The sequence below is a fragment of the Liolophura sinensis genome, chromosome 6 (genome assembly GCF_032854445.1).
Source record: "Liolophura sinensis isolate JHLJ2023 chromosome 6, CUHK_Ljap_v2, whole genome shotgun sequence".
NCBI classification, from domain to species: Eukaryota; Metazoa; Mollusca; class Polyplacophora; order Chitonida; family Chitonidae; genus Liolophura; species Liolophura sinensis.
In genome coordinates, this window is record NC_088300.1 from 62,809,477 (window position 1) to 63,097,834 (window position 288,358).

Consider the following 288,358-nt stretch of genomic DNA (forward strand, 5'->3'; position numbering starts at 1 on the left):
CCTACAATCCCTATTACCAAGACGATGGACAGAGTATAATACATATAACTTACGGTATAATGAAAATTTACGTATATTTAGATGCCGCCTCAGTATATACAAATCTTCCTTTTCCCCCGAAAACAACTTAGGACTGGAATAACTTACCTAAACATATTCGCCATTATTCAATTAAAGAACTTAAAAATTTCTATCTCCACCAATTACTACTACGTCTAGTGATTTTATATCGTTATGTAATGACTTTAGCAACTTTTCATCTGTTCAGCAATGCAGAATGAGAATGAGACAGCGCTCTTAGGGCAGACCTTTTTAGGTATAATGTTATTGAAGATACTACTTGCCATTACTGTAATAATACATGTGAAGATACCTTTCATTATTTTTTTATTTGCCACCCATAGGAAGCACATGCTACATACCCTCAAACAAATTATTTCACCCGGTGGAAATTATTCTGTTTTTATTCCACAATGTTCACGATATATACGTAAAATACTTTTGTTTGGCTCTAAAGATCTAAATCACGAAGATAATAGACTTTTTTGTCAATGTGTACATAAATTTATCAATGATACAGAAGGGTTTTATGACCATGGTAATGGTAATAACGATGTTAACATTGTAAATAATAAATAGTTTATTTCAACTTATATTCTGTTATCTGAAATATGTATTCCCATATTTATATGTATATACTTTGTTAGCTATTATGTTATTAATTGATGCTTTGAGGGAATTTCTGGAGTAGCCATTAGAAATCCTCGTTAAATATATAAAGAATTAAATTAAATTTAAAAAAAGCTCACTGTTGATCTCAATTTCAGATAAGAGGCGTCTTCAGTATAAAGCGGTATTCACGTATATCGCAACAATGCTCCTGATATTTGTTATTTGGATCTTTATCCTGGTCTCCAAGCTTGGGAAACATTTTTACCCAAAGTGGTATTTTTAACTTTCCCCTTTATTACCAGTTTAGCGTTTAATATTTCGAGTCATTGTGTATATAAATCCCAAACGTTGTGAACTAAATAACCACACTGTGCATGTTTGTCACACATGCCTGGACATGGCCTTCCAGGCACAAATGTTGCTGGCCATCTCCATTAGGTGTACGGCCTTCCTGATATCCTTGCCTGCATGGTTTTCTATTAAAAATGTTTTTTAAGTTGTTGGATCCGGGAATTTTATCTGGTTTCTTTATTTCATTATTTACAAGATGTAATCACATGAGAAAAAAATAAATACTACATCTAGAGCAATCGGATCTTGGAAATTTGTGAACATCGCTGTTCAGCTGAATAGTTCTGATCTGGATCAAACCTGGGTAGCCTACTTGATGCTGCCTCGCTTTGTGCTCAGCGCTGATAGCTATGTTAGAGCAAGAAAAAAGACTAGTTGACCTCGTGTACGTATAATGTGATTGTGTGGCGTGTCATGTCGGGTCTCTTCCGCATGATACTTCAGCAACTGCACCACTACGCCACAAGATGACAAAGTACATAATGTGCACAAAAAGACCGGTTTCTCGCCGTCAAATGACTGAAAAATTGTGAAGTACGACATAAAAAGCCCAAGCATACATTAGGTTATTCTTAAGTATTTTGTAAATTGTGGTGTGGTAATTTGACGAGTAGCCTACATGTTGTGTTGAAAATCCGTATTGGACGAAACGCCGAATAATGTATAAAACACTCCACAATGACCCCGTTCGAGGACTTAAGCCTAATACCTCGTGCAAAATAACGATCGAACATACATGTACAGATTCAGTCGTCCTGGAGGAGGCTATTCTCGGCGGACAATGCACACTGTGTGCAGTGCTTGTCTATTCTTAAGCCGCGCTTTGATTGTCGCTGTAGTATTTAGCGGAATTTGGAAATCAGCCAATAAAGAAATAAAGTGCAAACGATAAACACAACAACGCACCCCACCCCCCCCCCCCACCCCCCAGTGCGTTTAGCAGATAAAGTTATCTCCCTTTGCTATCGTGTAATACGAAAAAAAAATACGACTCTCCAGGATCCAATATTTCCCCAGTACAGGAGGTCACATGGTACGATCCTACTGATTTCACTGGACCACATTTATAGCTATATAATAAATATACATACATACTTTAAAAATATTAAACAATAATATTACAGATCTTTAAAAAATCGATTTTATTATTACTAATAATAGTTTCTTAAATAAATAAACAATCAAAAACTATTTTTGTACGACAGACTGAATCAGCCGACAATGACCCGCCGATGACGCTGTGTACAGTTCACTAACATGATGCCAAGTCTGATGAACGGAACGGAGATTTTGCGGTATAGCCTCGCCTTGACCGTTGATGGTTGCACGATGTCAACTCTACACTCATCATCAGCGGAGAATACGACCACGGGTGCCTCTTCGTCGGACACCAGCAGACTCTCCATGCTGTCCCATTGTGGCAGCAGCACGTTGTTATATCCGAGGATTTGTCTAACCTGAGTTGTCATCGGCGGCTTTCTTACGGAGGCTCCGATTAGCTGAGAATTTACGTCGTTGGCGTTGAGTCCTACAATGGGTCGAGAAGGCTCGGAGTGAACGTCGACTTCCACTTTCACGATTCTGTGATCCGTGGCCTCGTCGTCCGAGTCTGGGCTTGACTGCGACTCTGACTCCATCTGACTCCCTGAGAGACTCTCCTCCATGGTGAAGTCCCTATCTCGTGGACTCCACATCTGCTTCCGTTAATGTGTACAACTGAAGAAAACATCGCCATTATGAAATAATTGATGCTAATTACAGCTATAGGCTAACTGTAAAGTTGGAAATGCATCTAAATTGCCATTATTTTACTACTTCGTGAAGGACAACCTACGAAAGTTTATTGTCGGACTGATTGTATACACTTAAAAATTAATCTTTAATTAATTTTAACAGAAAGTCTGTTGTCTGAGTGATGCACGCTAGAATGTATTGTGTTATAATAGCATAATATTCTGTCATATTTAACATAATATCCCCTTAATCCAATAGAGTCTTTATGTTGAATTAATGTAATAGCTATGTCATATTTAACAGAGGTTAAGTTTTACTCTTACCTTTGAGGAAAAGCCATGTCCAACTCCCAGAAAGCAGAAACACGTTTGATTCCGTGGTCTCCATGTTGATTGACGTTGTTAACGGGTGACGTTGCATAGGTTCTGGCGCTTCAGCGTCACAACGTCGTCGACGTTCCTTTTGACATTAAAGAGACATCCGTATTATAAACCCGCATATGGAACCTCTGTATAATTAATTATTGCTTTATGCATTTATTTGTTTTACTTGACCGCTGTTGATTGCACCACTCACCAAATATAGACCTGTGTATGTATAGATTTATTTATTTGGTGTTTTTCGTGTTGATTGGTGTTTTACGTCGTACTGAAAAATATTTCACTAATACGACGGCGGCCAACATTATGGTGGGAGGAAACCAGGCAGAGCCCGGGGGAATTCCACGGCCGTACAGAGGTCTTGCAGCAAACTTTTAATGATGAGGAAGCCAGGTGACGCTGGCGTGCTAACCATTAAACGACTCCCCATGTACAGTCCATTCAACGCCACCCCCACCCCCACAAGCTCCCTTTACAGCCAATAAAATGTTTTCCTGTATACCTATTGAGCGGTTCTGTTGTACAACCCATTATATAGGGTTCCTCTGTATACCGCTATGCCCATTAGACGGCTTCCCTGTACAGTCCATTAAATGGTCCATTATACAATTTCCCTGTATAGCCTATTAGACGCCCCCACCCCTCCCGTGCACAGCTCATTTAAGGGGTTAGCGGTTAAAAAGTTCCCCTGACCAGCTACATACCCTTTAAAGCCAATCAGGTTTGACAAAATCGACCTTGATTTAGTATTGCCTGCATTATTAACGCCTTGATACTGTTGTGAAAGGGACAAATACTAGGGCGTAGAACGCACTGGACAGTATTGCCACAAGGTTGTATCGGTCTAACGATACCGGTTTACATGCATAAGATAAAATTGTGATTTTCAGCTTTTAACAGCTTATGATGGTCGTGCAATAGCAGCAAGAGTTTCCGGTCTTATTGTAAGTGTATTGATTGAAACCACAACGAGGGCACTCAGAAGGTACATTTATGCACCCAGGCCTTCTGATTCCCCTATACACTTCTTGTTTCTATCCGCCAAACATACATTCTAAAGAAATTAACGCTGACGGCTCTATGGTTTCATGAAAGTCATGAAATCAATTTGTGTCATATAGAAAAAAATTCAAAAATCAAGTTAACCAACAAACACGGAATCGCTAAAAGTGGAAAACATAGTCCACCTTTGGAGATTGAAACGTTATGTTGTAGGCCCATAAGATGCGTTAAACTAGACGTGCACAGTGTTTCAAGGGAGAAAACCCATGTAGTCTCAAACTAGTTTCGTGTATAATTGTTATCTCCCCTTACCCACTGCACTTAACAGAAGCATTCGTGCCGGAGGCTACTTGTAGGCCTATTAGTGACAGAAAAAAAATGTTTATTTATTCATTTATTTGATTAGTGTTGTTAATGCTATGTCAACGATATTTATTTCACTAATGTGACAGTGACCAAGTTTATGGGTGGAATTGGTCATGTAGTTTTCGCCAGGAACCTGACAAACCTGACGACAAAGCCGCATCCGCACCAGCGAGAGGCTTGACCAGCGAAGGCGCTCAGCATGTCATATAACCTCCCCAGAAGCCCCGCCCCAGAATGCTCTGTATATTAAATGTCGTTGGTACATAATTGCAAAAAGTGATGAATTACTGTATAATCGCACGGATTTATCTTTTTGTGCAAATAAGAGCAATAATTTATTCGCTAGGTGAATATAAACGTATTATAAAACAATTAAGTACATCAAATGTGATAATCTAGCCTGTAAGACCTCCAATAAATCAGCCTAGGGATACGTATAAATAAATGTATCTACAAAGTACAAATCTACATAGGGTGCAGGTCAATCGAAGTGCATGGAACTGATGTACAGTATACAGTAAGCATGAAGTATCGGTGCCAGCTCAGCATGCGACGTCAACAGTCATGTATGCCCTGTAGTGACATGCTATATATACAACTTCCAACATGTCTACAGACGTCGTCCAACCCAAAGACATCAGGAAAGCAAACAGATCCCAGCTCTATCTCTCTCTCTCTCTCTCTCTCTCTCTCTCTCTCTTTGCGACTACACTCAATTAAGTAGCTTTGGTATTAAGATGTCTAGGTCATTGTGAAAGCAATTAAAATGGGTTTTATGTCTACTAAACTGCGTGTATCCAGATGTAATATGTCGTCCTACGGCTGTACTGTCTTGTCCTGTCCAGCCTGAGAAAAGGGTAGCTTATATACCACACGCGGTCTGGACCCGTAGGCACGCACTCTTTCGTTGACGGGGTTCTTGAAGTTGCACCGATATATTAATCGTAGTGTATTGTCTCAAATGTAGCTTCCACCGTTAGTGAGGAACTAATGGAAATGCATTTTCTATAAGTATATCATGTGACCCGTCGAAAATGTCGCGACAGTCCATGCAAAACGTCGCGATAAGCAAAATCACGAATTCAACGTCCAAAATGTTGCCATAAGCAAAATCAGAGTTGCATCCTCCTCAAAATGTCGCAATAAGCAAAATCACGGCTGCAACGGTTCAAACCGTACCGAACTGCAAAATATGATCACGGCTAGCTACAGTCGTCGAACGTCTTTATTGCTGTTCGCCATCGATGTCGAAAAAGGTATATACGGGACCGTTTCGCGACAATGATCAAACTATACAAATGGGCTATAGTATTTGTAAAAACACAAAACTTACACCAAAATCCGACCGAAGCTACATGTTGCTGGTATTATTACCCGCATGCTTGGAGTTTCACGTCATAGTTAACAATTTTTGACGCCATTTGACGACGAGGAGTTATTATGTGTGTGTACATACACTGTGTCTTCACGAGTCCATGCCGCTAAAGTGGTGCAGCCATCGAAGTATCATGCCGAAAACACGAGATCTTGATACACCACCCAGTCGCAATATACTGACACCAAGCCAACCCTTCCTATTCACATGTCCCAACTTCCAATCTCTCTGTGCTGAGCGCCAAGCGAGGTAAGGAACAAGTACCATTTCTAAAGTCTTTGGCATGAACCGACCCAGCGTGGCTGTGTATACAGCATGCGTTAGGCACGTCTTCCATCTGATACTCCATCAGTAATGAGTGAGTGAGTGCTTGGGGGTTTAACGTTCAACGTCATTAGAGTGCATGCAATGTGCCTCCTTGCAGCAGGACAGATTTCCACCGCTCTTGTATCTAGTGCTGCTTCACTAAAATGACTTACAGAAGGCAAGTAAGTCGCTTAGCCCCGAACCATTATACTACTCAACCAGTCGTTGCACTATACCCATAATGCTGAACATTCTTGCTGTTAAGATCATGTGACTATAACTTGCTGAGTAATTTGTTCAATTATATTAGGCCCCCTATATGTTCACAGCAAATTTGGATTCATTTGAATTCAGAAGAAAGCTACGAGTCTGGAGACGTCCGTATATTGTGCCTGGTTGATTACTAAAAATTCAGCCATCATGCAGGTAAGCGTTCCGTGATCCTGCAGAAAAGAGAACCTTCCATTGTTACAAAAATAGCGTTTTAAAGCTGCATACTTGGCGGAGACCACCTGGCGTAGTGAATCCATTAGGGATACGAGATTAAAGACAGTGAGAGTGAAAGAGAGACTGTAATGCACCATCAAGCAACACGATGAGTAATTTTCTGAAATTGTCCGTAATTAGTCAACTTAAAACGAAAACGGCATCATTTTCTCACCTGTGCGACATTAAGCCAGGTACAAATATGTTGTTCATGGGATTTTAGGGGGCCCGAGAACAAAGAAGAAGAAAAATCAACTGACATGTGTAGACAAAGGTAACATGCAATGGCGTGAACATGTCATTTAGACAAGAATTTCGTTTACTGTTTATATACATGAGACATCAACATCATTTTCCAAATTCTATTGTTATTTGAAACTTTGATTCTACAAAATCGTGCTTCTCCAAATTTCCTGTTAATTTTAGTTTAGGGGATTGTCATTGTTATTTCTTTTCATTCTGACCTTTTGATCACTGTTCATATATGTGGAGAACGAAAATCGTGTACACTGGGATGATGCGATCAACATGTAGCACTATAAGTAGGTAATTATAGTGGTAATTAACTCAGTAATAAGTAAATGCTAAATACACTCACTGGTGTTTTCGGATGAGTTTACCTCTAAACACTATCGTAAAGTGAAAAGTCTGTTAATGGTAGCGGCAAGAAGATGGACTGAGTTTGTAAACGGAAGCATCATATCTTGTTTTTATATTTAATTGGAGTTTTACGCCGTACTGAAGAATATTCCAATTTTACGACGGCGGCCAGCATTATGGTGGGAGGAAACCGAACAAAGCCTGCTTAGGGAAACCCTCGACCGTCCACAATTTTCTGGTAGACCCGACGTTGATAACTCAAATTATCAAGGGCCCTGTTACATTCAGGCTAATACACAGGCATGGCTCAAAGACAATATCTCAGAAGTGGAACTACAGTACTTATCATGATAGACTGTCTTCATATGTTGGACACTGTAACAAGATTATTCCGGTCAGCATCTTGATTTTCTACGCTTATAATTATACGACCACGACGTTTTATATTATACGGGCTACAACCGGTTGTCACAGCAGACCACGTACAAAAACATGCATCTATACACTGAAATACTCTGAAAACGCATAACTGGCCTAACTGAAAATGCACAGGCCTAACTGAAATTGCATAGGCCTAGCTGAAAATGGTACATGTATATACAGAAAGTGTATACAATGGCATTTCAGTGAGCCCAACGCCAATTCTGGGGTGATCTGGGTGACTAATAATTAAACCCGGCTGTAGTCTCAATAAGCCATATAGGATTGATCCCCACTACTCTACCATTTTTCAGTTATTCATTCAAAATGGCCACCACTCCAAGTGGTTTAAAAGCGTTATCTTTTATAGCTCTTTATCCGGACTCCACCATTCGGCGAGTGGAACTTAGCTTGTCAATATTACGCCTATGGCAAATGTTTTGATCTAGAACCGCATTCAATGTCTGAGAATACTTTCCAATAATTAATACATATTGGTATTTAGCGTCAGCGTAGAATTAGAACTGTCACTGGGCCAAATTGAAATTTTCATCCAGTGACCCATTGAGGTTTAACACGCCCATAAGAAAGGTAAGAAAATTAGGCCTGCCAGAGAATAGGCTGTTGAGATTTAGCGTGGAATGGGTATACGAGGGGCTTTGAGCCCAGAGGCGAGGTGAAGAGGAGATGGGGGGGGGGGGGGGGGTGCAGGGGAGGAAAATTCCCTCGATTATGTAAAGTGCAACTGTATCTATCCATTTGTGCGGGCTCCTCGCGCGTTGCAGACATACCGATGTTAAGACCTCTGTTTGCATATTTATTTTGTCAATAAAAAAATGAACAGGAAGGAATGAGTTTGGTTTGGCGTGCACCCTGTTTGGACGGGATTCGGACTTATTCTTCTCAGGTGTTTATTTTAATGATATGTAAAGTCGAAGTGGCGTTCTGTTTCCCGCGAGATACGTGAGTTTTGAAGTCGTCACTGTATCCTCTCTAGTCCCAACTTGTCCAGTCTCGTCAGTTCTCAGTAGAATTGGGGAAATTAGACGAGAACTGCCTATTTCGTGCTTAATAAAACTACAGAGGCTCTGAAACAGGCTAGTGCCTAACGTGTATATATGTTTTCAAACTTTCTCTAACCAAGTATATTTTGAGATGCTGCATACATATGGATTATATATTTTGCGAAATCGTAAAACAGACATTTTTTTCAAATATCACTCGTTGATCAGTGTTTACTTATTTTACAATGCCATTAATAAAGAATTTACTTCAGTTTTAAATGAACACAATATAGACCTTATTAGACATATTGTTTGGGCATAGATGAAACACTTGCACATTCATATATACATATTTTCTTATGATGTTTGCAGCTAATGTTTTCCTGAACGGTTTGACACACTGGTCACTAAAGGACATTCGACTGATTGTATTTCAGAATGGTAATGGAAAAAGGACATGTTCCTTGTATTTTACACTCTGTTCTGTTTCTTTCATTGGCTGATAAGTGTATTATGTAGGATCTTGGATTTTAATGCAGTACCAAATGACATGTCATGGAAATTTACAAACATAGTTGGTATCTAACAATAAGTGAGTTTTTAAATAAAATGAATGCAACAACTAAATCTATTAAGGTCATATATAAAACAAACAGGTTGTAAAACGGATGACTCTGTACACCCTAAGGCATAGGCCAGGGGTCTGTGCTTTTCGTGGTTTGTTTAGTGAGTAGACGCAGGTCGTTGTCTGGAGGCCGCCGAATGCCGGGGATGTTTGACGTGTCAACCCGTTTACTATTCTGATCAGCGTTTCTGTAAATCTTCAGACAGGGGACTCCTCGGAGTATGCGGTGACCCGGTCAACCTAACTCTGCTAAGACATACCTGTATATTTGCACCTGAGGCCTCTCTAATTAAGACTCAATTATCTCCAATAGTCCCCCGCGAATCCTTCTAACAGTGCAACCATCTATGTAATCGGGGGAAAGTTTTGGCAAGTCTTTGATTTCGTCTTTGTGATCCGTCATTTATATTCCGCTCAGTAGGGATAGGACACTTAAAATGTACATCGCTCTCGCTTTCTTAGAGACAGTTGTTCGGGATGCCAGTGTTTGTAGCGTCAATAGGCTAAGACTAGGGAAAATATTTGGCCGTTTAAGAACCCAATTATAAACCGATTGGACAAAAACTAGAGAAGGAGCAGCCCCGGTCTTTATTACGATTTCCTTAAACAGTGTGTTCACAGGCGTTCCAGACTTTACATGACACTGAGTAGGTTGTCAAACTTTGCGACTCTAAACTGTGAACAAAGTTAGCGTAAGCTCGATTCGAACACGTGTAATCTTAAGATTGAATGGGTTATATACTTCTTATGGGTTTCATACATCAAACAGGTTTTACACATGAATATGCATTTTTTTACCCAATTCAACCAGTATAAGCCCACCTGATTTCCTCTGTAATTGGTTATTTCACCCAGAGGTGAAACGCTGCAATCTACATACTTGGATTTAATTTATTTATTTGTTGCTCTAACGTCATACTCATGAATTTTCCATACTCTATATTTCTTCACCCTGGCTATAGCAATCATTTCAGCCGTAATTGCAAAAGTCAATGTACTAAGCTGCAAATATAGCTTTCACACATATGTTATTCCATTTGGCAATTTTGATGGCGCAGATCACATCCACATTTGCCCATGTAAATTTATCTCCCTTGGAGCATATGTAATTCCTTTCTTTTGAAAATGGAGACGTATTTGTTTTGCCATGCATTCTACATGATCGCAGAAATATATTTGAATACCAAATCCTCTTCCGCCGTACGTAGGAAAGTCTGGCAGCTAACTGCTGATGGTCGTGGGTTTAAATAAATAAATTTATTCCAAATCTGTCAGAAATAGATGACTATTAACTTTCGTCACCATTGTCATTTCGGTATAAACCTATCTAAAAAAAAAGCATTATTCTCATAGTTTGATTTGCACTCATTGGAGGGAATATCGTTTATGTATGGTTTGGGTAAACATGCATCTTTCTATTCATTCCATGTCTAGCTTGGAAAAAAATAATGCATTGCAGTAAATGCACATACATCATACAAATGTTGGTCAGTTTGATATTTCTATAGGCCTGATAAAGAAAACCCAACGGTTTGGATTACATAGATGATTATTTTGAAATTCGCCCAGTGGATATCATATCCGCTGAAGATCACTACACTAAAGATTTGTTTTGATGGGCTGAAGCTCTCCCACGATGACTGATTTTAGGGAGGACATAACAAAGCGGCGTGATTTCCGCCAAGTATAATAGAATTAAAGGTTATTGTCATACCTAAAGACTAGACCAAGTATGGATTTGCAAATCAAGTATCTAGTGCGACTATATAAAGATGCCTCCGGGGGGGGGGGGGGGGGGGGGGAATTAAGCGTACAGTGTGCGGTACCTTTAGATACCACAGTTTTATTACAGGGCGGAGGACGTAACCGTCACGGGGACTACTTAGTCACGTGCCCTATGTTTTCACGCGCTTGTCTCAGAAACGCTGTATTGTGTCAATATTTGTCCGCCATTTTGATGGAACATCGTAAAATCCTGTTTCTCCTTTCATCTCACCATTTTAACGGTCTATTACTCACTGGTTCCCACACCCGTGTCCTTTCAGACAGGGTGTATCTGCATGGTGGACACAACGTATCGTGGACAATGGCTACTTCTCATCAATCCTCCAGAGCAGACCCAACCGAGCGTACATAAATTGATAGCTTCCTTTCAATTTGAAACGCTACGTTTAACGTTCAATCAAAATGCGTACCATCTGGTCTTCTAGAAGGACCGTCGCCTGATGTCCAGACGGCGGAGAGTGCATGTGGCTACATTTAAAGCGCCGTAGGGTAGTTCTATTATATGTCTAAGAATGGCTGCAATGAGCTATTCCTGATACAAGAAGTAAACGCGAACCAAAATAAAGGATGTAACATTATATTTGATGCAACATTTACAGTCCAAAAAAGACTTAGTTTGTCAACAGTAAAGGCAATTGAAACAGACCCAATTGATTCCATAAACACACCTTATACATAATGTCATTTGTAAATGTTGGTGTTCATCACTCCTCCAGCCCCATCATTTCTCCACCACCTCCCCAACCCGGCTCTGCTCGGTTTCCTCCCACCATAACGTCATATAAGTGAAATATTCTTGAGTACGGCGTAAAACACCAATCAAATAAATGAGTAAATCAAAGATTAATTCAGCGCAAAAACATGTTTCTGGATAAATAATTATCCAGGAGAAGGACGTGGTGGACCAAAACCAAGTTTATTTAGTTATTTAAACAGTTTTGTAAAGTATATATCTTAGAGAATAAACTTGTTTTATTTTTGAGTGCCACTATAATTTACATGGCCATATTCATTCCTCTTTACTTTAGATAGGTTTATATACACACAGCAGTCGACTTAAGAGTCGAATACTTGTGCGAATAGAGACACAGTGAATAATGCTATCTAATCTTCTCAGCTAATTCCTGGTAAGACGGCATATTTATATATACGCTTAATCTCTCCAGCGGAAATGTCATTCCTAAGTAAAAGTAATAACGGCTGTAGAATCCTTTGGGATACAAACCGGATGTTGTGTACGGTCTCGTACATTTGCACGGATGACAAATCTACCTGGAACTTAATTGCTATACCTGGAGTGATCCCGTGATAAATACCCGTACTTATATACAGACATGCCCGTACCTGAAGAAAATACACCGTGTCCTTTTGACATCCGGGTTAATCAAAGATTCGTTGCTATGGCAACACAAGCCGCGATACTACGGATATATGACCATGGCTGTGGTAATTATCTGCAGAAGAAGCTCGTAAAACACGGCAATCCTGGTTCCATGTGGTAGCTTCATTTTCATCTGACTGGACATAATTGAGTGATATGGACAAACAACCTTTACTTTAGTAGGGCCTACATATATTATATATGGGAGCTTTTGGGATTCCCTGCACACGGCTATTAAATCATTGTGTATACACATGTAAGCGAACTAGGCGTGTAAGCAAAAGGTGATTTGTGTTCAATTTATCGGTGCGTAATACAATACTAGATAGTCTTAACCAAAAAGTAAAATACATTACACATATGGCTGATGGACGAGATACATGCATGCATATATAACTGGTAGATAATCACACTCGAATGGACAGATGTGCTGAAGTGTGCTGAATGTATCATATACCCAGTAGAGACAAGCACGGACAATCCTTCGAGAACGGGTGGACACATATGAATAGATCCATCAGTCAACAAATCTGATGTACAAAACACTCAATGAATGAAACACTATTACCGAATGTCTGTGAAACACACCACGTTATGTATAGGGGGTTAATTGGGATTAATGATTCAATAATCGTTAAAACCAGTGGCCGCTCCTACAACGCCTATCTCAAAATTTAGTTTCTGTGTTAAAAGATACAATTTTCGACACGTTTGTCATAACAGTTATGAGGTGGTTAAAATCTTATCTCGAAGGCCCCAGAGTAAGTGACATCTAAAATCGTATTTCAAAAATTTGACCTTGGGTCAATCATGGCTTTATGGAATCGGCGCCAGAGGATGACTGGGATACTTGTACGGGTACTCGTATTTGACATGGAAATTAATTATGGACAATTAATAAGTCGTGACTACAACCACCAAAAAATATCTTTCCTGAATCACCAAAACTTTATGACTACTTCTCTCTTGCATATTACGAGCCTAACTTACTATCGAGATATTATTTCTTACATACTCTTTTAGGAACTGGTAGTTTATAGGTTGTTTTGGAAATAAGTCATAATATTATTGATTTTGGAGGCTCTTTCAGGGTGTGCAGCGAGTAGAGAATCCTTGCCGGCAAAATTTGAAACCAACAGCTCATGGAAGTTCATGAATTTAAGATGAACAGCTAACTCAAGTTAGGCATCAAATATATAGATGCATTATTTGACTTGCATATATACAATTACAGCATATTGAAGGAAATCAAATAAGGAGGACGAGGTACCAGCAGAAACCAGCAGTGTTAGGTAAAAGTCTTTTCCCGCGTAAATGAAACGAACGGTCTGTACAGATTAATCCAAGACAATGAATAAACCAAGCCGTAGACGTGGAACGGCTGTGATAAGTGGGCAACAGAGCCGTTAATCAAACTATACTACATTAACAAATGCATGCAGAAGAGAAAAAAAGTCCAGAAAGTGTGATGGAAGAATGGTATATGGACTATCATATATATAGTAAAATGCAGGATCTGGCAATGAAGAAAACCATATACATGTGGACGCGGTGGCTGCATGGAATAACATGCATATGCAAACGACACCAACAAGTGACTAGCCATATATCAGCAAAAAAGACGCAAGAATAAAGAATATGCAGCAAATCGTGAGACAAAAGAAAATAATCAATTACAGCCATAGGTGAACCAAAGTAAAAACATCTACAGTGTTTGATGAAACTAAAAGTGAAAAACCACAGCAGCGTGTGAAAAACACACCCAGAAAGAACAACCACAGCAACATGCGAAAAACAAAACCAAAGACGATGAAACCAAAGAATGGACAACTTCATTAAAGCAAACAAGGGTCAAGCAGGTTGAGTGTCCCTACAGCAATACGGTTTATCAAAGGACAAAATAAAAGGCAGCAGCTGATATACCTCTAGACCGATAAACCACAGTAGCAGACGCAACCAAAGAAAGAGCAAGCCCAGCAGCAGATGAACCGATGAATGAACAACCAGAAAAACAGACAAAACCAAAGAATGAAAAATCCACAGCAGTGGTTAAAACTGGAGAAAGAACAACCACAACAGCAGATGGAACCAAAGAACGGGAAACCAGAGTAGCAGATGAAAGCAAAGAATTGAAGTTGAAGCTTGAGAACGAACAACAATAGCAGCAGGAAATGAAACATGCAAGGTCAAGCAAAAAGAGCAGTAGGCGAAACGAAAGTTCATACACATGGAGCAACAGATTAAACTAAAGAATCATCAACCACAGCAACATGTGAACAAAAGGAAAGAACAACCATAGAAACACATATAAAATGATAAAAAAAGTTTTCAAGATCAACAGAAATATGCTATTTTCGTTCATTCTTTGGTTTTGGGACGTAGTGTATGGTTCAGTGGTGATTACATGCATCTCTTATCGTTATGCTGATGGTAAGCGTATATAGAAATACAATTCTCATAGGCAAAAATTTCACAAGTAACATTAATATAATACTATTGTATGTATATATAAATGGCGATGTCCATGGAGAACTTCAAACACAAGGCAATGTTTTATTTGACACTTGTTTTGTTCATATGTTCGCGTGGTGACTGGTTATATGGACTCATACAGTTGTGGGTGGATTACATCATTTGCTATTTGCCATGCCATTGTTTACTTTTCACATTAACGTCGGTTTTTCTCACCTCCGTGGTAACCACAGTCAGGTAAAGTCCAGGTAAGACAGGCTGTCGTCCGAAGAATCACCGCGACTGACCAGCACATTGCCCGGCTTACCACCGCCTTACCCCAGACTGTCAGCATCACCAACACTCCCAGCAGAAAGACCACGAAACCGCAGTCCTAGCTTAACGGGGCTATTTACCCAGTGTTACGATGGTATCTGGACAAATGACCGCATTAACTGGCCATTCCGGTTGCAGGGATCGGCGTTACACCTATACACACATACCTGTCTTGTTAGCTCGATGTTTATATAGGTATTTAAGACAGGACTAGCTTAGGTATGTAATCCATGGCGTGTCCTCGCTTGTCATCAGCGAGAAAAGTAAACTAGACGGGTTAAGCGCATTCCACAAAGCGAATGTAAACTCGGTACTATATATACCCAGTCTGAAGATTTACCATTTGTGAAGCTTGCATATACATGTCCTTTTAATTGCTGATAAACTTCACTCTGGTGCCATTTCAACACAGTTGATAAGAACAAATCCGTTAGTGCCTATGACTGTTGGCCACTCTTCTGTTTTAATATGTTACTGAAACACGTTAATTCTAATTCTTAATCCTGTCTTTGTTTTCAAAGCCTTTTTCTAAATTTCAAGTAATAGTAATAACAAGTTTCTCTGAATGTTAATGTATATTTTAGGGCAATACATACATGAATAATTAAGACAAATCCTTTAATTTCAAATGCAAAAAAAAACACTAAAACGAAGCATGTGTCAGATGAAAGACCATTCAAAACTGTGCAGGAAAACAGTTGCATTTACCTTTTAACGATATGTTTAACCTAGTGAAATGCATTGGAATATATTGTTCTGTGCTAACCTTTTCAGACCGTAATGGGACCAGTGACGTCATTAAACCATCCAAAATGCATATACATGTAGATCTATGAATGCAGTCGCTGATTTGACCTTGAAACGTATTATTTCAGACAGAAAGTATGAATGTGACGTAATTAATACCTTCTGGGTCACAACAGACAGCCATTGAATCTTATCGTAAGCACAGTTTTACTCCATAGAAAAACTGACAAAAAAAATTCTGCTATTTCCTGGACAGTTTATATTGGTCTATCATTTGATCTATGCTTCATTTTAGAGTGATCTTTTCCTTTAGTATTAAGGTGTTCAGGGAACTTACACATATTTATGTTATATGTGACTCCTTTCGTTGTTCTCCTTTATAGGCCTTGGCTGTATTCAGAGGCAATCCGAGTTTCCTGATATAGTGATTCATCCACATGCAAGCCCCTGCATATAGACAGGTAATACAAGTTAGCCATCTTGATATTTCGTATGTTTCTATACTTGTGGGCAACTTTCCATGACATATATAATATTTTGCTTGTACCTATGAAAACAATTCGTGCACATATAGGTAACCATTTCCCTGACAGTACAAAGTCATATATAATTATATAATATTAAAATACCAACAAAACTTGCCAGTATCTAGATGCTCCCGAAAGCATTCCCATACATACATACATACATACATACATACATACATACATACATACATACATACATACATACATACATACACGCATACATACATATATACATGTATATAACACACATGTAACCGCAAGGAAATTTATATCTGTTTATTATTTATATAATATTAAGATGAAATATGCTAGAACTGTCCTTTCATAAAAATAACCTTGTAAAGCCTCTTGTAGTATACACATATACATGCACATATATACAACTTTGTATTTCAAACAAATCCAGAGCACTATTTCTCCCGTGCTCTGTCGGGTTTCTACCCGCCATATATAAGTATAATATCCCTGCGCACGGCGCAAAACTCCAATCAAATTTATAAATAAATATGAATACTATTAATTCAACTGAGTCTTGTAGGCTTAATGTAATATATGTGTTTTACTTGTGACGCCTTAGTTCTGTTGGGCATAAACTTTTATAACATCTCGAGGATAAAAAAATAACCCAGGTGTCCAAAAGAATAATATGGATTCCTTTTGTTGTTAAACCCTTATTTATTGCCTACTTGTTTTTTTACGAGTCAATAAAACGACTCTTCAAAAACCAAACTCGCTTATTTCTTAACGCAGCCTGCGCTCGTAAAAAATAAACAAACGCTTTGTATTGTTATTTCATCTGTGTATAAATAGCAAAATATATGAGCCGGGCCTTTGGACCTCGTCTGGAAAAAAGGCCATATGTGGCATGTGGCATTCCAAACTGTAGGCTCTGTATATGTTATAACGAGTCCAGCTGGATTTCCCTCAAAGCCAGCTCCACAAATGGTGGCTGCGGATGTTTGGTGGAGAGAAGCTGTTTGAGGAAAGTGAGAAGAAAAAAATGGAATCATGGGTGGGGTGGAAGGATGTCAGTGTTATAGGTGGGTGGGACGGAGAAGTGACGGACTGATGGGCGTTATAGGGAAACATCCCAGTTGAAATATGTGACGTTATGTAGTTCATGTACACACATACGAATGTATAATATATATACACGTCGCACAAATTTAAGGCGAGTTCATTACACAGGTATATATCCATCAGTTTATAAGCGAGTGTGTTTTGTAGCTTACAAGACAGAGACTTTGAACTCTGTATGTAACATTTATCATAATGGTGATGGTTTGTTGTGCCCCATATATGTCCACGTATTCACCTGTTAATTCTTGTGAACAATATATATGTTTAGCAGTTTTCCACCAATCAAGTTCATATTTACACAATGGCATCTGAGTAATCCATTATTAAGGGCGCTGTCGGCCATCTTGGTTTTCGTTATCCGTACACTTTTTCTTGAAGACGTTATATAATACATATAAAGAATGGCAACTTGTACATATGTGTGCCATATTTTTTTTTGAGTTCATTTTTAACGTTTTATTCAATTAAGCGTCTATTATAAGCCGTTATGTCGGCAAAGACCCACAGCACGTGATCTTCTAACTGAAATTTTATTTTATTTATTTTATTTAATACGTGTTCTACGCCGTACTCAAGAATATTTCACTTATACGACGGCGGTCAGCATTATGATGGGTGGAAACCGGGCCAAGCCCGGGGGAAACCCACGACCATCCGCAGGTTGTCGACAGACCTTCCCACGTACAGCCAGAGAGTAAGCCAGCATGAGCTGGGCTTGAACTCACTGCCACCGCAGTGGTGAGAGACTCCAGGGTCATTACACTACGCTAGCGCGCTAAACAACTGAGCCATGGAGGCCCCCCTCGAACTGAAATACAACATGATACTCCATCCCAGCTTCGACTCGTGCAAGTTGTGGAGAAACGACAGACGCATGCAGTATGAGGAGGAAACAAATGCACTGTGTCTGAGGGTCCAGAGGAAAGGATTTTTTGTCATGCAATGTGTCATGCATTTTTTTCTTAGAAACCAACCCAACGATTTAAGGAAATTAAAGCTATATATATACTGTTCAGAGGAAGCCAAGACGCCAGTTACGTGTTTACACGAATGTACTGACTGTACAAGCTTTTTCTCTCTACGGCTCGCCGACATGTTCAAAAATGATCGAACGATATAGTCGAATTAAGCTAAGCTGTTTCTTTAAAGTGAACGAAAACAAGAAATGAAATGATCGTTAGCGGAATGAGTACTATAAACACAATGTGAAGAATCCAAACATTTGGCAACATTTAATTCAGTTAAAAAACAAATACAATGGTTGTTTCAGATATGCATGGTTGTCAGAGTGTTTTTCCAACGACGTTTGCTTAATTTTCTGGTTTAGTCCACATCACTTTTCCAAGATGCAAACCAACGGTAGTATACTACTGTCGTTAAACTTTCGTCCTATATAGGTCTACACTTGATTACATTTGTTATGAAAGTGTTGTGTATAGCTTTCCCATGCAGGCATGGTTGGTCGTTTATCCCGCACAGCATGCTTTCTGGTTTCTTCTACCCCTAAAACTGACCGACGTCGCATATTAATGACAATGTCGATGTACAAATATCGTCATATTCAAATAAGTATACCTGTAAATAGATAAACGAAATCCCAGTGTGTGAAGTCATATCTGTAACCGGGGAAGTCACTGATATAATTTCAACAAGTGACTCTAAGTCTTCATGCAATTTAAATTAAGAATTCGCTAAAATTTCAATTTTGGTTGCCACGTTGCTCTGATCATAATTGGATGAAATATGTCAGTAAACTTCGCTACTCTAAAGTCTTAAAGTGCTTCTTCAGTCCTATAAGACACCAGGATGAAATATTAAGCTGATATAAAGGATACGTATAGAATATAGCCACGGTTAAAAAAAATTACGGCGAATAACTCTATTTAATCCCTAGAAGTGAAGAGCCATCAAATGATCTTCGACACTTTCAGTAAACTTTTCCGTATCTGACGTCAAAATATTACTTATGGGACGATGAATCAGGCAGATATGACGTCGAGTAAGGCAGTTATGCTGGAATGACGTCATGCGCGTTTGAGATTACGACGTCATTTGTGGCTATACGCCAGTGATGGTGACGTCAACTGTGTTTTACGTCACACCAGGCAAAACTGGAAACGACAGAAAACTTTGTTTCCATGTTATCCTCACAAACTAACAACAGCGGCTGTAATACAATGCATTTTTTTTACAATGTTAGAAAATAAGTCCGTCTATCTCGATCCTTACCATTCAACTTTGCTTTTAAGACGTGCAAGTCGTGGCACTAAAGTAGCTCTTCAAGTATATGCAAATTTGACGTATTCTAGAAAAATAAATTAATTGAAGGCTGCTTTTACAAAATTTCTCTTAATCTATTTCCCCATCACTTTTTTAAAAATGAAAATGAATTTATCTACGCTTTAACGCCACAAATCTGATATATATTTGAAAGCAGCCTAATACAACAAAAGGCAGACTAATATATTAAAATGATAAACTGATGTTCACATGAATCCCCGGATCCACAAAGACCATGCATGGTATCATGGCATTTATAACCATGCACTCTCCCCTTTGTGATAGCTTTGGGGAACCAGACCCAGGCAGTTTCAGCCTTTTACGTGAGTTTATCACTTTTGGATCTGCAAAAGTGTTTTATTTTCGAAGGCCTTGTCAGTTGTGTACAGCCCTTTTTTTGGAGTGAGTGAGTAAGTCTGAGGGGTTTAACGTCCTGCTCCCTTATTTTGGAATGTGTATGTATATATTATTACACACGACCTATATCAGGCAATTTTGTCCAAATTCACAATTGCTTCTCAAAAACCTTATTTATTAAACATATAAGCCGGTATATATATTAGCACCTTTTCTTATTTCTGTAAATTGTAAGTGGAAACCTGCGGATGGTCGTGGGTTTCCCCCTTGCTGTACCCGGTTTCCACCCACCATAATGCTGGCCGCCGTCGTATAAGTTAAATATTCTTGAGTACTGCGTAAAACAACAATCAAATAAATAAATAAATAAATAAATAAATATTTCTTTAAATTTGAAATATATATGTCTAGCTGAAAGTCTTCTTGTGAGTTTAATTGTATCCGAGAGAAAGCCAGTGTTTGAGTGCAATCCTTGCGTGCTGTAGGATCGGATTTCCTATGTGTAAGGATTTCTTATCCAAATCGTGTCCACCGTAATTTATGGCACACATATCGTGCCTCGGTGTATTAAAGTATATGGGTGTCTTCAGCATTTGGTAAAACGGTTTATCTGTTGATTCCAGGTTGACGCCTGCGTCTGTTAGTCATATTAATGTGACACGACTCATGGGCTGGTCTGTTCTGATATCAAGGTGATTTATTGACTGACTGACTGATATGAACGGGTATATACTGACCCACATGCATGTATATGGGTGTGACTATAAGAACAAAAAGGTACGGTGCCTACAAGCACACATATATGTATACGGGCGAAGCTGCGTGATGGGATCGAAAGCACTTTCACTGAATCATTATGTATATGCATGGGGTTGAATCATTATGCATCCATGCATGAATAAACCCTTGCTTTCAGACGTTTATCGTCTTTATTTACTTGAAATGTTATTAACACCATAGTTAAGTATTTGTCACTCATAAAGAAACGTGAGTTTCCCCCGGGCTCTGCCTGGTTTCCTCCCACCATAATGCCAGCCACCGTCTTATAGACTGATGAAATATTCCTGAGTACGGCGTAAACACTAATCAAATAAATAAATAAATAAATATAAACATATAATGGCGGTCAGTTTTATGGGTGGAAGAAACCGCGGGGCCCCCCGGAAAACCACTGATATCCAAGTTATACTGACGAACTTTGCCACATCATTCATTTCATCCACGAACATAAGATCGCGCAAAGGTCACATGAGCATTCGTCAACCACTTTGTTATTGTCAACAAGACCTACGAACAGGCAGTGAAAAGAGCATGGAATTCACTTCCTAGGGCCGGGATTGAACGCCCTATACGTGTCCAGTCCTCGCGTGTGTGCCATGCTACTGATGTCAGGCTGGGTATTACTTCACTTATGCCATTGTACAGACAGACTGATTGATTGATTTATTGTTGCTTACACTCAGGATTTATTCACGTAAATACAATGGCGGTCAAGTTTTATGGATGGAATAAATCGGAGTGCCCGGGAAAACCAAGTTACTGGCGAATTTTCCCGCCACGCCAACTTAGCTAGTTTAATCTGACAGAAACGAACGCAAGATGACACAGTCTTCAAGTCCAGCTCCTGCTGGCTTCCTCGGGTGATCGTGAGTTTCCTCCTGCCATGATGCTGGCCGCCGTCGTATAAGTGAAATATTCTTGAGTACGACACCAATCAAATAAAATATCAATTATTGTCGCGAAGGCTTCCAGGAACAGTGAATGGGGGCCAAGGAATCTATAAATTCACCATCAAAGGACGGGTTTGCACTCACACCATGTGTCTCGCAAATAGCGATTCAAACTACTTCACCACTTAGCCACGGTCCGATCCAAGGTTGAAAGAAGATATAAAATTCTTTCATTTGATTGACTGATTGATTGTTGTTTAACGTCCTCCTCAGTCATGCAGGTTTATGGGCGACAGGAAAACGGAGTGCCCGGAGTAAATCACCGACTTTCATCAGTTACCTGACAAAATCCCTGGCTTAAACCTTAACCATAACAGCGAACACTGGACACGCATTGGCCAAGGATTTGGTATGGTCGTAGCGAGGTACACTCATTTATTCCACGAGGATTTACAAAGTCCACAGTTCCAGACTGTATCGAGCACTGGATAGTGTCGTATATTTGCATACAGGTATAGGCCAATGGGAATCGATTGTGCCAAATTCATACTGACAACTCATGTCCTTCGTGTAAGAAGTGTTTTAGGTTTGTCACATGCTAGGCTAAAGCCTATTGCTTTCGACGATCGAGAAAACATGTGAAAGTTAACAGGAATTATATAACCGTGCATGCATGTATGTACTGCGGGGCTTTGTACAGTGCACACTCTCACAATATCTATACAATGGGCCTCACACGGTCTACATTTTACATTCTAGTACCCGAGTGATCGCCAGTATATGTATTATACAGGTAGAAAGTGGAAAAGGTGGAGTAAACTTCGTGCAGCTATAAGATTATAATTGTTGTCCTGTTGTAATAGACAGCGATTACTCAGTGTATATACAGTGTGTATGTAAAAGGCTATCTTTGATTCATGATAAGTATATGTATAGGCCTATGTGTATGTGTTAAGTTATATAAGGCATTCTGCGCACGAATGTAAACAGATCAAAAAGCTTTCCATCTTACTCAGTCCGCAATACATTCAAGTATAACAGTAAACAGTATAAATTCTCAACCATTAAATATTACTTTCCTCTCACCACAATCCTGGCCGCCGTCGTATTAGTGGAATATTCTTGACTACGGCGTAAAACACCTATCAAAGAAAAACACAAGTATATTACACATTATTAACTTCAACTGAAAACAATTATTCAAGGAAATGCCACAGGCCTACTTGTGCGAATACATATACGCCTAGACATATACCTGTATCTCCCTCTTCACAAGTGTTCAAATATAAGTTCATGAACTACTATATAACTCCTTGTGCACTGGAAATGTGAAAAAAACATGTAGGCCAACACCGTGCATACACCAGGGAAGAGAACAGAAATGGTCTTAGATTCAGGCATATCAGCATTCCCCGGTGTCTACTTCCCTGTAGTCTAGGAATAGATAGACAAGTTTGTAACAGGTAGAACTGCCGTATCCACGTATACCTAGACCGGACGACTATATCACATAAGGCCGTCAAATTCCAAGCTGAAGATGACGTCAGTCACGAGAATATATAGGCTTACGTGTACCTACGTCTATGTTCCTCAGATGAATATATATATATATATATATATATATATATATATATATATATATATATATATATATGATAAGAACTGACATGTATATGGGAATCAAGACTTTACGTAGGGGGCTGCTGGGTGGGGAAACATTATTAATTTTCTGAACGAGGGATTCTTCAGGAATGTCACAGGCATATTGATAGGAGAACTCACATGATGACCTCCTTGAAATGAACACCTTTTCATCCTTAGACGAGTGTTTAATTATTTACAATCCTTGTTTTCTATAAAAGCAGGATATGCAGCAATTTTTTTCAGTGCGAGACTCACAAATTTTTACCATCGCAATATACATGTTGTTCATAAACGTCCTAACCTGCAGCAAAACAACATGCAGGCTTCTTTAATTGCGGTGTGAAAAAGAATTGATAACAAAAAAAAGCCATGCAATATCACACCGAAAGTAATTGCCAGATTTTGAAAATAATATAAGCTTTGATGGTGATGAAATCCCTGTTGTCGCCAGCTCGCCGGAGGTATGCAAGCTTGTGTGTTTAATTGATCGTCACTTTTGCCACATTCCGATGTCCACTGTCATTTGCACCTCAGCACGGGTTTAGTCCCTTTGACGAGTCGGGTCTCGCTGAGTACGCGGGAGTCACATGATCGCTGAATGAACGGTCTCGCTACAACATTCAACGGTAAACCCTATGTCGCTAATACACGCGGATAACAAACCAGGCCGTGCCTTGTGCTTTCTTCTAACCACTGCCTGGCTTGCACATGTACAGTGATTCTCTGTCAAACGCCAATCGTGTGACATGTCAACCGTCAGAAATGAGATGTGATCGTCTACAACTTTAAGTAAAAACTTCCTAGCGCTGTTTATCACTGATTTTACCAGTGTGTCTTATAAAATCGTTCGGGGAAATTTACCGCTGCTTTTCACGATGCCTTGGGGAAATCCGTGCCGGCTAGCGCTAGTCTTTCTAGGCGCAGTCTTGTGTCTATTTTCCCCTGGTGCTTTTTCGCAGGAAGGCGGAATATACCAACCGCGTTTGTCTTACATATACTGGAATAAGACAAATCCCAGGTAAGTACTTTTTTTTTATTTCAGTGCACACTCGGGTGATTTTTGTCCATTAATTTAAAAGAACTTTGTTGTCTTTTTGAACAGCCAGCATTTAATTAGAAGCAGTCTGTGCTATAAAGTTCTGATGTGTCGATATCTTTTTTTTTTTTTTTTTTTTTTTTTTTCCCCATCGAGGAAGCAAAGATGTTCATTGAGTATGGCAAGACTTGCTAATTCCATTTTCAGGTGGAATGGATTTTAGAGAGTTTTACTTGAAGTCAAAAAAGCTAACAATCTTCCCCTTTACATCACGTATGTGTCTTTGCAGAGATATGTCGAAGAAGAAGTGACATAAGTGGGTTTGGATTTATATGTAGCCCTATGTTCGTGGATACATGTAGCCTATATCTTGAGTATCACTGTCTTCATTTCAATGACTTGCACACATCACTGCTCTTGCATTGCTCCAAACTCTTGGTATAAACACGTGTACATATTTTTTGTTTTATCCACAATACATGTTTTTATCGGGCCCCAAGTTGGATTATGAAGGCTTGCATGTATGTATAGAATTAAGGTCTACAGAATTAATATGCATATGAGAAGGATAGAGAAATGCATAATATAAGTCTAATACATGTAATTGTTTTTCTTCGCTTCTCATCTCATATAGATGTACATAACTGAAAATAACATGACAGCGGTATTCTTAAAATGTTAAGATATTACAAGAAACAGGCATCAAGGGATCTGTACATGTGTATATTGCATTAATGTTTCTTCCCATTCCAACATTATTAATACACTGAGTGGCTCATTTGTAACCGGATTATTTCGGGATAAAGCATTCAAATGTTATGTCTTAAAATAACCTCTGTCACCCGTTTTCTGAACATGGCTTATGTGCATCACTGATTTAAGACAGATTGGCTGACCTGCAAGTGTATTAATTTCTTAAACATCTGTGTGCTAAATGAACCGAGTGTGTTGATGAAGTACTATACATTATGTGTTTACCTGTTCGCATAGGGTACACCAAAGATATCTTTGTTTATGGACTAAAAGTATGTCTTTGCCCATCATTTTTTCTGTGTGTACTTATTACCTTTTTCAGGTCGTAAGATAGACATCTTTTCTATATGTTTTAAGCCATGATTTCAAGCGGTAGCATTCTTGTGACTCAAAAAATGTCAAGATTATAAATTTGTGTTATACAAAGCAGGACGAAATTCAACACCTTGTTGTATGCCAAAGGCCAAGTGAAGCTATGTCATCTATTGTCAGCTAGCCCTACCACATGTATACAGCTCAGCTGGTGCAGTAATCACGTTTGCAGTTCTCAACATTTTTAGCTCTAAATTAAGAAGGTGCAAGTTGTAATGTCACTTAAGGTGGCAGTTTGTTTATCTCTAAACGGTGAGTAACATGTATTCACATGCAATCATGTTGTTGTTTATAATTACCTGTCCCTCTGTGATTGAAAGCAAAATTGGATCAGTCTTAAATGTAATTTGAACTGGTAATCCTAATCCGTCTTAAGCCAGTTAGCTTACCATAATCCATCAGACCCAGTATTTCATGTAAGATATGTTAGACATAAGGTGTGTTGGTTTAAGTGTTTAAGCAGGTAGAATTTACGTACTGGGAATTATATAAGCCACAGGTGCAAAATGTACCACCTGTAATTAAGTTTCGGGTAAAACTGTGTGGAAATGTTTTGCTTGACCTGAAGCTGTGCAAAACTCCAGCATGCTGAATTATAGCTTGTTGTAAACAGTTAACCATTAAAACAGTTAAAGGTTAATTAACCTGTCTTATCATACTATAATTGTTAGACTGTGAACTCTACTCTGTACATGTACATGTGGTATCTTAATACAATAATCAGGCGTGCTTTATTAAGAAGTTGTAAAAATAACTGTCAGCTCTATGGATTAATGGAGTGTTGTGTAATCTATTGGCAGAGTGACTGACACTTTCATGTAGCCATGAACTTGATTAATGACTCAATCTCATCGCCATATTGTGCTGAAATAGTACTTATCAGTAATTCACATCTCAATATGGGTATATGCATGTACTTTTGTTACGTGTCAAATAAATTATCCCTTCATTTTTGTGAATCAAGAAGAAGATCATGTGCAGTTGCTGAAATATTGATACTTATATTGGTTACAGAATGGTACTGTCACACACTGAATCAAGCAAGCAGTCTGATTGGCAGAAGTAGTGAATCAGTAAATCAAGTAGAACATTTTTCTTTTCTCAAATTTTCTCCACACATAAATTCTGTAGCTAATATCCACTAAGCTGGAAGCCATGAAAGATAATAGCTGCATGCTTTAGTTGTCAAGTTTTGAAAACATCACTTTAATCTGTTTTATGCAATATCGAGAAAAAGGAATGAAAACAGATTTTTGCTGAAGGTACATATGTAATTATTACTTAAGTTCTGGCACCATTGAGGTGTCCATCAAACTGAGAGATATTCGTCTGTCCTGTTCTCTATATACTGTACATCAACAGGGCTGAAGTGAAATAAGATAAAGTTTGTCTGTGGTCGGGATTGTTTTCTGAAAAGCCCGTCCTAATCTTCATCTGAATCTAATGTCTGCACTTGGCAAGTCTGTCTGATAAATCCAATTTAAATTAATCACAAATTTAAAGGACAGAAAAAAGGGTGAGGGAAAACACATTCCCTTTCAGTTTTAATCCTTGTTTGGGTGTGATAAAAGTGTGCTGGCACATATGTATAAAAACTAGTTGTGTTGAAGAAAAAAAGAAGGAAAAAAAAAAGCCCAACAAAAACAGAAAGGTTAACTTGAGGGGAAGACTCAGGGAAGGAAAACAGTTATAATCCCGTTGATTCAGTAATTAAATACCCTTTTATAACACACAAGGTCAGCCAGGATTCATTTAGCCAAATCTTTTGGTCAAAGAAACTGACCCTAATCTGTTTAATGTAAACCCAGGCGGTTAACAGTAGTGTACTTTAAGAGATTATAGGCTTGTTCTGGTCATGTATGGAGACTGGCAATGTACATGTACTTGTAGTTTATACACACTGTAAGCTTTAGTACACCCTTTAAGCCCCACCCACTCTATTATCCCCCCCCCCCCCCAACCCCACCAAACCTGTCCTGTGGTGCTGGTATAGATGATAGAAACTGTCATTGGAAATCAAGTCACACAATAGCTACAGACTCTGTGCATGCTTTTGTCACTATTCATTGCAGATAAGAGTTCAAAAGCGGCTTGTAGCATATAGGTTTTCAGCAACATTATTGACTAAACTGACATTTGTTATAAGCTATCTTCTCAGCTGTATGATTTAAGTGTATATGTGTACACATCTTTTTGTCACTCGGTATTCTGTGTTAAATCCTTAGGCTAGGGTTCGAACCCATGTTTAGCTTCAATCATTATTTGTCAGCAGTCTGACCATAAGTTTTATATTGCTTATAAGGCTGGACTTAATTTCGTAAAATATTTTTGTCACTGCTCTCTAAAGGGAATGGTTCAAGCCCACCTCAGGATATTCCAATTAGTTTAGATTTTGACCATATATACACATGCACACATTGTAGTTACATGTTTTTTCAGATTTTCACACAGGCTGAATTAAGACAGGATATGATATGTCTTAGTCTCGGCGTTTTATTTACTTTTGGTCTTCACATTTGGTTTGTGTATACATTTGGTTTATGCACTGAAAGTTGGTTGCCACTGGTGCACACATAGATTACATACATGTGTATATATTAGATATGTGTACAGGTGTATTGGTGACTAACACTGGTTATGGTGCCAGTCACTCCCAGCTGCTCCCTTCTCAAATCCTTACTCACCAAGCTAACCACGATCTCAAGCTGGCTTCTCTAAGCTGAGCTCTTCCTAACCATTTGTTCAGAGTTCACACAAGATGGGAGAACATGTAGAAGCTATAAGTCTCTCTGCTTTCTAATTGGTTTGGCACAGCTGATGTCTTTTTAGCTGTCATATAAATATCTTTGACAAGAGTACATTTGATATATAAACCTGAGTTAGGCCGATTCAGGGTCTCATGTTGAACTAACTGTTCTTCATTGAACACAGTCCTCTATGGAGCACGGGTAATCAACATAGGTTAAAAAAAGTCTGAATTTTTAATACTAAAATGCTGGGATAGACATATCTGCTGTAGAATAAACTCAACCAAAGTACATGTATATTTGGGAAACAGATTTTTTACGCAGAAAACTCAATTAAACTAACATTCATGTACTTCTTTTTGTGACCATGTTAAATAACTCTGATGATGATTTGCTAAAACTGTAAGATTACATCAAAGAAAGATTGCATTTGATATCAGTTTATGTCTAAAATCGCAGGACATTTTTTGACTCTAGGATGGATCACATGGACGCGTATACTCTGTAGTTCTTCTCAGAAAAATGATTTAATTGATAGAAATAATGCATCTGCCATTTGAAATAAGCTGATTGGAGATACTAGGTACTCCCCCCCCCCCCCAGAAAACCATGGTTGTACAGGTAATTCCAAAAAATTCTTATTTTTATTTCACAGTGTTTATAACTTGCCTGAAAGAGACAGAATTATGCAGATTTCAGCATATGTGCAAATATTCTTGCGACTTTAACGCAGTGACATGTTTTTGTGTAATAACTCGTTTGTCAATATTAATTTTTATCGCTCTTATAAGATTAGATGTTTTGTTTCACAGCTGAGGCACGAATATTTTTATTTGTTTCACACCTGATCCTTAATTAACCCCAAGCAGACGACCAATATTATACGTAACTGGCACCTCAACCCAGGTCTGTTTATTCAAATTATTTGCATGTTTGAGTGAAAAACAGGTAAAGGTGTAGATGGATTGTTTAGGCTAGATTACAGGTCTTAAATAAATTAGAACTTGACTCTGAACACTTTTCATGTGGACTCTTTTCCAAAAATCCACACAGCCCTGCTCAGAGTTTTATTGCCACTGGCATCATAATTTATCCACAATGTATAACCGGTTTTCCCGCCACTCTCATAAACATGTATTGTTTGGGTTCACAAGAGACCCTATTGACACAATTGCTAAGAAATAGTTGATTAAATGTTCGTCAATTTTTGCTTTGTAAAATTTTGGAATTCATGTACACTCTTTCTGCACTTTGAGGCGCACTAATGCTTGGGAAAGTAAATCCCTAACAGCTGTCTTTCTTTTATTTTATTTTATTTTATTTTTAATTTTTTTTTTTAAATTTGACATGACTGGAGCAAAATTTCTACCACATCTACATGTACGTAATAGTGTTATGTAAAATTAACAAGAAACATTGTAGATACATGTCATTCTTTGATTCAGTTTTACATCATATAAAGTTGTCACATTCTGCTGAAGTTCATATTTAGGTTTATCTTTAGTCATAATTTTTTATTATTTTTGTTTATTGCTTAGGCTTGAATGGGTGAAAAGTTGAACGATATAACCTCTCGTAATGAGTTGAGGCAAAGTGCATGTAGTGAGGTATGAACAAAGCAGGGAAGCTGTTCATAGCAGCTTTTGTCGGTGTCAGAAACATATGGATAAAAAAAATACTGTGGTTAATTTAATAGCAGTCATATACTGTGTCGCTTAGTTGACACACCCTTATAGTCCATTCCTTTGAGCTTTTCTTTATCATAATTGAAACATTCCAAACCATTTTTTTTGTTTGCTTTTAATTTGAGTTCAACAAAATATCAATTATATAGTCATTGTCTTGGTAAATCTAGTTGGAAAATTGACATTTCTTTTCTGTTCTGCTGAGAAAAAATTAAAAAAAATAAACATCTGCTTAATTGTTCGTTAATTTTTGGAACAGATAGATATGCTAAGAACGTTTGACATGCAGAATAAACTTTGTTGAACAAAGTTTATTAATGTTTGTCCCTGGTGAGCTAGAAACTAGGAAAGGGTGCTGTGAACTGATAAAACTATGCTTCAGTATATCAAATTAATTGAATTTAATTATAATTTAAATGATCAGATGTTTGAATTTAGGATTTCAGTATTCATTCCTGTCATAGCTTTGCCTTGCTTTTTCGTATAATATGTATATAATATATATATTAATACATATATGTACATATCTATGTAACTCAACACTACATGTAGCATAATGTACTGTGTGTTAGATGAAAGATAACACATTTACTTTGATGTAAATGACACAATATTATGACCTAGGTGAAACGACATAATGTGTTACTGGGACTGTTTTAGGTGGGAAACTAACAGGATAATAATCGTCCTGGGGTTTTATCTGGCAGTCATTACTGAGCTCATAAACCCCGTGTTAAGGCTGACCTTTATTGTTAACTTAGGAAGGCAATACAGTGCTAGTTTTATAGCCCTTAGGTGATGTCTGGGATGCTGCGAAGTGTGTAGCTATCTGTTCTCAAAATATTGTGAATTTTCACGCGCTATGTTTTCGTAACATGTGTGAGATAATGGAAATGTAATAAAATTTCAGAAAACTGAGATGTCATGTGAAATCTTTCTTTATTTTTACAATTGTAAATAGTACTTGATATTGATTAAAAATTACAATGTAGGATCTTCTGATTATATTATCCATAATATGTTATATAAAATTATCAAGTTTTTAAAACTTTCTTTACAGTTTATTTGTTGATGTTATAACTATTGAAACTCACTAACATTAAAACAGTAGCTGGTACTTTAGATACGTACTGCTAAGGTTTAAATTGGAAGGGTTTGTGTTCTTAAATGGTATGAAAGAGGACAGAGGAGTTAGCTGAAGTTGTTGATACAGTTTTTGGTGAGGTTCAAACACAAACTTTTTTGTATTATCTCCAAATCAGGATATGTTTATACCAAGATAAGGTTGATATGACCAAAAGCTTTAACTGTATCCAAGTATAGGTCTTAATGATTAAAGAAAAAAAAGGAAGAAGCCTTTCTTTGAAGTTGCTTTTATGCAACACAGCATTCATTCATTTCTCCACTGGTTTCACCTGGACATGTTGAGATCTACTGTCTACCATGCACGACATGTTTTGTTTTTATGAATGTGGCCAGTGAAGGGGTACTAATTAAGATGGTTGCAGTTTGAGAGCAGACAGATGCAGGCTGGGAGCAAGGATTTGTTTGACATGTTTGCCTAAGGCATAAGGATCACGCACCAAAGAGGCATCCAAGGGGGGGGGGGGGGGGGCGCTCTCAAAATTACATATTTGTTGACAGAGGACATGAATTAAATTTATGAAAGCTTTTGTGAAGGTTGTGAGAAACTTGTTAAGTTTGTACATGTATATTTATGTATACATGTATGTTGTGTGCATTTATCATGGTGAAGACCTGTGGTGAACTTGGAATATTTCAAAAACCTTCAAATGTGCTTGTTTATCAATTACTTCACATCAAACGTCATACAATAAATAACCCATTGTTATCTGTTATAAAACTGAGCTCTTGATGAAATAATTTCATGCCTTGAATTGTTTTGATTGAGTGAGGAATGATTTTTTTTGTACATGTAGTTATGCTGATGTAAACTAAAGTTTCATTTTAATTGCTAAGTGTACTTAATTGTTGTAGCTTTTTTGGGATATAACTGGTCATATTGACCAGTCACCTCTCTGTGTACTATTCATTGCATACTTCTCAAAGACATACATTTCAACCTTGTCTTAAGCTTATATTGCAGTATATATACAGTATGGGTTTCAACTGGAGCACACATGGCAATTTATGCTTTTTATATATGTAACACTCAATTTGTCATAAACATTTTTTTTGTATCCCTGATTCAATCTGACATCAAATATGTCATTCTATCAGTATGCTTTACACAGCACACTTTTTGTTGTGAATTTTAACCAGGTTACCATAAAAAAGCTGAATGCCTTGATTGAGTTCTTTGAAATTCGAGCATGTAAGGTAGAGATGATACGAATTCAATCAATAAGAGGTTATAGATATTCCTATAAAACGTATCAAATTTCCTCCCTTTTTTAGTGAATCGGAATAATACAATCTCAGTGTTGGATGAATAACAGAGAAATTTCATCTTCGCAGACATGGTTTCGCTCTTTAGCCAAATCTTGCGTCCTTTGTGTACTTTAATCTAGTTACATGAACAAGGGCAACAAAGAAGTGTCATCTTTGCGAGTGCTTCGGAGAGCTGGCGCTCGATCTTGGCACTGGGGAGGCGTTTCATGTGGCCTGGCGCCCACTACATTGTGTCCTTTCCTTAGCAAACATTACATCACTTGATACGCGGCAAACATTAGGGAGACCCCTGTCAGCGCACTGACTAGCCACAGGGCCCATGTCATGTCATGATTTGTCATGATATACGTTTGCCACTTTGTTTGTTCTCCATAAATTATGAAATGATATTTTAACAGAGACTATTTTAGATTCTGAAATTTTTGCGTGGTTCAAAGTTACTGTTTAAAACAGACATATGTTAAGGATGTTTTTTATTTAACATTTAATGTTTTTGGACAAAACAAGAGTTTAATTTTCATTACTAAATTGAAATTTTTTTTATGCCTTCATTTGACCAATATCTATTTTTTTTTTCCGTTTTTTTTTTTCGTCGACAGGACACAAACATTTTGTCATTCGAGAGGTCACAGGAAAGTATGCCCTCAGATTTGTCCTGGAAGGTACATGGGATAAGCAGCTTAAACATGTTCACTTGTATTTCCCTCCTTTCTCGTGCAGGACAAAGACTTCCGTTTTGACTTTGGCTTTACAAAATTTTCCAGATAGGCTGGCTAAGATCTCCATATTTTGGCAGTTTAATCTTATAATCCTCTCTGTTAAGGCAGCACTGGTGTCGCACGCAGTGGCCCACCTGTGTGCACTTCAAACTTGTTGCAGGTAAATGAGTATGTTTGTCAGTACAGCCATGGCTGCTAACTGGTTCAGGCTCTACATGTATGCAGTGTGATCAGGTGAAAATACGGAAGATGTTTTAATTCAAGTTATATTGATGTGGTACAAAATTTTCTTTGCTTATACATGGAACTTATGACACGATATGATAAGGAACATTAGCTACATGTAGCATAACGGGAACTTATGATAATTAAAAATGGATATTATTTGGTATGTTTTATTACCGATGTATCTAACAAATTTGCATGTTATGTTAGAACTTTCATGAAGAGTCACATTTCATTATTTAAAAAACACACAACTGAGCACACATAATACATGTATATTTTGAAGTTATTGAAACGACAAGTTTCATGTTATTCAAATGAGGGTAAAGATATTTTACTGACTGATTATTAAATAATACACTTCTGAATGGTTTGGGTTTAATTATTACCATATATAATTACCTGTGCAGACCTTCTTTGGCAAAGTCCAACAAAAAAATGAGAACAAAATATCTGATTATAGAATACAGGTTTTGTTCTACATGTAATTGCTATTGTGTTGTCGGGAATACTTGCATGTATTCATAAATGAGGAGAGTAATCTTTGGATTGTAGCATGTGCAGTTGGATATATATGGTATTTTTTCCTTTTTTTCCCTCCCTTTCTACATTTCCTATCTGGTATATGCAGTGTACATGTGTCAAGTCCCGATAGATCCTGTCTGATATGATATACATATACCTGGCCTACCTGAGATCATTTTATGGTATTTATCAGTAACAGCTGGCTGCGACATGTTGCTGTACTGGAAACAAATCCAATGAAGTCCAGGTTAATAATGGATTGCTTGTTTTTTCCGTTCGCTTTTTTCCACAGCTTGATCAATTGACAAGCTCTGGTGCATCTACAGGGGAGACAATACATGAGTAAAGTTTGTGAAAAAAAAAAAATAAAATAAATAAAAATCCACAAAAAAAAAAGCGAAAACAGTTTGAAGGATGTATTTCCTGGGAGTTTCGAGTCTCATCATGTACAAGAGCATAATTTTTTTTTATCAGTCAACATTTACTGGCAATCTGCAGTGTAAAAAGATTCAACAGGTTGGCACTTGTGACAAAACTAACGCTTGGTGAGGTAATGACACAGCAACCTTTTTTCCAAGAAGAGTTTGTCAACAAATGTGTCAGTTCCGTTTGAAAACTCTGATTTCAAGGGAGTCAAACCTAAACACATGGTTTTTTAAAGTCTTTGTGCTTTTACCAGATTTCCGTATGGGGTATAGTGTCAAACAAATTAACTGTCCTAGTGAAAGTCACGCAGCTGAAGATGGGCCCTGGAGAATAGCCCATTTTATACGTGCTTGCGACTGAAAATATATACAGAATCAGAAGAAAACGAAATTTTACCGATGTTTTAAGCTTAATTACAAACACTGAAATGGTCAGTTCTCAAGGTTTAAATCAAGCGGTCTTTCAAAAGAACTTTATTTGGCAGATGGCTGTACAATAAAGCTGTTTATTTCTCAAAGATCTACGATTTTTTCCTCAGTCAGATTCCAGTTTGCTGTTCAAGTGAAGATTTTACCACCTCACCTTTATTTTAAAATGTCACCCGTGTTCTTGCTACTTATTTCTCGTACCTGTCACATGATTTGACCTTACTGGGTTTAATTTTGACATGGAGCGTAGTTTTTGGCTTGCTCCCTGTCGAAATTCTGCAAACAACTGGAGTTTAGTTTTCGTCTAATTCCCTGACATTTTGTACACACGTTGAACTGTTTGCTCTAAACACCTTCATGAGTTAAGGGGTCTCCTTGTTTCGGGAGTGAAATAATCCCCGACGCGTTCGTCCCACCGCTCCGGCGCATAGGCTAAATTCCATTATTGAGCCTACAAAAACATTCTGATTGATTTGGAGAATTCTTTGCAAGCCTTTTCCTGTTTACCTCCCTTATTTCATATTTAAGTGTCATCTTTTCATAGAACGGCTTCCTTGGTTGCAACAGAAAATAAAACAACTGGCCGATGACATTTCCGTTTTTTTTGCGTGTTTTTTATTTGTAGACTTTTGCAAGTATTATTGAAAAATTTGCAGAAGTGAAAGGAAAATAAAGCCTCTGAGTATTACACTATATGCATGGTCACCAGATACACAGATAATCATGTACACTTATATTGAAGTTGAGCTGTTTTAACGTACATTAAACACACACAGTTGCATAAAAAGTTAAAAAAAGAAAGAAAAAAAAGGAGAAAATGCTAAACCGGAAGCATGCATGTCTGATGTCTTTATAATGGAAAGTTCAGGGTTTCGGAGAATCTGAGTGGTTAAGTCACCACAGCCCTTGGATTGGTTAGCTTGCATGCTGATCTATAGCATATCTGGTCAATACTCAAGATTATACCATGGCCCCTTTAAGTGTATAATTTAGGAAGGTATCGATGTAGGGCTATATCCCTGTTGTCACGGATACAGCTTCCCCTGTGCCTCTGTCAGCGACCAAGGTGCGAGGGTATTCACATGCAGCCTTAGCACAGCCAACAATTGACGTACTTTGCACACAGGGATCTATAATTCCCGGGGGTGACTTGAAAAAGCGCTTAATTTCGTAAACTCGTGTGCATGACTGAAGAAATAGATTTCCTCGACACAGTGACCAGACGTCAAACGCTCCCGCGATCATCGCTGCAACCTTTCACTTCTACCCTCAATCCCCGGCCTCACAGAGTTTGTTTAACTGGTTGCAGACCTCCTCAGTGAGCTATTTAGAGTTGTTGGGCTTATGATTTTTTTAGGACTGGATGCAAATATTTGCGGATGTTTCTAAAAACTTGTCCCATATTTTTATATAGGAAGATGAAAGGGTTTTGAACTGTGTCTAATTGGTTGGAAGCATTTCGCTTTTTCAGTTGTACAATTTGAAACGGAAAAATCGGCTTAATAGAAAGACATTGGATAATAGAGAGAAAGCAGAAAGGATTACCTGCGCTTTTATTAAAGTCAGGCAGGTTAAAGAGACTTAACATAAACTGTTTAGAATTCAAAACCAATACACTATGGGTGGCAGGGCTGGTGGAAAGTTGGTACACGTGGATCCAAGGATGTCTACAATCTAAATGAATGGAGAAAGCCTGAGTGTATGTCTTCATTTCTGCGTGGGCTGTAAAAAAAAAACCAGAAGATATTTCTTTAGTTCGAAATTCAAGAAGCTATATATACCTTATTTACTACATGTTGTTTAATGTTTGCTTGATCTGAAAGAAAATTAAAGTGGTAACTGCTAGTATTCTGATGTGCATTTTTTGGGACTGGTTTTGAAAGAATTTTGGAGAAAATGTAGAAATTGGAAGAAATAAACTTTCAAAAAGCTGATGAACAAACTTCTTATTCCTTGTTATTCTATATAAAATTATATGAGGACCGCCCATGGAGAGATTCTTGACTGCTTTTTTATGAAGAGTAGCTCGTTAAGCCTCTAGCACTTCTTGACTCGTGAACACCATCGCCCTTCACAAGGCGGCTTAGATACGTACCTGTACTTCTGGCCGCCTAGATTTGGTGAACAGTCAACACATTAAAAAACTGCCTGTTATCAAAAAGCCGTGTTTTTGTGGGCGGATATATTTAGCAGAAAGGGCGCTGAATTTGATGCTCTCATCTGGAAAGGTGTTGCCTATTGAAGCCCTGACAAAGATGAGCTTGTCACGCTGGTTGTTGGTTGCCATGGATGAGCGATTTTGGTGAAAAGCATATACTCCAGAAGCGCGCCAGTTGGACCGTCGTCTCCATTGAATCATTGTGTCTATGAAATAAACTCATGGCATATAGTTTGGAGCATGCTTCGTGCCTTGTTTGTGCAGACTTCATCATATTCAAGTTACTTATTCTTGGTATAGAAAACAAATTGCTTTGTAAAGTCTGTATGATTTGAGAAGTCCCTTTGACTAAATGTCAGACCCCATGATTTACCTCAGCTACTGAACTCATCTGGACTTGGTTTTTGCCAATAAAGAACAGAACACACGCTGTGCCGATCACACTATAGACAGGAGTTCATTGGGTGTGTTTGTCAGATAAAACGCCTTTGTAACTTTTTATGTGGTTATGGGGCTAAGCATCAGGAGATATCTCCAAAACAGTTTTTTTTATAAAAAAACACAGTTTTTATAAAATATAACTTAACTGTCACCAAGCCCCATTCTCCCTCATACCCCTCCCACCAAAGAAAAAAAATTGCCAGAATTGTATATTTTAGATGAGTATGAAATTTCAAGATATGATTCATAGAGGTCCATATAGATACGGTATACTGTGCAGCTTTAATAAACCTTTATTTATTTATTTATTTATTTATTTATTTGATTGTTTTTGTACGCCATATTTTAACAGACCTTTAAGAATGAGTACTCATATAGCTCATGGACGTTGTCAATTCTTTGATAACGTTTAATTTAAACATCGAAGGTTCATTTGAAAAAGTTAACATGAAAGACAGGAAAAAAGATCATATTTGTATTTTTGTGCTGTTTAATCTGAGCATTTCGCAGATTGCATCCAGCTAATGCGATATTTATGAGACAAAATGAAGCCAGAAGAAATCAAACACAATATGACAATATTGTCATATTTCTGATGAGTTTAATCAAAGTTGAAAGTGGACGTTTTTTGAAGGTCTTCCATCCTTCAGCTAACAAATTTATAAGGATTCCCCCTTGCTGGAACTCAAATTAATGGAGAGAGTGAAAGCAGAGAGGAAATCTGATATCTTAAGTTTAATCTTTGAGATTACTTGTATACCATGGATTCCTCTCCTAGTTCTAAATGCCAAGCATTTCTGTAAACTTCTGTTGAGCTCTGTATATACATGTATATGCACCATGCAATAGACTTCTAGAGATACGTTCTTCCCCAACATTTCTTGGTGGGCTTGCACACGAAATATCATTAAAGTTATCGTATTTGGTTTGAGATATTGCATGTCATCAAGTAAAGATGATAACAAGTCGAAGATTTAATACTTAAAACAACCTTAATATTTTACTTTCTTTTGTGATAGTGATTAAAGTATATATGTACACGAAGCATTTCCGTCTTCCAGTTTTCTGAGTTGTGTCGCCACCAAAATTTCAAATGATCAATCACAAAGTCGAATTCACAGTCAATCTTGACTTTAGCTCAAACCTTTGAAGTTTATTATGCATTGTTTGGAGTTCAAACTTTAATCACATAATGAATATTATGCCACGACAAATAAGTTACATTCTGAACTTAAGCAGTGTGCTGTATTTTGAAATTATGATCTTAATTTTACTCACCTGCCAAGGGTTTATGTACTTGTCAACCCAGGGCCACTGTATATATGCTTTGATCAGGTGAGGTGTCCAGAGTGCTTGTTGTCTTTAGCATCATGTTGCAGTGAAGCAGCATGTGAAGAGGCCTACATTGAGACTAGCCTCGTTTAAGATAAAGACACCATTGTGATTTTATGGAAATACAAGGTTAAATCCCCCATCATGTTATTTTTTATTTTTTCAATAAATTTCCTCTTAAATCATAATGGTAGAATATGATGTCTAAATGACGTCATTTAGGAATGAAGTGACAAAAAATTTGATTTGTGAAGTTTTGCCCATGCAAGGCTTCAGATTTCTTGGAGATGATTGTTTCAAGGCAAAATATGTGTTTTACAAGCTGAAGTCATCAGGCAGGCTTAAGTTACATGTACATCATCAGGTGTTTCATGTGCACAGCTAGACTTTGAACGAGTGCATAAACTGCCTTCCCACATCCTAGGGATTCATGACCCAGAATAAGGATTCATGATTGGTCACAGGCTGTTAAACGCACTCATAAAACTTCCTGGGCTCGCTGAGTGAGACAACATAATATTAATTAAGGCAGGTAAGCCTGTGATAGCCAGGTGAGGTATGGCCACGCTACACCTGTCAAAGCTTCAGCTGTCGTTAAGACAAATGCCGGCATCTTACATTTGAACTGTAGCGTGATGATGCATTTCCACAGATATTCTTCAGCTGGTTTTAATTGCTGCGCAAGCTGCTGGAAGACATTATATTAAAATCTTTGCTTTTTAGCTAAGATCCATTCGATTGGAATATATTTGATGTGTGTTAGATTGCAGGGTCATATTTAAAACCCAGCTTTTGTCGATGCAAGAAAGTCGCTTTTGTCTGCTGTCTGCAGTTTTTTTATGGATAAGCATCTATTTTAATCTATGCAATTTATTTTCGTGTTTTTGGTCAGCTTAGCACGGCACCATGTTAGCATTCAGCACTTGGGCTTGCAGACATGAATGCAATCAAGATGCAGGCTTTTGTCAAGAAACCTGTCTTATCTAGCTTTAAGCAAACAGGTAAACTGTTTACAGACGTATATAGCACAGGTATACGAAGTGTTAAAAGTCTTTGATCTGCCCTTTTTGTGCACGAAGAAGTCCTGTCTACATGGGCTCCCATCTCTGATAGGAAATGTTTAAAAACTCTAAGCATAGGACTCTCACTTACCTAACAAATTGCCCAAACACAATACAAGTCCTGCATGATCTTTTGATGTGGTCAAGCCGTAATTTTGCGACGTAAGTTTCGGAACAGCATTATACATGTGATGATCTCTGGCTCTCCGGTATTAAACCATTTTCTGAGATTGTACCTTAAATATCACATGAATCTCTCACTTTAGCAACTACCTGTAGTATAACTATAAGATATCTGTTCGTTAGATGAGCCCTTATATGGTTGTTGACTTTCAATGGTTGATTTCTGTGAGAATTGTTTTGGACCAGTGAAGAATGTTGTTTTTATATCTATACATTTTTCCAAAAAAAAAATTATATTAAAGAAAAAATATAAAATAGATGTTTAATTTTGCCCCTATTTCTAATTTTGGTTCAATGTTTTCATTGTAATCATGTAACATACCCCAGCGTACTTGAATGAAATAAACATCCATGTATTAATCCTCACCGAAAATACAAGGAACATGTAATCTGGAAGGCCCTGTAATATTGTGTTGATAAGTACAGTCATCGTCAAACAGGAGAAGATTGAGGCACATTTTATATGCATGCAGTTCCAGTAATGGTCTGATCTGTGTCTCTCTCAGAATGTATTGTGTAAATGTTTAGCAGTGACAGTCCATTTTCTGCAGAGGTCACAGCTAAATATGCACTGTAAAATACTTTTTAATTTCATGTCAAATTGCTCAAACTAGAAAGCTTGAAGCTGGGATTATGACTATTTTTGTATATACTTTATTAATCTTTTTTTCATTTATATTATATAAATGTATCTAAATTCTGCTTAATTAGTATATCAAGTATTTCCACAATATGGCCGACATATGGTATATCCTGTTTCCAGACTATGTAACCCATAAATATCTCCAAACCAAAGTGATGTATATATGTTTAGAAATACAGATCTGTATTAGTCTCCAACATGCTGTAGGGCATAACAGAAAGCTTCGATTTTCAGGTCTAGCTAGGTAAGTCCTCTAATAAACACCTAGATCTCATGATACATTCATCAGCACCGACCTGCCAATTTGCATCAAGGTGACAACACCTCATCAGGAACTAACCTGCGTTAATTGCCCACCAACAGCACCACCCTAGGCATTGGGTTATCACTGGTTGGGTAACTTATGTGTCCAGATTGAACACTCTGGCCTCAGACTTACACTGATCCCACTCTCTGACATTAGACTGTTTACCACACATATACTTAGACTGATCTCACTGTCTGACCTCAGACTGTTTACCACACATGTATTTAGACTGATCTCACTGTCTGACCTCAGACTGTTTACCACACATGTATTTAGACTGATCTCACTGTCTGACCTCAGACTGTTTACCACACATGTATTTAGACTGATCTCACTATCTGACCTCAGACTGTTTACCACACATGTATTTAGACTGATCTCACTGTCTGACCTCAGCCTGTTTACCACACATCTGTTTAAACTGATGTCACTGTCTGACCTCAGACTGTTTACCACACATGTGTTTAGACTGATCTTACTGTATGATAGTACATACTGTATTTCATCTAAAGTTTACCGTGTTTCAAGCATCACATTTTGCTTCATTATGACTGATTCATCCGTCTTATACACTTAACATTATTTGGTGAAGTTTATTTGGAAATTAATTTCCAACCACTAAATGATATGCACGTATGATCTGTTTCATCAGTGCAAGTATTATTTTTAACTATCCGGTCAGCTAGGTGTGTAGTTTATTTCATTTCCTCTCTTTTATTTATGCCTTGTTCATAGTTTTATTGTGAAATGTTTAATTGGTAGATGGAGCCAGTTAGCTTTCTGAAAAAAAAATTGCATGAACATGCATGTTAGGCTACATCAGAGGTGAAGGACACAAGGTCACCTTCAAAGACAAATATTGTTGTTTGCATTTAAATGCAATGAAAAGAGGTTATTGTAAACTTACACACTAAAATCTCCCTTTGAGCTGGTTAATAGTCCTTATAACTAAACTAAGATAGGTCAAGATTTTTGAACATTTGTTCACAGTTTTATTCTGTTACATAGATTTTACTTTTAAGACATTGTGTTGATTCACATCGGTATGCAATAAATCTCTCTGTTTCATGGAAAAGAGGTGAAAGTAATAACTTAGTGTTTAGCTTTCAAGATACGTATAAATGCTCAAGCTTATTGTGAATCTTGTTGAACTGTTTATTTGTGAGCTTTCATTGCAAACAAAATCGTGCTGAAAAAGCAGAAGATTGATACTGTTTATTTTTGGATGATATTGCCCTTAAAAGTGTTTCATGCTCGGGCTGACATGAGGCCGTGTAAAGTCGCTCGGTCTGGATATAAATGTGTGATCGAAGCGAGATGTTAAAGGATATGGAATCTGATTTTTACGATGATCGTTGGAGTGGAAATTGTTATATGGCTGTGCCATAATGATGGTGGTTCCATTCACCCACATCAATCAACTGATGCAGGCTATAGCGCTGCATGGATTTGCAACTTGTCAAAAACATGTATATACACTCACTGAGGATTTCAGGGATGTGGTGGATTGTTGTTATATAAGGTTTTACCCAGTTTGTCAGGTGTTAAAAAGAAGAAGCATAAAAGCTTTGCCTTGAGTTGTTTTGTGTTTCCATTTTATACTTGTTCACATTTTTCTGCTGCAAGTTTTTTTTTTCTCCCCCAAAAATGCACCACAAATATTGAAGTATGAAATGACAACCCCACACTTGCCCCTCCTTGATTCTAGAAATCACCAGATCGATTACAGCTTGTAGGTTTCTCTAGTTCAAGACGTAAATTTCATGGCCGTGGGAAGGGTCCTAATTCGATTACATAGGGAGTAATTTATTTCTTTGCCAATTTTATATCTGATTTTATCTAATTTTTGTAAATTAGTTGTGATAGGTCAAGCGAACGCTCCACGCCTAATTCAATAATGGATCATTGGACACAGAGAAGGTAAAGTGTACGGGTATATATACATGTAGCAGATACTGTTATTTGAAGAACTTAATAGTTTTATGAAGATAAATCTAAGTTAAGTAAAAAAAAAATGTTCAGATCATAACAGAATGGTGCTTTTATCGCATGGCAAAATTTTGAATGAGAAAGAAAGAAAAAGTAGAAAAAAAAAACAAGAAATTAATGGTAACTTTCAAAATCTTAATGAAGAGTCATGTTTTTAATTAAAAAAGAGAACAATTAACCTAGTTTCTAGGGAGTTTTCTTCTTCCTCGTCTTTCATTGTTTCTTTAGCTTGTACAAGGAAACATGAAGTGCATGCAACATTGGTCCCTGGCTAAAGGCTCAAGAGAGCCTTTAAATGTTTTTTATTTGCATTTTCCTCACGTTAAGAATTACTTTTTTTTCTTGCTTAACACGTGCTTTGGGCTAGAGCAGTCTTTAGTTAGCAGAGTGCGTTATAACGTGTGAACCATGCCTAAGATAAGTATGTAGCCTGGAGGATCTGGACACCGAATCGCGTCAGACTAATTGGTTTTCATGCTCGACTGCCATGATGGCCCAAGGATTCTGGGGAAAAAAGGAGGGCTTGTCATAAGCAACCGTAAATCGGAGGACAGTTGAAAATGGGCAGTCTTGTGGACCTGAGTGAGAGTAACAAGACTGGTGGTAGAAATAATGAGTGGCAGGCCTCAGGTGGCTGATTTGGGGCGCAGAAATTCCTCTGATCATTTGTACTCTGCCACCCTTAATTCGCAGAAATTAAATCCCTGCAAAACCATTGGCTAGAATTCCTCTCTTCCAATTTTTCTACTGTGTTCTATAATCAGCTTAAAATTACATTTAATTCGATTTCCAATCTCAAATTAGCTGTAATATTTGGGACATGTCTTCTTGGGTGAAGTAGGCCTTTTATTTGACAGACAAATGACATGTCTGGCTTATGCATTGATAGTCGTCTGTCAAGGTTCATGCTGTGAGGAATCTCCAAAATTTCAATGTCTGCAACTAATAAAAGTATCTGTATGCTATAATTCTCCAACCTTTTCGCAGGTTTGCAAAGTGTTTTTTCTTGCATATTCTGAAGGCATAAGTCTGTGTTGACTGATAAAATTATGCTTTCTGTGAGTCCTGACACTGGCCAACTCAGCCAAAGTAGTATTGTGTCTAATTAAAAATGTGCATAAATTGTATTGAAAGTTGCTCTGTCAGATTGCAATTTGTATGCAAGTTCTGAAATTCAAATGAGCAATATATATTCGTTCATTGTCTTAATTTTATCTTTGACTCTTTATATTTTCCCTCTTTTGTGGTATTTACATGTATAATCAAAGACAGCCGATCCATTTAGTATATGGTGCTATTTCTTTTGTTAATTATTTGAGCTAGTAACTTGAGAGGTAAATGTAGTGAAGCACCTGCATCACATGAATTCTCTCTGTGAATTATGTTTATAGATAATCAGCCATGTCTAAAATGTTGAACAACCCTGATTGATCTACAGACCGAAGATGATAATCTTTAGGAATGCATCTTTCTTAAAAACAACTTTGTTTTTGTACATAAAATCAATGAAAAGAACTGGTTTTGTTACCAAGGTTCCCGTGGTAACCATGTGTTACCATGGGAACAGGTCTGTTTCTCATAGAGAAGGGGGAAATCATATGAGGAAGTAGTTCCTGAAAAACAAATCTGAGAAGGTCCTTTAAATAACACTAAGTATTTTTTTCTAGCATCTTCTGCTTATATAAGAGAAGTCATTGTATTGCTTTTTTTTTTTAGATTTCGAAATGGTGATTTAAGTCTTCTCAAGGCGTTAGTGCCTGGATATGGATTTTTGTTCAGTAAGCTGAATAGAGTCATTATTTTGAGCTTTTTTTCCCTGGGAAGTTGCTTTTGGGCACAAATCTGAAGATATGGCTAGAGATTAATTAGCGAGTAGAGTCTTGGGGAAGCTGAGCTATTGGGGGTCTTCCGTGTTTCCGATTTGGTGCAGGATTCTCTGTAAGCTCTGTTAGCATCGCCCACAGGCCAGTGTCACATACAGAGAATATCATAACCACCTACAAAAGCACTCCCCATGGACGCGACTAATTCCCTCTTGGATCATGGCAGTCGGCGTGACAGACAGATTGTAGCTGCTAGGGTACCGGAAATGTTTTTCCGTTTTTCAGCTCTGTATCCCTGGTAATTCCTGTCTTCGAGAACATCTTGCAATAGCTTGCTTGCATTATCTCATTTGTTTTCAAATCACAAGTCTGATCCATATTTTTTTCCCTGAGTTTTTTTTTAATTTCCACGAAATCAAGAATGTATTTCTGTTGTTCTTCATTTTTGTTTGTTTTGGAATCAAATTTTTTATGATTTGGATAGAAGAGTGTTTTGCCATGAATGTATATGTAGGTTTCATTAATGTTAGTTTGATAGAACATGCTGTAAGAATATTGCTTCTTACCGGTATTACTTTTTATATTACATTATTGATTATCAAGCTGAGTTTCCAATAATCTTTAAGCTGGTGACTGGTGTAAAGTGATCTTCTCTGGTGATGAGTATTCAAAGATCTTTCTGTTGTTGGTGGATGTTCAGTGATCTTTTTCTAGTGATGGGACTATATAATATGATCTTTAAGTTGATCATGGGTACTAGTATTCATTGATCTTTCTTTTGGTAATGAGTATTCAAGGATCTTTCTCTGGTGACAGGCCACAGTAATTTTTCAGCTGGTGATGCGTATTCAGTGATCCTTCTTTTGATGATTTGTATTGAGTGATCTTTCTATTGGGGGTTGGGTGTTCAGTGATTTTTTTCAAGTGACTGGGCTATGTAATGTGAGCTTTCAGTGATGGGCATTCATTGATCTCTATATCGGTGATGGGGCTGATGACAGAGTTCAGTGATCTCTGTGCTGGTGATGAGTATTTAGTGATCTTCCTATTGGTGATATTTGTTCAGTGGTCTTTCCACGTGCTGATGGGTGTTCACTGATCTTTTTCTGGTGACAGAGCTCAATGATATTCTGCTGGTGATAGGTGTTCAGTGATGTTTCTTCTGGTGTTGGGTGTTCAATGATGTTTCTACTGGTGATGGGTATTCATTGATGTTTGTGCTGGTGGTGGGTGTTCAGTGATGTTTCTGCCAGTGATGGGTGTTCAGTGATGTTTGTGCTGGTGGTGGGTGTTTGTGCTGGTGATGGGTGTTCAGTGGTGTTTGTGCTGGTGATGGGTGTTCAGTGATGTTTGTGTTTGTGATAGGTGTTCAGTGGTGTTTTTGCTGGTGATGGGTGTTCAAGCCTCGAGTCTACATTCAATTGTGACACGCACACAGCAAGTATTTCTGAAATTATGTTCAAGAGACCACCCAAAGAAAATGATGTTCTCCTGAAACCAGCATATATGTATGTTATCTGGTATGTTATGATACAAGAAGCTTGTGAGGTGATTTTGGCATATCACATATCAGGACATTCGTCTCCTCTTTTGGCCGTGATACGTAACAAGCTCAACTGTTCACAGGGTTAAATTTCAAAACACAACAGCAATTAAGCACTTTTCTGCAGGAACAAGTTCAGTGACATTTTCAACCTCTCTAATCTGCAGCCATCTGGTAAAATGTATGGCTGAAGATAAAAACTCCACGCACTAAAACTTACTGACTTTCTTACCCTTGGCTGATTATGTTGGTTTCAATGGATTTGTGCTGGACATGATGGCTGGTATATGAAGATAGACGCAATCATATGGGTCTCTTTTTGTATGTGTAAGTTTATATACGTGTGTATGTCCCAGCTGGTGGTTTCCTCTGTTTAAGCTGTAACAAAAGACCTAGGTAAGGTGGAGATAAGCTAGGTTACTGTCTAAACGAGTGTCGCCATTTATTGTTCACCAATGAAATTGGAGAGATATCTATTTCAGGAAGCACTGATCCAGGCCTTTTGTACACCTCATTGTCAAGAAAGATGGCATAGAGGTTGAATGTTTACCCACGGCTCTTCCACTTATTTAAGGCTACATATGTTTGCGAAAATCGGCCAAGTGAAAATGAAGCACTTTATTAGGTGTATAACACCCTGTCTGTCTGATCCCATATAGGTATAGGTACCCTACCAGAACCACTTGATCTGTCTAAGCAAACAAGGTTGGGGGTGCAGCAGAAATACGTATACATACACGAGGATATGCATTGTACACAATGCATACTTCAGTTCTTCACTATTTAACTGTGGCATAAATTTCTTTAGTATACTGTAAGAACATTTTCTCTGGTACATGTATAAAATTGTACTCTTTGTGAAGCTATGAAGACTGATGTAGATTTTGCTACATTATAGTTATGGTTAATTGTTCTACATAGAAACTGGGCTTTTGTTTCCTATCCTTTATATTTTGCTTTTACCTAGAATGGTCAAAAATGATTATTGTATATTTATAAAAAGGAAATTTCCACTCTTGCATGATTTGATATTCCGGGTACATGTTACAGTTAATTTTGATAACAAAAAAGCCCTTTAATCCCAAAAACTAGTTTAATCCACAGTTTTTGATTTTTTTTTTTTTTTTTTTTTTTTTTTTTTTTTTTTTTTTTATTTTTTTGATTGGTGTTTCACGCCGTACTCAAGAATATTTCACTTATACGACGGCGGCCAGCATTATGGTGGCGGAAACCCACGACCATCCGCAGGTTGCTGGCAGACCTTCTCATGTACGGCCGGAGAGGAAGCCAGCATGAGCTGGACTTGAACTCACAGCGACCGCATTGGTGAGAGACTCCTGGGTCATTACGCTGCGCTAGCGCTTTAAACCGACTGAGCCACGGAGGCCCCCACAGTTTTTGATTCAATTTACTATTATTGCCGTGACGAATTAATGGTCTCTTTTTTTTTGATAGTATATGTTTGGATGGTTTTACAAAGCTCCAGAGCTGTGAGTACATGTAGATGGTACATGTAGCAATTGTAGGTGTTGATATAATGAGACATGAGGGTTTACTGGATAGCCAGGGGATCAGGGTAATCTGTGACGCATTAAGCTGGTTAGGAGGACACAAGGCCTATGGAGAGAAGAGGCGGCTGATCACTTTTCATTGGCTAGTCAGCTGTTATTACTTCAGACCAGACCTAGGCCAAATCGATAGAAATAATCGCGGTATGTCTGTATATCGCAGAATAGCACACTGTTTCTCTTGTCACTTTGGTGTGAGATCTTATTTGTATGAGGACAGCTTTCCCAGTATTATTGTCAGGAGAAATGAAAAACTATGGATGGGTGTCAAAACTTATGGAACAATTTTGTGAAGTTGTGAGCGAAGGCTGACATATGCTGTGTGGAATAAACATATACATGTGTCAAAGTACTAGGTGATATTATTAATTTGTCAGAGCTTGGCTAAGTTTGTTTATAGCATGTAGGTAATATGTTTACCAAAGTGTGTTGCATTTCATGCACCTGAAGTTTGGTCTTAAAATGATACTTTCAATGCCAAACAATTTTTCTGATAAGAAATTGATCAAACATCATGAAAGCCCTAAAATGTGAATGAATTGATTAGAATCTATAAAATTGAAAAATGCTAAACTTGAAGTGAAATACAGTATTGATCCATCTTTTATTAGTGCACATCTCTTTTCAGACACAACGGCCTATGAAATTTGTTAACAATATAAGTATGTTTAAAATGCTACGTTCAGGCTCTGAAAAAAAGGTGTGGAGTTGAACTTGGCAGGCCGTTTTATTACCTGTGTGTATGTGATCTCTATCAAAACTGTGACCTTTGTTCTAGCGGGGCAGTTAACCTTCTTTACCTGTAACTTGGGTTCTACAATCCAGCCACCACCTCACCTGTCCAGCCAGGTGACACAGGCATGTCAGTCTGCGAGCCAAGAATTAATGGCCAGCTAAACACACCTATAGAATTACAGCCATTTAAATATTTATACCTGTCTATTGCACGAGCGAGGAAATGCCTGGCTGGATTTCTATGTGATGTCAGTAAAAATCAGAGATAAGTCTTAACTCTCACACGGTTAGCCCTGAAGCCTGAGTCAGTGGCAACTTGCAGGATTCTCCAAAGCATGGATCGAGCTGCACTGTCCTGCAGTCTAATTCGACACATAATTTACTTGCCTTGTCACCCGAGAACTCTGAAGTAACAGTGTCTTATCTATATATACATCTCCACGATGCAACACCTTTTTTCCTCCCCTCAACCCGTGTTCTATGTTTCAAACTAGACCTTGATTTGCTAACACCTGCATACAGGTACATGTGTGATGTTGTCATTGCTTTCATTTGATTTCTCGTTTTAAAGAAATTCGCCAAGTTGAAAGCAGTTGAACTACTTTGCATGCATTATAATCTCAGTCCACTAAACACACAGGGTACAGTTATTAAGTAACATTTCAGGTGATATGACAGTGGTGTTTTTCATAGCCTTAATCTTGTGTGGACAATCTCTCCACTCCAACGATCATAGTTATCTTATTACTAAAGGACGTTTTGTGAACCTGCATTTGTCAGACAGTTTTTGATCTACCTGTACATGTAATATTAATTCCTGTAACTAAAGACTACGTACCTAAAAAAAGGCGTGACAGATAAAGACAACCCCATGGCTCTATCCTTCTCAAAAGGTCAAGTCCTCTTGTTCATGGTTTTAGTTTCCCAAACATAACAGTTCAAGTGCACAAACATTTTAAGTGAGGGATATCTTATTTTATCCAGATTTATGCGAAAGTTTGGTTTGATAATTATTTCTTGTGTCTGTCTCTTAAATAGATGAACCTTGTATTTGCCATAGAAATCTTTTATCTAAAATTTTATTGCTAAATTGGGTTGTTCTTTTTTCTCATTTAGATATGGAGTTAACGCATTGTACTTTGCTTAAACAACATTGTTGTGATGTTCAGCATTATAACGCAGTGCTGTAAGATTTGCTGTATAATTGCAAAATGTTTGCAGTTTTTATTGAATGCTTTATTGCAACAATGCTTTTCATTTACAAAGCATTCTACAAACATCAGAGCAGGGAACAAATGAAGCTTTAATTTCTAGACTCAAAGTATGTTATTGTTAACAACTTGTTTTTTGTGTGGAAGTGAATTGGACAATAAAATGTGCTGTGGGACAGTTAAGCATGTCTTCATTTTAATTAACAAAAGTTTTGGTTGTTTTGAGCTTTTTGACTAAATCAGTTTGTTGATATTGATACATATATGTGGATGAAATTATCTGTGCAAATGTATAGATGTGATACTTGTGTATATGTTAATATCCTGTGCTTATAACCTTTGGACACACTGTAAAAATTCATGTGTATTTTGTGCCAGTTTCATTTTACCTGTGCACATATAGGTAACACCTGGTTGTTGAGATACCTTTTTGTATGGCCTATGTGCTCAACCTACAATGTAAATGCCAATAATATAGTCATTCAACCTAAAATCAAGCTTCCTTTGATCTACAGTTTTTGTAGGATGGGAGCAAACATTGTGAATTGTTTGATATTTAAAAGGCTGCATCTGGACAGCTGGTGTTGAAAATGTCATGTGTGTAGTAAAACACTGGCCACAATCTGTCCCCATGTGACCTCTGCAGAACTGTGTGTGACCCTGTCTGACCCTGAAAGCCAGAACAGTAGGGCCCTCAGGCTGCCTCCTTGCAGTATGCCTTCAGCCTAGTGAACAGATAGCATCTTAACCCATGTACACTCTTCAGATTGAGGATAACACTAATCCTGTTCATTGTATACTTATCATTTGTCTGTCAACAGCCTCTTAGATGTACTGCATGATAAAACCCAGAGCCTCTTGAGAACAGTATCTCAACTCATTATTTTTATCTTGTATGGTAACACATGTTGACAAGTAAAACTATATCTTCTAGCCCACAATCTGCAACAATACTGTAGTCTATCTAGATATACTCAGTCTGACATGTAGTATTTATGTGTACATGTATAACATGCTGTAAACATTTGTAGATCTGCAGAAAAAAACAATTTGCTATTGCTTGTAGAATTGTTTACAAGTGCGATGTAAATGTAAGAAAGTCATTGCATGTTGATATGAATATATATGAGAGCATATGTGTATACATCCATTGTATTAATCTTATATATTAAAGATCTGCGCCCACCATAATGCTGGCTGCCATCGTACAAGTGAAATATTCTTGAGTACGGTCTAAAACACCAGTCAGATAAATAAATAGAGATCTGCCTGCTTGGTTTAGATGTTATACAGAGTATTTTTGTAGACATACAAGTAGCAGTAATACATATTTCGTCTGATTTGGTATACACATGAAACAGTCCTTATGTTTTTAAAGATCTTTGGATTGGATGACTTCATCAAAAATGCAATTCTGTGAGTTCCTAGGTAAAACATAAATTAAACCCATTCTCTAATATAAGTCAGTACTTGAGCTGATGCATGCTCAGTGCTAAAAGGCAGCAAATATTGCTCATGGTATGTATTGTTGTAATGTGTTGAAAGTGCTTGTATCAGTCAATCAGTAACTTGTAACTGGAATGCCACTCTGCAAGGCTTCCATAATGTCAAATGAAACTGTAGATATGGCCAGAAAACGCATTTATCTTGTCGTGGTCTGTGCATGTTTTCAAACAATATATTTATGAAAGTGTAATATATCTTATCTAATGGTGTTGCATAATTCCTGTTTTTTTGGTCCCTCCAATCAGTTTTATCAGCTGTGATTTATGTGGTCCTCTTGGTATTTGGATTGAATAGCCATCGTGTTGTTTTCCCCCTCCGCAATTATCCTCAGTTCAACACGTACAAATTCCATGGGCTTGACATTTTGAATCACCGCATACATGTTACAGGCAACTCAGATGGGTTGACTCTTGTAACACCATTTATGTAGGCTGTTCCGCTGCTGAGAATGATTAAGTTACAATAATTAAGAATGGGTAAGTGACGTCCACTGCAATCAAACACAAGCCCGATATGGTGGTATCATGTTACTGGCAAGCTCTGCAAGTTTGTGCTTACTTGTTGTGCGTCTAGACAATGTGATATTTAATTAATTTTGATATATGAGGGTACAACTCCAAGCTGTTGGAGTTAGTTGTTATACTTACTCCAGTTTGCCTCACTCCTGCTCTAATGTGATGATTAGTTTTGGGATGTTGCCCACCCTTTGCTCATGGTTATACATGTAGCACCTTCAGCTGAGGTTAGCGACGGCTTTGCGCCCTCAGAGTTCATCTCGGTAAGGTCAGACTAATTACTAGGTAGATAGCCCATCACTTCCAGTTCACAGCACTGAGTCCACCAAGTCTCCCTTAGAAATGCCCCATTAATAACATTTTGTGCCCCTTGTTCGACTGATCTGATGTATTGTGGGTAAGCTCGTCTTGATCCCAAATTAGTTTCGCAGGTTAAGCCATAATTATTTCTGCAGGACAAAAGTCATCAGAGAAATGTCGGCCAGATCTCTTTTTCTCTTTTATTATTTACTTTTAATTTTACCAGGAACAACTTCTGTCCCAATTTTTGGGACACTTGGTCGGCTCTTCTTAGCCAGTATACATGTAATAGTAGCGGGAATATTTCCTTTTTTGTTCACATGGTTAGTTCATCAAATCAATAAACGTATATTCATATCTTTACTTTTCAAAAAAAAACTGGGAGAGAAATGTAATCCTTTGCTTTCAGGACTACTAATATTAGAAGAATTAGGGTAATAATAAATTGGCTTTATTACAATATGCATGTACAGGTACAATCAAACTCGTGATCTGCAGTTTGGTGCGTACATATGAATGTGCTGTAAGGTTTATTTTCATTACATTATGTTGCTGTCTTGTGGTGTTTATAGAAGATGCAAGAACCCAGGGCTGATACAGAATTCTATTATTAGGCCTTTCCTTGCATCTGGGAATTAAACAAGGACTTAATACTATCTGGCTGGGGATATCTTTAGGGTGTATTACAAGTTGTTGTCGTTGTAAGATATGCCAGAAGCAGGTTGATTTAATACTCTTCCCATTTCCCTTACACCTTGTAATCATGAACTAAGACTGGCTCAATCCCAGCATTCAATGCTTTTCCCGCTCAGGTCATTATTACTGGGAAGCTTTGCGGAAGAAATTGGTATGTCAGCGATCATTTCAGCTCGGATGCTTCACAAAAAAAAGATCCGCCTTAAATTTGTCTTTGATTCATCTCTTGAGCATGAAGAAGAGCTTGATCCTCAAAAACCCAAGAAGGCAGAAAAGAAGGGGAGTGTATAATATGATACAGGGCTGTCCAGCAAAACGCTAAAATCATTATGCTCTCCAATGACCTGAAAAAAAACTCCACTGGAGATTTTTGTCACCTTTCTAAAGTTTCAAACTCATTATGCTCAGTTTTGTGTAACAGCCTTTGTACGGCCTATGTAATTTGGCCAGGCAGCGATCAGGAACAAACAATGTAGGTAGATTCTGTGGATAACACTGGGTTAAGGTGATAAGACCATGGTAGACAAAACATTAAAGATTGCCATAGAATCTGAAAGCAGATGGAATTCTTTGTCGGCATTGTCGGAGGTTCGGTGGGAAAGGAATGTGTGAGTGTGTATATATATATATATATATATACTCACATGATAAGATGTTAAGAATGTGTTAAGTGCAGACTGAGAGTGGTATGCTTTGTTAATTGTGCATGTTCACCATATTTGTGTTGTATTAAGGTCATCTAACTCTTTCAACAATGTTTTATTAATTTATGGAATTCATTTAATATATAATGCTATGTTACTGTGTTAAGCTGTAAAGCTTTTTTTCCAAGCTAGTATAATTTTATTGTATACTTTCATGATCTTTAAATTTGATGCATGTAGTAAAATTTATTGCATCTTATACGAATGCCAAAAAAAAAATTTTTTTTTTATTCCAATCCACACATTATTGGTGTATTAGTTCACTTAAACAATGAGTATGTACATGTATATCATGTTTGAGAAGCGATATAGATTACTGTGCATATGTCTCGCTACATATTGTTTTAAACATATTTAAAATATTTAATAAAAATAATAATAATTTTATATACATGTAGTTGATGTGCTGTTACCTTTAGAATTAAAAAGAAAAAGTATATTTACAATAGTGTTCAATTCTTTGATTGGTCATACTATGTTGTCCATAATGTTATGGCACTTATATTTGTCTTTTTAGCTTGGGATTTTATTTAGATTGAGGGATCCATTTTTAAAAAAATTCTTCCATGTGTGTGAAAGTTCTCTAGCCATGTATCATGTGTCTGTATAGGACAGCTGGGCTAGACCCTGCCTGTAAGATTTACCCCGCCATTTCTGCATGGTATAGGACCCTGTTTGTCAGCTGTGTCCCCTGTAGGTGAGCTGTAAAGGCTTACAGAAGCTGTCCCCTAGATTTAGCCACACTAATTCTTTGATGGACTGGATCTAATCCTTGTCATGGTCTACTTACTGACTTTATAGCTGGAAAAACCCCTATGCCAAGGAATACAGGGACAGGGGAATTAATTAGGGCTTTGCAGCATCAAACAGGTTTCATGACCAGTCGAAAGCCCCCACAATTTTATCTAGCCCAGCTCTCTTAGTTAAATGGGAACATCAAAGAGGGTTTGATATGGGTAGTGTGAAGCTGTGATGTGTCTGCAGGTCTTGAGCTGTCTGTCCGTCTGGGTGTATATGTTGTGGACAGACAGACAGTGGACTTGCCAGCCATATCTGGGTGACAGAAGGACACCCCAGGGTGTGGGCTAGTTCTCTAATGGAATTGGCCATTTAACAGGACGCCCTGCTGTCTGACTTGACTCACCCTCTCTGGTCATCTTGTTAGATATTTCTCCCCGAGGATTCTGCTATGCTGTCATGATCTCATTATTCAGTATTTGGTTGACCTGTGTATAATAATTGCACTCAGAAGGACTGTTTTGAACAGATTTATGATGTAAGGCCAACAAAGGATCATATAGGTGACGTGTACTCTTGGCCATGTCGGATTTTTCAAAAAAAAGTATTCTATGGGTCCAATGGCAAAAAAACCCCAAAAACATAAATTTGAAAAGATTTTTAGTTTACGGCCAACAGAAGGAGCCAATAGGTTGATAAGGGTCATATAGACTGTCATAATAATTTAGACTGTGGTATAGATTGTGACTTGCACTCTCAGCCATGTTGGATCTGAAACGAGAATTTCACGGTCCAGAGCACAAACATGCTGTGAATGGCACACTTCAGGAAGCTATAGACAATGTTTTATTGGAGATCCAACATGTCTGTAAATAGTTAAATTAGTCTAGGTGCATTATTGTAAAAATATGGCTATAGTTATTGTGGCGCTGTTCAATTAAAAACTTTGCCCCTCACATTTATAGATAGTTCATGTAGGCTCTACCTCGATAACATACATTTGCAAATGTGTATTCCTTTTATTTGCAAATGTGTACTTCTATTTGCAAATGTATCCGACCATTTCCTCTGCCAATCTTACCTCGATCATTACATACATGAAACTATCCTCGCATGATTGCAAAGGAGCTCAACTAGTCTCTCTGTCCTTCCACATGCTGCTCTACACCCAAGGAATATAACTTTTCTTTGTGATAGCCAAGTCACTGAGCAGGAGCATAACCACAAAGAATTGCTGCTCTCAAGTCTCTCCAGTTATATTATTGATTTAAAAAGAAAATCACTATCATTTCATCATATTTCTACTTTTAGAAGAATTATCCAAAGGAACCCATAAATTTAGTGTGTGGTGCATGTAATTAAACGAGCTTGGAAGATTGATATAATTACAGAGATCCCACAGATCAAACAATATCAACATGATGAAACGATTTCCTTTCCTCGTATTTCTTTACTATGCATTATATGTACATATATACTGTTATGATAGGAGTTTTTTACCGATGGCCTAATTGAACTTGCTCCTCAAAGCATTGCACGTATAGTTCTGAACCCTTGGACTAGGATTTACAGGAAAGAAACAATTACAAGTAAATGTTCCTTCTTTTTTGATGCTAAAGGTCTCGCAGACTTACCGCGAAAGTCATACTTCCTGTTTTAATGGAATCGCCAGGTGTTTTAAGCCGCAGAGATAAAGCAGCTTCCTGCCAGGAAAAAAAATTCACGAGGCGTTTTTGGAGGAAAGTCAGGTGTTTTGTCTCTATGTCATTTACTTAGAGCTCCTAGACAAAATCCTAGTGATGCTTTTGACATTTGAAGACAAACATGTCATTCTATCCTAATGGGATTCGTCAACTACTTACTCTTCAAAGCATTTGTCATGTCCACACTCCCTTCTTCAGAACTCCCTCTTTGGAGAGAGTTTAAACTTCAACATAATGTATTTTTATTGAAAATTTCTGCTAATATTAGAAGAGAACAACTGACAAAAGGAAATGTAAAGTTTTGTATTTCAGTCAGAGTTTATTTTAATATTGAACATAGCATCTGGTAAGAATAAATGGACTTTCAACAGGAGGTTGAGATCATGCATCTGGTTGAAGCATAATTTTATGATCATGTCATTCACAGATTGCTTTTGATTGCATTAAACTTCATGCTTTGCAACTTTTAACTCAATTCACATACCTGATGCATATCAGATGCTTAAATGATCAACATCTATCCGGTTTTCTCCCACCATAATGCTTTCCGCCATCAAATAAGTTAAAATATTCTTGAGTATGAGGTAAATCACCAATCACATAAATAAGTAAATTAAAATTTAACCATAACATGTCCCTCAAGCTTGGCCTGTACATTGAAAGAAAACCTCATCAAAAAAGTATGCCCTGGTCACCCTTAAGAAACCAGTGTTTGCCATGTTGGTAATAAATGAATCAGTCTCTCATAGTATTTTTTCTGGTATTTGTACTTATTCTGTTTAGTCCACTGCAAGTAACAACATTAGCAAAGGTCACAGTGCATGGAGGGGTTTTGTTTTAATTTCAGCAGAAATTGAGCTAAAGACAAAGTAAAAGTGTAGTGAATCTGTGTAAAATTTAATAAGTTTTTGGGATTAACATTCATTTTATGATTCCATTTTATAATTTTGTAATTTTGGTTTACTAAATATGATATGATGGTAACTGTGAACTTTAGCTCTGTAAAGATGAGAAACAAACCTTTACTTTGGACTGGCCTGGCCCTGGAGGTCATTAGCTGTAGTCTTAAGACAGATTCCATCCCATGACCTTCTAATAAATTAGCTTGGCCTGTCCGTCTCTCTCGCTTAACTTCAGTCCAATCCCAGGCGGGTTCACATGCAGACACACTAATACCTGTACTAGAACTTGTCAGTGGAATTCCATTGTTCTCTGGGCAGATTTGATGAACCCTACAGCTATTCCGCATTTTCTGTTCAAATTAGGTGGCACATACCATAATGAGTTTACCTGTGTACATGTACATGTGTACATTTTGGTGTACATTTTGCACATGTAGGTACACATTCTGTGTACTTGTTCTTTGCTTAATTGTGTGTGTTTTTTTTTATTTCGTACTGCATGAATTTGAAAGAAAAACAAAAATAAAAGGTCAGAAAAATAAGAGAGAACAACACAGTAGAATAATTTCCTTGTGTATTGACATGTTAAACTTTGAATCATTTCATGCATGGGAAAAGGCCATTATTTATCTATTGTTTAATGTTCATCATCCATATCAAGGAGCAAATTAAACATTCAGGAATTAAAACAACTACATGTACATGTAATATTCCTACCCGTGTAATTACAACAACATCCATTTAAGTTCATACTTGTAGGTGTCTGGCTCAATGTAGCGGATATTAAAAGCATGTTAAATATTTTCCCATAAGGAATGCTGTTTTGTTTTGTACTGTTTGTTTTTTGCTGCCAATGTGTCAGCCATTATTTGTATTGGTTAACAGTATCACTTAGGTAATTGCAACTACATATTTCATTTCTGTGTTGTTGTTTTTTTTCCCCTTTGGACTGTCCACTATGTATAATGACATAAATGATGAACTGGACATTGTACAGAGTGCTACATTAACTCTTGACTGTACTGAACATTGTGTCATCCATGTTACCACTCATTTTCGTATGTCAATATTTGTGTTTGTTTACTCATCATTTTGTGTTGTTATGACTCAGAAATGTCCGTAGTGACCCTGGATAGAATTCTGACCGTGACAGATCCCCAATAAAAACAATCACACAACTATGTACTCTGGCTGTGTGAAAACAAAATCAACCAGCATACATTGTATACATGTAGGTGTTACATCTACCTGTTTCTCATTACAGCTAATTAAATGTTATCATAGATTTGCTTTTATGTATGATTGATTATATTTATTTTTTTCATTATGCCTAATTTCATTACTTGTAATCTGTAAACATAATTTTTTTAGATTCTTGTGTGCAGCGTAAAACACCAATCAAATAAATACATAAATAACTTTTTTAAAGAATTTTATATTAACTTAATTTTTCAAGTTGCAGTAAACTATAAAAACTTTCTTGACAAAGTTTATTAACAAAGCACTTTTTGAAAACAAAGCCCATTCAGGCATTCATATAAAAAAGCTCTATGTTATATTACCTAGATCCACAGTATTTAGAGATGTATAATTTTGATTAATTAGAATTGATCAATTCATACAGGTTGATAGTACAGTGTGTATTAAAAATATGAATTCATTAAATAAGTGCATAAGGATCCTGTGGTATGACTGGTATGCACCTGTCAGTGTCTATACAGTAGTTGTATTCTTGCCAGCCCAGTAGTCTAAACTAAGTGAGAAACCTGTGAGGGTTATAAGTAGAGGGTGCTTAATGTGTGCAAATAAACAGTTGCTGTACAGTTAACATGAAAGGCAGTTTGAACTGTGTTTTTGTTTATGTCAGGCTCAAATGTCCATGACTATTTCGATGAGTTATCTGACAAATGATGTAATGAATTGATATGTTGTGAAAGCAGTTTAAAATCCCACCCATTTCGGAGTAAAAATAAACCATTTTGTCCCATGTTGAAATCATTGGGTTATCAGGGTTTTGTCTGACCTCCTCAATCTAATGCCAGTTTGACCTTTATTGATGTGAGGTAGATCCAGCAATGTCAAACAAATAAACCACAAAAGTTGTTATCCCTGTGATAGATATACCTGCAAGTAAGTAAGGTGTGTATAGTGTTGAAACATAGTGTGTAAAATATACCATTATATATTTGAAAAGTCTTTTTGTAAGCACTTTATAATTGTGTACTGTGTACACATATATAATCTAGCAGGTATCATATTTGTGAAGTAATACAGTGTATGTGGTATGACATGAAGGTACGTTTCGTACATGTATGAGTAGAACGTTTCGTACATGTATGAATAGAACGTTTCGTACATGTATGAATAGAACATTTCATACATGTACGAATAGAACATTTCCTAAATGTATGAATAGAAGGTCTCGTACATGTAAGAATGGAATGTTTCATACATGTATGAATAGAATGTTTCGTACATGTATGAATAGAATGTTTCATACATGTATGAGTAGAATGTTTCGTACATGTATGAATAGAATGTTTCATACATGTGTGAATAGAACATTTTGTACATGTATGAATAGAACGTTTCGTACATGTATGAATAGAAAGTTTCGTACATGAATGAATAGAACATTTCGTACATGTATGAACAGAAACACATACATGTCCGTGTTTTACAGTACAAAAGTTTGTGCAGTACCTGGTGAAGGCTGTTGGCTTACTCCAGGCTATTATAGGTTTCCCCCATGCATAAAATGTTATTTTCATTGTTCAAGAGAAAACATTCTTGAGTCTGCTGATTAGAACACCAAATAATGAAACAATTAAATCAAAACTACAGAATTGACATATTCAGCATGATTTTCACATTGAAAATATTATTAAGTTAAAAACTGTTGTTTTCTTTCATCGTTTTCATTATTTAAACTCGGTGCATGTACACCATATTATCAGTAAAAAAAAACAAGAAACGAAACGATGTAATATAAAAATTATGGAATTATTACTGTTGAGGATAAGAGTAATTGAAAAAGGAGGAAGGAATTCTTCTAAATGGAGTGTAGTTTTACTTTCTTGTTAGATTATTGAGGAGTGTTCAGTTCGTCTTCTCCCACATAAAACGGAATTAAAAAAAAAAGAAATTTGTCTCCGTGCATAAACCGTATCTTTGTTGGCATTTCCCAGCTATTTATTCGATAATGGACCATCTCAGTGGAGGGATTGATTTAAACAATGATTACATAAAATCTCAGGTTCTGTATGTCATCAGGTCTTGTAGTTGCAACCTTTTAACTACTTTATTGATTTACGGTTGAATTTCAGTCATAAATTTTTTTTTTGGACATGTCAGTTACAGGTATAATGATTGGAGTGCAGTTTGCATTGCAACAGTCTGTTTGTGAACAAGAAACTCCTAAGCATGAATTTAGTATGGAACTTTATCAGTGCATCTACATTTTTGGAACATTTTCAACTTTTAACCAAAGATTTACAAGTCGAATGTGTTTATTATTGGATATCTAGATGTTGGTGGGGTATGTATACTATCTGTAAGTCAAAATTTATAGTAGAATATAGGATTTCCAGGTGGTATTTGTAAGTCAATCTCATCGCCATTCAGTAGATGTACCACTTCAATCTCTGACAATGTCAAAAATTTATTATAGAATTTGTTATGAAAGCTCACTGGTGTACATATTTGTATGAATGTGGAGTGTGTTAAGATATCACCGGTCTCTTGTCTGGAAGGAATGGAGAGGTTCCCAGAGCCCCCTGGTGTCAGCTATCAGTATTAGATCAGACCGTCTGTTGGTGAGTTGGCAGTTTGAACTATCTGGCCCGTAAATCTGGTTACACGAGAAACAGCCAAGGCCTAAAGTTTGGGGATTCAGTCTGTTTCACACCAAATTTTCGGTTTAACCCCCTGCTAAAGATTTTACCACAGCTGTCAAATGCAGACAACTGTTTCCTTAGATTAGAATATTTTTTGTGTGAAAACCTTTAACTTTTTCGTGTGATAGAGGCATCATGAAAAATTGAAAAGGAAAGCCGTGCAGGCATGATGCTAATTACTGATCGGCTATATCATTCAATCAGACGCAGGTCAACTGCGGAATTTTAATAGAGCGAAAAGTTCTCGATGAACTCTATAGATATATATTTCATGAGAGGTGTAGTATGACATGACTAGTTAGTGGTGGGCTTGTTATCACAGCTTGATAAAAATAAAAGGAATCATTAAAATTGCCATGAAATAACTTAAGTCAAAGAGGACAAAAATTTGGGATCAAATATATTTAGTAAAATGGAACACAGTTTTGGTTGTGACATGAATTTCTGAGACAGATGCTACATATATGGTGTTATTTTGCATCGTCATCTTGAATACAGTTAAGAAACTTGGGACACCAGTAGACATGCTGGAATATGGTTTCCTGGTGGCAGATTTTCATGAAGAGCTTTTTTTAGTGGTACAGTTTTGCATAATCAGCTTATATATGGCCCAGAAATTTGAAACACCATTGAACAGAAATGTTTCAATAAGGATAATTAATCCAATCTTTAATTGGTAATGTGTATACTTGTGTTTTACAATTTCTAAAACTCTGCTCTTTTCAACTCCTTTTTTCCTGGTTGCAGTTTTTCATGCAGGTTTTTTAGTGTTGGAAATCCATGTGAAACTAGCTGTTATGAAATTTGATAGGTGTCCATCTATTAAAACCTCTGCCACCGAAATGTGAGAGTGTGTTAAATAAATGTTTATAGTCATGCTACCAGTGTTCTGGTCTGCCTCCCTAGCTGTTTATTGGATGGCTGGTCTGTGATAACAGATTTATTAGCTGGGGAACAACTTCCTGTCAGACAGCAGCTAATTGTTAAACAATAAGGGAGCTTGGGTGAAGCAAGATCATAGCCAAGCAGAGCTTGTAGGTTAGCAGACTTCACCATTTATGCTGTCTGCTCACTCTGTTTTTCTCTCATCACTTCATCTACCCAGCGCATGATTTAATGCTGGAAAATTTCTGTAACCATCTTTGCTTCATCTCTACATGTGTGTGTCTCCAGCAGAATCCACCAATCAGGGGCCTTGTTAGTGGAAAGGTCAGACGATATGACCTAGGGGGTAATTAATTCCTTCCAACTATCACCCAATGAAATCTCTGCTTTTTTGCAGACCATGTGCCAACACTTGGGGTCAAAGACTTTGAGTTCTCTTGCTGCACAGAAAAAGTGACTTTCTTAGGGTTCAGAGTTGATAAGCATCTGTTTAACAGGCAGCGGTGATTTACTGTGACACAACGTAAGCAACAGCTTCACTTTGCTGTATATTAGACAGTTTGTTTGGGACTTTGGCAAATCGTTGCACAGGAGAGCACGCTCAACTTGAATTAGAGAATTTCCATTCAGGTTATAGACAGATTTCAAACATGCAAGTGTTCCAGACCCTACTTTTAACAGAGAGCTGACCCACTGGGAATGTGTTTAGATTAAGTTTAAGAGGGTGTGTGCTGGGTGTTAGTACAAATGGAGTGGTGTCTAAGCACCTCTTGCACCCTGCAAGACCCGGCCCCTTCAAACTTGTTTATTAGTGAGGTAAACATGAATTAATCCTGATCCACATCTTAATTCCAGATTGTTCTCAATTGTCGAACTGTTTCGACCTTGGAATGCCCTTTGACTTTGAAACCCATTCTTTCAGCCATTTTATCTTTTCCCAGGCCATTTCTGAATTTAAAGTGTAGATGAACTCCGAGATGTGTATTAAGTGCTGCAATTGTGTCTGCTTTTCATGCTTATATACTGCTACTTGACATATACATGAAAGCAAATTAAGTTTGGCTAAGGCTCTAATTTGTGTCTCTGTTGTATGGTTTACCAAGTTCTTGGTGTTCTGGCATTCTAGCGACAGAGGAAGCAGAATCAATGTGTAATGGTATCCTAAACATTTCTTCAGCTACTGAATTTCTTCTAAAGTAAAGATATGATCATTTTGTAGTATTCAAAGTGAAAAATATTCTAGTCAACAAAGAGTTCAAGTTTAGATTAATAAATTGCTGATTACTAAAAACTTTATGATTTTAAATGTAGAATGTTACTCCTGGTCTTATTTATCTGATTGGTGTTTTACGCCATACTCAAGAATGTTTCACTTATACGACAGCAGACTCCAGGTCTTAAGTGATAATGGTATAAACCTGTTCGAAGCATTGACCATGTGGAGCCTGCAATGATTATAAGTTGGAAAACCTATATAAGCACTTGTTATTGAAAGGCATACCATTCATATTTTTTTTCCCTGCACATGGCAGATTCAGCTTAGTGACTGAAATTTACCTCCTTGCAGAAGTGGAACACTTGGACTTTAGGAATCTATAAAAAAGTCTTGTCAACTTCCAAACTTCAGCTCTGCTCTTGGCATCTATATGCCAGCAACAGCCGTACTTCTGTAAGTTATTCTGTAAGATGTTCTCTCTTAATATAGTCACAGCCATATAGGATCTCTATTGGCTTGTCAAGAGTGCTGCATTTCCAACCGGCACAGAGCATGCCGACCAATCTTGCCATAGTACAGGCTGTCATTTGACTTAACAGAGTTTACTCACACAGTGCGCCATATTCCACAGTTCACTGAGATATGTGAAAACCAGAAGCCCCCCAAAAATGTGAAGAAATTAACATTGTTGTAGTGTTTCTCACCAAGAGTGAGAAGTGTCTAGTTCTCTGCCAGACAGGTTCTCTGAGCAGAGAAGTCAGTTGTTACATATTTCATGTGACATTCGCTTTTTTTTTGGCTCTAGGATGGAGAAAGAGATGTCTGTTTAGCTCTAGAACTGGAAGCAGACCTCCTTTAAGAATTTACACAGTTGAGTAGCAATGAATTTTTTTTTTCAAAGTGTAGTTACAAGAACAGGGGTTCTTCAGTTTGGGTACTTTTAAAGATTCATTAAAAGAAAACAAAAACATTGGTGCGCTCAATCAATTCATAATATGGTTTATTGACTATTTATGGACAGATTTAAAAAGAAAAGGAGAAAGAGATAGTTGATTCAGTTTTATTGAAGGAAATAGAATGTAAATTTATCTGTCTGTACACATGTACATGTAACAGAGATAGTTGAAAAAGAATTATGCAGTAGATACATGTGTATGTCAGCTAACAGAATATGTGAGAAATACATCATTGCCATGTTTGCTTACAAAAAATATCTGATTAACGGACAAATTTTTACAGTATTCACAATTTTTTATTAGTATTTACAGTCATAAAAACATATTCAATACATAAATGGTAACGTACTTGCGAAATTGATGCGTTGAATGTCATATTTAGTAAGAGCACTTTCAAAAATGAAATCTTTGAAATATTGTTGTACATGAATATCTATATAAATGTATGAGTATTACTATATATGTGTGTACATATCAGTCCCTAATATTTCATAAATACCTGAAGAACAAACATGTTTTAGAGTATGTACAAACATTTGTCTAAATATTTGCTGTAAAGTGTTTTTTTGTTGACAGGGACTTTATTTTTCTATGCAGGTGGATAGACACAGCTGAAGATTAATTAAGTGGGCCTTCGGGTTGGTTCTAGGCTATCTGTCTTGTTATGTCATTGTTACAGTTTTGTGGCATTGTCTTCTTCTTGCCACCTTTTCTAGTTGCAAGAATGAAAAAGTGTTAGGGTTGCTGTCACTGTTGTGTGGGTTGTAATAGATTGAGACCCATCTATCACAGTCATAGAGCTGGGGTAAGGTTTTGGACAGCTCCATGGGTTCAGTGACGATTTAACTAAAGCATTCTTGTTAGACATTGTCTAAGAACCCCTGCAGTCTGTCACTTGGATAAAGAGATTTGTTAGGCATCCCATAGGCAGTTTTTGACATGTATAAATAAAAAAGAAATTATTATATTATGGAAAGATACATATTTCAATGCAACATTTTGATGTATTACAATATGGCTAACAAATACATCAATTATTTTTGTGAAATGGTGAAAAAAAGCTGCAAAGCATCTGCCTATAATGTAAACATATATTTTATGCCAAGGTACATGGCATAGTGCAGCCAGACTTGTGTACCTTTTTTGTTTATAGATCCATCTAGCTTACTGCCTTTTTTTTTTGATTTTGGATAAAAAGAACTTTATTGAATTACTTATGTATATGATATAAACCTGTAGCATGTCAAAGAGCTGACAGATTCGTTTGTTGTCCCTGCAGAAATTCATTTCCTGAAATTAGCTACTAAACCAGTATTTCATCACAAAGCAAAGGAAATTACATGATGTGGATTTGTCTGTTTATAAGTATAATCCCATGATATTTCTGCTTAGAAATTTAAGCCGGCATCTAGGCTATCAGTTTCCTCATTAATATGTATCTGTTGATTTCACATAGGTACAACAGTGCTATGTCAAAAGTATTCATATTCATGGTCGTCATGGTTGCGATTTGCTGTGTATCGACTGTGGCATAAGTGCGTGTAATTTTGTCCCTCCTTGTAATATTGAGAGATGTGAGGTACTGTGGTGTTTCAACTTTGACAGGGGCATGATGCAGGGTGGCTTATTAGGCCCTGACCTTATTAAATTTAATAGACAGATGTTGCAGGGAGCTCAATTTAGACATGCCCTGAAGCTGTAGTTTGCTCTTATCCTAATGATATTACAAGATAGATCTAAAGATAGTTGTTGCAGGATAACTTCTGTATCTGATTATTTGATGAGAAAACCGTAAAGCAGTGATGGTATTGACTGCTTTAGTACTGGCTAAAGTCTCCTGCAGATGCTACATATAACCTTGTCAAAAGCCCTGGGAACATCATGATACATCCAGGTTAGAACAGGTGGAAAGTCTGCACAAAGGAAAATCTAACAATACAACGTTTATTTTAATAATTACAAAAAATTGAGTCATTTGGTGGAGATTAATAATCTCATGCAGTGCAAGAAAAAAAAACGATTCTCTTCATTGTTCTTGTTGTTAATGATGCAATTCTCGTGAAGGGGAGAAAAATGTTTACATCAGTTTTCTTCAAATAGCTATATATATCCAAGGATCAAAAAGGAGGTACTTGTAAATAAAAAGAGAAGACAATCTTGGCCTGAAGACATAACAGGTGCTAAAGGCTGTGATACTCACCAGGCACCTATTTACACCTTTATACTTATGATTAAAGACAGTATACAAGTACACGGCATGTACATATATGTTTTTACACAGGTGTTTCTTAGTTATGATCATAAAAATTTATGAACTCCTGTGAAAGCCTTTTGTTTTGCATTTTGACTAAGTGCCTCCATAGCTCATGGGTTGACTGATTTATGGAAAACTTGTTAATATTTCATATTAAGTGTGTATGAAATCTGAAAAATATTGCACTTTATGTCAGTATACTGTGGACTGTGCTTTGGGGTTTAACAGTTTGATTTATGATCAGGTCTGAGCAAAAACCAATCGCAAGGCAATAACCAGGTAATAAATCATAAGATTGCTATACCTGTGTACAGTAGGTATGGGTGCTTGATTTCACCTTTTTACGGTAAGGGCCTTTAAACTGACAAAGTTCAAACAAATCCAATCAAGATAAGCCAGGATTTGTTCAGCATTTTTCTCAGACTATTTACCTTGGTCTTGAGGAATAGAATAAATGGAATTTTCTGACTCTAAAAGTGACAGGTATATTTCCTATACGCACTCAACATAAACACGCCTTATCCGTCTGACTAGCAGTGGAATGTTTGAAAAAGTGAATTTGAAGTATCTTGATAGGATGGGAGTGTGATTAACTGGGTATACTGAGTCACCTTCTGTAGGTATATTACCTGGATGTCAGTTTCACCTGTCAGGTAATAACAGCCCAGTGAGACCAGGTAATGACTACCTACCTGAACAGCGAGGCGGGTAGCCAAACCTCTTGACCTTTCCGACTGTCTTACATGAGAATTGTAGCTGCTCAAGTACCAAAGGAGTTTTCTCAGGTGTAAATTGGTAGACTAGTACCATCTGGTAATCATACACCTTGTATCAGTTGTCACAAGCTTCAGAGTGGTTTAGTAATTTTTATATTGCAAAATCTACGTTAAACAATGTTGATTATATATATATATTCAATATTTGCAATATCAGTTAAACTGTATGATTTTTTTTTCTTAAAGCAATAATTATATCATATAGAGTCAGTCTGTAGGGTATATAATGTACAGAATATATTTTAGCTACTTTCCTTTGCTAATCCAAATACAGTCAGTTACATGGAGTTCTGTGAACTAATAATCATGTCAAGTATTTAATTAAGGAATTAGTTTGTCGGAGGTTCTGCTTCAAATGGCGGCATTGTAGGTTTCTAGAATGGTGGTGGGTGGATATGATAGGGATGTATATGAATTTGGATTACATACCTGGATCTAATTATTTCCTCAAGTGTCCGTCCAATTTATTTCACCTGTAAACCCACTTGTCAGTTGTCTTTAATTAGCATGAAATATACAAGGGAAGACGGGCAAAACAACATCAAAAAAAAAAATAATAATAATGAAAATAAGATAAATAAAAAAATACAAACAACTTAAATGGCTTAATACTTTTTCATTTTAATGATTCAGGCAATCATCAAGATTTTAAAGTGTTTTTCTGTGGGTGTTCAAGTTTAAGATTAACTGACAAGTTGAGGGATTAACGTCACTAGACATGGGTGTGTGTTTCTGGATTGGGCCCTCAAGTTTACGTGACCTATCGGCGGTAATCCTCTGCAGTAATCCAATCAGACAGGAGCGTGTGGGGTAAGAGACATAAGTGGGTTGAGTGCCACAGTGAAGTAATACGCCCTTTAATTCTTGTCAAAATATTTATTCAGTCATATCAACACTTCACTGAAATTTTATCCTCTAAGCTTTTATTTTTCACTTGGTCCAATGTTTGCAATGCACTGTTTGAAAATTCAGAGATAACTGCATGAAAAGAAAGTGGTAGTTATCTTTAAATTTAAATGTAAACATTAGGATGAATGATCACTATGGTTGGACACATTCTCTCTAAATCATTGATGACAGAGACTAAAAAAGCCCACTTCAAAGCTATTAGTGTGAGAAAACAATGTCTGTTTATGTCAAACTTTGTAAGAGTGTCAATCTCTTCACAAGATATTTAGACAAATTATCTGACTACAAGCACATGCATGTCAAATTCTTCCAGGTACTTCCAGGCAACAATGTGCGAATTGCAAAATTTAATATTACAACAATAAAACTGTAGCTCTAAATTATTGTAGTATATATATACTGCTTCCCTGACCTTTTGTTTTTGTCTTCATACATCAGTGCAGGAATGTTATCATTGTTTCTTTTCTGCTATTTATAATTTTATTCATCATGTATGAGTGGCATAACTTGTTTATTATTGCTGTGGGTATATATGTGGAATACATTTAGAATTAATTAATTCAAACTGATGTTGGTAATAACGCATGCGTGGGAACAACCTCTCTGTCAACAGATAAGGATTCTGAAAACTTTGAATTCTTGTATTGTTCACAGTATAGTGTGAAAAAAGCAAAACAATCAGAAAATATGTTTGAATTGCTTAAGCTTAAAGAAAAAAAGAAATTATTGCGTTTGAAGCAAAGAAGCTTTATACCTAAGGAAAAAAAAAAATTTTGTTGTGGTTAAAATTAGTCATCATGATGTACAGGCAGTTAAATTCAGTATTGTTTTCATTCCTGACAAATTCAGTAAGATTCTTTTACCTGTGGATTGTACATGATATATGTGCATCTGTATATTCATTTTATATGCTCACATTGAACTATTTTGCCTAAAAACTTATCTGGCCTAGAAGCTTTAAATGCATGTGATCAGGGATAAATACTGATCCCTATTAAGGACAGTATTGGACACACCACTTGCATTTAGGTCATTTTGACTCTGTCAGATATTTTTCCAGAAATGTTTGATGTTAATGTTACTAGTTTAGTTCAAAGACATCAATAAATCTCCCTGGACAGGTGTAAAACGTATCACTAAGACTATCTCACTTGCATGTGCAGTAAATGGCAAAAGTGCATGGACACATGGACAAACTGTTAGTTGGCAGGGATGAAAAAAAACCCCCAGAAGTCTGAAGATTTTGTCTCAAGATTAAAGGATAACACATGTTAAGCTCTTGACAGTTGACCCATATTTCATCAGGTCAAGTGTAGAGGCTCTCAGGGGAATAGATGCCTAGGGTAAACTTCACAGGTAAAAACTTCTTAATTGGACAGGTAAGGTCCAGATGTCTGTATTGCCATAGAGTCACTGCTCTGGTCCTTTAGAGGCTATGCATTACACTCAGACATGACTGGACTGTTAATTCAGTTGTTAGTGGTCGATAAAAGTAGCGAATGACTCCTTTATGTCGGCACACAGTGGGGTGTTGGTTACAGTGGCCGAATACTGTCTTTTTGGGTGCCCTAATTTGACTGTGTAGTGTCCCAAACCCAAAATTCATGTTCGTGTCTTCTTTTCTTATAGACATATTGTTTTGCTTACTTGCGGCTTGTTTTTGCTTTTTCAATTCATGTAACACCAAAGTAGCACTACATTGCAAAATGTCCACCAAATTTTTACAGCTTATTTAGCCAGCCTTCCTGTCACCCCTGTGTTTACAACTGTTGTCCTAGAAACTCGCCCAAATGCTACACACTTATTTCTCCTCATGATTTTATGTTTGTCAGTGAAATCTCTAGCACTTATCTGTGAAGGGGACAAAATGTGATACACCCGATATATACAGGTGGTAATCTTGCTAGAGCGTTCAAAATTTGACCTTGATGAGCCATATATTGACCCCTAAGCAATGATGTTCTTTCATATAAAAGCAAATTTTTGAATAAAGTGGTAGATGATAAGGTTGGAAATCTGGCATTGAAAAAGGCTCCATTATTCCATAGAAATCTATATGTGTACATTTGACACATCCTTCTTGTGTATAATGCATCCGTTTTAAAATCCTTGTCCTAAACATGCAAAAATAGTGCTGTATCGCATTGCAACAAACGCTATCAATATATAAGTTAAAATGTGGCAAGGAAGAAAGTTCAAAAAATATCAGTCTGTAAATGCAAAAGTTTTGTTATTTCATTAGAACAGTTCCTGGTGTACATGATAATTAGATGAAAAAATGAACAAAAACATTTAAAGCTTTTTTTGAAAACATCTCAAATTAATTCAAATTAAATCAGAATCATTTGACAGTTTTTTTTTTGTGACAAGCTATTTTCAAAATACATGTATGTTTTTGTATCTTATTTTTTACATTTGCTGTAGATTGAAAAAGAATTCGAAATTGCTTTACTGGGATTTATTCATGAAAAACTTAGTGGATTTCTGTGAATCTGATTAAAATGTGAATATTTGGACAGCTTTAATTCAGCGTTTCACACAGCAGATGGTCTGAGATTTTTGATTGTGTAAGTTATGAGGATGTTTTATGGTGAGGAAATGAACCTAGTTATAAATAAACGAAAGCCATTAGAATACCATGAACTACGCATACATGTTTCTCACCAAAAGATCGTTTTGTGCCTTTCAATTTCCGCTCCTGCCAATCGGTGAGATAATTTGCAGTTTCAATGGCCCATGGTAAAGAGCATTCACTTAGGGGACACGACCAATTTTTATTTCATCACTATCAATTCATGGTCTGTGCATCTGCCAGGTTGTTCCACTCACCTGCAAGGCATTACAACAACAACCTGTTGTATTGCTCATTTGGACTCTAATATGTCTCCTTGAGTCGCAGCTTGAACATAACGCTTTGGCATCAGATTACAGGGATTGTGTCAGTTTAATCTGTCTGGTTTAGCAGATAGCTCCTATCCTATTCTAATGGTCAAGTGTTGTTAAGAAGTGCTGGTCAGTGTGACTATAAGAGGCCATCAGTTCTGCTTAGCTGCTTTCAGTGTCCAGCATGGCAGGAGTCCGTCCTTTGTCCAGAGGGGCGGTCAACAGCCCTGAAAAGTCAACATTTATTCTGCCCCACGCCACACTGGCACCTATCAATTTGTAAGGTGTGAGAGAACAACGCTTAATTATGGGTTACCTGTAAAATGTAGTCCATTTCAGACCTCTAAGCCAGCCTTTGCAAAATGTTTCCCCAACATATCAGGAATTTTATTGTTAAGTCCCAAAGGCACCCCTTTGTGTCACAGTGCCACAGAACCATGATGGGAAAATATCCTCATGCATCTATATGTTCATACCATCCAGTCTTTTTTAATGCATTCCGAGGCATTAATTTATTCAACATGACACAAATGTGTCAAAGAAGAAATGTGATGAACATGATGGTTATCTAATTCTCACTGTTGTTTATTAAATTAGCTGTGTTAACTAAAAAAAAAGAAAAAAAAAGAACTCTGTACAGATATTATTAATTTCTCAGTTCATGCAAATTTATTTTAAGCTGAACAATGTTTCCCACTATTTTTTTGTTTGTTAATGGAATTGCTTGAATATGAAGTACAGATCAGTCAAGATTTTTATAGTGGTCTTCATTAATATTATACTTGGATTAAAACAATAGATTTTATAAAGTAAAGTTGAAAAGTTTTTACCTTCTGGCCATTTAACGACGTTGCAAAATACTTTAACACATTCACGTAATAAAGTAACAATTCAAGCCATAGTTCAGCCCTTAAAGGTTTGAAAAGTTCCTCCATGAGGTTTTATTTTTAAACTCAAACCCCAGGAATAGTGTAAAGTTAACAGAGAACAATTTCTAGATTTACTTGGTAAATGCATGAATTTCTTGACAAAAGCTGTATAAAATTGAAGACCAGCTGGAAGATTCATAAGCTTACATATAGGTCTGTTGCTTTGCCTGGCACATATGTTTATCTCCTCAAGACTGGAGATTGAACTGTTTAAGGTCTGTTAAGAGATTCCTTAGATGAATGGCAGGCTCAGAAGCTGGTATATGTTTTGACAGACCATGTTTTGAGGATACCCATTGTATTGGCTCAGTGGACATAGGTTTTCAGTACTCCATGGAATTTCATTTCAAACTATGATCAGATTACTGGGTAAAAAAAAACTTCTTTGAAGTTGGATTTTGTAAATATAATCACAGCCAGGCCCATACCAGTTAAATTAATCCAATGAAATGCTCTTTATAATAGTATATGAGTGCCAGTGATGTCATGGTTTCTGTTTCTAATTTGTTTCTGGAATTTTGTTGTCGTTTTTCTCATAAAATAGTTGGTAAAAATAATTACCAGTGTAAGGAATAACAACATAACTTTCAGGTATTCACATTAGCTGTAAGATACCAGTAGTATGCATCTTTACATCAGTAAATACCCCAATGGTAAACAGATTATGGTATTTTGTTCTCAAGCTGTGAATAAGCTGTGTACATTTGCTTTCTGTGGAATGCCAAAAAAGTGAGTTACAGCTTTGTCTAGAAGTGCAGCCATGATGCATGGGCTAGAGAAGAAGCTATGGTACTGTGTGTTTAGTATGGTAGGTAAACCATGAAGTTTAGGTTTTTCTTCAGAGTTAGTATATTTAATTAAGAATCTGTTTGTTCCACGTGTGTGGTGTTAATTACGGAAGTTTTGTTGTGACGTGAATTCTTTCTGCCTGGCTGGGAGAGACGAGACACATAGAGGAATCGGAAAGTGTTATTAGGCTGTGTATCAGAGAGAGAGAGAGAAGCTAGCTGTCTATATGTGAAGTATGTGGTAGAGGGAGCTCCTGTTAGCGGGTGTGTAATTTGTCTGCATAGTTCCAGATGTAGCCCTTCTTGACGGGTGGAGATAAAAACAGGATCAGAGCCCCCTGGTGTCAGAAGTGGCTCAATTTGTGAAATTTAACGGGGGAAGTTTTTCACCTAATTAGCAGTCTGAGGGCTGGAGAAGTTGGGCAATGGGTCTTCGACTAGAAACTCTTGTCATCTTCACCGGGACTACTTTTCTGCAGTGTCAGCTTCGGCAGGAAAATCTGTTGATTAACGACCCGAAATAAGTATCTACAGACACCGTGATGATTTATTCTCAAGCCAATTATGTCATGTCTCTTTATCTTCTGTTTTTCTGGCTTTAAAGAAAAAAAAGGCCGAGGAATTTATCCTTGGCTTTGGTAATATGACCTGGACTTGCCTTAATTATAAGAGAAAGTGTAAGGTGTATTAATAGGGTATTAACTGATTCAAACTAATTAAGGAAAACTATGATTAAGGGTGAAGGGTAAATCATTGGTGTGTAATAACTGTGGAAGTGTGCATGTAATTACATAAAACAGGGTGTACTTGGATGTGTTATTCATGTTAATGTCCTCTTCTAATGTGTGAAATTGTAATTATGTGTGTGAAGGTGTAATTAGATATAGTGTTCAAGAAATGTAAAAATTAATGCATATAGATCTAGTGAAAGTTGAACAGTGTAAGAATAAATTTAAGCTAGGAAGTCTTAACTAATTACAGGTGTGAAAGCTGCTGTATGCGAAGTGTAGGGGTACACCTATATGCCAGATGCCACTAAGGTGTAACAACATGAATAGGTCTGTACGCTAATCAATAAATATATTAATACATGAACGATAAGCAGGTGTATCATACAAGGAAATAGATGACAAATGCTGAAACTCATAGTGAGTATTGCAGCACATCTTAATTATGAGTTATATTATAATTAGTACTCTTATAACTGGGCAGACTATAAACAGCCAAGCTGACTTAATGACTTCTGTCAGAAATCCACTATAGTAAGGCTTATTTGAACATTTAGCTGGCACATTCAGATTGAGACAATTCGGACTCCACATTTTCAATGATGGCCTGTGTGTGGAATAATTGCCAATACAGTGTAAAACACCAATCAAATTAACCAAGTCCAAGTTTTCATTTTATCAGCACAGGGAGCTTTATACATGTGGTAACTGTTAAACAGGTTTATGAAAAAAGATATATGGAGTGTGATTTAGAAGGTATAAAACTTATTTTTGTAATATGCAGTTAAGTGTCACAATTAAAACCAAAAACCTGAAAGTTTTATTTGACACAGGAAATGTGAAGTAGATTAATTAGCAATATTCACCAAAAACTGAGATGTCCTGATAAGAAATTCATCTAGTCACAAAACTATAAACCTGTGAAAAAAAGGCACACTGACGCAAGAAGAACTTGCACGGAATCCAATCACTTACATATTGATGCGCTCTAGGTTTTTTTCAGGGCCTGTACATGTATATAAAACTGTTAGCGTTTGACTGCATGTGCACTGCCTAGGGCAAAAATGGGTTGGTTATTAAAAAAGGTGTCATGTCATGTAGGCATATCAATCCCCTGTGTCATACCCTTAGTGTGAAAACATGGGTTTTGCATTATGTAATCTTGTAATGAAATGTATTGGTATGACGCGTATAATGAATGATTTCGTTAAGCCTTGGCTTGTATGCACATCTATCATGTATTTAATCTTAATGCCCTATGGCTGTCCTATGCGAAGCCCAACAGGGCTTTTAGAGCATTAATCCTGGGCCTAAAAACATTTACAGAAGCATTAAAAGCCCTTGATTAGGGCCATTGATTTTCTGTAGTAGGGGTCAGTGTGTATTTTTCCGTCTGACCGTACTTCCCTTAACCCCGGCCAGTCGTGTCTCTCCTGACACGGTTATGACTCGCCATCAGCTGGACATTGCCTTTGATGTCTTCATTATCAGCATGAGTATTCAATATGCACAGTTTAACTACAGAGAGATCTCATTAATTCTATTGATTGGGGTCATGCACATTAATCGATTAATTCGCAGATATATTTCAATACATGTAGATACATGTCTTTGTTCTCAGTTGCCTTAACATGAGGCATACTAAAGCCCCCTCGGACCTCCCACATCTTGACCCTCCTTACACATTCCTTATAGCTTATATATTCCTTGGACCTTATAATGGTGATCAATTGTCTATCATTTCTTGGAGGACAGTTTAAGCTAGGACTTTTTCTAGGTTTGCCGAAAGTAGAATTGATGAGTAGAATAAAGCTGTGGAACTTGTGGTTACTGGAATCATCTTTGTCCATAATGCTCAGCCAGTGTAGTGGCATGGAAGACACTTGTGCTCTTAAAAGAAACGATTTTTGGGGCTTTTTATTGATTGATGCAGAGTTTCTTTTGGCTAGATACATCATGGTATCAACAAACTGTTTTGTCTAGCTGGCTGTGTAGTCATTTCACAACAATGGATAAAAATATATAAAGTGGAGGAAAAACATGTATTAATAGCACTTGTTGTCATGGTTATGGCAATTGAGTACCTTGGAATAGCATCTGTCAAAAAAGATGTATGACCGTTCTGCATTGCACTGTTTAATATTTTACAAAAATTTTGCCTTTTTTTCACAGTAGCGTGACATATAGTGTGGTAATATAGAAAGACAAAGCTATTAACTTGGCTTATTTGTACCCCACACTTTTTTTTATTGTATTTTACTCTCTTGTACATGTCTGTCATATTTGTCTTCGCTTTCATATCATTGTGCAAGTAAAGTTTCACGTGTCCATGTATAATTCACATGAGTGATTTTGGTTGTTATGAACTTCATGTGGATGTTTGTCAGTTCGTTTTGAAGGCACAGGGTAAAATATTCCTTCAGGGCTTGTTTTTTTTTTTTTAAAAACTTTGATGTGGGGTTTTTTGTGTAAGAAACAAGAACTTAATGTGTAAATTTCAGAAGAAAACAGACCGTAAATTTTACGTGCACTTAAGAAAACAGGAAAATGATGCGAAAAAGGAAAAAAGAATGAAATTGGTGTGGAAAGAAAAACGGGATGTATAAGAATTTATCTATTGGTTGTTTTTTGTTTTGTTTTTTTGGTTGTTTTTTTTTTGTTTTTTTGTTGGTTTGCCTCCTGCATGAGAACGTCTTTGGTAAGGTTTGATGGGGTAGAGTAATCCTGGCCAGAGTCATAAACCTGTAGTCTGGATGAAATGGCAGATCCGAACTGTCGCGTGGAGGTCGTAAACTCTGTCATTAAGCGAGCTCTGATTAGTGAAAGTAATCCTCAGTGCAGAAGGAGGAAGGGAAAGGGAGGGGAGAGAGGAGAGCAACTGGTAGAATAAAAGATTGCAGGAGAACAGCTCAGCCATCAAACAAAACCCAGAGATTTTCTAGTTGAACAGAACTGGAGACATCATCCCCTGTTGCCATGGTAACCAAATATAAAGAGCCCTTACAAGGTATAAACAGTGTTGAACCTGCGATGTCTCGGCAGGTACGGCTCCGGTGTCACAAACTGCACGCCATAGAATGTTACAGAGCTGGGTTCCAACCCTCACTTCCCACCCCCCAGCAGGTCTTAAAGCTGGGATGGAAGTGGCACAACTAAAAGGGTCTAGTAATGATCTAAGCCCAGAGAAATTATCTCCCTTAAAGACCTCTGAGGGACTTGCCAGGAACTTAATGTTGAGAAAAGATTGGCGGAGCAGTCCGCAGCCTATTCCCTGGCTAAGTCCAAGTTGGGCCACGCAAAGGTTAACCGGCCGAAGGGATTAAAATAGAGAGGGTTTAAAGCTTGTTGATAGCACCTTATGACGCACACAACTGCACCTCTGTCACTGCATTAGTGGTAACCTTGCATGGAGACAAGGAGGTAACAGAGCCAGCTAATGATGTACATATACAGTGACACAGATACCAGGCTAGAACTCACATGTGAACCATTGGTAATAGGTAACAATGCTTACACAGTTTCCATGGTGACATGTAGGTATTTTTTTTTATACCCTTATTGTCACTGCTCAAACGTAAGCGAAAGGCCAAAAATGCTCATCCTTAAGAAGAGTTAGAAATTGTAAAAATTTGCATATTTAGCCTAGTATTAGATGTAGTTTCACAATTTCTCAATTTTAGTACAAAGTATGGGACTCAAAGTGTTGGCCAAATTAAGAAGGTACATTCGACCTTGTTTTATATTGAATGTTAAATTTAAATAAAGGAATTTTTGGAAAGGATATGCTGTCTGTTGTACCCTCATTTGTTCAGCCTGATTCTGTTTAGGGAAGTGGTTCAGGGGAAATAACTCTGTGCACCTTAGCACAGCACTGTACGGCAATTCACCACTGAGTCCTTTGTCACTCACAGAAGATTTGCTCAGAGGAAGAGTTATGTGATCTGAATAGGCAAATATATTCCTAAAATGCATGTTTTTTCCCTAGTTTTGGTAAAAAGTGAAAGCTGAGATGCTGTGTGAAATGGACAAAGACCATAAACAAAGATATATACAGAAAGAATTGGTCCCATGGGAGCTGTAAACCTAAGGAATGGATTCCTGTGTGTAGTAATTATTTAAAGCTCATAGGTTAGTCATGAAGTCATCGCTTCTGTTTTTTTTTCTTCTGTTTTTTTTTTGCTTTGTGCGCAGAAAAGCAAATTCATGTACTTGCACCAAGAATATCTTGGTGAGCTATGAAGCACGATACAAAAAAAAAGTACAATTCATTAAAAATGCACAGGTACATGGTGATGCATGTAGTTACTTGTCAATTGGTTATTTATTAATAATAATAAAAATCTTTATGGCATATCATGAGCATTTTATAAATTGATAAATGTTAGATATGTTAAACAATTTTCACAGATTGGTCTTCACACTTGAAAAACAGCATTTTTTAAAAATCTATTTCTTTGATTTACCTTCTTTTTGTGTGAATTAAATCAGGAGAATTGGGTAAGATATAAGATGGTATTTTTTTTGTGTTTCAATTTGATCGTTCCATGTAAGACCATTTGCGTACATGTACATGAATAAAAAAATTAACAAGATAGATATAGTAAGAGTCACTTAATTTTGTAAAGACTTTCTTTTGTTTCCTTTTTTGACATCTACATGTAGACATGGCAGGTTAACTCATTGTTGAAGACCGTAAATGGGTTGACCAAATGTAACATTTGTAACTTAGCAATTCTATAGATCATGCTAACATAAATCCCCGGTTGAAATCACAGGTTGTGGGTTCAGTGGTTTGATACCTATGATTACAGGTTGCATGAAAGGAGAATCTTGACTTTATGATTACCCCTCCCCCCCCCCCCCCCCCCCACCGACATGTATTTGATCACTAGTCTTGTGTCCATAGCTGGAGGGGGTCATGCAAACGGACAGTGGTCAAGACTTGACAAGTAAAAGGACATCCATGTTAGTCTGTGACCATTCAGGTCCACTTACTGTGAAGAAAGAGCCTAGATAGCCAGAGGCTGTGCAGTCAAACAATGGTCTTGTGTGGATGCTTTAGCTCGGTCATTTAAACCAATTTGAAAGTTCATGGCCTAATCGTCTTGTGCTGGACAGGTGATTTAACCTGTCCATCCCCTCCTCAGACCGTAAGAATGGGATTCAGGGTGAGCAGGGCTGGGGCTGGGGTTATGGGTGGTGCATAAAAGCCCAGGGGCTCTAAGAGTGATGTCTGGCCATTGTTAACACAGCTATTGTCATCTTATTGTTACCTGTCTATCCTTTGTCTGCCACATGTCTCATCTGGGTATGTTGGGAATATTGTGTTTACCTGCGCGGCAGATTTCCGCTCACCACTGCACAAGGAGTAGGTGGCAGGTGTAGCCTTCTCGTTTCCCAAACCACCCCTAATTACTGACCACACGCTAGATTCCACTAGCTTTCCACCTAGTTAACCTCAATGGTGCTCTGTCCCTGGATAACTGGCTGTAATTTACGTCACCTAATGGGAGGCGAACAAAACACTGAAACTAGAAACATGTGTTGAAACATGATGGATTGATGTAAATTTCATTTGTGCCTGGCTACCTGTGGAGATGGTCTCCCAGAGGCTCATCTGCTCAGGGTTTTACTCCGTCATTACTAATGAGAATCACGGGTAGGAAATAGGTAAACTACATGTAGGCCGACTTCAAAAGCTGAAGGGAGCGGCCATCACCGTGTTATAATCATAGAATGTTCACAGACGTCTGGACAAGATAAAGGAAATTGTTGTATTTTTATCACAAACCCCTTTGATCCGTAAATTATCCTTAATTACGCATGTAATAACACCTAGTGCAAATCTTCAGCGTTGGTGTTGTATGTTTCAGTATCATTGTCTCTTTAGGCCACCCCAATGTAAAATTTTGTTTTATGAGCAGAATTAATCTCTTTTCAATGCCAGAGGAGAGTACAAAAATAAAGTGAAAAATCATCTAATTTGTGGGAATATGCGCAGTACTTGCAATCTTTCCTGTTGAAGACATACATTTACATGATTGGAAACCTTAAAAAAATAGGTAAATCCCCAAAAACATTAAGATTGGTAATGGATAAAAAGGTGAATTTTCAGTTTTATTTTTATTCCATCTTGGTATTTTTCGTCTCAGCTTGCCCATAAAACACAAAATAAGGTTGGTGTCGCCTTAAGGAAATGTTGCAAAACTTCACTGTCAGTGATCTTTTAATACACAAGGCAACATATTGTTTCCAAGCATTCATTTGGGCATTAATACATTGCTGTCAAACTCCCAAAGAAAAAAAAGATTTGTGAAATTTGAAAGTTCACCTTTTAACAAGATGAAAAATATCAGCGAATGAAGACATAATCTTATCGACACAACAGTACAGCTTTACATCGTAAAACATTATCTCATTAAGTTCAGGTTAGGAATTGGACTTGTGCTGATAGGCAAAAACATGATCAGCACTTAAACAATTTAAGGAACCAAATGCTGTGTAAAAGGAACAAAAACAATTTAATGGGATTCCAGAAAGCTGGAATGATAAGACAGGCACTAAGTTATTGAGTTATAAACATACTTTTATTGACAAAAGATAAAAAGAGTTTTTTCTTTTTTACCTCCTGCCATGGGAGAGTTGCAGGTAGCATCCTGTCAACTGACAGCTGCCAATCTCTGATTAGAAACTATATGGTCTGGCCACAAACTCCTAGCAGGGGTGCATTAAACATACTATATATGCCGGCCATGTCATCTGCACTGGAGACTTCCTTGGTTGGCTGTTTTATTTCGGCCCAGCATGCAATGGTGTGTCAGGTTGAGTTAAAGTTGTGATATTAAACGGCGTGATGTCTTGAGTATGGTTAGATTTTTTCTTGCAGTTTTAGACAAGTTATATGCCTGTTAGCTGCCTGAGCAGATTCTAGTGCTAAATGGTGTTTTTTCTTTTTTCTTAAACAAGCCGAACAAAGAGTCAATTTCACGAAACAGCACAAGATCATTTCATGCTACAAGTAACTGGACGTTCAACGCACAGCCTATAGAGAATAGGCTGCATGAAGATTCCAGAAAACAAACCAAAAAACTCAAATTGGCGTGTAACTTAAACAAATTGCATGTAACTTTGTTGAAAACAGCTAAAAACAACAAATGGAATAAATGGGTCTGTAGGGGCTCAAGTTGAATTTCTGTGAGGCAAAAGAATAAAGTTAATTGTCTACAAACGTAAAAATGCCATTTAACAAATCTATGGGTTTGCAATTCATCCAGATGATATAATAACATTTAATGGACATATATTTGTTTATATGTAGTGGGAAATAATATAACCCATTATAGGAAAAAAAATAATTCAGTTTTGCACAGCATAAGATATTATAGTAAAGAACATAAAGGTCATTTTTTTTTCCTGTAGTGTAGTAAAGTGGTGCACCAGTTCTCTAAACATTCAACTAAATTGTTTCTGGATTTCAGTATGACAACGTTTTTTTTGTGAAAAGATCAGACATGATATACTAGATGTTCTAACCAGTTCATTTTGGCTGATTTTGAGCAGCATGAATGCGACCACAATAGGCCGCCCAGCAGAACATACAATTATGTGTCACTTACCTAAGATAATTGAAGCGTATAGAGTGGTCCCCCCTTCGTCTGGACTTCAGGAGTGAGGAATGCCCTAGAATCCATTATTATTTTATTAAAGGAGATGTCTCTGTTAAGATCTCCATTGAAAAAATTTAAGTCATGAAATAATGCTTTTATCATACCTGTCAGAGTTACGGAGCCCAGCTAAGATCTAGCCAATCCAATACGTGCATGCCATTTGTACCAATACAAGTACCTGCAACAAAGCCAATAGGTGCCACAGTCAATAAATACCGATAAGCCTTCCAATTCTTTCTAACAAAAATCTGACCCACCTCCCACCCCCCCACTCTCACCCTCCACCCCACCTAATCAGTATCACAGTTTTATGATTTTATTTCACTAATCCTTGGACATGCTCACCTCACTGACATAGTCAACAACTAGGCCTACAAATTACCCCTCTAAGTTTCTTTGACAGAGATCTTTTTTTACCCTAATGTACCACATTTAAAAGTTTAACTTCAATCTGCGCAAATTGGAGGCCAGGTAATTGGGCTGTAGGCATGAAATTTATAGCTCATGACTAGGGCTTTAGGAGCTGTTAGATGCCTGTGGGTTGAGATATAAACTGGGGAGGCAGTTCAGACCTTTCTGTGAAATCGGGGACTGTCAGGCGCTGTTTGACTTCTGGCCACATAAAAGCTTTTCTCATCCCTAATCAGACGATTTACTTTGAAGGCTGGCTGAAGAATCCACTTGTAAGTCTTGCTCGTTTCTTCCTGTCATGCTTCGCCCTCCAGTCTATTGAGGCCAAAAAAATGTGCGTGTTAACTATCCTACATGAACAGTGTGAATAGAGGGCTGGCCTGAGTCAATACACCTCCCCCTGGATAGGAGTACGGTCGCGCAGGAGTTACCTCACCCTTCATGACCATCAACAATGGTCACGTTTGCCCCTTACCCTCACCGTGCAAAATTAACAAAGTCACAGAAGTCAGCCGTCCCAAAAAATAGAGACCTCCACAATTACTGCGGCTAAAAACTTGTTAAACTTAATTTTTCGAGCTCGCGACAGTGGAAATGGGGTTGTTGTGTTTCATTGGGAGCCATGTCAGGTGGTCTGTACTCAGGGGTCAGATATGTTGTCCGATGTGCCAACGAGAAGTCCCTACCCCCATCACACTACCTCACCCACCCCTCTGATGTCAGAGGGACCAGAGCCGAGCAATATTTAACCACTATTGGCAAACATTTGCCCTCCTTTGACAGCTGGTTTTAGACTGGAGTTGAGAGGCATAAAGCATCTTTGACTCTGGCTCAGTCTGATGCCACACACGAAGTTAAGAGGGTAATGCAGCCTGTAAATATATGTCAGTGAGGTTGAGGTGCATCAGCTTTTTTTCTATGGTACAACCCACTATGAAATGAAGGCATCTTGGTGCAGGTATAATAAAAAGAAAAAGTTCCAAAACTTAAGTGACTGCCTAAGGCTATTGTTAAAAGGTAAACATAATGCACTCATTCTCTGATAATTTACTTTTCTCAATTTTATGACTTCAAATTATTGTCTTGCTTGTTTTTATGTTATAAGTTTTTACCAGAACAAGACTACAGATGTGTTATCTGGACAAGAATAAGTTGCTAAAGGGGAAAAAGGCACAACATTGTTGCTATAAAGATGCAGGATGACATATAAAGACACGTTGCTCGTATACTACCCTAATTTGTCTAATATTTGGGACACCTGGTTGGCTCTTATATATACAATAGACTTGTAATTCCAGCAGGAATATTGATTTTTTTAATCACATGGTTATAGTTAATGTAATGAACAGCATATTCATATCTTTTCTTTTCCAAAAAAAAAACAAACAAAAAAAAAGAAACTGGGAGAGAAATGTAATTCTTTGCTGTCAGCACTATTAATACCTGTCTCAAAAATAGTTTTTCTTTTCTTCCATGGTAGTTTAATCAGTGTTTCTATACATGGATGTATTTATATCCAATATTAAGATGACATTGTTGCTTTTAGATGCTGACATGAGGAAAGAATCCTTCATGAGTGTCAAAGAGTTCATTTTCATAAACTAAGTTTTTATGGGAGAAAGAGGGTGTTAAGGTGCATATACACATGCAGTTTTCTCTGATACTGCCAGTGTTTTTGATGTGTGGGTTTTGGGTACTGATGGGAAATGAACTCTGAGCTGATCTCTACCTCCTTGTATGTTCAGGTCACCAGAGCATTTGTTAAGCTGCCTCTTGTGACAATAATGTGCTCAGGTGCATGGTGACTGGCTAAGTAGATCCCTGAAATATGAAACTTTAGGAGGAGTTAAGGACGGGTTGTAGCAGAGAGTTGACATATTCAGTATGTGTACCTTGCATTGTTAGCTGTCTGTCAGTAGACTGTGAAGTATACAGGATCAGGTAACAGGTTACCGGAGTTTACCTGTGATCTCTGACCTATCTACTTTTGTTGAGTTTTAAGCTAAAGGTAGAAGGTAGACCTACCTGGTTTACACCAGAGAGACCAGATATTGATTGACCTTCCAGTGACAAAATATTATTCAAAAGTGACAACATTATATATGAGCATGCCATGAACAAAAAGATGGAGAAAACCATAGGTTAAACATTAGATAAATGAAGAAAAAGTAATACAACAATTTGTGATTTGATGAATTTTGTCATTGAGAAAGCATTTAAATGTATTTGGAGACTATACTTTTCAGTCTTTAGTTTGGTGTACCATACTTTTCAACTGGACAGCTTTGTTCATGAAGTTCTATGTAGTTATCTTTCGGAAAAATCTCTGCATTTCTTGAAGCAGTTGCTCCCCTTTGTTTGACAATCTTGTGTCAACTCAGGATGCAGTCCCATTGACCTTTGAGCGAACAGAAAATAGAAAAGATCATGTATAGCAAACTTTCAAATTCTGGAATCACAAATATTATATTATGAAACAGGTTTTTTCCTGTTAACCCTGGTGTTCTTTCATCTATGACAAACAAATACTGTTGCAAAAATGTTCAAGTCAAGGATATATATACATTCAAATTGAGAAATTAACTTCAGTTTTTGATAAATGGATTATATCGTATCTGTGGCACATTCACACCTAGGACTTGGTACATGTCTGGCAAGGTTTCCATCAAAGATTTATCAGACTCTCTTTTTTCTTCTAATGTAAACATTGCACTTGTTCACCTTGGGTTAATTGCACATATTTGCAATGGATCGTGGCACACTTCATGACTTGGAAGTTTTTCTTCCCTACCGATATGCGCATAACAGTGTTTCTCAGATTCCATTACTCCAGTATATGGAATACAAGATATATGTATATGAGGGAACAAAAGAATCTTATTTCTTATCTTTGAAGATGTTCAGCCAATCCTATCATTCATATTCTAGAATTTTGACAAAAATTGCAATATGGTACAATGTAGAAACAATAGCATGTCAAGCCTAACTATTTTGACTAAATTCTGAAAAGTTTATGAAACAATGTAATTGGTTGATTATATCTGGCTTTTCCCTCCCAAAGAAAGCCCGAGAAAAACGACATCTATTTTCCATAAAGATGCCTGTTTGCACTCCTGGTTTCATTGAATCGCACATCCCTGAGTTTCTTGTTTTGCCCAGTGTGAAGCACAGCAGCTCTGCCGGACCTTCATGCAGATGTCAATGTTGCATCTCAAACAGGTGTTTGCCAGCGGATTTGGCTAGAACGCTTGTCTGTTTGAGTTTTCGAGAGTGTTTTGTCCAAGGCATGGAAGGAAAACAGCCCAGTCATTAGTATGTGAAGATAGGTAAACAAGGCCCTCTGTTACCTCAGCCATTGCGGGCTTTCCACACTAGAATAGGCTTGAAACCACTTTTGTGTTAGAGCTTCAAACTGTCTCCCCCTCTCCCCTCCCCTATATGAAGACGGCTTTAGAAAGAGACGCAGCTGAAAGATCTTGCCGTTTCACTTTTTTTTCTCAGAGAGCTGACTGCAAAAGAAGACTGTTTGGTTTGGTCATAAGCTCTTTCTTTGAGCGGAATTCAATTTCTGTATGCTGCCTGGTAAATTCACCCCCCACATCCACTTTCACTTCTCTTTAGCTTCATTTCTTTTCCCATACGTTTAATCTTCTCTATCATTCACTTTTCCATTCAATTCACAGGTGTGAAGTGTTGTTCAAATTTTCTTCTCAAGATGTATTGTAAACATCACTGTCCTTTCTGTATTTTAGTTATTTATGTATGATATTGCAAATATGGTAGTCTAAAAATTTACAGCTGTGGAAAATTAGGTAACGCCAGATTATGTTTCAGAAAAAAAAAATTATTATAGCTTTTACGAATTTTCTTGGCTTTGATGAAAGTAAGGATTTCTGATGAGGAGTAAGTGTTTTACTGGTCAACCAGTGCTTAGTAAGGTCATTTTTGATGGAGTATTTTGGACCAAAGTGACATTCATAACAATGTCTTTTTGGTCATTTCAGTCCAGTACTCAATATTGATACAGTCAAGCGAGATGGTGAAAATATTGAATTTTGCTGACCATACTTCCGCGAGCATTTTCCTCCCGTAGAATAACACCTAATTCAATGTCTCCTGATGAGCCTTATGCTCAGTTAGCCAGATAAATAATTAAGCCCAGTGTCCATGCTGGCTGGTTGAATGTCCCCTTCCGGTGACTGGACATTGTATTAGAGCATATCTCAGTCACCATCACAGTTCGCAATTAGCTAGATTTGTTAAATTTGGGTAAAGATCTGTCCAATTTGTTGGTAGGAAATTAAAGCATTCAGAAGGTAGTAACTATGTGTTAATTGTTCGTTATTAAATATCCTGTATTGCCGTGGGGCCCTGTTGCCATGGGACATGCTGTAATAGAATCAATAACCTGATACATATCCCTGAAGAGGGCTGGGGTACTTTGAGTGGCCTCGTAGTACTTGCCAATGACAACTATAATGTACTACTCCATCGTCTGTCTGTTAGAACAGAAGTTGTTTTCGGCACCTTGGAGGAAAGTGGAGACTCTTCAAAGAGTGGAAACCTCTGGGTACATGTCTGGAGTGGTCTCATTTTCCAGTCAACAGCTTTAGCAAGAGTGGCTTGCCATTAGCAGAATTCCTGAAAATACGTGAACACGTAGGTGTACATTGTAACATCTAATTGGTTCGCATTTTATGCAGCAGGGCATAGCTCAGTTTCAAAAATTTTCAGTTTTAAGAGTGTGCAGAAGAAATTTATTTATTTATTTATTTGATTGGCGTTTTACGTACACTCAAGAATATTTCAAATATATGATGGCAGTCAGCATTATGTTGGGAGGAAACCAGACAGAGCACAGGGGAAACCCACGACCATCCACAGGTTGTGGACAGACCTTCCCACGTAGAAGAAATTTAGAGGCAGATATAAAATAAATGTTGAACCAGTTCATAGACGGATTGAGTAGCTTGCAGTCAGTTTACCAATTTGATTCATTGAACAGCTATGTGGCTGATATAACATATCAGGAAGACTACGATATTAAACCTCAAGCACTCACTCATTCACTCATATCAGTAAGAAGTAAGTGATCAAGAAAACATGCTCATGCAAAAGAAGGTAAAAAGAAAGGAAGAATGAGTGAAAAAATAGCATTATAAGCAGCAAGTTTTCTTCTTGATGCCACTCACCTTGTTGTTTATGTGAAGTTATTGTGGAAATGTCAGTAACGTATTTTCTTGGTGTGGCAGGATCTATTAGCCAGTGCAGGTAGCCAGAAGTGATGTGATTAGCCTGTGATTAAGTGTGAAACCAGGCGCTAGCGAGACTATAACACAAGAACCGTAACAGTATTAGCACGGGTTTGGTGGTGGGCTCAGTTGTTGGCGGGTGCGATCGGAAGAACCCTGGGACATTGCCGGACACATTGGTATTCACAGATTTTCTCCGTACACCCTAATCCAATATGGGCTGCAACCGGGCGATATATAGGCTTATAATGTAATAGAAAATTTTTACAATTCAATAGAGGCGCTGTGATGGATGTTGTGCTGCGGTGCGGATCGACAGTGAAACATATTTCGGTTAATACTCTGGTCATAAGTTGGATCAGACTGCGGATCAATAGTAAGGCGAGGGAGACGCAGGGGCGACTGTGTTTCTTAACAACGCTTACACGGAGTTGTACTCATGGCTCAGCTGATCACTTATGCCCCTTGATCTTAGGGAATCAGCTTGGAGTCCGAGTTTTACTGCGACTGGCCAAGACCCCATTTATTACCCTTCATAAGACTGCCTGTATTTCTGTATCCTCCCATACAGTATTATACTCGGCAGTAAATCTGGGGAAAATCATCTGCGCTTGACGGATCAGGCTAAAGAAATATCCAGTGTAAGATTTACAAGGTATTTCCACAAAAATGAATACATCTTTTTGGTAATTAATAATCACATCTTTTTCTCCTACCTACAGAAATATGCTCAATAGGCATTGTAGATTGATGTTTCTGCACTCCAGCTCATATAGATGTTAAGAATGGAAGCAAACTGTGCAAAATTAACAACAAATGATGATGTTTGTATTAGCAACAATGTACCGCTGGAAAACTTAGTCCTTTGTTGTATTTGATTAACCCACTGCCTAACCCACTGTGTCAAATCTTGATAAAAGCTTTAACATTTATAATCATTTGGAAATATTACGCTATAAGTTTGAAAAGCAGATACCAAAGAAAGCAGAACACAAACAAAGGCATCCATTAAGTCTATTAGTTCTGTAGAAAACGGAGAAATTCTTTAGCAAGGGAAATGAATGATGGATCAGCCTGTGGCAGAACCCTGGAGCCTCAGAAAACTACTTGTATGAAAGAAAAAAACATAACGGCATCCTATCATTTTTTTTTCTCAGTTGTATTATGTGTTTTTTTTTTTGTTTTTTTTTTTTGTAAAAATAATGTTGAGTCGATGATTTGAACCCTGCATGGACACAAGTCATCAAGGGGGAGAATTCCACAGCAGGTGATCTTAGCAGCCAGCTAATCCTCTGATTTGATCTGATTTGATCTATAAATTATACACGAATTTCGTCCCCTATTACTCACAGGTTTAATCAGCATAATTAGTGGCTATTGCCGAGTCAGATCCGGACAAAAATTGTCTGGATTGAACAGCATCAGCAAGCTTCTCGGCGTAATTTTTGATGCAAATTTGCTCAAGGTTACGTGGAATGGGCAGCCTTTTAAGTTCAATTCATCACTCAGAAGGAGGTCTAGATGCTTGAGTCGTGAAATAAGGCTTCAACGTTTGTAAGACGGGAAGGGATTTTAACTCTGTTAGTTTTTGCCATTGTGGGCTGACCATGGGTGGGAGGCAAAGTTTGCAATCTGTCATAATGTGGACAGAAGACCTCATTATAATTTGTTTACTTTTGTGGACAATCTTTAATTCCTATTCAGCAAATGAGCGACCAATTGTGGCCAATGACTGGGGACACACAGATGACTAATCGCCAAAATGGCGACCATCAACAGCTGCCAGATTGCTGTGACAATTTGGCCACAAAAACTCTGGCTGAGTGGCGAAGTGCTTTATCTGCTGCCCGAGATGGACGAGCGACTATCACCGCTGTCATCATTTCGATGCATTTCAATCAGTTTGATAAATGGCTTTTTGGAAAAAAAGAGAGTTAATAATGGAGAACAATTTTCGCTGAGAAGTCACATGACTTAACATTATTTAACGGCAGAGGGCAATTGGCAGTTTGAAGGAGGACAACTGTTCGGACTTGCACTTTGCACCTAGTTTTTCCAGCATTTGTAAATTGATATCGTTTATGGAGAATTATCGAAGCTTGAGTCAGTTTGTTGGGTTAACATTCAGTTCAGGGAATTAGTTACAAATATTGGGAGTGTTTAACATGTTAGAAGAAAACATCAAAGCACCTTCATTCTATAAAATACAACATATTTTACGTCTCCTAGCTTTAAATTTGCTGCCATAGTTTTTCTCTCACATTGGCAAATAAGACTTAATTCCCCAATACCAGCAATAAATACAAATCAAAACTAGATGTGAAAAAAAATGTTCGAAGTACTTTGTAATAATATTATGTGATCGTAGTGTAGCAGGAAAAAATATATATGAAATGTTAAAAAACTGCCTCAGGCGCATCCAGACCTTTTGTAATAAACATTATGGGGTGCAGCAGCATGTCACCATGGCAACCATAAATTGGCTTTGCATCAAAAACTACAAAAATTGAGTATGCATTCGGATTTTTTTTTAGCAGAGGAAAGTGGCATATTGTCTAGGCCCATGCATAGCAGTGCGAGACAGATTATGAAATTCTCCACAATATCGACGGATTATTGTGGTAGATCGTAAATGCAGGGCTGCATGTTTGGCTGAAGGTCTGTTATGGCGGCTATTTTACCTCGCAAACCCCGCCCCCTTGACCCTTTGTGTCTTGTGAAGCAGACGGAATGGAACACCAGTTACACCAGTGGTGAGCATCAGCATGTACAAGCACTTGTTATCTGCCAATGAAAAACGTGCGCATTCCTGACTGGCAAAAACCGAAAAATTGCAACAAAAGCTTCTCGCAACATGAACTGACATACTTAAAATAGACATCGGGATCAGTTTGAGATTTGGTCTTTTGTACGCTTTTTAAAAGGTCTTGCTCCTCTACATGTGAACTGGTGAACACAAGCTTTTCTGTGTACATTACCTACAGAGATGCACACATGGGTTAGCAGGTGAAATCTACAATCAAAGGGTTTCCATTTTATCTAGTCTTGTACTGTACAGCTTGGATCTGAAGGAAGCCAAAAATGATACACCCATAAATTGTTTTGTTTCTAGAACTATGCAGTTACTCCTTACCCACTTGTAATTATTTGCACACAGATGGAACAAGAATAATATTTCTTATTATTTGATGTGTAACCTGTGGATGGTTGTGGGTTTCACCTGAACTCTGCCCGGTTTCCTCCCTCCATAATGCTGGCTGCCGCCGTATAAGTAAAATCTTCTTAAGTACAGTGTAAAACACCAATGAAATAAATGAATAAATAAATATTTTATGTGTAATATATACTATGTAAATTAAGGCTCTTGTATCTTGACTTTAGTGGACTGTATTTTCATGAAAATTGAGTTTTAGATTAATGCAAACCACAGACTGGTTATCTTAATCTAAAATACTTGCAGTCTAAATATGGTAACGAGAAACATGATATTTGCCACAAATTGTTAAATACAATGTTAAATATAAGGAAAATTACAGTGAGAAAATGGAATGAAGTTAAGTAAGGTGTAGAAGCTACAACAAGTAATATCTACACTCATGTGACTGAGCTACATGTTCATAACAGCACTTCAAGGTTTTGTTTTCATCCATAGCTAATGTTTTTAAATTAATACACATCAAAATATTCATGAATTTGCTTGTATTGATATCTGTTTACATGTACTTTTTCAGATGTTTATGTATTTTTATATATCCTGAAGTAAATTCTGAATACCCCATTACCCTCTTGTTGACATATGTCAGCTGGGTATTATATGTACTTAAAGTTGCTAACAGAACCCCGATCATTTTCAGTGTAGCAAGCATGACTGTTGAAATTGAGACTTCCTTGTTTTGGAAACTCTTTAACCGAAGCAGACATTAATTAGAGTGCCGGTGTTTAGGAATGACAAGTTGTAAGAAGAGTGTAGTGACCAGCTTGTTTCTTCAATTACTGTTAAGAGAAACTATTGGGCCAATGTGGGTGTGAAAAAATGCTTTACACTGGGGTCATGTTACTGATTTGCAGAACTTGTCTGCTGATGTATGACTCTTCTGAAGGTTATCAGCTTTCTAAGGGTTTACCATGTCCATGGTTATTTGGCTCTAATGGTCCGTTTGGCTGAGGAAATAAGAAAAAAAAACAGTGGCAGATGTGTTTTTTTTTTTTGATGTTGGTGTTATTTTAAAAAGAAAAATTGGATGCTGTGGCAGATTTTCCTAATGAATATGCCTGAGTGGTTGATTTGCCTTAACCTCTGTCAAAAGTGCTTAGGCATTTGTGTCAGTTTGTATTTTCTACTAGTCGCCATGTCCGAGCACCAAGGGGATTTTCTCTCCCTCTCCGTCTCACATTTTCAGATTTTCTCATTACCAATCATTCGTGGCAGATTTTTTTTTTATCCTTGGAAGTTTTGTTTGGTATGAGTAAGACCTGCTTGTGTAATTAGCAAATGAAGCAAAAGGGGCTTTTCTCTGCGGAAAGGAGATAAAGCTGTTGCGGTGACGCTCGCTTTTCGGTGAATTTCTGCAAAATGCCTGGGTTTGATCGAAAAGGAATCCTTTGCTCTCTTTGGAGTCAAGGAAATGTTGTGAAGTTTTGGGGAGGTTTTTGGCAGTTCAGTCTTAACTAAGACTTGGATAGCTCCAAGAATAATACCGACTGACAGTGACAGAGATAGCTTTTGTCATTACATAATTTATCAGTGTTAGGCGGGAGATAGTGGCTGGGGTAAAGCCCTCTAAGGGAAGATTTGCTGGGTGAGATGTATTGACATGAGCTTCATAAATACAACTGGAGCAGCCTGAAGGCCTGGCTGACTGTGGGGATGAAGATGCCTGCAGGGGAGACTGTAATTCTCCGTCCTTCTCACCTCTATCATTATTTGTTTTGTGCATTACTCTTTCTTCATTATAACGGTATACAGTATGTGGTAACAGCATGTTACGCCTTCATCTTTACGATGTAACATGATGTAATAGCCGTATTTGTCATTACCATGTAACGCAATGTAATAGCCGTATTTGTCATTACCATGTAAAATGGTGTAATAGCTGTATTTGTCATTACCATGTAACATGATGTAATAGCCATATTTGTCATTGCCATGTAACACAATGTAATACCCGTATTTGTCATTACCATGTAACATGATGTAACAGCAGTTTGCTGTAAGCATTATTACTTTGTATCACAGCATTACATCATTACGACATGTATGTACATTAGTACTTCATCATTGCTATACATGCATGATATGTTGGAACAGCAGTATGCTGTAAGCATTATTACTTCTGCAGTACTACTTCATGACATTGTTATGCTGCCATTGTTATGCTGCCATTGTTACTCCTATATCATTAATATATAACATGGTGTAATAGCTTTATACTGTCTGCATTACTACCTCATGATTTCTGTATAACATGGTGTTTCTCCTTTATGATTACTGTATAACATGACGATATAGCAGAAGTACATGTATATGTATGCTAGTCTCCATTACTCCTTCATCATTACTACTGTACAAATGATGCATTATAACAGCTGGAAACCTATTGTGTTTGTTTAGAAATAACCAAGAAATTCTAGACTCGCTAAACTCACAGAAATTCAACCTCTTAAAAAGAACAATTGTGGTTACTCTCAGTTTGATAGTTAGAAAGACTTCAGATAAAGGCATGGACATAGAACATTAACCCTTCTCTGGGGAAAAAATGGTTACTAAAATGTATACTGTAATTCTTCAACCTTTTTGCATGTTTGCAAGGTGTTTATTCAGGCATATTTTGAAGGCATAAGTCTGTGCCGACTGACGGTTGTAATTTTTGTGAAGCTCTGTCTCCAAAATTAATGTGGATAAATTCCACTGAATGTGGCTTTTTTAAAATAAGTTGGGGAATTAGGGTAGGGGGAATTTGGCTGACCAAGTTTAATAAAAAACCATGCTGATGGGAATTATATTAGATACTATTATTATTACACATCTGAGGCATGTACCTTTTTTCATGCAGTTTGTGGAAATTTAAATACAATTTATTCTTATAATGCTTTATGATTATCTGTTCATTCTCTGTTCCAAATGTACTGTTGCTCCATTTGTTTGCTAACAAGTTTCTCATCAAAATGGATGAGTTTTTCTGTAACTTTTAGCCCATTTTATTCACTGTTTAGTGTGTTCAAAATCAGGTCAAAATGAAAACGAAGGAGTCCCAAAGGACAGGAATTTGAACACTTCAGGATATATCCTTGGCAAAGGTGCCATTTCTCACTTTGAACTCGTCTCCCCACTAGGTTTTACCTCTCCCCTGCCTGGTGACTTATTACCTTCCACAATGGCAGTTTCTATCAGTATGATAATAGTGACATTTTTTCCCCAAGATTTGTCAGCCTATAAAACAAATGCATGGTGTAAGTGTTAATGAGTAGGGTGTGCCATGTCCACTAAACAAGCTGTGCGAAGCTGGATTCTCTGTCCTACAATAGGAAGGTTGCATCAGGCCAAAACCACTGACAGTTTTTCCCTGTTTCCATTACGCCGTTTAAAGTGTCAAGTTACCAGGGACGATGTGTCTATACTGGTCCCGCATTGCTAATGAAATAAGCGTGCAGCCCCTGTGCTCAGGCGGCAAGGGGAGAATAATTATACCACTGTCCGACAGAAGATGCGTCATTTTTAAAATAGGGCCGCGCTACTTTGAGGTCGAACTCGTTGCCTTTCCTGAGTTGCCCCTCTCCCGGGAGAGATTAGCCATGTACTGCCTCAGGGCATCGTTCACCTCAGTGGGTATGGCACCCGCTCTTCACGCCATATGCGATTCCACTAATTTAGATGCCCCAGTACGCTCTGCCAGCAGCCAGCGTCAACATGACTGTTTTTGAGGTGATATTTAGCCATTTAACACCCCTGCTCTCTCAGGGGTTGTAATGGTGGTGTATGGCTGGGTGTGTCGTCATCATGGTGTAACACCTCTATACGCACGCTCTACCAAGCAATCTCTAACCCTCAGGATAGATAACAATCTCATCTGGCTGGCGCATCCTGAAAACACTGGCATACAATATCGTGCAGACGGCAATCAAATGAAATCGCGCAGTGTGCTATAAAGACATAATGTAACTGTGATGAATTTTAATTTTACGATGACTGGTGTGAGACCTCTGCAGACTTGGTTAGCATGACCTCATCATTTCTCATCTGATACTGCTGATAAATCAAGCTATGCTGTACGTTTAACACTGCATGGTGTCCCAAAGCCCTGAGCACAAATCTGCTTCTGTTAGAAACCCAAAGGCTGAGGTAGCTATACTATATGGTTACAGGTAGCTTCCAGGAAGTTACAGGCTTAACATGAAAATTGCATCTCACAGTGTGCGCTGAAAGACCACACATATTACAGTACAATTTATCAGTTGTACAATTTACAACCTGCCTTTCCTTTGAACTTGACTCTTTGAAGTCAAAACAAAGAGGCTTAATTACTAGTCAAGATAGCCCCAGTAACATCAAAGTCACTTGGTCTGTCAGCAGCCTGCAGATGGTCATGGGTTACACACACACACACACACACACCCGTCCCCGCCAGCTCTTGCCAGTTTTCTCACAGCATAATGCTGACCGCTGTTCTGGAACCTTTGCATATGGATCTATTTATATGTTCATCGTGTTTCTGGGATCTATTATCTATTTTCAACTGAATTAGAATATAATGGTAGTCTAATGTTGTATGTCCAATTTGGAAGTCATTTATGGCATGTAGCAAATTTTGTCGGTTATTTTGTTGGTTGAGTCCAATTTACATGATGCTTTGGAACCTTCCATGGCGGACACTTATGACTCAAATAAGAAAGATCACATCAAATATTTTTGATAGTCAAATTTACATTGCAAGAAGCAATGTATTAAATGTGATCCAGATTTACACCCAAGGTAATGTATACATGTAACTCTGATTTGCGTGATAGTAACACAGATTTACATTTAGCATTTCAAAAATACACCATGATAGTCAAGGGTAGCATTATCTCTTATAAATATGAAGAAATATTTAATATTTATTTATTGATTTGATTGGTCTTTTATGCCATACTCAAGAATATTTCACTTATATGATGGTGGCCAGCATAATGGTGGGAGGAAACAGGGCAGAGCCAGGTGGAAACCCACAACCATCCGCAGGTTGCTGACAGACCTTCCTATGTACGAAGTATTTAAGAATTTCAAGAATTATTGGCATTAAAATTTCACGAGTAGAGGAAAGTGTAGTTCATGGGGTAAGCCACCAAGATTTATTTAACTGACAAACTTCTCCTTATGTGATGGAAGATAAGTGGTCTTCAACAAAAATTTAACTGTGCAATACGAGCATCGTCAACCACTTATTGTCATGATGCAAGGCGTCATGAACAGTGAGAACAAAGGAACCCACAAATGCCCTTGTCATGACTTGGTTTTGAACCTACACCTTGAGTGACCTAGTGATTTAAATACAAATGATTTAACTGAAATATTTTACAGCTGGTTTTGTCCAACTAACTCATTTTTACAGACTGAGTACCATATTGTAATGCATGAGATCAGAGCTACTGACAAACATTGGACAGGAGAAAATGAAAGGTCACATACACTGTATAAAGGTTTAGTGACATGCAGTGCTCTTTGGATCAAACCTTACATCAGCTTCATGTATATTTTGCATTTGTGTTGTTTTCCAGAATTGTACACAATCAATTTTCTCCCTCAAAAAATCCTTGTCAATCCTCACGACTAGTGCTTCTAAACCCCAGAACATACCCAAGAGCTTGGATTTGTTTTTATGGGTTATGTGTCCTTTTATTCTAATTCAAATAAATTTCAATGTCAATCTTGATGGCAAAACAAACAAGAATAAGAGAGCAATCTGAAATTCAACATTTAACAGGCTTTAGAGGGTATATATGTTTGTTTAATAATGTAGATATAGGTAAAGATCTGTGACGATGTCAGTGTTTGGGGAACCCGAGATATTCCGATAATGTCTGGGTATTGATGGCCAAAATGGTGGGGACAAGACTTTGACGCCGCGGAGAGAAGCTTGTCAAAGAGGCTATAACTCTTTTGTGCCAAGAGAGTGGAGTTACATAGTTCGGATATTTAGAATAGTGAGCCAACTACAGGTGGCCCTCAAGCTTTATGGCTGCAGATGCGTCTCCAGGAAGTGTGTGACCTGAGAAAGTCTGCATATTGTTTGCTCAAGATTGCTGGTTTGCCACAAGGTTTTTCCATACTGGATGGTCTACATGCACCTTATCTCGCACTCTTGATTCACTGACAGTAGAATAGCTGCAGTATTAACAAAGCATCCTGAATAAAAGCCATCGTATTCTCCATTAGTCTATGAATTGAAAACAATAAAACAGAATTCATGGTAAATGGGTGTAGTTTGACAAGACTATCCATAGCTTTTATATTGTAAAGAAATAAAAAAAAATATCAGCAAACAGCTGATATTGAAGGTTGAAAAAATAAAAATAATTTTTGGGAAAATTTCTTTTATCTGTTCACCAGAGAAGAAAGTATGAAAATATGTTAATATGAGATTCATATTTCATATCTTTGAACATTTATAGGAAAATATCCCTTCCTTATCTCTTGGCTGTTACATGTTAATCCAATGACATGTGAGTTTTCATTATAGCAGAGTATGTCATACTTGATAGTCTTTATTAAGACAGACAAAACTCCAAGAAACGAATAAATTAATTTGTAAGGACTTGTTCAAATGAGGGTTGGTTGGTCGGAAGTTTAACGTTACTTGTCAATAGAATTTAAAGTAAGTTTGTGTATTGTAAACTGATTGAATTGACGGTGCACTTTTGCCAGCGGGACATCTTGCTTGAACCAATGCCGAATATCAAGTTAGTTAACGTAGCTATTAATAAATTAACTCGGGCTTGGTGGAGGAAAAGGACAAAATATTGTGAAGTTGATACGAAACACAACACATTTATCTAATTTGCCAGATTAGCATTCAAGATAGGCAAGGAATATGGAGGCTTTAGGAAATCTGTGAACTTTGCCTTGAATAAGGTTCAATGGAATAAGAACGCATTAGTGGCGAAGATGACCTGCGTAGACCTTCGGTCGTGTTTGATAGGCTGTGGTTCACGCTAAAAGTCATAATGTTTCTCTCAAGTGCAAATCCTGCAAATCTCGAATGCTAATGTCGCTTATTGCCTCTTACACGCTTTCCTTGATCTCCATTAAATCTTCAAAGTTTTTATTGTCAGTTTGGGTTCAGTGGACAATCTTTTTCGTCGTCAGCTGTAAAAAAGAGATAAAATCTTGTGTTCTGCGCTATCTGGTGTTACCAACGTGTTGAGTTAGGAAAGGCATTTGTCATGTCTCCTCTTATTGCTGAACTGATTGACCATGATTGGCGGCCAAAAACAAGCTCTACAGTTGGCTTATATTTTTACAAAGGGAAGCATGCAAAACACACATTCCTACAACATCACCGTACGAAAGGTTTGTTAATCATTCTGGTGAAGTTAAAATAAAGACATCATTTTTTTTTATAAAGGACATGGTGCCGGCAGCTGGAATAGACCCGATTCAGAAGGACGTGTTACGTCACATCAGCACACCGAAACATGTGACTATTGCGATAGACCTACATCCTTCGGATTTCATAAGTCTGATAAAATTATTTTATCAAAAATAATTTCCAGTAATCGTATCAGAATGGTACGCCATGGCGAAGTACCTGCAAAAGTGGTAGTGATCATGCATGTAAATACGAACAGAGGATATCTCGACTAATACCCACTCAGAGTCTCTTGCAATATCACGGAATCTCACCTACTAGAAAGACCGATCTGAAATTCTATATGGTGGATTATTACAGACAGAATCACCCGGGGCCATGTCTTCTCAGCTAAAAGACATTATGAGCCTGAAGTTTTCTATCGTCCAGTTTTGTGCGCCATTTACTTTGCACTGTCAATTTTGTGAAGAATTTTTTAGGCACAGGCAATTCCCAAACCGATGAAGGCAGACGACACATTTTACACTTACAGATCTATACCCTGCCGTCGAGGTTTTATTATCGGCAAAACCCTCAGCATTGGAATCTCGAGAGGAACCCTGACACTTGCCCAAAGTGCCCAGAACTTAATTTCAACGGGTAAAACAAAAAACGGGGGTTTTAAAGAAATGACTACATCTGGTCAATGACAGGAGCCAGGGAGCCAGAGATTGGTATTGTTTATTAGATTTGTGGGAGAGGGGAGATAATTGTTTATATACAGTTTCCCTCGAGACTATTGTCTGTCTGGAATAAGCCATCGGGAGATGACAGGAAATTCGGGATAGAGAAGCGATCCACGTCCAAATGGGGTTATAAGGCCCGTATGAATTATCATCTGGTATAAGAGCGCATCGGAAAATTAGATAGTTTGCGGGCTTTGTTGCTGTGTGTGGTTGTATCGCTGCATCTTCTCGTCTGACAGGGGCATTGTTAATTGACCGTTATCCAAGGAATTTGGCAAGGGGTAGAGTTCTGCAAGATCTCTTAACCCTTTGCCGGCCACGGAAAAAAGACATTTCCCAGATTACCACCACAGTCGGTAATGCCTTCCGTCCCCGTCTCCAGAAAATCTACTCGTCGATGATCCAGGCATCAGAAGCTGGGTCAGATTCCATCATTGCCGCTCAATTTACTGGGTAGATTACATCGGAAAAATTTGTCTTTCTTCAGAAATTGAACCCAAGGAAAAAAAAACCTTGCCTGACTCAAGTCCGCTACAATTCATTTCGTGATCGAGGTGGTTAAGGGTTGATGATATCAAATTGGCAAGATCATACATCCTGATAGTCGGCGTCTCTGTGTACAAATGAAATAAAATATGTAAATTTTACAACTCTTGGGGATTATCAGGGCTATATGAAGGTGCCTAAGAAGCAATTCAGCACTTCGAGATAACGTGTCCACGACTGCAATAAGATAGTGAACTATACCTGTATATGCATGGGCCTTCTTGGAATTCTGAATTCCTCCATTCATAAATCCGACTACCGCCATATGCGCGGAAAATTCTTGAGCACGGCGTTAAACACCAATTATATAAAGAAGTATATATATAAAAGGAAATATATGTACATAGGTGCAGATCCTAGACAGAATTTTGGAAAATATGTGCAGAGAAAGGGCGGGAAGGGCGGAATCGACTGCACGCTTCAATTCCGAATCGGCTGAACTGGCTGGGAAAATTACACCTTAAGATCACTTCAATTTCATTGCGGCCAGAATGACGGGGAATAAATTGCTAGGGTTGGTCTCTAATAGGGAGGAGTTGCCCTCAAGATCTCTTGACTGTTGGAAAGCAATCATGGAGCAAGCCACCGTCACCATGGTAACGTCTTTTTAAGCTCCTAACCTACTCTTACTTAGCGTCAATGATCATTTCTCTTTGAGATTTCACAGTGCGGAAAAATTACCGTCCTCGCTTGTAAAAATGCACGGAAAAAAACTTAACCCTACCCAGATGTGCCTATTAATAGTGCTTCACGTCGCCGAACTTGTTACATTGAATAGCGTCTAAATCCCATTTATCGGCAACACATCTACAAATTGGCTGTCGCAACAACTTCAGATGGAATTAGCTGCTGAGCGGCCAATGTAGTAAATAAATAATAAGGATTTGAAAGAGTGTGTATCTGGAAATATTAAAATGGCTTTATGGATGTAGGACAGGGCGCCATGGGATTACGACTTTCTGTGATGTTTGGCCAAACATATCCCCAGCAAAAACACGACGCAATCCAAACTTGAGAGAAGCAATTTAAAATTGTGCGATTGGAAGCTCGAAAAAATGCGTGTTTCGGAGCAAATTTAGCCTTAACCGATTATGTTTGGAAGTGAAGAACTTGAGCCTGTTTTTTTTTTTTTCACTTAAGTTTCAAACAGCTGTATGTTTTGTTCATGATATTCTTTTTGCAGGTTTCAGCAGAACAAGAATTGGTTCCTACTTATGAACGTGTCCTCAACATGATCTTGTGTACGATACGTCAAGCATGAATGAATGCATGGGGTTAAAGCGTCGTACTTAACAATTTTTCAGTCATATGACGACAAGGTATGCCAAGAAATGACCAACATATATACCCATGAATGAAGTGAAGGTTCCGGAGTCGACCATTAGTATTTCTATAGTAAAATTAAGGCCACTGAACCATCAAAACAATCATGCACAACGTTTGAATATTGAACAACATAATACTCTTTGTTTATTTATTTGGCATGGTTGTTTGCATGCTTGGTGCTGAAAAATCACATATTTTCTCCATTTATTCGTTTCATTTTACCACTTATATACTTATAAGCTGCGTGTAGAAAACAGCATCTTTTAAAGATGGCATGAACATGATTTGGGATTTGTTGTACAAAAAGTATTGTACGTGCTTGTGCATTGACTTCTTGGACTATCGTGATCTGATGCGCAATATACAGGTCGACCAAACGTATTAATGCACTCGGTCGAGAACAAATACAGAATCTATAGCTGTGCCGAAAAGAATTGATCTGAAAAAATTCTCCCTTTCTTTATGACAACTTGCTCTTTTGTAGAAACCAACTGAACCATTTCAGATTATAGCTTCACGGGGCTGTGTAGATGTTGGTGTATACACTGCGAAAATACAAGGTGGATTGACAACTGGAGTACAAGCTTTGTGTTTACCAGCATTTTTGCATTCTGGTTATTAGAACATTCTGAGTCTTATTTTTCAATTTAGATTGTGGGAAATGAAATCTATTCTCGTCTATCATATAAGTATATCATTGTCATGCCATTATGTATACGCTTATGGTTGCTTGAACCTCATCATGCCCTTGTCGTATAAGTGAAATATTCTTGAAATATATTGAGTATTCTTGAGTACACCAATCAAACAAGTAAATTTAACCTCAACATCGCATCTGGCGGATGATGCAAAACGATATCAGCATACGTAACACGGAACAGTGTATTTACATGCGTGTAGGAAGATCATACATATGATATAATATATGATAAAATATATGTAATTAGTATATTGAGGTACACTATATATACACTATATATATATATATATATATATATATATATATATATATATATATATATATATATATACTATTCAGAAAGATATGCCTTTGTTTGACAAAAACGACCTTAAAATGGAAGATCTTGCCTATGTGGCTCATTGTGACATTCTGTAAAAGTTTTAGTTAAATCTTCCATATTCAAAAAAACGCGCTGCATGCATAAAACGCCATTTGGATTCTCCATTTAACTTACATTACACGAATTTGCCGTGTAGAGTTCTAAAATTAGTTTGGACTGCATGTGGCAAATTAGAAAAGATTACGGGCCATTAAGGACAAAGCGTCGTTCGTAATCGAGGACTAATAAAATTGTCTGTCCAACTTAATGAGAGGTTTAATGATGTATCACCTGTCGTATAGGGATTTGTGAAGTCTTTAAAGTTCAAGAGCAATAAAAACGCCCTCAACGCAATACCACAACGGAAAGACCAGTTGCAGTAATTAATGATTTGTTTTCTTTTTTTCTATTTTAATGAAATTTTGGTATATTTTTAGGTACTTCGAAACCACATTGCGTTTTATCAGTGCATTAAAATCCAGAAAACACCGCTGACCGTGAAATGAAAAATCCGTAAATAGATGCACTTCTGTGATGAACAGTAAAATTCCCTTCAATTGCATCTTATGTTTACACCAGTATTGTCCTATCTAGGAATGTGTGGATCATCGCTCAGCGAAAAACTGTGATCTACAAAGGCTCTCTCTGCAAGGCTTGAATTGCATAATATTTGGACGCCGAACTATCGCGTTATTTTAAAATGGACTAAGCCTCTTGTAAGCCTGTGAAAATGTTGAAACAAAAATGTTACCTTTCTTGATAACTGTAGACCGAATGTACCATATTTGTCCTGAACATTTGCGCCAAAATTTCATTTTAGAAGGGGATAAAGGCCATAAAGCAGTACCGTTGCTGCTCAAACTTACACCATATACTTTTCCTTAAAAACCTTAAAACATCAATAAAAGTCAGGCAAGGTAAGTAACTTATTCATGAACAGCATTTGATGTCAAGTGCAGCAATTATTATAATTTACTTGTGTGTGCTTTTATAACCGCGATGTGTTTAAAAATTTATACAGATTCTGTGGTACCATAAAAGTTTTTATATATGCATATCCACACTTCAGATTACAGGTGTCAAATATTTGTATATTTTATTGAAATTTCCGTTGTGGTAAGATATTTCCGTTTAATGAACAGGGACTATGTAATGAGTAAGACTGCTTAGATTCGTGGGTTCGAATCCGGTTATGGCACACGGCGTGACACAAAAATCAATAATAATAAGAATAAAAAGTAATTAAAAATATATATTAAAACAAAACAATAAGAGCGAACAAATGAATTGCTACAGGATCATTACAGTAGAAGTTCTCCAGTGGAACGAGGACACCATTTAGTTTTTTTATATTTTTTATTACAACAGCTGTTACCATGAACAGTTGGAATTCGATGATATAACCGGTGCAGTACGGACACAATATTACATAATGCATGTATCTTTGAAAAGCACAGTTTGCTTTCCATTTATTTCGACGGGAAAAGGTGAACACGTGGATGTTAAACTTATCCATACAGTAGATGTTTTCAAAAAGAAAACAAAAACAAAAAAAACATACGGTTCAGGGCTTATTTTTTTAAACCAAAATTGGTGCAAATAAGTTCTCGTGGCAAACTTCATGCAGTGTTGTCATATTTTTATCCTTGATTTTCATTGCCGATTCAAAGTAAATGCAGATCTCAAATTTTTCCTACAACGAGAGGGTTTGGACGATGTTGATATTGATACTAGCTCACATTCGACGATACGTCATGCAAGATGCAAACGAACTTATTTGTTTCATTCTTGTGCAAAATATGCAAAGAAAAAATATTCCCCAGAGCTGTTAAGAAAACGGTCGAAAAATGCAAAGCTGCCAAGTCGTGGTGGTTTTGGGGAGTGAAAAACGATGGCAAACAATGATAAATTTACCTGAACACGAGTATTTTTTGTGGAAGTTAGCTTTGTTTAGCTATCTTTTTTTCTGAAGTAAAATCATCCTCTAAGACTCTTTTATAAGGTTGCGGAAAATGCTAAGTCCTCAGAGAATAGTGAAGGTTACAGCTAAACTGGGGTTACGTCATTATTTATGACATTAAAGGCGATAGGAAAGAAAAAGAAGAAAATGAGTTTTTCTTGCCTTCCTAAACATCATGCAACCTTTGGCATTATGCAACCATTACACTAAGTGCGTTCTCCTTTGAGACAAAACTAAGTGGGCTATTCTACTGTCATTTCTCCAAGAACATCGTAGAAGACAAGAATCTTTTTGTTATGATAGAATGATATTTGTATCTGTCTTTAAAATAAGCTGATATGGCTGGCTGAAAGCTTTCGCTTGGATTTCTTCTTGTTAAATTGGTAGAATAATGTGATGTGTGTTTGTGGGAGGGGAGGGGAGCGTTTCATCATGTACTGTATTATTTCTCTGTCTATGTTTGAAATAGGCTTAAAGCGAAATGGTCCTTCAGGAATTTATGTCGTTTATCTTGTCATCATCGAACATTCTCTTGAAAGAAAAAAAAGGAAAACCAGCCTCGTCTTTTTTTCTGTGTTTTTTTCTGAATGTTTCCGAATGACAACCATCCGAAAAGATTAGACCAAGCGGAATTTAGTCAGCGTCGGTGGGGTGAAGGGGAGTGTACAGACAGTCATTGAGGGTAAGGCTTTGCAACAGTAGACAGATGCTTCTGCCAACCCCATCGGTTTCAGCTGTCATTGTTTCTTGTAGCCAGTAATGTAATTATGCTGTCAAATGTCTGGCCTTGTCTCTTTGCGTTGCATGTCGCTTCCTGTTGGCGAGGCGCTATGTGGAAGAAAATTGCCCGGGGCCACTCAGAGATTGTGGCCTCGTTTTTGTCACGATGGTCCGCTTGGTTGGGGCTCTTTTTGCATGAAGGTTTACCCTCTATTGGGGGTTCACGCAAAGCCAACACGGACAGCGGTAAGCTGGCCACACTTTGCCTTCCTGCGCAAATAGAACTACTTCTGTTCTCGTTGACATGCATCTGCAATAATGGCGTTAAATAATTTCTTGAATATGTCACTGTCCACGCTGGTCATACCGCCAATGTCAATTTGTTTAAGAAAATCAAACCAATTTCCAAGGCACGCGAACGGGACAGAGAGAGCTTTTGTTTCTGACACAAGAACATCGACGTTAGCCATCATGGATCCCGCCCTTGAGCTTCCAGGGATGGGCCAATGATTGAATGCATGTGGATGTAAATTTCATGTTACACGTCTTGCTGCGTGCACGCAGGACGTCTTATCAAAATGCTTGCAAGATAAAACGCCTTGTAGAGTCGGTGCATGATTCATTGCATCGGGGTCAGCAAGGCTGACTGCAAAGGAAGTACTCATATGTAACTTTGTGGCATTTGCATGTTAGCGGCGACTTCTTCCCCACCCCCCCCCACACACACACACCAAAAAAGAAAAGCAGTAGTGAAACCCAAATCCCAAATCACAAATTGTTTCATGATATGATGGCTATTTACAGGTCTAAAGAGAAAGTAAGCCATTGGCACCCATCGAAATACAAGTAGACAGGTAGGCTAGTGAAGAGGTTAAGCTGTGTGGAACATACTTTAACGAAATCCTTTTTTTTTCTTCTATAATATAATGTTCCTATTTGTCAACGCTTTGTTCAAAATTGAAACTGTACGGAGAAGTTGCGCTTTGTGAAAAATTACGAAATGCCTATTTCAAAGGGTATTGAATAAACATTTTGGATAAGTAGGGATATGTTGGAGGAAAGCTTGAACGAATGAATGAATTAAAGATTATTCTTTAACGTCACAACGGTGAAAAACTTGATATGTGCCAATAAAATGCTTGACACACGATATGGACATAACTCCATAATAATTCATGGCGAATAATTCATGTTAACATGAACGAGCATCCCATGACCATCCTTGTACACATGCAAACTCGATGGACAAGCGTCATCTTTGGACTCCCATGCTGCGGTTTCCCAGATGTTCCTGATGAACTTTAATGGTGCAATGTCCCTTGCCCTGCTTTTATGGTCCCTTTTATCTGATCCTGCATGATGCCTAGCATTTAGAACAATATGTAAAGGTCTGCTAAATGGCCTTTTAGTTCGTCCAATCAATGACATGCTTCCTTTGATGCATGACCAGTGTCATTGTCGAGTAACCCCCTGGTCACCAAAAGCTCAATACAGCGGAGGTCTTTGAGGACGCCGTGTGCATTAAGTGGCTTCTTTGTTCCTTTATTGTGTTAAACTGCGAGGGGAAAAAAATCAGTAAATTTTCACTCCGTGGAAGGTAGAAAATGGATATCGGGCGTTTTAATTCGTTTTTCTTGGCGCAGCTCCATTTAGAAACTGGGCAAGAGCGCATTACGTTGACAGTTGGTCGCCATTGCTAACCTGCGCCGCTATCACTCAGGAAATATGGTGTAAATCTGAATGAAGATCAAACGGTTGCTCAAGACAGTCATCAAGAAGGGGGTTGTTATTTCGTGAAAAACATCCGTTTTAACACAAAAACAAATTCAATCTGTCAAAGTATTACCCCAAAGAAATGAAATTTTCCTCGGACTGACATTTTCCTTTGGCACAGACCTTTGAGACGGGTTCCATCCTGCAGGCTATCTGCCTCTTCCTATAGTCAACTAGCGACAGAAATTGATTCTGGCGAAATCTTCAGGCCCTGATAGAAAATTACGGATTTCTCTTGTCTCTAGGATTAGTCATCCATAGCACGTCACAAATCTCCGCCCGTCTTTTATTCTAAATTTTTGTTTTCCTTATTTTCGCTTTAAAAATTCGATCTTTTGCTCCAACTGCTTCGCTGTCGGTGATTTCCCTTTTGGCCCTTTGTCGTGCCTCTTAATGGGTTGTTATTACCGCCTAGGGCTGCGAGAAAAAACCGACAGGCGCCCCGAAAAGTTGCTTTTGCCTGCTCGATTGAAGTCAGTGTTGCAAAAGCAGCTTCTGAGCTGATCTAGGAAAATCTGTATAGCTAGACACAGTGTTGCGCCACGCTCTGGTTGTGCACTGTTTTATCTCAATCTGGTGGCCCTTTGAAGGTTCTAGATCCCAAAGAGATACCCGTCGACTGTGTTCGATAAACCAACATTAGGTCTATTGACATCCAGCGTGAAATTCATATTTTTCGTGAAAGAGAGAACTGCAGTTTTCGGAAAAAAATAAACAAAACACAACACTTAACAAAAATCGATGAAATTTGATTTGAATACATGTGAAAGGATACCCATAGCCCAGTAATTCACCATCACAGAAATCAGCAAAGAGAAACGTACAAGAACTTCTCTCTTTGCACTGTATGTTTAGAGACAGATGTCAAAATGAATAGTTTGGATGATTGATTCCCTGTGTTGTTGCGTGATTTTGTCAGAAACATTTAGTTAATTGCTTTGTAATTTGGTCGAACACGTTATTCCCATTGTGTTAAAGCGCGTGAAAGCAAACAAGCCCTGCACATTTTGTGTACTATTTAATTTGTCTATAGCTTAATGTAACCTGAGCTGCGGACACTGTTTACGGGATCCTGTAATGATAACGTCAACCCCGCTGCTTGAAGATACCACAACCCAACCGTCAGCAACGCTGGTTACCAAAGCCATTGGCGGGCGAGACTGCATGGTCAGTGAGCGAGTCATGTCGTCTGCTTCGGTAGCTTGCCTCTATTCTGTCCAATATTTTGTCGAAGATTGGTTGAATTGGCTTTTTTTTTTTGAGTTATCAGTTATGGCGGCCAATACCGAAGAGTTGCTTGCATGAAACACATTTAATTCTATGGCTTTGTGATAAACCAACAGTTGTGTGCAACACAACCATTTCCTTTGGTCAATTAACGAATTAATAGTAAGCTTTCCAGAAGATTGCTGATAACTGATGACCTTTGCTTGCAGACGAAACCGTTTTGTCATTAACATAGGATTGTCGAAAGAAGTAAATAATAGCTTCTGATCTGTCATTGCATGCATTTGTGTGAACTGACTTTATTATGAGTTTATGTTTTAATTAAAGAATAAAGATATTTAAGTCCTATGTATTTAAATCATGGCTGTCGTCTTATTTTCCCATGCTGTAATATAATTTTACAGAACTAAATATAGACACTTTTTAGAAAAGACTTTCTCGTTAAAATTGTTTAGCAGCTGGTGATATTTATGTCATCATTTTCTTCGTGCTTTTGAACGCTAAACTATTTGTGGTTTTGAACAGCGAAGCAAACCGTCATATAGCCTCTGTCGCACAAGTGAGTTGTGTAAGGGTAGTACAATATTTGACCGAAATATACGGCCTCCTTTGATTCATTCAGAACAGCTGTGATGATCAATTTCGTCTTGTTGTCACGTGTATATATTATCTTCAAAAATTTAGGAAATAAGCAATGTAAGATTGACCTTGAAAATAATCCTACTGTTAGATATTTATTAAATTTCTCTCAGATAATATTACTAATTAAGATGTTACAACGCGCCTGTTACGTGAGTGACCTGTAAATGTTTCGTCAACACCCTGTGTGCATCTTTTGTGTACTAGTAGGCATATACATTTGAATGATAGTGTATACTTTTTTTCGTCAGTTTTTACGGCTCACAGCTAATGCAAAAACGTTTGCAGTTAGTTTTAAGTTTTATTACAGTTAGTGAATTCCACTGTGTAGCCTTTATATATGTCCGTCTGTGTGACAACAAACGTGGGAATGTGACTGGACGTATATCACCCAGTGCAGACGAGAGTTGTGTGCGTTGAAACAAATAATAACGGAGGGTCATTTGCCCTCGAAATGATGTAAAGTATTCGGTAACTCACGTGACAAGTCGCTTTGTTCTCAAGAAATATACATTAGAAGGAAGGAATCTGCAGTTGTAAAACGATTTTCATACGGTGCCGGGGAACAGTGGTAGCCATCGTGCTTTGACTTATTTTCGTCCGTGGCGATCGGATAACGAAGACCATCTTCCCTTTGTTTGCCCTCTTCTGATCTCTCTCGGCGAGGGAACCCTTAAATGTATCCAGTACCCAAAGATGAGATAATTAAAGCTTTAGTTACAGCTTAATTTAAGGTTGTGACCGATCGGTTCACCTTTAATGACGTCGCTTTTATCTTCCACGTACGAGTTTTCTAATGTCGTGGACACCGGATTTAGATGACCCGCAGTCTTTCTGAGGTGAAACATTATGATCAGTGAGTCTCAGTGAGACGAAATCCACCACATTGGCAGATGACGCTTAACCAAAAACGAAGATGAAGACGCAGCCTTAAAAGTTGATGGATTAAAATTGGGTTGGCTTGTTTTAAGAGTTTTATTACTGAAAATGTTGTTGCGGTCTGGCTTAAAAGCCGTCTTCAAGGCATATTATGTCTCGTTACCTTTTAAGCACTTTAGGTAGATGCTGTATGCGTAGGGCTGATAATATAGGGACACTTATAAGCCATAGGCAGAACTTTTACATTTGGACATTACTGTTGACTGCAATGTTATCAATGAATCAAAGCCTATGAAATCCAGTCTGAAAACGTTTTCTGCCTGGCCACATGGGCTTGTGTGTATGCATGTTTGGGGTTTAACGTCGCACTTAAGAACGTATAAGATTATAGACCTGCATGAAACTGTGGAGTTTTATTGAAAATCCATTATCGAATCAAAACATACTGGCTACATCAAATGTGGTTATTACTTGAGTATACCAAAGTCCATGGAAACGTACATGTGTCCCTTTATATTTGATTTGCATTGTAAATGTTACGATTTTATTTTGGTTTGAATTAGGTGTGTGCAACATTACACATTTTCATTCAACGAATAGGATATCCTCTATACTATGCACAGTTTGACACGCACCACGGAAACAAATGAGTCCCTGAAAAAATTGCATCTATGTATTGACGCTTATATGTGGTTTCGCCCAGCTGAATTCGTGACATTTGACTAAAATATTCATGGTTGATTGTGACGGCGTATTCCAATGTATACCACAATTCACGTATGCCATGCCAGGACAAAGTCATTCTCGTGGTGTTTTCGTTACAAACCCATTCCCTTGTAGTCTTGGTTACAAACCATTTCCCCTGTAGCCTTAGTTACCAACCCTTTCCTTTGTCGTCTTGGTGACAAACTCTCTCCGACATATGCATGCATGTAGTCTTGGTTACAAGCTATTTCCCCGTGTAGTCTTGAATACAAAACGCGTGTAGCCTTGGTTATAAAACCTTTCCTGGTTTTTTGCCACCGTTACTGAGTTCAGCTGGGGTGGTACTAGCACAATTCTGGGGCAAATACCAAACCGTAAGGAATTGGCCCTGATACCATTTTACAGCGATACAAAGTATAGTCAACGCCAGACAGTAGTCTTTGATTACTCAAGTGGACCTGTGGTATACATAGCAGTGCACAGACGGCTCGGGCATCAGAAGCTTTGGACAGGTCGTGTCTTACTGGGCTGCACGAGTACGGAATATATACACTAAGTAACACTAACAGCTGGTCAAGTTGTGAACAAAATGACCACTGTTTACCTTTTGCTGGAGAAGACCAAAATCTGCAGCTGTCACCGTGCGGAGAAATTGAACGGCACAGCTGACTTTTTCGGTATAGGCACTCGATTTTCCAGCACCCTTGACTAAGTAGCAAATGGAGTGAATAAGCATGTAGTATATAGAATGTATTCAGGGAATACCGCACACATTGTGTATATGACCGGTGGTCAGATGTGTACGCCCACAGTAAACAGTAATTTGAGGGATTTGAGTAAAATCCATCATACACGCTTCTACTCTCATTCAACGCATAGCCTATGCATAAAGGGTCCATGTGTATATACTCGTATACAAATATAAATGTATTTTTCTGTGAACTTATTGAAAATCATATATATAGGACTTCATACACACACGGGGCAGATTTTCATCTAACACGTCTATCCTATTCAAAAGGCATAATTCATGAAAATGGTATCCGATTTAAAAAAGAAAACAACTCCTTGTCATTTGCTAGTCATTTGTAAGTAAATGTTGCGAACATGTTGAGAGTACACTAAATTTTTACTGAATTTGCTTAGGATCAGATAACCTTTAAAAGATAGCCTCTACATCGTAGGTGTAGTATTTTGAAAGCTAGTATGTTCTTTCTTTAACTGCCATGATTGTGTTTGTTAGCCATTTGTAAGTAAATGTTGCGTAAATTTGAGAATAAAATAAAATTTTACTGAATTTGTTCACTGTCAAATAACCTTTAAAAGATAGGTTATATATCCTAACCAAAGGTGGAGTAATTTGTATTGTATTTATTTGATTCGTTTTTTACGCCGTACTCAAGAATATTTCACTTATACGACGGAAATGGTGGGAGGAAATCGGGCAGAGCCCCGCAGGAAACCCAAGACCATCCGTAGGTTGCGGAAAGACCTTCCCACATACGGCCGGAGAGGAAGCCAGCATGAGCTGGACTTGAACTCACAGCGACCTCATTGGTGAGAGGCTCCTAGGACATATGTCGATATGTCGCCAATGGGAACAGAATGGATAACATTTCTGATCTGACAGTCAAGAAAATTCTCTTTGCACTACACTTTCAACATATACAAGCAACCAGTTTAACATCACAAACTATATGATATAGAAGAATACACATGCAAATTACGCAGTTTGACCATTTCGAAACGGCATCAGCGAAGTTGTGTTAACCTTTACCATCTTGGTTTGCTTTGTTATGTAATTTGATTTAGTCTCTGTCCTAGGCGACAGGTAGATATGAGAGTCACTTTATGGCTTGTGACACTTGTGACTGACAGCTGCAGGGGGGTGTTGTGACGTCGTCTTGACAACAAGGCCGACCTGATACACCTAGCTGCCAGGTGTAGATTTAGGTGACGACATGCGGAGAACAGAGATCTATGCCAGGGTCAACAAGTATAATGTGTATCGTGTTGTCGTGATGATGAATGGATGCTTACAACAAAATCGTGAAAATAGAGAGAGAGAGAGGGGGAAAAAAGCCTAATCATTCATATTAGTTGTTGTCAGGAAAGAAAATTCACCTGACGTGTGTATGAAAAGTTAACGGAATGCAATTTTAAGCTTATATTCTGTGTCCAAGCATGCAGTTTTACCAAACTTCCGTTGCATACATAGATTCCTACGTCAATAACGTCACATTATACAGAGCCGTGACACTGACATAGTGTACACTTACGCAGGAAATAGTTCAATGAAAGTGGCACCTGGTTCTTAAATTGAAACTCCGTTGGCGTTCTCTTTATCACGAAGGAAAGATATAATGCATATTTTGGAATCTGGGAATGCAGTTTTGTGATGTCCAATTATGATACCCTACATTAGACATTCCAACGTGCATGAACTCCACGTGTACCCTGAAAGTAGACCTTGGCTTCATAAGCATACAGTGTACACGTGATATATTGCTCTGAAATGAAACCAAAATCTAGTTGTTTCTCTATACATGACTAATACTGGACTAATAACCCAACCGTCTGACCCATGGGTATATTTCTGCGATATATGACCTCGGTGTGAGTTTCTCCAGACAAAGGTTAAAGGTCAGCGATGACCCGGATGGGAGCCGGTGGGCGAAGGGTTGTTTGTGGGCTGCCGAAGATCATGGCGTCGACTGTAACTCAATCAACGGCGCTGAGACTGGCCGGTCAGTCGCTGAGAGAAAGCCATCATTACCACCAGATATTATCTCGTTTGAACTCCTGTCTCTCGATTTCCAGTACGCTTTGTCCATTACTTCCACTGTTCTGTTATTTACACAAACAAAGTTGGGCAAACATTCTTCCTTTGATGGAGACGCCTGGTGTCAAGTATCAAGATACATAGAAGGGAATTTATGCAATTACATAGGAAAGGCCTTGCACGCTATATTCCTTGATGAGTTATACTAGATGTAAACAGTTTTTTTCACGTCTCGTGTTGATTTTCTGAGGAATACAAATGAATCCAGGATGGATGCCACCAAATGTGGACTTTTGCAAACACGATCGCATAGAGCCAGTTCTACATGGGTGTTTTTTCCCCGCAAATGGAACTCGTGAAAGTGTTCGATATTTTGTACATATACTTACTATTGTACACTGACGTATAAACAAGGTTAGCGTTTAGTTGATGTGCGACTTTGATGCTACATGGAAGACGTGTGATGGACAGCCCTTTGCTCATCCTGATGCTGTATTTGAAATCAAAAAAGGTTGCGATATATACTTCAAATCCTATCTAAGGGGTGGGGGGGGGGGATTTTTATGACAGTCGTGATGTATGAAATGGTGCCAAATACGTCCCCAGTATAAAGCTGCAGTTGCCGCGAACAATAAGATATTACATTGCAGCTTGTCCTTGTGTAGAGTGTGTATATTAAACGCCGCCGTGCACGAGTTTTAATTTTAATGGCATATATTAAAAAATGTGACTATAGTGGCTATTACCACATTGGTTCAGTTTAGATCATTTTGTGAAGAAATTACACACACTAACCAAACAATATATACTCTTCATTCTAAATATGTTTTTATTGACATATTGTTCAGCCACCATGTGTATCTAGGGACATCATCCGTGAAAATGGTTTCCATGCGTCTTTGTCACGAAATTGAACTCTAATGACAATTTTACCAGCAAGGTAAGAAATATGTGTGATAGCATAAAATGTTAATTACATCCATGCACGCGAAAGACAAATTTACCAGAATACTGACACAGCACTTAGCTGACCATGCATTTGAGACGTAAGGCCACGATCGCATGTTATAACTTTTCCTATATGTGCGGCTTGACAATGAAAATAAAATATTTTAGATGTAAAAAGTTAATTTCAATGTCTCTGATATATGCACGTATGAGTGAAGACCCGTTTAACAACACACCCATGGTATATATGAAGGTCAGCCATTTATTAAACTTCATAAGGAATTTAACAATACTTTTTATGAAATTTTGAAACCTGATAATATAAAGAATGTGAGTTTTTTTCCCTTGGGGTTAATTAACTTAAATATTTCAAAACTGTACTTAATGTAGATAAGAACAATAAGATGTCAGAAATACCGACGTATTTGTAAGTCATTATACATATCTCTCTCTTCCTCAATTAAATGTGTCTAGATGGGCGATGCGCCATGTAACTATAGCATTTTAGAAGTATACATTTATCTGCAATCAGAAAAACATATATTACGTATGACCGACTTACGTTAAATTAACGGGTACATAAGACATAATGATATATATCTTGTTTCATGTAGACAAGAGATATATAAATACGCTAACAATTTGTTCATTTGTTCAGAGCATGCCGTATACTATATAGGCGTTCGTTACAAACTGCAAGTATATATATGCAACATGTGTGTGATTGCTGAAAATTGTATACATGTTGGGAATAAGGAGTGATGATGAATATATGGTCTACCCATACTCTCTGCGCATGATACATTGACAAGATGCACGGGTCGTACATTGCTAGGCTGCGTTCTCGTATCTATAAAGGTTTTATATATCTTATTCCGTGACTGGAGATGCAGATAGCAGTTCATAACCACAATTGACGGCAGGCATGGGGGGCGAATACGCAATCATGTTGATGAATGGATGGAATGGCGGAGTTTTTGTTACACAAGATTGCATGCCAGCTTCCATCCAGGCGAAATTGTACCTTGACATTACAACCCCCCACGTATAAAGCTTAATTCCGATTGGTATGGGCAAAACATACCAATTTACAACAGCACAACATTAGTCAGTAATGGCTTGCTAAGCCGTGTCACATTACTTGATCGTTTGTTAGTATAAGACCTTATGCTTTCCTTTGACGTCGACATCCCGTTTCGCCGTTGTTGTGGGTTGTTTGCGTGGGTCAAGCATTGTTCTCCGATAGCCCTTGCCCAGTTGACTCTATAATAGAAAAGTCGCTTGTGTCCGCAGGCGGGTAGTGCATGGGCAGAGTGGTTTCAATCCTGGCCTTGTATGTGTATATGGGTTTCGATTGAGCTGACAGATAAACAAGCTGTCAACATTCCGTATACCCCTACTCACCTGGCTTAACAAGAATTCGATTAAGACTTCCACACCTGCATTATTAAAGCTGACTGTACTTTTGTTGAGGTTTTTTGGACACATATATTATAGTTAACCACAGAGATACCACTCCTGTGAATTTAAACGTCATCTCTCCAGAACAAGAGAAACCGAATTCCCAGCAAAAATAATATTGATTTTGCGTGGAATTTTTGTGTTGTACTATCGGAAATATTTTTACTTTGTGTCAATTGACCATCTACATTGGAATTTTGTTTTCGTACTTTGCAATTCCAGTGATGTAGAAGGTGTGTTTTCCAACAGAAGTAAATGTTTTCAACTCTCCAGTATGCTCATATGGCGCACATGTGGTGTGATGTAAGGGTATCTTTGATATTATATCAAGTTTCACGTACGTTTTGTCAAGCTATTTAGTGAAAAATAAAAAAGATGAAAAAATAAATAAACTCAAATCTTGAATTTATTGCAACGATAAATTTTAGTTGTGATGTTTCATGTTTACACAGGCATGAAGTTAAGAGAATAAAATTGAAAGTGTATAATTATATTATATTCCCTGAAATCAGTTAATAAATATACATTAATAGGTATACATATGTACGTAGTATCCACGCCGTATTCATTTGCAGTCACTTTAACACATAAGTATAGCCTAAGGAAACTGTTGGGAAGTTGTAAATAATAGGTAGAAGGCCTAAAATCGCCTCTGTAAATCCATGTTACACTGGCTATACATACAATGTACGATCTCGACTAGACAACATGGTGCATACAGGCATTTAACAAGTCGGACATGAATGCAGATGGTACGAGATTGGCATAATCCACTCCAAGCCTTACGAAAAGCCTTGATTAATATGCACAAAGGTCCCTTGTGTTCACTGATCACTGCCCTGGCTGGAGACAACTAGATTGCGCGAACAAGTAAGAACGTATAGTTTACCCATAATCAAGCTTTTGAAGGGGCTCTCTTGGGGGTTTCACTCCACCTGTGTGTGGGCTGGACAACAAGGCATCTTCTGCCCAGCGGGAGTTGTTACCTCATAAGTCAGGCTCCTTTTGGTTCACTTGAGTGCTTGTCAACCTTTTAATTGCCTTGGTGATCTATATTGCACTTACAGGCCAGTTTGGCCTCGGTTGACCCCGTTCACCAATCTACTAGGGGTGGGGCGTTTTTATTCTTACGTCATACAGGGTTTGACAAATTTGTGTTTGTCTTAATATTTGTCTAGGCGTAACTGATACACGTATAGATTAGCGCGAGCAGTCTTCGGCTAATTGAAATCGTAGAGCAGGTGTTTTTACGTGCTGAGATAACTGCAAAGCGTATCATTCCGTGGCTTTCTTGAAAAGCAAACGGTGTGGGCTAGCGTGCCATATGCAAAATCTGACCGGCGGAATCAGATTGTTTACGGTGACCGGACATGTCAAAAAGAAGAGGGCAGACCGTTTTGAAATGCATTTAACGTTGACCAAAGAAAAAAAGTGGCACTAATAATATTACAGTCTTGTTAATTCCATCGATGCCATGGGCGCTGGCTGGATGTTGTAGGAACATCACACTGTGTAACAAGACAGATTGTATATTAATAGATCAATTCGTGAGTAAAAGAATAAGGCAGATATATAAGGATTGTTATTTGTACATATTGTTAAGAAAATTGAGCACAAAGATGGGCTTTTGTTCTGTTTATTTGCAGGTTTGACACGACTTTGATGAAGTTCTGATGAGTGTATTTTCCTAACAAGCTTGACATGTTTTAACAAAAAAAATAAATAAATAAATAAAAAGGAAGAAGTGTCACAGCAACGACGCGATTTAAATAAATTTCAATTGTTTAATATTTTTAATTGGCCTAGTTAAAAAGAGTCTATAATTGAGATAGAGAAAACAAATGCACACACACAATGCATACTTGCTTTGATAAGTTAGTTAGTTTGTTTTATTCCCTTAAACTATAATTCCGAATATATATATATATATATATATATATATATATATATATATATATATATATATATATATATATGTATGCTTTTGCGAAATGAGCCGAAGTTTTTTTATTGGGAATTCTGCTTCAGGTTTTTATTGGGAATTCTGCCTCAGGTTTTTACTCCAGAATGACACCATGGGACGTGGCCATATAAGTTGTGTATATAACTAAAGGACGGTTTTGTGCGTGTTGTTGTTGGAAGGAGACGAGATTCGGTCACGCCATACCACCATTAGTAAACTACTGCCTTCGAAACTATGTACAATCTAGGCTGTGTTTAGCCGGCGTTTAGCGTTCGTTCAGATGAAGTATCTACAAGGGAGCTATAACAGACCGCTTTACATTATTACATGATTCGACTTGCCAACGCATTAATCTTGTGTCTTAAATCCTCCTCGACCCAAGCTAAAGGTCGAGACATAAATCCATTGCACAAATCCTACTTTAAGATAAAGACGTTACAGTTGTTCGATTAGCCTGTTGTGGTCCAATCTATAATGCAACTATTATTTTTTGTAAGGCAATTCGTTGTATACTCCCGCTGCATAGTTAAGTAATTGTGTATCTTGTGGGATTATTAATAAAACAATGGAGTTGTGGTCCAGATCGGGTTTTCATATAATCCACCTTAGTCTAAATCGTGTAAGACTTACTCGACGGAAAATACATTCGCAGTAATTGAATAATCTTCTGAAATGGGTTCTAGCCATAGGTCATCTTCAAAGAATAATTCTGCAACGATTATGTAATATATGTTTATAAACGATAAACATGACTTGTACACAGCTGTAAAGAATTAATCGGAAGAAAATATGTCCTGTTTATGTATTCTAAACGCACAAGAGCAATTGTACATCTGCAGAATTTTAATCTTGCTGTTTATATCAGTATAGTGCGTATTATGTGTTAACATACAACGTGTTTTTTGTTGTTCCGTCTTGAAACAGCTGATAACACGATCGGGAATACAAAACATTTTTGTGCGTGTCGCGAAGTAAAAAAAAAAACTATCGGGTTACTCAATCAACATATATTACAGATTCTTTCTGTTATGGTGCGTTTATATCTGTGCAAATTGTGACAGGCTTATAACCTGTCAGTTAAAGCATATGCTGCTTTCTTTTTGAACTCACCCTGATCTGCATAATCTTATCGGTACCTTTGAAGTATATAGTATGAACAGCTCTTGTAAATGAAGGATACATGCATGGAGGATTTCACCTGTAGATATCTTGCTTATTTTTTGTTATATATTTTGATTTCAATAATAATATGGATGGGTATATATGTATACATATATTCAGTCCTTTGATGACTAAATTGACTTCGATTGGAAAACGGCTGCGTTGAGGAAAAAATCATGTATGAACGCACTTAAAAGCGTAGACTGTAAAAATTCATACGTTCAGTGTAGCGCTGGCAGTATAGGTGACACTTACCTAATGTCATTCGTGTGGCACGCTAGTCATTTCATAAAATGACGTATTCTTTGCACTGATCGGTCCCCAGTGTGTTTTAAACAGGTGTAAATTTGTCCAATGCGCCGATGTGGCCTATAGCTGCGGAGGTAGAAATCATTATCACTCCGAATCGGTTCCCGCATGACATAGACGCTCTATAGCCATCTCAGGTGAATATAGGTTGCATTTTCACCAGAATATCAGAGTCGTTTCTTTTTTGTTTTGTTTCTATGGCTTGTGTATATACAAACACCTGTATATATATATATTTAAGGATGGATTTTCGTGATATTTAATTTATGAATGCAATGCAAACGATATGTATGGGTTGTCCATGGACTGAATGTAATTAGATTAGATGGTTTGACCTAAGACAGCCGGGGGGCCGTGTCGCAGATACAAGGACAGGTGCTTTGACTGGTACTCATCTGCATGTACAACACAGTCGGGCTGATACTGACAGGCCCGAACGGTAATTCACATTTCAAAAGCCAACGATTGAAGACAAGGGTTTCGTCCAAAGGCATTTCTGGCTGTCCTCTTGCCCTGCCTTTTGTGATAGCCCGTCAGACGTGGGTAGGGGCCCTGGGGAGTTTCTGAGCATTGATCCGATCTCCTGTTCCCCAACGTAACCCCACGGAGAAGCCAGTCGCGCATGGCGAGCGCTGATTGGTCGCCGGCTCTCTGTTGTCGGTTTCAGTTCTATTCATGGCCTATGAATTGATCGTGTGTAGTAGAGGGACGCCTTAACAGTGTAGCTGAGAGGCAGCCTGGGTGAACAGGGAGCGAGTGAAACTACGGCGGCCGAGGGAAGAACGTAGGGTAGACCTCCCTGACGGACTCAGGGCAATAACCAGACAACCTTACCCACGGGGCCTCTATATACTTGTGTACGGACATATAACGGGACTTGATACCATACAACTACTATCTAGCACTTCATTGGAGTTATAACCGGTTGTTTATCAAACGTAGTTGGAAAAGTTTTCTTCAGCGTTCACTTAGTTGGAGCCTTAGGGACAGCGGCGTGTGAGCTCAGCCTTAGTGAGCCTCGCGTGAACTCTCCTTGCGGTGTAACGGGCATTCGGATATGAGAGTGGTCTACCGGTGTAGAACGCCGAAAAGTGTGATTCCTTAACGTAACATCGTGGTATAGTACTTCAGTGTCTTTGTCATTCGTTGCATGGAATATCAAGATCTACTCACGTGGATTTTTCAGTGATAAAAGAATTAATATGTGTTTGTGTTCGACTCTCCATAGATTCTTAGTAAGAATGCCTTGGTTGTTGCACTATCTGTTCCTACTACTACCTTTAGCCATGTCAATGGTTGCTGTAGTTGACAGTGGAGGAAAGCGATTACCAGCTGTACACTGGAATTCTTCAAATCCTATGTAAGTACCATTACTGTTTTTTTTTTCATTCAGTGGATCCATTTAAGTTTCAGTAGTTACATATCATCACGTTTGTGAAATGGATATTTCATCACTTCCGTTTATAACTTAGTTCATATGAGAAAAAAAAAACAAGAATTAATTGAACAAAAAAAAAACGTTTTAATTGCACTGTCATCAGACAGGTATGTTAGATCAGTCAATGTTATGTAGTAAAGTACTCAAGGGGATCGAGATTGAGGGATAATATATACGTCATTAAGACATACCTAGACTTATGGATGTGCTGGACTTGCGAGAGGGAAAAATATATATATTGGATATATACGTACCTATACATCGATAGCAGTAAATGACATTTATTCGCATGTATTATGACACATTTGAGTTGTGTATGCACTTATCTGACAGCGTTGTTTATAACCCTGACAAACTATATATAGGTGAGTTAGACAGATAGTCATCAAGGTTGCCGTTGTCTGTTTATATCTATTGTCACACGCCGAAATGTCATTATCTTTGGCATCGGCTAGCGCTAATTAATGCGGCAGACATTTATTACTTGTGGTATACTAACACCTAATCGCAGACAACGTATAGATTGGTGGGACGAACGGTCATTTCGCAATTTGCACACAGGTCATAATTTAAGTTTTACCAAATAGCTTCAGTTTCTCGTGTTAGACAGTTTCCAACGCCTATTGTTTATGAAAGAATGATAGCAGACACTGGTACGCACATTGAACCACGTAGTGCGAGTAGATGATAACTTTCATACAGGCCAAAGTGTGAACAAAGAATTAATGCATTGTCACAGTGGACATGCACGACATGCACTGGAGTATAACTTGCACGAAAGATAGTATAGGAAAAGTAGATAGCACCATTCTGTGGTCAGTTAGCAAAGTCTGGCTGATTTTTATCTGCCTAGGAAATGACGTTTTTGTTCTGGGTTACAGTGCGAGTTGTGGTACAATTGGGGAAAATGGTCGTCTGTCATTTGGCTGTCCAAAACTTTTCACTCGGACATCGCTTATCTTTTTCCCGGCTCTGGGAAAACACGCTGCACCCAGTCATTAGGGACTGCACCGGACAGCGACGAATCAAACTACGTTCAATACATTCCTTATCAGCAACATCTAGGCCCGCGTGAAAACTGAAAAGATAAACATAATAGTCCTAAAAGATCTCTGTGGCCATTTCGCCAGTTTAAAGTTTTCTCCACTTCGACAATTCGTAATTGTTTGCTAGAACGCACTGTGCGTTGTATTGCAAAAAACACGTGATCACGTGTTCAAATTAAAATGACAGGGTGTACAAGCCAAGGCGGACATTGTCAGAGATTTTTGCAGTGATAATACAATAGTTTGTGTTATTTATTAATTTAATGAGCACGACGGTGAATTCCTGTGCTTTGCTCACGCGGTGTTTTGCGCGGACTCGTCGCTTGTGTTTTCGGCCGGCCTGCGATCGAGTGCAGAATGTTACCAGCGGCCAGCTTTTCCTGTCGGCCCGCCAACAAACATCCATTCCAGTTTACCCTTTTTCTCCTCTTTTCCGCTTCCCCATTCGACAGCAGAAATGTATAAAATTATTGCTATATTTGAGTATGTTCTTGCAGAATTGCGCAATAGCCAGGACAAGTGCTGAGAAGATACATCGCTATCAATTCTGTCTCATCCCACATAGCCGTCATTTTGTCCGCGATATGTCCCAGGAACTTGTCTCGTGGAGCAACATTGTTTCGAAGTGTATGAAAACAGAGCATTTTCTCCCTCAAATTGCGTACCACGTTTTAAAGATAAGCATGACTTGTGGGACAATATTTTAAATGGGCTTCTCTGTGCAGTGCAAAAAGGCTATGTGTACCGAAGGACAGTATTACATGCTTGTAACGTATTTAAGATCGGCAAATCGCATTGAAACGCCAATTTTGTTCAAATTCAAACAGCAACAATGGACTTCTAAATGTTGGATAGTTTAATCGCTGTGTACTGGATTACTACTGTTGGCTAAGGACTTTTGTAGATCTTATCACGCTGTGAGCTATCTTGAAGTCACCATGAGGCCCCAGCTTGGGGTTTTCCTGTTTGCATTGTTAGTTTTGACAAAAACCATTCACGATTTCCTGTAAAAAGTAAAGTAGAGCACAAAGGAATAATTTTGTAGTACAATATACATACAAACAGTGAGATTTTTCAAGGATATAACTAATATTAAATAATAATTCAGACTATAAATTAGCACATTTTATTAATAACTGCAGTAAAATTCCCCATTGAATTTTAAAAAAAAGGGATGTGCTTAGAAAAAAGGTTATATTAAAAAAATTTTAAGTTGAGTGCTTTGCGGGTTAAATTTACCAACTTCTTTAACCCAGACGTATGTGGATTGTGCAGAATATAGGCATCAGAAGCTAGCAGAAAGAGCATGTCCTATAGCCTAAATGGTTTTCTTCTCCTATCCTGGGGTGTTTTCCTCATGTTTGCCTGTTCGCTTCAAGACCCACAACATTCCAAGCTGAATTACTGCGCTTCTGCAAACCTTTCAAAGTTTTCATGTCTGTCTCTACATTTCAAATGTGACTATATGTGGAAGTAATCGGGTTGTTTTGTTTTGTGTTTTGTGACTTACAAGGCTCACCTGCACAATTCCGTTGACATATTTCTGCTATTTACCTCTTTGTTTAGAAATGACCTTTCTCTGCCTTAAAGGAAAAAAAACCAGTAAAGACAGAAAAAAGGAATTTAGTGTCTCCACATTTTGTGCTGTTTAGCATTGTTTAGACTGAATTGATTTGTGCAAGCGACAGAGTGGCACTTTGCATTTATTTTGGAGCGTAAAATTTTGGACATATTTTTGTTTCTGGTGAAATCTGTTTACTTTAGGAATAACTGGGCATGTTAAGTAAAATTCAGATAAACACCTGGGTGGCGGCCCTGGGGTTCTGGGGCTCTAAAACCTGTGTGCTTAGCTATCACAAGTGACCCTTGAGAGCAAGAGAAATCGCTAGGATGTTTCTCAAAAATGAAATCTTATGTTTCTCTTGTAAAAATCAAGCCTGCCAAGATGTCCCATTGTGAAGACTTGGGCATCTAGCAAGAGGCTGTCGCTGTGTGAGCTTTTCTAAGGTCCTCAGGTTTTGGCCTTCAACGCCAAAACTGTTTTTTCCTTGAGGTCTAATGCGGGGTCTTTGGCAGGTGTCTCATACCAGCTTACAAATGATATATACAAAGTTCTGTGTATCCATATCTCTGCAGGAAGTGCCTCAACCTGCTGCTTTTCAATAATCGCCAGGTACCCTCAATGTCTTCCCATGGTTTGTCTTACAGAAATTAAGACACGTGATGCGTTTTTGCATTGTACACAACAAAGAAGTTGTTTTTTAGCAGATCTGTCTCGCAGAAATTATATAATTATGATGTATGCAACCTGTGGATTTTAAAAGATGATAGATTTCTGACTGATAGTTTTTTTTTGATTAGTGAATTGTTTAATTATTTAAAGCATGTTTTTTGGCTTAATTATTAGTGAAAAACTTACAAATTTATGTGCAGTATGTGTTTAATGAGGCAGAACTTTATAACCAATCAGATTCTACAAATCAGTTTTGTGCAAGCTGTCTTGTAATAAGTTACAAATAGGTGTTTGTTTTCGTTTTCATGAACACATTGCCTTTATTTATTGCCTTTTATGTGAATTTCTATCTTTCTTGCATAGCTTTTTGCATATTTGCAGTTGTGGATGGCATGTCTTTATCTGTCAGCTATAAATACATTCAGGCATGAGTATGTCTTTTGTAGTGGAATATTTTTTGTGTATATGGACTAGCTAGATGTTCTGGATAGGCACTGATCAGTAATTGAAATGATTAAAAGTGTTTCTGTTTGCTCCTTTGAAGTTGTAATCACAGCTCGTTACCAGTTTCTGCACTAAATATACTAATATGAGATGGATTTGTGCAACCCTTGAGTGATAGAAAGGTGTTGGTATTCTCCAGATAGAGAGGTATGAAATAGTACAGGTAAATAAACCAGGTTTGTCCTGGATTCACCTGACAAATAGGCTCATGGGTTTTAAAAACAAAAACACTGGCAAGGGAAGAGCCATTAATCTTTTTTACTTTACACTTGATGAGTTGGGGAAAGTTTTCCAGACCAGGTCATGCAAGTGGCATGTGAACTCTATGGTGTAGCGAACGGTTGAAAATCCTGTGCAAGAATCCCTAAGTTGCTTCCAGTTGACAATGGGTTTATCCTGGCAAAACTTTGTCCCTGTTTTAAAGGAGGTGATAATGACTGTCTTGCCTATTTCTCCCTCCTGACAGTAGAGAGTGGAGAAGGGAGTCGGTGTCGCGCAAAGTTTGCTTAGTGAGATGTCCTGCGAAATCGAGAGCAAATTCCAGGATTTGCGTAGCTCCGACCCCAATAGAGGAGATCGGGCAGGCAGGCAGGCAGGCATGTGATCAGGCGGGTGCTGGACAGTTCGCACTGCGTTAGCTGACCTGTAGCTCATCTGTCAACGGGATGTTGGGACGATTGGTCAACCTGCTAGGACAAACTTAGAGCACAAGCGAAGGGAAAGCTATATCCTCCTTAGGAGCTCACTGTTACACTTGCCAGCAAACCCGTGTGAAATATTTTCTGAAACTTAGCAGGCTTATGAAACAAAGTTAAAATAGCTACGGTAACCTGTGATTAGCTTGGGGATCGAACTTCATTTGTCCACTTTAACTTGCGGACTTGAGAAAAGTTAATGTTGTTGTAGAGGTTTGTGTGTAGGAGGGATTTCATCATTGATCTTTGAATACCCACATGCTCAACATTTTTCATATCTTCTTGCAAATTTTAAATATTCCCACGTTTCCTGTCCATTCTTAATTAATGTAAATTCATTGTTTACACGTGTTATCCCTTTTGAGTTCATGCATATTTGAACATGCATTGTTGCAGTTTTTGCCAAATTCTGAAAAGGACTGAAGAAAACGGCTTCATTAGAAGTATTGTTATGTTCCCTGAAAATCTGATGCCCCTTCACATTTCTTAGCTACCTTTTGTTTACAAGCACTGGAACTCACGTGACACACAGTGTGAATATAACTACCTTCCATACAAAATAACTTCCATGTAAATATTTGGGGAAATTAAGTTCTCATTTATGTAACTTGCGTGCATTTGTGAAAATATTTATCCTTATCTGGTTGAAAGAAGTCATATTTTTTGAGTACCTCAAAAACCCACAAGCACATTTATTGAAAGAAGGGAATCTGGTTTATTTGCGTTCATGTAGGTACATCTCTTTATTTTATGATAGTCAACACTTCTGATGGATATACAGATCCTTTAGACATATAATGCAATAGTGAAGTAACTGGGTACCATCTGGGAATACCACAGATTTATCCATCATTTGTCCATCTGAAAACCAGATTACGGTCAATCGTGGACAATTTCAAACTTGCACATGGGCTAAGTTATTAAGTTACATAAACAGAGTGGGGTAAAGTCTTTGAAGTATTTGTAGTGGGATGAAAATTCAGCTATTTTCATGATTTAAAGTCGTCTCACAGCTGTAATTTTGTCCGGACAACAAAAGCGCTGCTATGGACATGGTTTGAATGAGGAGATTACTAGAGAGCTGTCCCAACAATGGGAGCTAATCAGCAAAAACATCAGTGCAACTGAACCATCAATCCATACTAGCAGTCAGAGCTCTATTCAACCATGTAATAATGCATCACACAGCACTCGGTTTAAAGGGGACATAATAGACTACAAGCTTAACACTCGAGGAATAACGTCGCATATGCGCCCCGTACAGTACACGTCCCTGTGATCTTTTTATACTGGGTGAGCCCCATATCACATTGCTCAATGCGACCAGTGCTCGTGTCAGACAAGCACTTGTAGATCGGTAAATAAAGTATGAGCTCTGGAATAAGTAACTGTTCCTCTTGTGCTAGCATTCACCCTGAATTGCGTCTGACCTGTCCATATGTTCTTTATTTATGGAATATGGACTGTCAGAATAATGGCAATGACTAGTGAAGGCTTTATAGATTTTCGCTTTTCTCTGCAGAAACACTTTTTTTTTTCAGTCTGTCCCGCAAGCTGCATATTGTAGGTAACAGTGTGGGGTGAAGTATGAGCATATAATTTTTACTGACAATTTGGGTTAAACCCCAAATACCATGAGTTGGACATGTGTTCACTAGGGTGCCATGTTTACCCCTGTGCATGAGGGGTCTCTCATGAGACTGGCTGGAAATGCACCATATGGTGTTCACACTGATATCTTTATTAATGCACATAGGTAAAATTCTTTGCTTGCTAAGCTCACTGAGTCTCAGTTAGGAATGCCCGTGTAGAAGCTGCAGTCAATCCGTTATTTGCTGAATACAACCAGACAACACATCCAGGTAGGGATGTGATTAAATCAGGGGGTAAATTATATAAGACGCTGAGTGATGCACATGACTTTTCAGGTGAAAAAGACACTTCTATTAACAGGAAGTACATTGTTTAAAATGCAATGTAAAATTTTCTAAGTTACATTTAAATTTGTAGAAGGAAGATTTCGGGGGGGGGGGGGGGGGGGGGGGGGGTGGGGGAGAATGTCACCTTGTAGACCTCCATGTCAAGAGGTGTGATATGCTTTAAATAAAAAGAAATTGTAGACCACAAATATGAGTTTCTGTGACATAACCTGGATATATAGACACAAATTTCTCTCCCTTCAACCTCCCTTGTTCCCTCATTAAAAAAACAAATGAAACTGAAAAAAGTAATCAAGATCTTCAAACTTTGTTAAATAAAACGCTAATAAAATTGAATTGTGGAGACATAATGGGTAACCATTCACTGTGGTTATGATTAGATATGTCTGTCTCTGTTAATGATTGTCTTGTTAATGAACAAAGCCAATTGCCTTTGAGGCAGCTGTGTGCTATTTTTATTGTGATATGTATTAGAGGGATAAACATCGCATCATTTTTTTTTTTTGAACATACACAGCTCAGTGTAGACAGAATCTCAAAGAAAGGCCTGAACTGAAGTTCTAGTCTTTTTTGATGATTTAACCCCATGTTCTTCTCATTAACTAATCAAATGCCTTTCCCGTTGGAGAAAGCCCAGAAGTATTTTCATTAAAGAAACTCATTAAGTTGTCCTAAATGAAAACACCTTTGTTTGAGCTTAAGTGGAAGTGGAGGTGGCAGGACAGCTAGTGGAGCTGTCCTCTAGCCTGGGGAGATATGTGTCTGTGAACTTCACTCTTAGGCAAAGATATATAGCTTAGTGTGATTAAGAAACCAGACAAGTGGCTTTAGTGAGATATCAGATCTGATGTTCGGAGCTTCTGGTCAGTCTAGTGCTGAGGTGTCAGTACTGTTTTATCAGGATTTTTCTTTTTTTTTTTTTCGCCAAAGCATTCATGGCCGTCAAGTTCAAAGGGAGATCTACCTGTATGCTAATGATACAGGTAAAGTTTATTAGGAAGTGTTTGTGCTCCAAAGCTCACAGCACATAAACCCTTTTGATAAGAAGTAACAATTAGACACCTAATAAATCAAAATCAAATATCATTATTCTTTGTTGTGGTTGTGTGAAAATGTTTTATTAAGGTGTGTACATATATTTTTAGGCACTTCACTAATAGCTTTGTAGTGTATATATGTACATTTAAGTATTGCCGAACAATCCAGTATATGCATGGCATGTTATTGTAAGCAATATACATCAGTGTCTTAAATATGACAAAATACGTGTAATTAAAGAAAAAGTCAATCTGATTGTTGGTTCTTACCATCACAAAGAATTATGTATGTAAATACTTATTGGATATCTAGTTTTGTTCTCGGGATGTTTTTGTCGTTTTAAACAGGTTGTACAGCATTCCTTTCTGTTTTAATGCACCCAGTGGACTGTACAATTTTGAAATTGACATCTTTTTTCTTGTAATTGAACATATTGTCAGCATGTATAGATAAAGTTGTGCAAAACCTAGATGTTGTGGATCAGCATCTATATGGAAGTGTTAGTTTTCATATACGTGAACATAAATGAACTGCCCAGTAGCATGGAAGGCTTTCAACCTCACAAGGTTAACGTGATCATAATTAAGGATCATTGAGAACAAAGCAGGGGAAAAAACATGTGATTATGAAGAGTCATGAAATGTTGATGTGAACTGAGACATAGACGTTGTCGTCGTGCAGGGAAAATTATAAAGGTGAGCAAGTGCCGTGGGAATCAGAGGTTGTTAACAGTGTGATGCAATCTTCCGTGTTTCTCACACTTCGTTTTACTTTAATAAGCATGATTGGATGGTGTGGGTTTTTTTTTTTTTGGTTTTTTTTTTGACTTGGTTAGGTAACTTTTCATTTTTACCTATAGGCCTTTACATTTCATAATATGGAAGGATAGACTTTTAAAGTAAAGTTAACAGTGGCTGGACTGTAATAAAATTGTTCATGTCGTGCTTTGGGAGAAATTTATCTTGTTAAGAGGTGTGGACTTTTTCCGCGCCGAGCTTATTTGCCTCGAGGTTTGTCATGAAGTTTTAATCATGCCGAGTCAGTAAATGTCTCGCCCCTTGAATTTGTTCATCAACACTTTTAAAACAGCGATTCCTGCTATGTATTCGGGCTCGTTTAGTAGAAGAGCCGCTGTGGTGTTGTTATCCGTCTGTGATGTCAGCTGGCACGTAGAGGTATGTCGCCTCAGATGACCAGTGGCACGGTGACAGAGGGCTGGATGCTGAAGAGACTTACCCCTTTCGTTTTAAACCTTTTGAATGTTACCACTTTGACCTGAAGGAGAGAGCACCTCCTTGTGGGGGCAAGAGCTCTGTAAGTCTGGGTGGTTATTTTGGTTGCGATCTGAGTTTTCATGGAGATGGGGGACTGCTTGTCTGACATGCTTCGAGCGTGAAGACATGCTGTTGGGAATGAGTATGGTGGAAGCCAGGCCGGTTAAGCAGCCATTTCCCCAGCCTTTTTGTGGGTCCTCGTGCTCAGTCCCGAGGCTGTGTGTGTATAATCTTCAGTCCAGCTCATATTTGCTCCTTATATTTTTCTCCGTCAGGAATCCAGACGTTTTGAGACACAGTGTTATTGTTTTCAGGTCAAACACTCGCACCTATCCAAGACAATAGAAAGACGTTCACTCATATATTTAAACTGAGTATCATGAACATAACTGAATTTTCCAAAAAGCCCAAGCAAGAGAAGTTAAAATAATATACTAGAAACATTTTTTTTTCAAGTTTATACAAATAGTTTGCATCCAAAAACATCCCATAAGATGCAATTAGAAATGGCATTTTCATGTTTGGGGGACCTTAACCATCCCTGAAGTAGTAATTCATTGGAATAACTGTATGCCTTAATGACCCAGTTTGTCCCAGAAATACCATATCAAAGCTGTTCCCATGAATTTTTTTTTTCTTTTTCGGTAATCAAGTATAATAGATGCATCTGCATGGTGCCAGTGTACACTAACCAGTTGGGAATGCCCATTAGGCTCCTGTCTTTATGGTGGTCCATTTGGCCAACACTTACCTGTTAAATTTCAGCAGTTCTGAATTACTGTCTCTATAGATTTTATTTGGAGCACTGAAAGCTTTAATACCTGCGACAAGCATTTCCAATTTGTCTTAGCAGGAGAGTTACGTTAAGTTTCTGTTCAACTAATGTAAGGCAAACAGATGGTCAGGGAGCCGTATTCCATTGGATTGTGCCACCCAATGAGGCGATCAATCGGCTGAGCCTGAAGGAAGAATTCCCCGAACATTTACGTGAGTGGAAAGGTCTGAGACAAAGGGACATTGTGGCGCTAAGTTGTGCGGAGAAAGGACGTGTAGAGGGCTGGGCTAGTTTGGATCGAATCATGCTTTATACGATATTCATGGTTGGTTGGTATTCAAGGCAATCGGTGAATGTAGGAGCAAAAGATGAGCCATGCGGTGTTGTCAATGGATTTTGTCGCTGAAAGACTGGCTTCAGTTTGCAGTAGTTGTCGAGTAGTGAATGGCTACATACTGTGTAATATCAGGTTGAGGGATTTCATTACAACCAGTGAAGTTACAACCCATACATACACTGGCCATCCCAAGCTAACAAGACTGGCCTCCATAATCTATTGTAAACACGGAAATATAGTGAAAAATGATGTGATAAATGCAGACGGTCAGAGAATCTTTTTTTTTTATGGATGTACGAAATTGAGAAGAATGGTTATTCACCAGACCTCTCTCTATCAAGGAAATCAATACAGGCACTATATTTTTTTTCTTTAGGGTATCAGCGGAAATGTGATAGTCTTTGATCTTACTCCACGTTAAAAGCAAGTCACTTCTAGTGCTGCAGTAATGCAAATTGTGGAAATTGTTGTATTCCGTTCGAGTGGTGGGTGAAAGTGGAAAGTTATAGGTGTTAAATAGAAGTGGGTTGGTGTGAAATTGGAGACTGTCAGCGCCTATCAAACATTGGGATGACATGAGAATTAAAAGGTCATTGACGGGGCTAAGAAAGATGCCGGGTATACCTTGGTGATGGTGCTAATCCAAATTGCGTGAACTGATGCTGAAAATAACAGTAGCGGCAGTTCAGCAAAGCACGACAGTGGCAAATATTTGAGGGTTAAATAACTGAAGATTATCCATTCAAAGAGATGGGGCAGTGGTAAAAGAGAAAAGAGATTGAACCCGCATTAAAGCATGTGCCATTAGAACAGGACTAGGCCTTCTGATGTGACAGTTGCATTACACGAAGGATTAATGAAGACTGCTCACTCCTGTGGCAAGGATTTCTGCACTTCTAAAACAGGAAGGAAAAAAAAAAAAAAAAACCCTGCCTGCTTGTCTGAAGTATTTTATCCTGGAGATTATATGGCCAATTAAAATCTTAATTACTGTGCTTTATATCAGACAGTTAAAGGGAATGCTGAAAGTTATCTATACCTGAACAGTATTGTTTATTTGCATGGACTTCAGACATACTACTACGCAGTTTTTGGACAGGTTGTATGTTTTACAAGACATTTAACAAAAAATGTTTGACCTGTGTTCGTACACGATGTGAACGGAAATGAAAAGAGTGCAGAGTACAAATAAGTTCATTTTTTTTTTTCCAGTGGATGAGCTTTTTCCTCTTTTTATATAGTTTTCATCAGAAGCATTTAAAGGATATTGAGTGTTAAAATCGGATGTTGCATGGGTATAGGTTCTTGGTCCTGGTGATGTGAAGTATTTCAAGTGTACACATCCCTTTCTTAATGAGAATTCTAAGTGTCTGAGTGTTAAGCCAGTAAATGGCTGGGTTGAACTTGTTCTGGTCAGTCGGAAGAATCTATTAGCAGTGGCATGAAAACATGTTTCTTCTCTAAGGATATAGCATGGGGTAAAATACAGAGGTGACCTTTTAAATACTGCACTCGTGCCGATGGTTTAATTGTATGATTTATGCTTGAGTCACATGCGGCTGCATGTTTGATGTGGTGAAGACATCAAAGTGTTTGGGGTGGTTGATGGCCTACCCACCTGTAGGTCTCCTCCTTAATGAGTAAAATAGAGCTGGCCAGGTGGAGAGTGCTGTTGTCACTCCATGTCAGATTTGGGGGAATGATAACGCTCACTTTAGACTCTCCACTCGGCTTACCTTGACAACTCAGACAACTCTTTTGTTCTTTTGGCCTCGGGACTAAATGATTAAGCGACTCACTATGCATTTAACTCTTGTCTTCTGAGCACCAAATGAATACGATGTTAGCATAAGTGATTTTAAAAAAAGCAGATTAATGCCTGCAAATGTGAATAGGAGTCTATTTTTGGAAGAATTCTGTTTAGTGGCTTGACCACATCTTCCACTTAATGAAATGAAAAAGTTTATTGAAAGCTATAGGTACTGTGAATCTTAAAAGGTGTAAACATAAAAACATCTTGTTTATATTGTGGAAAGCAGTTTAGGTGACTATCCATATTGGTGAACTATATGTTTTGGACGTTTTTTTTTTCCTGTTTTTTTGTAATGGCATTCCGCTTAGTTTAGACCCTACATTGTCCACTTGTACCCCCACTGTCTACTTAAGTGTTCCTCTGTGCCTCTCTTTTGCTTCATTTCACTGGTAAATGAAATTGGTATTCATGCTTTCCTGGCTTTCCTGGCCCAAGCCCGTCAGGAACTGCTGGAATTTCCTTGGCTTTTCCCCCCCCAGCTCAGCCAACCCCACCCCCTTGTCTTCAGGCACTGGTCAGCTAGGACCGAAGTGTGTGGATTGATTCTCACACAGCAAGCAGCCCCTAGTCTACCCAGTCAAGCGAAATGATTAGATTTGGTTTGTAACAGTGTTTAAATGGGATTACAGTGTGCAGTGACTGTGTTGGCCACAAATCTGGCTGTAGTCCTTTGGTGTCTGGCTTCAGCACTCTCTGACAAAGACCAGCTAACTAAGGGGCACAGTGGTCAATACTGAAGGGTCAGAACCCTCCAGAGCACGGTCAAAACCCTTCCTAAAGAGGGGTGCCATCAGAAGCTCAACCTCCAGACCTTGACAAAATTGAAAATTGCACTGCGAAAGCATTCAAAAAGCCATTTTAGAGTTAAAACTAGTGGTGTTATGTAAAGTAAGCATGCTTTTTATTGGAAAGTTTAGATGTCTATTGGTCTCTGTCTTTTTTTCTCTGGGCTTGTGTTAGTAGAAGCAGATGGTATGTAACTTCTGTATACAAATGATACTCACTCAGGCTGGTTTGATTCTAAAGCAGGTGCAGCATCGAAGCTATCACGCTGGGTGTCAAAACAAACTCTAAAAAATAGCTCCACAGTTGTGGGTTTTTTTTTTTTTTTTTTGCTTTGGCATAGGCCTACTAAATACCGAACTACTCTAAAGTTAGCGCACTATCTAACCAGGGGAAAAGGAAGTTGTGTGATGTTAGACAGTTGAGTATCTGAGCCTGTATGTTTGGTCTCCACTTTGTGAGTCCCAGGTGATTTGCCACCATGCTATTTTCAGATTAATGGATCCGTATGATCTGGAGAAGAATATGCAGTTTTGATACAGAAATAATTACAGCAGGTCTTTCGGGGATTTGAGATCCTGACCGAATGCGTTTGTGGAACTGGCAAATGCATGATTACCTTACCATCCTATCTCAGCAGCACGAAAAGGCGCCACGGTTTAAGAGTCCCGTTTGGGCCCAGATATGCGTGTATATATACCCTTTTGTCAGACCTTTTGCTAGGGTCCCATGGGTAATGGTCTATTTGGATTTCTCTCCATGATTCTGCCAAAACGTCTGCTATACTTTTTCCGACACCTGAGTATCTTACTTTTGATCTGTACTCCCTTATATACATACTGCACACATCTGCATTGCACCATGTGGCCTTTACGTCCATTTTAATCTTTAGTTTAATTAAGTCACAAAATCTAGGTAAAAAGAAACTTAGATTTGCCGAAGTTTGATGCATATGCTTAAGTAACTAGCAGGTCATGTCAATGTCTTTGAGACACCCTATTTTGAAGAAATTAACCTAAAGACATTTAACCTGAAGTCTGGCTAAGTGTCTGGTGTGAGGTAAGATAGTTTGGAAGTTTTGAAGGTTTGAAGTTTATGTTCCATGTTTCGATATGCCAACAAGTGTAGTACAGTAGGTTTTACTCCCCATTGTCAGGAATCTATAGTTGTTTCAGTAAATATACATGCATACCTATATGCCTAGAGTGAATATTATGAACACTCAAACCACAGACGATACGGCTGACTGACTGAGGTCAGTCACATGTCTGAAGCTCATGTAATAAGTGCCGTCCAGGGACACAGTCATTTCACTGTCACGAAGACATGTCAACATTTGACCAGATAATGCCAGCATTGTTAACCCAACGATGAAAAAGAATCAGAATTTATTAATGGTATGGGAAGCCCTTTGTTGTATGGGTGTAATTAGTTTTATCCGACCTGTTTATGAGAAGGATTTTCATTTGTATAGTGTGGGAATTGTGTGCTGCCATTTGTTCAACAAAAGAATCATGACTCGTGATGTAAGATCAGGATATGTCTGCTTATAATGCACCCACTTCTTTTAATTCTGATTTCTAGATTTATCTAGGAAGTAAAAAAGAAATGAAGTTATTGCAATGCGGTTAGGTTGAGATCTGTGTTTTATGAAAAAAGTGTTCATGATTTATTTCATGTATCAGAGGATTAATTTAGAATGACTAATCAGTTGAAATATGTAGAATCTTTGTGTCAGAGTCAGATGTGTCAGATGAATTGTGTGTATGTATACTGTGAAAAAAAAGAGAGCATTACATAATATCCAGTATATAATAGGTTGAGACAAAGTAAGGCCAAGTTTGATGAAAATGACAAATGGGGGATTCCACCAACCATAAATACCATAAGTACATTTGTACAACGAAGTGAATTTAATTGGATGCAATATCTTGCAGCGTTAGAGTAAGGATTTAAAAGCATCATATATTCATGAACTCTACGATTCACTTATATATTTATGCATATATATCTTATGCATGTAAATTAGTTGATTTTAATAAGACTGTTTGAACTCCTTGTCAAATATATTCACATTTCACATGTTGTAAGATGCATACCTTACATGAAAAACGTTTTTGTCGGACGTTCAAGAAAAATGTTGATCTGATTGGTAGTAATTGAATATTCATCAGTTGTATCATGGTGTGATTGCTGGTTGCCCCAGGGATTGGGGTTTGGGACATGTACATGTATGTGGAGCTACCTCAGTTAGGGAGAGTGGAACACACAGACTGGTTAAGAGGCCCTCAGCCACCTGTGGTGTGTTTTATGCTATCTCAAATGACTGTCAGGTAATGCAGAGAGTCTCTTAGGTATGCCATTGCCCCAGGGCAAATGTTGAGGTTTTACTCGCTCATACTTCTTAACTGCTCCTACCCAGACACACAGACAGCCAGAGTAACTTGACAAAACATCTTAATGAATCTATGTCCAATCCTCTTAAGCAGTGAAACTACTTTCACTTGAGTGACTAATCAGAGCATTTTCATAGATGTATGAAACAAATCTTTTTATTATGAAAAGTGATGTGTGGTAAAAGCTCAGTGACCGTGATTGTACATATCTGCCGGAGAAGATGTCATTTTGCTCTGATGTGTCAAGAGCAGACTATGCAAATTCAGGAACATCAGTGGGAAACCTAAAGCAGCTTTGTTTTAAAGCTTTTAAGCGAATTATCTTAAGATGTGGATTATCTGAAAATATATCTAATTTGCATTTGCATACTACAAAAAAAATGATAACGCATAATGTTTTGTACTGGGTCAAGGCAGAAAAATGATAAGCCAGGCGTATCCTTGTACAGTGACAAGTAATAAAACTGTTGAAAAAAAAGAGATACAGAAATACCGGTGTGTTTCTTTGAAAGAGACAACCCTCCCTTGTCTTTGGGCCAAACCAGTGAAATCCTCTCCGGATTAAATATTGATTAAGAAATATTATACGAGATCAGGTTTATATATCCTTGACCTTGAGCTTGTTATCAAGGGAACAAGTATTCGGTGAACATGACAAAATGGCTGTGTGGTGAACATGTCCCTGTGAGGAAGACTCTGCCAAAATCAACATTAGGATCCAGGGAATTATGGGCAATGGCCAAACCATGGGTAGCGTTACACTTAGGTGTCAACTGTTAAAATGTAGACTGCAGAAAACACAAGTAAACATCTTTACTTTAGGGGTTATGCCTTTGCATCTTTGTGAGAGAAAAACGAAACAATGGTGTTCTTTTCACACGTTAGCATCCACTGTGAATGTTTTGGTCAGGGTCCGTGAAGGTACATTTCTATAGTTGAATTTAACTTTAGTGCTTGTGAAGTCCATTTTTGCTAGTGTCCCAAGAATCTCTGTAATTAAAGGGCTTTTTAGTTCCTGACACTGTGAGCAGACTGAAGAGTTTAGAGTAATTGGTACTTCAGCTCTAACCATATTTGCCCAGCCCTGAAAATCATGGCTTAGTTCATTCTGCTGTAATGAGCTCGCGAAAGATAGAGGCAACAGGGGTGTTCGACGGAGGCGTGAGGTTCCGAGGATGTTGGCCAGCTATTCATCGGTCATGTCCACTACCTTGAGCGAGTAGTTGGCTTTCCTGGTAGCCAGCTGAAACCATTGTGAAGTCCCGCAGCCCTGAGCTCCCTATCATCGGCACTCACATAAAGACAGTTTCTGAAGCACTTTAGTGAAAACAGGCAGGATCAGGTGGCTCCAGCCTTTGACCAAGGCTTTGGTTAGAGAGCACTATCAGGCTCTGGTTAGGGGATGATTATTTTTGACTGGCCGTCTGATCCATGTCAGGGACATGTCATGCTATTCACAGCTTCACATGATGCATGGTCTCTATACTGATACTGTCCATTGGCTGTCAAAGGAGCAGGTGGGAAATCTGTTCCTCAAAAGCCTGTTCAGTGTGACCAGTTTTATATGCAGAAGGATGTTACAAGGGGAACATTATTTGTCTAATGTCCAGCACTCCTTTTGTCGTGTTCCCCTGCCAGAGACTCAGAATAACAACAACAACAGTGGGTAAAGGGCAAAGTTTAACTGGGCACACAGGTGACAGAATATGCAGGGCTGGGGGGATTAATGTTTTAGAGTCCAGTACCTCTTCACAGGACGTGCCAGTCCATGTTTATGCCGTCTTAAGCTGTAAAACTGTTTCCGTGGCAAAGTTGTAGACACTGACTTAACATATCCATGTGAATTAGAAGGGAAGGAGCTAATGCCAGCAAACCGTTGGATCTCTTTAGTTTTGGCCAGCTTTTGGTATATCCCTGAGGTTGAGAAAATTCTGGGCTTAACAACTGTTTGTAAAGGCTGTGTCCAGAACTAATTAAGTTTTGACTGGACATGATCTCGGTCGGCTTACTAACGGTGACCATATGACTTTAATTCACAGTGGGAGGTATGTGACGGGAAAGGAAAAATGTTTTTAATCAGTATTAGGTATTTTCGGAATGCTGTTATGTTCATTAAAATTTTTAACAGGCTATAAACTAAAAATTCCTGTTCTTACTGATCATAGTTGACTTCACTCAAAATTCTTAACAAAATACCTACTTTCATTTAAGTAAACAAGCAAAAAATTGAGCACGTTCAAGTTTTAACAGTGTATTCACCAAGTTTTGTTTGGAGAGATTTCTGATTGGAGGATATTGGGTGGTATTTTGACTGTGTGATAATAAAAGACGGACAAGGACATCAGAACAATGGGTGTCAATATAACTATGCAGTAGAATGTACATGTATCTAGTTGTGTGTACATCTTAGGGCCCCCGGGGAGGTATAGCCTGATGTTACCCTAGAGACATGATTGGCCCATCTGCCCAGAATTGCCTTCCATGACCCACACATGTTTGGGAGCTTCTACGTTCACATTTTTCCCAATGTGCTCTCAAGGACTGAATAATGCATAGATACGTGCTTCGTGTTATCTTCCGTCACATCAAATATTTTCCCTGCAGCATGCAACCTTAATTTAGGGGGTTGGTTCGAGAGTTATGTGTCAAGTTTAGGGTGGAGGGAAAATGTTCAGCTGTCGTCTGCAAGCTCACAATGAAAGGAGACAACAATGTCAAATGTTTGCTTTGTTTAAGTTGACACTTTTCCCATTCTGCCCAACATATTCATGCTGCAAATGATCGGATAGCAAGAGCTGGCTGGTGAAGAAGAGATTATTTCACAAATAGAATATTTTCTCTGTTAAGCCTAACAGAGTATTAATGAGCAGAACTGACAGCAACTTTTTTAATTTGTTACGAGTGAAGAAGTAGAGCCTTTTCGAAACAAAGCCTGTGTTTCATTTTAGGGATTTGAGAATTAAAGTTCTTTCTTGTCTTGTATTTGAGGATTTGTTAAAAGGTTCATATATCATTTTTGACATCAAAGCAATGTGCCACCTGTACGGCGTGTGAAAGAATTTAAGCGTTGAATCCACAAGCTCATTACCTGTAAAATGCCATCTATTTTACCTACTGATGGATTGGAATGTCAGTGGGGGGATCAAGCCGTTACCTGGCCTGCTAGAGATCACTGGCAGATGTGAAAAAAGATAGGCGAAGAAAGAAAATTGCTGCTACTTGAAATTAGCCCCAGGTTAAAATAGGCTCTCTATCTTAACACCTCATCTGGGTATGAAGTGAGCTTGGCCCATTACATAATAACAACAGTTGTACCTTGTTCATGTCAAGTGGGGACTTCCTTTGCTCTCCTTCTCAAGTGGCCCTCTCTTCTTAAGGCCACTATTTATCCATGGGTTCAACTGGATCTAGGATTTCCCCCACACATTGTCTCTTATCTTCCCAATTTCCCTTCTGAAGAGCCCTGATACCAGGAATGTTGAATTAAGACCCTACAGTCAGGCCGCGGAGTGCAGTGTTACATCTGTTGACAAGAGTTTTAGTCTCAATCTTCTATGTAAAGTTAAAAGTTTTGGCCAAAATTAAATATTTTAAGTTCAAGGCTCTACACATTTTTAGGGATAAGCATACCCCTGTGTTTTGTTTTGGAATCATGTCTGTCAATATATGCCTGAAGAATTCTGTGTTGGCCAGGCATTCTAACTACTCTCACAGTATCAGGGCTATATCCAGGTGGGAGGTGAAGAAAATTGAAAGGGTGGTGGGGCCCAAAGGGTTTAGGGAAGTGAAATACCTGTGTTGCTATTCCTACAGGGTTTTAAAGGATTCCTGTCATTTGTTTCGGGAGCTTGTTAAGCTATTCAGTGGTTAAGTTAATGGTGTGGACGGAACTGCCTATGGGTTGCCAGGAAAAGTGACCAGGCTGACCATATGGTTCACACACCCTCAGGGCTGATAAAGTTCTCTTTGGCCAGCTGCATGTACCATGGTCATTTCTGGCTGGCTGGGTTCTCAGCCATTTGCCTGGGTCACTTGAGGCCAGTTGACCAACACCAGAGATCACAGCTCTGGTTAACTCTGGTCAGCTCATAAATGGGCAGTGTGTCAAAATAAAACCTTTTGCTACTGTCAACTGGTGCTAAAACCAACAGCCAGTGGGCTACCAATGTAATTGAGATGGCTAAAACAAACTTGTGTGACCATGCAGCCTACTGATACTCTAGAACAACCTACAGCATGTTCAACAAGCAGGGGAACTGTTTGATGAGGGATAAAACTTTGCTTAATCTAAATGGTTACTCTGTGTTAACTAATAGGGATACAATAATACTGGGTAATTTCCAACTGTGTCGTAATCCGCGTGACTGAGAAGTTAAATAGCCTCAAACCTAAGTATTGTGAAATTTACCAGAGTCAACCCGCTTGTGGCATGACGATTGTTGACAGGATAACTTGGCCTGAAGGCAAAACTATCAAATCGTGGGAATGTCTCGTATCCATTCTTTGTAGAACAGTTTTTACTAATTGAATGAAGAATAGAGTCATTGAATAGCTATGGAAACTGAGGAGTTGACGCAGTGCATGGGTTTTTCTTACCGGATGGAATATAGTGTTCTCATTTATTATACCCTTACAATCACAATGATTTCATGATGCTATAAAAAGCCCCTCACTTCATGTAACTTTTAATTATTGTGTTTTCCCTTTTGAGCATTTGAGTGCATTCTCAACCAAAAGAAAATGAAATCTAGGCAGACTTTCTGGTGCCGTGTTGAAAAAATAAAAAATGTTGTCAAATTTTTAGTAACTGTACGGTAGCAATGAGTATAGCTGGTGTAGCTCTAATTTGTAAGTATACAAAGCAGCACAAACTGTAGGTGTTTGGTTACTCAGCTCAGCCAACATCCAGATGGTTAACTGACAAGGTGTCTCAGAAACAGGTTCAAAACTGACAGACTTCCAAGGATGAGTGAAAAATGAACCTTGAAGCATGTTAACGACCTGCACGAAGTGTTGAGGGAGCATAAAGCTTGCCAGAGCTCTATGGTCATTTCCAGAACTGAACCCAATCCCATACAGCTCCGATTACAGATTTCAGTGAGAACGTTTATTGTCCTTCTGAAGTAATGTTTGAGGAAATTTATGTTTTAAACTCCACAGAAACTATACCCAGCAAGGTCAGTGTTAAGGAAAGTTCTTTGATGCTGGAGTGGTTTATTTGTGGAAGTTGCTTCATGCTGCACAATAACATGAATGGATAGGTCTGCATGCCTTGCTAACATCCTGTCAGAACAAAAGAACAGACGCAATTACGACAGGTTTTTATGCACCACTCTCTTCTCGCCTTTGTGAGGTATCAAGTAATGTTAATCCTTGTAATCACTATCTGGGCAACAAATTTGCTGTTAGTGCAAGGCTCAAAATCTTAACAGTACATGAAAAGAAATGATGATAAATCAAAGTGAAAGGAAAAATAGAGAAAAACTTAAATTAAATTTGTTTTCCGTTTACATTTGGGTTCGCAAACGATGGCAAATCCCATCGCTAAAGATTGATGACACTTTTATCTGCCAGAGAATAATGACGGTTTTGTTGCCACATAGTACCGAACCCTCTCAATCACAGAAGACATGTTTCATAGCTGCCATCTTCTAGCAGCACACGGGAAGGGATGGCAGTTTCCTTCCTGTTTGCAGGACTTAATTAGAGGCCCAGCCTCTGAGAGAAAAACTCTTGTCTGGAAATGCTCAGGGAAAGTTAGGTTCCACCAAAGTGTTAATTGTGCTGGATAACCTTGTCACTTTTCTCTGGTTCCCTAACAAATCCTGACTCCACTCTCTGTCTATATATAACTGGACTGCCTTGTTAGTTTGGCCACAACAAAACCAGAGCAACTTCCCTCACCATGCTTGTGATTTGTGGTTTAATCTGCACTGACAGTATCTCTGAATTTGTGGGCTTCGAGCTCGTAAATATCTCGCCTTGCCCATCAGTCACCTCATTATGCCAGACACAAGATGGTGTCAAAACCAACCCAAATTGACAATCAAGGAGCCAGAAATATAATTGAGTCCAAAAATATCAGTGTTTTTCTTAATGAACTGTGTGTCCTCTATTTTGTCTGCACAAACATTTTATTTGGCAAATGTCCTCCACTGAGGAGCATCTTTCACAGTTAGCATCACTTCGTCTTTCACTGGTTTGGCCATTTTGTCTTTTTCATGTGCAGTTTGTGAAGTATACTTATCATGTATGAAAGTGGTAGAGTTCGCCCTGCTCTTTCTGCTGATGGCCTGTTCTAGTTCCATAACCTAAACACACCCTCTGTTTGCTACTGGAGTTTCACAGATTGATTTATGTTTTAACAAATAACTCCCATTGGTAAGCAAAGTTATATCACTGTAATTTAGTTACAAAGTATCTCATTGTTTGGCAGATGACTTCAGAGATCGATGTAATCAAACGACTCTCAGTGGAAAAAAAAATCAAATAATATACATTCTGAATTATGCATGAAGTTGTGTTATATGATGAATGGCAGATTGGTTGTTGTGAGAACATCCCAGTCTATGTAGCCTTCATTCATCAGCCAAACTAAACCGAACAGAGAAAGGCGAATAATAGAGATTGATGAGCCTTCAGGGAGCCATTATTGTTTCTGATTTTACATACAACCCTTTAGCAGCACGGCCAAGAAGCTTGGAACAGATAACTATAAGTTGATCTTGCTCTTTGAACCAGAATAAGTAAGTCTGGCTACAATTCCACTGTATAATTATTTTTCTTCATCAAACTTTCATCAGGGCTGCAATGGATGTATTGATGGACTGATGGCATGTGAACAACGGTTTAATCTTGAGCTTGTATTTTGGATGGCAGTAAGGGGCAAATTAAACCCACAGTGCAGATCATGCTATGCAGCAGGATTTCTTTAGATGAAATACAGGACTTAAAAAAGAGGTCATTTAAGTAACAAAAATATGGAAGAGGGATTTTAAGGTTGAAAGCAATTACTTGGAAAACAGGGGCAAATAGATGAAGAAACTTTCAGTGCTTTTGGTCTTGGGACCCCTTGAAGATTGTTGTTAAGCCCTTGGAGGATAGTGAAGCATTCTGGATCAACAAGAACAGTGGTAGATCATGAACGGTCAGAAAGAAAACGTGTTCATATTGAGTGGTAGGAGATGTGTGCTCTTGTGCAAAGGAATGGCTGTTTTTTCCCTTTTTTCGCTCGGCTTAATCTTCTATTTCATAAAGTAGTTTGATCAGTGGGTTGTTTTCTCTTACAGTCACATTTTATGAGATTAGGGCGAGGGATAGATATGAGAGTGATAGTGACACGGCTGATCTACACAGCTCTCTCCGCTACATCTCTATCAGAATTCATTGATTTTCAGATCTGTGGCTAAATGAAGTCTTGATTGCTGTAGATTTGATGCTGTAGCCCTCGCCAGATTTCCTTCTGGGAGCATCGTTTGAGGAGGTGGCCGAAGCGACTGCGGCAAACAATGTATACATTGATCTGGGGAGTTTGAGGAGAAACTGGGGAATTTATGATGGGAGATTGCGGAAGGGGGTATATTGAGGTGAAAACCTTAGCTTGGAGGACCTCTGGAGTAGCTATTATTGTCTCAGAAAAGTGCCGGGCCAAAGAGAAAATTGAAGAACAGTGCCTGTGTGTGCATGGTGTCTGAATTTCAGGTCTGCTAGGGATAAGAGGGATAGAATAGCTGTAACATCTTGGGAAACGACTATGCTTGATTTAATAATAGTGAGACAGCCGTAAGGTCAGTCTTGTGCCATTAGCTGTGATGGAAACTTTTGACTTTGGCACCTTGCATGGCTCGTTTGGCCGTTAGACTTTGTCCGAGTCCAGGTTTTACCGTCACCAAGTGTAAATAATGTACTTACATTTCAGCTGAGTTTTTAAATTGAGTTTTAAAGGTTACCGTAAGTTGTCTTTGTTCCTGAGACTGAGTCAGTATGTCTAAGCAAATTGGTAGTCGAGTCGACGCCAGCGTGCTGCAGATGTCTAATTCTTATTAATGAGCATTTGATTAGTCGAAAGCAAGTGTAACCATCCAGTGCTAATTGACCATCTGCAGAGTAGAGGGGTGACATAGCTGTGTATGCTCTGGGTGGAGATCTGCCATCTTAACCTCCAACATGTTTAGGGCTGCATTGAACAGATAACACATAATGAACATTAAATCTGAGCTGTTCGTTAAGAGATAATTTAATTTAAATCTTAAATCGGGCGCTATGATGCATAAAATTCAGTGAAAAAATTTTGTGCGACCATCCATGTTGACCATGTGGGTAGTCTCTGGTCTGTATGTACAAGTATTAACTAGTAGATGGGTATAGAGATGTGGGTTAGCTGAGACTGGAGCCTGACTAATGTCGTACCTAACTGGCTTTATTATTTATAGACCTCATAAGTGGAGTCATAAAAAGGCTGTGAAATGTGGCAATTTGCACTTGTTCTGGAGGATGTCTTAGGAGAACCTTACCCACCAGATGCCCTAACACATTAAAGAAGAATTTGTGGTATAGAGGCATATAGGAGTCAGTGCCTCATAACCGTATGCCTGACACAGATATCCCTGAGATTGTATGGACTTAACTTCAAGTCAGGGAAGCTGATCTCTTTGCATGTGCATAGTTTAGTCTGCTGTCTAAAAATGTCTTCGTAGTTATCATTTAATAAACGCAGCCAGCGTTGTTATTGTTTGCCAAACTTTTTTAACTTGACATTTTCTTTTTATATCCACTTTTGTGTTACAAGCTGTTGAATCTGTTACACAGCAGTTTCACGGTGTACAAAGTTTAAACATGTTGCCCACCTTTGTCGCCATGGCAACTGGAGATTGTGCAAATGTTGCAGACTTCTCGTGTGTGTATCGGTCAACACATACACTTGTCAGACAAGACTGTTTGTTTAGGACAACATAAAAACAAACATTGCTTCTCTATAAAAGTCGAATGGACATTTTTTAGTTCAGGGAAAGAAGGAAAAGCAAAAAAAAACACGAAAAAAAAATTCCTTGCACCATCATTTTACTTCGTTTGTCCTGTCTTTGGTTTAGAAAAGGGCTTGTTATCTGGAGCAGTTGACCAATCACCTGTCAGATTGTTTATTGGCTGATCACCTTTCGTTTGCACAACCTGGGTAAATTTGCGGAAGATCGGAGGATATCGGCTATCGATATATCACTCCCGGAAGTCCTAGCTTATAAACTTCAGTTTTTGGTAGGCTTTAGACAAAGATGAACATCAAATACTGGGGCCTTCCTGTGCAGGAGTTGATGTACTATCCTCTTTCGGAAGTTCGCATGGCTGTGTCAGTCTCTGCCTGACCGCGGGCGATCGACACACCGCCTCTCTTTGTTCAAGAGTCAGACAATTCAAATGCCTCAGATTTTCTTCTGATGAAGTTTCAGCCCTCAGAATGTCTATCGTGTTCTAAACTCTGAAGTTTTGCTCCTTCGTAGATTCCCACTAATACCAGGGCACAGCTCTGTGCAGCAACCTTGCATTATGGGTGTTGTTCCTTCGCTGATAAAGCAACCAATCACATTTCTGACATTATCAGGTTCCACTAACACCAAAGGTTTATTCGGAGTCCCTAGCTCTTTTCAAGAAAAGCCACATATTATGCTGGTGTGGAGATTGAAAACTCCCCAGCTTCCCTCATCTACAGCTGAACATTTGTTTTTTGAGGATTGTTTGCCAAGATTTTGAGGGCTGTGATGGTGGGGTAAGCTTTACGTGGCTAATCAAGCATCTTTAGCCCAGGTGGAAAAATGTGATTATATTCTTATAACGTAATACGCCTGCGCACGCATCTAGTTAGACACTTAACACGCTGTTTGTTCTTTGTAACTCCTAACTTGCCACACCTAGTATTAAGAAAATGTGGAGCACAGGAACCCCAGCTGACAAAGTTGAAGACACATGCTGGCCGCCTGTCAACCTCTAATCTCTATGCTTCAGAATATCCTTTAACCAACAGATAGCTTCCCCCCCGTGGATTGCATTTCTAAGTTTCTAGACTTTGGTCGCAGGGTTGTCGATATGTGTACATTATTGCACTTTGGTGTCTAATTGTTGTTGACAGGTTAGCTCCCTTGATTTGCCGAGAGTAACAAGGAGTTACAGTGTAAGGGTTATGCAATGCACACCCTTAATTACCCCTGCGTCTTCTCTTAGGGATTTATCGAAACTGTTTATGCCTTTTGGAGGAAATTTATCTCAACATTATCAAGTTTCTTAGTCAGATCTGCCTCTTCGAGTTTATAGAAGTTGAGACTTGGGGAGATGGCTGTAATTTGATTTGGTGCCTGTAGAACACTCTTAACACAAGCCCTGAAGGGTAGCCGGGGGATTTAGGTGGTGGACAGGAATCCAGTTCTTGTTTCAAGATTCCAACACACATTTTTCTTTGATCACCCTTCCACAGGTGTCTCTGTTTACATCTTGGCAGTTAACACTTCAGTTTGGATTTCCCTCTTCAACTTGCCACTGGAAGGAAATGCAAATTTAATTACTCCTAAATAGTTTCTGAAACTTGCCGCAACTAATTCAGCTTAACAAAACCCATTGTTCTCGCCCACCTTCTAATGGTTGAACACTTCAGAATCTGCTGACTGTGAAAAATGTACAGGAGTATTTAACTTGTAATTGTTGGCAAGCAGGCCAAGGGGCATTTGTTGGTAGCCCTTTTGTGTCAGTGTTAAAGTTGCCCACTGGGCACTTGGCCCTGGGGCAGCTGGTTTATGGCTGCCTGTAATTATGTATAGGGAGCTTGGACAATGATGAGCTATCCAGTTAAGAGCTGTCGGCCTTGACCAACCCAGTCTTATGACAAACTAGACACAATACCCTCAAGAAGGCATGGTAATTCACCAAAGAAATCACTACCAGATTCTGCAAGCCGCATTGTGAGCTGATAGAAAGCTTGTGTCTGAAGAAGCAGGGAATAAGTACCTCTGATCAAGGGACTGGATCTTTTCCTTTAATTACCTGTAAATTAAGAGCTGAATTATCTGTGCAATGTCTGCTAATTGTGTGAATTACTAGCAGGTGTTTTACATGAGAAATACCACTGGTATCTCTGATCATCCAGAGGTAACATGTTGTAGTCCAAGTGCAAGATGAGTTATAAGATCAAAGGCTTTCAGTTTACTCTCTTAAACTGTAGCACAAAGGCATGTGCTGGTATGCATGTACATGTACAAATATAGAGCTGTGGTTGCTAAAACCTACAGCTGGGTCTATGGTTGATCTTGGTACCTTTGAAATCTAACATGATGTGTCATTAGAGAATGGAGAGCTAGAATGAAGGTAGATGAAGATTTTAATGGTATCTCAAAAAAGGGAAAAAAAAATTCATAATCGTACAGATCATAATAGTACTAGCTCACTAATGAGATGGAGATACAAAAATAAAAATCAGCACTGCGAGAAAATTCCCAATACTTTTCCATAGCAGAAGTGTGTGAATCTGTCATGTGATGAATGTGTAAGAGCAGGACTGCATTTTGTCTTCATGTTTGCAGATAAAGTTAGTGATACCCAAGTGATGTGCCTGTCTGAGTTTATGCGAACTCTTGGCATTAATTTTTTCAATATTGCACCAACCACTAAAGGTCATTCCTCGGAACTGCCATAAAAGGTCATTGTTGATAGTGTATTCCCTAGACACTTCTTCACACTGCCCTAGTGACATACTCTTGTTCACTGGTTTACTAGCTCTGTCAGTCTCTAGCACCAGGTGGCCCACTATGTGCTGCCAACTAAGTCTGGTAAATTTTCAGGGTGACATTTTGTAGATGGGCAAATAAGCGCCTGTTTTCACACTGATGTAACTGCCTGCCAATGAGTCTACCATCACACCTGGCTATAAGGTCAGTGGTCGTGCAGTGAGGGACTCCTACCATCTTTGTAACATTGGTTTTGAAATTGCCCACAAGAATGTAAATGTCAGCTCGTTACGTGATCAGTGTTACTAAAGATTTCCAGTAGGGAAATGTTTGGGGTAATTAGACAAGGTAACAGACAAACGATGTCAAAAATTTTGTTGTGAAAGTCATTATCTAGAACTGGCTATCAAATAGACCATAGATTTCCAGCTGCTCTTTGTTTGGTTTCCGCCTAGAATTGTGTCCATAGCTGAAATGTGCGGCAGCCCGTCTTCCCCCTAAAGATAAAGAGGAGTTATAGATGATGCATCTGTTATTTCTTTGTCGCTGAAGTTTTTCTTCCATAGTTGACAAACAAGGCAGTCATTGATATGCAGCATGTCTTTGTTTGCCTCTCACAAATTTCCTTGTTCAATATTGCTGTTGTGCAGACTTCAACAGAGCAAATTTATGGAGGAGAGATAAACCTCGATTTGCCTATATCCCCTTCCTTATGTGGTTTATGATCTATGTGATGTCTGATATAGATCAGTCTGAAGTTTCTTCCTCAAAGTGAGCATCCATCTGATAGGCTTCCAAGGAAGCAGCCAACTGGAGCCTTTTAGCATGGCCGCCAGAATAATGTTGAACTCATGTATTGTGTTAACTTTCACTTTTCCTGAGACAATTCAGTTTGACCAGCCATCTGGTTTGTATTAGGCACTGCAAAAAGGAATTCAACATTTACCTTCCATTCCTTCCTCTAGAATCTCAGATGTTCTTGGACTTTGGCTTGTTGATGTGTTCCAGACATAGCTTTGGTTGGGAATTCCTTCCTCATTCGGCTTTCTATCCCAGATCGTGGTGGGTTTCAAGATCCTGTGATTTTGTTTCCCATTTACTAAAAGCTTGATCAGGAAACTTGCGGTCAGCTCTGACATTTCCAGGTCCACTGTGGCTGCAGAGTTAGCCCTATTATTGGAATAAGTTTCACCTCCCTGGTGGTCCAGTACCTGTTACCCCAACACCTTCCCGCATTCACCCTACATATTCCCACACAAAGCTACATGTATTCCAGCCCAGTAGTCTGGTTTTGAGGTTTCACATTTTGTTAAGAATTTTTATTCTATTTACATACATGTACATGATGACAGTAATGTTATTTCACCATAGTTCATAGAAAACTAACCAAAAAAAAAATTCTTGAGCAGTTTCACAAAATGCAGTATTTCACCTTTCGTTTGACTTGTAAACGTGCACTTGCTTAAAATGATACTTATGACTTCAACACAAGTTTTTCAGCTCCTAAATCAGTTGAAACTTCTATGTGACCACAAAATGTGGATAAATCAATCAGAATTAATCAAAATTATCTAATCTTAAGATGAAGCACAGTGCATGCAGTTATATTTCCTATTGCTAAGATCTCTGATTTTCTATGGCCACATGTAAGATGTTACCATATTGCAGGTGTAAAGTACAGTCTCTTGGGGTGCCAGTGTAACAGTAGATTTAGGGTTCGGTAACACCAAAGAAAGGTCTTTCCCCTCTTGTGGTGTTTTCCATGCATAGATCATCTCCAGATTTGTTGTTTCAAAGAATTAACAGTATCAAATTCTCTGTTATACTCACTCTTTTTTGTCACAGTTTCAGGTAGGTTTTTTTCCTGTCTTTCTTCAAGGCAGCAGTTTTTTCAGATAATGGTATGGATATTACTTATTATCTACAGAAGGATGTGAAATGCGTTACAAAAAAATGTAGCAAACTCTATCCCATGTAGTCATGATTATAGTCTGTCAAGGAACGGTTTTAATTGAAAATGTGTTAAGGTCAGTTTTAAGTTTCTAATACACTGTCACCATCTCAGCAGGTTTAACTTGGATCTGCTGTTGATAAAACTTAATTCTGAGCATATGTTGCTAGATCAGCAGGTGCTTAGGGGTCTCCCTGGGTGTGTGGGTCCTCCCTCAGCCCATTTGCCCCTCCCTGAGGGCTCCACTGGCCAGCTAATTAGTCCTGCCTAGTCTAACAGCATCAGGCTCCATGCCACTCCCCTAGTAAAAAGCTGAGGTTTGTATTTACAAAGAAATTATCCCAAACCCCTTGGTAACCAAATGATGTTTTACACTTGCTTTAAGTGTCTCAAGATGCTAGTATGAGGCACAGAGTCAGCTCAAGTTTGCTTTAATATCCATTTTCAAAATAAGAAAGGCCACTGGGGGCACCCTGTCAACTGCCAGTGACAACTTCATCCTCTGGCTAATGGCAGATGTCTTGCAGAATTCAAGCTCAGAGGACTAACACAATATTTGCCAAGTCAGGCTGTGTTTGCCTTTATTTTGCGTAATGTATAGCATTGATGTGTGGGATTGTGTGGGATTTGCAGCCCGATCTCTGACTGATTAAGGTAATTAAGTTCAGCGAAACAGCAAAACACCTGCAATTAACATTACAAGTGTGTTACCTTTTCAGCTATAGAGCTATTACCTAGCAGGATCTGTTTCTGTAATTTCTGTGACTACTGACATATCAGTGTTTCGAGGTCAGTAAATCATTCAGGTCTAATTGCACCTGCTAAAAAAAAGAAAGAACGTCTGATCACTATTAATATCTCTTACTAGATTTATGTCCTGATGTATTGGCAAACCAAGGAAAAACATATTGAACCTACTAAAAACATGCTGTCGCTGTTTTGGGATAAATTACTTTTGTCTGCAGTGAGCTTTTATCAGTGTGATTAGAGTGTAGAGTCAACAGCCATGTTAGATCACAAGCCTCAGTTATGGTGGAAATCAGACTGTTTAGACAAGTTCCCAGGGATGTGCCAGCTATCACATGACCCGTCCGTTAGAAACCCCTTTGACATGAATACCAGCCTTATCTCTACTGTGTAGTAACGGTGCACAGCCCTTGCCCAAGTTTTAAGAAACAGGGCGTCTGATGACGTGCAGCTCCACAAGGGGTATTTTCTAACTTCCCACATTTCCCGTTCCTGAAGAGAAAAGTTTGGTGCTACAGCTGCTGTATATGATAACGCGGCGTCACAAGTTTTGCGAGTTCGCGATGATGAGTGCAGGAACCTCTGACTGAGCGTATACACTTTCCTGACCAAATAAATGAAGCAGTATATATATCTAAGGATAAATGTGTTGTCCTGTATTTGTACTGTCTGAGGCTGCAGAGCTCTATTCGGCTAATCCTGCCACCACCAAATGTCTTACAATAACAGCTTGAGCTAACATTGGATTTAAGGCAGTGCAAAAAAACATGCTGAAAAGCAAAGAATTATCACCCCACAGTCAGTCAAATCTGGAGGGGAAAGACTTAAGGCATATGTTGGGGCATAAACAGTTTGGCAATTTGATAGTTTAGCATGTCTCAGCTGAGTGTGTTGTGATCATGATACTAGTTTGAGCAAAAGAAAGATGCAGGTGATGTATGGTGAAAATTCAGGCCAGAAAATTAGCCAATAGAGAGTGATGGGTTTTTGTTACATCATACGCTGTCCTAATCAAAGACATGAGAAAGAAAAGAACCACAACATTCCAGAACTATTTTCAGATTCCATGAGGGTGTAAAAAAAATCTTTGCAGAAAAAATTCTGGGGAGAATATTTTAAGGTTGATGGGATTTTTACAGCCATCTTAGAGTAGATATTTGCCTCGGCTACAGTTCAAGCAGTGTGGATACCATCTGAAAGCGACCGTTATAATCAACTTCGTCTCTGAAAATGTGCAAGATGAAAAAGTCGAGGAGCCAAAACTAATCTTGGTGATGAAACTAGAGTGTGATGATGGCTGGAAATAAACTCAGATTTGATAGCCAAAGCGAATCAGCCAAAATGAGCTGAATCTTTTGTGTGTCATGATAGAGACACAAACATAATCTTGTGTAACACTGCCTGCCTCCTTAAAGAATATGAATCAGGGATAATGTCTATTTGTTCTAGGCCATTCAATACTTTTGATTTACAGAACTAGAAACAGAAAGGTCACATGGGTGAGGGTGGAACTAGAAACAGGTCTTTTGTGAGGGTGTTGTTTTATGAGGCTATAGTCTGACGAACTAATCTTAACTCTGGAGGATCAATCATTTTTAATATTGATTTTTCGGACATTAGTAAATAATGCATGAAGGTGTCCATTGCCACATGTTCCATCTTCCCATTGAATTTTTCCTACCCTCACACTGGTTTCATTACTTGTATGTTTTTTTTTGTATTTTTTTGCTAATAAAAGGATATCATAGATTGGTGGTGTTCTTAGGTTGTCCTGTTACCAAAAGGTTATAAGAAACTGAGGGGAAAGAATGGAGTTAATGTTTAATTTTTTCAGGGGCAAGTAATTACTCACACCTGAACTGAATTCTGGCACAAACGTCAGTGACGAAGCTCAGCGCTTTACCTTGCAAATATTGAAATCAAATACATTGATGGCAGATTTAATGAAATTAAACTTGTACAGGACTTGTATGTTAACGTGTGGTGCCAGTTGGGCGCTAATATTGGCTGGTGACTGTAGAGTTTTTGTTAGCCGCTGAGTCGCCGGGTGATTTAACACTGGACCGAAGTGCACCCTCAACCCCCACCCCATTCCCCCCAGAAAACCTGTCCTGTTGGAACAAGCAGCATGGCTGTGTTCTTTACAGGAGTTTGTATGGTTAGTAACATTACACCAGGCCATGCCTTGTGAGCCACATTCGTAATCAATCTCCTTGACAACGGTTTCGATATTTGCAGGTATATCATTTTAAGCCAGCAGCCCTGTATCTTATCAAGGTGTGAATTGATTGATGTAATTGAGTGGGGGGATGTGCTTCGGGGCCAAGTTCATGCCAGTGACTGTTATCCATGCTAACTGAGACAGCAAAGTAAGGCTGTTGCACTATTATATCTAATAAGGCAATTATGATATGGACGTGGGTACACAATTGCAGTCAGCCTTATGCCCCACCCATTATATCTTACCTAGTCATTTGTCTTGTGGGACTCCAGGGCTTTTTTCACACATGGCTGATCGGATAATGACTGAGGAGTTAGCTGGGGCCCTGTGTACCCTGAAGGCAGCATGTATGGCCATTACAGTTATTTGAACAGCCCTGCAGATTCTGGAGGTTTCCTAATTATCATCATATAATAGAAATAAGCATTTGCCCGACAAAAAATCGCTCCTAGTGGTCTATGTTTGAAGTAAACACCCTTCAGTTTAATCAGTGGATATGAGCTGTAAAGTTAGTTGTTAGACTCTCAGGCAATCTGAAGACACATTAGAACAGTCTGGGGTCAGTCAGCCATCTTGATTGAGATGACATGTGGTAATGGTTCACCTCATTTTACCCCAGTCTAACTAATTGAGTTAGCAGACTGTCTTGTTCATACTCTTTAACACTGGAGAATACACTGGTTTCAGCTTGGGAAGAGTTTGATAGGCAGTCACACAAGCCCGAAGTATTGGATGGCAGTTGGGGGAGGGGGGTGCAGGGGGAGAAACCAATAGTCAAGACATTTACACTGGGACACATATTTAAATTAGCAAACAAAACCCTTGGCTTAGGAATGGTTTGAGTCATAGGCCATCATAGTGTGACAGTTTTTCAGTGGAATCCATATAAAGAGAAAGGTCAACTGGGTACAAGTTGAGAATGATTATCCCGATAATGCGTTGTTCGTTTACTCAGGGTACCAGAGCAATGTGCAGCCCATCTGATACTTTTTGTGTTCAGCTATGGAACATCATTTAATTTTTGTGCAGTAATTGTTGCAAGTCTGGCTAAGACCTGAATCAGAGTATTGGACAGATGATTAATAACATGCAGAGCAATAACCACGATATTAGGGCGAACTGACCAGAGAATCTGTTGGTGGTTCTCTGCATCTCTGTGAAATCTTCTCTTCATCTTCCCACGACACGATGCTACCCATGCTGATTTCTGCCCTAGCTTTCTGCCTCCTGAAGCTATTTCGTCATGGGCAACAAGCAATGTGCCTTACACTGCAGTTTTAATAATGAAACACCTATCTATCAGTGCAATGCTTTTATCTGGAAATAGGTTGGGGAAATAAATATGCAGGGGTTTTCTGAAAATGCTGGTAACATTTATTAGATAAGACAAGTTTGTTTGTACATGTACGTGGTTGAGGTTAGAGTGACCATTAGACATTGGATTGGGTTATGTGATTTTCTAGACTCCGTTGAGCTTTACACTGGCCATAATACCCTCACGTGGGTGTTCACAACTCAAGAAAGAAGCCGGGTTCAATAGTTTCTGTTGGCTAAAAGATTTTTGCCAGGGGGGTGAAAAGCCCTCTGTATACTTCACTGTTGCGGCATTTTTACATCACCCAAAGCTTTTTGTTGTCCAATCAAACTTGACAAGTCTCGAGGGGTTGCCCTGTATTTCCTTACTGACCTGCTAATGTTGAGACGAGGAATGTGAAATGTTGTCATTGTTTACACCTATAAGCATTTCTGAACATGTGTCGTGATTTGCTTTTGTTTGTCAACAGGGGGATCTTAATTTACAAACAGAAAGCTTGTTTGAGCCAAACTGTTCTTGAAATGAGTTGATATAGTTTGTTATAATAGTACATTTACGTTGTTAATTTTGGGGAATTTTTGGAATCCGTATCATGTTTCTGCAGTTTTGCTATGTCGTCTTGCAGTGTGTTGTTTTTCCAAGCCTTACTTAAGGATCTTTGTTCAAGTGACTAAGTCTATAAAAAAGCATTTTGAATAATGTAGGTAGAAATTGTTGCCCTCAGGTTTAACAAAGAAACCTGTATGTGTTTTTAATGTTGACAGCTGATGAAGTGGTGAAAGTTATGAGGATGGAATCATGATCGCTGTTATTGATGGGGTTGCCCATTTTTTTTTTTTTTTTTTTTTTTTTTGGACCACGAACGTCTCTGGCTTCAGCTATCATTTTGCTAAGGGTTCCGTCAAAATAGGCTAAGTTGCCATGGAAACACACAAAAAATACACAGTTATCCTTCACTGTCAGAAAGAAACTGTCCTGGAAAAAAAATAGGAACCATTATCAAATAAGGGATCAGTCGTCAAAAGTTCTGTAAAAGTTATCGCTAGTATCAATCAATCATCAGCGAGGCGAACAGCCTAGTTAGAATCTCCTTTCTGACTCTCTTTTGATCTCAGACAAAATTTTAGCAGTCTTGGAAACAGCTATGATTTCTTTGATCACATGCCCCCATTCAGTTTCCCATTGACGGATTCTCTAAAGAGAACCGATAATGGCTTCACCGCTTCTGGTTGAAGAGGCGAAACGTTGGGAAGTGTGGCATCTGGGGACATTTTTCACTATTCTTGTGCGCAAATTATTTCAACTTATGGGTGACAGTACAAAATCATTATTTGCGAGCTAATAGATGGCTCTAAAATGGATGGCATATTGAAGTACCAGGATTCTAGGAGGCCCTGAAATTGGCGCAAGCTCAGATAAAAGCTATTGTCTATGAGAAACTAGGATGGAATAGGTTTCAGACCTTACTCATAAACTTAAAGCAGCTGGAAACTAGGGATTTATGTGCAGAGATAACATCATCTTAATGTCAGATAGTTGCATTCAGATATGGAAGAAGAAAAAGAAAACAGCACTTTCAGAAAGCGCTTTAAAATGAATTAAAGGTTGAATGTGGGCTTATGGCATGATTGGGAAACACTAAAAAATATCAATTCCGTGCAGCTAATTTCTCACAATATTTCTCATTCTCATAGTTTATTCATAGATTGTCTATTTACTTCAGTCTAAGGGTATGGAATCTTTTTCCGTGCTGTTTTTATGTCTCCCATATGGGGATGATTATCTCTCGAGTTGTATTTCACATGTTTAAATTTTGTTCACTCAAACCAGTAATTACAGATGATGTAGACCATGAAAGCTATATGCTCTTAGAGTCCACATTGATTTTTTTCTGGACATGTGTTGCTCATTATTCATGGTGATTCTCAGAGAACGTGCTTTTAGTAATTTGATCAATGTTGTTATCACAGTTATGTGGTTGTTGCATGGTAGAAAAAACTAAGCCATTGCTTGAAAGACTATTGAACTCTTTTAACTAAAAATTAGTTGTGTGAAGAGGCAAATGAGGAACTGTCTCAGCTGTCACAGTTGATTCCAGTGGACCTCCATTGAGGTTTAATGTGGATTTCTGTGGACTTGGAAACCCTGCCTCTGTGGAATAAGTAACAAATGACCTGTTCAACCTAAGCATTAATGATCAAGGCTGCTCATTGCTAGTGAGGTGTTGCTATTATTTTTTATGTCGCCTGCCTGTGCCTTTCCAAGTCCACCATCCAGCCAGTGGTGATAAAAAGTGGTGTTTATGGACAAAGTAACCTGAAGTATCACCAAAAGAAGCTGACCTCCAAGATGTTCACTGATATTGGTGTAAACTTTGACCTGTGCTCTGATTGGCTGTCTGGATTTATCCACGCTTTAAGTGGCACTGTTTGTCTTTGAAGCTTTCCTCACCCAGTGAGGATATTGGATTGTGGGTATAGAAACCTGCTACCTAATACTGCACATCACCTCATCAGCCTAGGCTAATATAAACAGGAAGACTTGGTTTCACTCATGCTTTTGAGAAATGTCTGCCAAACTGAAGCACAGGGTACCAGAACTCCGTTGCTGGAACTCCCACAAACGTATGTTGTGGTTGTGGTGAAGTAAACCTAGCAGTGGTGTTTATCATAAGGTTATGGTAGATGTGTAAGTTAACTCTGGCTGAGCCTGAATCCATCATCAGGGGTGTCAGAAGTTTTTCTACACATCCTGTGGACTTCCTGAGTTAGCAGGTTTCACCCTCAAGCCAGATCTAAGGCGGTCTCAATGGCAGATGGATTGGTACTTTACTCACTGGTAGAATATCGTTGTTGAAAGTCAGTTTGATTGATGATCTCGAGAGTAGAGGAGACAAGAAAGTGCTAAAAATGAAAAATAATTCTGCATCCCAGATTTGTCATTAACTTGAGGCCTGGCTTGTTCTTTCACACTTTTGAGGGATAGATATACAAGGCTTAACAAGCAATCCTGTGTCAGCTGTGCCAAGACTTGGTGATGGGCCTGTGATAGCCAGGCTGCCGAAGTCTTGGGTGTTTTTCAGTTTGATATCTCAGTCTTGGGGCTGAGAAGATCCTCTCAAGCATTCCTTACCCACACCTACAGCAGGTGCTTCCTACTTAACATGCTTAAGTGAGCTCTTGACAAATTGAAGGCTGGTTAAGTTTATACACTCAAGACCCCGGAAAAAGTGTAAAATCTGTCTAAACAGTTGCCTGATATTTCCCAGTTCTGGGGAAGGTTTTTTTCCCCCGACACGAAAGTTTTCCAGTGTAGCATTTAGTGCCACAATAACCTCGTCAGTTATTAGTCACCATTGCCTTTGGCGATTTTCCTAAGCGCGTCAGATGCAGCAAATCTTTTTGTTTCCATGGGTAAGGCGTGAGCTGGGCTGTCAATAGTTTTTTGGATAAAGACAATATTTTCACCAGTGTTCTCAAGCTTGATGTGTATTTATTGCAAATATTTGCTACAGAAAGATATATAGTTTTGGTGAGAATGTATGTTTGTTCACACTTCTGGGTAATAGACTAGCCAAGTTTTAAGGAAGCTGTGAAGATGTACATCATATGCTAGCTAGAAATTTGACTCGGTGAGGAATTTGCATTTCAAGCAAAATTGTTGACAGGCTATGTGTGTTATTTTGTCTGGGTAAATTTGTGAAGTCTATCCTGTTGGTAGATAAAGTCTTCTACAAGTTTGGGATCTGGTGGAATTTAGTGAAAATAGATTATTGCCATTTCTAACTTCCTGCCCTCATGAAATACCCTATAGCACCTGGAAACTTATCATCAATTATTGATAAAAAAATCTTGCATCCTGTCTATTCATGCATAACAGAAAATGGCTTCAAGCTAACTTTTGAATATTGTATAATATTTTTTTCTGATAAAAAGTTTGATTTTGATAATTGTCTTTTGGGGGCCCATTTATTGTGCATAAATGTAATCAATGGAATATGGTATTGGCAGGTAGAATGTCTTTATATTCAATCACACAACATCTTGAAGTTAAAATTTGACTTTATTTCCAAACACTTGAAGTTGTCAGATATTGCAACAGTGTTTGAAGGAAAAGCATAAAAAGTAAAGAAAATGAATTAAAGTAGCTTTCTTGTATGAAGAAAAAAAAAGGCAAAACATAAAAAAACCTTTGGCACTTCCAAGTTACATGATTTTTTTCCCCATTGTTACTATATTGTAGTTAGTATTGGTTGTGAAGTGTTCTGGGAATGAACTAGACACCACGTCTCTCAGGTCAATTTAGGCTACTGCTAAAGCTGATTCCCTCCATGTTTTTCTTACCGACTTCTCTGACATTTTGCCCTGGTAAGAAAACTTACTGTTGCGAAGCTGACTGTTTACTTTAATCTCCTTCATTTCTCGTTTGAATGGCTGAAGCCTGGTAGGTTTTTCTTGTGCCGGTCTGTCGTTCTGGGGGTGTCTTGCCGTCTCAGACTGGGCTGATTTACCTCACGCAGTTCTCCAGCTAATTTGATGGCTTCAAACGTGGGTAGTTGGCTGAAGCTTTGTCCTGTTGTGTGTTGTGGAGACAAGCTGGGTAAAAAGAAACTGGAACTATCTTGTTACACTGTGTAGGGTGGAGGAATTTCAGTTGGCTGAACATATCCTCCATCTACAACACTGGCAACTATGTCTGTGATGTGATGGTAGAACACCAATCTTTTTTTTTTTTTTTTTTTTTTTGCACGCCAAAATTTCCATATTTCATAATGGAGCTATTGCATTTGTATTCCCAAAGCTTTCAAGTTTTGACATACTTATTTTAGCCACCATAGAATGAAATCTTTTTCATCCTTGGCTTTGTATTTGGACTTCAGTGGTAATATTGTATGAATTCTCGCTTATGTTAAACTGTGTTCTTCGTTAATTCTGTTACGTCTTAAAATCTCTCCCATTTAACTATAATGAGTGGAACTCGAAACCATCCCATGGAGCAGTGATGTGATTTGTGGCATAGGTCAGCCGAGTTTTGTTAACTTCGTCAGCAAATTGACGCTGTCAGTTATATTGGACGGCCACGGTGCTGTTTGTAGTATAGAGGTTGTAGGTATTTTCGAGCCATTGAAAGCTCGTCTTCCACCACTCGGGCATTCGACAGGCGGAAAAACCCCAAGGGGGTCGGCTGAAGAGTTCTTAATGAAAAGTAGTACCATGGTGGGTAGCCTCATCAGAGCACAGCGAATGGTAAGGCCAAACACTGCTTCCAGGCCCGAGCACTTTTGATGGCATATTGGTTTTCTAAATTACCCCTCTGCCCCTGATACCAGCTGAATCCGACTGGCGTGATTGCCTGATAGCTAGCAGTGAGACTGGGTGTGGAGTAGCGCTCAGAAGCTGTCTGTGGTAATACGCGACTTGTCACTAGCACCTTGGTCTTGAGGACCTGTTGTCTCCAACGATTCCCCGGAGAATTCCGTCACCAGCAAACAGGGAAATCTTCTTCCCAGCAGATCTAATAATCAGGAAATTTGCATTCACAAAGGCCCACAATAACGATGACCAATAATTAATTAACCCAGAACTAAATGGGGTAAATCGAAGGTGTTCAACCTTTTAACAATACACATGCTTCAAATAACAGTACAAGGAGACTGATGAGTTGTTACATGTAGTATATGTCTGCGCCTGGTTTAAATTAAAGTTGTTCATCTTTGTTTATGTCCTTTTCATCACGTAAGCAACATTTTTAAGATTCGCGCACTAAAATTCCCACTGACTAGAATTGGTTTTCTTCAGCGCTTTTTTGTTGTTTTCTTTTCTTGTCAGCCATGTTTTTTATTTACTTACAGCTAACTTGTGTAATTGACTATCTCACTTGGCTGGTATTGTATCAGGTTAAGTGTGAATGTAATCCCCAGGGCTCTCATAACAAGCTCCTACTCTGGGGCATTAATTTACACTAAGGACAAAGATGGAGTCGTGCGTGTGCGCTGGAAAAGTGGATTGGCTGTACCGGCTGCTGGGATGATGATGTTTGGGCCATGTAATACACTTAGATTGTAGAGCTTCATTGACTGAGAGGCATCGGCTTGAGGAGCGTAGAGGAATTTGTCCAACTCTCTATTAATTGTATTAAGATGCTGTTGGTGTAGATGTTACAGCAGGCTAAACACGTCCCAGATTGATTCATGAATTAGGAAGCCATTATCTGTGATCCGCACTCCATCGCTTGTTTTTGGTTCGGCAGTGGAATTTAGTGCTAAAGCTTTGTCAATAAACGGCGCAATCATTCATAGAAGTTTTGGAGCAATCGCAGTGGCCTTTAAGACCTTTTTGGCTGGAATTGGCAGTGCTGGATGGAGCATGGAGTTACTGCAGCCTGTATCAGGTCACTGTTTGCTGCTCAGATTCAAGCTGTTTACCGCAAATGATTGGAGAGTCACGCACTTTGCAGCATGCAGTATAAATGGGCTACAATTGGTGGAAATATTTGCCTTTGGGTCATGCAAGCTAGGGTAGCTGTTTGGTTTGTCCAGCTGATACTTGTACATAAAGGCTGCTTAGCCAAACTTTACGGAGCTGTCTAAATGGCCGCAGGCATCTTGGCATGCTTTACGCACCTTCAGGTGTAATTAAAGCACCAGTCATTCATCGTTACACCGACTCAGGGATGGGTGGTCTGAACGTTTATGAAAAATATACATGTAGCTGGCCAGTCTGGTTGGATGTTCCAGGATGGTTATGAATTGGTTTATATTTATGGGACATGTGTCTGTATATTTAGCTGTTCTATTCAACAAAGAACATCCCTTGGGTCAAGCAGAGGGTTTGCAACTGCTGGGCACATTCTTGCCATAAATCAAAGAAATGCTGGGCACCAACATTCCAGGTTTACAATTCACTCCCCCCCCCCCCCCCCCCCCCCCCCCTCCTTAGGGCTAAACGCCCCTGCAGCTGAATTTAATGCTGCTGTCCGATTAGGAGGTATTTACAGCGCAGAGGTGTGAGAATCTAAGAGCTGGAGATTCGGAGGCAAGTGTAGCTGTAGCTAATAACCTGAGGGCTATGTGATGATGCGTGCACACACATATTGGGCTCTCTAAAGCTTTGTGACTCCAGCACGTGGCACAACAAGCGACAATGACGGTTGTTTTTCAAATCTGGAGGGGAAGTCTTGACTGGGCACCGATCCCACACACCTGGCAGCCATTGGCGACATGCGACGCCTGGCCAAGCTCTTCAGGGCTGGAGGGACTAAAAGTCTTCACCACACAAGGTCATGTCACTAAGTGCAGTGATAATGTCACAAACAAAAGTTAATATTTCTTTTTTAATGTCGTCAAACAAAAAATTATTTTTTCAACAGAATATAATGTGTCAGACAATTCAAAACTTTGTATTTAAAATTGTATTTTCAGGTGATCTGAAGGAAACTAGAAAACTTCAACCTGTCAAACTCATTTGTTAAGACAAGAAACAGGCGTCTTGAAGTGAAACATGATACGTTAGTGAATGAAATGGTATTAAACTTGACTTTGAAGATTTTCTGTGGAAGGATATTGAGCTTTTACATGTTTTTCGGTCATTGTCTCAGACATGAGTACACAAAAAATCATCAAGAAGTGTGACGTGTAGGCCTATGTGTGAAAACATCAGTAAGTATAATGAAATACATGATTAAACTGCAACCAAGATTGCGTTAACAAATATATATTTAAAAAGACATTAGCTGATTGAAACAGATTCAACAGATTGAAACAGCTGATTCAGTGTAGTGAAGAACAAAAAAGACAGGAAAAAAAGGTGTAAGTTTTAGCATGATATTTTCAAAGGTGTGAAGTATGTTTTGAGAAATGACACCTCTGTTGTTTTACAAGGCCATGTTTTCCTGGACAGACACTGATTACATAACGGCTCGTCGTCAGTTTAGTGATTTTAACGGCTGTGTTTTCACCTGGCACACCTGTCGCTGTAACCTTGTAGCCCCTTTATCTAACATGTCTATACCTGAGGGATCCTGTTGTCTAGCTCAGGTGTTACTTGTGTATCTCACATACCTGTGCAGACTGCTGGTTGACTCAGTTTCTGGGTAAATCTACCTCACTAATTTATCTTAGTCAGGAGAAAAAAAAGAACAGTGGTCAGTGTCAATATTGGGTCTTAAGTTGATCAAGTCACTTTCACTCTAAGCCATTGATTTATTTTTGTTTATGAACTGTGTGGAAGGCCGATGGGTTTACAGAATGCGGCTACTGTTTCTAAGATAACAAATTTATCCTTGGCTACTAGGTTTTTTTTGTTCTGGTATTCAGTGGTCTGATTAACAGCAGACCTTTTTGTGTCGTTTTTTGTATTGCGTTGAAATCAGCCCCCTGCTTATTGGGATTATTTCTTTAAAAACTCACTACAAGCTGAGGAAATGTGTTCTGATTTGCCGGTTTGGGGTATTTTAAGGTGACTGGAGTTCAAGCATTCCGTGACATGGTTGTTCGCTGATGTTCACTTTAATGACATGAGCACTGGTTTCAATTTTCTGCAGGCTGGTCTGATCTTCAGATGTAGTCATCTGGCACAAGCATTTTTCTTTATTGCATTTGGGATGTTTTGGGATTCTCTCTGATTCCTTCACTGGCACATCAGCTCCCAATTATCCAGTGGCTGGAGTAACTGTCGATCTCTGGACCAGAGACCTCATGAGTGAGTCTCCTAATTGACCCGTCCCCGTTGACAGATTAGTCATTAGGCAGCCCGATGTTAAGAAAATACACCTCCGCCATATTGGACAGAATGATTCAAGTGGAAGACGGAATTCAATAAAACATATCAGTTGTAATGGTGGTAAACTCAGTACATGAAGAGGGGCACTATCTGGGCTTGATATACTGCCCCAGTTCAGAATCATTTGCATACATGGTTGCATATTGCCATCAGCATATCCTTGCTGTTGTTGTTCCGTTTGACATTAGCTGAGAAAAGAATGCGCATTGTCTCAACCTCTATTGATTTCTAACTGGATCTGCAAGTCTACAAATTCCTTCAATTCTCTGCTGTGGGTCACTCAACTGATAAATGATCCCCACATTTGACATGTTACTCTCCTCGATCATTGAAGATCAGACTGCAGTTGTATGCCCCATGCAGCATAGCATCTCTCAACTCTTGTTAGGTCTGGAATCTACAGGTTCCCTGACTATACCTCTTATCCAAAATCATCTGGAGCCTTTACTTATTCCTGTATATCTGCGTCGATAAATTCTTGTCCAAGAGTCATTATGTCTTATCTAATCCAGACATCTCTGTTATTGGACTAACAACCAGTCAAAACAATAAAGTACAATCTAGACTACTGGTTCAAGCCTAGGCGATTTTTTTGTTCCCTTAATGGTGGCCATTTATCAATTTACTGGAATTTCCGCAGAAGACCAATTTACTTAAAACTAATTCCCAGATGTCGTGCACCTTGGGTTTTATCGATTACTAAAAACTTGCTTAATTTGATATTAGTATCAATTCTTTTTTATACATGGCAGATTAAATGCTACTTTCATGGCTGTCGTTACGTGCTCATCCATTTTTGATAAGCGTAAAAAAGTAGAGTGGGTCAGCTTGCCGTCTCCAAAGATTCATTAAAACAGATCAGGTGAGCGACCGTCCTGATCAAAGAGAATCTGTAAAGTCTGAAAAACATGCTGAAATTGACTGAAGTCATGCAACCTGTCGGCCTGACACATCCGCTTGGGAAACCATTAGTGATGACCATTAGTCTGAACCATGAACAGTCTCACCAAACACATTTTTTAATCCAGACTGGTGAACATGTGATGAAAGAGACATTAAGGAATGCATGCATTTATGGCCTCACAATTTTTTTCACAAAAACTTTTTGTTGAGGGACTCATTTCACAATAAGCAGTTATTGAAATAAGACTTCGAAGCAATTGATTATTCGACAGTTCCCAAGGTTTTTCACGAAGTTTCATCGATTAGGATCATGAACTGTGACACAAAATGAATTGATCTTTCCAAATTTCCAGCCTAATTGATCTCTTATTGTGAGGAGATGGGAGCCAGTATTTAATGCAGATTCAGTTGAATGTGGTTAGAATAAAGAATTTTGCAAATAGCTACAGGTAAATAAAATGCCTCTGTAGGTGAGGTCATGTGTTTGTCATAACGAGGTCGAATGATCTTCATTGATCCTTGATCGGAAATTGATTTTGGTCATGCTGATTGGCTAACACTGGATGACCTCTTTGTCGCTGCGCTGGTGTGAAGCTTTTTTAAGATCTATTTATCACCATACAAACAACAAGTGCTAAGGCATTGGCCTCTTACGAAGGACTCCATCCCTTTGCACATTCCTATGCTTAACAATGTGATATTTCCAATATTGGTTTTCAGCTCATAGCTTGTGTCATTTTGCCGATACGTATTGGAAAGTGGCTACCCTGTAGGTTGTTGAGGATCACTTGAGACAGGCCCTTGCACTGGCTGAACCGGCCTCAGATAATGAAAAGTCCTTGTTCTTTGCTTAGTCTCTCATCTCCCTGAGCTAAAACACGGAGCCCTCCTCCTGACTTCAAAGATCTTAGATCTCCCCAAGCCTGCAGAATTTCACTGCAAAAACATGTCTGTGTGTGAACAACACTTAGATGGATTGAGCGAGAATTTGATATCAAACATATAGATGGCAACAAGAGCGTAGATGGTTGCGGCCCTAAAAGAAGTATCATAGCGTAGGAGGGAAGGATTGTTTGGAAAAGTGAGTGTGTGCTTTTTTTTCTGTCTGGTGACACAAAATCTGACCAAAGTGCACCAAAAAGGCTGTGCAAATTTACCAAAGAGGTCATTAATTGAACTGTTGCCCCCAGCCTGGTCAACCAAACAGTGTCAAATGGCCATTCAGGGGAAGGTTGTAATCTTGACTTGGTCACTTGTCTTTAAGTGCAGGATAGATTTGTGTGTGATTTGATTTGACAGCCCACACAAAGTGAAAATGGTGTTTCTGATAACTAAAAAAAGGTTTATTAGAATTAGAAAGCAGTTCATAAGTTCTTTTTATAGATCTCTGGAAATAGATCGAATGAATGAATGAATTATAGCTTATAACTCCATAATATTTCAGCCATATTATGGTGGGAACAGGTTTACAACACAAGAGACAAACCTTTGTTAAATCTAACAGAACACAGTTTTTGTATAATGTATATTGTGGATAATTGTATTCTCAGAAAATAGAAATTACTTATTTGGTAGTATATGCCCTGTGATGCAGACCATTGGTTTACAATGGCAGTGTTGGCTGGCTTCCTCCCATGCCGTACATGGGAAGGTCTGCCAGCAACCTGCGGATGGTCATGGGTTTCCCCCCAGGCTCTGCCTGGTTTCCACCCACCGTAATGCTGGATGCCGTTGTATAAATGAAATGTTCTTGAGTAAGGCATAAAACATCAATCAAATCAATAAATCCAGTGGCATTGTAGAAGGACAAAGCTACTAATCAAGAAAATTGCTGATTTGAAAAGACAATGAATTTGCCAAAAACAGCTGAGGCTTTAACTTGTTGTTGTGGTGGATTTCACGAACAGGTAGGGGATTCTGAAAACAAATCGTCTTTCTGCAATGAGGATTAATTCCGTAGATGAGGTCTGTTACGAATTTAATCTTATTTGGTCCCTAAGGAAACGAACATGTCGTAGATATCTGATCCTGGGGACCCGTGCTTGTCATCCGTGGCATATTTTTTTGTGCGAGGCTAATGCCTGTCAAATATTGTGGAAGGCTAATTGGAGTCACATGGCAGTGGGTATGGACAGAATGCTGGTAAACACAAACAGCCTGGGTCCAACGAGTGTTTGCGCGCCACATCTGGGGAGGATGCGCTGACATGTAGATGATATCATGCTTTCTCCGCGATTGACGGTTAAGCTACAGAGGTCTTCCACTTGTCACTCAGCGATCTCCCACGGCAACACTAATGATCAGTTTAGATACCTTGGGTAATAGTCCTGGGCACTGTTGCTTCCACAAATTGCCTATTTTTCTCTGCACTCGGGTTCTGTTTCCGCCAAGAAATCACACCGTTACACACTTGTATGCATACAAATGCAGCAGGTCGATGAGTTAGCGACCGCTTTTTATACCCGCTCAAACGGTTTGAGGTAATTTTGCCGAGGTTAAGAGGGGCTAGACCAAGACAAGGGTTAAGGAAACACTATCGGCACAAGGTGAAGGGACTAAAAGATTGTGATCACTGCCGGCTGATCAGTGATGGTATCTGTTAGAAATCCATTTGTCACAGGCACTGTATCTAGGATGGTGAACACCCGATGGCACCACCACCAACATCATCATCATCAATACGTCCCATACTGGCCAGTGGCCTGCCAGTCTGCACTCTACTGCTTGTCCATTGCCAGATGGCACTCATTTGGCACCCAGAAATGACAATGTTGTGAATTCATTGGCTACTTAACTCCAGTGTTCCATAGGCCCTAACAATTTTTTGCCAAGCATGGCAGAAGGGTGAGAAAATTCCTGGCCTCCCGAGTGTGGAAGGGTTGTCCGTGTAACCCCTAGCTATGCAGACAAAATATTAGCATGAGGCTGAAAGTCACTAGAGGAATGTCCTCTTCTATTTTGATTCCTAGTGCTATCTTCTGCATCATACCGCCTTTTGCTGCTGCAAATATTTTCTTTGTGGCAGCTTTGATGAGAGTTTATTTTGATCTTGACAGTGGCCTAGGGTAATCTTCTAAGCCAGTGGCTTTGCCCTGTAAAGTCTTGAGGTCTGCTTCAGCACCTTTACCCACGGAAAACCATTGGTCTGTTTTTTGTTGACTCCCTTAGTGACCGTGTCCTTAGTTGTACCTCATGATTAACATAATTGTCAATGAACTGCTAAGCCACGGACTAACTTCCTCTTGCAAAACAGGAAAGTCTTGAATGCCTTTATGTGCAAGGGATGACAGTTTAACTCTCTCATTTTAGCTCACATTGAATTTCCTTTTCATTCTCTAGTCTTTTTATTTTTGTTTTGGGTTTGTCATCTGCATTGTTGACTCATTCATACTTCTCCGGAAGTAATGTTTTTCTGCAACGGAAACATATTCTCCTAAATGCACACCCGTACAATTCTGATAAGCACACAGTACAATTGTAAGAATAAAGCCTTACACAAGTTATGTATTTTTACATCTGCAGTTATATATTTTCCCGTAACTTAGCACACTTTTTCTAATGCTTGAACACACATGAACAGTTCTAGATGTCTAACATGTTACAGTATTCATTTATTCTACTCATCGCTGGAGACAAAGAAATTTGAATAACTTTGCATGCATGACTGAGTTTTACTGAAAATCAATGTGGCAAAAATCCTGTGTGTAGATTGGGGGACACAGCTGAGCTGCATTGTTGAGTCATGCGGTGTTAGTCTGCCTCTTATTTTTACCTGACTTACCTGGTATGAAAACTAATCAACTAGTCAGATCAGGTGTAGGTCGCACTGCTTGTAAGACAGAAAAAAAAACTTCAAAAAAGATTTGTGTGATATTGATTACATTTAATTTCCCATAGGATGTAGGTGATGTATCTCACCCAAACTGACCTCACATATTTCTATGACACATGTACAGTTAAGATGGAATAATGCAGTATACATAACTATAGTAACTCCATCAAACAGCAGCTTTCATTTCAGACATCCTAGATTACGATCTTCCTGGCTGAAGCAGTCATTGAGATTATGCTGATTTTCGAGATTTGAGTGAGTGTCTGGAGCTGTGGTTTAGACATTGAATTAAGCATTGACTTGTGGTCTATCAGTCTGTATCACACTGTATTACCTTATCATCATCAGAAGTCATGATGATGAGTTGATGACCTTGGCACACTGCCAAAAAAAAAGGCATACTAACTTGCATAGATTATTGGGATGATTACACAGTAAAAATTCCAATACATTTAAATAGCTTATTAAACAGAACACAAAAAAGAAAACTTTTGCAAAATGTACGTGTCAAATTTATAATATTCATAGAATAAATTTACATACTGGATGCTGTTTAAACGCGACATAAACTGTGACTGTCTCAGATGTATTTGTGATTTCGCTGATAGTCAACTTCTTCAAATTAAAGTTGATGTGTTAGGTTTGTAAATCTGGCTGACTTGAGGAGCTTTATGTTTTATATCATGGTGTATCTGTAGACTGTCTGTTGCTGCGCTCTTGCTATTTCTCCTGTCTATGCCAGGATGGGGTTAGTTTACTAGACACACAGCCAAATGGCTTAGCTCTGCCCGCTGACTGTTGTGTTAAAGGTATCAGTCACATTCCTCTCCACTAACTACCCACATCTTTGGGGTTACGGCCACCCTTAAAACCTCCATGAACAAACATTAGCTAATTTACTAAAGCATAGTCCAGACATTGTGTAAATATTTGTCTGAAATAAGGTATATCACCTGATTTAATGTCTCAGATAATTAGGAGCAGATGAGGTGAATCGGTTACCACAATTGACTAATTTCTTAAGAAGTTCATGACCAAGGCCGTAATCTAGTTATTAACCTGAATGGACGTTTGAATATTTGTCCTGTATGAGTCTGCCTGTACAACAGTTACCTTGGGTGTGTCTGAAGCCTGCATTCATATGCGTGTTAAATAAGAATGACAAGTGAATTTTTTTTTTCCTTTCATGTCCACAAGTGAGTAAGATGATCTGTGTAAATGAAGTGAAATATTAAACCATTCTGAGTAAGAAACCTAACATAACCTCAACCTGTACCAGCAATTATATAGGGTCATTTCTCCCAGATTTTATATCTCTGTTTAATTGTGGTGTAAACACCAATGGATGATATTTCAAAACTGAGTGGAAGTATTATAAACACTTCACACTCTAAGAATAAATACATCAATGTAATATATGTGTGCCTAATGTAAACACTTGGGTTCTCTCTCCTTTACAGTGTAGCATTGCTAGGGGATAGCCTGTGTCTCCAAGCATACACACAGCAAAGCATGACAAGAGGCAAATTTACCAGGCAATTTAAAGCTGACATTCTTGTTGAAAGGGGCTTGCTTGCTTAATATTAATAACACTTTGATGTTGAACTTTACATGAAATTGATTGAGTGGGGGCTTGACCAACAAAACTGGCTGTCCAGCGAATTGATTTGTGAAGGACAAATTGAGGTCAGGCAGGGTTGTACTTTGTGTCTGACTCTGTATGGCACCTTGTGACATTTTGTACTTTTTTTTTTTTCCGTATTATATACACCACTGAGTTTAATATACTCATGCTAGGTAGGAGTTTACATTCTCTGGGTAAAATGTGAAAGAGAGAAGGCCAACAAAGGGGAACTTTTACCTAGTCAGGTGTCTTTACAGGCACAATGACTCTAGAAGCAGCAGGAGACAAGAGCAGTAAAGGTGAAGCCCCTGATGAGTTTTAGCTAACGCCTATGTTCTTTCATGGGTGCATAATGCCTGTAGCTCTGCATTAAACTTGAATCAGTTCAGTACCTTCATGTTGCATGTCCTGACTCTAGTGGTGGCCTTGTTAACTACAAAGGTTGACTACCCATGTAAAAACTGTAGTCTTTTGAAACACGTGTATGTAATTATTTTGGGACTATAAGTGATATTTATGGCAGCCAGTGACAAATCTGAGCCGAAATTTGACAGGTTAGCAAGTGTGCAGGCTGCTGGTGATAATGGCAGCCATGATGGATTTGGTGATAGATATTGATGTAAGGAAGCCCAGCGCTCCGACAAAGCAATTTTGGTGAAGCCCTGTATGGTAGTATGGGGGAACCACACTGTGGCTTAGCTGTGCTGTGTCTGCCTTTGTGTAATAAAGCGAGCCACAGTCTTACTTCTGATAAAGCAATTCTTTTGCCTGGCCAGTCATATGGAGACGATCGTCATAAGCTGTCAGAAGTTGTCCGTTACACAGAAGATCTGTGGCTTTTTTCACCTCCAGTATCTAGCTGTTGTTGTCACAGAGCATTCTCATTGCAATGATCATCTGTTAGACATTCATACACATTGACAAATACAATAAGATGAGTAGCAAATAAAATAAATTGCAATCCCATTGTGACCTTATAAAAAAAAGGGGGAAAAAATCTGTCTTTTTCTGTTTCTATGGTGACAGCAGTAACCCTGGAAACCATAGCAACTATTCTTTTTTGCCTTGTTTGTATTACGGTTATAGGATATTTTATCCTAAGATATATGGGATAAGAATGTTGTAAACATATAGAAGAAAACATATTTTTTATTCTGTGCATCTCATATCACTTGGTGGGCCTGTGTTAATCATATGGTCATAAGTGGTTGCCTACTAAAAATACATTTGCAAAATTAAAACGTGTTCTTTCATTCCGTTATCAGCTACTCCTATGTGTGAAAGAAATTAGGCTCATTGGGTTTAAAATAATTACATTGTGGCCAGATGCTTTTATGTAATTACCACACCATTTAAGTTATTGAGTTTGCCCACTAATCTAGTTCATCTTTATACAGTTCCATAAAATCCACATATGGCATATTTTCTAAATCAGTGTAACTGAAAACTTGAACTTCACATTTGTGTGGTATGGGTCCTTGTATTATAAAAATTTCTAATCTCTTAAAATTTAAATCAGAATTGACCACCAGGTGGATTAAGTACATATAATTTGACAGTTACCAATGAATCAGAAGTGAAATTTGAGGTTTTGTAAGATCGTGTGAAACATGAGAATGGAAAAGTTGCAGGGCTTCATGAGTGAGGGTGTGATATTAGGGTATTAATGAGTAGGTGGCCATTCTATCCACATCAGCCAGGATGAGAATGTGTTTAATTGTCTAATGGAAGTCGTTAATAATTAAGCAACTTAGGGTGTCTGGAGAATTTTTTGCCCTGCAATTCCACTGATAGAATCTGTCAGGAATTAAAACGTTTTTTCAGCGTTCCGTGTTAGCATGCGCACCTGGCGTTTACCTTAATTACATGGTCTGTATGAAGGCTCGTCAATTTTAGTAAATGATTGATGCGTGCACGCTGTTGTTTTTCTGTCTCAGTGATTCCATAGCGCATGTTTGGCGCCGTTGCACCAACAAGTTGTAAGTGTTCCATTCCCTAGGGTGCTCTGAGCCTCTGGTGAATTTGATAGGGTAAAGAAAATGTTGCTTTTAAACCACTCAAAACAGGTTATTTATTTCTCTTCTAGAAGAATGTTTGAGTTAATTTGTCTCAGCATGTCTGCAGAAGCACTGTTTCCTCCCTCCCCACTCCCTGGATACTGGGTGCCTAACTAAGCCCTGAACTCCCCTGGGTACCTGTGACCCACCCTGCTGAGTAATCATCAGAGGATGTTTATTATGTGACCAGGGAGCCCCTGACTCTCAGTACAGCCTTATCTCCTCTCTTCACACTTCCATGCTAGGCTAATGGGCCCAAATATTTGTTATTTTCTTTAATGAAGACAGTATCCTAGACACCTTCAATTGATGAAAGGATTTGTTTTTTTTCTTTTACTTAAGTCTTACATTATTTGGTGTTGAGTTTAAAGCATGTAAGTCTTCTAGGCTGTTAGGTTTTATGGTACGGACAGTCAGATTAGATATATCCAGGTTTTTGATTATCAAGTGTTCAAATCTGAAGAAACTTTATTTTATCTTTAGACATTTTGATTGTTTACAGGGTATAAAATGTGCCCTCTTTTTGTCAGCTGTGGTCAATTATTTTGCCTGAGGTTAAATGTACAACACATGTCATTCTATCTTGACCAAGACAAAAAAAAAGAAAGTGATGGACTGGACATACTTATGTTGAGGGAGAAGATCAAATAAAGAAGATGTTCAGATAAGAACACTTTGAAAGAGTGGTCAGCATATTTGTAGTGGGTCAGCTGCCTGGTCAGCCTGTTGGCCCAAGACATGTGAGACTGATAATACCAGGGCTAAGTGTTTATTTTCACCCACAATGGCAAAAGGCTTGTAGATGTGACTGATAGCCACACACACATTGTCTGATCTCTACAACAAACTGGAATAGGCGTGAGTCAAGGAGTTTTGTTCTGCCCTCAACTAAAATGGCCCTGTGGACACTAAAGTTCCTTTATTCTGGGTTTTGGTACCTGTCTGGTCCAGCTACGGTCAAGGGGCACAGGTGGGCTTCATTACCTCCACACAGAGACATAGGGACAGTGGACAAACAAGCCTAAATTTTTACAATAAGGTGTGATTATGCAGAGGACCCCCATTTCTTTGGGGTTTACAGGGACATTATGTAAGCTCCATGCCCCATGGGTGGTGGGCTAGATGACACTTATACTGTCATCCACCCCACAAGCACACAGGGTATAATGACTGGGTGTCAAGTCTCAGATTCTAGCCCAAGTGTCACATGGTTTAATGAGATCACCTTCCGCCCGTGTGTTAAAAGCCTCCATGAACAAATGGCTGTAATGGATGATGTTGGCTTTGTAGCTGGATTTTTACAGATATACACATCGTGTCATTGTCAGTGAATTGTCGTTACTAAAACCCCATACATATACGTGTGTTTCATTTGGAGGATATTTAAATAACTTATAATGCATACTCAGAATCAGATGTCAAATTTCACTTCAATCTGTTATGAAGTTCAGAGCAGCTCTACATCTCTCTGCTAATTTTGCCAGTTTTAAGCCAAATGTGAAGTTTAGTTACTGAAGGCTTTTGTTGAACAAGGAAATAGGTGAAGTGGATTGTAGCAGAGAATGAACTTGATACATCCGCTACCTCATTTATTTTTTTTGTCTTTTGAGTGAAACAGAGTTTAATCGATCTGACGATGTGTGAACATGACTGTAGAATGCTTTCATTTTAGCTAGATACTGCACATATATCATTACACGCACAAAGACTAAGAGCAGCTCGTGCTCAACAAGCTGATATTAACTCTCTATCAGCATTATTGATTGTGCAGCGCCTATTTCATTGTCAGATGTGTGAGAATAATCACTTATCTACAGTGACAAAAGAGATTCGCGAGTCGGCCAAGATCCTGCCAGCAGATGGCAGCACTTGTTAGTTCAGCTGGGAGATTTCCGATCTGAATAAATTTCTGATTTTCATTGCCACTCTAAAACGAACCTTGTGTCGATGAATTTATTAGCAGCCATTGTTTATTCAGTATGTTCAAAAAAAAGGATGGTTTGCACAGGCATAGGTGTGCTGGGATTTGATTTTTTGGGAAATTCTATAAGAATGTGCATTTCCATGTCAAGAAGTCAGGATTGTGCTGAAGTGTTTTTTTTCTCTCTCTCTGATCGGTGTGTTCATTAAGAATGCAGACTAACCTTGTAAGGCTGTTGATTTGGAATATTCAGCTCTTTACAACAGATGTGAAGAAAAGTAATAAGAATGAGAAAAACAGAAAAAATGAGAAACAGTGTACAGGATTGGATGGTTACTTTAGGGAAGCTCTGTTGACTCAGAGTCTTGAAACAATATTTAGAAATAGGGAGTCTATCATGGAAATTGGCACGATTGAGTGCCTTTAACGGGTTTCTCTGATATGTACAGAGCGGACGACTCAAGTGCATCTTGTAGCATCGCCTCCAAATGTTTTTACCCTCTTCAGGCAAAATATTCTCAATGGAATCCAGAGGTTGTCACCGGGAGAGGGCTTCGTCTTCTGACAGCTCTTCAATTTCAAATTCTTTGGGACTGTTTTTTTTTTTGACCAAGTTTCCCCCAGTGCAGAGAAGAAATGATTTTTGAGGCCCTGCCATTGAAGTTGATAGACAGGGCACTTCTGATTGGTAATTATCAGTGAATTACATGCCAGGAAGGTGAACAGGGTTATATTGACCAGATGGAGTTGCTTCGTTTCTCCAGTTGCAATTACCAGCTGTTGCAGAGTCTTACAGATTGTGCTTCTGCGTGAAAACAGCGATGTAAGTTCTGTGGAGAAATTAAAAAGAAAGATTAGATTTTAGCTTCATTGCACAAATCAAGCAGAAACTGAGGGTTATTTGAGGTCATCGGAATGAAAATTTCATTATCGGTAGATTTTATTGTGCTGTCTTGCTCAAGGCGATTTTTGGGTAAATACAGATTATTTTCTAACTGGCTCTAGAGACGAGGATTTTTTTCCCATGTGCAAAAGGAGGCTCCAGTAGTATTGAGTTGTGTAAGTGGCAGAATTTGAGCAGAGGTTTTGCCCCTCTCATACATGTGTAAACTTCCTTTGTTCACCAGGGAATGGGTATAAAACCTCTGAATGGAGAATTGATAGGATGAAGTATTACTATTGATTACTGGGGTAAGGGGCCCCGTTCGATACATGGTCTACGGCAAAATGCAATCAGGCGGGTTTCAAACAGCGTTAGCCGTCACTTGCACTGGTGTGAAATTGAATCTGGTATTGCCTGCGGTGTTGGATATGGGATGAGTTTGTAGGCATTTCCCATGTTCGCTCTCATCGTGACCATTGACTCGCTACATCAAACGTTGACTGGTTTGACCACTGACCACGTCCACTACCAACACCTTAATCCACTGACCAAGTGTGGAATAAGTTAATCAAATAACCACAATGGTTCCCTGTGATTTTGTCCCCATTTTTAATTTCCTGGGTATTTGTCCAGGGACGGAGGCATAATGGAGAACACAGCTGTCCGATTTAGCCCCGTTGTAAAATAATTCCGTTAACCTTTGTAGTTCGCATTCCCTTCAGCACTGGTCTATTTACATGGCTAAATACACCTCTGATTTGCATAAGCTATATATGTATCTACTTGATTAATAAGTCAGTTATGAATATGCTAATGCTGAAGTTCATATATATATATATTTGATATACTGCTCTTAACACAAAGCATTATTATATACTCTTAATGACTGTAATTTGTTCAACTACTTCGAAAGATGGTGCACACATGTGCCTCCTTTAGAATTTTATCATCTGAGGAGATCTTATAATCAGTAGATAGTTACATAAGGCTGTTCACTGAGAGGAAAGTCATTAGATAGCTTTAATTTAGTCTAATTAGCTGATACTGGTATCAAAATCCCATGAGTGTGCTTTTTTATGCTATTTATGAAATAAATGATTGATTCAGCTGTTAATGGTTTTGTGTGAATTGTGGATAAATATGCGTCTAATCATTGCTCCACTTAATTATCATAATCACTCAACATGTGCTTTTCTTTTGTTGTTTGTAGGTTTTTAATCAGCAACAATGACCATGTGATAGATGTCAACAACAACGACATGTTAGAAATTGTCTGTCCTAAGTACAATGAAAACACGCCGGAATATCTACGAGAATACTATATTGTTTATATGGTGAGTGTAATTAAACTTGATCAGTAAGAGCACAGCATAGTGCGAGTTCAAACCCAGGCTCTGAATGGGAATTTGTGTATTACCCCTATAACCGTCGTTGTTGATGGCACCTTGGGGACAGTTTGTAAGCAGTCCACCATGCTCTTGTAGATATTGAGAAGTCTATCATTTACTGAGATCGAGACCTTTTTTTAACCAATTCAATATGGTGTGCAAAGCTGTATATGTATGTCACATGAGAGCAAGTTCATCAGTAACTTGCCAAAGGTTGGTGGTTTATGTCAGTCTCCTCTATCAATAAAACTTACCACCATCGTATATAAAGTAAAAAATTCTTGACAAGGGCATTAAGCAAGAACCAATCAATCAATGAATCAGTATAATGTGTTGTTTTTCTTGTGTGTTTATTTCATGAATGATTACCTTTATTTTTCAGGTTAAAAAATCTGAGTATGAAGCCTGTACAATTTACAACAGAACTGAAGCTCGTTTGATTGTCAACTGTTCCGAACCAACACAAAACAGAATCTTCACATTGTATATCCAGTCTTTCGGGGGAATTCCCAGTATGCCAGATTTCGAGTCAGGTCATACTTACTATTTTATATGTAAGTATTCATTTGTATTCTTAGACCGATTGGTCTGTCAGCAAACTGTGTATGGTGGTGGGATTCATGGACGTAAGCTTTTCAGAGACGGAGGCCTGGGGAGTTTATAGTCTTGTTCAAGCAACAAAAGTAATTTGTACATTTATTTACGTCTCCAAATGCACTTTTAGGGGCATCAAAATGTTTAGTTTTCTACGACTCTTCTTGTCATTGAAGAAAAATCATATCATACATGAAGTGAAAACTGTGGTTGATAGTTTTCAGTTACCTAATGTTCTTTAAAATACCAAATACATCTACACCTATATTTACTGTGATGTTCTTTTTTTTATCAGCCACATCAACTGGTCGGAAGGCAGGTTTAGCCAATCAAGTAGAAGGGGCGTGTACACACCAGGGCATGAAGATGATGCTCAGAGTTTGCTGTGATTCCACGAAAACCACAAAAACAATACGTAAGTCTTCCAACTTATTCATAATTTCCAAAGTTCAGCAAAAGCTTTTGACCAGATGTGCAGCGGCATAAAGTACAGTTATGTTGTTTTTATTTCTTTCTTTGTTTCTAGCGCACTTGTTGAGGTTTTGAAAGTGTTATTTTTTGGGAACAGCCTCATTTTTCTATGAATAGAGAGGGTTTAATTTTAAGCAGATTTTTAATATACATTTTGATTTAATTTTTCATGTTCATGTATGTATATATGTTCTTACTTTGGTCATTTCAGTTTTCTTCTTCTCAAAATTTCATACTTGTTGGATGTTAATTTTATACATGTTCTTTGTTAGCAGGTGTCACTTCTCATCCAGATGTGAACCCCAATGTACCATCAGTTAGAACCACTCCACGAACCACGCGAAGAACCACACCACGACCCACAACCACAACCAGGCCCCCACCTCCACCGCCAACAACAACAACGAAAAAACCAACAGAGCCAGGTAAATTGAGAATTGTGTTAAAATTAAATAACTTACAATATTGATTTTAAACAAGCTTATATATTATTCCATTAAGGTAGTGTCAAACACACTGGTAGGCTACAAACCAGTTTGATAATGACTAGTTTATAGTCTTGCAACTCTACCGTAAATGTAACAGTTTTGCTTACTGTACATATTTTCATTCTTTTTCAGACTATAAAACAAGAGATGATGAGTTCAAGAGACAGAAGCTTGAAAATAAGGTCAACTCTGATACCATAAGTGATATGGCAGGCGAAAATTCAGCTATGATAAACAGCAAAACATCGTCATCACAAATCAACCGAGCTTTATTGACATTTCTTGTTCTGTTCTGCCTCTTTAGGTAGTGCTCATAGACACTTTAGGTGAATTATTTTAAACTTAACAATTCCTACTGTTGCTTTCAAACTGGCTTTGCCACTCACCAGCGTATTGGAGAATAATTGCTTCACTCCATGATAGTTGGTCCCTGATTGGTCAGTGGTACGGACCAATCCGATGTGATCCATGAACCATAGTGGTAGCTGATTGGTTGCTACCAAAGAGCTCAAGATATCACTGCTTTGTTAACTGGACTAGAAGTTATCTTGTTGTTGACTGGTCAGTGGTGTCCCCAATAATCCGGCACATGATAAGCTGTGAAAACAAAACCAACAACATAAAAAGGGATCAGTGGGTGAGCAGTCCTAACAGGAAGTGGAAGGGCAGACATCTTGTGGATGGATTTTGGCCCTCTTTACATGCAGGACATAATCGGTCGTTGCCATGACAACTACCACTGCCATCCATCACTTCCAGACAAACGGAGTCTGCTTGATTTGACATCCAGTGATGGATCCTTTCCAACGAGTGCAGAAAACATGCATATAAGATGCATATAACATTTGTGTGCTCTGAGAATATAGACTTCAGTTGTGAATAAGGCATTATGCTGGTGATAGCGGAAACCGTGCAGGTCTCTTGAATTCTCCTCACAGAGGACAGTGACATATGAACACATCAACAGACCTACAGGAGACTCCAACATGGATACAGAATTGAACTAAGGTCAACAAGAGTTGTTTATGTAAATAGAAATGCTGAAACTGACTTGTGAACTCTTGAGGTGTCAGTTTCTTCAACATCAGCATTCTGTGATTTTTCAAGGTTAAAGAAGTTGTGGTTAGTATAATGGCGATTGTATGAAGTAGTAGGATGTATACTGCTTGGACTTTGTCATGTGACTGTTGAAATACACTCCAACAGCAGTGGGTTTGCGATAAATAGACACCACAGGGGGCGTCTATGATTGGTGGAAGATGGTCATGTGACCTGTGATGTCATAAGAGTCATTCCATATCAGGCCAAAGCTGATAACGTCAGCGGCCATGATGGTTCAAACCTTGTACAGAATCATCTCAGTGGTTATCAATATTAATGTATTAAAGCTCATCACATATTTTATGAAAGTCACAAATATTTCAGAATCAAAATTAACATCTTTGGTGATGCTTGTCTCGATATTAGTGGACTAGTGCTGCGGTGAAAATATACATTATAATCACCAATGTATTTAGAAAAGAAATTCCATGCATGCATTTTTTCCAGACACTATTCAAACCTTGCCCATGTAAAATTCTATGTTTCATGGACAGATATATTATCCTATGCTTCATTTTGAGTTTCAGTTGCACCAGAATTATAAAGGTTTAAAGGACAAAGGTCTAATTTACTTGAAAGTGTAGCATAATATCATTATCTTAGGATTTTGCAGAATATTTAAGTTAAAATATCATGATACGAAAATGAAATCATCAACTAGAGTATGAATATAAAACTGCATGGCTTGAAACAGATCCAGAATGGGAAAAAAGAAACCAAGTCTAAATTTCTTTCATTGCTGAAATCACAAGTAATTGTGATGGAAAGTGCTGCACATAAGAATAATTCAAAGGGACCTTTAGAGTCTTGTAAAGAATTAATAGCTTTTTGTAGCGATGTAAATAATTTTGTGAAAAATAAACTGATTGTTTTCTATTATGAAATAATATCTCTTGTGCTTACAGCAAGCTAATATGTAAATATGAAAGCTATTTATGTATAAAAAAAAAATGTACCACAGTTGACAGATAAAAAAACAGCACAGTTCAGTATTTTCTACCACTTTATACATGTAAGATGTAAATATTATAAATGGCTATGAGCTGTGCATTGAGATGGTAGAATTCCATATTTAATTAATGGTTGCTTTTAGTTGAGTTCACATAGACTTAGCTAGAGAATGCTTTGAAAATGATTGATCATTTTCCCAACATGGCTTTAAAATGACTAACTTTAAAATTAACAATTTTTTTCTTGTTTTTTTTTTTATATTTTTATTTGTGTGAAGAGACGAAGGAAAACTGTGTGCTGTTTGATTAGGACACATGTACTTCTCATTTCTTTCTGTTAAATGTTTCCATATTTCTCATCAGCAGGATTTTCTCTTCCCATTTTGGATATTGTCTCGTCTCAATTTAACAGCTGATATCACATGTGGCATTTGTATTTGAACATTTATGTTTATGAGTGTATTTTGAACAAAGAAAAAAAAAAAGAAAAATGATTAGTATTTTAAGCGCTGGTCAGAGTTAACATTAGCTTTGTTTATTCATAACTCATGGACAAAGTGCAGAATTATTGAGGCCAATACACCTGCTAATTTCACATCATAATTTCTAGAAAAACTATTAAATTCAAAAATAATTTAAATTCACATTATATGGACAGTATGTGAAGCAGTATCTTTATTAATTATTGCTTACACATTCGACTGATATTAATTTTTTGTCTTTTTTGGGGGATTTTGTTACAAAATTAGATCAAAGTTGTTATTTGTTAATGTCTCTTCACCTAATGTTGCCGTTTCTTTATGTTTTTTTTTTTTTTTTTTTTTTTTTTGACCTGACAAGGAACTGAATTTGTTAATGTTTGGGATATTTTGAGGGTACCATTGCCTTAAGCATTGTGATATGGGGGTTACACTGTTAAAACAACTAATAGACTGACAGGGTTTACACATGTATTCTAGACTTCATCCAGGGGCAGATCTAGGGAGAAATGTTACAAAGAATTCTCTTTTGTCTCTATTATATGGTATCATCTACGAGAATAAAAATAACATTTGGTCAATCATTTTGTAAGATTTAATTGCCCAAGATCATGTATTTATCTCTGTTACTGAAAGTTGTTTGATCCTTGGATGCATGTGAGTAGTGCTTTAAGAAATAATGAATTGTCTGTTTTCAAAGTGTAAATCGGTGTTTGTACCGCTTTGAAAATGTTTACTTTTTTTCTGTTTTATTATTAATCTTGTGAAGGTGTTCAATTGAAACTGTTAACCAGGATTTTCTTCTTCCGACATAGATTTACAAGGGTCACAAAATGTTGGTATGTTTTTTTTTTAACGCAAACTTACTGGGCTAGCTTTATTTATATATGTAGGGGATAATATTAAATTTATATAAAAAAAAATAATTGTAGGGATGGGGGTGGGGACAGTGATATAAGTCTTTAAGGTTTCATTGTGCAATAGAACCAGTAATTCTGGAATTGAAAAATTATGCCCACAATGATCAAATGACAGGACTCGGCTTATGAACTCAATAATTTTTGTATGATATCATGTGTCCTCGTTTATTTTCAATGGAGTCAAGACGAGTTTTTGATCGAAGATTTTTTTTCCATGTTAAGAGACGCATTTCTGTACAACTGATGTTATCCCTTGTATTTTGTGAGGAGAACTTCTGTGTGAAAGAATGAACTTGTCTATTGATTGTTTTGTATTGCTGATGTCAAATAATGCATATTTGTAAAATATGAGACAAAGGGTGTACCTTCATCGTATGAATAAATATTTCATATGATTGCATTTCATAGTAGTTTTAATAATTCTTCAATTATTTAATAATTTGATAACTATGGTTGTGATCATACCTGGAATGGTAACCTTAGTGTAATCATACTATATCAAATCTTATTTAATATACATTCAGAATCAAAGCTGATTGGCTGACAGTGGAACACACAGAATAAATCTACAGACCATAAAGTCCAGCTATGCGTGTGCTCCATGTGTTTCATCCAATCATCATGGATTCTGTTTTGCCTTTAATCAAGAAGACAAGATTCTGGCTCAATCCCAGTCTTGGGAAAGGAATTTCTGAGATTCCATTGCCTCTACTGTTTTGGGGGCCTGTACTTTGTGTTAGTAAGTGATCAACATTGCTGAAGTCTCTTATTTGAATGTGGCATACACGTTGAACTCTCTGCAAGTCAGAATTTATGGGTCACTTGTGGGAAAGGTTTGCAGTATCTTGCTTGCTTTTACTCCAGGCACAATGGTCTCCTCTACCATAAAAAAAAACTTTCATATGAGGGAAAGATTTGTAACTGTTGGTTTGGTGTCACCGCCAATCGCTGAAATCTGAATATCATGAAAGGCATTTCTGAGGTGTAATGGAATTTGCCCATAGAAATAGCAGGATTCTTGATATCGTATGTGTCTTACTTCAGATACAGTATTAAAAGAATACAGTGTGTAGGAAAGTCTGACTAAAGTACAGCACTAATAACATCTTATCTACAACATTGTCCAACATGTTCAGAATTTCGTATGGTCAGCAAATTTAACCAAGGCAAAATAATAAAATAATAAAGTCGTTTGCAGACAAAAGATTATTTGGTCATATACTGATTACACATTATAAAGATGACTGTGCGGATAAAGGGAGACTATCCGAATTTTATGCGCATCAAGGGGAATAACTTAGAAAATGTCCCTACATTCTGGTATACCATGTTGCAATCTGCGAAAAGTCAGGATAATTTTGATTAAAGTCAGTGGAATATTCCAAATAAGATTAACCCTGAACATATTTGGAATGTGCCACAAAATCTACCTGTTGAAAATAAAATAAAGCAACTTCAGCATAAATTATTACACTCAATTATACCGTAATATAAGTATATAATTATAATTATAAGTATTTACACGATCGACTGAAAATAAAACAATATCCTTTGTGAGATGTTTGCGGAAATGTGGGTAATATAACTCATTATTTCATAGTGTCCACAATTGAATCAGTCCTGATTAGATGCTAATAACCTCCTGTATGAGTACACATGCTGTGATATACGGGCCTTGCCTTTGTCTACATCGCGATACAAAAGTGTAGTCAGTTATATTTTACTCCATGCGAAGTTTTATATCTGTACATGTCATATTATAAGTAAAACCCCAGTGTTTCAGCATTATATGAATTGTATTAAAAGGAACCTACTTTTGCTTCAGAAATTGTGACAGCACAATTAGGTCATTAAATTAATTACACTTTGTTTTCACTTGAAACTCACTTTAAACAATAAGTTACAATAATGAAAGCAATGTGTTATTATTTTTTTTTTTTGACCCTATGATTTTGGAAATATATGGGCAGGTTGGGTGGTGCTCGTTTACCTCTTTATATAATAATCAGCCTTGAACTTTTCGTTTCTGCATGGTCGACAAAGACAAATGAATGCCCAGTTCGTAATCCAAGGCGAAAAAAGAGATGCTGGGCTCTTTGTCTAACAGTTTTATGAGGTTTAGCTAGTACTGTTATTGAAAAGCGAGACATTAACAAATATATGTACAAGTAAATCAAACAGGACGTATATTATGAAACAGTATTCCATTGTGTTTTATTGGATACCGGTATGGTAATAAGTGCATGTAGCTACAGGAAAATGAGTATTGGAATATCAGTCTACCTTGTAGACTTAAGTGTCAAGTTGCTGGTACGAATGGTGAAGTTAATTTATTTATGCGCTTTAATTAAAACAGTTTTAATTAAAAAACAATCTGGAAGTGTTGAAAGTGTCAAGAAAACAAAGTATAGGCCTACTAGTATTAAATGTCGACAAGTTTGGTTAAAAAAATGAACAACACTTATTATTTTGGACATAGCAACGACCAAGTACTACGAAAAAAAAAAAGTAAAATGTGTTCTACGTCTGTTGGTGATGGAAAAAAATCTTCACCGACTACATATGTAATGGGCAAAACAAAAAACAGCTCAACCAAAACAGAAATCAACTTTGCCATAAAATATGCTGAAAAAGATAAAAAGTTTAATCATGACCCTAAGAACATATATTTAAAGTCCTAAATTTATTTGTTTAACAACCAACGTTCTAAAATTGCTCTTTATCCTCATCATTCATTACTGAACGCGGGCTATACCTTTAATAAATATTTGAGAAATTTATTACTATAAAATAAAATAATAATCGCAAATGAAAGAAACAGAACGAATGACTTTACCTTTAGCTAGGCCTATTTTCGTTCTAATGTCATAAGAGAAAAACACTTATTGCGTATCTAAAATCAACAGTATCTGTGTTACAGGACACAGGTACTTAACTACGTGGCTATTCCGGCTTAAGTGCAGATTGTACCACATTCTTTTGCCCCAGGTTTATATACTCCGGGCATGCGGACCGGTTTTCTCCACCCATAACCCAGACCGCAGTCACATACAGAAGGTGAAATTTTCTTGAGCATGATGCTAAAAACTGATTAATCAGTCAGTCAGTCTTGCGTATATTATGAATTTACTTCTGTAGCTCTCCTCTGGTACCCGATTTTTTTTTAATGTCAGTATATAAACCAACAGATCCAGTACTGTTAAATCTCGTTCCTGTCTCACTAAAGCACATACTGATAGAAACTATGTTAAAATGTGGAATAAATCACCATAAAATCGCATACACGGGACCAGTTACATAAATTGTTTACAGGCCATTACTTAAAGCTTTCGATACAGTGACCACTTCCTTGGATGATAAGTTCATTTAAAAAACAAAATAAGAATGTAGTGTAGCTAATTTGCTACATTAATACAAATCTTATTGATACAGCTGGACTTGATATTCTCAATATGGCCACGTAGGTACATCTAATAATAATATTCCTACACTTCCTAGCCTGCTCGCAGTTCATTCAATTCAATCACTGAAATTAAGACACCATCCAAACAAAGTCGTGAGTTTCATGAATCACTGGTCGTATACAAAGTGTGCTACGTGTGATAACCTACAGGCGCTATGTATCCACGAGATAAATAAATGATTTGTATATTGAGTCACACGACTGCACACAGGGCCTGTTCTTTGGCTTACATAACGTGGCATAACTATTTTCTCCATGCCTGCTTCTCCTTATTGCTTCTATTGTGTGATATTTATTAATTTATTTATTTGATTAGTGTTTTACACCGTACTCAAGAATATTCCCTTATACGATGGTGGTAAGCACTATAGTTGAAGGAAGCTGGGCAAAGCCCGTGGACAACACGCGACCATCCTATTGTGTGATAAAACTGGTTTGTTGTAATAATGATGTCAGTTCACTGTTGATATAAATGTATATAAACTCTCAACAAACATATGTTGCCGTAAACAATCCCGATGGTGACAAACTAAAGGTCTAAATATGTATGCATTTTAAGTTCTTTCTCGGGGTGATCTGCATACTTTACCACTGTATGTGAAAATAATCAGTGGATTTAATGGACTTTTGAGGCGAAACGGACAGTACACCCATATCCTCAGTACTATAAGTCTCAGCATGCATTGTTATTGAGATAAAGTTAATTTAAATGTTTTAATTTTGTTTTCAACTACAAGCCTAATTAGGTAATTACATTTCTGTTTACCCAAGAATATTTCACGTATACAACGGCTGCCAGCGTTATGGTGGACGGAAACCTGGTAGAGCCCAAAGTCACTTTTCGTTTACATCATTTATACCAAAAAAACTGTGCCATATAAATTAAACTTATAAAAACCCATTTATATAAACCCACTTTAAGTTTTTTTCACTATTGTATTACCATAATTTATAATAGCTGGGAAACGGGTTTGGAATAAAATTTCAAATCTGCGTTGTCTTCTTTATTCAGATGTCTCCAAAAGCCGTATACTTACATCCACAAACACATTTCTTTACGTAATATCTTTGTTTTATAGTTCACATTATGCAGGGGTTCACTATGTAAAACATTTCCTCCTCAGTTTGTGAGTTTCATATATATATCGGGATATAGCTGGCTTCTATGAGCTTTACTGATGTCGCCAATATAATTGCGTTGCTATCCCGTCTCTGTCAAATCTTATCTTGTTGCATGATGAATAAACATTGATTTGAATTGAAAGTGAATGTGGATAAGAACGAAAGCACACTATTCCCATCCTTGATTCCTACCGAATCAAATGTGAGGATACACATTGTGGGGGGTATTGCTGAGATTGCAAGATGTATTGCTTTCAATCTTCTTACTTGCTTCCTTTTTTCTTCTTTTTTTTTTTTTTTTTTTTTGGATACAGACTAGGGGACATAACTGTCTATAGCTACATTCAGGCAGGTGTAAATTATAAACTGACATGTGACAGTGTGTAACACTGTAAAAAAAATCAAACCGGAATGTTGGCAAACCTCACAACATTTTGGTACCTGTGTTGAAGAGGAATGTAACTTTTTATTTAGAAATCTGTGCGTCAGATATGGGGAAGCTATTTAGTTACTTGCCAAAAGACGGTGGTTTTACTTCTGGATCTCTGATTTCCTCCGTCAATGATACCGCTCTTTTGAATAAAATATTCTTGATTGCAATGTCACAATATAGGAAAACATTAGGAGTCGCATAAAATCCGAATTTACACGCGCATCAAGGGGAGATAACTTCTGTAATATGCATGTTGTTATTGCTTGTTGTTATGGCGATTAAGCTTTCAAACGATTAGTTAGTAACTTCGGTAAAAATACAAAAGTTAACATCTCGCTTCCCTGCATGAGACTTAAATTACAGACCAAAATAAACCAAATAACTATCTTATCTTGTTCAAAGCAGTTTCTATCATTACGAAGACATCCCTAAGATTTTTTCTTTCCATCTGGTATCTGGTATCACAATAAGACACATGGGACTATGAATTAAACTTTCATAAAATAATAAGAAAACCTACAAACTCAGTTTATGAGCATGGAATGCACTACTTGTGTTTCACAACCCGCATTACCTTTCTTTATTAAAGTTTTGCCTTTTAAAGTCGTTCTTAAATTAGCAAAATAACAACTTTACGGCTTTTATTCTTTAATATATCTTCACTTAATGAGTCGATCCTTGCAGAGAGATATTACATGGCTTTCTTTACCAGTTTTGTCTTTATTGCTAAGCAGATTCGATAGTTTTCATATATACTTTGAGATTTTGCAGGCTCCGTGTAGCTTTATTATAGCGCCAACTTAGTTGCATTGCTGTCGTTTCTCTGTAAAACCGTATAATCTTGTTAAATAAATTCTAATTTGAAATGAAATTGAATGCGGATAAGGCGCAGACCTGTGTGGGTGCTCTGTGAAAAAAACTGTGTTTCAAATTCTTAAAACTTTTTTCAAACTGTTTTTTTTTTTAAACGGGAAAAAGGCAAAGAAAGTCTCGCATAACCGTAAAATGCTTCATATTTATTTATTTATTTTTTTTATTTATTTTCCTGTAAATTGAAAGAAAGAAAAATGTTCAGATCCTAACATCTGGTTGGCGATACGGACGAGGGGACATAACTTTAAGGGCCCATCAGGTATAAACACACGAAATGAACAAAAGCAGTAGGCTTTCCACGTGGACTGCCAACCTACAGCATCATTCTGATAAATGAACGTAGTAAATTGACTCTAAAAGAAATTAATACAAAGAGCTGTGCTAATTTCTTCATATTTTGTTAAGGGCAGGATAACAGGAAATAAAACGTTAAATACGTTAGCCTGGGTTTAAGACACTAATTGCTCATCAATCACTTGGACACCTATCAGTGATAACAGTGTTTAGGACTATTGCCTACTAGATCTTTCAGTCCCATTTCATGCGGAATTTAACTTTTTTTGCCTTGATTTGATTGGGGTTTAACTTCGCTATCAACATTGATTCGGTCATATCACGGCAGCGTCTCCTTGTAACATGGCAGACCCAATGCCAACGTATTCATATTTATAGCGCTGCCTCACTGGAGCACCATGCCAAAGACACCACACACTACGCCCTCCACCATGACACTCGTCCAACAAGCAACTAGTAGTGCAAAGACAATCGATGTTAAGATTAACTCGATTCGGTATTGAACCTCGGATCTACTGTTTACGAGACAGATACTCTATCCACAACCCAATGCAGCCGGCCGGTGAGTAGAATTTGAGATCTCCATTGTTCTCGTGGGCACGTTAACACCTCTCAGACCTCAGTTAGGTGGTCACATGCAAACTTACTGGGGATAAATGACGACCCATCAATATACATGCAGCCCACATGTGTGACATTCCCCTGAGGGAGAAAACCTCTATTACCATACAGAAAAACTAATCATTTATTTGCCAATGGTCAGTGGTTTAGTTTGGCCACTGCGATTTTGTCTTACATTAACGATGACCATGTAGTTCTGTCGTACAGCTATAAACACTAATCCATCGAACTATTAGTCTAATAAGTCTCGCGAATTCTAAAGTTCATACTTCAGTGAACAGTTTTTTATTACCATGTATCACCGAAACTAAAAGTTAGCAGTGGTTACAGTTTATTTTAACACTTGCTGCCTTGCATTCTAGATTGCAATGAACGCATAACGCGAAACCTGTATTCACCTTTGTCCCCAACATATATTCTGTGCTATTACATGCATGGGACATCAATATATACTGGTATATAAATATATATGTATATATATATATATGTATTTTTTATCTGTAATGCAGCTTATGTACATGCGTTCTGATGTTTGCGCACTGATACATTTTTCCCTTCCTTGTAAACATCAAAAGAAGCGTTTTATAGTTTAAATTTGAAATGAAACGCTGTGTCATAATATTAGTTCCATATGCGAGCCAGACATGTAGCAGGGGAAATAACTCATTTATTGTACGATTACCTCCCTTAGATTGCTTTTTCTGATTATCTGTATGGAGATAATTAGATCACACTTTAAATTACTGTGAACGTTTGATTAGCAGTTATACTTAAAATGTTTTTATTTAATGTATATCCACTTTTCATAAATTAGTAGTAATGCGAATTCTGCAAAGACCACATAATAAGTGTGGATATTGACTTACATATTTTGCGTCCAGGTTAACGAACTTTTGGGTCACGAGCACAGCGTCATATAGGCCTAAATTCGAGATAACTCGGCTTTGATGGCCCAATTCCCATCCTACAGTACTTTATCACAGCTGACAGACAATGTCTGACAATGTTATATGAGAAATGCGCATAATAATAACACACAAGAACATGCCTATGTTATAATTGAAAATTTACCAAAACTGCCGGTACACTTCGTTTGACGCATAGTACATGGTCTTCACAGATATATAGGCCTACGCCTGTAAACATGCGGATGGTTGTGGGTTCTGCCCGGTTCCCTCCCATCAATGCTGGCCACCGTCGTATAAGTGAAATATTCTTGAGTACGGCGTAAAAACATAGCATGTTTTAAATGATTTTCGAGGTTATAAAATTGGTGTGTCATATGCTAAACTTTGCATGGTCATAGTTGGATTGACTCTTCCAATATGCCAAAGTCCGCTAGCGCATTGACTTTTGGAACACTCTATAATAAGTGGTAATTCCAACTGCAACAGAACTCTTCTTAATTCTTGGGAAGGTTATCTCTCTGCAAGAGAGACGTACATAATGAACAAAGAGGGTGTGTTAAACTTTTTTAGTCAGACTGAGATTTTTTATGCCATGCATGAATCTAAAAATTGTCCACCTTAGTTGGAATCCAGACGATACCGTACCATAATTTGGTCCGTGGGCCTTGATAACGTTATAATTTTACACGTTCCTACGATATAGGCGAGGCTGTCGAACTTAGATCTCAGCTAAAATCTCGCTTTTCTTGTCAGTGTCAACATTTCGGTGAGAACAAATAATAATAATAATTATAATAATAATAGTTAAACGTTATGCCTGGTTCATACTTATACATACGGGAGAGGATTGCGATACAGAAATGGGAACATGGTATGCCTTCCTCCCATATAGGGATAATATTATTGAATGAAATTGCAAAGGTCTGATGGCGTTTTGGAGATCAGTAATAGGGATAAACAAGTCTCACATTGAAAAACCCATGTTTTTAGTGTAGCTAGTGCACTAATCAACCCGGAGTGTTGGTCCCTGCGTGTGCATAATTTTCCTACAGTTGTTTCTACTTATATAACTCTGATTAAGCCATGCTCGGTGTGAGGGAAATTGCCAATTGTTAGTCCGTCGTCGCTACTCTCGAATTGCTATAGGGACCGGTATATGCGTGATATAGTTTTTTTTTCTTGAATCAACCATTTAAGGTAACGGAAAAAAATGTTTGTTTCCCGAAGTTCGCTATATGTATGTACTATGAGACCAGAAATATCATGATCATTTTGTTTCATTCTCAGATAGATACAGCTGGTTGATTGTCCGTACCCGTATTGCGGCGTCCCCACCAAGAGCCATGTCGTTTGACTTGAGTAGCTTAAACCCCTTTTTGATTTTTCATCTTCACAGAAGCATTAAAAGGCATCAGCTGTTCAGTGCCTTATCGTAAGCTACAGCAGAGAAAGTTTAAGATGTATAACTTCCATTTACAATGCAACGGGTTCCTCCGCTTTCGCTGCTTGTTGGGTTTTTGTGACAATAAGCCATTGGCGACTCTTGTTTGGCCGTTTGCAACGTTAATCGTTCTAGAACCTTGCCTTCCACCAATATGTTTTGTATATCTGTATGCCACATAAGGGAAAGTTCGTCAGTAACTTGCCAAAATTCGTTCGTTTATCTAGGGCACTCTGGTACCCTCTACCCATAATGGTGAAGTGAACAGTTCTAATGGAGGCTGACAGCTTCCACCGGTTCTTCAGTTGGATACCTCAAATTTTAACTATACGCGGTGCGGTCAAAGCAGCAGTCATCTCAAAGCCTTAACATTATGCTTTCCAAATGTTTATTTTTGAGCATGTATAAGGTATCGCTGGGTCATGGAAGCTGGGTGATGCCATCTACATATACCATCGTACCATCATGCGACGCGATCACAAGACTGTAAGAAGAGACCGCCAAGCGATGAAGGGTGTGACGAGGACACAATATACTGCGAAGCGATGGAACGATGTCAGCGTGTACGATGGTACAATGATTGCTTTAATCGGCTTCCATATACATGTGTATACTGGATACAACTAATATAGACCTATATGCACACCACAGTCTGATTGGTATTTGACGCCATACTGAATTTTATACATGCGAACGGAACAGGCTCTCTATGTATGACATCGGCTTAACTCGTTAACGGTTTCGCATGAAAGATGTCGGTTTGGCTAAGACAACCCTTAGTGGCGCTTAGCCGAAAATCTGGCCTTTAATCACTGAAGCAAGCCAATGGCTTGATGAAACAAATCCATCAATAAATCTGACCACATATAAGTGAAAAAAATCTTGAGCACGACGTCGAATGCTAATCAGTTAATCAGTCAGTCAATCTTTTAACACAAATATATACCAAGTTCCAAAGTACAGCACACTTCTAGATGCTGCGGTCCTGTCCTGGCCCCGGTTTTATGAAGCATACTTAATATTAAGTAGCCCTTAGTTAAGTTCACTTCACATGCGTTGACATGGTAGTTTATAGGACTTGCTTAGCTTAAGTGCTCTTCGTGAAACCTGTATCTGCATGCTACAGTTACATACTGAAAACTGATTGGTACAAAAATCGAAGCATGTAGAGTTGTTTTAATAAACACACGTATCACAGTGCTCACCAATTAAGAATGGCATTGTTGACAAACGCACTGGTGAACGTATTGTATGTTGATCAAATATTCATTGATTTATAGGAGTCCCACATTCTAGTCACGAATGTTTCACAAATGTGGCGGCAATCCGATCCCGAGTTGCCGGAAGAAAACACCAGTCTTAGACATTGAAGAAGTTACCCGGATGTGGTTCACTGGTTTTCACCTTGCCGAGCGAGAGCCAGTGTGCATTGAATACAACTCTTCTCGTATCATCTACATCCATGAAGACAATCTGCAAACTAGTCCGTCGACCACTTATTGACACCAAGTGCCCGATACGACCAGTGATGGCGGTGGAGATCGATCATTCTATGTCGGAATCTGGGATCGAACCAACGCCCGCTTATGTGTCCTAGCACATGAAAATGTGAAAATTGCCTCGACCAAACTGTGTGGACTAATGAAACAAGGGTTTCATACATCTAAACAAACGTTCTGTTTATACAGCAGATACAGGAAATTGACAATCTGGTTATCATGTACACTCCGCAATCGCGGAAATGCGCGACACATAGTCACTTCTGTATCATAGTCGCATGTATTTATCACAAATTAAAATTACATGCACATAAAAAACACTTCAAGCTGAAGCTCGAGCACCAAGTCATAGGTAATTTGGCAATGTGGTTTCCATGGTAACCGGGGAAATGAACAAATGCAATGAGCGACACATCTGTACGTCTGTATACATTTACCCACCAAAAGCTGAAACTTCGCACAAAAAATAGCTGATGGCAGTTGTGGCCCGGACATGGATACGGGCCGACAGACAGGCGGATGAACAAAATTGTAATTCGTATAATCTTACCCACAGCAGCCAAAGAGGGGAAGACAACTCAACTTGAACAGGGCCATTCACGGGTTGATAAAGCAATCGCTAACAATGAAGAATTTGTGATTGATGCTTTGCATATGACACCTTTGTTGCAACTCTTAGAGAAATGAATTTACCCTATGGTAGTAATTGTTTTCGTGAATGTTACACTTGTTGGGTGGGTGGGTGTTCGGGTTGGTGGTTGTTTGGGTGGGTGGGTGTTTTTTTTTTTTTTTTTGGTAAGTTGGCGGTGAGATTGATGAGGGGACGGAGATTGCAATATGATGGACCGTTTTGAAAATAAGTCCGGAAAACTGTTTGGACAAAAATCCCCATATCTATGTTCAAATCGGACACAGTGATCCGCAATCCCAAATTAATCTCTTAACTAGATAAAGTGAAGCCTTCGACCATAAGGTGAAGCATCTCGGCCCAGCAAGGAGGACCTATAAAGCAATACGAATACATGCATCAATATATATAATTCATAAATACACCCACAAATACACCCAAAAGAATATATCCAGTCAAGGCATTCAGAAAATTACGGGGTAAATGAAATGAAGAAACAATTATACATGCAAAAGCGCTTCAGGATTCAGTTATTTCCGTGGTTCAAATGTTTGCTGTAGCATCTTGGAATGGTTTTACAGTTAAGATTTTTTCCCATTCAATCATTCTAAAAATATTTCAATAATCGTTCATAAGACTTATAAATGTGTCTTATGGTGAAACAAAATCTGTAATATTCCAGTAAGGGTTGCCAACGCAACGCGCATTCTTCAAAGTGGCACAACTTTGGAAGCTATAAATTAAGCATGCAGATTACAAGTTTGACTTATTGGTTAAAAATCTGTGTGGATTCATTTCTAGCCAGTGCGTCATAGGGATCTCTTGTTTTTTTTTTTTGTTTTTTGTTTTTTTGCAACATGGTGAGTGAAATTGTCCTATAACTGAACTATTGTCGTGATATTATGGAATTCTGCAGTATGTACGATTAGTCATATTAGTCTGAAAAGTTAATCCGTGTCGTGTATTTATGTCATACATGTGTTTATCGCCTTTGTTATAGCAGATTGTTTCTCGCAACTTTTCTGAATCACACAATGGGCTTGTCTTTGCAGCATTTAAAATATAGCACATTTTGCAACTTATATTCGACCAACGACATGCGAGTAATTTATAAATAGTGCCATTTCTCTTAGTGATAATTCGGTTGTACTATCTACTAGCATAGTTCTTCTAATTTGGATATCAACAATATTAGGTTCAAACTTATTTTACAGCAAAATAATTTCTATACGGGTACTCATATATGTATACATGCTTATTGAGACAGGCTAGACGACAAAGATTTTCTCATACATATGTTTCTGACTTTTTTGTGGTTTTGTTGCATATTTGGCTATGGAGCATTGAATATGTGTATGTATACGTGTTGCCTAGCATGCACGTATCTCACAAACACGCACACAGAACTAGGTGTGACACGCGATTGACATGTATATACCAACATACATCCAGGGGGCCTTATATATACATGTGGATTATATACACTGACTTATTACGTAAGCATGTAGATGGATATGCTAGAATTCATTTAAGGATATGCAACATCAAATCAAGGATACTATTCAGTGAGAACATGTGAAAAAGGTTTTCATTTCTGCACTGTCGAATTCTGCTAGGTAGGGTTAATCCCCGCATGAAACGCTCCCTGTATGTATGCTCATCATAAATATATATATGTTTTATTCGTAATTGGTTACATCTATGTATTTGTCAGTTGGTACAAATATAATATATAGGACATCAGGAAACCTTAATTTTGAAAGGCAGGGGCATAAACTGTATATGATTTACATGTCATACCTAATGGGCCTGTATATCTGTAAGGCCTCTCAAGCATAAAGTCTGCATGATGACATATGCATGCAGTTGTATAGTTTATATAAATATAAAGTTTATGAATTATAGGAATCAGATCTTGACCATGATCATGTACTAGGAACATGTAGATAAACACATTCGTTTTATATATGGAGGTAACCGGAGTGCCTGTGGAAAACCACGGACCTTTGGCAAGTTACTGACTAACTTCATTATCAGGGGGAGAGCTATGGCACCACCGGCCGAACTGATATTAATTTATACATATAGCGAATGAATAACTTAGGGCCTACATGATATCAGCTATATGCTTGCATGTTTTCCATTTGATTTACCTTGACATCGTATAATGTCACCAAAAAAAATCAATGTGTAAGAAGCAGAAGCTATGCAACTCGTTTGTGAACTTTAAATGTCGAGTGTATGCATACATGCAGCCCTATAGAGATCTGCTATATATACACATGGAGATACATGGGGGTTTCAAAGGGTAGAATTATAAGTAAACTGACCGTTGCCAGGTATTTAGTCTTATATACATGTGCTCATGTTTACTTTTTCAAATGCCGCTGTGTATTCAAACAAACGCCGGCTTTTGTCAGGTGCGGGTCGTGACGCACACAACCTGATAACCAGCCAACTTTAATCAGGTTCACATGGCCATTACGAAGGCCGATTTACACATGGGCCATACTGTATGGGATACGTAACACGTCTGCCATGTGCTTTACTGTTGATGACGTGATAGAAGGCTCGTCCATCCCAGTGTACGACTATAGAAACATGTACATTAACAAATAGACGAATTATTCTCTCGTTTTCATGGCGTATACAATACGAATATGTCGATGCGACTTACAGATCGAAGGCAGTGATATATATATATATATATATATATATATATATATATATATATATATATATATATATATATATATATATATATATATATATAAAGCTTACACATCACGTACGCAGGGGGACATTAACCAGTTATGTACGAATGCATATATATCTGCCCATATAGGCCCGCATACAACTACATACTCTATAAATGAATTTGATGCGTAACAAGTTTTATGCGATCTGTAGAAATATCTATATTTATATATTGTGGTAAATTTAATTTACAGTATACCGGTGTATGTAGAGGTGTATATATGTATATACACATCAGCGCCAAACTAGAATCCAAAGGTCCATTTCTGCTTATTTTGACACTGAGTGGTGCAGGAGTTTGTATATGTTATAAATAATGCCAGTGTTTTCTACGGTAAACAATACAGGCATGTAGGCTATAATTTATGAACTCGTGAAATGTTGTCCACCTCTCCAATTCACCCATGAATGCGTTGAGATTTGTATCAGTATATCAATTTTATGGAAACATAAAATTAGCGACTCATTATTTTTTTTATTATATTCAATTTATTTTGAATATTGTCTTATTCTATTTTGAAGTTGTTATTTTTATAATTCATTTATTTTTATTGTTATTTTTTTTTCATTTGGAATAAACCCAGCAAGTTCGACCTAATCTTGCAGCGGAGTTATCTCCCCATAAGGTGGCAGCACCATCTGCCACCTGATTGAAGCATGTGCTGACGTCACTGGTAAATAGAATCAAAACATCAACAAAGTGCCGTGGTTTGTACTTCGTTGGTCAGTAATATCAGAGTTTACTGGGTGTCCTAGGCAAAGAAACTGTGGAAAACCATGGCGACTTCTCAGAAGAATGGACACTCGGAAGATTTAAACGGTAATATCATTCATGATTACAAACGTAGGCTTTGTGCGCCGTAATTTTAGGCGTGTCAAGTACGGTAGTGAAATTCCAGGCCGTCTGCCATTTTTGATTCTCCGTACATTAACCCAGTGACCGAGTGGATGACGTGACAGTCTGCCTTCTTCATACAAACCTCGTATGGCTAGGGTTGACAGTATTTACACATAATTAAGTCTGGATATGATCGTAGACACTAACCATAGACCATTTATTTAGACAGTTACAACTCTTCTTTGTTCTCAGTTTGATAAAGCTGGAAATCTAGATTTCCAAATTATGCGGTCAGCTGTTCATAATTATAAGCGGTGCCTACAGGAGTCAGAGCATTAGTAGTAGTGCATTAGCAAAGACAGCCAAACGAAGTTTAATAGCTTCTTATATATGTCTTGAAACTGAAGTTTGCATTCATATTTTGTTCTAAGGTTGTTCCAATTTAGTTAATTGGGGAAATCTGAGGTAACTGCAATATTGACAACTGTTTCAGATGCTTTCATACTTTAGATATTTCAGACTGTGTGGTTTTGATTCATTCTACATGTTTTTTTGTCTTCCATGGTCTAGATCAAAATATTTTAAGCAGATGTAATAAGGCACTGTAATGTGTCAACGTTCTACTTAAAATGTTGGGCTCTGTTAATGTTGTCATTATACTGTAAGATGCATTGGAAGCTAGAGACCATGTGATCTCCTTAATAACAAAAGATGTGGGTGAAGAAAACGGTCCTCCTAATATTATTGCATAGGAAAATGGCTGTTTTTGAATCTCTGCAACATGAATACTGCAATATACAGATTTGAAATTGCTATTTTCTTTCAAGAATTCAGTGTGCTGTCGTGGTTTGATGGCATTTAAAATAAATGCCCCCTGTTTTTAAGTTTCATGGAGGTGTACACTTTCTATGTCACACCAAAGGTATACTGATCACACTGTCATTTTCTGCCTTTACATCCAGGCCTTTTGACACAGTCAGCCCACACCCATTGACCCAAATAAATGCTTACTGCTGAATGAGCATCACAACACAGGTCTTGATTATATGCATGCTCCAGTGAGTTTAATATCAAAATGCAGCATTACACTGTTGTGTCCATGGTCTGCTTGCTATTCATTCTTCATGTCGTATGATGTTAGTGAAAGCGATTTCTCTCTCTGATGACAGGTCATTGACAGTACATGACCCTCTGACATTCCCAGGCTAGTTAAGCATCATGTATTCCATACCTGAGAATTTTACCAGAGCAGTGTCTGTGTAACTTAAGAGCTAAACATTAGTGGTAAAAACTGGCAATCATATCCAGCAAGTCAAATGCAATTGTAATAAAATAGACCTTCTCAAATACAAGCACTGAAGTAGTCATGCAGTGTAAACAGAGTAATAGAAAACAGCACACATGTCACTGTATGTACATGCGGAGTGGTTTTGTGCTCTTGTGCAAAGTGGATTACTAGTCTGTTTGAATGCACTGTATGCATACTCAGTGCATGCCTTAAGTGTATATACATGTATGTTCAACACTTTAGTACATTTATAATAGTCAAGCACAGAAATTAAACAGAACAATTTATGAAGCCAGCTTGTATCCATTAATTCATACAAATATCTATTGTGTAATAATACATAGGTGCCTCGTACATGTAGGTGTACCCAGTGGTGCATTCAGATGCAGGGTTTTCATTTAGAATTGGAGAAGAAGGTGAGAGTTCAAAAGTAGGCAGCTGAATTGAAAATAATTATGTCACAATTACTATTGATTTAAGTAGTAAGAATATTCAAAGTAGGTGGCTACGGAGACAACAGCAGACAGCTGTCTGCAGCCTGCTACTTGCCCTTTTTGAACACTCTGCACATGTCAGCATTACCACACGCAATATTACTTTCTTAACAACTTTGCATTTTGGCTTATTGTATATTTTAGGCTGTTATACTGTGTTTGTAACATATATTTAATATCTTTGCAAAGTGCAAGAATTGAGCAATGCAGTCAGTACATTCTTAATTTGTCTATAAAAAGTGACTTTGCTGGGAAAAAAATGCCTTTTAAGTGGGGTAAAGGTATATAAGATTAGACAGTGTTCGTGATGTTGAATGATTGTTTACACTTTTGCCTCTGGTTTCAGAAGGCTGACTGACTATTTGAAATTGTACACGTACAGATACCTTCTGGATTATTTAAGTCGCTTTTGTTGCCATACATGTATACATGTTCATGTTATGATATATACATACAAGGTGGTTAGCATACCAGCGCTGCGCAATAACCCAGGAGCCTGGTCTTCCAGCAACTTGCGGATGGTCATGAGTTTTCCTCAGGTTCTGCCCAGCTTCCTCCCACCGTAATGCTGGCCACCATTGTATATGTGAAATATTCTTGAGCATGGCGTACAACATCAATCAAATAAATAAATGAATAAATATATACATACATAATATAACAATGTCTCACTTTTTTGCGAGTTACTGGCAATACATGTATTTATAAAAGCACCTTTACGTCTACCTACATATTCCGGATTATGAGCTGATTATGTGTGATCAAAGTAATGACAAGTGTTGCTCCTTGACCTTCCTGTAATTCTAAACCTCTAAAGGCTTTGTTTCTAATGTAAACAGTTTTGGTTGACCATAATCCACTGTACTGTAATAGCTTGGTTATAAGCTTATATAACCCACATACCAAATTTCATGCCACTGTGCAAGATGACTGCTGGTTGCTCAACTCTGATTGTGGATGTAAAGCCAGGACTAATACATTGTCTACTGACAGCTGATAATTTTCATTCATTTACGCATATACACGTGCAGATTGTGAGCATACATATAGCCAGGGCTAAGACATTTGAACCCCAACAACAGACATTATGAAAGGGTTCAGGGTGTATGCATGAATGATATGCGATATCCTATTATAGCTACTAAATGTGCATGTATGTACCGACAGTCAGCCTTTGTCTGTCTGTGAGCATCTATATTGAAAATAAACTTATGCATGGGTTTCAGCATTTGGTAAAAATTTTTACACTGGTTCGTTGGGCTTGGGCTAAGGACCAGTCTATTAAACTTTGTGACTCCTTCGGTGGCCTAATGGTTAGAGTGTCTGCCTAAAAGTCGGCAAACCTGGTTCATGTCATACCAAAGACTTTAAAATGGTACATGGTGATGCCTCGTTTAGTGCTGGGCACTGAGAACTAAGAATTGGAAAACAGAACTGGTTGGCCCGTTGTCAGTATGATATGACTGGATGGAGTGCCATGTGGCTTGTCTGGTGTCTTTGGCATGATATTTTAGTGGAGCAAGCACTAGTATGGATTCGTCTTGCCTCAAGAAGACATAGTAACCCCAAGCATACACGCACACATGATGGTCGCTTGTGCAGAAATTTATACATTTATCAGTGGTTTATTTATTCATTTACCTGATCAGCATTTTGTCATTGGTATGTTTACAGGTATATAGCCACAGTCAGGTCTTTCATTCCTGATTGCTACTGGAGCCTGATAGAGCCAGAAATCTTAACTATCAAGCACCGTGACATGTAGCATCTTAGTCTAATTGACCCTAATTTAAAGAAGGAAAAAATTGTATAGCTGCTGTATTTTAAAAAAAAAATTGAAACATGTACTAAGCAAATTTTAATATTGTTTTTTCTGAAGTTTTTCTGGTAGCTAGGTTCGTGTTTGATTTTCCATTGTTTTTCCATGTTAATGTCCCTAGAACTTATTCACTTCCACTTATTTTGAAGCCAGAATTCCCTACATGTATGTCTCTCTGTGTACTCTTAGGGAACATGTGTCACTGGGTTAATATTAAAACCAGGAGAAATAATTGTGAGTATTCCTGCGATAATTACATATATGTATAGTGATTCTGTGACAGCTGCATTCTTTTAAAAGGCCTGGATACTTGAGACTTAGGCCTGTATTGGATTTTCATCAAGAGTTCAGGTGAACTCAATATATGTGTGAACAAATTATTGTATATTGTATTTGTGTGGAGTAAATAGTTTAGGTAAACTAGAAATCTGGCTTCCACACCAACCATGCAGAGGAGTGAGTCTTCATCACCTCATATCTGTATCAACAAAAATTAAATTGCACATGTATGCAAAACATGCAATTGAAGCCATGAACAGACAGACAGACAAAATGGCCACACCATAATACAACGGGCTGGCCGAAAGTCAGATATATTGAAAGGACAAGTGTTCAGTTGAGGGGAAAAGGAAGTAAAGTTAATTCTGTAGTTAAATTCTTACTTTTTATTTATTTATGTATTTCGTTGGTGTTTTACGCCATACTATAGAATATTTCACTTGTACGACTGCGGCAATCATTATGGTGGGAACCTGGGAGGTCATTCTTGACAAAGCTAAGGTGGAAATAATGAACATTATAGTAGGCTTACTGCCGTGCACATTGTGAAATGCTGTAGTTTGGACAGGCGAAATTGACTGTAAGATTAGTAACCTAGTGTACATGTATGTAAAAACCAGCAGATATAATTTTTGAGATAAGTCAAACAAAATATATGATTTCGGTGAAATGTACCTAATTTGCATTTACAAACATATATTTGTGTGACATCCTACAGTATACAAGCACTTGTATGTAATCAGTGTGTACATGTGTGTTTCATGTTGACTTCCTGCTGCAAATCAAGTAGACTGGATTTGGCTGAGTCAGGAGTTGTCTGCCTAAGGTTTCTGCTGAGATGCTGAGAGCAAAAGTCTGGAGGAATGTGTCTGCATACACAAACAAAGCACATGTTAACTATCAGTATAAATAACTTGTATGCCAGGCACATAAAAATTTGCTGCAACAAGTGAAACAGGGAATTTGGTAACTGGAACAGCTTTTGTGTCCTGGTTTACAACTTGCAGGGCTGATACGAAACCATGGCAACTGTCAGTAACAAGCTCAGCTAGCCTTGACACAGTTGGGCTCTAAGTGCTATTCATGCCTGTATGTTTCTACTTGTATTTCTTCTAATTGCTGTAGAAACAAGGTTGGTCATTTTCTGTTTCCTGAGCTGGTTGTTATAAACAAATGAGAAGAGTTACAGAAGTGCATACACTATATATTATATACACCTCCCTTCACAATTTGTTTCATTACCCTTTAAGCAGCATACGCAAAGTCATTATAGTCGGGTCATTGTAGTGGTAATATTGCCATACTACTTTGGTACAGTGTACCAGTGACAGTGTTAAGTCTTATAACCTGTTTATGTGGTTATCACGCACTGTGACAACTAGTGGTCAGCTCAAAGTCATGTTGCAAGGAGTGCCCAATTAGCCCCATGCTGATTAATCCTCTCATTATAGTAAATGGACACATTGACCTGTGCATATATGTACGTGTATATTGATACAATTATATATGTATATGTATGTATATATATATATATATATATATATATATATATATATATAATGGCAGTTGCTCATTAATTATTAATTCAATGTTTTTTACCTTATTTAATTTGAATCATCTCTTCAGAACAAAAGAGAATGGGTGTAGTATATATATGTATATAATACACCAGGCCTACATGGATGTACACAGCTATGTTTGACATAATTTTATTTGAAAGTTTAGTTCCATAACTTTTATACTTTTATTACATTGTCACACTGTGTGCTACTGTGCTACAATGAACATAGATCTTAATCATTTTGATTTGAAAATTAACGACCAAGACTTTTATTACATTATAAGATACAAGTGAAATATTCTTGAGGACAGCATAAAATACCAATAAAATACATAAATAAATACATATATTACATGTTTACAGTGTTAGATTGTGTGCAGTGTTGAGAAGGAAATGGTGCCCTGCACAGAGTCTAATTAATTTCATGTGAGGATTAACAACCATAAGGTTCATTACATTACTGCAATGTTACACAGTATCCAATACTATGAACAGTATGATACCCACTGAGATATATATACATTGTTATAATGTTACACATGCAGTGTGTGTGAGAAAATAAAGTGTGAATGCAGAGATGACTACAAACACCTTGGTTTCATCTAATTAAACACTTTGCATATACAATATATCTACAGTAAACTGAGTGATATATGCATGTAATCTTAGAGTCTGGTTTGATTTTATTAATAGTCAAAATGATAAATCTGAGACTTTCTCTCAGTTATTTATTTATTTATTTATTTGATTGGTGTTTTACACCGTACTCAAGAAAATTTCACTTATACAACGGCGGCCAGCATTATGGTGGGTGGAAAACGGGCACAGCCTGGGGGAAACCCACGACCATCCGCAGGTTGCTGACAGACCTTCCCACTTACGGCCCGAGAAGAAACCAGCATGAGCTGGACTTGAACTCACAGCGACCGCATTGGTGAGAGGCTCCTGGGTCATTACGCTGCGCTAGCGTGCTAACCGACTGAGCCACGGAGGCCCCACTTTCTCTCAGCTTGACTTCCACTTTGTGGTGATACCTGCAGAGAGCACACCCATTTTACCCATAGTTTGGTTGAGTGGACATGTCCAGTGTTACAACCACAAGGACTTCATACACATAGCAAAGGGTGACAGACATAAAGCTTGTTTGATATGACATGATGTGAAGTCATGTTTTCACACCTTCTAAACAGCATGAAGCATGTATTAGTAATACATATATTCTGTGGTTACATTCTTAAAGTTTGAAGATCAATAGTGCCTATGCATATGTCACGCAAAACCCTGGAAAACTGTTAGACTAAAAGCATTTGAATCAGGCTTTGGTAATTAGGTTTACCTAAGTTAGCAGACAGTTTGACAACATGAATACATGTACATGTATTTTCTGTGGCAAGCTACAAGAATTGTGGGCCAGCTCACATTTTGTTGTGTGCAGATTTGCCGTCTTGCACCTGACCTACTTCTAAGTTTATTAGTAGACCCTGTAAACAAATTGCATGTACTGTTGTGGTACATTTAACTTACAGTGTTCCCATAAACAATTGATTATTGATTCTTGCCTGCATCATTTACACGATCGGGTTCAGTCAAAGCATCCAAGTTCATGATGGTACAAATGTGCCATACATTTGATGTCATATGCATGTTGTCTGCACATGTACATTTATTGGGAGATACTAACCAGCTGTTGTGCATACAGTACTGTATGGGTGTTGTTATACGTAGGGTCATAGAGTCATGGCCTTTCTCCCCTCAGTATCTGGTTAACAGCTTGTCATAATTCTGACCCTGCCTATGACTAACCCATTACACAACATATACTCGTTACATGCACATACATATGTGTCTGCAGTGTGCTAATACCACTGTGTTGAACTGTAGCATTAAAACTATGTACATGTACCAGTAAGTTATGCACATACATGTGCTAAAATGTTTGCTTCAGTTATTTCATACACAAAGAAAAAAAAACTGAGAAGCTCACTCAGGCCTCAGGATGTTATTAAGTAGATTGCATGCTATGTGATGCCAATCCTTATCATAACAGTACACTTGGATTTTACAACCATAAGGAATGGATATTGTAACATGGCTGCAAAAAGCAGGTTATACATAGATGTACACATGTATACTTTCATTTCTACAGTAAATGACATTGAATTATGTGATTTAATGGAGCATGGAAAGTAATAAATGTGGCCAAAGAAAAACAAAGACAAAAACTGACAGAAATATATTGTAACAAATTGTGCCAAAAGTGTGACAAATGCAAATTGGACCTATTCCAATTTAAATTATTGTTTTACAGACCAAATAAATTTTTTTTAGTGTCAGAGGAGGGTCTAAAAATAATATTAATAAAACTTGAAAACCATACCAGCAATTTTTCTTGTTGAAGACATTTTTTTTTTTTTGATTGGTGTTTTACGCAGTACTCAAGAATATTTCACTTATACGCCAGCGGCCAGCGTTATGGTGGGTGGAAACCGGGCAGAGCCCGGGGGAAACCCACGACCATCCGCAGGTTGCTGGCAGACCTTCCCACGTATGGCCGGAGAGGAAGTCATCATGAGCTGCTCTTGAACTCACAGCGACCGCAATGGTGAGAGGCTAGCGCGCTAACCGACTGAGCCACGGGGGCCCCCTGAAGACATATTTGCATGAACAGAAAATCTGGAAAAGCATAAAACATCAAGCTCAGACAAAAGAAAAAAGTGGATTTTCAGTGTTATTTTCATTCCATTTTTAGATTTTTTTAGTGGCTGAACACCTGAAAAACACATAAATAAAAATGATTTTACCTGACCATCAAAATTTTAATATATTTTGATGTACAGTATAAACATGTTTGACGTGCATATGAATAGACTGTGGAACCAACTGCCTGGAAATAATTATACATGTGTATTGAGTGAGTGCTAAGGGTTTAACGTCGTACTTAACGATTTTTCAGTCATATGAGGATGGAAGAATCCTTAGAGTGCATGTAATGTGCCTCCTTGTTGCATGACTGAGATGAAGGCAAGTAAGCCAGCCTCGCTGGAGCCATTTTACTAATATGGGTCAACCAGTCATTGCACTATCCCCTTCATGCTGAACACCAAGCGAGGAAGTTACAGCTTCCTCTTTTAAAGTCTTAGGTGTGACTCCAACCAGGATTGACCCTGGATCTACTACTCCTGAAGCGGACGCTCCACCAACTGTGCTATCGGGACCGGTCCTGCATGTATATTGACAATGTGTTTTGTGTGTCATGTGACTAAATGTGACCAATTTAACAAATGTGTTGTGACAATATCTGACAAACAAAGAACTAATACACCACATTGTGAACATATCACAAGTGAAGGGGTGACAAACTCAAGTGATCCCTAGCACATACATTTGTACACATTATGGATATGCTTATACATGCACATAAATATCAGTGTCACAGGCATTTAAAGTTTTTATTAACAGTTTTTGTTGACAGGCTCTTGAGGAGTGGAGTTGCTTGATTAAGGAGTGGATTATCATGTATTTTTGTTGGCTGAATCCTGGGTGGTGTTGCCTGATTGCGGAGTTCATAATTATCATGGATTTTTGTTGGCAGAATCCTGGGTGGAGTTGGGACCACGGGAAACAGACGGTGTCACATCACATTCAGTTCATCATGGTAACTTAGAAAAACTACTGATAGAGGCTCAGCGGGAGTCCCGGTCTTCTTCACAACAAACCAGCACGGCCTCTTCTCTGAGAGGCAGGTAAGCACACTCGTCCTAAAGAGAAAAGATGTTCTGTTTTTACCATACATGTGCATGATTAATATATTGCTGAAAACGTGTTTCAAGAAATCAATACCTGAGATTTATTAGACAGGACATGGGAAAGGTCTGCTACAATCAGGTGATTCTGATGACCCTTGGTGGCTCAGCTGTTTCAAGGATCACTCTCAACAGGCCAGTAGTTCATGTCTTCAAGTATAGTTTTCACTGGCACATATATCATACACTTAGCTCTGAACTCAGCTAGGCAGTCTCCTTGGTCGAGGTCATCGCGGCGCAATGACCCAGGAGGCTCTAACCATGTTAGTTACTTTACCGGCCGTATATGCGAAGGTCTCCCAGCAGCCTGCAGATGGTCGTGGGTTTCCCCAGGCAGAGCCCAGTTTCATCCCACCATAATGTTGGCCACCATCATAGAAGTGAAATATTTTTGAGTATGGTGTAAAATGCCAATTAAATAAATGAATAAATAAATCTAAATTTAAACTGAATTGGTTGTGTGCCCAGCTGCTATAAAGTTGGCTACAGGTTCAGGTTTTGTTGATCAGGAACCTGGTGAAGAAGTTATTCTCCAGATTTGCCTGGCTTCCTCCTCTCGTAACCATAACCTCTGCCGTATAAATGAAATAATTCATTAGCTGATGTGGCCACTAAGGGGTCATACATGCCATTGCATATTAATACACACCTATCTAATTTGTTTCTGGGGGCCCTTGGATGCTGAGTGGTCTAAGGCGCTTGCCAGGCGATCACTGTAGCCTCTCACCAATGAGGGCACAAGCTCGATTCCGGCTCCTGCTGGCTCGACTCTGGCCTTACGTGGGAAAGCCTGCCAGGATAGCTTGCCGAGGCGCGTGGGTTTCCTCCGAGCATTGCCCATTTTCCACCCACCATAATATACTGGTCACCGTCATATGATCAAAATATTGTTAAGTACAGCGTAAAACAACCAATCAAAAAAAAAAAAAATTGTTTCTCTCTTCAGTCCAAAAAGCCCCCATAGTCCAAACAATGAACTGGCTCCAAGTGATTTCAGAACAATCCAGGTAAGAGCATTCACTTGTGGTTTTTATTATGATAGCAAAGGCTTAAATCACATTCATTGCCTTAATAATTTTGACAGTCATATGGATGTGCCTTATTTCTTTAATGATTAAATTGGTTATATTTTACATTTGTCTAATTGTAGTCAGTTTTTCTGCCTATTCACTGCTCCCTTCATTAGTTTCTTGTTTCGTATTATGAGTGAAGATTATGGTTCTAATTCACTGAATTCAGTTTTTAGTGGGTGGGGGGGGGGGATTTATTACACATGTACATGGGCAAAAATGTTCCCCCAGGTATATTTGCCAGAAAATTGTTCTCCATGAATATCAGTGTATATGTGGCTTAAATCATTGATGGTTGGGCTGTATGTCTTTCAGGAGGAGCCAGGTACAGACTGGATCTGGGATTGGTCAAGTATGCCTACCGCTCAGCCTCCAAGGTCAGTGCATACACATATCTCATGGGCAACTGGACATAAGATTGGATAGAAGATAGGTTACAGTTTCTGTCTCAAAGGCAGGAGGCACTGGCTCAACCTTACGTTTGTTAATGTCTAAAATTGGTTGTCTTTATATTTCCCTGGTTTGAAACTCAGCATAATAAGGCAGTAGCCAAAAGTACAGGTGTCACTTACATACTACTGTGACAGGCTGGTGTCATGTATGGTGACCTCACTGTAGGATTACAGTGAGACAGCATTATGACTGCAGCATGTAACCTAAAATTTGGCTTGAAAAAGTGATTTTTAGAGCCCCAAAATGTCATGGAATATTAGTTTTGGTGCTGAAACTGATATTTCTCTAGCAGGATATCACCTTTTGTCCAAACCAACCTCAGAACGCTGTTTTAAGATGAATAGAACTTTCAGAATCAGGAAAAATGTGCAACTTAGTAGTGGGCAAAATTTTAGGTCATTTTCCATGTGTCTTCATTGCTGCAAATACACATGGTCTCATTAGACCATGATGACTCGGCAAACAAATGTACATTTTCTTCACATTGGACTTTACATGTGTCTCTACAAGTATCTAAAACTGTTCCCAATAGTCGTTAATAGTTGTGGTAATAAACCTTTGTTGATTTTTAAAACCCATAAGTTGTATGTGAAAGACAAGAATGTAATGTTAGCTGTATGATTTGTGGTCTGTTGCAGTGACTGGGGAAGCAGATTTAAGCATCCCAAGAAGAACCGTCTGAGTGTACGTAACACAAGAGTGATGCAGAACGGAGTGTTTTGTCTGGAGAATCTGCCAACACTTTTGCTCTCCCATGCCGCGTCTTTCTTCCTAGGAGCTGCTGTGTAAGTTCACATCACAATTGTTGGTTCTCTTATTGTCACTGGTGTATAGGCTAACAAGACTTTGAATCATGTTTCTCCATATGTTGCGCGTTTAAATTGCGGACACTTACTTTGGGTTCAGCCACAAGGTGAGTCAAGCGTAAGACTTTAAAACTGGCAGTGGTAGGCCTGGGGTCAGAATCCTGTGGCTGGACTGGGCACCATGCCACCATTCCACCCAGCCACAGGATTCTGACCACAGGCCTACAGCTGCCAAATTTCCAGGAAGAAAGCATTGTAAACATGTTTGCGCCATTGAAAAGGACATTATTAAACTACAATCTTAATATTGTTCTCTTGCTGCGTGAAAGGGAGGTAATCGTTTTTAAGGAGGTAGAATACCATTGTCCCAGTGTGATTGCACAGCAGCATTACAGTTTAGTTATTATGACACGTGCATTTTCTCCTTACAAATACATGTAGTTCAAATGAATCACTAGAAATCAATCTGTGCCTGGTGTTAATGGTGTGGACATGTAATAGGACCGCACTGAATTACCTCCCTTGAAATAATTCTCCTGGTTAAAAATTGCGGTTTTGGGAGTAAGCTGTTATTAGGTGGGACCTCAGAAAATGGCAAGGGGTCAGTTTCCAAGATAAAGGGGCATAACTTAGTTGATGACAACTTTGACGAAGTGTTAAGTTGAAAACATCAACTTCATTTATGATCTCTCAACATTTCTACAACTTTCAAAGGCTGACGTCATGTTTTATTACATTCTTTTGCCGAGAAAATATTTGTCATTGTTGTGTACGTCAAAGTCAATGTCATCTAAAAAGGAAGTTAATTCAGAGCAGCCTTATTGAGATTTTATATGTCAGTGTTGGTTATTGTACAGTTCAAGATTTTCTTATGTTCTTATACTGATATCTCTCTTGCAGAATGCTGGTTTACCTGAAAAAGTACTGTAACTGGGCCACAGTCACACCAGCCACAATGGACTGATTAATGGTACACCAATAGGAGGGAACAACTGTATGGCGATGAGACAGTGCAAAGATTTCTATGTAACGTCATGTGAATACAGTTTCACTTTCCATATCTGGCCATATGTAATTACTGAGCTTTTGTGACACTTGCCCATCATGTTCCTGATGATTGTGTGACATGGAGTGTGGGGGTATAATTAACAGGTGCTCTCGGCAGTTCACTGAAAAAGAGAGAGGGGGAACTGAGTCATCGATTATGTTGGTGATCTCAAAAGGACTCGCATGGGTGAAGAAGTGACTGATACCAGTACACATACATGTACGTTCTGATTGTATTTGTAATTCTTTTAAGATGGTTACTGCTTTTATATAATGATCTGTGTTATGGTTTAACTAGCAAATCTGCATTTGTTGCGTGTATTTGGCCTGGCCTAGGTTTTACAGGCTTTATATTCCTCCGATGTCAGTTGTTGTCAGTACTCCTGTGAAATATCAAATCTAAGTTTGTCAGCAGCTTCGATGGATAAAGTATATGACAGCAAAAGAGACTCTTGGTATTTGGACAGCGTGCAAAGCAGTGGGTTAAGACTAAGCCTGCAATTGATAAAAAATATAAAAATACCTCAAAGATTTTGACATTTATAATTCTTCTGATTGCAAAAACCATTGAAAGTGCTTTAGGAAATGGCATACATATTTTAATCTATACACATATTTTATTCTCTGTTTCTATTACGGTATTCTTTTTATCTACGCAAACAAAAAAAAGCAACACCCAATCTTTCTTCAGTTTTCTTGCTTTTCATCTTGGTTATTTTATTTTTGAAGACACCATATAGTTTTATAATGAGTTTTTGATTGATAGTGTTTCCAAGGTGCAGAAATCGCTTTGAAAACTTGTAGCTACATGCTGGCAATAAATCTTGACCCGTGAGATGCTAATTACATGTTCTTTTGTGAGGCTATCAGTATGTGATTTTAAAGTGTAGTTTCTACATCATCATGTTTAACTGACCTGTGAATAAGCTGGAGTCACCAAACCTCCTTTACTATACTAGTCACAGATAGAATGCAATATGAAACTTACAGTTTTCAGTGTACATACATGTACATACAGTGCTCTTCAGAAATCCTTTTGCTTTAAATTACAGTCAAGGCCCTACATGTGTTGTTTACCGTGTAAATGTGTCAGTGCCATTCCTTGTTTTTTTTTTTGTTTTTTTTTTGATATGTAATCTGTTTGATGCTATTTACTACCTGTTTGGTTTTTAATGAATTGGGTGTGGACAAGGGAGGTAATTGTGAACTGTCTTTGACTGCAGTAGCTTTTACTTCAAACAGAATTACATGTATGTGATTTGCACAAACCAAGAATCAAGAAACGTGCACATTGTAGTGGCATTATTTTATCTACTGTTTACTTTCAATGCTGCTATTATATGATAAAATATTAGTGACAGCATTTATATGCTGTTGAAGCCTTACTGACAGGACGCTGTTGTTCTCAGTAGCCGGCAACAGTTGAAAGGGGAAAAAAAGGAGGAAGACTCTGATACTGCAACAACCCTATGTAAAATCCACTACTTCCTTGTTAAGAAACATATTTCGCGCTTTTCGAATGCTAGTGGTATTTTAATGGATGCCTAGTTGACCCAGGGAAAAGGTTGTCATTCTGCTAGTACTCACCATGTATGTGTATGAAAAGGTTTGTTGGGACTAATTGTCTGTGGAAAGGCTTGTGATATTATATAAGTGATATATGCTGCCTTTTTCTGCTTGCTTTAGTGTATTTAGATTGTACAGAAAATTAGAAGGTAACGATAAAGTCTCTCTCAGCTTGTTTACACTTATTTAATGCCATAGGTTTGCTAATAGTTGTGAACTTAAAGAGGAGTAGCTCAGTGGAAAGGAGGTGGAAAAGGTCTATTTTATATTCACTGTATTGGTAAAGCTGCAGTTTGCACTATTTCCATTAGTGTTATACAATTTAGTGTACATTGAATAACATATCCATGTGGCAGTCCACATTATTAAAATACATTGTGAAATAAAGGCTTCCTAATTTAGCATTCATTTTACATATAGGCTTCTGTATAATGTCTATAAAATTAACCTTTTCACCTCCTTTTGTAGAGATGAGCTACTTTCCTCAAGCTTATGTATATGCTCTCATTTGCTTGTTAATAATACATGTGTACATCCATTTTATTGGGCATGTAAAAAGTTTTGTAACATTGTAAGTTACCTAAGAGCTGCGAAGTTGAGACAGCCAAAGTTTCAGTCCATTAGGTTCAACTCATAAATCAGGGCCACAGCTACATGTACATGTAGGTTGATTGCAGTGTTCCATATTGTTTACATTTGTAAATCTGACAAACTCTGTTAAGTTGAAGAATCTGTCCTTAAGTATGTCTCATTGTGGACCTTATTTGGATACTGGTATTCAAAGTGGAAGGTATTGGATACTGATATTGAAAGGTGCTGGAAAGCAGATACAGTGTAGTAGTCTGAAAGGTGCTGTAACTTGGAACTGGATCTGGCATATGGAACAGTGATGGGTGCTGAATACAGAATACTCAGGGTTCCCATGCCCATTTGTGTGGAAATATAGAAAAGTTCTGGAAAAGCATAGACAACATGTAACTATATACTGCTGGTCTGGCATATATTTAGCGATTTGTGAAATCTAGTGATCGGATTATGTTTCATTGATCACTATTGGCCTATTGCACCATGTTTTAAATAATAGTGTACTGCTTTCATGAACAATGGCCTGAAAATAAAAAGATAACGGTATAATCTGTAAAAGTCGATTTTCAAATTAATGAAAGTGGGAACCCTGAATATTACAAGTTGAAAGTTTGGTAGAAGTTGAATTGATATTTCTGCCATTTGGCACCTTATTGAATGAGACAAGCTTTCTCCAAAACATTGATTGTGCTGTGCTTGTTCATGCTCGAAGGACTATATGTACTTGTACAGTTGATGGGAATATGTCATGATTGTGTAGTCATGTACATATCCCACATCATAGCCTGTACTCCAAATCATCATAACATGTCTGCAGGGTGGAAGGGTTTACTATAAACGTAAAATGTGGAATATATTAGCACGGTACGTCTGGTGGATCATTTTGTGTACTAGTAAGTTCAAGTATGTTCATAGAGTAACCATTGTATTGTATTGGTTTAGTAAGCTATATGGTTTTTCATTTGCAATGCATGTGTATGTTACTACACTATAGTGACTGTCTTATATCATGTAGAACTCGTACCTCTCCCCCCCCCCAGGTACTACTTGTTATAATGTACATGTGCATTGATTTATTAATTAATAATGAAAGTGAAATCTTTCAACATACAGTATTCTAATGATTATTTTATGTTAAGACTTAACAAGTCACTAGAATTGTTTTGACATGTTATGATTATTATGGATGGGAGAAATATGGCTGGAGGGTGGAATAGAGAACTGAATAGGACTTGCCTGTTCGTGGATAACAAAAACTGAGCCATTGAATTGATGCCGATTCTGAACTGAGTGTGAAGGCAAAGTTGAGCTCTTCCACATCAGTTTGTGTATGAATTACACACTTGATTGTTTTTTTACTGATGGCATGTCCAATGTAGTATGTATGTTAAGGTGATTAATGTATGAACACTTCGTTGTGTGAAATCTCCAGCTATTAGTCTCCTTTATATACAAACTTCTAATCAGCTGTTCAAACCAATTCTGTAGTCATATAGATATTCATTGTAATTAAAGGTATTTGATTAATTTACGTAACAAGGCTTGTCTTACTTGTGTGGCGGAAAATGCTCTTTCACCGTTATCATTAAAATTGTCAAATGTAACGTGGACATTTTCAGCTGCCACAAATTTATGCACGATTTGAAATCCTGAACTAAGGTAGAGCTGTGCATTGATACGAGTGAAAGCTGAGAGCAAGACCTATTGTGTGTTCAATCCTAACCTTGGACGATAGTTATACATATCCCACTCTCACTGGTCCTTGTGAGCAAGGCCTTCACAAGTACCATGACATATACACCTACTGGAAAGTAGTTTCCTGTAGAAGAGCAGGTTTCGCAAGCCTTTCAAGCCTAAAGCAGTTCTCATCTATGTCTTGTTATTACCTGTATTCAGTAATCAGATGTATACAATTAAATTACACACATATGATTTACTGATTATCGTTTAACACCACATTAAAGAATGTTTCATTTATAAAATTGTAGTCAGTATTATGGGTGGCAAGTTAATGAGTAACTTTTCCACATGTGACGTACCTATAGGCACACCATGTTGGTGGAAGACCAGGGGTCTTTAATGTACACTAGATGGTGCAATGGGAATCTACAGAGCTGCAGGAACTACTGCACCAAAACTGTTCAAACAACTTTACATGGGACTGTTCACTAACTGTAAAAGGAAGCAATTCATGTCATGTACAATAGGCTTTATTCAGAATTTTCAAAAAAAAAAGAAAAAAAAAAAATTAAGAGATCTACCAAGACCTGGGTTTTGTTCAACATGGGTTTAAGATCTAGACCTCTATCTTAATCCCAGGCTCTACAAAGCAATTTTAGGCTATAAAGTAGATTGTAACTTTCAGGATTGCGCATATAAAAGACGTACATGTACATTGCCACTGTAGTTAAAATCAACTTAATAAACCAATAATCACCTAGTTTAACAGCTTTGCTGATCTCTTGGCTTATCTGTTATCCAACTCAAGTCAGGGCTAGAGAGATGAAATGAAGAATGGCTCCTTCAGTCCTAAACCATTTAACTATTGATGCAACTCCTGATATTAATAAACTAAATAATTCACAAAAACCACTGTCAGGTATTTTTATCAATGCTCTTATCTTTTTGTTTTTGTTTTGGAGATATTCCAACGTTAAATGCACTCGACTACCCAATACATGTGTACAATCTGAAAGTAGTTCTTGTATTCAATTCCACGACACTGACAATAAGTGAAAAAAAATGTAGTCCAAAATTAAATCCAGCTCAGAAACTCAGGGATAAAAGGGTTTGGGTTTATCTGGCACGAGTGGAAAGTTCGTTCGCAGTTGATAAGGCTCATAAGGATCTTCTACGTAATTTCTCTTGCGCCTCCAATATGCCGTAACCATTTTATCTAACAGCTTGGATTGTGTTTTATTGCAGAATACATGTTGCCTTATCCGAAATTTGCGGCCTTTGTTTTTCTTCCAAAGTTTCTTATGTCTTCCTGCCTTTGGTCGAATCCAGACACCCCAGTCCAGGCGATAAAAGCGTCTCGTGACAGCTCTCACACATTTAGGTTTGCCGTTCTGTCTACTACACACAACTTTTGAACGCTGGACATTAATGGCTGTCATCAGGGGTTGGAGAAGTGATCTAACAAAAATAAAAAGATGAGTGCTAAAATGTGAGAAAAAGAAAAAAAAGTAATGCAAATGAACAAATTTAAAATATCTGCATTTTCAGACTTAAATACTTCAAAGTGAATCCAAAAGCCAGGATTTATTTATTTCTATAATGAGGTCCTTTCAAACAATATTATGTAATATCAAATGTTCCTTTCCCAGCTCATCATGAAAACACCACATTAAAGTAGATCTCCAGCGGTGCTTCTTCCAAACTGCAGATAGATGGATTGATGTTCCCTGAATTGATTCCAGTTAGTTAAAACGTCGAAAATGGAAGAGCAACAGCAGAGTTTGGCGATCAAACATGAGAAAAGCTACTCCACTAGGATCATCAAGCCACAGCTGACCTGAAGATGTCACAGTGGTATATTCGCTGTAGGCATCTGTCTTCTAAACGACCAGGTCTCATTAACGATGCCCTTTGATTCATGGGGAACTTGATTGTAGTCAAATTAGCCATGCCTTCTGAAAGAAAAGGCCGAAGGACGAGCCTTACAAAACCCTCCAAAAAAAAAAAAAAACGCAAATGAAAAAGAAAAGATGTATGCATTTTCACTCCCGGAATGTAAAAGTTGTTGAGCTACTTGCTTGTTTGAAACAGCAGGCTTTGACACGAACTTGGGGGAGGGACCTATGCCCTACAACAGGAACAATGTTACACGGTGGCCAGCTAATTGAAATTTCTATATGTTACCCATCGATGTTTCCATTCAATCAAATTCAAACCTTATCTATTTTTGCAGGTGATATTTTTTTTGAAGATTAGCTCCATTGTTGCTTTCACCTATGTTAGTGGCAGACTGTCGTTGTCAAAGCAACCCACAATCCGCTGGCCGGACTGCATGGATCCTCATGTTGCAGCCGGTATCGCTGGACTTGGCTATAAAAATTTATAGTGAACTACGAAACCATGCAAAAACTCCACGTGTACTACCATATTTCCTTTGATGTCCAATTTGTATCAGACAAAGCAGACAGGAGTGCGTTTGTGTCATCTACGTGGCTGGTATGTAAGCGAAAATCGATCCTTGTATTTCCCAGTTGCTATGCTGTACACGCTTTTCCAGGATCTAATACAACTCTGGTAGCCTATCTTTGGCAACAGGTCTTTTCAGAATGACGCCGCCTGGATAGGGCTTCCAAGTCGACAACATAGGCAGAAGGTTCAACTTTAATGTTTTTTTTTAAATGGAACTAGCTGAAGTAAGATTTTTTTAAATGCAGTTTACAGATTAGCATAGGATAAATACTGTGTCCAGGGAACATTTAGTGTGAAAATAAAGTCCTTGGGGATCTCCTTGGAAGACTTTACCATGTTGTAGTGAAAACTGATACCTTTTTAGCTCAAAGTCCTGCTTCAGGAGAATAAAAGATATGCTGCTTTCCCAATGGTGATTTATGACTTAAGAATCTTTCACTTATACAGCAGCATTCAGGTTTACGACTGGAGGAAAGAGGCAAGAAAAAAACCACACTTTTGAAGACTCAATCTCATTGGTCAGTGGATAGTTGCTTTATGAAAGAACACATTGCGACTGACAAGTACTTCACTCCATGTAATGAGCTTCTGGCCCAGTTAAACTCCTGTACACACAAAAAAAGCTTGATTAAGGATAAATGTTGCTCTCAACAATATTTCCGTCACATCACAGACCAATGACCTAAAGTCATTTGATTCACTCAGTTCTGCCTCACTGGAATGTCACATAATACCAACACTGTTCCGACCTGCAGTTCATGTTCTAATCGATGTCATTTTATACTTGGGTCATATCCTGAGAAACGGTGATTGTTGTTGTTAAGTAGGTAGTTTTTGCTCACTTACAAACGTACGGGAAATACGACTCTGTCAAATCAAAACTACTCATGTTATATGGTACTAGGCTTGATAAGGGTGGAGACAGAAGAGGTCACTTGGTTGACTGCACTAAATGATCATCTCGGTAATGCCTAAGCTATGGTTAGGGTGCACTCTATAATCAGTTGTCAAAATATGAACACACCTGTTTGTGTCTGCTGAAGACATGGAAAGTGTGCTAAGTTGTCTGGTGAGCTGAGATATACCAGAGCAGGTGCTTGGCTGGGTATTCACACATTTCAGGTGTTTGAGGCTCTGTAGCCTGGTAGAGTGGAGTGTGCAGGTAGCCATTAAGTTAGTTCTGGCACAGGGTAACACTTGACTGACTCTAAGACCTGAAAACACAGGAACACATACAATTAACTTCAAAGTGTAGGAGCCAATCCTGATTGGATCTATTTTTATTTATTTACTGAATTGATTGGTGCTTTTCGCTGCACTCAAGTCAAGAATTTCAGTGTCTTATACGACAGGGGCCAGCATTATGGTGGGAGGATACCGGATGGAAACCCACAGCATGATGATGGACAGGTTGCTGATAGACCTTCCCACGTTCGACCAGAGAGGAAACCAGCATGAGCTGGACTTGAACTCAGTCATGGCAATGGTGAGAGGCTACTAGGTCTTTCTTTTGCCCTAGCAGGCTAACCACTAGGTCCCCAGGAGAAAAGAACAAGCATTTGGCCCAAATATATGTACTTGCATGTATGTTGATTGCCTCTTTGAAAGCATTAAGAAATTAGAAATAGTTGGACACGCAAACAACCTGTGGCTCCAGCTAATGATGTGAATGGTTTAATGATTAATTAACCACACAGCCATAATGGTATGTTTTGACAAAAATGATTCAAAGGAAATGCATTCACACCATTTTCCTGCCATCTGCATAAATGCAACCCTGCTGTTTCGTACAAAGTACGTCAGTACATGGCAAATGGATATAGTGCTACAGTATATAGTCATCCACATGCACCTTGACAGATTTCGTGCCAGATAACAAATTTGGACAAATTCCTCACACACCAATCAGAATGGACAATGTTAACCTACAAACCGTTATTTTCTTTGTTTGTGGCCCTTCAATGTGCCAGAAGTTCAACCCATCTGGCTGGTTCCCTCCCCCAGACGTGCTAATTACATCAGTCTCGCAAGTGATTAAAATGATGACAGACGGCTTATGGCCATGTACAGTGGTTGCAGTCTCTGAAAATGTATTTATTTTGTGAATTTGTGCGGTTGTCATGGATCGTTTTCGTTCGGTGAGATTCAGATCAGGTTAGTTGATTATGAGGACCACTCAGTTGATGTTGATTTACACCAGTGAAATTTTAATGTGCCTGTGATGTTGCAATAAATGTTGTTTACCCTTGATCCGACACGTTAGAGGCAGTTTCTCCGTGTAACTCTCCCAACACTTTGTGTTACTCGATAAGAAAGTTACATTCCGCAACTGCCTCACAGACAGAAGGTAGGGGTTATTTTGGAAACTTAAAATCGGCAATATCCTACAGGGTGAATCGAACCATGGAGGCAGAATAAGTAAATCCATGATGGAATCAAGTCCAGGCAGTTGTTAAGACTCGGTGGTGCCTTTGTTAGTCGCTTACCTCCTTCTCACATGTTTATTGTGAAGAGCATGTTCTTAAATGAATTGAATATATTCTACCACGTGGCATAAACCTCATCTTAACAAAGTCCCAAGCCATGACTATATAAGAGTCAATTTATACATCAAGAAAGAACAGTCACTGACGGCTAGTCATGCGGAGCTCAGTTTTCGTGCAGCTTCATGGACATGCCCTTTCGTTTACAATTACGGCTAGATTACAATTAATTTAAACACAAGTATTGTTTCACGCATGTCCATTAAATCAACTGCAGAACAGTTGCCAGTCATATGAGCACATACAAGCAATCAAATACAAATTACCTGAGAATAACCTTGACAGATGGAATGCCATGATGCAGGATAGGTTTATACAAAATCAGCACATGTTTCTTAAACGACATTGCTGTTCATACTTGAATAAAAATCAAACATTACACAAATGAACAAAACCAAACCTTAACAAATACAGTCTAATTGATATTTTTAATCAGTCCGATTTAAAAGGATGTAGAATACGGTTTGGGTGATTTGTTTAGTCCTTTTATTTAGTTTTATTTCAATTCCGCATATTGACTTGAATGACCCCAACGTTGCACCGGAAACAACTCTGCAGGCGCCGGCATCAGAGGATAAACTTTCTTGGGGGAAACATGCTTCGACTTTCGAGCAACGTTTCCACTAAGATTCGGGTAATACCTTATGCTTAATTATAACTACGAAAAATCATCAACGGTCAGTGATCATAACTGCTTTGATGAAACACCTGGCCGTTTTACAACACCCGTTCACCCTCTGCAGAACACACATTGCTTCATCGCCATGGCGTGTCAACGTTGGCTGTGGTTGTTTTAGAAGTTTGCATCACTGATCAGATGATCATTTATTTTATAGTTGCGAACTGTTACGACTGTCTTTGTAGAAAGTAAGAAACTAAGTTGCCACAGTGAGTAAGAGAAGCCTGGCAGATTGTGTTGCGATCAGTACCGGTTTCCAGACAGATGCACACGCCATGTTACACTAATAACTTACGGTTACTGTTATCTGAGTGCATGCGTAGACTTAACTACTCATTGAAAAACATTCTTGTTTTGGAGAACATGAGCGATCGTCATGTGCAGTGCCTTTTATGGTTTGACAATGGCAGGACTCAAATTAGAAAATATCCTTTGGCCTGCGACTTTCATTCAGTCATAAAGTTTAGCAGGCACATTAGCAGATGACCTGCAATTTTTAAACATGGCCTGCCAATTTAGTAGCTTATTTAAATTAAACGTTTAGGTGAATTTCAACAACTTTCATATATTTCTGCCTCAACGTTTAATCACTGAATTCTAAAATCCAGTTGGTCAGTAACAAAGAGGGCTTTTAAATTCACTCAAAACCAGGAGAGAATAGGACCTTTATTATGACTTCTGCGTGAAAATGTTGTTGCAATCCACAGACATATTTCCTTCTTGCTCGCAGAAATATCTCTTTGCAGTCATGGTGAGTCGGGTCTGTTAACATTTGGGAACCGTGCCAAAAGACATGGAAATCAACCTAACAGAGCCATGCAGCCTTAAATGACACGTTTAGCGATGGTTTTATCAGTAATGGGTTGAAATAGAAAGAGCAATTTTCCCAGTCAGGCAAACGAGAAAAGTCAACTCCAAAAGTTTTAGTCAAGGCTTACGCCTATCGTTTATCATCTGCACAGCTGTCTCATTATCCATGTTTTCTGACCATGGCCTCAGATTCAATCTGGACTTTGAAGAAAGAAAAGTTAACACTGCATCAGATTTTCTGCATATAACTGGTCCGTAATGGATTTAAATGTGTACTAGTTATTGAAAGGATCCTGGTATCTTCAATCCAAACAAGAAGTCAACTTTTGCTTTTAGTTGTGACGCAAAAATGGAAGTACATGCCGCAGTAAGAGCCCATATGCGCACACAAGCAAAGGGAGATAACTTTGTTCTTAAGTAGCATTCACAACAGAGCTAACTCTGGTAACATTTCTCTGCTGTTTGCAATGGACGTGAACAAAGTTTCCTACATTTACGGTGAATTCTAAATTCATTGTATTTTTAATATGCCGTCGTAAATTAGTAAGCTGAACTTATAGTGGCCCAGGGGCCTGTGTGGCTCAGTTGGTTAGCGTACTAGCGTCCATACACTGACATCTCTTGCTTGGCCTGCGATTTTTTGATGATGAAGAACTTGGGATATTGGTGTGTGCCAGGCTGCTAAGAAACTGGTTTGCACCATTTACCTCTTCATCTAGATGTAATCTAACATCTACTGGTACTTTATGTGCCAGCAGCATGAATGGAACAGCATCATTGATGAAAAACTTAGCTAAAATATATATATATATATATATAGCTAAGTTATATAATAGTTATAAACTTAGCTAAATATAAATACTTAGATAACTGATTTGTTATTGAATGAAAGTGTTTAACTGTGTCTTTAAGTTTTCACTGAACTGCATTAATTACTGTTTCACAGGCTGCCAGTCTTCGAAGGGCCCATAAGCAGCAACGATGTAAACTGAGCAGTGAGAGCTCAAAAGATGGCGTCAAACCAGCTACGCCAGCACCTCCTGCTCCTCCCCCTGATCCCACACCTCCTCCCAGCGGAAAGTATGGAACTTTTGAAAAAATAACAATTTTATAAATTGTATTAAATGTAACAAAAAAAGATAACAAAAAGCAGTAGCTAAACATTGGTTTAAATAATTACTTAATTATTTGTTTATAATTGTGAAAAGCCAAAAGGTGAACAGGCTGAGTAACAAACTCCAATGGACACTATATATACAGTACATAGTAAAACAATCCACCTGATCTAATAAAGTAAAGAAAATTGATGAGAGGGAAAAAAACATAATAAAAAAAAAAGAAACTATTTGTTTTGCTGTGAGTTCAAGTTCAGCTCAAGCTGGCTTCCTTTCCAGTTTGTACATGTGAATGTCTGCCAACGTTTCCATTGGGCTATGCCCTGTTTCCTTCTATCATATTTCTGGCTGCCACCCAGTGAAATATTCTTGAGTATGACGTAAAACACCAATTAAATAAACTAAATTATAATACTTTAATAGTTTAAATAATTGAAAAAGTAAAAAAAAAAACATTCTTAATGAAAATTTGTGTTACTTATTTGTACATGTACATATATCTATTATAATCATTATACATACATTTTACGCTTTGTCTTCCCAGAGGTGGTGGTGTGTTTTTCAAACTTCTGGGACTAACTACTGTGGGGATAGGAGGTGTTTTAGCTTATGCTTGGTATGACGCTGAGTTCAGGAAACAACTGGAATCAAATGTACCTTACTCTAAAGAGGCCATGGAATATATATTTCAATATCTACCTGAGACCAGTTCTACTGATTCCACCACCACAAGTCAGAGGTGAGCAAAAGTGTCAAAAGTACACGTACATATCAGGGATAGAAATTAGAGGTAAAGCCAGCAGAACAATTGTCCTGTCGATCCCTGAAATTTAACGGACATTTTTACAAGTCACAGGACAAAATTTCTCTGCACTTAACTCTTGGCCGATATATGATTAAATGCCCTGCCCATGGGGTTATTTGCGGTCACTGTAATTTTCACACATGGTGCAATACAACCTTGAAATATCGTCGCGTAGCTGTTGTTGGATTAGCTTCATAATTTGGATGGGTCCATTAGTCAATTGCTTGGCAAACCTGAATTTCTGCAGGATGGTTGTTTTAGCGATCAGTTTTTTTTGTTTCGCTGCCAACAACTACCATATTCCTAGAGTAGCGCTCCTGTCCCTGTGAACTTCAGGTCACGATGTGTGCCTTGCGTCCCTTTGCTTAATGAAAAGCCACAGGTACAGGGTCATCTATTTTCGTAACAAGGACAGTCTTTACAGGAAGTCTGGTACACTTCATAGAAATGCAATTTTCCCGATGATGCGATGGTTTTAAGTGATTTGAATCCACACGAACGCCAGTCTGAGAAACTGATGACGGTAGCAAAATTTCATGTAAGTGCAAATTTTCATCGCCAAAATACTTAACTGGACACTTATCCGTGCTGCACATAAATTTTGACGGACAAGACCATTTTTGTTGCAAGACATGTCTGATAAGTCAATGGTAATTTTGAACCCTTGCATATTGCATGTGTCAGAATCAGGATTTCTGCAATGTGATCTTAATATCGATTTAAATGTAACATATATTGAAGAACAAATCAAATTTTGGGTTTCAGAAAGCAGTAATACATAGTATGACAAATGGCACCATCTTTAAATGACAGGCCCTCAAGTCTTGATTGTACATGTAATTCAGTTGTTATTTTCTCTACCTGTCTGTTTTTTTTGTTGGAGAGGTAGTCTTGCCTGTAGTAAAATGTAGTAGTGTCATTCGTGGTATTTTTTGCTTGGTTGTCATGATCGGGAGAACTGCTGCTTGGCTCTGTGTCAGTAATGATCACTGATATTGGGTACCGGCCCCGATGGCATAGTTGGTAGAGCATCTGCATCACTAATGGTAGATCCAGGGTCAATCTTGGGTCGGGTCACACCTAAGACTTCCTTGCTTGGCGTTCAGCATTAAGGGGATAGTGCAGTGGCTGGTTAACCCGTATGAGTATAATGGCTCAGGGAGGGTGGCTTAATTGCCTTCGGTAAGTCATCTCAGTAAAGCAGCACTGGATAATAGAGCGGTGGAAATCCATCCTGCCACAAGGAAGCACATAACATGTACATGCGTCCTAAAAACTCCTTCGTGGTCATGTAAATGAAAAATTATTAAGTATGATGTTAAACCCCAAGCACTCACTCACTCACTCTCGATACTGGGTGGAACAGAGTGTCAACTTTGGGGTATTTTCAACATGGGGTTTCACTAGAAGGGCAGATCTGTGAATACACTGGTATTGTGGATGGCCTGCTTCAAGGAGATGTAGTATTCTGAAAGCAGTGTTAAACCCTCAGATAAAACAAATACACTGTAGGTTGTATACACATCTCTGTTGCATTGTAATCTAACATTGATGTTTCCTGCAGTAAACCACCTGCAATAGCCCCAGCTGAGGAGGAACCAGTGTGGAAGAAAAGACAAGCAAGGCAAGACTCAGATAAGGTAAGCATTATCATATATATCAAGTGTACTTTGCATGTATTTTTTTATGATCCCACACAGCCTCCCAGCGGAAAGTGCGAAACTTGTAAATAACACTTTCATGATTTGTATTATCAGTAACAAAAAAACAAACAAAGTGAGTCATTTAGTTGGTAAAGTTTTTAACATCCTAACTTTCAACTCTGGCCATTTACTTGACAAGGGTCCTACATGCAAGATGACATGAAAATCTGTGTGGTCATCTATTAGCGGGATGTCGTGGCTGTGCTTATTTTCAAAAGATTAACTCCCCCTCTTTCACATCTTTTATTTGTGGACCTAATTTCCAACATGTTGATAGACAAAATGTTTTAATCGATTTTTCCTGAAATCAGGTGAGGATATATTTTTAATAAAATCCTCATCTAAGTTGGATATTTGTCAATATTCATGGCTTATTGTCATACTGCTGTAGGAGTTATAAACTATCACTACGTTTGTTAGTTGCTCCCGTGAGCATCTATCGGTTTTACTAATAATTTTGTTTTATTGCTCGGTTCTGCCACTGAGACAGGTGTGTCCATTTTCATTGTTGTTTTATGTTTTACTTTGTAGACAGAGCCATCTGCAGAAGAAGATAAATGTAAGTAACCGGCAATTTGCATGTTTTGTTCTACTTGATGGGGACAAACTCACATTATGCCAATATGTTGCAAAACAGATTTAAAGCTTGCAAGAGAATGAATAGAGAAGAATATTGAGTTTAAATCTGTTTGACTTACAATCTTTTTTCAAAACTATTGGACAGCAGTGGCTACTGTCATTATATATATATATAGTGTGTTCTGTTGAAAATAGAGAATACTATTTGCCTGTTTCTTCATCTTTGTTTTTGTGTTTTAGATGTTTGCAAGCTGCTCAACGAAATACATGATAAACAGAATTTGCTTTGTTGCCATTTTTGCCATTTTAAGTTTGTTTAAGTTGCTACCTGTATTCTTTCAGCTGCAAAATCAGCTAAACAGTCTGCAGCTGATGCTAAAAAGGCAGAACAAACAAAAGTGCAAATGAGATTAAAGGAGAAAGAAGCTGAAGAAGCAGCTGAAAATGCAGGTTGGTTTAGTTAATGGAGTGTAACTCTAGTTATAAATCACGGCTTTGTCAGGACTACAAATTAGTGGGTTGAGGGTCAACCTGGTATTTAAATCTGATTGGTCAGATTGCTCACGCTGGCTTCCTCTCTGGGCCGTAGGTGGGAAGTCTGGCAGTAACTTGCGGATGGTGGTGGTTTCCTCCCATCGTGATGCTGGCCGCTGTCATATAAGTGAAATATTCTTGGGTGCGGTGTAAAACATCAGTGAAATAAATAAATAAGTAAATTAAAGTAAGTTGGTTTAGTGCAAAGCAGAAATAGCTAGACAGAAGCAAGCATTTGTCAAGGGCCCGATAAATGTAGCAAACTAGAGCATTAAGTGCGAGACCCTTGTCTTTGTTTTCATTGAGAGCATGCAAGTCATGGATAAAACATATAAAAGCTGTGTTTACATCTCTTTCTCGACAGCTTTGGAGGTGATTTTAGAAGGAATGATGGATTTACTAAATGAGAAATCCAAACAAGCTATTGAGGCCCAGAAAAAAGTTATAGAGGCGACTAAAAGCCACACGCAACTTCTCAAGACAGCAATGGATGACAGCTCAGATGTAAGTAGAGTAGACAGTATGTAGACCATGTCCTGATCGTGTACCCTTTTATTGAAGGGTATTCCAGGTGTTTGTTGCATTAAGATAATGTATGTCAGTGCTGTAGTTTGTTTGGTTAAGTTACAAGTTCTTGTTGTCAGGACTTCGACATGGAAATATTTTTGTTAGTGTTTCTTATTACATAAGTGCTTCCTTTTCAGGCTTCACCTAGGGCCTTGGAAACATTTTCATGTATGTTCATAAATAAATCACTCAGTCTGTATGAGTTATACCTTCATGAATGGACGTCCGTCACAGAGGAAAATTCCCACTATATGAGTTTGATGAATTATACCTTCACAAAGGGACGTCCGTTACAGAAGAAAATTCCCACGAAGGCTTTTATTACTGAAGTACAGTATTTTGTTCATTTGTTTGGGAAAAATTTTGTTTCTGCCTGTGAGTTTTGGTTTTTCCCATCTTTCCAGATTCTTAACAAGGATAACCAGTGGCAAGCTGTAGCCAATGCTTTTGGCAAACGAGAAGATGCTGTGAGAGCCTCCAAGCAACTGGTCAATGATGTCAAGTGAGGAATTTATAATGGGTTGTTGAGGGCAATATTTGTCTGTCCATGGCAGGTCTGTTCAATATTGTTCTCTGCACAGAACATGTTTTTTGAAAACAACCTTTGTACTTAACATGCCACTGGTTTCTTGAAGAAAAATTTGACTTCTTTTTGGTTCTATCCATGAGACTTAACTTGGTAGGGCTAGTCTTCATATTTATATGTACTCTGCTAGAAAATTGGATTTGACAGATGATTGCTAGAGTAGTCTCCCCTTTGATCTGTTGGCGAAGATTGGTGTGCAAGATACTTGTAAGAGTACTCTCCCCTGGGTTTTGTGGGCATCTGTCTTGGTTTGAGTTCATATGAATTGCTTGAATGTTAAAAGTGTATACTACAGAACAAACTATGCGGTAAAATGAAAGGAATTGTGAAAATTTCAGGATTTAGTTACACCTGTTGTTACCTGCTTCGAAAATTATCTTTGTGTGTAAAAGTTCAATTTTATCTCTCAGGGATATTTAAGGTTTTTCCAAGTGAGGCAAAAGCTGTTCAGTCTTTCATGGTTTACAACAGACATGGCAGTTATGCTTTTAACTGTGAGGCTCCTGTTGGTGTGTATTTCAGAGATATCCAGGAGAAAATGAAGAAAGCAATAGAGGATGGAAAACTGAGTAAAATTACGAAGAAGAACCCTGTGATTATATCAGCCCAGGAAAGCCTTAACAAATTCTCCTCCAGCATAAATTCTATAGCTTCTGAGGTAAGTTACATCTTACTACCCTAAATTCCTCAGCAGGTTAGCACATAATTGGTTGCATTTACTTAAATTCAACATACCCATTTCAATTCATATAGTTTTAAAGTGAATGTGGAAGTAAGCTGATTTACACAAAATGACCTGAAATTTCGGCCACAAGAGTGCCTATTTAGAGGCAAATGAATATCACATTCATATTATTTTTAGTGCGAAAACTTCCAATTTTCCAGTAGATTATCATCTCATGTTGCAAACAAACCTCTGAACACCACTCTGAACTCTATATAACTCTCAGAATCAGAAAAAATAGCCAAGTTAGTTATTGACAAAATTTATGGTCATTTACATGTAGGGTAGTTTGGTCTTCTGGTATTTAGGTGGTTTTATATGAAGTGAAAATCCTTTCAGTTCTAGCAATTTTCCAGTTGTGGCTGAAAAAAATGTATGTGCCATCACTGGGCCATATGTAGAAAAAAGATTGAAGGTTCTGAACCTGAACAGTAAACGTGACCGTGCATGAAGAAATTTTATAGAATGCAACTCAACATGATGACACTATCTGAGAGCTTTGTATGAAAATCATTTTTGTTCAGTTTTCTACTTTGAATACTGTTTGATTATTGTAGGAGCCCAAACATTTTCCAGAACTAAAATGGCTCTAGGTATGGCAGTGTCATGTGTGGAAATGTTTGATGGTAGACTGGTGACAGACTGGTTGTTAACTCCTCCCATTATTACTAACTGCCATATAAGTGAAAAATCCTTGAGTTAAACAATAATCCACCTATTGTAGTGCAGTACAGCAGCATCCCCCAAACTCGCATTACTGTTTTGTGCCCCAGTATAGTGCGCTGAATAAACTAACATTGATATACGATATGTTTGCAGGTTTCTAAGGCCGAGTCAGATGCTAAAGTGATGTTACAATATAAAGATTTAATAGATCAGGGTAGAAAGCAGTTCAAGCAAGAGCTGGAGAGCATCATGCCAGAGGTGAAGTTGGGGGACAAGAAAGGTATTTACAGGCTGTCAGTTACCCCATAGCAAGTTCAAGAGTATTCACCACCCATTTATTGGAGATGACTGAACTTAGCTATGTTAAATCCTTGGAAAAACAAAACAGATTTGTACTCTGTATGTACTCTGTCGTTGTTGGTGACTTCTGCAACTGTTTGGCTTTGAATATGTGGTGTGAATACTAATTTGACTGAGTTACCTTTCCTTGAACAACATCCAGATGTCACTATTGTCATGTCATAGTTTACTTGTGGACTGCTTGTTGACTGTTAGTGTGATATATGGAATGTTCTCTACTGCAGGTAAAAAGCTGACAGAAGCTGAACTAAACTCGCTGATAGCGCACGCTCATCGGCGTATTGACCAGTTACAGAAACAACTCGCTGAACAAATTGCTATGGAGACTCAGCGTACCCGGAAAACCATTGAGCAGCAGAAGGCAGAGGGTGAGAAGCTGGCCTTGGACCTTGTAAAGAAAGAAGCGGAGAGGCTGCAGAATGAGTTCTCCCTGGAGAAACAGAAATGGGTGAGGATGTGTAGACTTATGTGTAAACAATCCGATTGGTCTAATTTTTGTGCTTTTGCTCCATTAAACCAAAAAAAATGAAGCCACACTGGCAAAAGAAAAAAGCTATTTACATTATACGATGACATTTCATAGGATATTCAGTTAATATTAAGGTATATTAGCACAGCGATATTAGCACATTTTGACAATGTGAGGAACAAATCCAGGTTTGCATTTGTTTGCCCATGTCAGCTTGTGTCATGTTGTGTGCCCAGGGCACACTTTACTTTTTGACGAGAGCTTGGGCAATGCCTGTGCCCTGGTTAGGCAGGATAATACGGTGGTGCCAGGATACAGTTTGAGGATGGTATTATTGAAGGACTTTGTTATGTTCATGTAGGATATTGAAGGAAGGGTGCAATTTGAGGAGGAGCTGCGGCAGCAGCTGAAGCGCCAGGCAGCTGCACACAGTGACCACCTGAAGGATGTTCTAGGAGTACAGAGGGAGGAGCTAGAACATCACTTTGACCGTGAGCTGCATGCCAGGCTGATCGAGGAGAGACAGTCCTTTCAAACAGAGATGGCTGGGTGGATAGCCCGACTCAAGGGGATTGAGGCTGCTGTTGAAGGTAGGCTCCTGTTGATGACAGAACATTGGATTGGGATGTTATACAATTTCTATAGTACAGCAGAGATGGATACAGGGTCTCGTTGTGTCTGTGGTAAGGACTTCTAAAAAATCAAATGGACAAAAATTTTAAGGAATCAAATCATTTTTTAATGTTTGCATTGTTAAATTCATTGTAGCTCTAACTCCTTTCAAGGTGTAAGTGATAGGCATTTTGTATTATGCACAGAAAAGCTTAAAGTGACTGAGGATGGATTCCCAAGCATACACAAAATCTGTGGCTTTCAGACCCCTGGCTATTTTTGTCCGTTTTCCCTCACTGCACTGGGTGAAAATTTTTATAAAAATTCAAGTAACAACCCCTGTAATGCTGTACAGTGCCTGTTATAATGACTATTCAGTAGCTATTGTTAATAGCTTAATACTGACATTAATATGACAAAGATAAAGTTAGGGTACGGATCTGTATCAGCTATGATTCTGTGTTCTTCATCCATTCTGGACTTTTACCGAAAGGGTGATTCCACAGAAACTCTGACATTCCATTTCAGGATGAAAGTTACTCTCCTGGACGTTCATATTGTCATGAATATGTCTACGTGTACATATTATGCTTATTCATTGTTCTTATTTAACACTCATGGGTTCTCAAAATAAGACATAATTGACTTAAGTAAATGAAAGCATGGTGTATTGCTGTATTTTATATAAGAAAACAGAAAAAACATCCCTTGTATGCAAGAAAGACAAAGAGCAAAATTTAAATTCTTCAGTTCTAATAAGTTTGGAGAAACAGTATTATATCATAAGATTTAATTCATTTTAAGTTTTATCCAATGAGATGCTGCCTTCTCATTCCCATAAACCTTTGGCATCCCTTATGATTTTTTAACTGGCTCTGACATTTGTTATTTAGCAACTGCATGCTGACTAAACAGTAACTTGAACGACGAAAAATGTATTTGTATAATTTGAACAGCATGACTAAGTAGGCTAAAGGTTTACTGGGCAAATGAATGCGGTTTGGGCCAAGACGGTATGCTGTTGTCTGACATTTGTGATACTGTCGTTGGATATTACAGGGAATACATCAAATAAAGACAAATATGTTTGTACTTGTCTTTCACAGGTCGCGCTGAGCAAGAAAAGCTTGCCCGCACGGCCCAGGAGCTGTGGCTGGCCTGTGTTGCCCTGGCAGGGGCGATAAGACTGGGTAAGGAGGGTGCTCAGAGTTGGGAGGCACAGATCAAACCCCTGGACAAGGAGATATTTGCGGTGGTGGAGGCCGGTGCTAATCACCCGCTGGTCAACGCTGTGATAGAATCCATCCCGGAGGAGGCTTATAAGAGAGGGGTCTGGACGGAGGACGGGCTGAGAGCCCGCTTCAGAAAAGTCAGGCGCGTGTGTAAGCGAGTGTCGATGATCGACGAGAGCGGAGGAACATTATTCAAATATTTCATCTCTTACATTCAGTCCTTTTTTATTTTCGACTCTGTCTACGCCAAAAGTGAAAGTGATGAAGTTGACCTGGATAAATTGGACACCTTTGCTATTCTCGCCCATGCCCAGTACTGGGTGGATAAAGGGGACCTGGAGCTCGCTTTACGTTTCATGAATCAACTCCAAGGGGAGCCGCGTCGCGTGGCCGCCGATTGGATAAGGGAGACAACCCTGATGTTGGAGACCAGACAAGCAGCACAAACCCTGACAGCATTTGCATCAGCCAGCGGACTGGGAACGATATTTTAACAGTGTGAATTATTAGCTGTAGTCATTATGATGGTATGATGCGAAAGTGATCCCTTGTACAAGTCATATAAACCATTGAGTGTGCTTTTTGAAAGTGCTATGTCTACCTGCTTCCCAATCAAGCGGATGATTGGGAACTTTGGACTGGTGACATGATGGTCTGGACTCCCCTTCCACAGTGCTACATACGAGCTAGTCTGATGACCGTGAGCTTGCTGTGACCAATCTGCGACAGAAGGTGTCATCCATGACCTGTGTTAGTATACATATATGTTCCCCAGGTTAACTAGAAAATCATAATAATTAATTACACCAGAAATGTGTGATAAGTTTAAAAAAAACTGTTTGATGTGAGAGTCACTTTCCTATCTCCTAATTAAATGAAGACTTTATGTAGAATTTTACTGCTATGTATATTTCTGTTGGCGTTTTTATGGTTAATAAATCATAAAAATGACTTAAATCTCTGCGTCTTGGAAGAGTTATAAATGAAAGAATGCTTAAATTCAATTTTAGTTTCTTATAAGTCAGAAAACTGCTTTGTAACTACTAGTACATGTAAGTACCAACTACTACAGTACTGACAAAGGACTGGTCATTTGTGCGAACTAAGCAAGGAAACCATGCATACTCTTGTGATTTAAAATATGTAATGTCTCTGTTGGGAGTGACCGGGTGTGATGGCTCAGTTGGTAGAGCGTCAGCTTTGAGGGCAGTAGATCCAGGGTCAGTCCTGGGTCGGGTCACACCTTAGAAAAGAGGAAGTTGTAACTTCCTTGTTTGGTGTTCAGCATGAAGGTGATAGTGCAATGACTGGTTGACCCGTTTATAATGGCTTGATACAGCACTGACAAAGGACTGGTCATTTGTGCAATCTAAGCAAGGAAGCCATGCATATTCTTGTGATTTAAAATATGTAATGTCTCTGTTGGGAGTGACCGGGTGTGATGGCTCAGTTGGTAGAGCGTCAGCTTTGAGGGCAGTAGATCCAGGGTCAGTCCTGGGTCGGGTCACACCTAAGACCTTAAAAGAGGAAGTTGTAACTTCCTTGTTTGGTGTTCAGCATGAAGGTGATAGTGCAATGACTGGTTGACCTGTTTATAATGGCTTGATAAGGCACTGACAAAGGACAGGTCATTTGTGCAAACTAAGCAAGGAAACCATGCATACTCTTGTGATTTAAAATATGTAATGTCTCTGTTGGGAGTAACCGGGTGTCATGGCTCAGTTGGTAGAGCGTCAGCTTTGAGAGCAGTAGATCCAGGGTCAGTCCTAGGTCGGGTCACACCTAAGACCTTAAAAGAGGAAGTTGTAATTTCCTTTTTTGGTGTTCAGCATGAAGGTGATAGTGCAATGACTGGTTGACCCGTTTATAATGGCTTGGGTGGGGCGGCTTGCTTGTCTTCGGTAAGTGGTCTCATTGAAACAGCACTAGATAAAGAGCGGTGGAAATCCGACCTGCAGAAAGGAGGCACATTACATGTACATGCACTCTAAGGACTCCATCGTCGTCGTCACATGACTGAAAAATTGTTATTGAGTACAAGGTTAAACGCTAAGGACTCACTCACTCTGTTGGGTTTGATTTGATTTGATTTGATTGGTGTTTTACGCCATACTCAAGAGTATTTCACTTATACGACGGCGGCCAGCATTATGGTGGGAGAAACCCACGACCATCTGCAGGTTGCTGCAGACCTTCCCACGTACGGCCGGAGAGGAAGCCAGCATGAGCTGGACTTGAACTCATAGCGACCGCATTGGTGAGAGACTCCTAGGTCATTACGCTGCACTAGCGCGACTGAGCCATGGAGGCCCCCACTCTGTTGGGAGTGCATATGGCCTTATAAACATGTTGAGTGCATTCTCTGACCGGCAAAATGCTAGCAATTGATGTGAGCAACCGCATGATGAGAGTGTCTCACATGTAAATGAAAAACGGTCCTAAATGGTGGATTACCCTGAAACTTTACAATTTGCAGTCTTGGTACCAGTTCTGCCGGCCCAGGTTATGAGCAGGAAGGGATAGCACAACTGCTTGTCAGCCATATGTCAGTTCACTGTGATTGGATAGGGCGTATGTGTGGCGTATAAGGTGGATATGTGTGCAGGCGATGAGGCTAGATTGGTCCATGTACACAAGCCCACCCTTGTGGAAACGATAAAAATAGTGCCGGAAGTGGCTTTAAACTTTGAAAGTGGCGGTGATGTAATGTGGGGCAATGCTGATGTTTGAAACTTGCCATAACGCTATATTTGTGGAAATTATATGGTGTTTTTGAAAAGTCTTCTCCGATTTCCCCAGAGGAAACTTGCGAATTATAAATCAAAACCGTGTATTTATTCATATGATGAGGAAAAACAATAGGGTAGGTAAAGTTGTCTCCCTTGCGTTAGCTGATCATATCCAAGGTGCCGGCCAATTTAAATGCCAATACCAAAACACGGACTAAGAGATTGTTTGCTATTACATAAAATATACTTTTTTGAGAGGTCGGGAAAGGGGAAGTGTAAGGTTATTCCGTTTAATCAAGCACCCCTAATTATTTGCATGAGTTCAACTCATACTGGCTTCATCTCCGATCGTACGTGGAAATGCCTAACAGCAATACGCGGCTGATCGCAGGTTTCCCCAGCTCGGCTCTGCCATGTTTCCTACCACCATAATGCTGGCCGCCGTCCTATAATTGAAATATTTTGAGCACGGCGTCAAATAAATAAATAAATAAATATTTGGATGAAATCACAACTTTTTTGAGGTACCTGTTAAGGCTTTTCCTCTCCAAGTCATTTTATTTCGTACTACGTTGTCACCATACGAATCCGGCGAAATTTTGTGGAAGGAATTCATATGGTTTTGTGTTTACGTTCGTCTGGATTTTAATTTCGAATGCTGCTAGTACAGCTAAATAAACCATGAAAGAAGCCTACAAATTACACGGGATAAATCTATGTGATTCTAGGAGTCGAAAAAGACATTCGTATATTAGCCATCAACTGTAAGAGTCAATACTACTTAAAGCAGTTAAAGCAGCTCCAAAAACAACGTTCAGTGGAAACCACCAAATAACTAAGAAAGTGAGGTGAGAAATTATGAGATGCAATTCAGTATCCAAATGGTGAACCTTGCTAATATTTGTTTCTGTTTCGCTTTGGTTGCAACTGTTCATATATCAAACATGGCGACATTTTTCAACTCTGAAAACCGTTTGACTATGAGGCTAGTATCCATGAATGTCACATTCGTATGTTGCGCCCAGCTGTGATATTCGGTGAGAAACAACTGAGTATTTTCAGACAGAAGCTCGGGAAGATTTTTTTCAAGAAAGCTTTTGCGTTGTTAGTATCAATATATAAAGGTCTTTCAGCAACCTGCGGATGATTGTGGGTTTCCCCTGGGCTCTGCTCCGTTTCCTCCCACCACAATACCGACCACCGTCGTATTAGTGAAATATTCTTGAGTACGGCATAAAGCACCAATCAAATAAATCAATATATACATAAACATCATCAAAATCATGCGACGGGGATTTGCAGGGCATGGATGGTGTGTACTCATAAACCGTTAGCTTAAGGATATTTGGTGCCCTAGGAGAAGCTTCCTGTGTCGAAATAAATACTTACATGAGATCACAGCTTTCTTGAGGTACCTGTTAAAGCCTTTCCTTTCCAAGTCATTTTAATTCGTACTACATTGTCACCATACAAGGCTTTTTACGAATCCGGCAAAATTTTGTGGAAGGAATTCATATGGTTTGTGTTTACGTTAGTTTGTGTTAGTTAAGGAGAATGCTGGATTTACCTTTGTATTTACCGTTACACAGCTGGCAGGCAGCGCAAACCCTGAGAGCATTCGCATCGGCCAGTAGATTGGGGCCGTCCGAGGGCATCTGTTATATAACTGTACCAGTCCCGCCGAGTCTCATACACATCCTGCCTGCCAGGAAAACGGTTGATGTGCGGATAAAAGCCTTTTACAAAAAGCAAGGCAAAATTATTTCAACGATTTAAATGTTGATCCTGTTTCCATTGGACGCTGACAGGCCTGGTCGTTTCCTGGAAAGTAATTTATACTGTGCTGACAAGAAAAAATCGGGTGGAATGCCCTAGTGGCATGGAATAGACTTTTTAAAGACATCATCAAGGGTATTCCGAGTCTTTCAAGTGCCCTCCTGCCGCTCTTTCCATCGAATTGGATTAGGAATTTCAGTGTGGGGCAATAGCCCCCCGGCCGTATAACGTAACTTGTGGCATCACAGTACAAAAGAGATTTTTAGCGTTTAATTCTGGGAAAAGGGATTAAGTCCAAAAAATTTTAGAGCAAATTCATCCGCGAAGATAACCGTTTTTCGAGATAATAACACAAAACGGGAAACTCAGCATGAAACAATAATATTTTAAAAGAATTTTGACCAGAACTAGAAATATGATCTGCAATACACCTTGACAAATATTGACAAATGTCAGACTATAGAGAAATGTGGGCTGGCAATTATAGTTTACATCAGTGGGGGATATTATTACCTTTGTACAACGCAGTCACAAAGCACTGCAAGCGCTCCTGAGGACACGTTGAGGTGTCGCAATATTGTTTGTGAGGAGAATAGCTGGCGACAGGAAGAATTTCAATTGACATTTGCGCAAGTTTGCAGGATATATATGTTCGGAGGTCTTTAGGTCGGCCTATTCCAGTCTCATTGCCATTTTTGAATTGATAGTGGTTCCGCATGACTGGCTTGTTGTTTACCAAACATGAGGATATTATGTTTTTTACGAGGTCTTGCATGAAGTTTGTATAGGAGAACAGTTGTATTCCACCTGAATGGTATAATACCTTTGTGGGTGGAAATATGTGCGCCATATATGTGTGAAAGTTTGTCATTTACTTCCTGAAGACGGGTGGTTTATTCCGGGACAGAACATTCTGGTTACCTTCGCCAATCTGTAAAATGCACTGACTGTATATCACTGAAATATTCTAGAGTATCTATTCGTCACTAAAGACAAATCTGTTGCTCAGTCAGCCAAAAATCATAATATCGCCCTACCTGTGTAAATATGCTTTCTGCGCCAATGACTTACTTGAAGGGCAAGCATATATATTACTTTTCCCAAAATTCGCATCCCTATGTATGTCCTTGGTATTACTCGATTTGTAGGTTTATCGGTAGTGGTAGGCTTTGTTATACAAACTTTAAAGACACGTGCATGGGGTCTATAACCCTGCACAGCAGTGGATGTGGCTACATTACGTGCCTTCACTATGCCAGTGTATAGAATATATAATAGTGAAGGAGTGAATTGCCTATATATCCATTGCTACTCTTGCAGGCTGAACACAGATTTGTAGATGTTTACCGTGCTCTGATGCCTTTATGCCCCAAAATCCAAAATGACAGCTGCATGTAGGTTATGTATAAGATCTCCAGCCCTAATGAAGACATTCTTTTTTTCCAGCCCAGATCACGCACACGTTTTATATACGCTCATTCATAAAGCTCTTTTAACCTTTAACACATTGGGCTGATGTCAATACCAAGAAGATGATATGATAAACTGTCAGAGTATATCCGGTCTCTCATATCCCAAGGTAAGGTAAGATGAGTAAGAGAAGCAAGGCTGGTTTAACCTCAAACTCTTACGTCGAGTTGTAAGCGAATTACCACCAGAATCGAAATGCACTGCACTACAAATTGTATATGGCCGGTTAAATGTCATTTGCCAAGACAAGGAATTTCTTCACGCTAGGATTAAAGACGTTAGGAGTGTCTGGACAGAAAAGACTCGCTTTAATACATACCACAGGGATTTGGACACAGTTTGAAACTGGGAGTTTTTTCCATTATGTTTTTTTTTTTTAATTTGTTTTACTTAAAATACTCGAATGAAATATTATTCTCACGACTTGTTGCCGTGAAGCAGCGACTGTTAATCGTTGACTGGAAGAGCGAGAGGAACGCTCGTCAAACATTTGGCGTGGGTTCAGAGATGGAAGAAGTAATGGTCTGCACAGAATGCTAATCCACCGTGGTGATAGGGTAACAAAATCTCACTGGATACTGGAAGCTGTGATCTTTTTGAAGGCAACAGAACAAGGTGTTGAAACAGTATGGTATTTCCCAGTGGTAAAAACGTGAAATCTTTTTTTTCAGGATGTATGTATTTTTGCATCTGTCGTCAAACAGAGTGAGTGAGTGCTTAGGGTGTAACGTCTTACACCACAATTGTTCAATCATGTGACGACGTAGGAGTCTGAGGAGTGCGTGTAATGTGCCTCCTTCTTGCAGGACGGATTTCCACCGCTCTTTTATCTAGTGCTGCTTCACTGAGACGGCTTACCAAAGGCAAGGAATTCGCCCCAAAAGAGGCATTATACTGATACGAGTCAAGGAGTCGTTGAACTCTCCCCTTAATGCTGGTCGCCAAGCGAGGAAGTTACAACTGCCTCTTTTAAGGTCTTAGGTGTGACCCGAACCAGGATTGACCCTGGATCTACCGCTCCAGAAGCGAACGCTCTACGAAATGAACTTAACAAACAGAAAACGTCTTGTCTAAATCCGACAGTGATGACAGACTGTAACAGGTGTTTTACGTGACATCCATATGAGCGAGCAGACAGCAACATTATATCCACGTGGACGCAGCAGCGTTTCGTTCCTTGCGAAAATCATCTCGTGCTGAGCTGAATCATGCAATAGTTAACCACGCTTGAGGAGTAATGACGCCTCATTCAGACAAAAAAAAAAAAAAAAAAACAAAACAAAAAAAAAACTGCACATACCGTTGTTTTTACCGTTGTATTTACCAGTGAAAACATGTTTATTGGCTTCGTCTGAAGGCGTCTGTTACATAACTGTACAAGTCCAGCCGAGTCTCATACACTTCCTGTCCATCAGCAAAGCGGTTGATGTGCGGATAAAGGCCTTTTACAAAAAGCAAAATTATTTTAACGTTTCAAATGCTGATCCTGTTTCCATTGGACGCTGACAGGCCTGGTCGTTTCCTAGAATGTAATTTGATCACTGTCGACAACAAAAAATCGGATGAAATGTCCCATTGGCATGGAACAGACTTTTTAAAGACTTCATCAAGGGTACTCCGAGTCTTTCAAGTGCCCTCCTTGTCGCTCTTTCCATTGAATTGGATTGGGAAATTCAGTGTGGTGTAAAAGATTCCCCCACCTCCTGCCTTATAGCATAACTTGTGGCATCACAGTGCAAAAGAGATTTCTAACGTTTTATTCTGGAAAAAGGGATTAAGGGCAAATTCATCCGCAAAGATAATCTTTTTCGAGATAGTGAGACAAAACGGGAAATTCAGCATGAAACAATGATATTTTAAAAGAATTTTGACCAGAACTGGAAAAATGATCTGCAATACACTTATAAGTGACAATTGACAAATATCGAACTGTAGAGAAATATTGCCTGGCGGTTATAGTTTTCATCAGTGAGCCATATTCACGCCGAATATCCAACGAACCATTATCACTTCTGTATATCTCGGTCACGATGCACTGCAAACGCCCTGAGGACATGTTGAGGCATCGTTGTTTTGTTTGCGAGGAGGTTAATTGGCAACAGGAAGAAATTCAAGTGATTGGATTTGGAGGATATACATAAATCCGGACGTCTTTATGCCGTAATATTCCAATCCCATCGCCACTTTTAAATTCGTAGGGGGTTCTTTTACGAGATCTTACATGAAATTCGGAGAACCGTTGCATTACACCAAACCAGAATAATACCTTAGGAAAGTTCGTCATTAACTTTCCAAAGGCGATTGGTTTATTCCAGGACCGGGCTATCGGGTTACCTCCGCCAATCTATAAAATGCACCGACGGTATATCATTGAAATATTCTTGAGTATCGCTATGTTCCTGCTATTACTCGATTTGTCCGTTTCACACAGACTTTAAAGGTACATGGGGTCTATAACCCTGTCATAGAAATGGATGTGTTCTACTTAGCATTCCATCATTATACCAAAGTATAGTGAAGTAAGTATTGCCTATGTATCCTTTGATATGCAACCTAAGGTTCTATACCCTTGCAGGCTGAAAATACATTTGTACATATTTTCCATGCTCTGATGTCTTTATGCTCCAAAGTCCAAACTGACAGCTGGATGTAAGTTACGTATTAAGCCCTCGTCCGATGTGAGAGACATTCTCTTTTTCAACCCAAAAACAGATCACTCATATACATGTACTTGCGATTTATATACTCTCATCCACAAAGCTCTTTTAACCTTTAAAACATTGAATAAAGAGAACACCCAGAAGATGATAAGATAAACTATCAGAGTATATCCAGTCTCTCAAATCCCAAGGTAAGGTAAGAGGAGTGTGAGAAGTAAGACTTATTTAACCTCTAGCTCTTAACTTGCTGAAATATAAGCGAAATGTCAGCTGGACCAAAATGATATACTGCATTATATATACGGCCGGCTAACAGTCAATTGCCCAGATAAGAAATTTATTCAGGCCACGATTAAAGACGTTACGAGTGTCCGAACAGAACAGACTCGCTTTAATACAAACCACAGGGATTTGGACACAGTGTGACCCCCGCCCCCTCCCCCGTATCGTTTTTTCTTTTTTTGACTATTATTCTCACGACTTGTTGCCGTGAAGTAGCGATTGTGACGTTAATCGTTGAGACCTAGCGCGGGAGGAGCAAGAGGAACGCTCGTCAAGCATTTGGCGTGGGATCTGAGCTGGAGGAGAAAACGACCAGTACAGAATGCTTATCCATCGTGGTGGGTGGACAGGGTAACAAAATCTTACCTTTTATCTGATATTTCCAACTTCAAATGCCAGCTTAATCTTTCTCACGGCAAAATAAGAAGGTGTGGCAAATTATGTACAACCCCAAGAAATGCAATGAAATTGGGCAGTAGCAGAAAATGTCTGTTAATCTTAATACGATGCCATTTTGGTGCAAGACCATTAACTTAAATGGCTAATAAAACTCGCTCAGGTGAAATGGTTTCTAATTTAGAATGGGAGAATCTAAGAGGAAATATTAACGTTTGAAAAAAGAATTGACTATACTCCTCTTGTTAATGCCAGAATTATATATGGTATTAAAAGTTGAAGAGAGCTTAATTTTTGCCTTATTTTGCTCAGGAAGGCCCACCTTCGGCTGGTTACTCTAGATTGGAATGTGAGTCTGAAGAATGAACAGTTTGTTATTTCCTCATTCCCAGTGGTAAAAACGTCAAATCTTTTTACCAAGATAGCTTTGTACTTGCATCTATCGTCAAACAGAAAATGTCTTGTCCAAATCGGACAGTCATGACATGCGGTAACAGGCATTTGTGTGGCACCCATCTGAGCGAGCAGAGAGCAAGGTTATATGTATGCGGACCTTTCCCGCAGCAGAGTTTAGTTCCATGTGAAAATCATCTTGTGTTGAACTGAACCATGCCATAGTTAACCGTGAGGAGTAATGAGGCCTCATTCAGACAAAAAATGAACAAACTACACGTTTAGCCTTGTATTCGTCAGTGAAAGCACGTTTACTGGCTTCGTCTGAAGGCGTCTGTTATATAACTATACAAGTCCAGCCGATTCTCATACACTTCCTGTCTATCAGCAAGGCAGTTGACGTGCGGATAAAGGCCTTTAGCAAAAAAGCCAAATTTGTGTTTAATGTTGATCCTGATAGGCCTGGTCGTTTCCTAGAATGTAATTTGAATTTGAACACTGTTGACAACAAAAAATCGGACGAAATGTCCCAGTGGCATGAAAAAGACTATTTAAAAACTTCACCAAGGGTATTCCAAGCCTTTCAAATGCCCCCTGTCGCTCTTTCGCTTGAATTGGATCGACTCGTGGAAAATTCAGTTCAGGGCAAAAGCGCTTCGGCTTTATAATATAACTTGAGAAATCATAATTATCACAAGATTTTTAACGTTTTATTCTGGAGAAATGGATGAAGTCCAATAATTTTTAAAGCAAATTCACATGGAAAGATAACTCTTTTTTAGATAGTAATACAAAACCGACAGCCGAGCATCAAACTGTTATGAAAGAATTTTTATCAGAACTCGGAATGTGATCTGGAATACACTTATAGACCTCAACTAAAAAGTATGCAACTGCATAGGAATGTTGTCTAGAGGCTATAGTTTTCATCAGCGAACCATATTCACGCCAGAAACGGTCTCGGTGGATGTCAATGTACTGCAAACCGCCCGAGGACACGTCTAAGCGCCATATTATTGTATGTGAGGAAGATAGCTGGCGACAGGAAGAATTTCGGTTGAAATTTAAATGTGGTTGTTTAATGCTTGATCTATTCCGAAATGTGCGCTGTGAGAAATATATGATGTTTAATCGTTTGTATTCTGAATACATTTGTGAAAGTTTACCTTGTTGTGATGACTTTTTTGTCCAAAAATCCGTAATGACAGATCCTTTAAGTTTCATTCCAAATTTCCTCTACAGCTGTTTATGTCCTGCGAAGAACAGCTGGTTTCCCAGCCATATACATCCCCCAGACAAGTGTTTGATCTAAGCTTACACAAAGCTCTGTTAACCTTTAAAAGATCAGCAACAGAAGATAAACAACCAAAGGATTAAAAGATTAAGTGTCAGAGTATATGTAATCTCTGAAAGCTAGATACAAGTATGAAATGTAAGCCTCCTATAATCTGTAACTCTTAAGTCTCTTCAATGTTTGTGGAATACAGCTGGACCAGAGTGATGTACCGCGCTATGTAAGGCTGGGTACCTGCCATTCGCCCCGAGGAGGGTATACTTCCGATAAAAGACTTTAGAGGTATCGGAAAAGAACAGAATCGCCTTAATACTAACCACAGGGTTTTGGGGACGGTATGAAGTTTCTCAGGTTCAGTTTTTTTTCCATTTTAAACACCCGTGTGAACTATTGTACTCATTATTTGATGCTGTGAAGTAGCGACAGTGACATAGAGGGGATAGAGGAACGCTTGTCAATCGTCTGACGCGGGTTCTGAACCGGAGCAGATAATGGTCAGCAGAGAGTGCAAATCCATCGTGGTGGGCGGACAGGCTGACAACATCTCACTGATGTTTGTAACTTCAAACAAAGTCAGTGTCTTTCTACGAGCAACGAGAACATGTGGCAAACTATATACAGCTCTCTGGAATTCGTTGAAAAGGGGGGGGGGGGGTGCTATTTGCAGCATATATCATTTAGACCGACGATGTCATTTTGGTGAAAACCCCTGAACCTGATGTCTGCGTTCAGCTGAGGATGGTTCTGATTGGGACAGGAGAATCTAGCGGCCAATATGAACCTTTGGAAATATAACTGGCTTAGTTCTGTGCCAAGATATATAACCCAGGGGCAGCAATTCCAAAGTGTATTAAATGTTAGTATCAAATAAGGCGTGCCTTATATGCTTATAGGTAGGCCCACCTTACTCCACCTGCCCTGGGTTGTAATATTCTGCATGTATATGAGTCTGAAGAATGAACAGTTGGGTATTTTCCAGTAAACTTTTGACATTTGCAGCCAAACAGAAAATGTCTTGTCCAAATTGGACGGGTGACGACAGGCTGTAACAGGTATTTTATGTGACACTCATCTGAGCGAGCAGATAGCAAAGTTTCATATGAAAAATATCTCATGTTCAGCTAAACAATACAATAGTTAGCCGTAGGCCTACAAAGTAACGATGCATGAACCTTGAAGAAAATTGGACATGTCTTGGTATTTATCGCTGTATTTGTAAGTGAAAACGCGATGATTGACCTCGTCTGAAGACATCTGTTATATAACTGTACCTGTCCAGCCGAGTCTCATACACATCCTGCCTGCCAGAAATACGGTTGATGTGTGGATAAAGGCCTTTTACAAAAAGCCAAAAACAAAAGGATTTTAACGATTTAAATGTTGATCCTGTTTGCACAGAGCACTGACAGGCCTGGTCGATTCCTGGAAAGTAATTTAAACTCTATAGACGAGAAATGTAATGGAATGCTGTAGTGGCATGGTATAACCTTTTCAAGACATCATGATGGGAATTCCGAGTCTTTCAAGGACCCTCCTGTCGCTCAGTTGAACTGACTGCATAAGAAATTTAGTGCCGGACTAAAGTGCCCCGCTTCTATAACGTAACTTGTGGTATTGTAGTGTAAGGAAGATTTTTACTGTTTCGTTCTGGAAGTCCAAAATTCACACGGATAGATGACCGTTTTCCCAGACACTAACACAAAACGGAAAGTTCAGGATGAAACAAGTTTGAAAAAATTGGAAATATGATCCGGAATATTCTTATTTTGGTGACTTATATAGATGACAATTAAAAAGTATAGAACAGTGCAGAAATGTTTCCTGGCGGTAATAGTTTACCATCACGGCGAACGGCAATAGGGACAACAACACTTCTGCATTTCGCGACCACAATGTGATGCAAACCTTCTGAGGACAGGTTGAGTCGCCGTAATATTGTTTATGAGGAAGATACAACAGCAAACGATGGGAAGAATTTCAAATGATAACTGGATAGTTTTAGAGTTTTCCAGTGTGGACATCTCCACGCCATATAACTATTCCATTGTGATCGCTGAATTGACATGGTTCTGTATGTTTTGGTGCACAAACTCTTAAACGTCAGAGTAGGGCCTTCAATGTGGGAAGTCTTACATGCAGTTTCGCCCAGGATCAGCTGCTTTCCCTCAATATGTGATCCATCTAGAGCTTACTCTCTTTGTAAAAATCTTTGCCACACGTGTCGGAGGGTTTGTTCCATTCTTACCAAACGACGATGGTTTATCCTCGGGCTATCCGGTTCCCTTCACCCTTAAATCTGACCGTGTCTCTGAAATATTGTTGAGTACAAGCAATAAGCATAAAACAGTTATGGAGCGTAGTCAATCAGCCTCAAGTCTTGGCAAAGGAAAAGGTTATATCGCTCCATTTGTGCCAGTATGCCTATAGTGGCAATGTATTGAATACCCACAATTGCATCGCTCTGACATACATCGCTATGAGGATAACATACATTTACGTTTTCGTGCTGATTTTTATTTTTTTGACATATATACATTGCTATCATGTCCTTTTTGTCCTAAAACCCATGCCATAAGAGACATAAAGGCTCATTCTTAGTTGGACTAAGACTTACATGTGGACTGAGATTACGCATACTTTCGTTTTATGTAATCTCATCCACGAAGCTATTTTACCCTTTAAACTATGCAGAACAGACACACAGAGACTTTAGCCTAAAGTTTCCTCAGCATCGGATTTTCACAGTTTGACGATCCGAATGAACTATTATTCTTATGACTTGTTTGCCGAGAAGTAGAGGTAGGACGTTCGGATCTAGAGGAACGCTCGTCAAGCGTTCGGTGTGGGTTCTGAGCTGGAGCAGATGATGCTCAATACAGAGTGCAGATCCATCGGTGTGGGAGGACAGGGTAACAAAATCTCACTGGATACTGGAAGCTCTAGTGTTTACAACTTTTAACAACACAGTTCTCTTCCTGAAGGGGATAAGAATACGTGGCAAACTAAACAACGCGCAGGAATGCGATGAAAAGGGACAGTAGAAGTATGTATGTGTTAGACTGCGGATGCCATTTTAGTGCAAAGCCATTATCTTTACGGCCAATAAAATTCGCCCAGGTGAAACGGTTAGAATGGGAGAATCTAAGGGGAAATATGAACTACTGGCAAAAGAAACGACTAACTTTCTCTTGTTTGTACAAGGAATAAAAATATAGTACATGCTCCAGTTGTTCAAAAGTGTATTAAACGTTAACGAGGGCCTTGCCTTATTTTGCTCAGGTAGGTTCACCTTAATCTTGCTACTCCGAGTTGTAATATTCTGCATTTATATGAACAAACAGATGGATATTTCTCGCTGACGTAAAGCATATGATTCTGTGCAAAGATTATATATAGTACAGTTAACGTTTGTTCAAAAGTGTAGTAAAACTTAATGAGGGCTTAATCCTTATTTTCTCCAGGAAGGTCAACCGCACTCCGGTTGTTGAGAGTTGAGAGTCTGAAGTCAGTTGGGTATTCCTCAGTGAAGGAAACGTAGAAACTTTTCTTAGCAAAAATGCATGTTTGGTATTTACGTGTAAAATCAAACAGTCTTGTCCAAACTGGGGGGTGACGACAGGCTGTAACAGGTATTTTATACGATATTCATATGAGGGAGCAGATGGCAAGGTTATATACACACGAACCGTTAACGTAGCGGTGTTTTGTTTCATATTAAAAGCATCGCGTTTTCGGCTGAACCATGTCATAATTTACCGTGTGGAGTAACGAGGCCTCATCCGGGAAATAAACTAAACATACCGTTGTCTTTGCATGTATGTGAAAACGCAATTATTGACGTCGTCTGAAGGTGTCTGAAGGCGTATGTTATATAGTGTAACTGTACATGTCCAGCCGAGTCTCATAGTCGTGCTAAGAAAACGGTAATGTGCGGATAACGGCCTTTCACAAAAAACAAACTAAAATAATTTGAACGATTTAAATGTTGACCCTGTTTCCACTGGATGCTCACAGGACTGTTCGTTTCCTGGAAAGTAATTTGAACTCTTGTGACGAGAAAAAATGGGATGAAATGCCCTAGTCGCATGGAATAGATTATTTAAAAACTTCATAAAAGGCATTCCAAGCCTTTCAAGGACCCTCCTATCGCTATTTACCCTGAATTGGAATGACTGTATGGGAAACTCAGTAAGGGGGAAAAGCACTCCGGCTATATAACGTAACTTGTGACATCACAATTGCAAAAGATTTTTACCGTTGTTTTCTTGAAAACGGGATGAAGTCCAAACGGTTTTAAAAGAAATTAATGCGGAAAGATAACCGTTTTTTCGAGATTGTAACACAAAACCGAAGGCTTTACATAAAACAATTTTGAAAACATTTTTCTAGAGCTCGAAATACAATATGGAATACAATTATAGGTGTCAACGGTTATACATGTAGTTTGCATCAATGGACCATATTCATTCCAGTCAAATGAATGAAATTAACAACCCAAGGATTAAATGATGATCTGTATCAGAGTATACTTAGTCTCTCAAATCCCAAGAAAAGTATGAGTTGCAAGGCTCATAAAATCTTTAACTCCAAAGTACTAATAACTTGAAAGAATGTGGAAAACAACTATAGGCCGATATGATGTACCGCCGCTATTTATGGCCGACTACCTGTCATTCCCCCTGGAGATGGGATTACTGCAGGCTCACAGGGATTTGGACATAGGTTTTCCCAATATCAGTTTTTCCCATTTGAAGATCAGGATGAAGTTTTATTCTCATTATTTGTTACCATGAAGTAGCGATTTTGACGTTGAGCGAGAACACTGCTCCAGCGTTCGGTTGGGTTCTAAGCTAGGGCAGATAATGGTCAACACACAGAGCAAATCCATCGGGGAGGGCGGACAGGGTAACGAAATCTTATTGGATACTGGAGACCCCGATGTTCCCAGCTTCTAACGGGATCACCCTCTTTTTAAAAGCAAATAGAAAGCGTATCAAACTATATACAGAATTCACAGGAATGTTATGAAACGGGTCAGCAGCAGTATATATCTGGTAGACTGGGGATATCATTTTGCGATAAAGCCATTGACTTTAAAGCCAATAAAGTTTCTCCTTAAGCAGAGGATGGGTTCTTAAAGGAATGGTTGAATCTAGAGGCTGATGTAAATGTTTGGAAACGAATTGGCCACATCATCTTGTGGCGTTCTAGTTCTAAGGCGTGTTAAAAGTTAAACCAGATCTGAACTTTTGCGGATACCTGGTGAAGGTCGGTGGGTTACTTTAGGCACCCATGTTTCGTCAACCCAAAAATTTGACCACCGCTGTACAAGTTGAAATTCTTTGAATGAAGCCATTCACCAAGACGCAAAAACTACATGTATAAGTCAATGTCGATTCAAATTTCGTCATAATGAAATTAACGCTTGCAGTTTCTGACCAGCAACATGTGGATGGCCGTGGGTTTCCCTTTGCCCGATTTCCTTCCATCATTAAGCTGGCCGCCGTCGTATAAGTGAAATATTCTTGAGTGGGGCGTAAAACACCAATCAAGTAAAAATAAAAAAATAAATAAAATGGTTGACATCTATGACGTCACCCGCTGAACTTTACCGGGCAGCCGGCTGGTGATCGGCTAGGGTAATGTATTGTTTTTGGTCAATTTAAAGTCATAATTACCTTTCTCAGAGGCCCTCCTGGTAGCATACAGGTTATAATCTTTATACTTAGCACAAGTTGCTAAACATTAATCCTTTAAATGATGTTCTAAACATTCGCCTTTCAGTGGATCTAAAGAAAAGAGTATGATGTGACGTCAGACTAACGTCCCAGGGACAGTCTGCTCCATAAACCCCTATTGACAGTTGAAACATTTCATTGCTGTTAATTCCGAGGAAAAGGTTGTAAAGCAAATAAGTCAAGATAATATTAGAGACACTTGATGGCCGTGGGTTTCCCCGAGCTCTGCTGGGTTTTCTCCAAAAATGATGCTGGCCGCCGTCGTAAGAGTGAAATATACTGGAGCAAGGTGGTCAATCAAGTAAATAAATAAATATTTGAGACAGTTTTAAATGGCCTTTCCACTGCAAAAAGCTCACTTCATTTTAAAGTGGTATTTGCCTTTAAGATACTGACCGGTAGAGCGTCCGCTTGGAGGACGGTAGATCCAGGGTCAATCCTGGGTCGGGTTACACCTAAGACCTTAAAAGAGGAAGTTGTAACTTTCAGATTGGTTGAACTGTAGTTACTACATAGAAATATATAAATATTCTAAATATATGTATGAATAATCATCACGCACAGCTTCCTACAAGTTTTAACCTTTCTCCAGACAGCACCTCCAGGTGGTTTACTGGTAGAAAACTTTTTGGAAACACAAATCTAATTTCATATTTCCATCTGGAATGAAAGGCTGTGAACAGACGGGCCAATTGTTGAGTCAATATAGTTTATGTTATTGTATCGCCTCCAGGTCTGGTTTACTGGGAAAATATTGTTCATCTCTGGGGAGCGAAGGAAGGGTTCGGGGAGAGTACCGTCCTTTATTTGTACTCGATTACTTTATGTTTCGTTTACGATTATAGCCTGAAGAAAAAGCGATACCTAGCATGCATGTTAAGCCTTTGTACGTACATGGACTGAAAAGTGATGGTATATACACATATGTAGATGTATATATTAATGAAATTCACATGAAATTCGAGATTTATATTAGTTTGCATACCAAAACTTCAATAGCCAATTGTTTGGTATTGCTAAGACTCGACCACCTTTTTATTTGAAAGTTCTTCATTATTTTGAAGTAAGATGCCAAAACACGCAATTATGATTTGAAACATTTCGTCATTCAGTAACCATGTAGATGTTGAATAAATGAGCGAATAACTGACTGGTTGAGGTGTAACCCTACTTTGTGGAAATATTGAAAGTTTGGGAATACGGGAGAGACCGTAATTGGTCCATTAGGCCCCATGTGGTCCAACAGACTCAACGTCGTCCAGTACGCCCTACTCACCTTGAATGCACGCTCAGATCTGAGATGTTGAAATCAGATGGCTCAGATAGGCTCGTGCCTTATCTGTTCTGTACCAGAGAAAGATGAACAACAGGTGGTGGATTGACCCTTGGCGAATTTCCAATCAGCCAACTTAAGACAGAGTGAAATTAGACGGACCAAAAAGTCATCTGTATGACTTGAGAATCCAGACAAGCTTGGCAATTATGTTCGTTTATTAAAGTTTACTAAAACACTAAATATGGATAAAACTAACATATCAATGACAGACAAGTCTGTGAAACGAAATTTTCGACTCAAAAAAATCCTCTCTGAAACTTTTTTATTCAGATATTTTGTGGAATTTTATTTGTATATAAAATAACCAGCAAACTAAACATGTATGATTAAATCCCGCAAAGACGCTTAAACCCACGAAGTGGGCATCTAATCGAAGAGACAGTAGCGATGTGCTTCGGTTAATTCCTTTGAGCTATGAACTGAAGCTGTGCATACCATTCAATCGAATAACGGTTACTTTGAACTGAAAACTTGTTTGCACTGGGTAGATATAAGCAAATTCTACTCGTATCCCTCTTTGTCTGTGGTGCCGTCAGGCTGAACAACAAGATGTGGCTCAGGTGTTACCTCTGTGCCAATAGCGGTGCCTCCACGCGGTATCGCTATAAGCTCTGTCTGATTTGGTGTCCGTCTTGATCAGATTTTCCATTCGATTTTGGTGGCAGACATTTTGAAGGCCTTAATTTTTGACTGCTGCATATATTTCACTTATTAAATACTCCACAATGTCTAACAAGCTTTGTTTTAGTACACCACAGACGAGAGAAAATAACGATGAAGGCACAAAGGAAAAACTTCATTTTTACTTGATAAGCGTTCATTACCTCTAGACCTGACCAATCAAATGTAGGATAATCATGTGGATCGATCTAAACACGAAAACTTCCCTGTTAAGAGATAGGCAAGTAGCCTTGATAGGACGTCACTCTGTTGTCATACTATACATTGTATATCGAAAACTGCGTATTCTAGACCAGTAACGATAAATTGCAATTAACAATTGCCGTGGTGGTATAGGTAAGTTGTTGCTATTGAAGCATTTATATGAAGAGTGTGCCAGCGCAGCACATTACTCTGGAACCTTCAGCAATGCGGTCGCTGTGAGCTCATGATGATTTTCTTCCAGATCGAACATGGGAAAATCTGCCAGGAGCCTAAGGGTGTAGTCGCGGGTTTCCTGCATGCTGATGGATACCGGTGTATAAATGAAATATTGTGGAGTATAGCGTAAATCACGAAATACATAAATATATATAAATGAATAAATGCCTGAAAAGTGGGAGTAAAAACCCTGTGACTGGGCTAAATATGGGAATTCCGAGATCTAACTCCTTTGAATGACTAAAGTTATGTAAGTCCTACGGTGCCATTTGATGTGAAAGATGTCAGGCAACCTTGGCGTGTTCTGAAGACAAAATTGACACCTCTTTTCTCAGTAGATTATTGTTTGCACAAACCCTCAGTTTCTCCATCGTTCGTCTACTCTAAATAAATTTTTATGAAACTTTTTCCAGGCGCCCAGGTTCCAGTAGATATACCGTTACTACGAAATAGTTACCTACCATTCTGACAGGTAGAGTAGGACTTTTTTCATCTTCAACGTTCAAACCCAAAACTTCACTTACAGGTTAAGAGACCAGATTTACGGGTTACAAGTGATCACTGGACAACCATCGTCGCTGCCCTAGTTTTAGTCCAAGTGCTTACTTTTTTCATATTAAGGTAAATTATTTTACAAAATGACTTTCATGTTGTTTACTGTTTTATCTACAATTTTTCGGAAATAATTTTGTGAATAAAAGCAAGGTGCATCTCACTTTTCTCGGATGTTACGTGTGTAGGCGCAAACTGCTGTATCCTTTACTCTATAATGATACGTGGAAGTATGTCTATTTATTATGATCCTCTAGTGTCTGCCTCGATATATTAAGTAGATTATAGGATGTAACTGTTCGGAAAATATTGTCCTGGAAAGTAGTCCAGAGTGACCACTCAACCTTATGTCTGTTAATGGACAAAGAACGGAGGTCTTATCGGGATGGTCAATCCATCGAGGTGTAGTGACATTATAATGATGTAGTTTTGGGTAAAGCACAACCGAAATAATCAGATGATACCGTTCCCTGGGAATGTATTTGTACACCATAATGTGCACTCCACTGGGAATGTAGTCCAGAAAATATGCGTCATTTTCAAAGTGGCGGACTAATTTAGTAAAGCTGAGCATCATTTGATTTAAAACGGTCAACCGCTCATTCAGTGTTATAGTCCTGTGTCGACAGTATACTCTCCAAAGAAATCCCATAATTTGACGGAAAGTATGTTGTATGAGTAATGCTTATATGTATGCTAATATTGCAGTAGATTATTCTGTCGCTGCAGCAGATTGTTCTCTTATTATAACAGATTATTCTGTACATTCTCTATTAATTCAACATTAAGACTGTATTTGACTAGGACTTACTCTAGCATCACTGAGACAACAGACTTTCTTTTCAATAAATTACTTTTTGAAGTGTATACAAAGTCATGTATAGCATCATGTTTTAAATGTCGACATCCCACGCACCAAACACGCCTGCATACAGATATATATAGTTCATATTTCAAGATATATACAACATGACGTATCTTTTAGATAAAGGCCTATTAATTCAACACAGTGTTATGCAAGATGTTTCTCATTTGATGCAATTTCGTTTCAGAGAATTTAAGGTTTCTTCATACTGAGTGGGATGTATACCAGGCCTCCTTTCTATAACTTGATGGAATATGGAGGTTAGATAGGGCGGCAATAGTCGTTCAGGACGAGAGCTATTTTTTTTTTCTTGCTGCATCATACTTTTATACCGTTTGTTTGAAGCAGAATAGATATCGAATAAAGTCTACTGGAACCATAACAATGAAGACTTATTAATATTATGTTAATAGTATATAAAACATACCCACGTTGACTGGACAACTGTTCACCACAATGTGTGCTGCCTCACCAGCTATACACAGTGGTGTTTTTGGTGTTGTACTTTATATACTGTACATTTGTGAGCAATCCCATCCTTTTACCAGAAAATTTGGGTCAGACAGAGCATTATGCTTAAGCGTGATACATATATGACTTATCTCCGGTTCTCTGGTTTCCTTTATCCCGGGCTCTGTCAGCTACGTTCTGAGTAATGATTCGAAAGCTACTGCGTTGTGGTGTCCTCTGGATACATGACACCCAGTGTCGTCAATTTCAATAAAGAGCGGCTGTCGTGTAGGTTGAGAGGTGGCCGAATGTATTGATAAAACATGTAAAAGATTGTAGGTATAACGTGGTTGAATTAGAGACATGACATTAATGCTGGCACACCCACGTGCCATTTGAGAAGCAATTGTTGTATTGATGAAACCTTCGGACAATCGACTTGTCTTTAATATGTCGTGATTCACGACAGATTAATTGTTCCAGTCAGTTCTCAAACGATGTGGAAACGATGTGTCATTGCTGACCGGCTGTGCTCCTTCGGCCGACCGTCTATATCCGTCGAGCGTGGGGACTTTACTTGCAGGAAGTCAAATATTACCTGTTTCGTCAGAGCAAGAACACGTAGGTTGGTTACAAGACTTGATCATTTATCAGTAAATCCCCAAGTTTGTCCTCCAAATATATACTGCTGTGTTTGCGACAATCAAACGGCTGTCCAGGAAACCAACTTGTCGGTCATTTATCCAAGAGATATGCAGTTTTCTTTGGGTCACCGACTGATCTATCCTGGGTCTGACATAGACGAGATGGCTCGGTAAGGCAACCGCAAATACTTCGTCCTGAGTCGGCCGTTTGTTGGCTGGCACTGCTTCAACCAAACCTTAGTTTCGAGAGCAAACAGTTTGGACGGCGTATACGCGTGCCTCAAACACAGCCACAAATGCCTTTTGTGTGTAGAGAGCTGAGTACATTTGTGGTATGTCTGGATTTTTACCCAATGCATTTCCTTTTGTGTGTGTGTACGTGTGTACGTGTGTGTGTTTGTGTGTGTGTGTGTGTGTGTGTGTGTGTGTGTGTGTGTGTGTGTGTGATTTTAAAGCGGAACGAGCTGAAGAAATTACGTAATACCCACATTTAATTGAATTTCCTACAGTCTTCTTTCTCATTCCCCCAAAAGTACCACCGATACTGTGGCTGAGAGAGTGACATAAACGATTTTACATGGCTATCCTGATTGCGCAAATAACTACTTCCCTTGAGGCAGTTGAAGTTTGAATTGTGCACTCTTGCATTTGATAGGTCTATTTAAACGTAGAATGAAGTACACCCAACGCAATAGACGCTCTGCTTTTCTATTTTACGATATAGATTTCGAAGGTTATACATCCACCTGAACTTTTCTGGATTTACCGCACAGGGCCTGAAGAAATGTCTATATGTAGGTGCAAAGACATAGAAGTTAATACCACTATTAACGTGTGTTCTGACTGATAGTCACAAAACAGCTGGGGCCTAGAGCTATTGCGGTCTGGCACCCATACTTGGACGCATTCATCGTAAAACGCTTCTCTGCAGAACGGTTTATGTTACCATTATCTCAGTCCGCTAAGATCCCGGCCTTAAAACTTAAAACGCCACCCATCAAACTGTGAAATCAACAACCGGTCTGGTTCCATTTCTGACTATCGATCCACGTCGACACTAAGCAATTATGTGTTCCTCTGTCTTTTTCCCAGTGGTCTTTTTTAAGATTTATCATTTGGGTGAAACTCCCCGGAGATACCTCTAACTATGCAATTTATATCCACTAACTCGAGGCCATCATGACAGAAGACCAGTGCTCTTTGATTCCAGAGCAATAAAGCACAGAGCTGAAAGTCACCCACAAATCCAAACCATTATAGCAAATGTTTATTTTCCAAAATTATGATTTATGCCATGTCAGAATATAATGTCCCCAGGTAAGGTTGAAAAGCGGGTACTCCATGAATATCCAGATAATGCAAAGAGATCTGATCTGCGGCATCTTATTCTGCTTCCACATACCTGATTAACTTGAACTAATTTCAAAACGACGTAAAACAAAAAGAGATAAATAAGTGAATTTGACTTCCGTTTGTAATTAATCAAAAGAAAGTTATTCCCTTCTGCGAATTTACGCACTGTCTAGAGACTAACCAAAAATTATGCGAACAATCAGCAAGAAATAAATTTATAGCAGTTAAACTTAGGTAGAGAGATGTCTGGATTCTGCAATTTAAAATTCCGCGTAAGAAAGACAAATCTTTCAACACTGGAACAAGTAAGGCGCAGCAACTGGCAAGGTTCAGCAGTTTCAGTTTCTGCATTGATAGATGAATAGAATATTACTCTGACTATCATACTGTACGCATTAAAGACAGTGTATGCAAGATTATGTGTATATTACATCTGTTTACTCTTGTAATCAAACACAAAAATTCAAGTCCAAACAGAACATAACAGTATCATGGCGTGGACAATATACATCAGGGCCCAGTTTTCCACACAGATGTCGTACATGTACGAAAATCGCGCATATAAGACAATGACACGGTAATAGTGGCATACAAAATATCGTGCGACAAATGTACGATAAAAAATGTCGTACACCTCTTTGTGGGCACTGATATTAACAATATACGCGTATTTACGAGAATACACGAAGTTGGAAAAAAAAGAAGAAAAGAGAAGGAAAAAAAAGAAAAGAAAAAAAACCCCACCGAGCTGCTCATTTTTCCAGTGACAATAAAGCGCTCATCCATTTTTTATAACTGACAGTTCCACAGCATGTAATGGGTATCCCCGGAGTTCAAAATTCATCATTGTCTGGTGTGTACGCTGCTGATATATAACGCCTATGACATGTTGGTATTTCCATGTCAAGCTCTGAACCGCGGCTTTGGCAAGGCAAGTCATAGACTATATATGATACATCAAAAACAAATTTCTTCATTAGATTCAGCCGTGAAAAATAGTGCAGTTTTCTCGACTAATGGGCAATTAGCACCATGGACCCAGTGGCGATATAATTAGAAGGTTATATAGTGCCATTCAAATACTATCCGTTGAAAGACGCAAAATTTGTCAAAAACAACAAATTCATGGTGACACAGGAAAATGTAACTCTATTAAACAGCCAGTTATATAAACGGCTATACACACGAGAAGACTGATAATGGATGACACTGGCGTCCATCCTGTACGCTTCCACACCGTTACCGTATTTTGACCGTTAGCAATGATGGGCAAGAACATTGTCAGTAATATTCTCTGTGCTTATACGTTTCTGGTAGTGATCTCTCAATGACAGATCTATCCACGAACTTCCTGCTGTACAATCTTATATGAGGAATGGAGTTCCTTGTTCGAATCCACAATGCTAAAAAGGTTATGTATGGCTCAAGTCAAATAAGTGAATTCAAAATCTTGCATATATCTTTTACGTAAATTAGTTAAATAGAACTTTCATTTAATTTCCGGTATCTTATCTTTATAGACAGTTGAGAAAAAGTGTACTTCCGTCCACAGAAACATTTGCACGCAATACTTTCATGTTTAAACATGTTACTGAGTGTTTCTGATCGATGGAAAGGATTTGATGTATCCAAGCAAAATTAAGAATGTGTATACTTTAACTTCCAGAAGCTGTCAGCTATGTTAAGCTTTCTTTTTTTCAGTCGCGTGGATATGATTGATTCCGCGAGATGCGTATGTTTTGCTCTCTCCGTTTTCTGATGATCTTTAACGATGTTATTCGTCATGGCTACAGCGCTGTCATCCAATAGAAACCCTCTAACTGCAGATAAACGCCGTCTTCCCAAGGGCCATATCCATTTCACTGCAGCACAAGGGAGCTTAACCCACGATTATCACTGTTCCCTTTAACTCCTCACCCAAGTCGTCGTGGAGGTTAGTTTAAGACGTGATTAATGGTGTACTAAGTATAAGGACTCGCATTAAGCTAATCCCTCCCGAGATGCCCTTCGCATGTCACTACCATTTATTTCTGCGCTGCGAAATTCGATGGATTACCTCAGCGTAAGAAAATACTTTGATCCGTAAAATAAGCCCGCACACAGCATACCGTGAGGTCGAGGTTAAGTCCGTCGAATCAGGCTCTCCCTCGTCAGCAGTGCTCTGTTTTCTAGGCTAAACAAGTCCGGGGTTTCGAAATTATGAAATGACGATTTTAAAATGACGCAAATAGTAGGCCCTGGATGAAGGTCCTTCCAGTTTTCCATGGGGAACCGCTGATGCTTTGCCCCTTCAATTCTGTCGGAATCGACAAGTCACTGGATGACTTTTTTCAGGCCTGTCATATTTTGATGGAAACTCGAACAACATTTTGTTTTTGTTAACTAGTGGTTTGAGGAGATGACTGCCAACCCTTAATGGGGAGAGCAAAGAGAGTAACATGGCCATTTTAATCCTCTCAACATTTTGGTGTAACAATATATTAATACATTTCTGGAGGGAATTGTTTTTACACACGAGTGTAAAAATAATAATCGAAAAGCAAAAAAAACATATATGTATAAATTAAGCCCCCCCCCCTCCCCTCACACACATACGCACAAAAGCGTGAAATCGGTTCGGAACTTGTCCAGGTCTTGTTCACAGTTTTCATGTCTACAAGCAATGGAACGGAACCTGATAGATAATGCTGCCCAACATGCTGATAGCTTATCTTGTGTCGAGGTTTAAATAATCTGTTAAACTTCAAATCCGATTACAGGAAGAGTCATCCACAACAGAGTGGATGAATAAATGAGTGATTTTAGATTTACACCACGTTGTCGGTATTTAGGCTATATCGTGGCGAGAATACATAGGTTTGAGATATTTTGACACTAATTCTTTAATGTGTGACCTGTGTCGGAACTGTTCCTGGTTAACTTTCAGAGTTCAGGTTTGGGTACTTTCCCTCCGTCTGATAAAGTTACAACGCCTCCAGTGTAGTACATGTATGCACATACTTATGATGAAAATTAAGACATGTCAGGCTAGAAGGAATCATTATAAAGAAAAGGATCACCAGACTGCACTGAAGGTAATTTTAAAGCTAGTCCTTGGAACAGATTCGTATCCATCAATTTTCTCTAGCAGAAAAACCGCTAGCTATATTGTCAGTAAAGATTAAATATCCAAAATCAGATGAAACACGCAATGTTGTATGTGGCATCCAAAGTAGCCTTGTCATTTTTCATGAATGATTAGGCGGAATGTCATGAGACGTTCCCCTATACGCTCGCTACAATTCCCGGTTGCTTTAAACCACCGATACTTTTTTTCCTTTTTCTTGATTTGTGCCTTCTTTTTGTAAAGCATTGGGCCAATTGTCGGTGCTCACCTAACTTTGGGTGATCCAAGAAGATGGCACTATACAATCTGAGCCAAGTTTTTGTAACACAGGCGAGTGGTATAGACACAAAGTTATTGATTCCTGGCTCTGATATATGATTTTGGCAAATTATCCCACAAGTTTGATCCAGTGGAATTGAAATTCGGCTTGATATACGAGCAAATTTATCTATACTCAGACGTCTGGGTCGATAACCCGTGATCAAGTTTCTGACGGCTGACAGCCGAGTGACGTCCCACAAAAAACGTATTCTTTTGGCGTTTTATTTGTCTTTTTACGAGGGATAATGACTGACAATTGCCAGAAAATCGTGTTTGTCTGCACAGACAAGTCAACTATAGGGTCATGCTGTGCGTTTGTCATCTTTTCCAAAATGTCAATAAATTTTCCTGAAGTCTGTTTTGAGGAAAAGAAAAAATGACGATTGCGCTCGGAACTGCGTACAAATGTACACGACTATAAAAAGCAACATTATTTTGTGCGGTGAAAGTTTCAGTCATCGTTCTTGATTCTCTAGAATTGATAGCAATCCAAGACACATCTGCTGTGTACTTTATTTATTCATTACACGAAAGGGTGGCAATATTTATACGCGGTGTATAATTCTGTCTGTCAAAGAAAGAACCACATATTTTTATGCATGTATGTATGCTTGGGGTTTTACGTCGTACTTAACAATTTTCAACCATATCACGAAGATTAGGTGTGTGCACATATAATGTGTCTTCTTGTGACAGGGCGAATCCATGCTACCAAGGTACTGCCACCAAAGTTTCATGCCGAAGACATCCCACCCAGCCACAATATACTGACACTGGGCAAAACCAGCCCTGTTCCCTTGCTCCCACCTCTCCAGGTCTCCTGATTTCGAGACGGACGCTCTAAGGATTTGGCCGCCGATGAGATCCCATATATTTGTGTGACAAAGCGTACAAGTGCTTTAAATCAAATAATGATTATCCTTAATGACCTGTGGGATATTTTTAACACAACAATGACGCCTCGTGTCCTAGCAGAATTCACCATTTGTTCTCTCGCAATGCACGAGATTTGCCTTAGCGTCACTGATGTGCTGTACCTTGCTGGCAATGATATACCTTTAATGCCAGTTATATGCCTTAGCCTCACTGATGTGACGTACATTGATGTCACTGATACGCGTTATCGTCACTAATGTACTGTAACTTGTTACCAGTGATATGCCTTAGCGTTACTGATGTGATGTACCGTGATGTCAGTCATATGTCTTAGCGTCACCGTTCTAATATATCTTGGTGGTAATGATATGACTTAGCGTGACTGATGTACTGCACCTCGCTGCCCGTGATATGCAGACCTTGTCTCAGAGATATACTGTCGTGTGTGTAGGTATAAATGCCTTCTTCTGCAAAGTTTACAGACAATTAAAGAGAAGTTTTGAAGAAGTCTTTGAAATGGTCAACATAAAAAGAAACAGTCTGAGATGCCTGACCGAAGTATGCAGTGATATTTATACCATTAATGCGTCCTGTGGCCTTTCATTGACTGTCGACGAACATCCGGGTCATTTCCTCTCGTTAATCCCCTATCTGATTGCCACATCACACCACGTGGGTGGCAACGTTACCAGAAACTCGTTACCTACCACAAAGCTACCGCTGTTTGACGTGAAGGCCGCAGACAAACTGCTATCTTGTGAAACAGATTTGTTTCCTTGCATTTATTCCCTCGCCATCAGCACCAGCCATTACGCCCGTCTTTTTCTAATCGCATTTCACGATCTTTGGAGTTTAGTGTTCCTAAAGCTCTTTCTCCGCCTGGCTCGCATGCTCATTTGTGATGCCTATGGTTCACACACCGAGGAATGTCATGTAGCCTAATAGTTCAACCCGCGGGGTCTCTTATTGAGCCCAGATTCACTTGTGCTGCACAAAAGTCCGGTTACTTTAATTTGCAGCACCACCATGTGCTGTGGAAATTTTTTTAATTGCATGTTAGACAGATAAAGGAAAACCCATATCTATGGATCGAAATAAACCTCTTCAAACTTCCAGTTCTGTGGAAGGCAAAGCTTTGGTGTTTCTTCAAACGAATAACTACAATGGCGTTATAAAGGGAGCTCGCGTCCTAACATTGCGCAGAGGCATGGTCATGCATAGGCTGCTAATTCGTTCACAGCTGTTCACTGCAACACTTGACAAGATTTAGACTTTAATCTACAACGACGTTTCAGCGCCGTATATAGCACGTAAATTTTTTTCGCGTTGACAGATCATGCATATTCTGGTTTTTGTTTTCCTCCAGTTAGACGGGGAGTTTTGTTACCCGTTTTGATCTTAGATTGATTGAAAAGCTCTTAGAGTGATAAAAGAAGGCGTTCGTTTCCCGATTACAGCCCGCAGAAGAAGAATGTGGCTTGTGATGATTTTCTTTAGGTTTTCCATGGAATGTCAGCATTGCAGTCGATCTCTTTGTACGTTTGTAATTAAATATATAACCACCATTGTTCCTCATTTAGTCCACACAAAAAAAACAACAAAAACAAACAAACAAACAAAAAAAACGACAACAAAAACAAACAAACAAACAAAAAAAAAAAAGAAAAGAAACAAAAAAAAAAAAAAAAAAAGAGAGAGAATGGAATGCCTTTTCCGGCGCAACTGCCACAAATCATTCCCGATAGGTAGGAGTGAACAACACACAGTATAGGCCCAAATGATTTTAACGAAAGCGTCCAATTTCGTTACGTCCTTAGGTGGAAATATTCATTTCTTTAGTTGTGAAACTATTTTATATATATATGAGAAGTAAATATCTTGGATTTTCACACATTTACCGGCAACATCTGCATGGCTTTCTGTTTTCATTTCCCTTTTAACACTTCTTCGTACGTTTTATTGAGTTTCTAAATCTGTACAAACAAAGTTATGTTTTATCATACTTACTCAGCAGCTCTTATTCCCGTGTGCCCACTGGTAGGGAGAAAGGTGGGGGTGGGGGGTGGTGGTGGGTGGTCGGATGAGAAGAGGCTGCACACGCCGGTATACCGGTCATTTGGCGAAAGAAATTTTGCTTTAACGGACCAGTTAGAGATTCTAGGGTTTTATTAGTGACAGAAACCTGACCCGCTATTGTGTTTGGCAAATGACCCTGAAGACATATCTGGCACTCAATGTTCCAAATCAACACGGAATGATTCAATTATGTCAGTTGTTTCCTTTTGCCACGGTCCTGGCTGCCATCAATTTTATCTGGTGTATATGTCTTACACCTAGTGGTTTGGGAGGGAGGTTCAACCAAATATAGGTCCGCCTGTATCAGGCTGTATGCTCTGACAAAAGATCGATACTGGCCGGACAATCGATCTGCCAATGAGCAATCTGTCTTTGATGGCAATGAAATGACCACCCGGCTAAAGTGGCCGACTAGTCGTTTACCAGCTGCAATGGGCAATTCGTAATAATAAATCGCCATTTTCTGTTAAATGGTACTGTAAATGGCCGTAAACTAATTACAGACAAACCCGAGGAAGCAATACTGGAATTGAACAGATAGCGTGTTACCAGGAGTTACCCAGACAGACCCGTTAACAATTTCTCCTGAGATTGGATACAACCCAGCTTTTCGGATAATAAACAAGTCCTTCAGTGGCACTTTCTAGACATATACCGCGATCAGTAAACAAAGCACAAAGACAGTCTGTCACTGTAATTGCGTAAAGTTCATAGGTGTGTGCAAATATTATCCTGAATGGCATTATGGTAAGTGAGACGAATAAAATATGCTTTCGAAAGAGGTTATTAAAAAGTATAAATGTACAGGGTGGCAAACAAGAAAGGCTTGCATTTTACATGGTTAATTTTCACATGATAAATCTGCTCTTGTTCCAAGTAGGATAATTAACACACTGTCATTTTCAGCAATGAGCAAATGTTAAGCAATGAGAAAGTGTAGTAGGCGGTGCTCATAAAAAGAGCAATGGAGGCTCATTCGACGATGACATTTATCTCAGCGTCTGATATCACCACCATGTGCCGTCGTCTTTTTAGGTGAAAATTCTGTATGCGGTTATATACCACGCAAGTTAACCAAATCAAATGAACTCACCACCATGTGTATGTGTGTGGTTTTCTTTTTTGTGCAGAATATATATGTTTATATGCTCATAGAAACATATACGCAGATGTGATGAGTACTCGATAAGCGTACCTGCATGGATTGCTGACATAACCTACATGCCTAGATCCCCTCATTCCATAAGGAAAGTGGTACATACCAGTTGAGCGGTAAATCGAAACCTTCTTAGAGCAAGTAATTTCATATCAAGTTTTGTTAGTACCCTAGCGATCTGTGTACCTAGAGCAAAGAGGAATGGCTTCAAGCTGGTGATATTGCAAAAGGCACGAGTGCAATGTTTGTCATCGAGTTAGACCTTTCCAGCATTGACCAGAAGTTCCGTCGTTTATTGATGGCTCGAGGACTATCGTCCTGGCTTGTTGGTTATGCCTCTGCTGGCGAGTGGTTTTATTAAGGCTCCCGAGAAGCTTTGCTGGATGTGTGCTCCCGCTAAACACTGGCGATAACGTGAGACTTTGTTGAGCAATAAACCAGCCACTTGGCATCTTTTCACCTCGTGTATAAACCCACTTGAGCTCTTGGGATTCACGATTCTACACATCGCTTCATTATGTTCTTACTGAGCAAAAGGCAATGGGGCTAGCCTCAGATCCAGATACCAAGATATACTGGAGCGAAAGAAACAATTTCACTCTTTACCCTTCACTTTACAGGACCCGGGAACTGGAGCTTGGAGGCTATTAAACAGTACATCAAGTATGTCACTATGTTGTCGATGCTATTGGTAATTTCATCGAATTTGTAATGCTTGTTTTATATGTCATGTTGCCAGGACCGGCCAATCGGATCCTTTCATGATTGATTGGCATGGTGTGATTTTGTTGTAGCAGTTTGTTGCACAAAAATAAATCCCATCGTGTTAACATGTAATCCGACATGTGATTTTAATGAAGTGCTACAAATAGAACGAGATAGAGCTTGTTTTCTTGCGACTAAATAATGCATACGTCAAGTCGTTACGACAAATCGTATAGCGCGGAAACGAACATTTGATGAACTGGTTATATTCAGAGTACTGACCATTTAAAGGAAGCAACAATTTTATCACCAGTCTCTTGAGTTGTGGATATAAGACCATTACCCATCTGTAATAAAATGCAGGGTCCATTTAAAGTAACAGCGGTGCGTCTTCAGCCCACGCTTGATCTGGGACTTCTCGTTGCGTTGAGTAATTGATGAAGTCTCACCATCAAATGGGATTCTTCTTGAATGGTAGTTTATGGGTGCACTTCGCACGCCGTGTGTCTAAGTAATTTGAATGGAAAAGTTGCCTATCTGTTAAGATGATTTTTGGTTGGAGTAAATCAACGAAACCTTTGTTTCTTTGGTCTAATTCAGATAAAAATACGAAAGGTTTCAATTATGAGGTGAAAAAATGAATTGACAAAGACTGATTGATGAGTGGGTCGAAGGCTAGCGTGCTATACTGCGAAAAGTCGTGCTAAATGGGAATCAGCGCCAGAGAAATTGGCCTTAGTGCAGTGAGCGCGGAAACACACAGCGGTGCCAAATGGCCCCGAAAGCTTGTTGATTATACTCATGTAAATAAGAAATTGCATAATAATTGTATTTGATTGAGTTATATAGTGTCGTGTTGAGACCACGAAGATGCCCAGCAGTATAGATATAACGTAATCGATAGAAGGGATACTTGTGATACAGTGCAGCCCTACCATTACAGGCGTCAATATTCAGGTTTTATCTGGATCCACTCGGATACAACCATTCCCATCAATAACCTGTCAGGCTTCCTACAAATCTAACATGAAACACGTTCATCTGAACCGCCAAAACTCGCCTATTCGCACTGACGAAAATGAGCTTGTTTGAAAGAAAAAAGAACAATAGGTAAGGTTTGCAGCTATAGGATCATTTCAGCCCTCCGTCCGTCAGATTGTTCATTTCATTTCCCATTCTACAATCGATCTCATTTTAAACCATGTCCCTTTACTTGTCACTTGTCAGGGCTACAGGCTTAGGGCCTCGTTCAACCCACCCTGCCAAGTGCCGATAAATGCCCATGGAGACAAGTTCAGGTTTACTGGCACGGGCAACAAAACCTTGGCCGTGTACGGATCCTTTTTCCATGTCATTTGGCGACAACCTGCAAAGGCTTCATTAATTTGTGCATAAAAGCACAGGGCAATGACTTCATGTCAAAATAATCCTTTGCGTCAAGTCCACAATTCAAGCCGATACTCCCTGATATTTCTTGCAAAATCCGATAAATGTTGAAACATTATCAGACGTGATAGGTTTGAAATATTTATGAGGTAGCAATTTGACTTGCCATAACCTGGTTTGCATGCATGTTTTAAACTCGTGTCAACTGCTTCCTCGTTGAGCGTATGAAAATGGTTAAAGCATAGAGGAAGGGTATACGAAGCGCATAGTTCCTTTCAAAGACGTTGGTGGCAAAGGGAATATAATATCCCTTTTGCCGGCCCTGACCAACGTTGTAGGTGGAGGGACTTATTTATGTAGCGTCACTCCTGATCAGCCTCACCAACACAGCGTCCCCGGCATCTCTCACGTCCGCCCGTTCACCTTCATTAGCGTTTTCTGTTCAGGTCCAATTATATTCCACTATGCTGACAATAGTTTATCAAAGAACAATGCACATACGAGTAGATTTGATTTCAGCCTTGATACAAAATTCATACCAAAAGATCCAGTGATGAGGACATATGTATGCTCAGAAGATTTGACCAGTCGTGTTAAGGTTCATGTTACTGTTATATGCTCAATGGCGTGCTAATCCCCTCGGCCACGGAGACCCCATATATCTTTATGGTTAAGTCATTAGATTAACTTAGAACTAGATGTAGGGCGTGAGACTGACCAATCGTATCAACTTTTAAGTTCTGTTATCAGAAGACATGTGACCTCACAGAGTCATCACATTTAACGATAAACAACCGGCGAGGAAATTTGTACTGAATAATATTTGAGTAACATAACGACGTTTAGGTTTATGAGTTTGACCCCGTGTTATTCTTTCTGCTACAACTCAAAACTGTGCTTTTGTCATAAAATAAAGCTTTTACGTGTAATGGACTGACTGATTTATTGATTGATTGATAGTCGTATGCAGCCAGCTATACACTGGTATTTCACTGAAAATAAAAGTTTGCCAACTCTCAGCTAACTGATGAAACTTTTTTGTCAAGAAAAGACCAGTGGTGAGCAAATGAGCATTGATTCTCAAACTTTTCAACTCAGGGAAATAGAGGAATGCATCATATTGGATAATGCGTCTGTCGACTCCATGAATATATGCATTGGAATGGAGTGTTGATGTCTGATATATTCGCCCATCATAACCATTCCTGTCATATTTAAATTGCAAAAAAAACGCTTTGCTACACCTGTCACGATTGCCATTTGACTGTTGAATGTGCTCTGATGTAAAACCATTGCCATAATCAGGGCAGGGCGGGTCACCAGTACAACCTGGAATGGCCGTGTCTACAGCAATATGCATTAATAAAGCAATGGCACATGGACTTCCGACCAAAGAATCTATATACACGGCATTTGCATACAGGAAAGTGTACAAGGTGTGTAAAAAGTTTGCGCTGTGTAGGCTTAAACATACAAATTGTCCAGTTATCGACTTTGTTTTATAGAAATCATGAAAACAGTTTTAACACAAGTTTATTTTTAATTTGTTTTTCAAGTCCGTTGCCTGTCTAAGCTGGTGATGTCCCAACTGAGGTCTCAGAGTTGTCCGAGTTGGCCAGACGGGAAACCAAAAGTGTCCAAAGCTAATATTGACTGATATGTGTTCTAGGTTTTGACATGATCTATCCAATATCTAAAATACCATCGAAGACACGGAAATATCAGGCTCTCTATTAAGGTGTTTTGCGATTTGATGAGCTGGTGCCCTTTGACCTTTGTTTTTCTGAAAGGAATTGGGTACATGTCGCCATTGAGGCCACGATCTCAGAGTGTGGAAGTCGGAATAGAAGTAATAAGAAATCTGTGCAGAATTTGATCCTCATTCGAAAGCCCTGATGATGTTTGGTCGCTCACGTGTACTCATTCAAACAGCTATTTTTATACACTCTTGGTGTAATTTGGTATTTTTTTCCAAAGAATTCAAAGTTAAAATCTTTTTTATTTGGCCAAGCGCTTTCAGAATTTGGTTTCTTTAGAGATAAATATTTGACCATGCTATTATGCGGGTCTGGGTTTATGACCCCCCAAATTGTGTCCCTGCCATCAGTTTACTTGGATAGATCTTATAAAGAAACTGTTTTGTCGTGCAAGGGAGAGTTCCTGTATTACTTTGTGGTAGGCCAATAAAACAGATGATCATGTAGAGTAAACCGTACATATTTTATAATAATACAGAAAAATGGGAAAATCAGCTTACTGAGTGCCTTGTAAATACACATGGGGAGTCGATACCCCCTGCAGCTTAGCAAAACAGCATGTAAAAAACATCCGTACATATCTTTCAATTGGCAACATGGCTATGTGTACAAGATATGTCACAAAAATATGCAATAGTACTCCATTACAGCAGCTCGTATGCAAATTGCACAAGGGGATACAATATATACTTTTTCATCACACTATTTGTGTTTCGCCTTTAAACAAAGTCTCCGACGCAGTGAATTAAGTGAGCAAGCTTTGAAACCAGGTATTAGTCTTCTAACAAAGTTATTAAGCATTCTCTATGTTTCAGCGTCAATCAGTCCTTATAAAACCGTGTTATGGGAAGTTCAATTCAAATGTCAAATCTTATCCACCCGCAAAAAATGGCTTTAGAACATTTTTAAATTAATGGAATTTATGCTGGACGTTGAGTCATCTGCGTCAGTGGAGCTGAAGATAGCATGCAGGTCACTAGCATAACCATGCATTAATCAACTGACGTGAGCTGATCTTTTACTGCAAAGCTAATGCCAAGCTTTTTTCATGTGCTTTTGCCGCGATGACATGCTGTAACGTGTTAAACCAGGATGAATAATAAAAAATAACTTCGAAAAGGCTATAACCTACTACTTTCAAGTGTAAATGCTAAACCGGGGTTAGACCGATGTTAAACGCACAAGATGCATTTACGGCGTTCACATATATTTATTGCATTGGTGTTCATACCTATAACGTTTCAGAGACATGCCTTTCCGGTGTATACCGTTTCCGGTGGTAGATTGAACTGAACAGTTATAAAAGGGGTTGTACAAGTAATGGCAGAAAACTTATCACGGAGAATAGCGATAAAAATGCAATCGATATTCAAAAATTCTCCTTTTGTATGTAAGACATTTTCTTTCGCCCCAGTAGACGTGAACCCACGACATTAAGTGACTAACTGCATGTAGGCGATGGAATTTGTATTGATTATTTATGTGTTGTTCATTTATTCATTTGTGTACATGATTGATTGTGTAGTATGTTGTACTCATATATGACAGCCATCAAGGTTATGCGTTCAATGCCTTCTAGTGCTTACTAGACCAGATCTTGTACAGTATTCAAAATGTATACTGAATAAGCTATGGATAGATTGGACGACTGTTTGTTTGAATTTTCTGGAGTTTTCTAAATGGTATCCACCAACATCAGTCTTTCAATGAAATAAAGTACGAGTTGAAAGTTTGCCAAACTTCAGTTAACTGGGGAAACGTTTTTGGTCAATCAAAAATGAGACCGGACTCACTGATGCAGGGCAGACGAAGGAATTGGTTTTCAAGCTTAGATTTCAACTCGGACGCTCAGAGCAATGCATCATCTGGACTAATGTGTCTGCCGGCTCTATGAATATATGCATTGCAATGTATTATTGATGTCTGATATATTCGCCCACCATAACCATTTCCTGTCACATTTCAGTGGTGGAGTGCTGCTTTTGTACACCTGTCACGGTTGCCATTTGGCTGTGTTCCGTGTCCTCATGTAAGACCCATGCTATAATGAGGGCAGGGCGGGTCACCAGTACAACCTGGAAAAGCCATGTCTACAGCTATATGCGTTAATAAGGCATCGGTACGTGTGTTTTATACTGAAAAATCGATACACTGCATTTACATACAAGAAAGTACACAAACAGGGCAAAAAATTCCTTCGGTGTAGGCCTATACATTCTGTCCAATTATCGACTTGTGTAACAGAAATTATAAAGACAGTTTTTACTGGTTTAGTTTGAGTTTGGTTTTCAAGTCACTTGTCTGTCTAGGTTGGCAATGTTCCACCTAAAGCCTCGGTGTTATCCGATATCCTAGGCTACATTTTGTGACAGGGTAAACCTTACAACAAGCACGTGGCCACACCGGAAAGTGTCCAAAGCTAATATTTACTAATATCTGTTCTAGGTTTTGACACGAGCTAGTCAGTGAAGACACGCATAACATATTCATGAAGACACGCAAAGTTTCAGACTCTCTATTAAGAAAGGTGTCCAGGGTCTGTGCGATTTGATGAGCAGGTTTCTCTTTGACCTTTGCTATTCTATAAGGAACTGACTACGTAATGAGTTTGCACATACATGCCGCCACATATGGGGTTTGTGTTCATGATGGTCTATACAGGGTTATATCGACGTCTGGCAAAGAAGCGACCCTCTCAGAGACTGGAAATGAATGTCGGAAAAGATGTAAATAAAGAACTGGAACGTCTGGAGATCGCTTCAGAGTGTCTCTGCAGGCTTTGATCCCCATTCAGAATCCCTGATTATGTTTGACCACTGGGAAGCAGGCATTCGAATAGCCACTTTTAATACCACTTTTTCTCAATGAATTCAAAGTTAAAAGCCTTTACGGCCAAGCCCTTTAAGAATTTGGTTTCCTCAAAGTTAAATATTTGACCACGTTCTGATAGGGGTCTGTGTTGATGACACCCAAAATCGTCTCTCTGTACATGTTATAGGTATAGTTGGATGCGTGTAATGTCCTTATAGAAAAACATAGTTGGTTTGTCAAGAAAGGAGAAAACTGGTAATAATTTGTGATATAAGACACATGACCACGCAGAATAAACCATACCTATGGTAGAGTAATAAAAAAAGAGTGGAAAACAGATGGCATAGTAAGTGTCATAGCAACACGGATGAAGAATTTGTCCAGATGCCTCTAGTAGTTCTAGAAAACAGCGAGGTTGAAACATCTTTGTATAGTTTTCAACAGACCACATGGCGTGAGCTGATCTCGCTTTTTCGCCAAGGCTAACATGAATTTTTTTTTATTTGTTTTTCTCAGGATGATATATAACGGGTCAAGCGTTTATTAATATGTAATGAAAGTTTAATTGCCAAAAACCTGCAACCTGGCGAATTTTGTCCGCTATAGAAATGCAAAAAGGAAATTGAGTTACATCCATGTAAGATGTACTTAACAGCTCTAATGTTTATTACGCTGGTGTACATACCTATTACGTTTCAGAGACATCCGTTTCCAGTGTAGCTGTAGATTGCGTAGAACAGCCTTTCTGAATCGTTGAAAAGAGGTTTTACACGTATTGGCAGAAAGCTAATTATGGAGAACAGGGATACAAATACAACCGCCATGCAGAAATTATCACTGTATTTTTACGCATTTAAGAAATTTTCTTTCACCCCAGCAGGTCGGTCTCTGACTACCGATGTGGCTGGTTTGAACCTCTGAAAATTTCTTTACCGATGACTGTTGGTTTATTCGTGTGTATATGTTTTTGATTGTGTAATATCTCGCTCTCATGAAATTTTCATGTACATATGACATCGTTCAAGGTGATACGATACTAACGCCTTGTACTGCTTACCAGATCAGATGTTCTACAGCACTTAAGCCTCTGCTCATGTTGAAAATTGGCCTGAAAAAAAATAATAATGAGTCATGGAATTGTTGACCGATTCCTTGAATGATCTTCCTGCTATTTTCCGAGACGAATCCAGTCTTTTTATGAAATAAAGAACAAGCTGAAAGTTTGCCAAACTTCAGTTAACAGGGGAAGCCTTTTGGTCAATAAAAATGAGACCAGACTCACCGATTCAGAGCCGACGGAGGAATTGGTTCTCAAGTTTAGATTTCAATTCGGACGCTCAGAGCAATGTGTCATCTGGGCTAATGTGTCTGTCGACTCTATGAATAGATTAAACAAAGCAGTTTTGTCAAGACAAGGAAGAAAGCTGGTTATAATTATTGATATAAGAGACGTGACCACGCAGAATAAACTATACATATGGTAGAATAATACAAAGAAATAAAATGGGCACAGATGGTGTATTAGGTGTCACGGTAATACGTATATAGAATTTGGCCATATGTTTCCAACTGTTCAACTAAACAGCCAGATTCAAACATCCCTATATAAGTTAGCTTTCAGCAGACCACGTGGGGTGAGCTGATCTGGTTTTTTTTTCGCCAAGGAGAGTGCAAAGATTTTTGTATATTTTTCTCGGGATGATATACAACGTGTCAAGCCACGATTAATATGTAATAAAAATTTAAATGCAAAAACGCTATAACCTGGCGAATTATATCCAAAAGAAACTGGGGTTACATCCAGGTAAACAAACGCAAAATGTACTTACGGCGCTTATATTTATTACGCTGGTGTACATACACCTATAACGTTTCAGAGACATCCGTTTCCAGTGTACCGGTAGATTGCGTAGAACAACCTTTCTGAATCGTTAATAAGTATTGGCAGAAAGCTACTTACGGAGAACAGGCATACAAATACAACCGTCATGCAGAAATTATCCCTTTATTTGTTTTTTCGCATATAAGAGATTTTCTTTCGCCATAGCAGATCGGTCTCTGACTACCGATGTGGCTGGTTTAAACCTCTGCAAATCATTTGAGGACAAGCAACAGGCGAGGAGATTTATATCGTTTGAAGATGTCTTGTTCATTTATTCATGTGTATATTTGTTTGATTTGTGAGGTATCTCGCTCTCAGGAAATTTTCATGACCGCGATCAAGACCATACGATTCTGACACCTTGTAGTGATATACCAGATCTTATGTTGGAATTCTGCGTCAAAAGGACACTGACTTGTCACTGACTGACTGACCCATGGCTGGATTGATCTTCTTGCTATTCTCCTACACGAATCCAGCAACAACAGTCTTTCCATGAAAAACTAGTTGAAAGTTTGCCAAACTTCAGATAACTTCAAACGATGCATCTGGGCTAATGTGTCTGTCGACTATGAATATATGCATTGGAATGAAGTATTGATGTCTGATATATTCGCCCGTCATAATCATTTCCTGTCACATTTCGATGGTGGAGTGCTGCTTTGGTACACCTGTCATGGTTGCCATTTGGCTGTATACCGTGCTCTGGTGTAAAACCCATGCTATAATGAGGGCAGGGCGGGTCACCAGTACAACCTGAAAAAGCCATGTCTAAAGCTATATGCATTGATAAAGCAATGGCACGTGGGTTTTAGGCTGAAGAATCTATATACGACATTTGCATACAGGACATTGTAGAATAAGCGCAGAAAGTTCCCTCGGCACAGGCCTATAGATAGACATATTGTTCGGTTAATACAAATCATGAAAACATTTTTTTTAACAAGCTCATTTTGAGTTTGATTTTTAGCACTGTTCAAGTCGTCAGGCTTAAGACTGATTAAGTAGTCGAGTGTTCACGTCGGCAATGTTCCATCTGAGGTCAGAATTAGGGTGTAGCTAGGCTACAGATCGCGACCAGCTGATCAATCACATGGCCAAAGTTCATACTGACTGATATCTGTTCTGAGTTTTGACATGGGGTAACCATTATCTAACATACTCACGACGACACACCAAGTTTCAGGCTCTCTATTAAGAAAGGTGTCTAGGGGCTATGTGATTTGACCAGCAGGTTTCTCTTTGACCTTTGCTGTACAATAAAGAATTGACTACGTTGAGACATGCCGCCTCATGTGGGGTTCTCGTTCATGATAGCCTATACAGGCTTATACCGACAGCTGCCATTGGGGCCACGCTCTCGAAGATTGGAAATGGAAGTCGAAAAAATGTAAATAGAAAACTTCAACGTCTGGTGGGCGCTTTAGAGTGTCTCTGTAGACTTTGATCCCCATTTTAAAGCTCTGACGATGTTTGGTCGCCCAGACTGAGTCATTGAGACAGCCATTTTTAAATACCCGAGGTGTAATTTGATATTTCTTCTCCAAGAATTCAAAGTTAAAAGACCAAGCCATTTGAGGATTTGGTTTCCTTGGAGTTAAATATTGGTCCATTTTGTGAAGAGGGTCTGGGTTGATGATACCCAAAATTGTCTCCCTATATATGTTATCAGTATGCCTGGATGCTTGGAGGATGGGTGTGTGGGGAAGGGGGCGGAGGGGTGTCCAAAGCTAAAAAGCTACTTTGTGGAAGAAAAAAGAATTCGTGTATTAATTCGATGTACGCTTATAAACCAAATGGCCATGTAGGAGAAACCACATATATTTTATAATAATATAGAATAGTGAGAGGTCGTATTAAAGAGCCATGGAAATACGCATGCTGACATTGCCCATATATCTCATGTATAGTTTTTGCAAATCAGCAACGTATATACATTCATCCACATCTTTGAATGACCACATGGCTATGTGTACAAGATTTAGGGTATAAATAATCACTCAAACAGATGTAATTTTTGTTCTATGCATATATGGAACTAATTCTGGAATAAAAGCGTTATTTATAAAACGGAACTCGAACCTTAGGTTGCGGTTACTGTGAGTTCTAGTCCAGTTCATGCTAGCTTCCTCACTGGTCGTAAGCAACCTGCGGATGCATGGTAGTGTTTTTCCCAGGAATCTGTCCGGTTTCCTCCCACAGTACTGCTGGCCTTTGTCGCAGCAGTGAAATATTCTTGAGTATGGCGTAGAACACCAGTCAAATAAATAAATAGGTTGTATCAAAATATGTGAGGTATATCAGAACAATGCCTAATGTCTATATATATATATACATTGATTTGATGTTTTGGTGTTTTTTATTTGATGTCTTACGCCGTATGGTAAGAATACGACGGCGGCTATCATTATTATCGTGGGAGGAAATCGGACAGAGCCTGGGGGAAACCCACGGCCATCTACAGGTTGCTGAAAGAACTTCCCACGTTGAGGAAGCCAGCGTGGGCATACTGTATAAACTGTGATTCAAAATGCTTTTATCTAGGCTATGTCAATGCTACCCATATCTCAAGGTAAAGTTACGTCACCTAATGTTCCTTTAAATAACACAAAAATATGAACCCGTTTTTTATTAATGAAATCTATGCATCAAGCCGTCGATCGCATAGCTGGAAAAAATGAAGCATCACCACGAAGCCATCATATAACAACGCATTACTCAACTGACGTGATGTGACCTTTTACAGCAAGGTTCATGTAACGTTTTTCACATATTTCTCTCTCGATGGCATGTCAACGTGCCAATCCTCGATGAATATGTAATCAAAATTTAATTGCGAACACCCTGTGATCTGGAGAACTGTGTCATCTAGGAAAAAGAGAACGCAGGAGGTGTTAGGTTACACGCTTATAAAACACACAAGATGGAATAATTGTGTTGATATTATTGCGCTGATGTGTATAAGGTATCGTAATCGCAAACATGTCCCTGTTGGGGTACAGGGCCTGCATGTCTATATTTTTCTCAGTCTACCGGTGTGGCAAGCAGTTATGGATACTTTTAGAAAGAGGCTTTACATTAATCTCAGGAAACCAATTCTGCATAAATGCAAACGCCGTTCAGAGGTAAGTGATATATGACGTGTGTTTAGCGCTATGACGGCGTCACTTTGCGACACAGTAGGATAAATTGATGAAATTTAACATAGGGCAGGGGCCGATCTGTTGGAACGATCGAGGGTGACGTTTTAGGCGAATGAGTCAGCGAGTTAAAGAGTTATACACTACCACCCCCACTGTCTACACGTATAATATCTGCATCTGCATGTGACTCAGCTGAAGATGACCGAATACTAATTAACATTAAGTATATGTATATACCTATAACCTCTGGAACAAGCTGATAAGCATATCTATACCTTAAAGACAGAGGTTTCTCCTTTCGATCACCAACTCTTCCTACTTATACGGTTAGGTATATTCACGTATATGACATTTGGTGGTTTAAAGCGACTGTAGGAATCTGAATACTGATGTAATGATTTCCGTTTGTCTGATAAAACCTTAAACGAGAGAGAGAGATTGGGAGAAAGAACAAATACAGCAGTTAAATCCTCCCCCCCCCAAAAGAAAAAAAAACAAAACAAAAAAACACACACAGAGACACACACAAAAAAAACAACAAAGAGACAAACCCTAAAGTGTTTTCGCAGACACAAGCATGGTATGGCAGAATTAAACGTGATATGAACAGTAAGTACCCAGTGGTGAGTAATTTCTACTATAATATAACTTGCAGACATATAATGCACACATACGTATATTTCGTATATTAATTTATCAGGGAATATAATTCGTGACTCCTTTACATGTGAAATTTTTGAAACGAGTGCAGAAATTTTCATATTATTCGTAATAAAGTATTCTGCACTTTTATACTGTGAGATTTACTTTATGGCTCTTACAAACATTTAATCGACACGTTCTTCGAAACAGTTTGGTTCGAAAACTTCTAGGTCATATCTCTGACAACTGACGCCATGCACCAAGTTTAACCTGCATAGTTCAAGGGGTCGGTGGGGTGGGGCTCTGGTGCATACAAAATGGAAATAGGTGATAATAAATTAGGCCGCACTTGATATACATGTATTTATTACTGATAAGTCAAGTTAGACCTTTTTATTTTCATATGTATGCACATACATATGGATTTATCCTGCTTGTAAGTGTTTATTTGTACATGTATAAGTTGCAAAGAAGTTTTTGTTTGGCGCTGACAAATCAATTGTTTATCTGAACGCAGTTGTAAATACATGCATTACTTGATCAGAGTACTTAGGGCAAGCAATGAATATACCTAGCAGCTAACAGAATTACAGTGTCTGGTTTCAATATAAAATCAAAAGGATATTTAAATGAAATATAAATAAAACGTATTTACTGAGTAAAGATGGATAGGGGAGTGCTTAGAATAGACGTTTTCTTTCAAAGGCTTGGTTGGCCCTGAAAAGGGCCTTTGGAAATAAGTCAGAAGAAGGCTTATTATTTATCGGTGGGCTCTAGCTCTGGACTTCGCCTTGGGTTTAGGACGACGTGCTGATTTAGCTGCCTTCTTCTTAGGAGACTTCCTCTTGGGTTTACGAGCTGGTTTTCTGGCTGTCTTCTTTTTGGGTGACCTCCTCTTCTTCGGAGATTTCCTGGCAGCCTTCTTCTTTGGGGACTTCCTTTTCTTGGTGGTGGATCTCTTTACCTTTCTGGGAGACTTTCCTTTCCTTTTCGGTGACTTCTTTCCTTTCTTTGCTAGGGCTTTGCCGATGCGGAACGACCCATTTGCTCCTTTGGCGTTGGCACTGCGCAGCAAGACTCCCTTCTCCACACCGGACCTCAGAGCGTTGCGTAAACGGGCGTTGACTTGGGATGTTTCGTTCCCCACATCAAAGTTGGCCAAGATGTACTGTAAGATCTTCTGACGTGAAGAACCGCCACGCTCCTTCAAAGCGGCAATGGCTGAGCGGATCATCTCCACATACGGTGGGTGAGTGGGTGGTGGCCTGGGCTGACGCTTCCGTTTCTGAACCGGAGCGGACCTAGGTGGACTGGCTGACCTTGAGGCAGGCGTCGACATAGTGAAGCTAAGTGGTGTATCAAGGGTAAAATGGTACTGAGAATGATGGCTGGTGCAAATGGCTTGGCTGATATATCCTCACAGCGCGGACGTCAGCGAGATTCAGCTGCTCGGTGCGCGGAAAGATATCGTCTCGCTACATTTTCTGTGCTTCTTTGGTGTATAAAATCCGTGAATTTTCGGAATTAAACTTCCCTTTTCTTTCGAAATTAATATTTAGTAGAAAGAAAGATGAACAGAGATTTAGTTTATTACACCATTACTTGCCCAAAGTGTTTCCAACCACGACAACATGACGGATTCCCTCGACGTAATTATAGTTTTTCTCAATACATTTGTATAAATAATTTTTGGACATCTGTTTTTAAAATTTTTGCCGATATCTTTTCGAAATTTTTGGACTTGACCATTTCTAGACAACATTTGTAACACAGTTTGAAGTTTTAGCACATTAACAGTTATCTTAGTGTAAGTACACATGACTATAAACTTACAACGACAGCTGTTCACGACTCCACTGAGCTGTTCAGGTCTCGTGACGAAAAAAAAAAATTATGCAATTTTAGAATTTCACTTCTTCGTTACAGATCATGTTCATAAGAAATAATCACACTGTAAACGCCGAGATAAAGAAAGAAATCTGCTATTGAAAACATATAGACTTGTTTGAACTTAATGTATATGGTGAGGCCTTTGTTCGCGTTAGACCCAGAAGGACACACTGCTATTCTTACTGCAATAAATGATGATTCTTCAGGCACAACTCAGTATTCTAAAATTGCAATAAAACTAAGTGAAATAAGAATTCAGTTTTATTTTCAGTCAGCATCTCGAAAAATAATATCATATATGTTAAATTGCATGGGTTAAGAAAATTATATCCAGCCGTACACTTTTTCTGTCAATAAAATTTTTGTGGCAACGAACAGTTGCATTTTAACAATATAGGCCTATAGGTATACCTGTGTTTCAGAGCTGAAATATTTCTATATTGTTCTTTTTTTTCATATTTCTGTGTATTTTAACTGATGTGGGTTATTTTGTCTGGAATAAGAAAAAAATATTATTAGGTGTACTCATAGATTCAGTGGGCCTATAGGCCTACATGTAGGCTTTTATGTACAGTGGGCTAGATCCAAGAATTTGTGGCTCTTGAAAAAGCGAAGCTCGTAGCTATTTGATGCTGTTCATCGCATGCATGACATGCATAAATCTTTACGCCTATATGGGGTGTCAGACATGTACATGTACATGCATCTAGGCCTTTTTAGCCTAGGCCTCTAGGCCTATATATGTTTACACTTTAAAACATACGATGCACAAATCTACGGCAGGCCTACATAGTAATATGCATTGTTTCAATATCTAAGATGTAAAATTCACACTGTTGTAAATATTACATGCGGTAGTATTCGTTTATAAACATATACCGCTGTGTTGTAAGACATGTATTGGTAGGACTACTTCATAACACCGCCATTTTTTGTATTTTTTTTTAACGGGGAAACAAGAGTTATCGGCCCTGACCTATGAGCTTTCTCTACGCGACATAGGCGAATTTATATAACAAACAGTAATAATTTAGGGGGGGGGAGAGATTAGCACACAAAAATTGTCTCAAAACTAAATTATAAAGAATATACATGGTGACAAACCTGCTGACGTACATATGTATATGTATACATGTCAGTAAGATTTGTCACCTACGAAGTTGTACTAAGCGACAGGGCGGCATTCAAATAAGTGAGCTTTCACAATACATGCATAACCAATGTGGGGATTAATCAAGATCAACACTTTTGGTTGAAAGAAAAATGATCTGATTATATTATATTGTCTATTCCTACATGTTGCATGCAATGACGTTTTGTTGGTAGCTGTATGGTAATTTAGGCCCTATTGTTCAGTGTAAGAGAAAAATTACCTAATTCCCTCCTGTTTTTATATGCTGAAGAGCTATGCGTGATGGTTTGCATTCTTTACATGGGCAAAAAACTCGTCTGAGTGATTTGTTGATCGACTGGCGTCACTCTAGCATGCATGCTGATATTCCATAGAAAACATATCATCACAAGGCCATATTGACTTCTGCAGGCTGTAATCGGAGAACGAACGTCTTCTTTCATCACTTTAAGAGCCTTTCAGTCAATCTGAGATCAAAATGAATTTTAAAAAAATTCGGAGTATCCAGAATTTCTCAACGCGTAAAAAAAATATGCGCAGTTAAAAGAGATACGTAGTAGTTTACTGTCTAAATCTAATTAAATGTGGGAAGCCTGCGGATGGGCCTGGGTTTCCCCCGGGCTCTGTCCTTGTTCCACCCACCATAATGCTGGCCGAACTCGTATAAGTGAAATATTCTTGAGTACGGTGTAAAACACCGATCAAATAAATAAATAAATAAATCTGATTAAGTGTTGAACTGAACAGCTGTGGTCAGGCCGATCACTCACAGCAGGGTATATTACATCAATGAGGCCAAGGCATGTCACTGGCGGTAAAGCATATCACTGCCATCAAGGCATGTCCTTGCATGGCGGTAAGGTATATTACTGCCATCAAGGCATGTCCTTGTATGCCGGTAAGGCATATAACTGGCAGTGTAAGGCATATCATTGGCGGTATAAGGTATATCACCGCATGGCTCATAATGTACACATGCACACATCACTGGAACAAGGCATATCACTGGCGCTAAGACATGTCACTTGTGCAAATCCATCACGAGCACCAAGGCATATCAGTTGCGCCAAGGCATATCAGTGGCGCCAAGGCATATCAGTGGCGCCAAGGTATATAAGTGGCACCAAAAGATATCACTGGCGCCAGGTTATGTCACTTAGGCCGTGGCACATGAGAAACGCCAAGATATTTTTGGAAAGTTTAGCAATCACGCAGATCAAAATATATGACCGACGCTATACTAACGCCAAGGCAATTTATCCAGTGGACCATTGCAGACAATACAAGCTATGCAATGTTTTGACGAGAGTAGAGTTCCTCTTTTTTCCCCGATTTATAAAAATATGATTCTTAACTAGGCACCAAATATGTGGAAATGATTTTGGCTCGCGTATTTATTATTATGAAGGGAATACCCACAAGAAAACGTCTTAAAATAGCAAAATCTGCTATTTTGATAAAACAAAAAGTATAAATCACATTTCTCCAATTTTATACACACAAATTCTTCTGGAATTGTACTTCATATATTCAAGTAAGTTTGACTTGATTTTTTGCATGAAAAAATTACACCTCACTGCTGTTTTTCCTATCTAGCTGTAAGACGAGAACATTTCAGTGCCTCTGCTATGTGTACATGTTCAAAGATTGCGTCTGTCAGTTACGCCTGACCATTTTAAAGTTGGATTCTGCTATGTGGATTGAACATTTCAACCTTTTTATACCAGTGTTAGGGGGACAAATTCAATGAAACCATCAGGCACTTCGAGAGCAATTCAGTTCTTGTGTTATGTTAAAAAAAGCAACTAAAAGAGTGCATCGGGCATTTACTCTAAAGGTTTTCTGTTGTCAATGCCAAATGTGGCTTTCGTCCATGGTTATCGGATCTTCACAATGAATAAACATGTCAAGTGCTATATGGTTTGCGCACGCGTCAAAACTGACACTAGCTTCCTCAATCAGTTACAGACGGGTTGTTATTGTATTGACCGACGAGGACATTTTCCGGGTCAGTTATAGGGCATCTGTTGACATCCACAAACCGTCATATTGTATGGGTCGTTTTTAGGTTTGAGTGTATACAGACGAAATCAGGACCGATCATGCAAGTCTCCACGTTGGGTTAGCGACCAATACCCAACGGGAGATGTTGTGTGCTCGAAGAGTGTCAGTTCGTAAGCAAATAAAACACATATAGATTCTAACCGTCGTGAACATTTAATTACTTACGTATGCTGACGAGCATAAAAAAAAATAAAATGAAAAAAAAAAGCCATAGTTTTCTGGTTTCTCTGAATTCATATCAAGCGGAAATGTACATTTACTTCCCACCACATCTATCCACAAAACTTCACAAACAGGATATCGTCGAGATCCCAAAATAGAGTGCAGTTTTGTATTTAACACCATGAAGTACAGCTCGGTCACCTTGACTCGGGATGACAAAGATACAGTTCCTTATACTTCCATACTAACGGCATAGTGATGAACATTCTTACACAATCGTACCCGCTTGGCCCTCGACCATCTGTGTTCGCGCGTTGGAACCCAGCTATATCCAATTGGTCCAGATCTGTTTTTTTAAAGTCGGGATATTTTTAAGTTACATCACACTTTCTCCATCCATAAACCTAAAGACCATCGAGGAAATGAAATATTATAGAGTGTAACGTTATTTCGCAATAGTAAAAATACGAAACAGAAAAAAAAATCAACTCACGACATACAGTCAACCAGGTTGAGCACTCAGTTACAATATAAATTAAGTCTGACAATATCAGAGGATACTTAAGATGGCCCCTGCAATAGCAAATAAGGTTCATTTTTTCTTTGACCTATTCATATCATTTAGTTTGCTTTTCAAAGCTTTTTTTTTTTTTTTTTTGATTGATGTTTTACGCTGTACTCAAGAATATTTCACTTATACGACGGCGGCCAGAATTATGGTGGGTGGAAACCGGGCAGAGCCCGGGGGAAACCCACGACCATCCGCAGGTTGCTGGCAGACCTTCCCACGTACGGCCGGAGAGGAAGTCAGCATGAGCTGGTCTTGAACTCACAGCGACCGCATTGGTGAGAGGCTTCTGGGTCATTACGCTGCACTAGCGTGCTAAACGACTGAGCCACGGAGGCCCCCTTATCTTGTAGCTACGATATATATTTAGTATATATGTATATTTACATATGGATGTCAAACACTATAAGAACTCTTTACTTCACACTGAGGAAGAAAAATGTTTTGTTGTAAAGCGAACTGAAAATGCGCCGTTGTGGCGGTGATACATTTTGCAAGCTCATCTGGTTCCAACCAGTCTCAGGACTTTGGCACTTGCAATGACGACTGCGTGTAAACCAGACCAGATTTAGGAATCACATACAATTAACGATGCCAGTATTCCCTAGAAGTATATTTACATCCTGCTTAATTAAACGTTCCATTAAGCACTTTCATTAATTCTCCATGTTCTCCGACATGGTGGACAACCGTTCTACAGCACGTCCGGTGTGAGATTCGCTCCGGCTCTAGTCGTCAATACAGGACGGATGTTCGTTATAAACCTACAGAAGCAGAAAATCCAAACAGCTGTTTCCTGGCGGGCACTAAGCGCTGACACTCACTGTGCAATAAAACCCTGCTGATATTGTGGACTATACGAGCCACATTGCAATAAAGAGAAAAATCCAATAGTATTATATTGTATATGGCGAATATTTACTGCGTTGTATTCCAGATTTTCATATCATCATGTATACTGTTCATAGTAATTTGAACCAATGAACACAGCTAACATCCATTGGGCCTCTCAATCATCATTAAAAACTGTTCACTGAATCATTTTACTTAACTCTTTTCTAATTTCTTACTCGTTTGATGTTTGGTTTTGCGAGAAAAGTTGTTTTGGGAACTGATCTTGCGTTATTTGACATGGAACGCCCTTTGTCGTTGTGGATTTTTATACGAATATAACAAACCTGTGCTTCCACTGAACAGTTGTACGTAATAGACAAGTACAGTGTTGGGCCGAAAAGCAATTAACTACAGTTTGACTCTACATCTATACCAGTGTTAGAAGTCGGTTTTCGGCCCAGTACGAGTGGTGTAATACGAATATCTCTTACCAAACCAAGAAATGTACGGAAACCAAGAAAATCTGAGGCCACCCAGGCCGCTGTCAGTCAGCCAGGAAATTCTGTTCTGTTCGACCAAGTGTAGGATGTTCGCCATATAACTCGGTTTTATTCTTGTTGTGATAAATTATACCAGGCTAGCAAATGTTGGCTATTAAACCATTTTTATGCTAACTGCATAGTATATGACAGAATGAAAAGTGTGCCTCATGCTGATTTATGTTTGTTTTATTTCATTCCTTACATGTTGAAGGTATTAGAAATGGTGCCTATCTCTATGCTGAGGTAAATAAAGATGGTCGATACTGAGTAGCAGTTAAGGTGAATTACCCGGTGTTACCGAAAAGATCTTTGATGTTCCGCGGAAGCTGTACGCCTTTGACGTTTCGCAGATTTTTTTTCTGTGTTAAAATTCTATAAAAACTGCAATCAAACCTCAAACATCTGGATGCATTTGTCAAAGCTTTGTATACTTTTCAAGAAAATGCAGGTTTAGGAGTTTGTACTTTTGCTTAGGAAAGATGATCATATCTCACCTCGATGCATCTTTGTTGGCGGAGTAGTTTCTATTTTTTCACACACTAATTCACACATAAGGTAATTGAACATGAATTTAAATATTTAAATACGATTTAATTCATACCAATGATATCATTTATGAATAGTGCCTTTTTTCTCTCTATTACATTGGAACATATCAATATTGAGGACCAGAATCATGTGAAAATGGGATATGCTCTCTGTGAGGTAATCGTAACAGTATCCATTACTTCTGTCTAATGTACCTATAAAGACGTACTTCAGTGCATTTGACGGAGTGGTTTTAAATCGTCTGTTTCATAAGGAAGAGCCCGGGATCAAGCCGAGTCGCCAATATTTCGGCCTGAAAACCACTGAACACACTTAGTACAAGTGTACTTCCAAGGTTGGACGCTCGTGCCAAGGGACTAGGCCAAGAACTGGGCAGACCGGTGTCACTAAATTGTGACTGGTTGAACCGTCACGTTTGGTGGCTTCGGCATAGCGTTTCAATGAGGCAGCATCTTAAATGTGAAACCAGCATTGGTACTACTTGGATATTACCATCATATATTGATTTGCTCGAAACAATACTGAAAGTGGTGTTAAACCAAAACAATCAAAGATACAACCAAGCAAATAAACATATCGTGGCCGGTATAGTCCTCCTGGATCTGTAACCTTCCAAAGGCGATGACGTAGCATAATGTGGATGAACATGTGATAATACTATATTTGATATATCTGTTGTTGTGCAGAGAATTGCGCTCGTCGTCTGAAAGTCAAGTTTTATAGAATGCTTGACATATATGTGCACGTGCATGTTTTTCAGTTTAACCACTATATAGAGGCAGCGAAATGTAGCTCAGAGAGTAACTTAAGTAACCATATAACCACGAAACATACGGGGTGTCGGTTTATGCCTTCCTTGAAGAGGAAATTTAAATTCTCCCCCTCTCCGCAGGGTCGACGGGTCGCAGTGGTGTCGTTGGTGAAATCTAATGTTCGTTGAAGACATACCACTGCCCTCCACGAATATGGCGCCCAAGTCCATGTCACACGTGAGGAAAGTTCGTCAGTAACTTGCCAAAGACTGGTGGTTTGATGTGGGCAAGTCGGTTTCTCTGCCAATAATATTGGCGGCCATCGTATACAAGCGAAAAACTCTTGACGATGGCGTTAAACAGCAGTTAATCAACCAATTAATTCATCAATGTTTAACACGATTAAAAGACGAGCTAAAGTACAGTGATCTGAAGAAATTCTTATTCCAGGTGCATACATATCTCCAGGGCATCAAAACATCAGGTGTGATTGTATGCGGTCCACACCAGGAGATTGTATACAGCTGATTCAATTTGGATAACAGGGCGGTCAGCGGTCAGCACGGATGTATCCACCTGACAGGGTCGCGGAGCCAAGCTATTGATTTCCAATTGCTTACTAATGATTACATTAACGAAATCGAGATGGTTTGAAATGAGAATCAATTCACCAGACTGTGGTCTCTTCATTGACGAAAATAGTATTCCACTTGGAGTGCTCCTTAAATAAACTGCAATTTTACAGCGTGCTGATTTGGATGCGCTAAGCAGTCGTCTCCTATCAAAACCATTAACGTTCTGGAGCATTGGGAAATCAATTACGTATCGCTTGATTTAGAGAGGTGGGCATCCGAGTTAGATAAACACCGACATTCAGTCAGATGTGAACTTATCGTGCCTCGGCACACCTATCATCCATCTTTGAAGCTGAAAAGGTCCACGGCGATGATGCAAAGACGAAGCTGTCACGTCATGCCAAGGAAGAAGTCTCTACAACGACATGTATACGTTTGGCACGCCATGCGGGGAACGTCGCTCTGTTGCTAACTGTCACACACAATTTCCCCTCCCCCCCAAATCCCCTGTCGTGCTCTGTGAGGTTTTACACAAACTCACAGCTGTAGCATTAACCCCTCTGGCGGCAGACAAAATAACCAGTGACACTTCATGGGCATCCACATGGAATTTCGTGCACTGGAAAAATTCTTTGCCTGGTTACATAATAGCCATCATAATTAGTCTTCATTGGAGTATATTTTCTTTCGTGTTTCCCTTTGATAAGCTTTGCTTCGGTGACCTGAGTGTCAACGTCCGCTGTAAAGAGCAGTGTTTTCATCATTTTGACACGTTACGCACACCGTTGAGTCCAATAGTCGGACAAGTCACGCTACCATCAAAGCTTCCCGAAATGTTCATGTTGATCAATACGTATATTTGGGTTGCTGATGATCAGAACATTCGTTATAGGGTCTCAAATATAATGTTGATCAGCATTTAGAATATGTAGAATGATACAGATGTAATGATGATGAAGACGTATGTTTGCGCTAACGTAAATAATGTTGATCAACACGTAAGTTGAATAAAACTGCAAATATAATGTTAATTGATTTACAGATACAATATTGATAACATATCTGCAATAAAGCTGCAAATATTAACGTGTTGTATACATGCTGATTAGCACGGATGTTATTCAGCGCTAACAGGTTGAAGAATTGTAATGACAATGAAACAGTAAAGTTAACTGTGCCTGAATACCAGGTAACAGTACCTGTTCCACACAGAGAGTTCCTCTCTCTGACAAAGCCGTCAAACTTCAGAACTCCAAATATTAACTATAGAACTAATTTTTCCTTTCATTTTGACGAAATTTTAACTGCAAAAATGTGTTAACCCAAGGCATAAAATATCGATCAAAATAAAATTTCATCCAAAGCAAATATTTTATGTCAAGATATAAAATTTTATTCAGTACAAGTTTTCATTCAAGAAACCACTAACATATAAACTCTCAGTATTTCACTGTCGAACTTTCAGTTACGCCAGAGAATCCGGAGTGCATTGCAAGAATCCTCTGAGAGGAAATGGGCTTGTTACTTACATGAGCTGCTGTAATAAAGTCGCCATATACTGAGAAAAGTCTGAACTTTTCGGAGATGGGGTTTAACCTAGATTTTGAGTACAAATTTAAAATTCCATACACCACATATACAGTCAAAATATTGCTAAAGGCTCCTTGCTTTTCTAAAACTGTACATGTATATTAGACTTCGTTAATTACCGTTGAATAGTGCTAAAAAGGTCCCCGCAAGGTACGGATTATGGTAAAGACTTGTCTTACGTCTTCATCTTGAGCTGTCTCCACATGAAAATCTTCGACACAGATCCCGGAATTTTTTAAACCAACAAAAAAATCTGGGATTATAAGGTGTTTTTCTTTGGTAGAGATTTTAGGTTTTGTTTCTGTTCTAGTTCCAAAGCTTTCTCTAACATTTTCTACTTTAGATTCCGAGATTTTCTAATGTATATATTCTGTGTTTTTTTTTTAACTAGATGTTTTTGTCTACCAAAGATTTCTGGGATTTCGACTACCACAGATTCCGAATTTCGCCTGCCATTCACTCAGACGTTTTGTCTGTCACGGATCCCGGTGTTTTTTCTGTTACAGAATGCTGTTCTTTTACCTTCCAGAGATTCCGGAATTTCTCCTGTCGCAGGGTCCGCAGTTTTCGCAACACATCCAGATATGACTGGGGTTTTCCTAACACAGATTTTTGCGGTAACCACTTACCATTTCTGGGTTATATTGTCTACCAACAGCTTCTAAACTTATCCACGCTTTTTACTACCACCCAGTTTCCACTTTCTGAATGCTGTTTAAAACTGAGAGCAGTTAAAAAAGCCATCGTTTTCTACGGACGTAAGAAATACAGATAGTTTTTCGCAAATGACGCTGAAGAGTCATCACGACACGACTCAAATGATCGGCTCGTTGATGTGAAAAGCTTGTAAGATTATCATCAGCGTTTGTTACTGATGTTTGATGATCACAAAGGCTTATCCCTTGTGCCCTTTCCCTTAAGGCATTAGGCTGTGATTCCGGTTTTCCGATTAAAATATCCCCACGTCCTTTAGTGCCTTTCTCTTTCCTCGCATTACATTCGCTTGTCCTTCAGACAAGGACATTGTTCAATACCAAACCCTTTTTCGGTGTGTCTTCTTGCCGCGACTCTCTCTTCCTCCAGCAGCCTGATACCGATGGGGTGTGTACATTGCACTGTGATGTCAGACAGGTTCTTAACGCCACAGAAAAGGAGGCGGGGTTGGGGGGAGATGGGCTGTGGGCAGTCTACTAACACCCTACCGCCTACACCAAGGATCCAAGAATCATTATTGCCGTGCCTCTGGTAATACACATTGTTATACAGGCTGTCGATATCTGGGATTCATCCAAGGTTTAGGGTGGGAGGAATCGGAGATCAGCGGAGGCTCATACGAGTGACGGGAGGGATGGGAACAGCATACAGGTCTGCATGATCACCATAATTCTGGTGGCCGATCTCCAACCCGGACAGCAGTAATCTGCATGACTACTGACACCTGACCAATGACGATAACATAATGAAACCACACCTCATCAATCGAAACGCTTTGGTCTTATACATTAAAGCTGTGTTAGAATATACACTGCAACTAACGTAAAATTTCGTTCGGACATAATGTACTTTTTCTTCTTAACACTCGATGTGAGTTATGACAACCTGCAAAGGAGAAAAAGGCTTTTGACAACAAGGTAATAAAGCAGCGTTCTGCCAAAATAGGATGTACAGGGTAAGTCAGTATTTCACTTAGTCCTGGCTGAAAACCTGTACCTGCATTTATCAAATGCGTGAAGCCTTAAGTCAAAAATTCTGACACGGCTACAATTAAAAGCTTTTGCGCTTGGAAATTCAGAATTTACGAACTGATTCTTTACTGTGGAACGTTGTAGTTCTTTCCTGTTCTGAGTTTGGCTTTTTGAAATACTGCAATTTATGACAAACTTGCTTGATAAATACTTTATTTAATATCTTAAGATTTACACAGCTCAAGCCCTGTGAGCGCATGCTGGTTTCCTCCCTGTCTGCTAGCTACCTCCGCATGGTCCTGGGTCTCTCCTGGGCTCTGCCCAGTTTCTTCCTTCTGTAATGCTGGCCTTCGTAATATAAGTGAAATATTCTTGAGTACGCCGTAAAACATCAATCAAATAAATAAGCAAATAAAACTTAAGACAAAACTTCTAGCACAGGTACAATTAAAATCATTTGAAGTATAAAAAGTATTCTAGGGTTTTATTCTAAAGTTGCTTAATACATACAATCCCTGACGTTCTGAAATCTTTGAGTGGCTAATGGGTGCCTGTATACTGCGTGACGTTTTTAAGACAATGAATTAAGGGTTACAGCCAGTATTACCCTTAGGTGGCAACGTGGTATAACTGGAAGTCATTGAATTACTGGTAGCGGTCCCACTTTTGTATACTGTACTCAGCCGTGGTTGACAATGGTATATTTTAAATCTATGGTTCGAAACAGAAGTATAGTTATCATTATTTAGTCCAAGCTCTCAGTTTAGGAGTTTTATGCACAGTTTAGGTGTTAGGCCGATTTCAGTAGTACACGAGGACTGATATGTATGTGTTTTAACCGGCTGTGCGCATGTCTGCCTTGATTTGGGCTTTATTAGGTTATGAAAATATTTGATGTCGTTTTTAGACACTTTGAACAGTAATTTGTCAAGAGAAATCAACTTTAGCCAGGAATCTTCTTTACCTTAAAAAACGTTTAAAAAGGACAGCGACACAGAATCAAATAGATTGTGAAAAGACCATTTGGAAGAGTTGAGATTGTGCTCGCAGTGGTAAACATTTGATTATCGAATACACTTTGTCTGACAATGTGGGAATGGAGGAAAAGGTAAATCTTCCTTCGATTTGCACCTCGTAAATCATCTTGACAAAGATGCATCATTCGAGTTGCTTAATTCAATACGAAAAGGTGGTCTCCATCAAACATACCGGGGAAAATTAGCTTTCACAACTGCAATACTGGTAGAAATCACTCATCAATAAGCTTAACTAAGTTATTCCAAATGCCAAATTGTAGAAGTTTGTCTCACATCTGCATGAAGAGAACGACTCTAAATTTGGAACTGGATGGAGTCAATCTTTGTTATACACCTCGAGGCTTCTGGTTATAAAATTACTCATGATGGCTCCGCCATGGTTTTTACCGTCTTCACTGATAAATCGGATAATTCGTGACAAGTGATATGGAAACTGCTCGGCTCAACGTGAGACTATGGCGTCTGTGTGTCTGCACCTAACCTAATCCAGATCCGCGTCCTTACCCTCCACTGCTTTATCCCCTGTAGATCGTTCAATCTGGTCCGTGTTAATGACCACAGTTAATTAGAGACGTGTTGAGGTGAGCTTGTTTTGTACAAGGTTTGCTCTCGCGCTATCTGGAACTCTTCATGTAGAGAGGTAAGAAAAGAATCCATGACGATAAGCTTTCCAAAAGAAATATTTCATACTGGCCCGTGGCAAGTACCAGTGCAAGATTGCTGTTCTGTCCTTTTGAAGGAATGCTGCTCTGCGTCGATTCTGAGCTCTTTGAGAGGTAACTTTATGCTCCCGTTTGCTATAAAAGTTACCAAATTAAAGCATTGTTACCTCTGAATTGTGTCAAGACACCTTTACCCAACTCCAGTGCGCTTACTTGTATTTGTCTTTGTGTTGTATATATAGGGGCTGCTTCTCCGCTTCAAAATGCCCTATTGTATACTTGAACTAAGTCTTGATGTCCAAAATGGAATGGGTTCAAAAGCCCAACTTGCCAGGTGAAGCTTAGAAAACCATAATTTCTTTTGAAAAGCTAGAGTAGTTCTGCTATAATTCGTTAATATGTTTTGTCCATATGTGGTTTATATTATATTTGATTTTATTTATTTATTTGACTGGTGTTTTACGCCGTACTCAAGAATATTTCATTTGTACGACGCAGCGACTCACAGCGACCGCATTGATGAGAGGCTCCTGGGTCATTACGCTGCGCTAGCCAGCTGAGCCACGGAGTTTTCGATTTTTATTATACATTTTTATTGTAGTCAGGGTTACAGATCAATTCAATGGAAAAGTAGACAGACGTCGTAATTTTCTTTTTAACTAACAAGATTAACGCGTCTTTGACTGTAGCTTTGGACAGCTTTTGTTACTGATCTTTACTACCACCACGCCTGAGTTGTTTTAGTACAGGTATCACGCACATGTAACGCGGTCTTTCTTGTTGGTTCCGGTTGGGTTTACCGTCGGTTTGGTACCGGAGGAATTGACAGTATCAACACAACCATTCATCTGTCTGGTTCGAGATTAAATTCAGTCAGATGTTATATAATCTTAAGACAGAGTTAATCAGGTATCCCACTAGGACAGCTGTCCGACTGAGAGTTAAGAATACCATCGTCTGACGAAGCCACTATTTGTTCTCCAGGCTGGGTTACGACCTACTCGCGCATGAGAAATGAGTTTCATGGTAGCCACATATACAATCCGCATACCGTTCAAAATGGTGTAGATAAAGCTAGCCTTCCTGGTATTCCTTGGGTGACGTAGAAAAATAGAGTGGCCTGTGTCAACATCCCCTCATCAATTCATGAAACACCGAACAAGAGCAAATTCGATGACGAAGCGGCTGTGCCTTCGTCTTTTCAAGGATAAATTTGTAAATCAGAAGGTGTGTAAAACGGTATTGTCCCTAGTACATCAGAGTTTAGCGTGGTACATTGCCTATCAAAAGTAATGACAAAAATACAGTCCGGTGCAATGAACTAGGAGTCTTTAACCAATAAAGTCACTGGCTTCCTCTCCGGCAGGACGTGGGAAGATCTGCCAGCAACCTGTGGATGGTCGTGGGTTTCCAGCGGGCTCTGCCCGGTTTCCTCCCACAGTAATACACCAATCAAGTAAATAAATAAATAAATAAATATATCACAAATATACACTTCCTTTTCGATTCAAGTCTTTCACCGCGTCGAAAATATGTAGCTCAAGCCTTTATTTTAGCGTAGAACTAGTGCTGGTCTCTTTTTAAAATGTATTTTTGTAACTGTGACGTCACTGGTTTATGGCTGTGTGAGTGTGTGTATGTATGGTTGGGTGAGGAGATTGATGAGTTGGGGTAGGAGGTTGAGTGTGTCTGTTTGCGCCTTGGATGGTATTGCATAAATGCAACACTTTGAGAAACTGTGATTGTAGAGGGTGGAAGAAAAACCTATGCCTTGGCCGTTTAAACGAACTTTTCAACTTGTTATGCGCTGCTTTTCTGAAAAGAACTCATTGTGCATGCAGTATTGGTGATTTGTAACGAATTTCATGTAAGACTACCTAAACGTTGACCTTTGCGTCGTCCGCTTATTACATCCGGTTAGACCCCCAAAATAGTGAAGTCACCGGAATTATGCAAATCGAGATGGATGAAATGAAATGGATTGATGCTTGTGCAAAATATAAAGCTTTATCAAAACCCGTGCTTAACCTTCTAGTGAAGTTACTGACAGACATACGAACTGAGGGAAGACAAAAGCCTGCAAACATATAATTTGACGGATGCAATGATGCACATTGCCATGGATGAAGTGGCATTCTATGGACTGGTTGCATGAATGAAATGCAAAATGACCCACTGAAGCATCGTGTGTTAGTTGTTACATAAATGTATAATGAATGGTGTCAATAAATGAAAGTGTACTCATGAACGAATTAGCATTATTTTAGGGATTTCCTGTATTCCACAGAGTTAAATCAATGATCCATCGAATGTCAGGCTAACTTATTATTCTGTTTAGTATATAAGAGAAGGATTACATAATTATCGGTACTTGATAATTTGATTTGATTGAGAAATAGCCTCCGAGCCGATTTCCTCTTTTGGCGCCAGTCACTAATAAAACATTAACACCCTTGCTAACGGGAAATGCAATTTGCCTCTCCTTGAATTCTGTCCTAATGGTGTTTTATGTGATGGATTTTGCGTGTTGTTTTCGCAGGAAAGTGTAGTGCCTACTGGTATATCTCATGGGAGATTTCATCTATCTCCTCGTAAATAATTCATAATTTCATTGATGCACAATCTAAAACTACCGGGCAAAAGAAACGTATAACTTTTAAATGCAGTTTTTTCTATGGAAAAATAAGTTGAATAAGTTTGAACGTTGTGCGAATACGTTTGCACATAAACACCCTGTGTACACGTCACTTTTTAACGAGATTCATTGAAATTGGTGTAAGACATCATGAAAAATCGGAAAAAACAGAGTTTCGGGCCCTGTTGAAAATTCTCGATAATGACCGCCGTATAAATACCGATGTAGCACATGGTAAGGGCGCAATACCATAAAAAACATCTAACAGATGCCGAGACTCACACAAGCAGAACGTGATAGAGCCACTGATATGGCCGACATGGGGGCCAGCCAACACCACATTGCCAGAACATTCAATTGCAGTCAAGCCACCATCAGCACACTGTTGGGTCGTTACCGCCTAACAGGCAGGACACAAGATCGTCCAAGATCGGGCAGGCCAAGTGTTACAACGCCTGGCGAAGATCGGTACATCCGCACAATCCACCTGCGTAACCGGTTTGTGACGGCGACGTCAACGGCGGAAATGGCACTGGGACACCCCATCAGCAGACGCACAGTCTTACGACAACTCCGCGTGAGTGGTATCAGAGCCTATCGCCCCTTCCGTGGAATGGTATTGACTTCTCTACACCGTCGAAACAGGCTGCGTTGGGCAAGAGTTGTATGTCGATGGCAGCGACGAGACTGGGAAAGGGTGCTGTTCACTGATAAAAGCCGATATAACCTCTTCAGAAATGATGGTCGAATTCGTGTGTATCGACGCAGGGGAGAGCGATTGGCACAAAACTGAATTCAGAATGTCCACCCTTTTGGTGCTGGTGGGGTGCTTGTATGGGGCGGAATTTGTGGACAGGTGAGAACGAGATTGGTCATCATCCAGGGAAATCTGACTGGCCAAAGATACCGAGATGAAATATTGGAACCTGTTGTGGTGCCATTCGTGCATCAACAGCAAAGGGGTATCCTTTTGCACAGGACAATGCACGACCTCATACCGCCAGAGTTGTACTAAATTATCTGGACACCGTTGATGTCAACATACTGCCTTGGCCAGCACGATCGCCAGACATGAATCCCTTAGAGCATCAGTGGGATCATCTTGATCGACGTCTGAGACAACGCGTCCCTCCCCCATAAAACAGGCAACAGCTCGAACAGGCTTTATTTGAGGAGTGGGACAGAATTCCTGATGACGTCATCCGGCGGCTGACGACTTCCATGAGGAGACGTATTTTGGCTTTAATTGATGCAATGGGTGCTCACACACGCTACTAACGATCTGTCTTATGACATGATAGGACATTAGGTACACCTTTTTAAGGGAGTTCCTTTACCTGCATTTGTGTAATTTTTCAGATTTACCCCATGCCTTCTTTACTCGGCCTGACAGCAAGTGTAATATCCATATGGCTTTGAATTTTTGAACAGAACTTGGAAAATGGTTTATTGCAATATAATGCTTATCATGTTCATACTGTCTGTCTTTCTTTCTCTTTCTTGTAGTGCTGAACAAGGTTATACGTTTCTTTTGCCCGGTAGTTAAGAAATATTTATCATCTGGTTTACATGATAGATATTTGAAACAAAACCATTTATGTTATGCTACAACGTCTTCCAATATAAGATTTTATATTGTCAGCTAACATGAGACGGAAAGTAATAATGTCTGCCTGGTGTGAACGTTGTTTGGAGCTGCAGTCTCTTACTTACAGTTAATTAATAGATATTGTAAACAAAGTCAGTTTTGTTATGTGATAACGTCTTCCAATAATAGACGTTATTCAATTCGGAGATAGTGCACGTATAGTGTCAGTTGATGTGAGACAAAACGAACCACTTGTAAACATGAAATAATGTCTGCCTCATGTGAATGTTGTTTAGAGCTGCAATCTTAGGAGATTTGTGTGTAAAACAGCTGCACTCTCAGGGCATACATTGCAATGACTTTTTCATCTTATCTTGCTTTTTTCCCTTGGTAAGATACAAGTCAAAGTATATAAACAATCTTCAATTCACATTTATTCGGAACAAAAAGTACATATTTGGCTGTGTCATGAAAAGATCCATGGGCTTTTAGCGATGAAATTCAGAGATATCCCAATTCAGTGACGAAAATAGAAAGCTTCAATTAATCAGTTCTTGCATCCCTCAATCCGTCCAAAAACCTAACAAGCATGAGTTCATAGATTCTAAGAATCTTTTATCATTATTTAAACAATATTTGAATGTCAAATTTCGGCCTTCCAGCTTATTTGAGAGTCAAATATTGTGAATTCAAATCAATTACTTGCATTTCGGTTTTAATACCAAAACCAAAAAAGATGATCGAAAATCGTCACAAAACGTTGCGAACATGTTGTAACTCACTGCTTGTGGCCCGTTGCTAACAGTTGAAAACCAAACAATATAAGCTCTGTGAAATACAGGGCATACATACACATAACCAAACTGAATACGTTGATATAAATGAATCATCAGGAGTTTTTAGAAAGTCTTGTCTTTCTAACATGGTTCTAGCTTTACTTACCACTTTTATAATTATTTCCTCATACATATTCATACATCTAGAAGCTGGTGTCTGAAAAGGGTTCCGCAAACATCCAGTTGTGACGCTCCTTTTGTCTATCAGTTGTATACGAATGTTGGACTTGGCGCAAAGTTTTAAAAAGGTCGTTTTATTACTATATATTAAGTTGATCAATATTATTACGTGCCTGTAAGTACTATATAACAAAAACTACTTTGGGTGTTTGATGATTATAACTTATGTATAATCAGTGCCTGGGATGCGCCCACAACCTTTTCTCAAAAATCGTCCCCAAAAAGCTTTGTGGTTAACATGGTTTTAGTACTTGATTATGTACACCGCTCTTAGCGAATTTTGGGATATCTTCACGAACGAAATTAAACAATCTCTTTCATGTAAAATCGCCATTAATCTTAAGCAATCCTCTCCTGTTCAGGTCATCACGTTGTCTAGCTCTCCTCTGTGGACAGACTCATCAGTGGTGTTGAGGCATAAGAGAATTATTAAAAGACGTTACAAGAGTGGACTTGTAATCTAGTTCAGTCTCAGTGAAGGACGGAGCGGATAAACACAGAGTATATCAGTCATTATTAACAGGCGAGT

General features: G+C 38.6%; 5 protein-coding genes across 7 annotated transcripts; 3 read left to right on the forward strand and 2 right to left on the reverse strand.

The window, feature by feature from the left end:
* The first annotated feature begins 24,215 nt into the window (after positions 1 to 24,215).
* Positions 24,216 to 177,256, forward strand: LOC135467925 (ephrin-A3-like). 3 transcript variants are annotated; one of them, XM_064745856.1, is made up of 6 exons: positions 24,216 to 24,597; positions 172,687 to 172,810; positions 173,247 to 173,418; positions 173,754 to 173,873; positions 174,202 to 174,354; positions 174,550 to 177,256. In XM_064745856.1, the coding sequence occupies exons 1-6, from the start codon at positions 24,455 to 24,457 to the stop codon at positions 174,723 to 174,725; spliced, it is 888 nt and encodes a 295-aa protein (XP_064601926.1). In that variant the 5' UTR covers positions 24,216 to 24,454; the 3' UTR covers positions 174,726 to 177,256. The 3 variants fall into 3 exon arrangements, with proteins under 3 accessions (XP_064601926.1, XP_064601924.1, XP_064601925.1); XM_064745854.1 differs by lacking the exon at positions 24,216 to 24,597 and adding an exon at positions 117,998 to 118,625; XM_064745855.1 differs by lacking the exon at positions 24,216 to 24,597 and adding an exon at positions 117,998 to 118,625 and having other exon boundaries at positions 174,205 to 174,354.
* Positions 177,257 to 192,589: 15,333 nt separating this feature from the next.
* On the forward strand, positions 192,590 to 209,046 carry LOC135469139 (BCL2/adenovirus E1B 19 kDa protein-interacting protein 3-like). Its single transcript, XM_064747676.1, has 6 exons — positions 192,590 to 192,726; positions 201,778 to 201,928; positions 202,935 to 202,995; positions 203,374 to 203,435; positions 204,150 to 204,296; positions 205,218 to 209,046. Exons 1-6 carry the CDS (start codon positions 192,684 to 192,686, stop codon positions 205,279 to 205,281), a joined length of 528 nt encoding a protein of 175 aa, XP_064603746.1. The 5' UTR covers positions 192,590 to 192,683; the 3' UTR covers positions 205,282 to 209,046.
* Positions 209,047 to 209,169: 123 nt separating this feature from the next.
* On the reverse strand, positions 209,170 to 214,513 carry LOC135469138 (large ribosomal subunit protein bL35m-like). The gene is made up of 3 exons (XM_064747675.1): positions 214,474 to 214,513; positions 212,689 to 212,878; positions 209,170 to 210,653 (listed from the first exon to the last, which is right to left on the reverse strand). Exons 1-3 carry the CDS (start codon positions 214,502 to 214,504, stop codon positions 210,290 to 210,292), a joined length of 585 nt encoding a protein of 194 aa, XP_064603745.1. The 5' UTR covers positions 214,505 to 214,513; the 3' UTR covers positions 209,170 to 210,289.
* Positions 214,514 to 214,740: 227 nt separating this feature from the next.
* On the forward strand, positions 214,741 to 226,551 carry LOC135469137 (MICOS complex subunit Mic60-like). Its single transcript, XM_064747673.1, has 13 exons — positions 214,741 to 214,841; positions 216,643 to 216,776; positions 217,356 to 217,550; positions 219,181 to 219,256; positions 219,851 to 219,878; positions 220,241 to 220,348; positions 220,797 to 220,936; positions 221,404 to 221,501; positions 222,108 to 222,243; positions 223,129 to 223,255; positions 223,560 to 223,783; positions 224,166 to 224,394; positions 225,523 to 226,551. Exons 1-13 carry the CDS (start codon positions 214,803 to 214,805, stop codon positions 226,140 to 226,142), a joined length of 2,154 nt encoding a protein of 717 aa, XP_064603743.1. The 5' UTR covers positions 214,741 to 214,802; the 3' UTR covers positions 226,143 to 226,551.
* Positions 226,552 to 269,273: 42,722 nt separating this feature from the next.
* On the reverse strand, positions 269,274 to 269,915 carry LOC135469160 (sperm-specific H1/protamine-like protein type 2). Its single transcript, XM_064747702.1, has one exon. The coding sequence runs from the start codon at positions 269,885 to 269,887 to the stop codon at positions 269,309 to 269,311; it is 579 nt and encodes a 192-aa protein (XP_064603772.1). The 5' UTR covers positions 269,888 to 269,915; the 3' UTR covers positions 269,274 to 269,308.
* Positions 269,916 to 288,358: the final 18,443 nt, after the last annotated feature.

Excerpts from the sequence above, each read along its gene's own strand:
- LOC135469138 (XM_064747675.1), bottom strand. The coding sequence starts at position 214,504 with ATGGCATTCCATCTGTCAAGGTTATTCTCAG. Across the intron at positions 212,879-214,473 it reads TCTGTCAAGGTTATTCTCAG|GTCTTAGAGTCAGTCAAGTG; the intron begins GTAATTTGTATT and ends CTGTGTTTTCAG. Across the intron at positions 210,654-212,688 it reads TCTTCAGCAGACACAAACAG|ATCACTTCTCCAACCCCTGA; the intron begins GTGTGTTCATAT and ends TATTTTTGTTAG.
- LOC135469160 (XM_064747702.1), bottom strand. The coding sequence starts at position 269,887 with ATGTCGACGCCTGCCTCAAGGTCAGCCAGTCCACCTAGGTCCGCTCCG.
- LOC135469137 (XM_064747673.1), top strand. The coding sequence starts at position 214,803 with ATGCTTCGACTTTCGAGCAACGTTTCCACTAAGATTCGG. Across the intron at positions 220,937-221,403 it reads CAATGGATGACAGCTCAGAT|ATTCTTAACAAGGATAACCA; the intron begins GTAAGTAGAGTA and ends CCATCTTTCCAG. Across the intron at positions 223,784-224,165 it reads CCCTGGAGAAACAGAAATGG|GATATTGAAGGAAGGGTGCA; the intron begins GTGAGGATGTGT and ends ATGTTCATGTAG.
- LOC135469139 (XM_064747676.1), top strand. The coding sequence starts at position 192,684 with ATGGCGACTTCTCAGAAGAATGGACACTCGGAAGATTTAAACG. Across the intron at positions 192,727-201,777 it reads ACACTCGGAAGATTTAAACG|AATCCTGGGTGGAGTTGGGA; the intron begins GTAATATCATTC and ends TTTTGTTGGCAG. Across the intron at positions 201,929-202,934 it reads GCCTCTTCTCTGAGAGGCAG|TCCAAAAAGCCCCCATAGTC; the intron begins GTAAGCACACTC and ends TTCTCTCTTCAG.
- LOC135467925 (XM_064745854.1), top strand. The coding sequence starts at position 118,468 with ATGTGTTTGTGTTCGACTCTCCATAGATTCTTAGTAAGAATGCCTTGG. Across the intron at positions 173,419-173,753 it reads TCATACTTACTATTTTATAT|CCACATCAACTGGTCGGAAG; the intron begins GTAAGTATTCAT and ends TTTTTTTATCAG. Across the intron at positions 174,355-174,549 it reads GAAAAAACCAACAGAGCCAG|ACTATAAAACAAGAGATGAT; the intron begins GTAAATTGAGAA and ends ATTCTTTTTCAG.